This window comes from Clinocottus analis, unplaced genomic scaffold (genome assembly GCF_023055335.1).
Source record: "Clinocottus analis isolate CAN_PGR_092001 unplaced genomic scaffold, fCliAna1.0.p SCAF_9, whole genome shotgun sequence".
NCBI lineage: Eukaryota > Metazoa > Chordata > Actinopteri > Perciformes > Cottidae > Clinocottus > Clinocottus analis.
In genome coordinates, this window is record NW_027176251.1 from 18,991,426 (window position 1) to 19,279,783 (window position 288,358).

The 288,358-nt window shown below is 40.9% G+C and overlaps 2 protein-coding genes across 5 annotated transcripts in view; one reads left to right on the forward strand and one right to left on the reverse strand.

Annotated features, from left to right (window-relative positions):
- Positions 1–8,257: 8,257 nt before the first annotated feature.
- On the reverse strand, positions 8,258–240,128 carry grik2 (glutamate receptor, ionotropic, kainate 2). Of its 3 annotated transcripts, none has more exons than XM_068570047.1 (17): positions 239,905–240,128; positions 167,467–167,634; positions 165,597–165,854; positions 152,890–153,071; positions 146,087–146,140; positions 141,701–141,874; positions 97,962–98,105; positions 93,715–93,822; positions 87,181–87,294; positions 72,471–72,677; positions 67,851–68,074; positions 60,914–61,032; positions 55,788–56,005; positions 40,668–40,893; positions 25,511–25,761; positions 25,206–25,233; positions 8,258–10,347 (listed from the first exon to the last, which is right to left on the reverse strand). In XM_068570047.1, exons 1-17 carry the CDS (start codon positions 240,020–240,022, stop codon positions 10,094–10,096), a joined length of 2,847 nt encoding a protein of 948 aa, XP_068426148.1. In that variant the 5' UTR covers positions 240,023–240,128; the 3' UTR covers positions 8,258–10,093. The 3 variants fall into 3 exon arrangements, with proteins under 3 accessions (XP_068426148.1, XP_068426149.1, XP_068426150.1); XM_068570049.1 differs by lacking the exon at positions 25,206–25,233 and adding an exon at positions 18,660–18,797 and having other exon boundaries at positions 10,266–10,347; XM_068570048.1 differs by lacking the exon at positions 25,206–25,233 and having other exon boundaries at positions 10,104–10,347.
- Positions 240,129–283,016: 42,888 nt separating this feature from the next.
- Positions 283,017–288,358, forward strand: part of ascc3 (activating signal cointegrator 1 complex subunit 3) — a 140,706-nt gene continuing 135,364 nt past the window's right edge. The window contains exons 1-2 of one of the 2 annotated variants that reach the window (XM_068569664.1): positions 283,017–283,087; positions 283,983–284,117. In XM_068569664.1, the coding sequence (XP_068425765.1) occupies positions 284,028–284,117 (90 nt within the window). In that variant the 5' untranslated portion in view covers positions 283,017–283,087; positions 283,983–284,027. The other variant, XM_068569663.1, reaches the window with a different exon arrangement.

A 288,358-nucleotide genomic window follows, 5' to 3' on the forward strand; every position in this document is an offset into this window, starting at 1 on the left:
TGCTGCTACTTGCCTATTCAGATCCATCTATCTCATGTCGTAAACTTATAGTGGTATCTTTCAGACTTCAGCTTTTTGGAAACACGACACTCTAATTTGTCAGCCGTTAACAATTATTAAGTATATGAGTGATGATGACTGAGATGCTGTCAGGCTACATACGTCCCTGCCTCTGCTTATTTTCATATGCATGTATATGTATATTCACAGAGACAAAAAAACATAGGTTAAGTTGTGAGAATTTAAGATTCTCAACCACTAAAGCTTGCGACAGATGAAAAATAGCCCCTTGGCTAACTCTGGGGCATTTCAATAAATGTTTTAATCAAAAAGCACTGTCCCCTTATCAAATACACCATTATTAATTCACTTTAAGGCTAAATGCATGCTGGGATACTACTCTACCTAAAGTTCCCCAGAGTTACCTCAACAAAATTGGTATCTGAAGAACACCAGGAAGTAGCTTCCATTGCAGAAGAGGTGACATGGCAGCACTTCCATTAAAGAGCTCTCGCTGCCAGAAGGACTCTCCCCACAGGTGGATCTTAGATGCTGTAATCTGGTCACGCTCCATTAGTCCTCCGTTGGTCTCAATCTGTGTAATCAGGTCATGGCTTGTAAGGTCTGTGCTTCTCCCTTGGTGGAATTTGGGATTATGTCTGTAAAGCTCCTGTGGTGGGGATCAGAGACGGGTAAACGCTTGTGACTTCCTTTTCACAGCTTTCCCCTGAACTGCTCAGCCCTGTGTTTACCGGGCCAATAATCTCCAGTAGCACAAAGACCAGAGAGACACTTTTTTTTCAACACTATTTCAACCTAAATGGCACAGGAAAGACATGTATTGTCATCTGACTCAGCATCATATTCCGCATGGTGGGATTTTTCATTTCTCGCTGATCCCAGACACTTTTTCACCCCTTACAGCTGAGTGAGGATTTAGATGTGTTTCATATCCGGTTCCTGAGAAAAGGTCCAAGCTGTTGCCACTGTTTGTGTTACACGATAGGCTTGGCTAGACCTTGTGCATTTAACCAATGATTTAACACAGCATCAAAGACTCCCAGGATGTGTTTCTGTTCCAGAACATATGACTATGGCCAAATCCCTCCAACCACAAAGAGACTGTTTCCCTCATCAGTAAAGCAACTCCAACCTTTGAATTCTCTTGTTTTCTCTCAGGGAACCCAGGAGCCCTTGACAAAAAGGACAATGTTTCTTTTTGCAACTCTCACCCTGGATAAAACATGTCACTTGCTTATTTACCTTGATAAATAAGTTAGCAAATATGTTAGCAGTTACTGTGAACCTAGCTTATCCCCAATCAAACTAACACAAAATAAAGGTTCACTTTTTAACCCTAAATCTAGGCCTGAACGTGTAAGATTGTAAAACAATCACTCCCTTTCTATTAAATTGACCAAGTTTTGGAAGATACTAAGACAGATAGAGTGTATTCTTCAAACTCCACTCTTTCGTAAATACTCATATAATATATATATATATATATATATATATATATATATATATATATATATATATATATATATATATATATATATACCTCTTTACTGAGTTCCTACACCCTGAATGACTTTGAGGTGACACTGTCTAAAAGTTGTATTTGTTTAATCAAATCCTTCCCGTCTCCATTATAGCAGCCTTGCCTTTTGTTTGGCCATTTTGATTTGATATAAACAGACACTGCCTTCAGACATGCTAGGTTTTCTTTCAAGTATCCTTTACTGTGACCTTTGCCGATTCAAATTAAAAAAAACAAACCCCTGTTTCACACATACAGACTGAACAACAGAAGCGACACTGCCAACCACAAAAAAACGGACGTTGAAAAAGAAATAAACTCTGAATGTTGTTTTCTTCACAACATTAGCTTTATTGATGTATCATAGGTCAGGCTCCTTAGTTCCAGTTCAGGGAGAGTTTACAGTACAGCATACAGTGTTCTGTTAGAACAGTGATTCTCAACCTTTTTTCCAGTGATGAACCCCCTGTGAACATTTTCTTTGTGCCCTAACTAATGCAAAGCATTGTATGTTGGAAAAAACATGTAATACACAGCACTGTGCCATGAGCGTCTGATTTAATAGAGAATATATACAATTCAGTTTATGAATTTACACTTAGATGTTATTGAACATGTTATTGAACTATTTTTTAACAGATTTTCAAATTGATGCAAATTTTAAATATATATATATATATATATATTTTAAATCTCACGTACTCCCTGGAGTGCCTTCACGTCCACCTTTTTGAGAACCGCTGGTGTAGAGGAACCTGGCTGACCTGCACAGCGGCCTGACCTCAAACATGTCCCACACAATTGAAAAACAATTGAAATGTTAGAAAATAGGACTGCCAATATGACCCAATCTTAAATCTGGGCACTATTAAGTTATGGTGCTCACATTGTTCAATGGGATTTGACATGACTAGTCAGCTGGTGGCCAAGCAGAAGATGAATGAGCCAGTTATGAGAAGTATCAGTAAAACAAGCACTTGGCAAACTGCATTACCGTGCCTGGACCGGCTAATGGCGCGTTAGAAACTTAAAAGAAACACTCACTGGCACAATTCAGAGTCCTACAGAATCAAATTATGACTGTCTAAATGTTGCCAAGATTTTATTCTTGTATTAATCCAGTACAATGATGTACCGCAAATTCAGCCATCTTGTCGTTCTTCTAGCTATCTACTATGTGCACAGCTGTAGCGGGTTTGAAGAGGGATGCCAGTCAGAATCACGTCTGACAAATAGTACTTATAAAATATAAAAACTCCTGGAGAAGCTCCTCCTGTCAGGCTCCAGAGACAATTAGGCTTAGCTTTTCCAAGTTGACGCAGACTACATCACGCAATCTCGCAGACTGTAAAGCTGGCGGGTTTTTTTTGCAATCACTGCCTCCCACACACTGGCGTCTAAGAGACACGCTAATATGTTTCAGAGGAGGTTAGTTTTCATCCTGCACGGTTTGTTTGAGGGTTTTAATTGGATTATTGGATAATTGTGTGTGTTAACTGTGGGAAACATAAATACAGTTTTGATGGACGGCCACGATGTAATTCTTCTTGCTGTTCGCTGCACAGTCGCTCATCTTCCTCTGCCAGTCGATGGAACCAAAAGCGAGAACTAACAAGCTCTGTGTTTAGTATTGGCTGATCTACGCTGCGCTCTAACGTTGAAAATAAATACAACTCAGTTGATGAACAATTTTTCAGTTACTTCCAGTTTGAATAAATGTCCTTTTGACATACATTTGATAGTAAAAGCTTGCATTAAAAGGACATAAGGAAATGTATAACAATTCCATTGATTCGATTTGCTTTGATTTTCTTACTTTGTCTTTGTGCTGGGCTATGCTAATCATATCCTGCTTATTGTCTGTCGGATGTACAAACATAATTTCATTTTGATCTTCTCATTTGACTCATGTGAATCAAAAAATGTGGACTGCTTTCATGTAACAGTGGACCAGAGAGTTTCAGGAAGCTTCTCTGTAGCAAAACAACTCATTTGTTTGGGAAAACAGGGTCCATGTTGAAAAGGTCGCGGTGCTGTGAAGTTGTTTTATCACAGACGAACGTGGACTACAGAGGACATCAGATGTGAAGGTACGTCTTAAAGATGTCACCCTGCTGCAGCGCAGTTAAAGGCTTCATTAAAACTGTTGATTGATCAACCGGATATGTGAGCTGCAGCCAGGGACACGGTCCAGATCAGAGCCGCTCCTCACCGGCCATGATAATTAGCCAATTAATGGGATCCGAGATGTGTGCTAGTTATCCCGAACCGCACCTCCCCCACCACCACCACCACCACCACATCTGAGACACCGACATTAACGTCCCATCTGAGCGTTCCTGTGTGGAAACGTTATAGGCTCCATTGTAACGATCTACGCAACAATGCAGATTAATGTGTGCAGCGCCGGCGCTCCCATAAGGCACACTACGCGCTGTGCGTAGGGCACCGGGCCTAATATAAATATTAGGCACCTTTTATGCATGTGTATATCACAAAAAAGGCAGAACAAGAGATATATTTAGTTGCTCAAAAAAAGTTACAATGGTGTCACCCCCCCCCAAAAAAACAAAAAAACAAATACACATTCAACTAACCAAGCTCGCCGTGGTGCCCACTTCTCAGTGGCCAACTTTGACAGTAAACTTAAAAAAGACAACAGCAGTCAGGGTCAGAAAAAAGGAAAAGAAAGAAACTGCGAGATGGCGCCCGTGCATCTCTTCAGGTAAGACCATGTTTAATCATTGTTAACCAGTTACGCTGAGGGCACCAACATGGCTAGCAGCGGCACTGGTTGTGTGTCCTACCGTTCCGCTGTGGTCCAGTGGGGTAGAAGAAGACTTTTGGTTTATTTTTTATGGATTGAGCATTAGGAAATGTCGGGCAGGGAGGAGACAGCTGCAGCTGAGCTCAGTGTCGCAGGAGAGGCTGCTGTCTACCGGCGTCGCTGTCTTTTCAACCTGAGCTTTGATTGTTAGAAACACAATGTGAAGATCTTTAATAGTGTATGATCCAGTCGGGTTGTGTGTGTGCTGGCTCCAGGAGACAGAGGGGGGGATGACTAGAAAGTAGCCAGTCGGTGTCATCCAGCATGTTGTGTTTTAAATCCAGCTGACCAATGAAAATCGTCCTCTCCACACAGAGTTTCAGCGGGCTCCCTCCTCCATCACACACCACACATTTTCAGCGTCAGACAGCAGGACAAACCTTACTGGTGATTTATTGTTCTTGCTGCATCCTACTAACAAGTATCATATGTCCACAAAATTAAATAAAATCACACATCAACGATGTTTCCTTAAAATGAAACTTAGTTTTGGTCTTTTTAATGGAATTATGAACAATATCTCTTCCATCAAATATAGAATAACATCAGCCTTATCCTTTAATAATCCAGTGGTGGAAGGTAAGTACACGGGTTCTGTATTAAGGTGCCAATACAGTAGTTCTTTTCATCCTATGTTACCATTTAAGTCCACTATATATTTAAGAGGGCTTCTTTATGTAGTGTTTTTATCTAACTGCATTACAGTTATTGACCAGCAATATCTGCTACATTACAGAGAAATATGGTACATACAATACAATAAAAATGTACTTACTTATAGAGGAAATAATATTCAACATGGCCTTGAGCTCTATAGATGCGTCTTCTCCTCCTGCACACAGCGAGCAGAGCGAGTTCAATGACCACGACAAAAGCTACGGGATTTCCAGTGTTAGCGGATTTCGAGCAATCGCTCGAAAGATCTGCACTAAATGAATTATTAAAAATACTTAAGTTCGCTTAATCAAAGCCAAACTTTGCAGAGAATCTCGTAACACATAGTGCTGGATTATTACTTGCAAATCATATCCATAGCGATCATATCCATGATTAAAATGAGAAAATATGTCCCTGGAAGATTTTTTTTTCTGTTGCTGTCATAAATCAATATACCAGTAACACATATATGAACTTCTTATTTAGTCTCACAAGGGTTTTCTGTATATTCTACCTATTTAAATTGTTCAAATCGACCTTGTGGTTGAGGAGATAATCAGTATTTGGGATGCCAACCAATGGCTGGGGTAGAAAAGTTAGGCTCTACTGCGGTTTTAACGAAACAAATAGTTGTTTTGAGTCACCGCTTATGTTTTTAAAGCATAGTAAAAGTGAAAGTACAATAATGTCATTACACTTGTATTCATGACATGGCCTTATAGTACTCTCATTACAAGAAAATGTTGAACACATATTTAACAGGTTGTGGAAACCTGACACTCTTGAGAAATTCAACAACCCGTTCAGGAATTTATTTCTTCAAACCCTTTGCATGTAACTATGGTTCTGTGATCCCTGGATGAGCAAACATGCCCCAGTTCACTTTTACTCAAATTTATGGAAGGAATATACCTTGCATTCCCTTAAATGGATACACATGTACATGTATCACTTTTTCATCTTAAAAAAATGAATAAAATAATAAAATGGGCCTTTTAGACATTTCAAATATTATATAACATGAGTCCAAGTCTGCTTCCTTAACTGTATGCATGTTATGTCTTGTATTTGGTGTTTGATATGACGACAGCATAGTTAGTAAAGAGTTATGAACCGCAAACTGACTTCTGTCATCCGGTACGGAATAGGTGGAAATTGTGCATTTCGCTTTAGAAATTAAAACAAATCTCTTTTTTACACAATGTCCCTTGCATCCCACCCAAGACTCTGCCCTTAAGTCACAGGGAAAATAATGGTAATATGAATCAAATTATTAAGTACAATTACAATTATGCAAAACAACCCACTTTTGTGAGATGAAAAAGTGAGAAATGTGAATTCAGTAGCTCCTGTATCTCTTTTTGTCAGAACCCCTGCTCTGTAACAACCGTCAAACATTATCATCAGGGGTCATTGAGCACATTCAGCTCTCCACAGCACAAATATGCACTGATGGAGCTATAATGCCGGGGTCACTCCGCTGCCAGACACACATGAAGTCAACCGTCAAACCCTGAGGTCAAGCAGATAAGTGCACAGTCCTCTCCAGACCAGCAGGACTGACAAAGTACAAATGTGTGTAACCTAATCTTTGGCCGCATCACCCACAGCTTCCTCTCCTCAGATCCGTGCCACCTTGGGGGGTCAGGGCGAGGAGGATGGGCGCTTTAATCTGATTGGATGCCATTTTGCTGAGTCATTGTGGCTAGCATTGACTAGCGTCCCCGACGGAGGTCACGGATTGGTTACGCAGTGACCTTGTCAAGTGGTTCGGTCTCTGCTGAGTGAGGTGCTTTTATGACTGAATTTCCAATTACGCCACCAGTTTGCGGTGCTGGAAGATGCTTTTCACAGTATTAGAGGACAATAGATACATTTGCTTTCATAATCAATACACTCTTACTCCCAAGTCGTCAGTGTTTTGGTCAGTGACTCTTGGCATCGGAAAGTCTGTTTGAGTGTGTTTATGGCGGGGGAGGGATGGTCGATGGGTCAAACAAACAGGGCATTTTGCCAGGAGACTGGTGTTCGAGTTTGTGTCCTGTTTGAAACTAAAAGTTGACATTTAGCCACCTGACCTGTTAGTTATGCAATTGTAACAAAGTCAAATTGACAACCACTTTCTTTTCCTAAAACTAATGACGTGGTTTTCTTGCCTTCTGTGAAGCTGACGTTTATTTTGAAAGGACACTGTGCATGTAACCAGCCTACATGCGTACAACCAACGCCGTCCCCACACGCTGGTGGTATTTGACGCGTTGGGAGTGACTGTGTTGTCGTAGCTATCCAGAAAATGTGTCAAAATGTGTCAAAAATCTACATATTAACAGGACAATGGGTAAAGTGTAGATTATTTTGATATGCTATTCTGTGATTCAGCTATGCAATGAGAAAAATACACAACCAAATAATAAAATGAGGCCTACTATTTCCTTTTTTTTGCTTTTGAAACTGCAGTGGATTCCACTGTGCTGCACGCTAATGTGTGTCATAAAAGGCCTTGCAAGAGGGACCGATATTAGCAATCATACATCCCCTTTTGGTATCCATTTATTTGTGTTAATGACCTGGGTCTACAAGATAACAATTTAAATGTGTACGCGTCTAAGATATATCCCACTTGAGGCCCATCTGTTGTCCACTTTGACCCAATAATTAGCCCACATGCTGCCAATGAAAACAATAAGGGGCCCATGATTCTTGAGAACTATTGCTCATACGGCAATATTTTAATCACACAGAGGTCAAATATTTATGAACCTTACGTTCATTGACACGAGAAGAATTGTTTGGCGACATGAATATGTATGATTCCAGTTATTCTGGCTTATTAGAACTCAGTTTGAATGTGGTGTGAGATACACTCGGCTCCATAGGAATAACAACGATAAAGATATCATTTCCCTCTCCAAAAGGTGCATAAAAAGGAGGGGGGGGAGTGTTACTGTGTGCGGTCGATTAAAAATTTGTCGGATATATGTTGTTTGCAGAAAATGTCCCTAGGCCAATAAGTGTGAGTTTGTAAAAATAATGAATCATAATATTTTTTCTTTGATGAAAAATGAAAACGGGTCCCACAGACCTGAACACCATACCAGGCTTAAATGACCCACATGCTAACTCTGTGTTTCTCTACTCCTGCCATGTTTCCTTCCTGTGCAAACATCCAATAATGAGACGGATGAGATGAAAGTTGTGAATACTTTTTTATTTTCTTTAAACTTGTGCATCAACTTCAAAGGGTAAACTGTGTGCACTCCATTTTGTTTCACAACAAGTTCAAAATTAGTTAAGTGTTCTTTTTATTTTTATGATTTTTTTTTAAATACATCTTTTTCCTTTTTAAAACCATTTACACACGATTGCTCAGCACTGGACTCTAGCAGTCTATCAGTAATCGGGGGTGTAGAATGATAGGCCTCATCAGCAGTCTTCCTCTCTTCCCGTGTGTGTACACTATAGATTTGCTCTAACCAGTATTATCATTACTCTTCTTTCATGTGAAGTAAAAATATCTTTCTTTAAATATGATTCCTTTACATGATAAAAATACTTTCTTTTGTTCTTCCTCTCTCTTCATCAAGTCACCGATACTTACAAGAGTTCTCTGTACTAGTAGTAGTACCATAATAGTACTAATTGGTGTGAACCTGCTCCATGGAGGATGTGTGCACCCTGCACTATTGGGTGTGTGTTTGCGTGCCTGTGTGTGTGTGTGTGTGTGTGTGTGTGTGTGTTGGCTCTGTCTCGTGTCGGAAAGCCTCCTGAACTACCGGCCTGGAGTACCACCCCTCTGCCGTGGTTGACACTCCTCATGGTGCGTTTCGTGTTGATAAAAATCATTACAAAATTTTTGATTCTCTTCGTACAAAAACACTTTTTCATAGAAATTGCATTTTGCACAAGTAAATGTGGAGCTTTACTGCCAAAGAAAGAAAGAAAAAAAGCCACAGTAGTACAAAATGAAACTGGAGACTTGACACTGAGCAAATGGAACGAAACCATGTGTATACCCATACAGAGTTGAAGTGAGGTGTATTTACGGCAGTAGTTAAAATCCAGGCCGTTGAGATAATAAATAAGGAGTTTCATAAATAAAACAATAAATACTTTGAATAAATAGAGTTTGTGTGTTGTGGTGTGATTGCTATGAATTTAGACTTGGTGAGTCATGCCCACGCCATTCCAAGTTCCTCCTTATTGACATTGAGAGTGTCTACCTCCATAGGATCGTCATCACTACTGCTTTATACGTCAACAGCTCACTATATTAACCCTGCTCTGTTTTCTGCTTGTACTACACCACATAAGCCCCCACCCCCACCCCGACCCCTCCCCTCCTACATTAAAGACTAAAAGTGTTAGTACTTTGAAACACAAATAAATGATATCACTTATTGCCTGATGGATGATATACAGTATATCCGTTTTTGACGTCGATCAATATCATAAGTGACGAAGCAAAGTCTCTCTGTACATTTTCGGGAGCGCCGGCTCGCCTTTGTCTTCTGGGCTGTGAGTTTGATCCGAGAACGTTGAGAGCCTGTGTGGTCACTCTATTCACAACTTTTGAAGAAGAAAAAAAACAATCCCTTACAAACCTCTCTCCCCCATTGCCCCCAGTTAACATCTCCATATTCACTTATAATCTCTGAGATGCTGTTGATGCTGCTGGACCAGCCTGTTTTGAGCTGTTCAGTGAAAGACTGAATGAGCAGCAGCAAAAAGATGATAGGCCTGATTCTTATTTTTCTTTATCTTTTACGGGTCCATCTCTGTCCCAACTTTTAATTTATTCCCGACCTCTCTCTTCGACTCCTATTTTTTTTTTCCAAATTTGTATCTTGGCACCTGCCGTTGGGCGCCTTGCCAAGGTGGTAAGTGTACTGAGGTAACTCGCTGAAATTTCACCCAGGTCCAAGTTATTTCCACAGGAAATATTGTTGAATCACTTATACCTAGCTATTTATAAAGAAACAAGAATGACATTTTGTCAATACACTCCCAAGCACCTTCGCGCTACCTTTGAAATAACCCAACTGTCAGCTATTACCACCCACTGCCACCCCTTACCATTTACCCCCACCCTTTTCCCCAGTGTCTCTGCACACCTCCTCGCTGCAGGAGAGAGGGTGATAAAGTGATTGTGAATCCCATTTTACGCCATGGTCTCTTTCCCTGGCAGTCTGCGGTCGTTGAAGGTGTGCATGTTGATGACCTCCTCCGTTTTCACCATGACAGGCGGCTGCGGCTTGTGTTTGAGCCGGCGCTGGCACTTGAGGGAAACCCGCAGCTCGTCCACCATGGCACTGCAAAACGACCGCTACAGAGGGAAATAGAAGAAGAAGAAAAAAAGGAGAACAGAATGGGTTTCAGACCGCTTCACCAGTCCAAATATTATGGGCAAGTGAACAAGCCTGTTCTCCCTGTGGGCAGTCTCATTTTGTAGCCTCCCGTCACCACCACCACCCACCAGCAGCAGTTCAGAGCTGCCATAGGGGACAATAGTGAAATATACAGTGGAGCAGGCTGGGCATGGAGGGAATGCTGTGTGGGAGCAGGGGGAAGAAGGAGGATGGAGGAGGTGCAGGTCCATAGGCTGTGTAGTAGAGTGTAGAGTGTGAAGGCGTGGAATCAGTCAACATAGTGTCAGAATGCATCAGTAGTGAATTTATGGTTGTTGTTGTTGCTCATGCAGGGCTTTTTATGCATACAGTGTATGACACATAGCAAAATGTTCTATATTTTAAAAACATTTTTACATCTTCAGTCTATGATGTCTTGTACATTTCAGCAGTATATTTTGTATAACGTGTTTACATATAGAAGTGTATGCGTTCTCTCATCTACGTCTACGTTGGCAATGGCCAGTGTTTTTTAAACGCCTTTACACAGTCTCTTCGTTTACGACCCGATTTCCAGACAAAAGGTCAAAACCAGACAGTTCTGCAAGTTTGCATTCACTGTTCACTGTTTTAGCCGTGCTCGCCATGTCTCTAGGGATGGCGACATCGGTCAGATGGTTGGTCCAGCAATTCGGTACAGACTTAAATAGTTAAAGACGTATAAGATGGATTGCCGTTTATTGTGGTACATATATATCCACGCTGCCCAGACAATGTATCATAACTTTGGTGATTACCTGACTTTTTATCCAATAAATACTGTTTTATTAGTTCAAATATTTTGTTCAAACACCTGCAAAAGTATTTTCATAAACCTCAGCTACACTTTGTTCTTAAATCTACTCAGTGTATGTAACATGCTAAAGTAAGATGGTGATACTATCAATTCTTCCTGCTTATGATAGCCCTGTTATTGTGAGCATACAAACAGTTATATTATCAATTAGATAGTTGGATTTGTAGTCTTGTTAAAATGTTTTTTGCCAACATATTTCTGATTATCTCTTACTATACGATCTGCACATAGGAACCATGACTGGTTAAGCTAAAGTTAGGAAAGAATTGTGGTCATGGCAAATATAAAGTCAGTGAAACACTGTGCTGCAGGTTCTGGGATTAGACACAAACTCCAGGCTTATAAAGGCTTATAAAGACTTATTAAGACACACTAATACTACTCATTAGATGGTGAGAACTGTCAGTGTAATTCCTACTGATACCGGGCCGCTCTTACTCTACATACAGATACATTGAGCAAAAGGCACATAGATAATGATGGAAGTATTACAGCAGGGCCCTTTTCATTAAGCCAAAGCACGCAATGTCTTGTGCCTGAACCTTTATAAAGTCATCTGGTTGGAAAGATGCTGTATTAGGCAATTCCTATTTATTCCTTATCTATTTCCCCAATTTGAAACGTCCAATTCTTTGTTGCTGCTAACTGTCACTCTTGGATAAAGGAGGGTGTAGACAGAAGGAGAAGAAGGAGAAATGTCAATGCCATCCAGTTGGAGTTCCTAGTTTGACAAGGATATGATCCCCCATTGGCTTTCCCCCAACCGACACTGCCAGCTGGATTCAACGGGGCCAACTGACCAGGGATTCAACCCAATACCAGATGCTCCGTTCAGGCTGAATTGGGACAACTTTGTATGTTTAACTATTGGCTACCAATTATGTAGACGTTGATCCTCAAAATGGTGTTTAATAATGTCCCTCTCTATTATTCAGTGTGTAACAGTGCTGTCCTGAAATACACTCCTCCATGTGAGATCAAGTCTCCACAGTAAGAAGAAAATCCCGCAAGCACACAACAAAGTCCACCTGCTGATTTTCTTTTTAGTGTTTAGACCGTACCAGGGTTGTTGCATGCTTTTGCATTTAATAATATGCTTATTACATGCATAGCATACTTTCTAAATAAACTTCCATCTTCATAAGAAGTTAGGTTTAGACAAAAACCTAACAAAACAAATAAGCTTTTACATGTTTGAAGTGTGAACGTTGACAATACATGATCGTGCAACAATGAACTTTATGAAAACAGTTGGATTATTGATTAAGAAAGAAGTGTCGATCCAAACCTAAGAGGCCCTAAATGTTCTCAGAATAATCTGAATATGGACATGCAGACTTTCATAGCAACCAAGCCATCTTAATTTGCTGATGAAGACATTTTGATGCATTCAAAATCTCCAGAATAAGTGAACTGTCAGTGGAGATTGTCTCGACAAACAATAATGTCATTTTTATAAGAGGAAGATATGATGTTTCTTCATTTTTAAATGAAGTCAAAGTAAAGTGTGTTGATGCTACTTCTGATGTTTTTGCGAATGAGAATGTTTTATATCGATATGTGTCAACTCTTGTGTAGGCCATTTAATATCTGCAAAATACTGTTAAAATTGGTATATTTCTGAAGATGTCAATGTTCATAAATGTACTTGGAAACAAAACTGTCTCTTATTTACAAAAGGTAAATCTATGATTAATAAAGTGTGGAACAATGCTTTATACATGATGAACTAGTGTTTATTTATACCGAACAAATACATCATAGCGTGAAGTTATTATAAAGTGTTACTAATCATTTTTTTGATGTGACAATTCTATCGTTAAGGTTTGGCACAAAATCCCCTTGATTAGGTTTGAGGAATCATCGTGGTTTGTGTTAAAATTATATTTTTGTTTTCATGACTACACATAGTTAAAACTATAAACAATTGTAGTATGCTTAAAAAACAAAAAAATGAAATGACGATTCGAAACAGGAAAAGAATGTCAGTTTCCAAGATTAAAGTTGTTTTGACCCATCCATCCGCTGTGACCTGCTCAAAGGTCTTCAGACAGCTGCAATAATAACGTCACCTGACTTCCTCCTTTACTCCCATCAACATGACTGCGACTACTAGAGAGACGTTGTCACGTGAATGTTCACTGCTAGAGAATCTGTTTTATGTGAAGCAAAAGGTCTCATGTTGTTCCATGGACATTTCTATGGATGGCTTCCTGACTTGCTGCAATCTAGGAGGCCCTGTTGTATTACAGTAAATGTGTCTGGCTGGTAAACTGGCTGGAAAGAACTTTTATTAAAATAGAGTGTTGAGTACAGTGAGCAGAAATCTCCAAAGGGAAACTGATAATCACTTTGGAAAAAAATCAGAATCTCTAAGTGGGGAAACGACACTTGTGTGTGTTCCAGAATTTAGCAAGTGCAGCTTTATGCACAGACTATGAGTATCACAACTGTAGCTGAACATCTGGACACCAGGCAAAACAACGGCACTGCTTATCAATAACATGAAAAGGCTATTATGGCAAAGATTCATACAAATAACAGTCGAACGAGAATACTGTATTCTCGACAGGCCTAAAATGTGTAAATCCAAACAAAAACATCTAGTTTTATTTGCACCTAGATGTGACACAAGAGGGAGGAGCTAGCTACAACCAAACGCTGAAAAATACATCTTCAGGCACCAAAAGCGTACACAATTATATATGTAAGAATGTGAGTCATGCTTAATTTGCAAATATTGCTTGAAAACAAATGAAATTCACTGTGTTCTGCAGGATTGCGCAATATGAACATTTTGCAACTTTGCATATATTCATTAAAAAGTTTTCTCATTAAGTTGATTAAAAAACAACATCTGGCAGGCATTATGTTTATAGAAGTTCATAAAGATCTTTTAGGAGACAGGGTTGTCTCTAGAAAGTTTGTGTTGCTGCCTGTCAGTGTTGCATTTAACACTATTTTCTTGTCAGTGTGTGACTCCACACAATGATGCATTTAAAGGACTTACTACTTGAGAAAGCAGCCCCTTAACCAGGCAGGTGGACCATTTTGTAAAATCCTGAGTGACATCCACTTTCAACATTTCGAATGTATTTACTTTCAAAAGTCCAGATTTGTTTATTAATGCATAGTCAAGGTTATGCAGCTATAGAACACCTGGCCAGGGTTAAAGAAAGGTTATGGTTGTTGTATCTTTGAAAAAAAAAGATATATTAACGCTTGACATGTAATAGGATTCAAATTGTGGTCTCTCAAAAGTTGGATGTGCCCATCCAATACCTCCACATTGCTCCATAAAGGGACACAACGTTCATGCATTGACACTGAGTGCCACTGGATACTGGGGTTATGTTTATCATGAATGTCCAGTCTAATGATTTCCACTTGCTCCTTGCAGTTCATAAATCAGAAGACACCCGGCTTGCATTTTCCGCATCAAGCTGTTCATTCTGTTCATCGGGGAAGTGAGTCACAACCAACAGCTGTCAATGTCACAACACTCTCACCCACATGATGGATGGCTGATCGTCTACAGTCGCTGGATGACTGAAATAGTTGCTCTCTTGCTACTGGACTTCAGAGAGCCGGGGAACTAACAAGACACAGCAAAGTGTCGCCACATGGTATTGAGGGAAAAATTCACAACTATTGTCCAATAATACCGTGCCATAATGTAAAATCATTTAAAAAAAAGGATGCTTACCAGTAGTAGTAGTTAGTTTTAGTCTTAGCTGGCTCAATTTAATTAGATTCAGGATAAATACTCATCCAAGTTTACTCTTCTCAAGTGACCTCTCTGCGGCCAATCCTGCTTGCTGTTGATGAACGTGACTCAGCAGCACCACTCAATGCTTATTAGAAGGCAGTTTACTCACGAGATAGCTTTGCACCAGTAAGATCCGTTATTTATTTAATTATCTTAGTTTATGGTCTATGGAACGGTCGTTTAATATTTCCCGTCTGTTAAAGCTGACACATTCTGAACAAAATATTTATCAGAAGAGCTATTTAGATGTTAGGAAATTAGATTAAAAAGGTATGCGATGAGAACATGCCTGTCTTTCCATTAACCTGTGTACATGGAACACTGGGCTTCTTGGTCAAGAGGTTCACACAACCATCTACTTAGAAACACAACACAATAGCTGAACCTCAGTCATACCAGACCGTGCAGAACAAAAGTAATGCACAAACACCAACCCGGCAGTGAGCACGGTGGATTTTACAGGCCAGAAGAACATCATCACTTATTGATGCACATTGTATCTCATCAGACGGAGATACCTTGTCGCTGCATGCCCAATTAAACGTCTGCTTCTTCGCATTCTCTCTTTTGTCATCAGCTACTGCATCTGCAAATAACGTGTGAAACAACCCCGGCAGACGGGAATGAAACAGTCGGGCTCCAGGAGCCGCCGCAAGCAGAGCCGCCGCGTCCATAGTTCATCGTGATGAACAAAGTGTTCATTTGTATTTGAAAGCCATCATTAGCAATGTGGTCCATGTATACTTCTCCTTTATTATATCAATACAAATGGGAAGGAGACACAGTAAATGAGATTGGCTGTGAGCGCAGTAATCATTCAGAGGCTAATTCAGCCAGCCCTATCCTTACTGCTTTTATTAGTAATGGTCACATCTTCCTCTGTGACCATTAACAATGTAATTCACGGGTAAAGCAACGGTGGGATTTCAGCAGGAAGCTGACACGTTTTTGTAATGTCAAATGTTATTGGTTTGGAGGAGATATTAACTTTGAAACATCCAAAAATCTCTACCACTTTGATTCTGGGATTCACGATTAACAAGTGCGACCGCACCCAATTGTCCGCTGTTGCTTTCGACGAGCGTTTCACCGGCTTTCTTACACTAATTGGCATCGTAGTTTCCTCATGCCACCTGCAGTCAAGCAAGTGGAAAGTAGCATGACTTTCTTTATGTTTTCATTTCACAAGTTTAAACTATTTGCAGTTTTGCTGATACTACATTTAGATGATAGTGTATAGTTTTTTTGTTTTTTTTTAGGATTTATAGCTGTTCAGTTATGTCAAAATACTGCATGCACTCTGAATATTTACCATGGTATAAATTTGGAAACCACAATAGCAGTAAGAATGCCACTGGTGTGACACAGAGGCGACCGCTCACAGTGTGTTTACTATGGCTTGTTTTGTTCAGCTGCATTAATATAATTTGTTGGCGACTTTTGGGCAGCAGAAACAGCTCAAAACACAACATTGACAAATGGTGTTATCACCAAATGAAGTTGCTTTGGTAAATCGGTGAAAAACAACTATGGTTAAGTGCAGTTTGAGCAGACAGGGAGCAACTTTGCCTTAATTTAGGGTTTGTTTGTGTCAACGAAACCCCCCCCCCCCCCCCATCTGCTGTTTGTGCAGGCATCTACTGCATAGTGCTATTGCTACTACATAGTACATCTGTAGTAAACATGAGACACAATGATTGCCTAAGCCACTCTGGAACACCATAGTTTTTTCTAACTATTGATCGGCCCTCCCTGTAAAATTAAATGGCTGGGCAGTGTTTTCACCAGTAAAAACCATGTTGCTCCAGGCTTTGGGAAACTCCGGGCTCACTCTACTCGCACTCAGGGGACACATTGCCATCATGGCTGCCTGCTGCTGGCATGCTGGATTGATGGAGGCTGCTTAGGGTCATTGGATTACAGAGTTTTTATGACGCTCAACAATCAGCCGCAGTGATCGCTCAGAGGAAGGGCCTGCCCGCTTTGAGAAGAATGGAAGGGTCGTAAATCTAACGCTGAGGGCAGACATGGAAAAGGAAAAAGGTGCATTTAGTCGAGCGATTATTTACACAGGCCTGATCGGACACAAAGGAGTAATGTTTAATACAACTTTATATATTATCATTGATTATAAATGAATATATTGATCCTGTTTTATAGGAGCAATAACCTAAAAAGAATCAGACAAAGATGATTTAAGGAAGTCATGTTTAGCAGTTGAATATGAATCAGGAATAGTCTATTTAAATGGAGCACTGTTGGTCTATTCTTTAGCTCTCTGGAGGACAACATATGAAGGTCCCTCACCTGTGTTCGTGAACTAATGGGCTCCATTTAGCTTGAATGGAGAAGGAACAGATGTGAAGCTGCGATGCAGATGGGATGGGGCACGGCTGCGCTGTAATCCTCAGTTTACTCTGCGTCTCCGGCCCCCAGTGGCCAGTAAATGATTTGCTGCTTTGAGGGTCTTGTCTAATCTGTGGGCTCTTCTGAGCTGCCGTCCATATTTGGCGCAGTGCGATCTACATTTTGCTCGGTGGGTGAACTGCGTTCTGATTGATGTTCCCCTCATGTCGAATTTGATGTCTGTGTGCCTGCCCCGCATATTGTATTTGTGTGCGTCAATGAGTGTGAAGACGTATTAAACTGGAAACCGCTTTAGAGATTTAGACCACGTCCGCACTGACGACCTTTGCCCTCCAAGTCCATTATTTTGGTCCAGAAATATCAGGCGGAGAAAAAGAACTACAACTGTCTATGTATTTTATTATTCTGTCTCACCTACTACGAACCTGTCATCATCAATAATGTCATAATCCGCCATAGGGGAAACAATTTGATGGCTATGTATTCATGAGTGAAATTCAGGTGTAAGAGGAATGTGCTTAGTCTCCCAAGCTGACGATGTGGCCTCGGTCCAAATGGCTCGTGGAGGCTGATATTGTGTTGTGTTCAGCCTGTTCTTGTGATGTCATGCAATGCTGAATGCATTAATCTAAGTGCTATGTTAACGGTAAAATAAATCTTGATTTATAATTCTGCCCAGTATCTTAAGAATTATGTCCACCGAGGAATTCTGCACCTCACGGTTTATTTTTTTTTATTACTGTTCTACTGTTTACTTGATCTGTGATTAAGGGCTGCTGTAATACTGTAATTTCCCCACAGAGGGACTAATAAAGGACTAACTTATCTTATATGCAATTCCAGGAAGTGACTGTCCTTTACGTAGTGAGGCTGAACGCGTGTGGAGGTTGGGGTGGTGAATTCATATAGCTAATAATTGTCATATTAATACAGTAATGACAAAAAGAACAAAGTGTCAGTGAATGTCACTTTTTTACTGAGTTGTCCCTGACATTCTTGTTTGGCGACAGATTCTAAATTCTAAAAGAAGACTGGAACGGGTCCCATTGGTCTGTGATGTCATATCTGGTGGAAGCATATTCACATATTCCAAGAGGGAACTTCTCTCAAAAGTAGCTCTTCCTCTGATACATCTTTGTAGAGTGAACAAGTCTCCAAATTGCGATATGTAACCGAGACCAAGAGCCTACACGTGTGCATGTGTGTGTGTGCAACCATATGCATCCAAGCCCGTTTGTGTGCTTGTGTGTATACGTGTGTTTGTGTCGTATGCTGGGTTGATGAGATGGGTTCCTCACACACAGCTGGTGGTCCCCGCACCCCCGAGAGCCAGGTTATTCTGCGGCAGCCTCGGCAGCAGGCAGGAAGAGAGGAAAAAGCAGCAGTAGGAGGAGGAGCGGGAGGAGGAGGAGCGGGAGGAGGAAGCGGAGGAGGAGCTGAGGGATGGAGGGGTGGGGGGCAGGAGAGGAGAGAAAGGAGCAGGAGGCGAAGGAGAGGGAGGAAGGGGACAACCATGGTAATCATGGAAATCTGACAGACTAGCAATGAGATGACAAAGAAATGCTCCATTGAAAGCCTATGAGGCATGTGATTTAGTTGAAAATTATGGAGTCCAAAATCACTTTTCTGAAAGATTTAACTGAAATTAGCAAGAATAATTTCCTGAAGCATATTTTAACACACACTTACATCTTCATTGGAGGAAACACTCTAATACACTGTCACTTTTTGTCCTGTTCCTTTTAAACCAGGAATGATGAGAGCAGAGGTTATTAGTCCCACATATCCAAAGTCTACTCATAGATATTAATAATTTAAAAAGGAACACAAGCAATTATAACTCTAAAGTATACTATACACATAAAAGAAAGACATTTTGAGAAATCCTTGTTTGCCATCTTACCCACAGTCAGCTGAGAAGATTGATATAGACTTCAGACATCGAGCCTCGGGATGAGTTTAGGCTAGCATGAGGCAACTGCTAGCTTAGCTCCTTTATAAGTCAAGCTGTTGTCTAAACATGAAGTATTTTGTTAATTTACAACCTTCAAAGTTAAATAAACTTTAGTTTTGGAGAACCAAGTAACTAAACAATCATATTACTCCTCCATTTACAGCTTGTGTGACGAGCTTGTTTGCTAACAAGATACAAGAAATACAGCCACATTTGGACAGGATCGACCAGAAGGAATGGTGGAGTCAAAAACACAGGTTTCATCATCAAGATTGAACAGCTCTGCTGGTGTGTTCTACTCACCCGTGGTTACATGTTTGGTCTCAAGTGGATATTTTTTACTAGCCATTTGTAAACAGGAACACATTTAGCCTATAACCCTGTAATATTTCATTTAGCTGTATTGTAAATATACATTACTGTGAAGATACCAGGTGTTCAGTGGCACTGAGGGGTCACCTGAGCCCGTCTGAAACGCCGTCAGCTACAATGCTTTGGTCTTGATTGCATGTTGAGAATACTGCTTTCATTTTCAACTAGCTAGTTTACCAAAGAACAAACTACTGTGGTATTAGCAATCTACGCCTGTCATCCTGCCCAAATACTGTTTTTCCCCCTCACTTTAAATGGGAGCAATCTTTTTAAAACAGTTTCCAGTCTGTGTACTAAGCTAAATGGGAACTGATCCATCTTCTTATCTGCCTGTGAATTTGAGGGCAAACAAGCATATTTCCCAAACTTTTGGAGAGCTCCATTGAAGTGAAAAAGTCGTGATGAAGCGGTGATGATGGAATGTATTGAAACAATGTAAAAAGAAGAGACTTGGGACAAGAAAAGGAAAGTCTTGGTCGATGAATCAAAATGACAAGCCTACAGAGGTCTACAGTTAATAAAGTTATCAAATATTTATTAATACTTTTATTAAAATGTTTAACAAGTGTATATTTTCCTCTGACAATGCTCTCCTCATGTGGCGTTACAATCTGTTTAGTAAATGCAGTAATCTCCAAAACACATACTTACAGCATTGACATGTCTATTAAACCTTTAAAAAACTATTAACAGTGCCTCTATTGTATATTGTATGGCTCATCCATTTATATAAATTACTTGCTGCTATTTTTACTCCTTTCTAATGTTACAGAAGTAATTATAAAATGCAAATTGCAGGGTGTGCACTGTCAAGCATGTAAAACACAACAAAGAGATGCTTAGCACCACATTTTTCAACTTGACACTTTCAGCATCATGGTAAGAAAACAACCCCATATTGTAAAAGTAGGATGTATTCAATTATAAGAGAAGCCTGGAGCAATGAAACAAAATATATGGTTGATTTACACACATTAGCCTGATACTGATTAGCACGGGACTGTGGGAAGCACAACTTACACATTACAGTGGATCTTCATTTTTCTTAAATCAATATTTGGACTAAATAAATCAAGCTGGTGTTACACCCACATATTGGTTTTCAAGCATTGGCCTTTTTTTTTAAATGTCACATCTGCCAGTCCGAGTAATGAGGCAACATTATGATTAAGGGTTCATCGAGACCAGAACTGCACAAAAGTTACTTCATGATATAATTGTTTTCTGTTACATTTATAAATGCATTAGCAGAGTTTCCTCCTGAGTTAATTAGTTTACTAATTTTAAGGAACAATTTTCAATCTTTATTCTATGACTTAATTACCAGGGTTCTATGTTTTTTAAGTCCACAATACTCACTAATGTGCTTATTACTGTACCCAGCTGTGGTAGGTTTCCTACAAAATTACTAATCACTACACCATTAATACAACTACTGCCAACACAAACATGCAGGCTGGTTACTACTGAAGGATCTTTATTTTCATATGGCAACAATATTTCTTTAGCTGTTGAAAAACATGGCCAGCATTGTTTTTGATTAAGTAAGCTCATACTGAGCACCAATTGTAACCAGCTAAAGTTTGGGAATTGGAATGATGTTCATATTGGACAATCCCATCATGCACTAATTAAGTCTTGTGTCAGAGACTCTTGGAAGTCAACACATGAAAGCGGGGTTGTGTTGCGGCACACAAAGTAACAATGTGGACATGTGTACATCAGCATTCATGTGCACAATCCAACAATTGAATGCCTGCTATTCGAAAACTGCTGTCATGAGCTCTCTCCGACCTCAACAAGCATTTCAATTGCCTAGCCGTTACTATATATTAAGCAGGGTTTATTTGCCAAAACAAAAATATCTTTTGGTACGTGGACTAGGTCAGCTTCTTAAGGCCTTCAAAAAGCAACATTAGTCAAAAGCTATTTAAATCTGGTCAAGTGATCATATTTTGCTTACCAACTAATTGAATCAGTGTGTGTTGTCTCATGCAAACGAGTGACAGCGTGTCCATTACGGCACACTGTCTTGGGCTCCAACAAGAGCACGTCTACATAGCAGTGTGCACAACATGTGACAGTGGTGACATGTGTGCATGAAACAAGAGTGCAAGAGATTAGTTGTCTATACAAGGTTTAAAAAAGGAGGTATGTTGTTATTTGAATGGACAAACCTTGAGTATGTGAAATAAAATAAAATGTCAGACTGTTGGTTCTGCCTGCAAGGTGTCTGTTGGGTCCATTCATTCTGTCTGTCTTTATTTACCTTGTTCGGATTAGGTGAGTTCAGGAATTAATGCTGATAACGCTCACACAGCATATGCATCCGTACTCACTCATTACTTTGTTAGATATTCAAACTGGAGAAATGTTTGACATGAATTTAAAGCCCAACAGATTGATCATTCTGAAATAAATAAACAATCACAGATGAATAAGGTGATTTACCTGTTGGATGATTAAAATTACACTTGGAGGGGAAAAGTGCAATATTTAGGAGAACATTAATACATAATCTCAATAAGTATATTGATTTGGAACACTGATTGCTAAACGATCGCCTGCACCTACCGGAGGAAATGTCCAAAGAAGCACCAGATGAAAGTTGAGGCACATATATTTGCTACCTGTGTAATGTGCCTCAGGAAAAATGGCTGCTGGGTACGCCGTAATGTACACAATGTATCCCTGCAGCACATATAATAATGCACTGGGAGATAATATATAATAATGCACTGGGAGATTTCTATGGGTAGCATACCTCTCACCATAAGGCAGACATCTATAGCTACCAATATTAACTGTGCACTGGATGTCAAACGTTCAAGATGACATTTAATAAGTCTCAAATTACCAATAACAACGTTGTTAATTCTTAAATTGAAAAGCAGTTTGTGCTGCATTTCTTGCATGATAGCTGTTCACAAAATATTACTATAGTTATTAAGATTTACCATTATCTAGTCGCATTGTAGCCGCACAGAAAATAACTCAGACATTCCAAAATGTATATAAAAAATGTAATACAAAATGAAATAAAAAAAATACTATCCATTCAAACCAAGCACAGCTGTTTTAGCTCCTTTACTGAACCTGTTTTTATTTGTATGTATATAAAAGAAATATATGTTGTAACGGTATGTCAAATCTGTAATGTTCATATCTAAAAATTCTGGCCGAGAATTTGGTTCATAAATCCAGTACACAACATTTAAATCCATGTTTCACACTTGCTCATTGGTAAATCGTTACTGACACATTCTTTGCATGTGGTCAGCTATACATGATCATCTTCATAACATATCAGATTTTTCATTAGCTTTTATGTGCACAGAGAAATACTAGCACCAGCAGAGGCAGCCGAATACAAGCTGCTTGAAATTCAGTTTTCTTCCACGAGATGTTTGGGTGTTCGTGGTCCCTTGCTGTATATTATGCGGTTGTTACAGAATTCTCTCTAGGAGTGCAGTATGGCTGCAAGTCATCGACACATTTTAGCAGGTAAACATTATAGCGATAAAGTAACATTCGTAACCTTGTCTTGGCCTTCACGGTTTAATCAATGTATTTCTACTTCACTGCTGTGCTTTCAATGCATTTATTCACTGTGTTCATGTGTGTCAACACCATATGTGTTCGTTCATGCATGTGTATGTTAACATATGTGAGTGGTCTGAGTGTATTCAGTTAATAGAACGACACCACAGAAGCGTCTGACTTGTCGATACAGGCTCGCTGGGAGAGGCTAAAACACTGTACAATCAATACAATTAAATGTGAAAGGAAGCTGTGACTGAGCTCTTCCAGGTTTAGTCCTGTCATAGTTTGGAGTGATCCAAACAATGGGAATCATTGTTCTTTCCTCCAATGGGAGCCTGTTCCTTAACAGGCAAAATAACACAAACCAGCAGAGGACTCGGTCAAAGCAGCTCTGCTGTAGTCACTTTAAGTATCAGATGATTGTTCAAAGATTTCAGAATATATTTAGAGCAACTAGATATGTAAACCTCATCAGGTCACATTCTGACAGTGTGACCGTACATTATTTTCAATCAGCTTTCTAAAATATTTGAGTAAAATGTCATTTAGTCTTACAAAATGACCGAGGTATTATCAATATACGACTGTGACCCACACTGGATCACAACATAATACAGGATATGTACAATTTGTGTATAATGGGCATGTATAGTTTGATTATTACAGAATTAGAATAAAATCTGGAATCTAAAGATTCAAATATATTTCAAATATTGGATAACACATTCTAGGGGATTCTCATATTTTTGTGAGGAATAAAAGTGCAGAATTAATTAGTCTACAATTTCTTCTGTTGTGCTTATTTTTGTCTATTGATTGCCATATATTTCTCTACCTCATTATAAATAATATACATCTCTCGGCATTATGCCGCTCTATTCATCCACAGAGGTGGAGCTCCTCCCTGTTCACTCTTAGCTTTTCTGTGAACAACAGTGACAATAAAAAATACTATAACATGTTTTTATTGTATTTTTTAGCTAGTCATAGCAGCAATCTGAATAGAGAGCTCATGTAATTATTGTGGCCGACCACAGCAGAAGCTAGTCAGCTTCAACATTGCTTCTACTGCTTTAGCATTAGCATGGAGCTACTAACTGACTGCTGGGTATCAAATGATTCATTACTGCTATTTTGTCTGCTAATGGAAACACATTAAGTCGTACAAAAGGTCTGAGTAAACATATCCTTCATCCAACAATGCTCCACTTGTGAATGTAATTAATACTGACACATATATAATATCATATCAAGCTATATGCGTAATTATTAATTTCCCAGGACATACTTTTTATTCAATTAAAGTAGATCTGATTTCGAATGAGTAAAAGCAGTTTAGATATGTTTGGCAGCGAAAAACAAGTCTGCATTAAGATACATATTTTGTATAAGGAGTTATTAACCGGCTCAAGTTTTTGAACGGGACAAAGTGAAACTTAATTTATGTATTTAGAGTAACCCTCCTAGTATTTCTTCAATAGTGCAGGTCATTTCCAGCAAATAGCCAGTGTCACATTGTTTGCTAGGAGACTGTGGTCGAACAACACAATCGTGCGTTGTGTTGCTGCACTAGTCCAGAATGACAATGTGTGAATTCAACGCCACAGATATGAAAAGTGAGAATCGTTAGATCATAAGAATGGAAATGGACAGCAGGAGTGGAGGGGTGTGTGTTGATGAACGTGACTGTTGACGACATGGTTGATGCAGCAGAGCGTGTGCCTGATCCCACTGTATATTACAGCCAGCCCTCCAAACCTTGTTTTATTAAACTGCTCTTAGTGTTCCCATTCCCTCAGGAGTGTCAGGAAAAAAAGAAAAAGAAAAAAACATTAAAAAACAGTTTAAAAGTTTTGGTAAGTTTTAGATCATGTTAGATTACAACAGAAAAAAAGGTTCTGGAGTTTTTCTTGAGGTCATTTGAGATGGTGGTTAAAGTCTAGCTTGGATCCATGGTGACAGCAGAATTCCTCACGTTTCTTATCTCGTTGTCGCCATTGGGCCTAAGTGAATAAATGCAAAGAAACCAACCCTTATCTTACTGCATATGATATAGCACTGTCATTATAGTGTGTTTCCGCAAATTGGCAAACAAATGATTTCTTTAAATCCTATATCAGAACATATATTTAGCATATATTTTGTTTCATTTTGTTAGCTTTTATAGATTGATTGAGTTGCCATGACGCTTTCACAGCACATGTGGCTATAGAAAGTAGAAATTCTGCTATCATTGATGTAAATAACAAAGCAGTGGTGGTAGTCAGAGGGATTTCTTACCTTTTCAAGTTGTGCATTCTGTCTGGACTTGTAGAGGAACTCTCCCACGGCCACGAACACGGAGAGGACGAGTCCGGCGGCCAGGACAATGAAGATCCCTCCGATGTTCTGCACCCCGAGGGCGCTGGCTTCCTTACTCTCCTCCTCTGGACAGCCATTTCCTCTCCACCACTTCTCCTTCATCATGTGCAGCTTCCCTTCCTCCTGAAGCTGCAGGATGGCAATAGTGATCTTATCTCGGTACGGAGAGCCTGAAGGACCAAGAGACGTGAGGTCAGCGGGAGCAACGGACACGACTACATTAGTGCCTTTGTGTTATCTGAGCAGATTTACACCTTTATTGAATATTGACTTTGATGGTCAGCCAAAGTTTGTTCATCTCATTTACTTGAACCTCAGGAAGCGACACTGCCCGCTCAACCAAACAGGTAATTAAGGCAACAATTCAGTGTGTTGGAGAGAAAACGCTGCCTAGTGGAATAGATAAAATACTGAGCGACTGCTCGAAATCAACTGGAACACCGACCACACTGGTGAGAGAGCGAAAAAAAATCAATCAGTGATTTACACAAAGTCGGGTTGTTGTGAAAGCATATTCATGACTTTTTGTGTACTGAATATATTTCATCCAGAGTAACGCAAAACAAATTTGAAGAATTTGTTTTTTCTGTTTTACTGACAGTGTTTTAATTGTTATCCAGATGCACAAATCAAAGCTTAGTTCTTAATAAATTATATGTTCGTATCCAACATCACAAATGTGTTTGTTTGTAATGTTGATTTTCATCGCTATGCTATTTGATCACTGTTACTGTTGTCTTACTGCTTTAAAAAAACATCTGTGAGTCATGTTTTCATTCTTATTCTTCTACTCGTATGAATCAGTGTGTGAGGTGCAGCTGCTTCATGCTGTTGTTTTAAAGCCTCCTCCGTCTTACCTCCGGAAAGCACCTTCATTTCTACAAATAGTCTCCTCTGCTGTGTTCGCTGTGTTTTTATCAAAACCCCAACACAGATCAGTGAGCATCCACGACATACCAGCAATTTTCACTGTACCCGTTTAACATTGTGAAATATTAATGCTAATGTATGGCATTACCATTTTATTTCCCCCCACGAGCCTAAAACACTAAACTAATACACCTCAAACACATCTATGGGGCCCGCATCTGCACTCACTCTACCTCTATCGCTGTCTAATTAAAACCAGTTGCCATGGTTAATCTGTGCTAATGTTTTCACGGTGAGCTGTTACCTTGACTTAATAAATTAAGCCCCCTCCCCCCTCAACTCCTTCCTCAGGTGAAGCACTCCAGCGCCTTCCCCTTGCTCTGCTGATCAAAACCAGTCAAATGTTCAGATCCCTGATTAAACCTGAAGGGTGCAGCCTTGTTATAAACAACAACAACAACAACAAAAAAAAGACTTCTACTTCCAAAACCTCCCTGCGGCACAGCCAGCACACACTGCAAACAGGGTGTTCGTGCAGCTTGAATTATTTAAAATACTAATAACACCTATTATGGGAAACACTTAGGATGAACTCTCTCTGGGGCTGTGTGGGGGGAAACAAGTCCAGAACAGAAAAAAAACACTATCAATTGGCTAGCTCCGGTGGTAGCGATCTTCGTGATTACTAGTTAGTATGCAGAGCCAGTTTTTTTATGGAGTGGACCCAGAAGACCGTAAACAGTGACAATGATCAGCCACTGAAGTGCAGCTCTGAGCTGAGGCCCTCAGCGGCGAGGCTGCAGTCACAAGGCTGTGTTCGCACTCTGTACCATCTCTCCTCGCCTTCATCTCTGCCCAAGGGTTTCTGCTATCTGACTATTTAGTTCAGAGCCTGCTGGCCAGCATGCTTCAAAAGCATCCATCACCATGGTGATGATGGCGAATGTAAATCCCACATTCATTGCCATCTGCAGTGGGATACCTTTCGTTTCACTGGAACGACAAGCCAATGCGTGTCAAATAAATCACTCGATACGACAAAGCAACCTTGAAACTGGGCCAGCTTTGCCTTATCAAAACAAATCGACCTCAGTTGTGATATTGTTGACTGGAATAAAGAGAGCATGGTGTCACAGAAGTGTCATAACGCACACTGACATGAGCGTGAAATAGGTCCGATGCCTATAGTCAGTGTACTGACCCACTGGGTTGAAAATAGAGCAATGCTGTTTCCTTTGTGCTTGATGTTGTGAAATACACAGCACACCATCCGATCCTCCACCATTTTCATATCGAGAAGCAGATGGCACAACGAGGCTGGCTTTGGCTGTGATACATCAAAGCTCCATAAACACGACAGGCCTTTATATTCACTTACAAATAACGATGTTTGTCTCGTCTCCAGTCCTTAAGGATGGCAGAATCCTTCTCATTCTGATGGCAGTATCAGCTATTCATGCTTATTCAATAAATCAATGCACGTCCCTTCTCCTTCTCCCCCCCTCTGTGAAACTCTGATACATGCCTTCATCACATCCAGAATGCAAAACTGCAATAGCATTCTTTATGGTGCATCCTCCAACATCACTAATGAATTCCACAACATTCAAAACCCGGCTGCTTGGCTACCGCGATCGAGTCCCGTAACCACATCACTCGTGTCCTGAAGGGCCTCCTGTCCTGACTATCAATGGGTTTGATTCAGAGTGCTTCACTGACAAAGTCCTCCATTATCAGACCTCCTTCTACCTTACTGGTCGACCATCAAGGACCAAAAACCAGACCTGGGATGACGAGTCCCCCATTGCTGCCCCCCCCCCTCTCGCCATCCCCAACACACCTGTGACTAAAAGGTTTGCCCAACTTTTTGTCCAGCTTTTAATGTTTGCTTTAACAACATGTGAAACTTTTATTTAACTTTATTCAACACACACCAGAAGATTTTACACCCATTATTTCAATTTGAAATGTTTCCAGACGACTTGTTTGCAATCAGGGATTTTAATAATCTAATATTTTATATGTATGGGTTTTGTCCCTTGATGTTTAAGTGGTACTGTTTTCTTGAATGTGTTTCAGAAGGATTTATTTTTATCTATCAGAGTCTGAGTTTGCGGCACTTAACAATAACAAATGAAAGGAAAAATGTGTCGGCTTGATTGTAAGAATCAGAATGAGAATGAGCTGTGTGTGCTTACGCCAACTCCACTGTCTAATGCTCCCAAAGCACACAGTTCCAAGAACAATGATCACCTAAACAAGGACAATAAAGCTGAGCAAAGATAAGAAAAGAGAGCGCAAGGAGTACTAGAATTAATAGGATATTGATAATGTGATGAATGACTTCACATAAGAGCTGTGGCTGCATTCTGCTTGTGTTTTCTTCTTTGTGTTTTGCCTTATCCATTTTTTTTGTTGCTCTTGGTTTGCCTGCTGCAGAGACTTCCTGGAGTCTGTGGCAATGTCACAGTGACACATAGACAGCCAAGAAATAGTCCAAAACACCTGGGCTGCTTCTCGTTTTCACACTTTGGTATTTGCACCGATCAAACAAACTAGTTAGAACAGGTTAATGAGTGGACTTCATGAATAGTAGCTTCATATTAACCACGCTGACAAGACAGGTATCTTCTCTTCTGCTCTTCAATCCTTGTATTTCCCAAAACACTGAACAATTTCTTTACAGCTCTTTCCTTCTTGAGTAGTTTCAAGACATGTCCAGAATAGGGGGCATAGTTCATAAAACAACCAAGTCGGCAGAAAAAATGTGTTGGCGTTGTGTTTCGGCCAAACGCAGGTTATGTTCAACGTCTATGTTTCTGAAACAAACATTTTTTTGCATCAAAGCCAAATTTCCTTGGGAATAAAATGTATATATTTTTTAAAAAGATCACTTTTATAACATTTTAAATCATAAATATGAAAGTCCAGCATGATATGAGCCAGATTTCCAAAGAAATTCCCGCCCGGTTAAGGTATTGTCGCAATTTAAATGAAGTTATAATACGGGTGGATAAATTCAAGCATTCTGATTGGTTGCGAGTGAGTCAGGGGGGGTAGTTTATTCAGTTTGTTATTATTCAGTTATTTATTCAGTTTATTCAATAAAGTACTGTACAGCCTGTTTACATTAACCAGCATCCATATCAGGAGAGACTAGTTAACGTTCTGAGATACTAGTTAACGCTCTGAGAGACTAGTTAACACTCTAAGAGACTAGTTTATGATCTGAGAGCAGACAAGTTATTGGGGAGCGAGCGTGTGAAACAGGAAACGAAGACGAGGAACAAAAACGGTTATATCACAAAATAGTGATGATTTCCAGTGAAAGATAATCACTGTCTGCAATTTCACGACGTGAGGCAAGTTCTCTAAACATCATGGAGGGGAAATAACGGAGAAAAGACTGACAGAAGCAGCGAGAGCACTTATTTTCATCGGTGGCTGGGTGTCATCCTCCACTCTGCTTTCAACCGGCCACTAGTAGTGACTTCTGTTGCGCCCTAGACTTCTATACAGCCCTAGACATTGAGAGACAACCCATTGCGTGAGTACTTCTACTTTTGATACTTAAACTAAATTTAAAAGTAAGTGATTTTTACTTTTACTTAATTAGGATTGTTGATGTAGTACTTTTACTTTTACATTTATTTTCTTGGGTACTTATACTTTTACTTAAGTACTAAAACTTCAGTACTTCCTCCACCATTGTAACTAGAGTACATTGTTACTTAACTAACCTAACTGCTTTAGTACGTAACCACTTCACACTTTGTATGTTTTACCGAGCCTAAACTATATCATTGCCTGAAAAAAAACAGTAAGAAGTTATTTCACGAATGTGGAAAAGACTAATTATGGAATGACTGATTCCTCTGTGACTGACCAAGAGAGAGTTTAGCCTTAAAATGTTATACCTTTCCTTAAGCAATAGATTTTAAGCTGATGTCAGTGTTGCGAGGCTTTGGGAGATACAAAACACAGTTTCGACAAACTCAAATACAAATGTAGGCGTTCAAATTAAATATTCATGTATGTTTATTTTGCTCAGACTCTGAATTCACTAACTATGTCCTTGAAGATCTGATGGAAATTCCTTTATTAGTCATCATCAGAGGAGATCATATAAATTGAATCAGGACACACGGTTAATGTTTGAATACAACACTGCAAGCATTGCAGGAGACAACAGACAACATGTATTGTACAATCAATCAAATGTAGAGAGTCTGGTTGGCTGAAAGATGGAGAAATGTGCCGTTTCCCTTGACAGTGCTAAACAGAATATGTTAATTTGTGAGTTGCATGTGTGCCCATAAAAGAGGCGCCTAATTCTCCAATTCAAGGAGGAGTGTGGAGCGGAGTGACGGGCCACGCTGGATCCTGAACAAGACGCGGAGATGTAATCTGCCAGATCAAAGCAGAGTAATAGCGCACCGATCCCGGATGCATTGTCTCTCAATGAAGAAGAAAAAGAAAGATTCAAATGTGCTGCAATGTCTTCCACCCTGAAGATGTGTATTTTTATCCCACCAAGAGCGTCTCTCTTTGTAAAGCATAGAAAGATGTGTTTTGCATGTTTAGACAAAGAACAGCATATAAATATGTGTAAGTCTTTGAAATGATTCCATTCGGGGGATTTGGATGAAATGGAAAGTATTACAAATTCTGTGTTATACATTTTTGAAACCTTGTTGAACATGTTTGACATTCATGCTCAACGTATTGTTGGATAAGTGCTCCAAAACGCCAGGAGGGCGTAAAGACAACATGTTCAGCAGAGAAGCAAGAAGTCAACAAGTGATGAAAGAATCAAACTTGCAACCCCTCAGTCCTGAGGAGGAACTGTGAGAAACCGTTAACTCATATCTAATAACAAATATTCACGAATGGACTTTATCGCCTTTGTACAATTCTTGTAAAGAGAGTCAAATATTTAGAATAAAACACACATTTATTTTCATTATATTACACCTTTGCTGCTGTTACTATTATTGGATGAAGTCGTATGTTGAACAAAGTTTGTGCAACATTTGTAATTCTTTATTTATAGTATTGATTTTCAATAAAATGTATCGAAACAGGTAATCTATTCTAATGAAACAAAATGTTAGATATTCTGTAAATAATTTGACTCAGCTGACAAATTATTTCTCCAAATCTAAGAACTCCTGGTTTACACTTTTAATGTTTGAGACATATTAATACAAACAATTATTTCATCTCTTAATTTAAGTGATTTACTCTTCAGTCGTTTACTTGTAGCGGTCCTGTCTGTGTGCAGTGGGAGTGTATTCACGTGCAGATCCTTCTGCTTTACACAAAATAATCATAATTACGTCATTTTTGACTCACACATCCCGCTGGAGACTCTACGGTGAGCATGTGTGTAGTCTTTGCCTCCTGATTTGAGGTTCTGGTCTCCGTCAGTCTAAACCTAAGAGTAAGTATGGTACATAAGCTGTGCTTGAATTGGGGCAATTCTCTTGACCTGCCTGATTTCTGTTCAACGGAGTAAAATGACTATGACAATGTTCATAGCATGTCTGAACAGAGGCTAAAATAAAAAGGTACCGCTCGTATTGTGGTAGCTTTATTTTAGGAGACAATCAATGGATCTCATGCAAGAACTCTGCTCTTTTAATCATGCGATGGGCTCAAACACTCCTAACTTCAGACAACTGTGTAAATGACAAGCGTAAAGAAGATGAATGCCACCTGCACAAGTGCCTTCATGAGGATTGTAAATTAGCATAATAACAGTCCTGCCTTCAGAGATCCATAAAGGCAAGTCTATCATTTTAACAGCAGAACTCAGGGACCTGCTAAAACCAACAAATGGAAGAAAAAGACTCTGCTGTTAATGCTGTGTCGCCTGAAATAAAGAAGAAATGGAGCTAAAGCAAAGACTCCCTCTACACATTTGTTTCTTCATACATGTCTCTGTTTCTTCCTAAGATTGCTCTGACTGGGGGGCGTCGACTTTCAATAACCAACCACATGCTGCAGAGTTTCCTTAAGCCAATCATATCGTTGATGTGCAACTTTTAAATAGGTTCTCCGCTCTGCTGCTGTCAGGTGTCATTTCAGCTCAAACCAGATGCGACCCGCCTCTACCCAAGGCTCCTCCAATCAGCATCAGTCCTGCTCCTCATTGATCATCGGATTGCAGCAACTCCCTTCATCACCAACAGGGTTTCTGCGTTATCAGAACTTGGCATCGTGGCCCTTTGATTATTCTGTCAGGATGGAGTCGAAGGCTGGGCTGCACCAACATGGATTAAATTAATCCTGGTTTAGAGTTAATCTATGGTTAGTAAATCTAGGTATAAACTCGTTTATTTTTAATCAGAGATGTGTTGCACATCCTATTTTTTTACCCATGATTAGTTAAACTAGTTTAAACAATAGTTAAAACAGGATTAGTGTATGTTCGATGTCCGCCATGATGGATTCCGGTGAAATTGTAGGCTACCACTACAGCGCCTATAAACTCAGTCACTTTCGCCAGCTCGTGAGGTATTATTGCACGTCAAAGATGTTGCTGACCGAGTAAATGGAGGGGTTTGGGGTAACAATTGAGGATAACAAGACTGACAGCAGTACACTAGAGAAGGAGAGGAACTAGACCGGAAACTAAAAACTCGCTGTTATACAATTCAATTGGGTTCAACCTGTCTCTAATTTTCCTGCGAGGAACTCTTTCTTCTAAACCCATCCAGTGAAGAAATGCTGCCATGTTGTCAATGAAACAGAGATGAACCTCCCTAAGTGGTGGTTTAAATAGATCTGCAAATCCAGGTTTAGGCTAGGTTTAAAATGACTGGTGCAACAGATTGGATTTTAATCTAGATTTAAATGGAAATTAAACAGATATTGCCAAAGGGTTAGATTTACCTAGGATTAATTGTAAACTAAAGTTTGGTGCAACTGGATTAAAAGACAAACCTTGTTTAGATCTAGTTTAATCCTTGTTGGTGCAACCCAGCCTAAGGGCCAAAGACTTTGCACGATTCGAATGTTACGTACATGAAATAAATTACTGTTCAAATCTAAACAAGTCTCTCCTGATTGAAATGGTTCCATATCAAGAAAATCTCGCCATGATGACAGTCAAATCATTTAGGATGTTCATATTGATAATGCAGTGTTATATAGCATCAATAGCCTATTCAAATGAATGGTAATATTGTGAGGCTATTAGATTACATTAACAATTATATCAGCCAATATTTTGATTCGCAGAGTCAAACGGAAGATTGTCAACATAATGAAGTGTAATTTATATCAGGTTTTCAAACTGTAAATACACATTCCATTAGTGAAAAACTGCCAACAGCAGACTAATTGACGCCTACAACAGGTCTGCACTGCTCCTAAATTGTGTTTGAAGAACAGAAAATTCTAAATAGCAGATAATTGGTGAATCAGAGAAGTCCTTTAAATCACTTTACAACAAATGTGTTCTTATGAGTGGTTCTAGCTGAGGCCCGATGTGTGTCCTTTACGCCCCGAAGCCTGAGTCTCTAATTTCCTGATTACATTTAAATAATTTATTCTTAACATTCATTATATATCTATGTTATCCATTATTGCAGGGACCATTGCACCAAATAACATGAATAAGATCAAATGTGAATCAATTTACATTCTATGTTTTGATCATTGCAGACCACTGGCTCCTTTTTTTATGTCATCTTCCATCACTTAATATGATTAATTGACTACTGCTCTTCATTGGAATCTTTTTAGAACCCAGATGGGTGAGGAACATGTGTCTGACTGTCCAAAAAAGATGGCCTTCCGAAGCCTAACTCAGTGGTTTTGTTGCCTCAACCTAACTTACGTTCTGTAATGTTGTTCAAGAGAAAAAGTTCTGCCGAACAACACGACATAAAAAGGGGAAATTTGTCTGATTTAATTTTGTGACTATTCCACAAACTGCCCTGGGACTGTTTCATCAGAACCAGCTGAGTGAGTCACGCTTTGGATCCATCTAATGGGCTCATCATCACATCCATTAAGATTTAAGATAAAGCCTCAGTACTCTTCAGATTGTCACCAGCATGTTTCATCTTCATTGGGGGGGGGGGGAGGGTATATTCTCAGGACTCATGGTGTGAAAAAGTATGTGGTCTAGAGACTATTATGTCTTTCAATTTTCCCTTTTTTGCATCCCACATCAAAATCTCTCTCATCGGTCACAAGACGTGTCGTCTCCACTGTGTTAGCTTGGAAATGGTGGTAAATGTTTTAAAAATGAAAGGGCCTCCAGTAAATGGATGTCAATGCTGATTCTTCAGCCCGTGTGCGCTCTCTGTTTAATATCCTTTCGCTCTCTATCACACACACGCATCCCGGAGTGTGACCGGGTTGAGGTGGAGGAAGTCGCCGCAGGTCACGGCGTTGGAGATCTTCCATCTCACAGAAATGTATTCACGACCCTTCCTGTTTATGAGGCGGAGCTGAACAGCCCGGCGGCGAGCGGCAGTAAGAGACGAGACTGGAAGGGCAGCAGCCTGCTGACAAGCAGCGCAGACACTTCCCCCAAACCCTGTTTGATTAATGCGGCCTAATGAAGCTAAATGAAGATTGATACTCATCAGGGAGAGAGACAAAGAGAAAAGAAGGATGATGAATAATGCAGAGCCTCCTGAGACTTCAGTCAGGGCAGAGGAGGAGACGGTGGCTGCACAAGCTGCCGGAACAAAATTGGCAAATACAAGATGTGATGGTAGTGCAGGCAGAGACTGCATTTAATGACTTGTTTAAAAAACACATATAAAAAACGTAAGTGATCATCAGCAGAAAAGAGTTAATAGTTGTGAGAGGACATTTTAAAAACAGTGGAGTCAGCTTCAGGTCCGAGCTCTCTCCACTACGGAGCGTCCGCTACAGTAAAAACTGACAAAAACACAATCTTCAAGAGATGAGAAGAAGAAAACTTATCTTGGCCTCGCGCTCTGAGACGACGGATCCCAGCAGACGGCCGTGCTGCCGTCGCTGGACGGATGCAAGACATTAAAATGACCATGAGGGGAATATGTTTGTTCTTAATTATTATTATTTTTTTCGGTATTAATTCAGGATGGCTCGATACAACGTTGTCATTTCCTCACCACAACATGACAGTATGGATAATATATATAATACTTTTGATTTCATATTGCGCTTTTCTGAATACTCAAAGACGCTTTACGTAGGAGTCACTCTCACAGTGATGAGAGGTGCTACCATGCAAGGTGCCACATCAGGACCAACTTTCATACACCGAAGTTGCAGCTATGGGAGCAATTTAGGGTTATGTGTCTTGCTCAAGGATATACATACATACATACATACATACATACATACATACATACACACACACACACACACACACACACACACACACACACACACACACACACACACACACACACATACATACATTCACACACACACTACATACACATACATGCCTTTTGAAATATCAAAAGCTATATCTAGTATAGAGCTAAAAAGGAGCTCGGTAATATTTGTGAGATATCAAAGTGACAGATTGATTAACAATCATCACCGTTCTTACATAGTTGCATTATGTAGATGTTCAGTGTACAGACTATTTAACTAATGCTGTGCATCCAAAGCGTGTTCAGATTTACAAAACTTCCTTCTGAAATTTAGTGAATGATCAAAGCGTCCAAAGATATTCAATATAGGAGGCATTATTGGGTTAAAAATCGGTATATAATGATAAACAAGATATCTGGCATATTCACAATTGATGGAACGTTGCAGTCAAAGCAAACGTTGTACCCAGACTTGTATTTAAAATCTGGGTACAAAAAAACCCAACCTGAACTGTGATTTTTGCAAATCGGATCCAAAGAACTTATGGAGGTTTTTTTAAAAAGCGATTTCAATCGGATGTCTGCAGATGCATTTCAGTCTGGGCGCTCAAGTTTGATTTGTGTGAAAGTGTTGAACAAAGGAGACCAACAGCCCATAGACGACCGCCAGAATAAAATGCCTGCTGGCACTATTACCCTTTACTCTGCTTTCGCTTCCTGCTGCTCCCCCCTCGCGACGTACCAGCCTCCTCGGTCACTGGTGTGCCAGGTGAACAACAATGGCGCTTGTAGAGAGCGTTAGTGCTGAAATAGCATTATTTATATCAGCACTGGAAAAGTATTGCTTCATTGATAGAGTCGCAAAGAGCAATAGGAAATACTTTTCTCCATCGAGAAGATGTTTTGGTTCTTCTCCTGAGTGGTTAAGAAGAGTTTGATTGACAGATGGTTCCTTCAATCTCTTAGCATTTTTAAAAAAAAAAACTGTCTGCCCTTTTCCAAACAGATTTCTATTGACGGCCTCTAAGATAGTTCTGTATAACAAACCATGTCAGGTTGGAGGTTCCTTGTCTTGCTCAAAGACACAACTGCAGGCACCTAAAGTTTATTTCCAAAAAATGGATTCAGAGGTTCTTGACAACGTTTTGCGATTTGTCAACATGCTAAAACCGCAATTTACGGAGGTTTTGTGCATATAAAATACATCTAGTTTTCTTCAAACAAAACCCAAAGAATATATCTACTTACAAATAACTAGTGCAATTCTGACACAAAGAGGATCCATTGTTGCGCTACAACATCCCTCCATTAGTTTCAATATTGTCAACATAAGGTGCCAGTCGAGGTTTCATGCAGTAAACGCACCATTAGAATGAGCTATGACTAACAGCTGGGAGGTGAACTAAGTCTGTCCATTACGGAGCTGAGGGAGCTGCCAAGAGGCCGATCGCTGAGTGCTGTGGCTCTATCACGGCCCAAGTTCTAATGCAGGCCGACACCTACTCTCTGTTCAAGTCAATGAGATATATGCTAAATGGTCCGGCTACATGGGAATACAGGCTGCATATGGTAAAGGGTACTAAAAGGGTAGGATTAGCAATTTAAATACCTTGTTCTGACTGCATGTGAATGGGCCACCAGGGAGTAATGATGCGAACACCCCGCCTTTCTTTGGTACGGACAATCTGTGTGGTGCACAAGCTGCCACAGGCGAGCACTCCCTTCCCCTTCATCCCACTCACCCTCTTAAGCCTCCTTGCTTTCTTCCAGTGGCATACGCACGTGCACATGTAGAATATGAATAGATGTATACAGTCATCTTGGCATGAATACAGACACACTAAACCAAAAACTGTCAATTACACACACACACACACACACACACACACACACACACACACACACACACACACACACACACACACACACACACACACACACAATAGCAAACCTTCAAAAGGAGCACATCAGTCAAGAAATGCAATCACCCAAAGCAAATATAGCCTCCCTCCACTGTTTTCACACACAGCAAAACAGTCACTCAAATTACCTTGTGTGGCTGACCAGCAGAGCATACACAAACAGCAGCAAATGACCTTGCCGACGTTCACAGTCCCAGAGGACATTTCCCTGATTTGTCGGGACGAAACAGCCACAGGATATCATCTATTCTCCACATAGAGATTTCTGAAAGCGCATGCTGATAATATTTGTTTGTTGCCGATTGTCGAAAAATTCTATAAATGTGTCGTTCTTTCGTCTGTTTCTTAATCTAGTGGTGCGCTCAGATACCAAATATGTCAGGCTGAGTTTTGGAGACCTGCTGAGTATTTACACTTGATGGAATGATGCAGCCATAAGAAACATGGAGACCCGGGTGCGATTATTGCTACAATGAATAGCTGGGATCAGGATAATGTCAGACACAGAGGAACACGATGATTTAATAACCTTCACTACTTCGAGTGAAATAAAAAAGGCTGTGACTGGATAATAACGGTAAAGTTGAACATGTGCCAGACAATCAAGGATCAGTGAAACTTGAAGGTGATTCACCACAAAGTATAGTGATGTTATGTAATAAAATACCCAATCCAACAGTATACCAATTCAACCAACAAGTGTTGAGTGTGTATCAAAGCTAGATGTCTCTTCTTCTGTAGAGCTTCATTAAATACATGTCTCTTCATCACATTCATTGTCCTACTGCCACTAATATACATTGTGGAGCTCCAAATGTGCCAAACAAACGAGTCCCAAATAAAGCACTATTGCTCCCTTGCCAGTTCTGGGATTGTTTCACTCTCCTAATGTGTCGTTTCTGGTTTGACCTCCGGCCTTTGTGTGTTTTCCCGCCTTTTTGATTGTCTGTCCGCCCTCATGAGTTTCACCTGTTCCTCATCAGCTGCTGTCACCTGTCGCTCGTTATCGCCCTCCGTTCCTTGTGTATCGGGTGTCGTCTGTGCTCCTCTTGTCTTTTGTCACTTTGTCTTCGTTGCCACACAGAGTTTTGTTTGCTGTAGTCTGCCAGCTGTACCTGCCTGCCTTTTGAGACTCTGTTGAATTAGAAGTATTTTTATTTAATGTGTCTGGCATTGACTCTGCGTTTGGGTCGTCCCTGCTTGTGCTGCTTCCATCAGGTGCATGTGTGCCTACCTTGCTTCCCCCATGTTCCAAAGAAACGTAGCAAAAGTGCCCTCTAGGGGAGCTTTCTAGTGGAGGAAACAAGATACAGTGCCCTACATCCTAGAAACCTTCCTGTGCGCTGACGCCCCACCACATGCAGCTGGTGCCCTTTTTTACGTTGTTTTTTTTCACATTTGAATTCACCACTGATCTCAAATATAATGTGCATGTATCCAGGCCAGTGTAGGAAGAGTTCATGTCTGCTGTACAGCCTGCTTTCACTGTCTTGATCTAAATAAACCCCAATCAGATATGTGCAAAGACACTTTCACTACAGGTGTTACAGACTGTAACGGCAATTCTGTATAAAAAAAATGCTACATATAGACAACAAGATAACTTTAGCATCACCTTCTGTTTCCTATAGTATGTTCCTAATGTGTTCCAGGTGGTTATTAAATCAAGCGCAAACATCCGTCATAACACGTCTTCCATGTAGCCAGTGCTTTCAAGCTTTAGATTCATTAGTGTGCATTCATTGAGACGGCATGTTTCTCAAAAGCCCTGTTTGCACGAGGCACAAACACTGCAGGAACTACTTTACTGAATGAACATGATTTAAGAGCAGCCTTTTGCATGAGGTCATCATGTGAAGTTGTCTGCCAGTTATAATTCTGCAGGTACTTAACCAGAGTGTTTCTTTTCACTGCATTCATAACAGGATTATGACAATCTGCTGCTAAGCCCCATAATCAAATGTTGCACCTCCAGACACACACAGTGTAATGTTCCACCCTCACTATTCCTCCCTCTATTTATGTAACACTGTTTCTCTGCCTGCTGGAGATAGCCTCAGGATTTTCCCTGCTAAGTATTCCTCCACATGGGTTACCCTCAGGAAGGTATTGCAGCAGAATGCAGTTTACACAGCTTTAAATGTGCAATAGAGTTTTCAACAGGCTCTAGAAATATTAATGATCTTACAGGAGGAAAATACAACTCCCAAACTTCTTGAGATGATCTAGAAACTAAATCCAACGAATGACATTGAGAGCGTCAAGCTGTGACCTCCACAACTTCACCTTTCACTGTGATGTCAGAGAACTACCTGTTTCGTCGGAGAACAGGCTCACACTTTTTTTTACCGGTCTGTAATTTTGTAAAAGTAGCCTAAGCATTTTCAAGAAATTTCCTGAAAGGCAGATCATTGGAGGGAAAATTGAGAATGTGTTCATAATTTGATGTTTTTACCTCCAGCAAGGAAGTAATTGGAGGTTGTTTGTTTGTCAGAAGCATTACGGGAAAAACTACACGCCAAACTTTCAAGAAACTTGATGGAAGACTCGTAGGGACTTCGGGTCCGCCCCTCCCTTTTTAATCAGTACCAACGTCCACGGTTCTTTGCACAGTCACATCAAATATGTTGAATGCTGCATTCAGTGCATTGATGTTTTTAATCTCGGAAACAAATGCAAGTACATTATGCAAAAAAACACAACACTGCTCCATGAGATCAGATGGTACATGATCAGCGCATAATACAGAGTTAATCCAGCAAGACTGTGAAGGACTCGCACTACTCAAAGCAAACAGTCTGGTCCCGTCGGTTCCTGCTGCAGCACAAATAATTGCAACTCAATAACGTTGTGTTGCCCGTAGTTTTTGAATGCACATGTACGGCTTGTTACAGCCTTGAGGGTTTCCGTTTAGTCTCAGCAAAACAGGATGTGTAAATGTAGCATACATACCCATTGGTGTGCCAACCCCGTAGGCTTTGGAGTCAATGAGGCCTCCAATCTGGGTGAGGTTGCAGTTGCGCTGGGTGGCAAACTCAATGGTGGTGGACTCCATGAGGAACGCATAGTCTGAGGTGAGCACCCGGTGGATGCCTTCCTCGATGTTCTTGACCATCACCGAGTGCCTCCGACTGCTCATGAACTCCCACATCTTATCATATGTGGAGATCTTGGTTTTCTGCGAGGAGACACAGAAGGGCAATCGTGAGCAAGAAAAGAAACAGAGAGCCAGCACATCTTCGCATATGTTTATCTTAAAAGCCACACTGGGGTTTGCTGTGAAGTGAAATTCTAGGTCGGAGGTTAATGAAGAATTATTTTTGTCTCAGCAATGTTCTAAATGACTTAAAGAAACAATGACAGGCAGAGCCCTCATTTAAATCCCGCCATTATAAACAGCTCTATCACAGCCTGCAGGACTATTTGCATTCAATTATTTTCCAAATTTAATTAGGAAAATGTCATTTGCTTTAACTTTTTTTTGCAGCTGCAGCGGAGCTATATGCGTTTCTGTCTGCCTCAGTCATTATCGCTTGTGAGGAGAATGTAAGCTGAGGCAGACAAGCATGTTAAATAGCAGCAGCAGTGTGATCTCGTATGACCGTACATCTCCGCAGTCTGTGCTGCCGCTATCACCCGTAGTTAGGATCAGCAGCGGTGTTGTCAGTAGCGGTGTGCTTCACTTTCTACACCTGTAATCATGGAGAAAAATCCAAGAGCACATTACTCTCCAGGGTAGCCGATTTGAAGGCATTTTTGAAGCCATTTGAAACCTAATTAAGTCACATCTTCAAGGTCCTGCCCGCCATTATTGTGTGTAATGACTTTTTGTGGCTGGTCGATATTTTAGATCAACTGGGTGATTTGCGGAGTGCCTATCAGAATCTTTCGGAGTCACCCTTGACAAATCAGGCGATTGAGCATGCAAGCTTCAGACTGCTGATAAGGCGAGAGCATCGGCTGTGAATACACGGAGAGTCAGATAACCACCTACGCTCCGAGTCAGGCGGAGAGGGCGTCCCAGAGCCTCCACACAGGGATTCGGAGCTGATTGTGCTTCAACTACATGAGAGATCTTGGAAAACGCAGTGGGTACACGCCATGAATGGCTGTCAAACAAAAATAGTAAACAAGTCCACAACAATCCATCCGTAACATTTCAGAATGTGTGACATCTTTTTTGTTTCGTCAAACTAAATCAGAATATTCTAGCAATAGCTAAAAAAAAAACGAATACCAGGTACAAGCTTTCCGCTGTCTGATCCTCTCAAGTCATCACCTGTCTAATAAAGTTTTCATGGGCCTGCCTCTGTCAAAGAACACTCACAGTTTGTTGTATCTGCAAAAACTGCTGGCTAATCCCATGATCAAATTGGAGTGGCTGTAGATTAGGGATGCTTTACAATCTGTGTAGATTGCAGTCATGCTTTTTGTTCTGCAAATCACAATCACTGTTAACAAGAGCAGAAAGGCCCCCAGCAGTATGTTAGGCAGCATTGAGTCATGTGGGATGACGGGGTGAAAAGAGCCAGCCAAAACCACTATCAGCCTGAGTTAGATCAACATGGCGAGTGAGTAATCCTCCCTATTACCGCCTGGGCGCATATTTACATTGTGTATTAACTGCTTTGTGTTGTGTAATTGCTTACACTAAGACACATTCAAGATTGACAGGACATAGTCTGGAAGAATGAGCTTTCTACACAATGTTTGTCATTTTAGTGTGGGCTTGAAAAGGCAAGTTATTTATTGTTTAAAGTGTATAATATCACAATTTTAACATCAGACTATGATCAATGTCTCAGAAATGTTCCTTTCATATACAACTAATTAGCATCAAGATGACAATTTGCATTAACAAATGCTTTGTGTATGCCACAAAACATTTGCTGTCAAAATCTTTCATCTGTTTTCCTTAACAACTGTATGAAATACTCATTACATACAGAGGTTACTCACAGACAACTACGATATAAACATTTAATTAAAGGTTAAAGGTAATCACATTTCATGGCAACATCCGTGTTTTTGGACACAATACATTTGTCATGAATAAAGAAGAACCCAAGGGTCTGTACTACGGAAAAGAGCAACATACACAGGTCACCTTTTGGTTATCTGGTATAACTAACCCTAACAACCACAATCCCGTTAAACAGTCTGACAAAGCTAGTTATCAACTCGGGAAATCAATCAGAGTTTAACATTCTGGTTATGAGCGCAGCATCCGACCAATCACAAAGCGTCTGCTGTCAGCAGAGTGACACTTTTAGTAGGAGCAAGTTCAAATGGTGGCACCGGCGCCTCATGGAGGCATATCCGGTTGCACGTCGCGGCATGTCCGGTTCCCACCTCTTGTAGATGCCGGGCATCTGAGGTGAGAACCGGGAGTACCGCTTCCTAATTAGTGGCAACTGCTCGTATATGCCGGGGCACTATCACAAATAGTAGCAAACTATCACAAATAGTCTGCCGTGTAAACGCAAGCAAGAGTGCGCTCTGCTGCATTAAAAAATCCCTTCAAAATAAAAGCACAGTTATCTTGCCCATGCAAAGACCTGTGACTCACTAAAAAGATAAAGATAATACGATAAGATCAGCGAAATATGAAGGAGTTAAACATATAATTTAGGCTAAAAATAACAGTGTTAACTGATTTACATTGTCATTGATTCATATTGAGCATGATAGATCTGACTATGATTTGCCGTATGCACTTTAATTATTGTGTTGCTAAATTTATTCGTATTCTTTCAGCTGCAACTCCAGCAGTGTGAAACAGACTTAATAAAAATCTAAAATCATAATTGTAAGTGCTTAGAAGGTCCTCTTCCATAACTTATAAATCACCCACCGCCTACCTCAAAGTAACTGGAGCTAAGCAACACTGCATCCAGTCTGTGGCTGTAAGACACGACTCCGACATGCTGAGACACGGCTCAAGAAGCTGACACACATACTGTATGTGCATATATGATATAAATAAATCATATCATATAAGAATATACTTTCATTCTATAGCTTTTTAAAAAAAGGAATTCTCCCAAGTCTTTTACACTATGAAACCCATAGTGTAAAAGCTGATAGAATATATACCCATACAGCTGACCCAACATTAAAAATCAATCTGCATCACATTCATTTCGCAGAACAAACACATGGAATTATAATCAGAGCTATTCTATCTTCCACATTCACATAGTATTTCCCCTCACCTTAACCAAGTGTTGGTGTAGTCTAGTCCTAATATCATAAGGAAAACAGGAAGTGAACCTGGGTTTCAAAGTTACATGTTATATTTACTCACTCACCCTTTCTTCCTGAGGTCCTTTGCGCGACACCTATATCATAATACTGTTTGTAAGTTCAGCATTCAACAGAACCTGTCTAATGAAACTGTTGGCAAACATATCACTCTTGACTTTCACACTCTTTAATTGGATATTGGACTAATGGCACGTTCACACAAATCTACCGCGTCAGTTTACTTGCGCGACAAAAAAAGGGTGTTCAGGAGCGTGATTAATCGCGCCGCGAAAAAAGGGGTGTAAGCATAATTGCATAACTCATGAACAAACCCCAGATCGATGGATTGGTGGTCACACCTCCTCACTCTAGTGTTGAACAGCGGAGCTCCCCAGGGCTGTGTGCTCAGCCCCTCCTGGTCACACAGTTCTCCCACAAATGCAACCCCCGACATAAAGTTGTAATGGAAGACCTTACCGTGGAGGATGGGACTCATATAGAGAGTAAATCAACAACCTTGCAGAGAAGAATCTACTGATCAACCTCAGTAAAACCAAGGAGCTGATCAATGAAGCTGAGTTGGAGCAAGTTGTAGGTTAAGAATCATCAACACAAACAACCAGACATGGTCATCGCACATCTCCATCCTCATTTACATGCAAAGTTCTTACAGAGGAGCAATACAAATCATCCTGAATGGAAACTTTACAGATTACAAGATTAGAATGTGTTCTAGCAATGCCTCAAATAACACTCCTTGGTCAGTGATCTTTGGCAAATGTCTCTAGTAAAAACAGACAGACAAGGTTAACTGAACATAAGAGATTTCTCTTGGACAGTCCGTCAGGGTGGAGAAACCCCTTTGAGAACATTACAACTGAAAGGACACTCTACATTGTGCTACTCAAATATTAAAACAATTGTACTGTAGTGTATGCTCTTAAGAATTGCATTTTTGAAGTTGAAGTCAAATATTGATGAGTCTAACCGTTTAATTTCAGTCCAGAGGAAGGTATCCTGACATCTACTCGCCATCTCCCCTGACTCATAAGTGAACGACAACTTACATTAAAAAAATCAAGCCACCTGTGAATTGTACATTGAATATTTATGTTACCAAGAGGAATAACTTGTTCTTTTTTGGACATCCGTCAGCTTTAATATTCCACCACCCAAGCCCAGTGTAAGTCAGTGTAGTTTATGAACGGCTCACTCTTAATCCTTGAGTTCTTATGCACTGAGTATCTGCTAATACCAAAATATTTAATCATGTCTTTCTTTCTAAATTGCGCAGCTGCACTTACATACTTAGGTCAGACTAGTCCTTTATTATATTTAAACGTACAGCACCATCATCCTCAACCAGAACAGAAACACACTAGTTCAAATGCAGTTTTCAAGCCAACAGCAACACTTTAGAGACATGGCTTGCAAAATGCAGCGGATATGGAGGCCAATTCACTAATTTAAACCCAAAGGGTTGTGATGTGTGTGTGTTCTCTTGATTGTCCTTCCATTCCTCTTGGGAATCTTCTGAGACAGTCCCCACAAAAAAGGTTACTTTTCCTTAAAAGACAGGTTTTTTTTGTGAATAATGACTTTCCTCTTCCAAACCAAAAGGCAGAAGTCACTTGACCCTGGTACGCTGCTGCAGAACATACATTTAAATTCCTGACAAACCCCAGAGAGAGAGAAGCCCCTTACAGGCCTTGTCAGACCACTACACCACCCTTCCACAGAAACAAGACACTAATCGATCTATTTGCTTGACTTCTCTGATCTATGCGAGTAAAGGAGGGGAGTCAGCGAGTCCTGAAACTTCACGTAACAGCTTACAGTAGTGAAGGAGCCCATTTTCTCTTCCACAGTGCAGAGTCAACAAATCAAACTAAAGCTGTGTTGCGGGAGCTTGGGGAACAGGACACGAATGTGCACAGTAATCATCCCAGTTCTGTAAAATCAAATAGCCGACTTAAAGAGGGCATACTCATTTAACATGTTAATGCTGCTCGAGATGCAAGACTATATTTACTTTGTGATATTCATCAAGAGGAGACGACCCGGTGATCCTGTGAGATTCAAAGTTAACATTTTCAAAGTTATTTAAAAAGCTTTTAGACTTAGTACATTTCCTGTGATGGTTGAAGGTGGCTAGTTTAGTTCAGCTAAAACAGGATGTTTAAGTCTCTCAAGAGAGAAACAAGAGTTTGCAACTTAAATTAGTATGTATTACATCCTGTATTGAAGAACCTCTGAAGCTGGTTGCAGACTTATTTGGCCTTCCATACAGCTTGGTCGCATGTGTATGCATTGAACCCACCCACCCGTGGGTAGAACAACGTATAATATAACACAAAGTGTAACGCGGTCCACACAAGGAAGGCGGGATGGAACAAATAATGCAACTTGGTCAAAGTCATTAAGTTTCAAACTACGCTATACATATATATGCCACTCAGATGCAAAGCGTCTTTTAAAAACAGAAATCTAGGCTACAAAACCGTGTTGGGTTAGGAGAAGAGCATAGTTGATATTTACTCGACTATGTATGCGAGTACCGGTCTCCTGGATGAAAGTTCTGCTTTGTTTCTTTGCACCTTCCTTCCAGCCCTTCCTCTTTAATCTACATCAGTCACTCCGCCCGTAATGCCAGCGGCGGTTGCGTCACATACACACGGTAAATGTGTGTCGGACGCCAAGGAGCACTGACCAAGCTGCATTACTTGATGCTTTGAGAAAGGGTGGATGAGTCACCGTTGGAAGAAAAACTTATTTTCTCTTAATCAGTTACTGTTTCGCTGTTATATTAAGAATCGTATGAACTATTGTAAGGCCTGTGACTTCTTATTGAACTCTCCCTTGATTAAACTCACACACAAAATTGGCATGTCTCCTGATCGTCAATACACTGGGGAATCTGTATATCTTTGTCTGAAAGAACGTACAGTTCCTTTTTTTTTTATCATATGACCATTCCTTGCAAAACACTCTATAGGATAATGGTGGTAAGGGTCCACAATTTTGCCGAAGACGTCATGAGGGTTTTTGTTAGTGGGTCATGATGTGTATTCCTTAGAGACATCGTGGAACAGGATAAGCAATTTGTCTATCACATTCTACTTCTGACTCTGCTCCTTCCTTGCAACGAATAAATGTCCTGATTAAGGATTTTACCACCAGGTGTCGGGTAAATGTTTGAACAGTCACACAAACAGAACTGTTCATGACCATCATGTCCAGTGCAAAATTACAAGTAAAGTTGACACTTTGTCCCGCGAGTTGTGAGTCACTCTGTATTCACTGGGATAGTGATGCTAAATAGAGTGTACTTGTATCGCACTCTTCTAGTCTTCAGACCACTCAAAGCGCTTTAACACTACTTGCCATCATTCACCCCATTCACACCCATTTATACGCTGATGCCCGGGGCTACCATGCAAGGTGCCACCTGCCCATCCGGACATGAACTAATCATTCATACCCATTGATACACCGCAGGAACAGCCTGCGGGAGCAATTTTGGGGTTAAGTGTCTTGCACTAAAGCACTAATAGCCATATCCAAAATAACTTTCTTCGGTTCCTGTGAATGAACCCGAGATCGAGCGGCTGGGAGGTGGTGAAATGCTACTTCACCTGCTTCACGGCCCCATCAAGCACTAGTTTCAAGTCCTCTTCAATTACAACAATTTGGCCATGTCTTGTCCTGTCTCTGATGTTTTCCTTGTTTAAGCGGTTATCATTATTTCCTGTTTATTGTTTGGTACTTAACTCTACTCTCATTTCAAATCACTTCACTTCCTGCATTTGTGTGTGTTTCCCTGCAACTGTGATTGAACCCATCTGTGTTATCACCTACAGCTCCCCAGTGTATTTAAACCCTGTGGTCATCTGTCTCTGGGCCAGTTTGTCTTTGTTCTCTGTGTCGAGCCAGCGATTTCCTAGTCTTCATTTTCCTGGTCTCTTTGATATCTGGCTGTGTTTTGTCTTGACCCTCCTCTCATACATGTAGACTGTTTTACCTCAACATTATCCTGTTGTCTGGGTCGCATGTTTGAGTCCTGTTTTTTCCATGTGGTTCATCAGTTGTAATACATTTTGTTCATATGATAACATTTACCAGTTGTAATACATTTTGTTCATATAACATTTAAAGCTAAATGGATAACCATGGAATTCAGTTTTTGTACATTTTGATCATCCATGTTTTTTGCAAGCCAAATGTAATAATTACAGATGAACCTTGCTAGCTAGCGCGAGTGTTAATTGGTAACTTACTGTGCTATGCTAAGGGTACCTGACCATCATTGGGCCTTGTTTCAGCACAGCTCCACCCTCTTAATCAAATATGGTCACTTGTGGCTCCAAAAAACACAAGATGATGACGGCCACAAGGCCAAACTCAAGGTTTCAAAACATCAGTGCGCAAACCAATGGGTGACGCCAGGATGACTATGTTCACTTCTTTAGTTCGGTCTATGGTTGTACCTAGTAAAGGGGGGTTATGTCATGTTGATTAATGTTTGGCCCACTTGTAATGCTTACAGATTTATTGAAAAATTTAAGAGAAATATTAAAGTCTTGCTTGTTTAATGATACAAGTAACATCTTCCAATTCACTAGGTTTAGGTGATAAAATGGTTCTAAAGAGCTGATTTATTGTAGATATCCTGTGGAATGGTAAGCAGTGTAATCAAAGCTATGCAACTGTGTGTGAACACTGTGGCTGTTAACATGCCTTAGTTTATGTACGTTCATCTAAAAAAGACACACTGTGATTTAGTTTTTGTATTATTCACACATAATTATTTGTAGCACAATTGTAAGACACATGTTGTATACAAAAGATAACACATATGATTGATATTTTTTTGACAAACAAAAATATAATTGGAACCAACAAGGAAAAAGAGAACGTCAATGAAAATATGATATCTGCAGCTGTTTACCCCAACACAGAAAGGAATTACTCACGATTATGATTGCTTTAATAAATATGACATCACTCACTTTTTTTTTTTCAAACCAGCATAAAACAGATTATTTTCTTTTCCATATCTTGCATTCTGTCTTTTAGATCCTGGGAATATCACACCGAGGGGTGAATTCACTAATGGATTGTGAGGCTTTTAAGGTTGCCAAATCTGTGCAAATAGGACAAGAAAGAAAAGATGTAATTCTCAAAGCACCAGCAAATAGTGACGTGCACCTCTAACTGAGCTGCCATGCAAATAGCGTCTCGGTGCTCCTGTGCTATTTGCACATTTTAAATTCAGTTATGTGCAGGCATTTAATGCAAATCTATGCAAATAATCCTAATTGAAAAAACATCACAAAGATCAGACAACGATGCTCCTCCAATCCAAACAATGAAATAGGGAATTGTCTCCACCTTTCGAAAAAGTGTTTTCTGATCCTGTTTCCCTTCGGTAGAATGTTAATGTCTAACAAAACACATGGATGTTACATTAGTCTGGTAAACAATTTGATAGTTTTTGCCTGTACATACTCATTTTAAACTCATTGGAATGCCTCAGTATTACAAAAAACTTAAAGGCAATCTTCATGGATGGTGTCAATTCAATTTTTTTTAAAATTCCAATTAGGCTGATCAGGATTTATGTTAACGGTGGTGAGTCAGTCAGTCAGTTGGCTCAGCTGCACACCTGAGCTCTGTGTTTTTGTTACTTCATTTGGTTTGTATGGAAGAACTAAAAACAGTCCTTTTTCACCAGATTTTAATAATGCCTATTTTCCATGGTGTATGAACGTTTAATCTCCAAGGATATCAGTAGTATTGCAAAATGGATGCAATTTATTCACTTTTCTATTTCGGGGTAATTTTGGGTAAAATCACTTTATATTAACTAAACACTGTTTGGCATTAGCAAAGCATCAGTTAACACTTAATTAATCATTTATAAAAGCATTGTTCCAACATGAACACTCATTAGTAACTAATTAGCATTCAACACAGTTAGAAATGTTTTATTCTTGATTAATAAGCTTGACTATTATGCGTACCACGATTGAGTTTTCACACATATAAATTAGGGATCCCTTATTTTTTAAATAAGTAGTATACATTGCAAACCAATTATTAAGGACTTAGATGATAGATGATGCACTAATGGTCAACATGTGCTTTATACACATGTTTTAATACTGCAATTCCAGATTAATTAAGGTAGTTACTAGTTGTTAGTTAAGTATTAGTTAAGTGTTTTGTGTGACCCCCCCCATCTAAAGTAAGGACTATCTATGCTTTACAATTCTTTGAAAAATGACATTGAAGGGCTAGCAGCGCCTCAAAGCTAACAACAGTCTCAGTTATCTTCTCAACAGCAAATGGAAATAGACGAGACAAAGTGGTAAAGAACATCCATACGATGGTGATGGGGGCGATGCCCGTCAGTGGCATGAGTTTTGAGTATGTTTTATAATTTGCTGGCACTTACATATTGATTATAAGTATCCAGCTAGCTAGCTGCGACTTGTTTGCTAGCTAGCCAGCTAGCCAGCTCGTCACTAACTAGATGTTCTGCTGAGACAATCATGTGCTACCTCAGTTGTAAGAAGACCATTTCAGGTGATGGCTAGACACTCATGATCCTGATGATATGTATGTGCCAGCAAACTATAAAACATACTCAACAGTCACGCCACTGACGGGCATTGCCTTAGTCAAATTGCTGAACTTTTTCAGACACAAAGTTAAAATAAATAAAATGATGGCCACACCATCAGCTTGTAGTTTTTCCTGTGGAAAAATACTTCTCCCTATAGAGCCCCACATCAGCTCAATGTTATGAAAAGAGACTGACTTGGACGAAGCATAGAAATCTAAAAATTGTTGTAATAAATGTCAGTTTATCATTATAATTATATGCAGTATGCTGCTAATTCCTTCATAAACACTTTGGATCTTAATCAGAAAATATAGCAGTTCATCTGCCTCTCTCAGGCATAGTACAACATTCCAATAAGCTTCATCTGTGTGATTTAATCACCATGCTGGAGGTGTACCTCCCATTTGTCTTATTGCTAATGCAAAACAATTCAGGCTTGTTAGCCTGGGGACATGGAGCTTCATGCCAGAGGGCTACTGTCTCTGCTGCAGACCCCACAGCCATCACCACATTAGATACACAAGCTGAAAAACCAGCAATGCCTCTAATACAATGTGATTTTATTAGCTAACAAGGGAGACACAGCAGTGGTGTGTGTTTACTTATTAAATTATTCAGTGTTATTGTAACGGCGGTCCATAGGGAAAGTCCCCACCAGGAGGACGAGTGACACGCCTCAAAGCTTCAGAGACTGTCCCGTGTGGACATTTACATAATGAACCACCATTAGACTTATATTTTGAAGCAGAAGTCAATAATAACCCAAACAGTAGGTATTTTGTCATTTCTTACTACATTTAAATAGTGATTGTGATGCGTGCACACATCATCTGGGAGTGTGTCGCACTTAATCAACGGAGACGGGAGATAATCAAAAACACTCCATCCATCATCACATTGGTGCGTTTTAAACACCTCAGACGGGGTGTGTGGACAGAATATGTTTACTCGGTGGAGGACGAATGCCTTCTGCATCAACCTGGACTGATTAAATAAGGGGCAGCAGCTCAGTCTGTGGGGAAACTAAGGGGTTCAAGTACAGAGTGTGGACTGGTAGTTGTAGAGGTGACCAGTTCATCGTCAAAGTGCTGCTACCCAGACATCTGTAGAGTAGCTGTCTATAATGCTGGGCTGGGCTCAATGTCCATAGTGCTAGAATGGTCCATGTGCGATGGTGTGATAATAAAAAGTTGATTTACATTTACAACAAAGAATGACAGTAAAGGACTACATGTTCCAGCAGAGGCCACCAGATGCTGTTCTGTGGGGTTGATGCACGTTTATTGAAGTTGTTTATGTATATAGCTTCATAATACATTGTATTTTAATTATTCATGACCAAACAGAGACGTTAATACGGATTTTCATGTGTATGAAAACAGCGTTGTCCAGTATAAGGTCACCATTTCTATTTTTCAGGACCACATTAGCCTAAAATCTGCACATGATGTGTCAGTCAGACTGTGGTGTGAGTTGTCTGCTTGGTGTCTATGTCTTGTATGTAAAAAAACAACTTTACGATTTTGTAACTTGACCATTGCAAATTCTGCATTCTGATTAACTGGGAGATATGGATAAATCTTTAGCGGCTGCACAGCATAATTGTTTGCTCTTTGCTCCATGAATGCAGCAGTATGAAACTGTAGCTTGACAAAGCCACGGCTTCGCTAATGATCATGGAGCCGGGTTGTTTTAATGAGCACCACCTCCACCAACCAACAAAGACATTATAAAAGAGCTTCTAGATGAGAACCCCGTAAATATAATTTCAAATGCGTTTGATATTTGTGTGAATCTGAAGGTCCACATCAACTCTTGGTTGCGTAAAGAGAGGAAAACGTGACCAAAACCAGGCAGAAGACGACGTCTCGATAACTAGTTTAGAGTGTGAGAGGGGAAGAAAGAAAGCGATTGGTAGCTAACTAAAGGTACTTTTCAATTTCTGTGAACTGAAACTTTAATGACGTTTTCTTTACATAACTATCTTCACTCTTCACAACCATTACTGTTTGCAAAAAAACCATTAAGTGCAGACGTGGCGTGCAGGTTTGAACCTGCGAGTCTTCTGCTCACAAGTGGTAAGCTCTAAAGTGTGTTTGGCCCAGAGGCATTTTACTTTATGGCCAGCCACCTGAGATAAATGAAAGGAGAGATATAGAGTGTTACCCAGCCTGCCAAAAACATCTAGCCTTTTCTTTTTTTCTTTTTTTTTTTTACCACAATTTAACTTGTGAACTTGTGATATTGTGCGTCGTAAAGGAAGGTTGTTTTCCTCTTTAGCTGTGTTCAGTAAAGAGTTATTTAGTGACAGTGTTTTCTTTTACAGACACTTCTTTTCATTTCATTGAATGTATAACCGGTTTTGAGCACATATTTGTCTATTTGCTAAATAATGCATGTTCTCAAAAGTCTCACTTGTGCTTATAAGCAAGTGATACAAAAAAAACCTGTTGTATTTATATCAACTTAGCCCATAATGCTCAAACGATTGGGACTCAGTGTCTGACCTGAGGCAGTAAATGATGGCTGACGAGGGACCTCAGCATAGGTAAGATGATTAACAGCCACATATGCTGCTTCTTACACCAACTGTTGTTTTCATCAATTTGTGCGGCGATATGATAAAGAGAACCATCACCACAGCAGTTTGCTAATGAATTGTGAGTATGTTTTAGTGTGAAGACGAGACACACACAAACATATTAATCACAGCCGCGTGTGTATGTGTGTGTGTGTGTGTGTGTGTGTGTGTGTGTGTGTGTGTGTGAACAGCACCTGTAAATGCATGTGCGCCTATTCCACAGATGGATGAAAAGAAGGTGTGAAATAAAGCTAAATCTAAAAGCTGTCCGGGTGCCATAGACGGATTGCAAGAGATGAAAAAATATATATATATATATGCGGCGAGAAATCAAACTTGGAGTAAAGAGATCTCATGCAGGGAAGTTGTAAAACATGGCTGGATTAACACGGCAGTCTTGATATGCAGGAGGTATTCTATATAACCTTACTCTGAGGGGATTACCAAGCAGAGCCCCGGCATGGGCACAACTATCACTGCTTCATGGTTCCAGGCTATTTCACTGGAAAAAAGGTACTTTAGTATTTGATCATGGCGACACGGTGGTTCAATGGCTAGGACTGTCGCCTCACAGCTTTCAGGACCCGGGTTTGAACATGGCACAGGAACTCTTTGTACGGAGTTTGCAGTTCAAAACCATACAGGTTATGTGAAGTGGGAACGGCTGTCTATCTATCGGTGTCAATCCAGTGATGGATTGGTGACAATGAGGCTCCACGTGACCCTGAATAGGATAAGTGGGGACAGCAAAAACCAGAACTAGTCAAAGTTCAACACGAGAGAGCATCTTGTGATGGGATGATGCCAGCCATGTGCTCAAATCTGGTAGTAAAGTGTGTGTGTGTTTTCACAACCTACGTCGCTGTCACACCTGGTAATAACTAGCTAATATCAGGCTGGAACGACATCTGGGTTAGGTGGGAAACCAGAGGTCTCAAAGACCTCCGGGTCACTGTGTCTCAATATGTTTTTTGTACTCACATTGATTACAAATTTGCACCAATTAAGTACAACATCAACTCAGGCAGGTTCGGCACTATTACTTAATCCTGAGGCCCTGTGTGAAATTCTAGATTGAACACATTTGTTATAGGAGCATTTTTTTGTGCTCAAAGGGGTCACGTTGCAAAGAGAAGTTATTCTTTCACAGTAGAGTAGTAGAGTCAAGTTCATCAGCATTATTCCAGCAATGGACAACTGCATGGTTGGTTCTGGATCATACATGTTGAAGTGATGTTGAAACTTTATTATATTTCACAGAATAATGGTACAATTTTACTTACGGATAGCATGGCAGGAGATTAAAAGTGAACTTTTGTCCAGACTAAATATCTGTAGAAAACGTTATGGTAATCCATCCTCTATCATTTCACTTAGAAGAGGTAGAATTCTATGACCGGGGTCAATCTTCTGTAATATATTCTAAATATATTCTGAGGCTCCAACACAGCTTTGCCAAGTTTAAGAAGGAGACAATCCTAATTTGAATGATATTAATACCAGCAGACGTAGTAGCATAACATTTTAAACCTGACCAAGCCTTACCCATAGAAGTGGCAGATCAGAAAACATGGAAGATAATGACTTGTTAAGCTTTGCAAACTTTTGTCACTCTCATGGATCAAATAACGCAGCTTGGTCAGTGCTCCAACACCCATTTAGTGCGTATATGCGATGCTCACACCAGTAGTGTTACAGACAGAGCAACTGGTGTGCTATAAAGAGCGAGACCATCCACACAGGCCTGATGGATCAAACATCGGATTATCAGCCATTACACTCTTGTGTGTGTCCCAATGGAAAACTAAGTCAATTTGACATTTTTACATCACATCCGTAGTTAGTTATGAATATTGTTTGTCACAAGTCGTTAATCACATGAGTTAATAAGCACATTAGTTATAAATCAAAGGTTAAGGTAAACCACACTCCATTCCCAAACCTGTAAAGACAGACATTTATTTAGAAAAGACACTCCGACACTATTGTTATTTGGTGCGATAATGTGTGGAACTTGTCAAACTGAGACAAACTGTCTAAGGCCTCATAATAGTAAAGTAAAAAAATATAGTAGAGTAAAATGCTGAACGACAAGTTATCTTTTAACAAAAGAATAATTTAGGATGGATGAACTCAACACCATCTTGTTACATCAGCAGCAATGCCAAATCATGGCACAGTTGTAAGGTGGGGGTGAGGGTCAATGGCCCCTTCCACACTTCTCATCGAAGCCTTGCATGGACCACAAGCGTTTTCTAACTGGGGATTCATTTTCATCTCAACTTCACACCTATAAAGTTTTGTGGCTGCATCTTGCACAAATGCAATCCTGTCACTCTGACAAACTGCGACAGCAGTCCCCACGACCACATTCTGCCATGATGACTCACACATGGCAGGTGAGAGTTTGATATTCATAATTTATTCTATGTCAATTACACTACCAATATTTACCTTGTAAACTTGTCAGACTAAATATTGCTGCATCAATTATCTAAAATGTTAGACTGAACCTTAACACACCTATGTTGTCTGTCTGTAATTTGCTGGGTGATACAGAGCAGAGAAGCACTCGAACGGACTGTAGTTGGTTTAAATGTATCCAGCTGTAACTAACCTTGAAAAAGGTCATTGTGGAGCCATCCTCTATCACCCCGTATTCTATCTTCGTCTGCTTGGCGAGGTCATCAGCCGAGTCAATGGGCGACTCCATCCTCTCCACGGTGAGGAAGGCCGCCAGGTTTGCCGTGTAGGAGGAGATGATGATGAGCGTGAAAAACCACCAGATTCCTCCTACAATTCTGGTGGAGAGGGCTTTCGGCATGAGCTCAGATCCTGAACGAGAGGAGCAGAGGAGGTGGTGAGGCCTGGTACAGCATCATGCTGGGGAGAGGGCAGCACCCAGGCCAAGCCAGACCAGACCCAACCAGACCGGACCAGATCTGGCCAGGTCAGGCAGGACTAAGCCAGACCAGACCAGACCAGACCGGGCCGGGCCGGGCTAGGCCTCTGCATCTGCTGCCTGGATCACACACTAGCATACACACAGAGTGGGCAGAGTGGGCAGCTTCATGGTTGATTCTGGTATTGATATTTAGTCTTATGCTCACCTCCGGTCTGCAATTTCTATCCTGCACTGCCTCTTTTACAACTCATCAAAGTTTCTGTTATTTCTAAATGTGAGCCTGTCCCTCTGCTATTTTAGCTAGCAAGCTAACCACCGACATGCTAGCTAGTTGGAAACAACTTATTTATGTGGAAGGTTGCTAACCAAACTGCCTTCTCCAGTTGCGTACCAGACAAACATTCAACACAGTGTTTTAGAGACTATTTGTATAATAAGTAACATCTGTCTTGCCACTGTCTACAAAACATCTTCTGTAAAGCAATGTATTGTCATGGTCACTGCTCGTCATTCATCATTTTTGATTGATTGCTAAGCTTCGGTCTAATGCAATGTGAGCTGGCCTGAGGTCAGACACCGAGGGACTCGAGATATGGACGCATGAGAGTGCATAATATTAATGCAAAGAGGAACTTTTTTTGTAGAGAGCATGATGGATGATGAAGGTTAACACCCTACCCTAAAGTATTTTGGTTTAATTTTTGAACTGAAAAAGACTGCGAGCTCACGGTTGTTAAAACAAGAAGAGTGCCAGAGCGGCGCTGCCCAACCACGCAGTCCACTGAGCGACACTGTGGGGAATAACCAGAGCGACTGCAGACAAATAGCTGAGAGCAGGACTTTAAGTTAGACCTGCATACTTTCCTTGTTAATTTATAGGCATTTAGCATATAGCATTTAGCTACTACAGCCACAAGGCTTTGTGGTTATTAAGCCTTACCAAACAAAAACTCATCCTGTCTGCACTACCTGTGCTGTGACAGTATACTCTGCTATTAAAGGGTTTTACGAAATTGTGTAGTACACACCTAAAATGATATCTCGCCCTATTTCAGCCTGTACAGCTGTCTGGTCTCTTAATCATTAGATTGACACAGGCAAGCTAGCTTGCATTAGCTCAACAGTGCAAATTTGTATGGCAAAGTTATCTAAAGCTAAACTCTACATACAGATCTGTATGTAAATACTTCCTCCCTGCGAGTGACTCCACTGATTGCTACAATTCCTATGAGGAAGTTTAGCATCAGTTACTTTCACTAAATTGTTTTTACACTCATGTTCTATGCAGAATGTGAGCAGAGCACGAAGGAGCATATGTGCGTGGGTAGAGAGGGAGCGAGAGAGGGGGTTTTGTTGTCCGGGGTGAGAGAAGGTGGGCCTGGGTTATATCAGGACTATTCTCCTCAAGCGGCTTAAGCAATTGAAAGCTGGGATTTTGCACATTCACTCAGAGGGAAAGCTGATAAGGAGCCGAAGAGATAGGAGGTTAAGAACTCCCTTTGTGAGAGACTCACTTTTCATCAAACTTCTTTCTCGCTGTCCCCCGAGTGAGCTGTCTAATAAAGAGAGCGTGCAGAGAAAGACATGTCAGCCAACTGCAGCTCCAGCCCACCGTTATTGATACCGCTATAAAGAGGGAGGGGCAGACTGAGGGGGCGGTTCTTCCCTCATCAGGTTTCTGGAAATGATCTCATTGGTAAACTTACCTCAAGCGATAACAATAACTGTATTCACTCTATTGACTCCAAAATCATGAAAATAACAATAATTGTTCTGTAGTTAATTAATACGATTGTGTCTTTCCACAAGTAGCTGAACAGTGAGCATGTTAATATGCTCAAAGACACGACACCTACTCTTCTCTAGCACTTTAAATATGGGGTGTTGAATTCATATCATCATGTAGTTTTAGTGTAGAATACTCGCAGGGACCTCTGCATTATCGCTCTCTGCATATGTGAAGTCTTAATGTTCACATCAGCAGTGGGTTCAGTAAACTGGGTCTGCAGTTCATTTGTCACACACACACACACACACACACACACACACACACACACACACACACACGCGCACACGCGCACACACACACACACACACACACACACACACACACACACACACACACACACACACACACACACACACACACACTAGCTATTGTATGCTCTGGAGCTTGTCTCGTTCCGTCTTTACCACTCTGTGTGTGTTTTCTTGTGTCTTTCTGTTCTGAAAAGTCTTTTTGGCTCAGTGCAAAATAAATCTTCAAAACAAAACTTATTCGGCCAAATAAACTGATGTCGACGTTGATGTTTGTTCAAAATTCAAAATGCATTTAAATGAATAACTGTATGAAGTAGAAAATAGAAATTGAAGAAATATGATGTGTCGGATTAATCTCTTCCAAGATTTTATATATATATATGTGTGTGAATCACACGCATCTAGCACACAACTAAAATGATGTTGGGATAGATCTTACATTCACAACTATTTTATTTAGCTTATGCATTTTGAGGTCATAGCGCTATAATTATTATCTAAAAGAATTAGGAATACATTTAATGAAGTTAATATGCTAATCTCACAGAGGGCCCTCAAAAGACTACAGCTGGCCCTGATTTGAACAACAAAACAATGACTTTAGTGTCTAGCATCATTTCAAACATAAGTTAAGCCTCCAGATAACATTGTCTGTTTCACCTCTCATGAGCCACCAGCCATCCACACCGTCAGACTCTGCTCACCCACAGCATCTTATTCACCCAGCACGGAGCACCAGCCACCCACTTTGCCCATTCATAAAACCACAATCAAGAACACAAGTCAAGGAAGCAGGCATGATCACAAACACATATTCATCAGTAGGGTTAGCGGTGGATTCTGCTTGTTCTGTGTTGACCCATGGCCGGCTATCAGGTGCAGGTTGTTTTTTTACAGTGTAACATGTTACCGGCTCCGATCTTCCTTTCCTGTTTTCACCTCAGACACCAGAACAGAAAAGAGGGGGCGACCCGCTCAGAGCGGCGAGTCGACCCGAACAGAGCCTGGTTGGGGCTGACTGTCATGTACCCAAGGTAACGTCGTGACCAAAGAAGCACATCCCACAGTTTTCTGGGGGGCGGGGCAAGCCGCCGGGCAGGGGAGCCTCTCTACAGTGCAGAGCAGCACGGTGCCGTGCAGACACCGCATGTTCCTTCAGTCTAATCCCGCTGCCTTCTGGCCCTCAGCCACATCTTCTCAACTGGTCAACCCTACGCATCCGTTCTGCTGACTCGTCAAACAAACTATATCCAACACGACTCTGTTAGGAGCTAAACTGCATTACATTTACACATATACATACATATATATATATATATATATATATATATATATATATATATATATATATATATATATATATATATATATATATATATATATATATATCAATTCTAAATATATATATATATAGGCCTTAGTTAGCAGTCCTAAACATTTTTGTTTTCTCTGTGTTCATGAAATCCTCACCAACCATCATATTTTGATCTCAAATAATAAATAATTCAAATACTATTAGCATCCTAAGAAATCCAATGAATACAAATCTGTGAGAAATGTTAGTAGCTAATTTGGGGATATTAGTAAGCATGCAGTATAAGTAAGCATGCAACCAGCCAACAAGAGATACGTTATCAGCTGCTAAATCCTGGGAAAGACTCTGCAGACTTAAAGGGTCACTTCATCCAAACTACTTTCTATTCATGCAGATAGTTCTGCTTTTATTTGTTTTAAGTTTTGAGATCTGTCTCTGAGATTTCACCCTCCATCTGTAATACTGTAGATTGAAAAGTGTAATACATCACATAGATATCTTAACATAAAGTCTATAATTATTCCTTAATGAGATGTTTTCCCTTAGAAACACCAATAAGTGGGTAAACCAATATTTTTGTTTAACTATTATTTTAACATTTTCATCAGAGGTTTAATTTCACAATAACTATTAAGTTCATTAAAATATTTAAGTGATTATGGCCATTATTTGGTTTAATATATTCACCTCACAATACTGTGAGCACCATAATAAATATAACTTCAACCTTCTTTAGGCTGAGATGTCAGAGACAGATTTTCAAAAAACAAATCTGCATGGCTCGACCCCGATATGGGAGACATTTTTATTATTATTTCTTGTACTGCAGATGAAATGGCCCTTTAAAGCAGCTTTGACTCTGGCAACTGGTTTGCACTGTTCATGCTCTCCAGGCCCTACAACCATCACTACTTGCTGTAATATGTTGCATTGTCAATTACGTTGGAGGGAATTCTAATTTAAAAAATGCAATATATCTCCCAATGTGGCATGCATTGCAGAGGACATACACTAGGTATTATTATTAAAGTAATAACATTCCACACTTAGTTTTTTTTCTCAGTCTAAATATGCCAACGAGTTGAGAAGACATGGCATTGATGTGGCAGAAGAAAACTAAACTAAACAGGCAGGGGAAGCTGCTGACTTCACATTCTCATTCAGTCTCACCCATTTGATCCATTTCAGGTATTCTGGGTGGGTTCACTTACCTGTTCAGATGGCCGTTGACAGGTGGGGGAAAGGGAGGGAAGGAGTCAGGGAGCAAGGGGGAAAGGGAGCATGCAGGTACACCACCCTCATTCATTGATCACATCACTCAAATCCCATCCAATCCAGTCCTGCTGGACTCTACCAGTGGAGCATCTAGCATCATGCACAGAGGCCCCCATGCATGGTCACGGGCCTGGTCAAAGAGCAAGGTTGACCCCCAGCAAAAAGTGGGACTTGTGCTAGAAAAAGGGGGGCAGGCAGAGGCGTCTACCTTGCTGCATGAGAGCTCCAACTCCAAACCAGAAACTATTTAGCAGGGTGAAATTGTTTTCCACTACATCCGAGTCAGGGTTGCATGGGTGGGGGTTATACCACTCGTAGGGACTAAACCTGTGACAATTAACAGAGAACACACACATATATATAGATCTGTTTACTGCAGTTGCTTAAAGACACAAGAGCAAACAATACAAGAGACCAAGAGTTGTCATCCTACCTGGGGAGACGGGGAGAGAAAACAAAGGTTACTTAGTCATGTCCAGAGATGAAACACTGCAAATCATGCCTGAGGATACTTTCCCCATCAAGAAGTATTCATGTACATACATCAGGTTAGTATATTATTAACTGTATTAGTAAATTAAGAGTTAATTACATGGATTATTATGACATGATGATTAGGATTTAGTTCCTGAATAATCTATTAGTCAAAATAAAGCCTAAAATATGACTCTCCTGAATATCTTGTGTGTGTTTTTAAATAGCAATAAGATACAATACTCGGGAATTGGGCTCGATTTAACCCCACTCATATTCCAAAGGTGGCTCCTCATGTGGGAGTGCTCATATCAAAGGCAGTTCCCTCAGTAATTTAATCGATGGGGTCTGAAAATAACTCCATTGTCAGCCGAGAAAAGAACTAATAATCCTTATAATCTTAGAGGAGCATTAATATTCAGCAGATCAAGCGGTTCATTCCCATCATGCCCACGCCAGCCCCGACGCTCCCCCTCACTCGACACACTCCTCAAGCAGAGCGATTTCTCATTTATTCATATCAAATAAAAGTGACATTACATTAGTAAAGGTTGATTGGTCTACAATTAAGCATTCTGACCTGATTTGGTTTGTGCTGGAGTTGAGGGGAGAACTGGGGCCCTATCTTGACTCAAGCTGTTTAACAGACACAAGGGTTTGACTAATCAAATTGCAATGCATAATGTAGACTTACTGCGCTGGAAGTCAAAAACGATAACCTCCAGTGGATGTTACATCTGCATAAAGAATAATGCAGATGAAACTGCTACCCGCCGCGTGTCAAGGTTTGGATTGTCCTCTGGTTATAATACACTACTGGGTTGAATACCCTACATGCAGGTCTCTATATGAAGACGTATGGCTGTATTGATAACATGACAGCATCATAACTGTATCCTGTCATTGACTAATGGGCTTTGCCATTATGATGTGGTTAACAGTGGTGTTCCTTCTCACCCCCACAACACTCAGGAGGATATTGTGTAGTGTAGCTCAAGGACCTCTGAATGTCCCTCCTTATTTCTCCTTTAAGAGAATCCTTGGCCTTAAATCAATCTGTCCGCTCACTCAATTTGCCCCAGATTTGCTTGCTTGTCAATTTGCAATGCCAAATTGAGTTCAGCTGAACTGCGACCTTGCCGTGGCAAATGTGACAATGTGACCCAATCCCTTGCACAGAGGTCTCCGGGTGTGTTTCCTCCAATCATGTTGCGAAAAGCCAATTACCGCTCGCCATGAACATGGATGAGCGTAGGTGTCAGCGTTGTGCTGGATCATGGGAGTGGCTGGCTGGACTGTCGCCGCCGCCGCCGCTGGTTGGGTCAGGGACTGCTAAACCAATGCCGCTCACAGGACACAACACAGCTTAGCCCATCTCTCACCGTAGCACTGTTTGGCCTGTTTGCTGTCACTATAATCCAATTACACTGCCCTTACATTATCTCAGATCATCTGTGCTGCAGCGGGAGAAACTTTGAGCAAGGTCAGTGCAGAGATAAAAGCCAGGAATTCACCAGCAGCGCAGAAACAATGTGAGGCTTTTATCTTCCTATGGGGGCAGGGTCACCCAGCAGAAACCTCTAGTGATGCTACGCATGATAACACCAATGTCAGGAGAGATGAATCAACAGTCAGAAATGGTCTGGTTGCTCTGTCACAGGATGATGCACTTTATATGTCCAAACTTAAGCGTTTGACTGATGTTATAAATCTGGTCGTGTTCAATTAAGGACCAGCTCAGTAAGCTTTATCTTTCTGCTGACTGTTGAAGTGTTTGAGATTTTTCTTCACTTTCTGTTTTTTTTCCAGCAAGTTTGACTATTAAAATGGTTTTTGAACAGGTAACGCCAAAAGAGCTCATTCAGAAGCTGCTGCTACGGTCCAAACAAAGATGCAACCAACCAGAAGACTGTCACTCAGGAGTCCGCTGTTTGTGTTCAGCCAACCAAAATGTAGAGATTTTGTATGAACTGTGATACACTGTTTATGGTGTACAACTATGTACACATGGAACATAATGTAGCTTCCTACTTGACACAAAATTATTACATATTTAGTTGAGCAGCATGTATTTTAGAAGGACATATTTCTGTTAAGGGTCCAATCCAATTATAACTGTTAACCCTCTATTGCTTATTAAGGCTCCACACAATACAAACAGGATTTACACACTACGAACATCCTACTTAGAGGTCTGCGAGGGATTCAGAGGAACATTTTAACCACATAACGAGGCTGTGCCTTTAATATGAGCACGTACCAAACCAAAGGCTTCTCCTTATTCAAAGACTGAGAATGGACAGATTACACTTTGATGTGAGAAAAGAAAGACATTGCACACAGAGAAATATTCAAATTTGGAGCAGGACAGACGAGAAATAGATGTCTATATCATGAGTCACAATTCTTTGGATAAACCTCCCGATTGATTATCATCATCTCTGCTTCTGCTTCCCTCATCTTAAAGAAATGCTCTTAATGTGTAGGATGTAGGATGTAGTGAATCATATTCCCCCAAGTGTAACAAGGTGATAATGCACTGGCTTTAGCAGAGGTGGTGTGCTATCTACTTTATTTTTATTTTTTTAAAGCCATTTCATCACCTGTGCCAGAAACAACAATGGTGCTATTGATGTCATTAGAGGGAACATAAAAGCAATAACAACAGGTGACACTGACATCAGTAACTGGAGATATCGGGGCAGGTGGCGGTACAACAGAGTAATCATGTGGTTTTAGCTGTGCACCCATGTGGAATAGGCCTATCCATGGCAGAGAGAGGCTGCTCTAGCTCTAGCTCTGTGTACGTCAGTCCCCGTGTTCAGTCTCCCACACATACAAACAGTCAGTCACACAGTGCAACACAAACACAAGCATACAAAGATAAAATGTGTAATGTGTACACACACATATATCTAAACAGTATATAACTGCACAGTGGAACTAAACCTTGTCGTGTAAAGTATAGCCTGTCAATGTTATGTGCTTGACAGTTTGGTCTCACAAACTTTGGTGAAATGAGTACTTTACATACAAATGATGTGTGTGAACAGAAGGTGAAAGAAATGCATTTCACCCCCATGCAAGGATTAATTAGAGGACATGGGACGAATAAGGCTTTTTATGTTTATAGAATAAGCAGAGAGCGTCCCAAGAATAATGATAGCATCTGTTGGGTTCATGCAAACGAATGTCTGAATGGCTCAACAAAGCACTGGTCATCTATCAACAGCCAACGATTTGGTTAAAAGAAAACGTAGAAAAGTAGTTATTCTCTTAACCAGCTCATTGATGGTTCCCTAACCTGAACTGAGTAACACAACCAGTAACCAAGTGGCTATGTAAACCAAGTTGAACCCTACCTCTAGCAGGGACAAATGAATAAATACATATTTAACCATGATTTAAAAGGTTTTAGAAGCACTGTTCCTGCCATGGAGGCATCAGATCAGAAAACACTAATATGGCAATGCAAATTCACAAATGTTGTCTAGTTTTGGAGACAAAAGGTGAATAAAGTCGTGATAAATGTCTGTACTTGCAATTACTTGTTTCAGTCGCTGTTCTGTTACAGTATCACTGTGGTATCTTAAAAGGCAAATAAGTAGTAACAAGAGTTTGTTTTTCTTATCTTTTGCTAATTGTAATTTGTTTTGTGTGTGGGCGTCTCTGGTTTTCTTTTCATATTGCGCCGACACAATACCGAACCACCATCGACAAACACACCAGAGAAAACAAAGCTTGTCAGTGTTTTTCACTTCGGTAACTATGATCAATATCATATGGTAGCGTCTAAAGTTTTCACATTTAGCTGATCCCATGGTGATTTTAATGAAAAAAATGTCCCTTCTGTTATTTAGCCATGCAGATAGTTTAGGTCCTGAGAAATCTGTCTCTGTATTTTCAAGGATTTGTTCTAGTTAAAATAAGGAAGTTAGCTTCAGTGAAAGGTTTGAACAACTACCTCTATTACCGAGAACAACAAGGAAGGTAAGACATGTGCTTGTTGAATTTCTGGGCTGAGCACCACAAACTAAATCCCATTCATCTCCAATGAATTGGAGCGAAATAACTAAATACAAAACTATCTGTATGGCCACATAGCACAGGGGGAAGAAAGTGGAAAGATATTCCACACTTTAGCTCAACTGCCTGCTCTTTCCTCCAGACTAACCTGATGTCTGACAGTACATTCTAAACATGGATAACTCTTCTCCTTAAGGCGGAGAGACGTAATCTCCACATCTTCTGTTCACAACACGTAATCTGCCTCTTCGACTTCTCATTTCATGAAATTTTGTGAGACTGTTATGTGCTTCAATCTACAGCAAAAAGCATGCAGCTGTAGCCCAGCATGCATTTGTGTGTACAGGAGAGAAAAAAAGGAATAAAGTGAGGGGGGAATTTATACACTTACCCAAACACTTACTTATTATGATAATAAATACAGATAGGTGCATATTCTGAGCCAACTTAGATGACAGTTGCCGCTTTTTATTTTCTCGTGTGATCATATCGCCAGTAACATCGGAAAACACATGTGCGTTAACGGTAAAACTCTCGGGTCGCGGCTGCAAGAGAGCCGACGTCGCCCAAAAGTTTTATAATTAACATGAACTTTTCTCTCTCTCTCTTTTTCTCCACAATGCTTCAAATATGGCAGCCACCAGTAAGAGCCACTAGATCGAATAAGCGAGCCTTCAAAAACCATTGGCCTAGTTTCGTGGCCTAACTCAATGAATTTGTCTGAGCGAAGACAAGAAAACCAGTACAAATATTGTGTTGTGTCATTTCACCAGCCTAAGCGCTCTCTGTGTCAAACTGCGTCACCAAACTAATGTGTACTATTGGTGCTAAACAAAGTAAATAAAAAAACACAGAGCGCTCTGTGTCCATTAAAGATATACTTAGATGTGTAATGTGGTTAGGTCACGTTAGGTCTCATTGACACAAGCAGCACAAAGAAGTAAAACTATTCCTGATTATTTATGAAATGTTTCTATCAAAAGCACTGTTTTATGATAATGTACATTCATATCAGGGCTAGAATCAGTACAGAGTTTGACCCATACTACACCTACCCTCTACAGCATCCATCAGCTGCACGTAGCCCTTATGTGCTATCACTTTCCATTGCCAAGACCCAAGTGCAACTCCAGAACCTTGTACTTCTTCACAAAGGCACACAACAAGCATATTTGGAACAATGTATTTCAACTTTGCAGCACTCCCTGCTCAGGTTAAGTTTCTTTGAACAACTCAAATGCTATTTGAACTTGTGAGGCTCTGATAAACTGCAGCGAGAGACCTGAAATTGCAGGTCACGGCCCCACTTAGGAGAGAAGTTTGTAGTGAAAGTGAAAAAAAAAATATTCCAAGGCAACTAAACAAAATAACCTTGAATGGGAGATGTCATGGGGGTAAAGCATGTAAGAGCCTATGTAAAGATGGACGACGCAGCTCCACTACCTCCCACTGTCGCACTGAAACCAACACATATTGGAAACTGATGCTGCTATTTTGCGCTGGTGACATCCTTTGGTGAGTCTGTGCAGTAGTGATCGCGGGATGGATGTCCCGCCTATACACCCGCCTGACTGACAGGTCCCATTCGCTAATATAGAGTTTATGACATATACTGCTATTTTAGCTTTTCGGGAGCTGGCGTGTCGTTGAGCTTTACCTGGATCTTTAGGAAAAAGACAGATTCTCTTTGTGCTTTGACAACCTGTAGAAAAGTAGTCTGGATATATATATATATAAAAATACATATATATATATATATATATATATATATATATATATATATATATATATATATATATATATATATATATATATATATATGAGCACCAAATAAGTTCAGTCATAGTGTGGATCCTCAGCAAAGGTTACAAAGACTCAGATTTGACTCCTCTTTTTACCACAAAGTGTCCAATCTGCTGCGGCTACAGCTCAAAACCAATACAAAGCTAAACTGGCTCCTCGTAAGGGTGACTACGCTGTAGTAATTGTAGACTGTGAAGCTAAACAAGCAGAAACAAATGAGAGGCTGTCTCTGACTCACAGTTGAAGCAAGGTGAAGGAAACAAGAGAAAAAGAAAAGACAGCATGAACTCGGAGACACTGGGGACAGTGAGGGAAAGGTGGGAGAGGGGCAGCAGTGTTCACACCGAGCTCGACACATCCCACAAACACACACACGTACGCACACATATCCATAGGAGTGCACAACCTTTCTGCCACTCTCAGACATAAACACACAAACCCTCAAACGGCTCTTAGGCCGACAACTTCTCTGTCTGAGGTCTGTGTTCGTGTGTGCATCTGTTTCTTCTACTGATCCCAATGTGAGTAGAAGCAGGCCAGGAGTAACTTCGCAGCCGTGCCAAGTTTGTGAATGTCTAATGGTGGAAAAAGACAATATTCATGTGATCCTTCGTGGTTGAACTGCATTAAACACGTTGCACAGCAATGGCGTTGACTTGTGATAAATGATAATTAGTGTCAGCACTGTCATTGAGCGTTGAGCTTTTACTGTGAGCGAGTCGGTGTGATGTTCCTGTGATTATATGTTGGCCTGTTTTGAGTCGGGGCGAGGCCGAGCGATGGCAGCTAAGCATGTTTCTGACTTGTGTGTGAGGCTGTGATCACAGGGAGTGACATGTTACCTGGCTATGACAAACAGCACACAACTGACACCCAAGTAAGCCAGCAGAATATACATCCAGATATCAGGCGAGAGGGGGTTGAGGAAGGAGAAGACCCCTGGGTTGGTCCCGTTGGGCTTGCGGTACAGTATACTTATACCCAGCGTCATGAAGGGCTTGGAGAAGTCAATGATCTTCTCGCGTGCGTATGTGATGGCGAGGGGAGCCACTGCCAGATCAGCTCTCTGTCAACAGCAAACATAAAAGAGAAGAGAGATAGACCATAAGTCACAGACACAGGAAGTCTTTAGAGGCAATCAAATTAAGAAAACAGGGTCTTTACACACTACAGAGTCTGTCCCAAGGCACTTAGCAAGAAATTTAATGCCCTCTTTCTCTCTCCACCCATCAAGTATACTCCCACTACTAAACTCTCCCTTCTCCCCCTGGAGCCTAAATCAAGGCATTCATTTATTTTCTTTACCTACTTTCTTCTTTTGTTGGGTTGTCTGCGAGCCTATCAAGGTACTATACTTTATACAAGGCATTGTAGGCATATAGGACTGGTCACCAGGGCTTTAGAGGACTAACACAACAAGAACCTACTGATAATTCACCACACACTAATCTGAAAGCAGTTGTTGGACTGTAGAAATGTGGACTATCAGTTTAGACTTGTAAAAACACACTCTCGACTATCATCACATTGTTCTTTATTATGTATAAAGCCAAGTACTTTGGAGGCAGCACATGATGCTTTGGCATTTAGTTATGCAGCGTTCACTTAAACTGTGTTACTCCCAAAAACAGAACAAAATGAAACGACAGGATTTAGCGCAACACACTCCAGCGGCTTATGACTCTTTATTGTTTTCTGTCTAAGCACAAACACAAGCAGCATCAACATGTCATGCCAAAATGTTGCGTCGTGATGTCATGTCAAGAGAGCCCACTTTTCCAAAGAAAAGAAATTGCATCCTGTCTACTGTACCGTGACTACTTCTGAATGGCACGTCTGGTGTGTGCAATAGCATCCAATCATGCAACACTACCCAAAATAGAAGGTGTGTTTTTTTTCTTCTCTTTACTGCTCAATGGTACCATCGCTCAGCAAGATAATAATATTGTGACAACTTTCCTGAAAACCTTTACCAAATGACAGATATTTCAGTAAGAGCTTTTAGGAGCCATTACAAAAAACTATATAGAAATATCCCATTTTCTCCTTGATGGTCTTGTTTACTTGTCTTAGTCATTCAGAGGCGTCAGTATTACAATTAGTTTCATAACCAGTTAAAAGTTAAGTAAAGTGTTTGATGAATGAATAAAAAAAGGATATGCTTGTTAACGTTTAAGTTATTAAGTTACGTCACTAAAGCCAAAGTTGAACATTATTAAGTCAACATTGTCGTGTGTTCACACAGGACACACACAGCTCCTGCTGAAAGTCTGTTTGATTGACCCATCTTCCCCCGTGAGACTTTCTATCACTTTATACTAATTTAATTGCTTAGACCTTCTGATATTGACAGGGATGGGTTTATATTTGAATCGGTTGAAAGCCTGATGCTTCTCAAACATATGCTGAAGGGTGCTTTGGTGCTTCACAATCAGGAGGGGATTGATCGGGCAAAATATCTCTTTAATATATTTTAGTGCTACTGCTACCTGTTTCAAACCACTTCTCATGGATATCATTTATGTTGGTCAGAACACTCATGATCTTCCAGCTTAAAGGAGTGGTTTTGGTCTGCACACTTGTAGCAGTCTGTAAGTAACTAATGCCTTTTCATTTGCCAGAAAATACTTGTGTCATTAACACTGAGGGCACGTTAATGAGGGTGGAGAATCTAGGACAATTACCTTGCTAAGGTTTTTGTTTGTCTTTTTGTGTCACTGTGTATTTACAGTTTTCTACTGCAAGAAATGAACAATCCATAACACAGGTTTTTCAAAAACATGAACTTTTAAGAAGCATGAGAGACTTTGGTACTTAGTTATTCCTTTCATTTTCTCTGTATTTTGGATACATGCCATGAAAAGGCAAAAGCCAAACCGAATACATCATTTTTATGCACCGTTTGGTTGAAAGTGTAATAAATGTAATAACTGATGGCATTATAGTTATGGTTTTTCGTTTAACATTTACATGAGGTCCACCGATACAACCAGAGGAGTCGCCCTCTGATGGTAAGTAGAAAGAATGCAAGTTTAAGACTCTTCCGCATTGTCTTCACATTTTAGGTTTGCACTGCCTTTGTCAAGTTTGAGAGGAGTAATAAAGTTTGCAGTCAAACAACAAAGCCTCCTTGTTGTTTTATTGTCCTTGTAAGTAGAGGTGAACTCAACCCATTCCACACAATTGGTTGATGCCATTATTCACGGTGTGAAAGCTCAGAAAAATCAACCTTGTTCTCAAAAAATAAAATGCCTTTTTCGCACCATTCCATATACACTGAAGTGCATATTATTCACAAGGAGAAGAAGAGAAAAATGCCACTCTGTGGAAAGGTCTCTAGAGTTAATGCTTTGCAAAGGTCCCACCGTAGAAAAAGGTTTGCTTCCATCATTTGACTCATGCAGCTGTTTGCAGCACACACTGCGCGTCAACATTACCTTTCTATAAAGTTATTTATAATATGGCATAATCCTTTCTCTGGCAAGCACAGGAGTCGTGCTCGTATGTGGGACGTGTGCTCTAGAGATACACAGAGGAGATGTATAGAGCCTGCCCGGGAAAACCATGTTTCCATATCTGGGCTGAAAAGCCTGCTGTACTGCTGGCAGTTCATAAATCTTGGGCTGCCTTGCGACTATAAATGCTAAACATCAACAGCAAGGTCAAGTGGTTCATTTCTCAAAGATATATCCTTTTTGTCTCATGAAGGTTGCCATACATCACTTGAGGAGGAATTGACTGCGCTTCCTTCTCACAGCTGTGGTACATAAAAAGTCCAGCAGATACCAAGCATCTCTGAATTCATCCAAACTACCGTACGAGTCTTAGCGTTACCAAGCCGAGACCAAAGATAATTTCGCTTAATTCCTTTGACAGGATGTTTCCAACTTGTTCAGCTCAATTCAGGCTGTCTTCCTCAACTGAACTTCTTCCCTGTGAGTCCACACTCCCCAGTCTTCTGAGGGCCTGTCTCCTGCAATCACCATCTGTCTCAGTCAAGCCCTCTGTGTCCTGTGTGAGAAGTGGGGCAAACCCACGCTGAACATCATCTCGCAAAGGATTGGGCCCTTCAGCCATGACGGCGTCAGACTATATGTCACGGTAGCCAATCACTGCACTGATCAAGAGCAGGAGCGGTTACGGGAGACTTGACCCCTCTCGGGTCAGATATTGACTATTGGCTGTGCGGCGTCTGCTATTTTTCTGCCGTGCAGTTTATCCTAACTGGGACTTTGTTGGAAGTAATGATCTCCACTGTAAGCACATTGTGTGCGCTTTGTGTGAATTTTAATAAGCTCTGTAGGGGAAACAGAATCTATGCATCACTGTACTCTCAGTTCTTACGTCTGCATCCTGCTCATTATATCTGAATGTGTGTCATTTTCAACCAAACATTTAGATGGTAATATATGTTCATATGATGCAGTAAAATGTGTTATAAGGTGCAGCTACTACCGCTGCTGCTACTGCTCCTTGCTTCACACATGCGAACATCAATGTACCAACATACCTTCAGAACAAATGCCACACTAGTTGCTGCAGCTAGCGTTGACAACACTTTTTATTTTTGTGCTGAATTTTCAGTGTTGTTTAATTGAGCTCAAACAGTGCAGCCACAATTTCTTGTGGCAGCATCTGACGCTAGCTCGCTGCTAGCTAACGCGCTGCTAGCTAACGCGCTGCTAATGCGCTGCTAACTGCTGTTAAATTTAGCCACGTGAATATTTAAGCTGCAGGGGTCAAAGTTGAGAAAAAAATTACTGGCTTATAACCCCACATTTTCCGGTAGTTTACACAAATGTCAATGAAAAAATTTATGAAACTCGTGGCAAAAAAGCAGATTTCCTACTGAAGCACATGTGAAAAACAGACACACAACAAGAGAGTGCACTGCAGGTGAACTGCATACAAATGACCTGGAATGAATACATTACTGCAGGATTTTTTCCAATAATTGATTCCATATCTCAATCTAACATCTGCTAGTTTTTGTATAAGCTCCTCCTGTTATCTATACTATGTTTGCACTTCCCTGTATTGGATCAATACAGTTATCATACATTTACATTTTTTGTCAGACCAAATGCAAAGGCTGTAAGTTGAATGTGGTTCTTGAAAAGAAAACTGCTGTAATAGATACTAGACATATCATTTTACCATCACAATACCGTTTATAATAAACATTATTCAGATTTGTGAGCTGAACAAACCAATAAACAGCAGCCAGCATGTGTAAGAATTCTAATTAATTGTATTATTTATATAGTTTATTACAACAATTATATTTTAAGGTCTATACAACATGTATTCCAGTAATTACAATACCCATCTAATTGCCAAATTCCAGCATTTAACTTTATTTGTACAGTGCCATTGTCCTCCAAACTAGAAGTTAACTAGAGTTTGCTGGAATCACATTAATGTTGTCTTCAATACATATGATATGACGTTTAGAGACTCACATGGTCCATGAGCTCCTTGACCATTCCATTCCACTGGCCCGTGTTTTCATCCTGGGCACCGTATCGCCCGTCTTCCACCAGGCGGACCTCGTAAGTGAAGCCCAGGATGTTGGCCAGCTCTCTCAGCAGGTCTATGCAGTAGCCCTCGAAGCGGTCGTTCCCATACAGCGGCTTGTCAGACTTCTTGAACATCACGTACGGCTCCTCCTGTCAGGTGAAATAGGAGAGGAGGGATGAGTCTCTACAACACTTGGCATCTTTTACCCACCGATAAAGCCTATCTGAGAGGGTGTCTGATGTGTGAGATAGGCTTTTCAGCCGCGCGAGCCCAAACACACAGTGCCTCGATGAGTAAAGCACGTGTAAAGCCGCTGTGTTTATGTGTGTGTTAAAGTGTGTGTTTATGTGTGTGTGTGCCAGGAGCCCCGGTCCTGTGATGTGAGGTAGGGTGGGTGCAAAGTGAGGCATGACCATAATAAGAGATAATCCCCCGTATCAATGACTCTGTGCTCCTCTCGGGCTCAGCAGTCTGGCTTCGGGCCCAGGCCCAGCTTTCAGGACACCACACGCTTTGTCAATAAGATAAGCGATGCTGATAGACGGACACAAAAAGAGAGAGCAAGAGGCGGCACATCCCCTCTGTTCGCAGCTGGGGAGATTACTAATGTCTTCTTTCATACTGCTTTTTTTCCTCCCCTCCCGCCTACTGAGCATCTATCTCCTCCACCGTGTCCTTCTTCTCCTCCTCCACGCTTCACTCCCCGTTTCCTCCTCCTCCTCCTCCAGCTTCCTCCCCTCTGTACCTCCGCTTCATGCACCATCTGTCTTTGTTAGCCTTAGACGCTCGTTCTCGCCGCATGCCCCTCATTTCTACGACTCCCTCGACTCTCTCAGACAAATAAATCCCCAGAATATATTGTTAGGCAGGTGTTGTTTGCAATATAACTGTGCCCTGACTGAAACAAAAAGAAGAAGAAAAACCATTAAGATTGCTAACAGCTCTGATGCATTTCACTGGCTGGTGTTTTAACAGGATTTAGACTGTGAGATGTTTGCAGATGGGGAACAACAGTTTGGTCCAGTCACTCGTAGTGGTGGGTCAAACAAACTGCTGTATTTACACTGCATCATGTGTTTGCGTGTAGTGATAGCAGACAGGTGTGGAGGATGATGATTTCACAGCACAGCATTGGGAGGACAGATCACAGGGCAAAACACAGGGAGAACAACATGAGAGCTTTCTTGATACATCTCAGTCCATATGTAAGTATAACATATACAATCATATCTGTATGCAAGTCTGTGTCAATTGTTCTATATATTTGTATGTATTTACTTTTAATATAAAATAAAAAACTTGCATTTGCAGTTTGACATAATGATGATATGAAATGTGTGAAAAGCACATTGAATATGGTATTTGAAGATGAAATCCTATTTTAAATGACATATGTGTTGTCATATCATGTGAATATGCATTACATGTGACATATCCAAGAGCTACAAATGTTTATGTGTGATGTAAAGGTGTGAATATGTGACGTAAGTAAATATGAGTAAGTAACATATTTGAGTAAGAATGATTGAAAAGCCCATGTGGAATATTAAAGCGCTAATGCGAAACATTTGAAATAATACATACATCACATATAAATACCAAAAAAACATATTTATGTTGGGCACCGTATCGCCCATATTTATATTATGTTATAATGATAAGAGTAGTTTACAGCCTTAATGAATCTGTACCTTTTAGTATGGGCGTCAGTGAAATACTTTTTAAGCATTTAATTATGGAGTTAGAGTTCAAATTATAATTTGGTTTTAATGTGGACCGGCATGTCTTTGAGTTTGCGGGATCGGTGGGACCTTTAAAACAGTTGGAGAACATGCAAACAAAAATTGTGTCACAATATTACAGGGAAAAGGCAATGGTGAGGAAAAAGTCAGGACATCACGTCCGTCATTTTTGTTTCACCGTTCCATCGCAACCCTTAAATTATGTCACAACCTTACAGGAAGATGGCAATGGCCGCTGTGGTGAGGAAAATCATATACATTTTGCTCCGGGCTGGTTTTTTTAACTGCTGTCAAATGCTGTTTCATATATAATAATACATGTAAAAAATGTATCTCCAGCAAAAAAGCCAAAGCAAAATTGATGTTTCCTCATGTTAAATATTTAAAAAGCCACATAGAGTATGTCCACAGTGTGTCATGCATCATATAATATAAATATACCATGCATCATATAATATAAATGTACCATATGTATAATGCTGTGAAATTGTAGTACCTGAGACTTTAAACAATGAATTAAACGATGAATGAATAAAGCCCTGTGTGAATTTATCACACATGAATAACAGTTTCACATACGAAATTGTAAACATTTATCACATTAGTTCATAAAGTAGTTAATGGCTTTATATTATTTAAACAGTACTTTTTTTCATCCATAACATTGGAAATAAAAAACAATTCCTGTTTTCAAGAATAATAATCTGGATTATGTTCGGGGTCAATTTGACCCCAGGAAAAACAAACACTATTTCAGAAATTGAGAAGGATTTAATTGTAAAACAGAACATGGACTTCATGAGAACGTCAGTAAGGAACACTTAACATCTTTATTTCCAAAAAAAGATATCTGCCAAAGGATTGGTCCTTGAAACACTAAGTGCTATGTATGCGAATGTGTTTGTGTGAGATAGTAAAACGTCACTAAAATGAGTTTGACGGAATATGAACAGCATATTATCTTTCCTTCAGGACAACAGAAGGTACAAAAAGATATCTCTTTCCAATTTTAGGTCAATCAGTCAGATTTTATGGTGATCTGCTTATTTCGCCGCAAACAAGTATTTTGGATGTATCAGGAGGGTTTTTAAATTATTTTTTTTATATATAAAGGGATATTGAGGTGGTCAACAAACAAACATAAAGTATATGACACTTTAACTGGGGAAACAATATTAATTATATAAATTTTCTGGAAGTTTAAATTGCTGGGGTCAAGGGTAAATTTGAAGTTAACAGGAAGGTTTTAAGACCCAAGTGCACACTATCACTATAGGACCTAGTGAACTCTAGTTATGAAACACACGCACATGCACACGCACACGCATACACACACACACACACACACACACACACACACACACACACACACACACACACACACACACACACACACACTATTGTATTAACGCATCACATGATCAAATAGGACTTCACATTGGACAGCATCTACATACACATTACCTCATCAGTTCTGTATATAGTTTGTGTAAAATAAGTATTTATTTTTGTTATGAATTGATACTGAACATTTTACCCACAAAGTATATTAAAAACTTAAACTTGGAGATGGATTTGTCTTTTCGAGGGAATATCTGGTAAATTACACTAATTTAGTACTGTTTTAATAAAAGTATTTTTTAAAACAAAGACGGACAATCAGATAAATTATCTGAATCACATCATGCCACATTTCCCACGATAAGCCCCAAAACCAGTGGGTATTCCACCGGTAATTAATTTAACCCCCAACAAGACCAAGACCACGGTAGTTTGCTCCATGAATAACCATCAATCAATCAATACTAGAATCATTAAGACCACTGGCAATCAAACGTTCCCGTTGCTGCCTTCCTCTCTAAAATAAACAGGAAATCCGTTCATAACAGAAGCTACAATCTCAACCACGCTGCGACCATCGACGTCATACATGTTCTATCTGGTGTGGCTCATGTGCTGCAACATGATACCAGCTGCAGGACCGCGAGGCTACTGATGTAATGTTGATGAAAGAGCAGAAAGCCCTGTCCACATACAGATCAATACCAGTGTGGCTGCACTGTCAAGACATACAGTACAAACACCAAAACACACAGGTATGTTTGTCCAGTCGGCGAAGATGAACTTAAGTACATAACCTCTCTGCTGGCATTTGAATAGGCACACATACTGTCTGCTGCCTGTTTTCAATGGTATCAGACTGGGTCCAGTGTGTGTGTTGTGCAGACCATGATGTGTATAGTACGTGTATATTACCGGGCTTTTCCCCTGCACATTCGTTGCAACATCTAACAATCCAAGGTAGGTGTGTTTTCCTTTCTTCCCATCGCCATGGTAACTGCCACTGTGGTGATGAGCATGCTCTGTTTCTAAATCCACGCAGGTAGCTTTCCGTAGTGTGTGCAGAAGGACTTCTGCCAATATGAGAGTCAAGGAGGAGGATGAGGAATATCATCTTTTCAAATGTGTTTTTGTCTTTTCATTTTCAGATATGCTTACTTCAGGGCTATTTATCACTGGCTTTTTGAGTCCTGTTTTGAAATGAGTGGGTGAAAAGAGAAGTCTCCGAGCTCAAACTGCCTCCACTGCAACACACCAGACATGAGTTATGTTTGGTTTTTGTTACGTTGGAGCCAAAGTACAAATTGTAAATCAATTAGCTTTCAGGGAGGACATCAATGTTACTGTTTTCTAAAGGAGATTACATTAATGGTTTAATGTGTGTGATTGGTCAGCTTGTGCTCATTGTGTTTCCTCCTGCTGACGGGGAATACGGCACCTTGAAGAACGGCTCTGTAATCTCCAGTTCAGTAACACACACCTCGCGAAGACATCAACACTGCAAATCCTCTGATCAGCGACCCCCCGCTCTCTGCCACGGCGAATGAAAGGACGTGAACAGTCAGTGCACGGCGGTAGTCTCCAATTCAGTAATGAAACAAATAGATAGATAGAGCAGTGGTCCACAACCACCGGGCCGCGGACCGGTACCAGTCCGCGGGTCCCTTGCTACCGGGCCGCAAAGAAAGAATGAATGGAGAAAAAAAAAATCAGGTCAGAAGAAATTTGTATTTTGAAAAAAGACCGGATACATCCGTCTGCACGTAACCTCGAACGTAACCTCTTGATACATGTTATGTGATAGTTACCCCAAAAATGAAACTTAAAGGTCTGTTTTAACTTGGTGTTCTGGATTAAAATCAAAGCAGAGCATCCTTGAGATCACCAAAAAAGCTTTGAAAACCTTGCCTCCATTGTCAACATCCTGTCTTTGTGAAGCAGGTTTAAATTAAGCAGTAGACTGGATATGAAGGTCTAATTTACGGAGTTAACAGGACATAAACACACGTTGGGTGACGTTGTCTCCCATCACACAGATGGGACTGGCTCAGGGCTCCCACTAATTCGGCGTAATGGTGAGTTGTACCTTTATCCACTTTATAATTCCTTCATGCCAGACGTATCATTATATTACGTCATATTTATCGCCCACACCGTGAAGGCCGGTCCGTGGAAATATCATCTGACACGAAACTGGTCCGTGGCGCAAAAAAGGTTGAGGACCACTGAGCGAGAGGATGCCTGGAAGTAACGTCTTTCCTATAAGTGTGGCACACCTTCACCATATGTCACCATGCATAGCTATATCAAACACAATACTGTTGGACCAGGTTTACAGACAACTTCTGTTCTTGAATCTGCTGAAGTTTAGTTGCTCTGTACACAATCATTGGCACAACTGCAATTTTTCTCCTGTTAAGACAGCGAGGAAGCCAAAAGTCATGGTAACACTACTTTTAGTGGTAGGAAGTGCAAATAAATCTCTCTAACCTTTATCCATAAAGATACCACTGATGGATGAAAAGGTGAAAAATAGTTTAATTCACCGGCACCATTCCTGACTGTTGGGTTATTATAAAATAGAGCGCACACATCTGCATGATTCCCAAATGGTATTTTTGTTGAGCTCGTCATCAAAATGACCCTGAAACATTGTACCTGCCGCCTGTGGGTGATGTAAACACCCATTACACTTTGCCTCTGTAATGTGCTCTACGACCTTGCAGAGTACATATACATATACATGTGCATACCTCATATGTGGAGAGGCTTAGACGTAGATGAATATCTCTGCCTTCTTCTGCTCTCTCCCTCAGAGGCCTCTTTGAACATGGTACATTCTGCCTCAGGACCTTTACGTTATTATTTATTCCCCTCCTTACAATTTGACCATTCTCTCCGAGCCTCTATTCGCTGTCATGTTAACTGGCGGAACAACCGTTATCGCGCATGTGGAGCACAAAGAAGCTATTGTGAGCCCATTAGCAGCTTATGACCTCTGACCTTCTGTCAGCAGTGAAAGACTGTAATTATCATAAACCGTCGCCAGGCACATTAACAAAAAGCACCTCTCACTGGCACAGTCAGCAATACCTGCGAGTCTTTGTGGACACTAAAACAGCTCCTCCACATCCATCTGGAAACTGAAAATGGCACATGGAGAGGTTTTTATTCTTGGAGAAGAAGCCATGTTATGGTCTGGGGATTCTGGAAAGTCTATTGCATATGCAAAGCAACAATTAAATATATTTATTTTCTTTTTTTCAAAGGTAACTATCCTTCATGTGTTACCTCCCCCTTTTGTAATTGTTTGCCCAGCCTGGATTTGTTCCACCTGAGTCTATCTCACCTGTGTTTCATGAGGTAATTAGTCCCTTGTGCGTTTAGTCTGTGAGATGAAGAAAATGATAGAAGAGTAGATAACACAAAATGTAGTGTCTGCCATACTGACCCAAATCTGATTATCAGTGAGCTCCAAAGCCTCTTCTGCTCCAATCCCTGGGATTCTGCAATAACTTATGCAGTTTGTTTATTTGGGTTTGATTAAGGCCAACACCGGACCAACAGAGAATCAGCAATGTGTGCCCTTTATGTCTTACGGCCTCAAAAGAGATGCAATTCAAAATGTATATTAATAAAATGTTTGATTCAGGCGGCGTGGTTCTTCATCTGCTATAGACATGCTTTAATCGCAATGGATCGTATCAACCCCGGGACCAGTGACGTACATCATCTGACACATGAGCACATAGCCCGATACATAGCCCGATACGTAGCCTGATACATAACCCGATACGTAGCCTGATACATAACCCGATACGTAGCCTGATACATAACCCGATACATAGCCCGATACATAGCCCGATACATAGCCCGATACATAGCCCGATACGTAGCCCGATACATAGCCCGATACATAGCCCGATACGTAGCCCGATACATAGCCCGATACATAGCCCGATACATAGCCCGATACGTAGCCCGATACATAGCCCGATACGTAGCCCGATACATAGCCCGATACATAGCCTGATACATAACCCGATACATAGCCCGATACATAGCCCGATACATAGCCCGATACATAGCCCGATACATAGCCCGATACGTAGCCCGATACATAGCCCGATACGTAGCCCGATACATAACCCGATACATGGCCCGATACATAGCCGGATACATAGCCCGATACGTAGCCCGATACATAGCCTGATACATAGCCCGATACGTAGCCCGATACATAGCCCGATACGTAGCCCGATACATAGCCCGATACGTAGCCCGATACATAGCCCGATACATGGCCCGATACATAGCCGGATACATAGCCCGATACGTAGCCCGATACATAGCCTGATACATAGCCCGATACGTAGCCCGATACATAGCCCGATACATAGCCCGATACATAGCCCGATACGTAGCCCGATACATGGCCCGATACATAGCCCGATACATAGCCCGATACATGGCCCGATACATAGCCCGATACATAGCCCGATACATAGCCTGATACATAGCCCGATACGTAGCCCTAGCCCGATACGTAGCCCGATACATGGCCTGATACGCTTAAAGGTGAACACTGTCTGTTCCAGTGCCTCCAACGATGATAACATTTTACTTTGCCTTACTTTCAAACTTTCCCTTTCAGAACTTTAACTTTAAATACCACTACTGTGATCAGGTCCTGGAAATTGCATCACATGTTCCCCTTTTTTAAGTGGCCCAATTTTCTGGTTCTACAAAGATACACCCGGTCCCAAAAAGTCACACCAACTTCTCTTTTTGTCTATGTTGCTATTCATAAAGACGCTAACAACTTGTAGTTAGATAGTCATACAATGATAGGCAGTGTATATGTTTTCCTTCATCACATTAATTGTGTTAAATATTCTGTAAGTCACCTTCAAAATATGAAATGAGAAGTGCTTTGATGAAGACCTGATGTTCGTGTTTGATATTCCTATTGATCCTTTTGTTTCTAACGTTTTAAATGTGTTCTAAACTAGACAAGCTCAAATTTATAACTTGCAACCATCTTTTTAATTCGCTAAGGGGCATTTTATATACTTTATCATCCGTATATGAGGTTATTATAAAAAAAGATGAATCTTAAATGAGAAGATTATTTATTGACTTGTAATACATGTATAGCACACATCTTCTAACTATTCTATTCATGAGATACTTTCAGGTCAAGACAATATCCCTGAACATGTCAAGACCTGCTTGAATGAAAATTCACAGGTTGAATCTTCAGATCTTCATCTTCCTAAATTACTCACATGCAGAAGTCAATTCTTGATAAGATTGATGGGTATCGAATGATGGAGGGGCTTTTCCCACTTGACAAACAAAATGTTTCTCAATAAAATGTTTCAAACCATGCTGAAAGACAATTTGATTGATGTTTTGGGACATGTAGTGTTACTATTGTTTAGTTGTATTACTATTGTTTGGTTGTATTACTATTGTTTAGTAAATACAGGTGTATTAACCAATACTATCCTAACAAACACAGACTCACGCTTACGCTCACATGTGCGCGCAAACGCACACACACACACACACACACACGCACATGCGCGCGCGCGTACACACACACACACACACAAAATCACATTTGTCGTTGATAATGTATTGTTATTGTTGTTATTATATATCATATCTTAAAAATACTTTGTCGACATCTTATGTCTTTTCTTTTTGTGTTCTCTCTGATATTGTTACATTTTCATTGAATATAGCTGGAGGCTTTAAATAGGCCCAGTGGGCTTTCTGCCTTTTCTTGTACTCTGATATTATTCATCTATTATTTATGTGTGTGTGTATTCATTTTAATTGTGCAAAAATCAAACAAACTAAACTAAAGTACATTTAAAAGCGTTTTAAAATAGTGAACACCCCAATATACATTTTGCTGTATTTACTTAATTACAAATACGGTCTAACACACCACCCTGAATACACTTACAAACACACACACTTACAAACACACGCACACACACACACACACACACACACACACACACACACACACACACACACACACACACACACCCTCCTGTCTCCTGCAGATTGAGGCCGGTGCATCTTTAATTAAAAAGATAGAGTGAAGGAGAAGCTGAGTATCTCTGTGAAGCAAACCTAATTAAAGCTCCAGCACATCCTCGCTCTGCAGCCTCCTCTCACACACTGAGAATCAAGTCCGTTCCTCTCCAACGACTGAAAAACAATGGATTTATGTGCCTCAGCAAAACAAATGGTGCTGCCTTATTTGAGTCAGTTTTAAACATTTATTTTAGTAATATTGATTCCCTTTCATGAAGTGGCTGTGGAGAACAAAGCCAATCAGCCAGGCGCTCTCAGCAAGTGGTGTGACGTCAGAACCCTGCTGCCCATTGGCTGACACCTGGCAAAGGAACATATTGTGAAATATATTATAATGGGAATAGATGTTTATTACCATTTGCATTACATATTCACTTTTTTTTTACTACTAATGTACTGTTCATGAAATAATATTAAAATAATATGCAGTATCTTTTATATTAATGGTGTTTGTACGGCAGCCTAATGCTGCTACTATTACAATTCATTATTCTATTATATATTGCATACAATAATGTTCTTGTTATAACAAGGAAATGATGAATGATTATGACCAAGATCATTTTCATAATATGACTAGAAGGTCACCTGGCGAGCGCAGACCTCCAAGGCCAATAAGTGAAATATAATGTGTCTAACCCGTGATCCACTCCAGAGTCGAGTGGATGCTCGCCAACACGACACCCCTCCCGTCAATGCAGACCTTCCTTATTAAAACAAACCAAACTGAGAGCATCATTTACTTGGCAGAAGTAATAATGAATTTAGTGCAACAGTTTATTGGACAATAAGTTGCACATTCCTACACAACATTATACAGCTTCAGATCCATATAAAGTGGTGGCTTATGTATTATTTATCTCTAAACTATTTTAAAGTAAACCTGAACAGGTTTCATTCAACTTTAAAAGCTATTTAAAAATATAATTGTGTAGCTAAACAACCATGACAACAGAGACATTTTCTTAACTTTCATGACATGGGGACAATATTTCTTTGGTCTGTTCTGAGGTATTCCCGTTAACATAGTTGGATTACGGTCTGATTACGTCCGACATCGTCAGCTGATGGCAACAGTGGCTCCTGGAGATCTATTAGAAAAGTGCGATGCATCACGCAGGAGATAATCACCGGGATATGTAACAGTAACAACATATGTTTGATGGATTAATGATCCTTTTAAAACCACTTATACATGTCAGTTTGATGTAGTGATTAATGCAACCGGTCCACATCTGTCTTCTTCCTGAACGTGATACATCCTGGAAGGTCTATGGGCTCTGGCACCGGCGTGTTTGCGTTTCCTCTCGTCTCGTCCAAGAACAGTTGCCCTCAATACTGACAGCCAAATGGAAATGAGACTTGATCTGAGACCAGAGGTTGTTTCATTTTTCAGCCAAACATTTTAATCACCGGTTTTACTGTCGCTCACTCTTTCTCTTTTTTTTCTTCTCTTTTTTGAACTTTCAGATGGTTTTAGTCTGGACATGCTGAAGAGAAACGATACAGATTGGTGCTACTTTAGAATTACAAACATTGATTGATAGATTAATAGATTGCAAATACACGTTTTTTCTTCAAGTAAGTGTTTGCAATGTATAGCATACTAAACCCCTGCTGATGAAGACAAACCCATCCTCCAATGTGTTTAGTCTGGAGGTGCTGAAGAGAAAAGATACAGATTGGTGCTACTTTATTAATCTATCAATCAATGTTTGTACTTCTAGATTGCAAATACATTTTTTTTTCCTTCTGATGAAGACAAACCCATCCTCCAGTCCCACTCCACCACCAATATCTCAGTCATTTTACCTTTAACTCACATCTGAAAACAAGTTAAGATGTCTATTTTGGAGGACTCATGACAGCAATAACAGACGCTATATTTGAGGGTCTAATAGAGTAAAGAGAACATGATATGATGTACTTCAAAAATCAAGCACAAAAACAGATATTTCATTGTTAAATGTGAATCCTACGATGAGGCAGCTGCCTCAGCTGCTGGCTTTTTCTCATTTGGCCTTCTTGCTTTGCAACAGAGGAAATGTTCAATCAGATGTACGGTATAATATTGTGCACCACTAACCCTGAGTTTGTCTATTATTTGGTACCTTCGAGCAGTCTAGCAGGTAGCTGTACTGTTCCCCTGCAAGGATGGCTTGTCTCTGAGAGTGGAAGCGGGCCTGCTCCTTGCTCTCTCCAAGACATTACACAGTATATTATCTGCAGCTTCAGCCATTAGCCTAAAGGTACTTCATTTCCACCGCAACATTACGGGAGTGATTTCCAAAGTAGATAAACTGTTGATAGGCCAAGATCTCAACAGTAATTACATCATGTTTTATAGTACATAATCCCTGAGAAAATGATGAGAAGCTGGATGAAAGTGTGCATCAATCAAATGTAACAAACCCAATTATTGTCAGCCCTCTCTGCTTTTCCTCGCTGCTCACAGCCATCACACATCTCCCCATGACTCAGTCCTGATATGGCAATTACAGCCGTGAAGAGTCTCTGCTAATAACTGCAATCCAATCACTTCACAGCACGCGCGGAAGGAAAGAAGGCCCCGCGATAAATAATGACAACCCGCAATTTACTTGATATTGTTATTTTTACGCTCGCCTCCTCAATAACGGGATCATAAATGTCTTTAATCCGGCCTTCTTCCCCACACTGTCACGGTCCCACATGGCACGCTGTTTGTCGGAGTACAGCCGTGCATATGTTCACACGCACACACACACACGCACACACACACCTGCACACACACACACTCACACACACGCACACGCACACACACACACACACACACACACACACACACACACACACACTAATTTTCCTTCTTTGTGGGGCCCACCCTTTCCAGTGGTTCTACAACTCTGTAAAAAATCAGGCATAATCAGTTAATAGGTCTCAAGTCAAAACACACACACACACACACACACACACACACACACACACACACACACACACACACACACACACACACACACACAAAGGACGTATGGTGAATTCATTATTCAGTGACAGAAGATCAACAGATCCATTTTCCAATTTAATGAATTGCATGTTTTTGTCACTGTGTGCAACGATGGCGTGGCGTAAACGCTGTGCTACCTGAGTTGAAGTGATCTGTATTTTAAAGGAATAACATTAACATTAACTGTATGGAGCTGGAAGTGGAAGATGAGTAGCTGAGTTGAACACAGAGCCTGGAGGCTGGCCCTACATCAAGAATCCATCTTGTCACAATGTTTCATTGTTAAAAGGAGACTGTTGTTGGGGAAAGTTAACTGCTGGTAATATTTCTTGGTGAACATCAGCTGCGTGCAGTAGCTTCCTGTAGACTTGCTGTCCCTTTGAAGCAGCAAGTACTGGATCGATGAATAAAATGTTCATATCAAAAGTGCCGCCCTCTGAGACTTGTGAATTTAGTGATTTTCCGGCAACATGAATACAAGTGGCGTGCCTCGAATTCGTCTGGTTGGAAGCTCTGTAAAAAAAAATAAAAAATGAAATTGACCCTGAGTTGTGTCTTAATGTTTCAGAACTTTTTAACTGCCAGCTCGGTCATCAGGTCAAGAATACTAATGTTATTTTTTTTTAATTTTCTTTTTTTTCTGTTAATAAACAATTAACACTCAACCTTGTAAACACAGTATGTGTGATATGTGTGTAATCATACAATGGACACTTTGATTTGTATAATTAAAGCCAGATATATTACAAGAACATGACCTCCGAACCAAATGTATTATTCACGAATTATTTATTTATTCAACATACTTACGATGCTTCATATCACGAGGGAAGATTATTGTAATAAAGAGACGCAACAGACATATTTTGCTGTTCTTCTTAAGGTTGAATCTGAATTTCTTGGATTTTTTTTGGCACCACTGGCACCGGAGACAATAACACACCACGCTTGATAAATGAGTGGGTAGAAGGCAGGGCCGTAAACCATGACATCTTATTGGACAATCAATCAGTCAATTTGCCCTGCCTCAGCCTGCTCCACCAAATTGGAGTCCTCTACAGTGGTGAAGTCAACTGGCAATTTGGGAATGCAGTGCTTTGGGGTACTCTACTTCAATTGAGTCGGAGAGCAGCATCCCCAGAAAGTGCTCTAAACAGAAGGGCAGCCCAGGCAAAGCGCTGAAGGATTTTTCAAGAGGAAAAGCTTAAAAATAATGACATCTTTGAAGGGAGTGTGTTATGGCTGAGAGCTGTTCTAGCCTTCTATAATTGGTCCCACATAAAGCACCATTACAATTTGATTTGGCTATAAACAGACATTTAAAGCTGCAATATTTAATTTGCACATTGTTAGAAAAAAACTGTCAGTGAGAGGTAACCGTTTGAATTGTGCAGACTTCATTACTCAGACGTCCTGTTAGATAACGCCACTGGACGGCCCACAGCAGCTTTATGTTCGGCAAATGGGTCAGCGTGCTGCTTCTTCACCATCGAACGGGCACACAAGACAAAGTGCTGGATATAACCTTGGGTCATAAATTATCATGGCCTAAAAACAAATTGATAATATTGTTAGAAAAAGGCTAAGGGGGCGTGTCAGTTGTAAGATGACCTGTAAAAGTTACGACACCAGATGTCATTAAACAGGTTCCAAGTGATTTAGTTCTGTCACAGCTTGAATACTGTTTTGTGATTTAGTCCAGTGCTGCCAAGTATGATATGTAAAAAATATGATGAAATTATGCGACAGACATACAGCGGACTGGGGCGGCTCACCACCTGTGCTTGTTAAATCTAGTTAGAAATGCACTGGTCACACAATCCCCAAAGATATTACTTGAAAGGTTATTCTCTCAGTTTGTTGAAACACGATATGCAACAGAAAATAGGTTCATGCTACAAAAAGCAAAAAGTATGAAACATAAAGCAAAAAGTATGAAAACCAAAAAAACAGTTGAGCACAAAGTCAATATTAAAGATTGGTTTAACTTTGTAAAAACATCTCCAAAGTCTTTCAGGAACCATGATTGGATTTGTTTGTGTGTAAATTATGATTTATGGCGTGCAAAATAAAATGTACAATTTGGGGAAAGTAGAAATCTGCCTCATCAGAGAGAATGAGAAATGTAATTTGTTTTTTCAGGGATTTAAATGTGTGAAATTGCAGGATGGCTCATTTGGACAACAATCTACGATAAAAATGAATATGTATTTGGATAAAGGAGAAATGAAGTTTGCTATGAATTAATTAGGATTTGTGATCGATTTATAATTGTGTTAAAGAATGGCAATTTTTGTTTTCTCAGTTCTTAATTGTTAATATAATATGAGGTGTTTTGTTTGTTGCCTTTATGCGGCTATAATGTGTATGAGTGTCGACCCCAGGAAGAGTAGCTAACGTTTATGCTAGTGCTACTGGGGATCCTGATAGGGAAGGAAAGAGAAAGAGGAAACGGATTCGTTGCCGTACCAGTATGGTGGAGACGACCAGGGATCGGTTAGATAAAGAATCCGAGACGTTTGTCGTCTTCCCCTTCTGGTTGTCCGTCATGTTCAGGCCACTTGGGGGATCCCAGGTGCCAATCTGTGGAACAGGACAGATAGATACATTACATATCCAGTTATACAAGCCGCAGTACAGTCATAGCACGATCAGGGCAACTCTCCGCTTCTTTCATTTGAAAACGAGGCTGCTTTGCTTCTGACAAAATTCTACCATGAGGCATGAGATCAGTAGTGATTTGTCTTTGGAACTTGCTCAGTGTAAGAAGAGAGGACGAGCAAGCACAAGTTGAACCTTTTGGAAACCTTGCGCGAAAATCCTCTCGCGTCAATTTTAGGTCCCAGCATGCCCCATTCAGACAATCTTTTGGCATAAAATACATAATATTTTTCCATTTCTGAACTGAAAGTTGTTTTTTTTGACTGAAACTCCGTCCTAATAGACCAAGGCTTTATTTGATTGAGATTTTTGTTGCAGATTCAGATTCTTTAGGTCCTAATTTTTCCAAAAAGGTGTGTTATTGACCGCTCAAGGAGGCATTTTTGGGGAATAAAAGGGATTTTTTAAAGCTATACATTTTTTTCCTAAGTCTTTGCTGAACAAATTCATACAATAAACACAATTATTGGAATTATTTTGGAGTTCCTACGACGACTCAAACACAGCGAAAAATAGACAAAATTGGTTATACAGTTTTCAACGGGTTCAATGCAAAATGCACTTCAGCTTCAGCCTTGTGTTTAGGAAGAGCAGTAAGCAAAGTAGCAACTACTTGTTTTCTGAAAATGGAAAAAAAGTAAAACATCCATCGCAGTAGCAGCTCAAGGCTGCAACATGCTGCTCTGTGTGGATGTGAGTGAACATCCTGAACATTCAGAGAAAGATGACAGAGATTTTTCAAGGATGATTTATTGTCATCATGCAACACAGGGACACAACCAGACTCAGTTGTGCCCTTTTTCAACACAAAATTAAAACAGTAGTACATTCCTGTTGGGCATCTATTGAATAAGCATCACAATGAAGCATCAAAACCAATTATCTGTTCAGATAATACGGCCGACATCTTCACATTGAAACTCAACATGAGGAAAACATTGGCCATCAGCTTTCAATACGTTTGAGCATCGAGCATCATGGTGCACACACAGAGTCCACCTCCTCTCGTCCCACCGGAGTCCTGCTCTCTGTCCTGATGTCCGCCCGTCAACTGCAGCTTGATCCTGGACCACGATGGATCCAGGTCTCTGTGAACTGAGCCACCAAACTCCCGCTGCTTTCATCCATCATGCGCTAGACAGCCAGCAGTCAGCTGGGAAGTGAAGGAGCTAAGCTGGGTTAGCTTAGCTTTCATCCGGGCTCTCCTCTCTCTCTTCCCTGAGGCAGTTCGGTGGCGTTTGGTCGGGCAGGTCTGGCAGGTTGGTCGGGCCGTGGGCTGTAATCGCCTCAAGGGCCGCTGCACTTAATCCCCTCACTTCCTTTACGCTCGTATCAACTCTTAGATTGACCAATCAGCTTTTTGACAACACGGCCATTAAATGAAATGCTTTCAGCTGTGCAGCTCTCTGTGATTTATGATCATCCTTAATCTCTTCATTTACAGAGACAAACCTATTGAAAGAAAAGAATGTGGCTATTGTGACAACTCTGCGAGACTGATTCACATTCTATAACAATGTAATATTCACATCCACACAGCCGAGGCAGGGTTGGCATTACTTTTTAAGGGTTGAAATTTGGCACAGGTACGAGAGAGAGGAGACAGGGATGGAACCCGACAGGAAGGAGAGACACAGGGGTGGCCCGGAGCAATGGGAGAAACCCAAACACCACAGAGTTTGGACCTCTAATTTAAAGCTGCTTCACTGGGAAAGTTTGCTGATGGTCGACAGGGCGGCAGAGCGGAAATAATGCCAGAGACGAGGTACCAGATGGACAGCCGTGGACGAGTCGGCGCTGAGGCAGCAAGACTTGGTTCAACGCCTTCTGTAAGATAAGTGAAGGAACGTGACCAAGAGAGCGAAACGTGTGTGAGTGAGCCTCCGCTTGTGTGGACCCGCGACTGAGGCTGCTTCCTTCTTTTCCACAACGACCGCAGCGGATCGAGTGAGGAGCAGCAGCAGCAACGCGGTGAGGACGAGACAAAGAGACGAGTCAAACCGGACCCAAAGGCTGTGACCCTCTGGAACACCAGTAGGACACGCTCCTTCCTGTATGGCCCAGTAGAGACGTCTGGAGGCCAGTAAGGCCCTTACAAGGAATCATTTGTGTGTCACTAATTCTCATGATCTACCTGGGTACATTTTAGTGTTTTTTTTCTTCATTTTTGTTATTGAGTTTTATCTTCTTTTTTTTTAAAAGGGCTCTCTTTTATTTGTTAAAGCTTTGGATTGTTTTCTACTTAATTTTATTCTGTAATATTTTATTTACCTAAAAACACATTATTTAAAGTCTTCCCTTGGAATTACAATTTGTTGCTGGTATAAATTAAGATCCTCACACTGTGACAGAAACGCATGGCGTGCATGTACAGTATAGACGTACCCAGTACTCAGACTTCCTCTTCTTTCTATTCTGGACGTACAGAGGATCGTGAGCAGTACCCCAAGGACACGGTTGGCAGCCGTTGTGAACCCTCAGTTAGGGAAGGGGGGGGTGGAACTTTCGTCTATACTCCCACAGAGAATAGTGTAAGAGATGATCTAGGATCTGGAATGGCCCTGTGGCCTTTTGGAGGGTTGTTGGTGAACAACACTGAGGAGGGCTGAGAAGAGGAAGGGGAGCGTCCTGGGGAAGCAAGTTGAAGACGAAGAAGCTATTGGATCGTGTCTCAAGGCTTCTTCTGTCCTATCTCCAGACCCAAGCCTCCTTGTCAGCGACCCTCCCAGCTCTCCATGGAACCCCACCGACCCGAGCCACCGGGACCACAAACACTCAACAACCCGTACCAGTCACACTCTCCTCAGGGCTCCTCTGAAGCCCCGCACGAGAGCCAGAGATAGGCTTTGTAATTGCAAATCAACTCTTTAATTCAGGCTTCATGAGGCTAAAGGGCTTCTGAAGGGTTTTGTATTAATAGAGTAAATTATTCATGGAGGTGCAGGCGCACACAGACCAGAGGTCAGGAGCTGCTGAGAGGCAGCGGTGAGGATGCTGAAGTGTGAAGAGTCTGCGGTTGCATTGAAGAATATTATTTGTATCGGCGGTGTTAGCAGGTTATCTTCCCGCTGATAATCTCATGAATCTTATATTGACTGCTGAATACAGGAGACGCTATTCCAGGGAAAAGATGTAAACTATAGATGCAGCTATTCATGGGGACACAAACGCAGGCTGCCGCATATTCCACGGCATGCCATGATGCATTCTGACAAATAAAGGGAGGGTTTGGATGCCAAATCAATTGGGTATCTTTTAAAGTTACACTCTGCAGCAGGAAACTAGAAGGACATACAAGTAAAATAAGAGAGATCTACACACAACCAGTCTGAACTCCTCTGTTGTTAAACATATATTTTCTTGAGAATACTAAGACACTGTTTGATCCTCGCTGGATCTCTCAAAGAAGTGTAGATTGACATTAGCCTTTTCCGGATGGTTGGCATGGTTGGGTCATTAATGTAAGGACTCCCCAAAATGAATGCAGTTTGTCTGCAAAATATGTGTCCGCTCAATATTTGTCCGCTTAATATTTGTCCGCTTAATATTTGTCTGCTAAATATTTGTCCGCTTAATATTTATTTACAAAAAGATTTGTTCCTGCTCAACTTTGGCAGCAATGCAACATCTGGCGATCAAAGTTCACATTTCTGCAAAATCTACAGCATATTTCTTATTTTGGTTTACCTAATTATACTGTTCATGATGCTGGACAAAATGATTGTGATTGTCCCACTAATGAACGGGAAAGGCATTGCACTCATATTGTGCTTAACTCACATGCGCTTTACACCAATTTACCCACACATACGGCAACCGAGCTGCCACGCATGGTGCTGGCCCTCCTGTGTGGGGCCACTAACGGTTCAGCGTCTCTGTGAAAGCCACTTGGACACGTACAGTGGAGATTAAACCGGCAACTCATGTGGTGAGCGGACAACCTGCTCGACGTTCTGAGCCCCACAAATGAAACTACTTTCCACATTTGAAATGTCTTCAGTGTGTTTCTGCATTTGCTAAGCCCTCAAAGTCGTCTTTTAGTCCAACTGACCTTCCTGGATCGTATGTCATCTTCTGACTGAAAAACACTTTTCAAGTCACTTCACATTTTTTGGGGGTGGTTTTTGTTCTGATATTTTCCCCGTGACTGTCAAGTTGACTCCTTTCTTTGTTACCCACGTGTTTACTGTTGGCTATCACTTGTTATTTGGGTTGAATAATCCCTGCCTGCAAAAAAACCTTCAGCAATCAAATTCACTGACAAAGAGAGGCAGCATCTCCTTCATAGTGATACTGAGCTGCTTGTGCATTGACAGGAAGAATGATTACAGACATCAACATATGACTGTAGATATTCAGGCATTATATGAAGGCTGAAATGTGTCTCATATCTATACTGTCTTGAATATCTTGCATTGAAATCACTCAGCTTCATCAGATCAACTGTTAAAATGTGTCATCAGGATACACATTAAATTGCTGTTTCTATTCTACTTGTCAAAATGCAAATAGGGTTTTACCTCCAGACAAAATATTGAGAAAATGTTCAGCGCACAACCAACAGCTAAATACACAACAAGTGAAACGCATCTGAAAGCGATAGTCACGCTGCGGTGCACTCTGACATTGTAAACGTTCTCATAGGCAGCGCTCATCTCCACAAAAGCTGTCAGCAGACGTCACGGTTGGTTTTGGAACGCCTAAGTTTCAAAACATTAGTTTGGGGATTTGGGGAGGCTGCTCAAATATAATACTGAAAATATGCAATAAAAAAGTCATTTTCATAAACAAACTGCTTTTTTTTCTTCCCGTTAGCTTCTTCCTATGAGCCAAAGGAAGTGTTACAGCATCTTGTATACAGAAGCTCGTTGGATCTCATGAGACGACTCCACTGAATAATGGTAATGTCAGTCCCTAAACGTTTTTTAATTTAGAAAATAATCTCTATCTGCCGTCATATGCTTTGTGCTTGTTCTTTCCACATGGATTGGAAGATCTAACTACAAGTTTACACATGTTTTTGTTTATGGTTTCTTTCTTTTTAAAGTTGGGTCCATCGTCTTCCATGCTGGTCCATTATGAGATCAGAGCCCTTGGAGCGTTGAGTTTGATTTATTAGAACTAGTTTCATGTAGACCTTTTCTTTAGTGTAATTATTGAGTGCTGCAAACATATTTTTGGGGTTATTATGAATGTCAGTAAGAGACCTTTTAGTGTTACAGAAGGCTTATGAACACTGACACTGTAGACCGTGTGACTACCGAGCATGGGAGGTAATAAATATGTACATTTACATTTCTAACAATATATAACTATCAGAAGAGATACAACCTGCAATTGTGTTGGTATTTCTTTCTTGTATCTGTGCTCTGCTCGTCAAATCACAGCTGGACTCCAGCTCTATACTAAACATACAAATCATTTCTAAAGACAGATGAGTCACAGATAAAACCAGACATAATCGAATAATTGAATAAACTAAATTCAATGTGGGAGGATAACTACAGAACACTTTGTATATCTCTGAAAACCACGGATTTGTTGAATGTGGATGTTTTTGTATTTGGTCAAAGTGAAGTCGTACAACTTGTGTTGTTACGAGGTGTATGGAGTGACCGTTATTACGAGTTTCTTGGCAAATGAGAAGATTGTCATGATTTGAGTTTTCTGTTTCCTGTTTTATTTTGTAATCTTGTGTCCTGTGTGTCTCTGCACTTCCTGCCCGCGTGATTTTCTGGGATTGTCTGTCTCGCTGGTTCCTGATTGTGTATTCCCTCTACCTGTGCTGCCCTCGTTGTGTTACCTGCGTGTTCCTCGGGTCATCGTGAGTAGAATGTCTCATTTATTTATCGTGTTTTTATGTTTAAATAAATTACTTTGAACTGTTGCATGGGCATTTGGGTCCTAACTCTCTGAGCTTCCCGTGACGAAGATACTGTTCAAATAAACGACAGTAGCTACACTGTAAAATAACAGTAAAATACTGGCATCTCTGCTGCCAGTATTTTACTAAATAATTGATGGTGAAATTGTTTAATGTTGATTTTCATAACTTCTTTTTCTGGCGACTTGGTTGTATCTGAAAGCCTTGACTTGAGCCTTAAGATAAGCATTTACACTCACATGGGAATGGAATTTCAAGCAGATTGATTCACCAATCACTGCGACATTTACAGCTTGAATGTATGTGTTTTATCTCATAATCATATTGTTATACAAGAAGAGCTAACACAGACAGACAGACAGACAGACAGACAGACAGACAGACAGACAGACAGACAGACAGACAGACAGACAGACAGACAGACAGACAGACAGACAGACACATTAAAGACACACTACCTTCTCAAGCCCCTCTTCCTTCAGACTGATGACATCAAGGTCGAAGTCCGTCCTTAAGCCGTTGGTCTGGTTGAAAGTGATTCTCCCGGTCAGGCCATCCCAGTGGGCCTACAGAGAGGGAGGCAGAGAGACAGGGAGAATATCACAAGAGACATTCAAACCATTAACAACCAGTCTACAGCTCAGCCTTCCGAAATGGTTTTGATGTCAGTGTTCAAGGCAAAGCAGTCGAGGAGTGAGAACACACACACTCTTTCTATTTCTACATCTTTCACACACTGTCTCTGTCTGTATGGTCTTCCCTTGCTTCAAAACGCTTACACACACTCTGAGGCTGCATTTGTAACAGTGGGAAAGCAATTACCCAATCTTTACAGATATTTAGGGGTGTGATAGGATACAGTGTAGCATGAAAGTGGTTCGGAGCTGGAAAAGACTTTTTCTCAGGTACAGCAAATCATCACAGAGTAGCTCTGACTGGAAGCCGGGGACTTCAGGGCCTATCTTTAGTCAGATGAGTGGGGGTCACAGATCTGGAATTTACTCACTCACTTCAGTTGACTGTGATGGAAAGCATTTGTTGTAGTACTTTGACTCAGTGGTTGAATACGCCTCCATTGATACCAGAGTTGTCAGTAGATTCAATGACATATCACTCCAATGGAGATTATTCTAAGGTATGTATTTCCAAGGAATGTGAAATGTATATATGTTAAGACGTTGGGTCAGATAAAAGAATACATCATTTTACCAATGTATAACCAGTCAGCCAGTCTTCTATATAAACACCAAACATCCCCCCATTTGCTGATGTTGACACAAGGATGCTCTTAAAGACGGGGCTTCAAGGTCAGGTCGTGAAGCAGGACCCTCCTTTAGGCCTTAGGTTTTAGTGTTGCGTACTCTTAAACATATCTTATCTTAATAAATCAATTTGAAGCAGCTCATTGTGGAGCTGTCAGGAGCTTTTAGTTCTGAGTTGCCTGAGCGGTGCCTCCTGTGCCTGGTTTGTCTAACCAGCCAATACTGCCATCACAGCACAATTTTATTATGTCAACATAATATCAAGAACAAATGATCAGACTCAACAGAATTTGATGAATATTCAATATTTATAGTCGATGAATCTGATGGTTTTTGGTGGCCTCTTGACCTCTTCCTTTAGATTGACAAATATTGCCACGGCTGTTTTTAAAATCACGTTTAGAAAGTGGTATTTCAACTACTATTGAACGGGTTTCCATGGCACGTATGTGCATGAATACACACCTGAGTGTCATCAGAATCAGAACCAGAACCATTTATTGCCACTAAACAATGAACATTTAAAAAATAAAATAAAATCAAGAAAAAAAAATAAAAAGTCATGTTTTACTTCACCCCCTCCTCCACCATTACCTCCAAATGTCCCTTTGAACAAACTGAATATCTCTATAAGTGTCAATCATGGTGCTCAGAAGTTAAACTTGAGACTTGAAAGCCCATTTACTTCAGCACCTCCAACACACATCTGCAATACAACAAAACTATCAGTTTGTTTCATCTTTAGTAATATCAGTTATCGAGATATTGAATTAATCATTCCAACCTTTTGACAGAGGTACAGAAAACAAGACTAGTTGCTTTCCTGTTTTCAGATTTATATCTTATAATTAATTAATAGTTGAGTTTATTTGTGCTGTGAAGCCAGTTTGGATCGCAAATTGCTAAATCATTTGTTTTTGGAGAAAGAAACATGTTTTGTGTATGTCAGACACACTTCAAAGTGAATGGAAACCTATTACAAAGCTCTGGCATCAAGTGAAGAATGCTATTTTAACACGGGCACTCTTTCATGAAGTCATGGTCACACTTGACTTGAGGGGCTGACCTGATCAGAACAAGTTGCAGTTCAACCCTGTGCTGACTTTTTGTTTCCTGTTCCCGACAGCAAAGCACCAGCTGTTCAATACACCCCAGCTCAATGGCCCTGTGGTTAAAATGTTGAGAACTGAGGGGCAGAGGCTCTAAAGGAGTTTTTTTTCAGCCTGGCTAAAGATTCTAAAATAGAATCACTGAGCTTGAGATAACCTCAGTGACAAAAGACTGCATTTCAACCAGCAACAGGATTCAGGAACGGACATTTTAAAAACTAATTTAGAATCCTAACTTGTATGCAGGTAGATACATGAAATGTGACCTCTCCAGGAGCTGTAGGCCCCGGGGTCCAACTGAAGGTTCAGTGTCTTGCTGAAGGATACTTAATGAAAATGGGAACATGGAAACCTGCACAAGGAGCTTTACCCACTGAGCTACAGACGCCTCTGGGGCACTGGGGTCAAGGGTCAACAAAGGATTTCCAAAGAGACCCAGTAAAACCAGAATATTCTGTATTTGTATCCAATTCAAATGATTCCCATCAGTGCGTGCTGTGATGATCTTTTAACGTTGGACCCTACTGCATTGTGGGGCATGGGCAGTTCTAAGATACAGCAGTAATTCAGCAAAGAAAAGGTTTCCGTGCATCGTTAGATAAAGTCTGAAGCCAATGTTTAGAGACGGCTGTGTGCATTACATCCCACACTATTGGAGTGTTATGGGAATGTGGTAATGGGAATACAAATATTAGAATTTCTTTTTTCTCCAAAAAGTGGTCGTGATGGAAACGTGGGGTCATTCAAATGAGAAGAGTTAATCCTCATGGACACGACTGCCACAGACCTCCGGGGCAATGTTCCCATTCCATTTAGTTTTCCTTGTGAGCAATTGGAAAGTTTGGTGCTTCAGAAGTCAGGGGCCATCGTTTAGGGACCATTAATATAAAAATAACAGATTTCATGGAAATCTGAACAAATCCTTTTTGGCTATTTGTTTGGTTTAGTTGTGTTCAATGCTTTTATGGTATGGTCTTTTTTGTTTGCCTCCATTTGGGTCGTGTTTATGCTTTGCATATCTGTGAAAGCACTTTGTAAACCCTGTTTATAAAAAAAACGTGCTATAAAAATAAAGGTATTATTATTATATTATTGTAAATGTCCTTCCATTTTATTTCATCGTTCACTGTTGTCTTAATGTCGTTTTTTTAAACTCTGAATCAATGTGTTATATTCATAACACAGCACATTTCATTACAGTTGAATAATGACTAATAATTGAGAACACTCTAAAGGGTATGCTGCACTTTCATGTATCACAAACACCCGCTCGACCACTTTTTCTACATACGTTCCCTGAGGAAGACACGGGAGATGAAGTTGAAAAGCTCTGCAAAACACCATGACTGAATATCACTTGTTTTGGTTTCAAAGAATGTTCAAATATTAAAATACGTCTACATCAAATCCAAATCTCATCTCATATCTTATCTTAAGTTGTCAACAATATGTTTAGAAAGCGGGCATATCACATTTCTCTTCCATGCTGTATTGAATCCACAGAGCAATCGCAGTCTGAGCTCATTTAAATACTTTACATGTCTTCTAGCAATCTGGGGTCATGATCATATCCTTCTGTACAATAAAGATAATACAGCCGAGTGTACTTCAAAAGGTCCTGTAAACGTGTGCAGAGCATCATTCTGGATTAGACAATTATTTAACTGGAGCCATTTAGCTTAACAGCGTTTTATAGTCATGTGTGACTTAAAGAGCTTCAAGTCAAGAGGACGACAAGAAAAAAGATGGAAAGAAGAGCAGGAATGAGGGATGGATCAGGGAAGAAAAATGAGATCTGGATCGTGAAAAACTGTGAGTTTACCATAAATACATCAACATTTGCAGTTTGTGGCCCATTTGCATAAAACCCCCTCACCTTAATGTTTTATTATTTGCAATCTTCTCGTAATCCGTGCAAACTAATGGGGAACGGAGCCCTAAATATAGGTTTCCTAATCCACAGACAGAACGCTGTGGATTAACCGTGCCTGCTTCATAAACGCAATGAACTGTGGGGCAATTACAGAAAATGTAGATAAGGTTGTCTTTTTGTTTCTGCATGGCTGATTAATGCTGAAATTCAGGCAGCAGGCTCAAGATGGCTACCCTCCTTTGCGGGAGTTTGTACGTACACACGCTGAAAAGAAACTAAACATTTCCATATAAATAAACACACAGATAAATAATTTCTATTTATTATCCTCTTCCCCGACGGCCTCTGCCTCATTTGCATTCCGTCTCTGTGCGCTGTCCTGAGAGCACATGTTCCAGTGTGAAGGTGCTGTGTATGCGGTGGGGGAACACGGCATGGGGAGCAGGAAGGGAAGCAGCTACCTCTTTGATGAGGGCCATGAAGCGGTTCCCGAAGCGCCAGGGCTTGTGCCGGTTGCACTGTAATGAGCTGACAGTGATCTGCTGAGACTGCTGCACAGCCACGGCCACCACGTGCACGGCATCGTACATCAGCGCGGCGTCCGTCTGGAAGCAGAGACAGAGAGAAGGGGAGTTTGGGGGGAGGGGGGGGGGGCATTAGCATGGAACACAGCGCACGACAAATCAGCGCGCCCCCGGCACCTTTGATCTGTTCAGAATCAGAGAAATATCAATATCATGATAGCAGAATCAGAGACTCACATGAAATCCCCTGGCGTGTGGCTCTGCAGAGTATGGATTACTGAGTGAAATAGATTTATTGTGTCAATGGGGAAGGAGATAAATTGTGGAAAAAAAGGAAAAGGAGAAATATATGCAGACTATGTATCATTTGGGGGGTGCATAGGAACGCATTTGCCAAAGACTATATATATATATATATATATATATATATATATATATATATATATATATATATATATTACCAGGCGCCACAGCGACGCTGCTATTCTCTTCACCTTGTGAGTCTGTGTGTGAGTCATCGTGGCACAATGTGGTCTGGAGATACCCACTGCAGAGGAACTACCACAGAAGAGGTCATGAGTATTTGGTTTATCTGTCTGTCTGTCTGTCTTTGTGCCGCCACCGCGTTGCAACCATCGAAGAAGTCACGGGACTTTATCGGTGTTCAGTTGAGACCCCCCATCATCATCACACACACACACACACACACCACACACACACACACACACACACACACACACACACACTTTATGCCCCTGGCTCGCAGATGGTGTGATCTCATCACAAGATGGTCTCTAGTATGTAAAACAGTAAAGTGCATTCATCAGTAGTCGTGGTGCAGATTTTCATGTGACAGAAGCATAAGATCCAGGATGAAAGAGGAGCAAAACACATAAAGAAATATCAATAAATGAGATGTTTAAGATATGACATTCATGTAGAAGCTATACAGATAGGACTATATAATACATTGTGCTACTATATTTGCAAATGTAATAGTCTGCATGAATACAATGGACAATAGTGCACATTCCATACACTGTATTCTCCCTGCCACATATAAGCTATTATTAGTATTTGGAAAAAGCATATAGTCCCAGAGAAGAGTCTTCCGCAAACCTAATGACGGAGAGAAAATAGTGCTGTAGAACATACTTGTCCAGCTGCAGCTCTAATTTACAGATCAAAGGGTGGCAGCCAACTCTTAAAAGCCTTTCAGAACCACTTAATGCATGTCAAATCATGTATATAGTCTAGGATAAATTATATGTGCAGTTTTGTGAGTGCAATAGTACGGACGCCTCAAAGGGGATTCATAAAGAACAGTTCTGAACTACATTTACAGTAACAAATGCATTTTAAATCCCCCTGATCCATAAGAACAGTCAGTGTGTCGGCCCGGTCCGGTTACACAACACTACGTGACACTTTACATGATGCATGTATTGGATCTGGATCTGTCTGTGGTAGCTTTACTCAGCCTTTCTCTTCGCAATCAGAGGGAATACACACCATATTGTGAAGGAACAGAAAATGTATCATGCGAGAAAACTCAAATGTGTATTTTTTATTTATAGTTAAAATAGTTAAATGATTTCAGAAACAAAATCCCACAATAGGGATCACTGGACAAGAGAGCCACAGGGCTTTTTCAATTAATCTCTGCAATGCCAAATGACTGGAAGGTTTTTAGTTCTCTATTGTGAGGATGTGGACATCAAAAAGTGCCTCCAGTAAATGGGCTTACAGCCAGTGATACCTGGAGCAGGGGGTTGAAGCGAAAGCAGCAAGCTCCATGTCAATAAAATATGGTGTCAATGTTGTCCTTTTGTTACACAGCAACAAGAGACCGCTCAAGCAAATTCAATCTACAACAAAGAAAAAGGCTCTCAAGCTTGATAGGCTGCACATCCCTTTTCCCGGTCCGACAGTGTGCCGCACAAATGTACCGTCTCCCTCCCTTTCCCTCTTCTAATTCTATAATACAGTCCTGACAGTAAACAGTTGTTCCAAACAGACGAGTGACGCCGAAGCTATCAGAGAAGTGCCAGTCATCCACGCTTCATGAAAGAAGCCTATAATTCTGCAGTTCCTCAAAAAAGAAAAATCTAATTAGTGTTTGTCTCGCTTGATTGAAAAGCAATCAAAACAGCTCTGCTCCGTAGTCGCATGGAAATCGTGCCCTGAGGTGCTCGGGAAAGCATTGTCCTGCAGGAAGAAATCACTCCCAAACCTCCCATCTTCCCCCATTTCAGCCCTGATTGAGCGGAAGGAAGGCTGCGGCTTAAAGTTGCCAGTTTGGCTGTAGGAGCACGGTGAAGACATTCCAGCGGCTGTTCAACACGTCTGTTTGTTTAGATGTATGTGTCTGTGTGTGTATGTGTCTGTGTGTGTGTGTGTGTGTGTGTGTGTGTGTGTGTGTGTCTGTGTGTAGCTGGATCCACATGCACGGGAGATGTCCGGAGATGTTTCAAAATCAATCACTGTCAATAAGCTTGCCTTCCAGAAATTCAGACCGGTTCCAGTGGGTGCCCGCGGGAGTGTGAGGTATTAATAATCGGTGTTAGAAGAAAGTGTTGAAGCAAAGGGAGTGTGAATTTATTGCAGTGTGGGTGTCACCTGGAGGCTGTTAAGTGTGCGCGTTGGGGATCGTGCAGCATCGTTTCGCAGATACGGGTGTCAACCGGCAGTGATATGATGGATATGACCCAATTTAACTGACTTTGCACTTATTTTAGAAATAATCGATGCTGTACTGGTTGTGGAATTGGTCATGCTACATGCTGTACTGTCAAGTGTCTTGTGTGCAAGTGAAGATGTTGGTGTGTGGCCAGGAGAATGTATTTCCTCCTGGGTGTTGTACTGGAGGAAAGCTTGTGTTGTGAAGGATCCATAATGAAGAGAATTGTATTCATTGGAAACATTTTTGTTTTGTCTGGTTTTGTTTTTAGATTTTCGGGGATATAAGTGGAGATGTTCAGATACCATTTTTCCTTTCCAATTCCGATACCTTAACTTGTACAGATCCAATTTCATTGTGTTCAAAGCTAAGCAGATCCTACTCCTCTCTCTAATATCTATTTTATATTGCTGTAAAAACATATCCTTCAAACAAATGGATTTATTTAAATGTATGGCCAGAAACTGCATTTTTACAAGATTATATTTTACCATATGATAACTTCACTTCATCATTTACCTTTGCCCAATATGTGCAGTACTGATCAGGAAAGATGTACTAATCAGTTTTTGGATAAAACTAATGCAATATGACATCAGGTTTTTATTACACACATTATTGCAGTGATAGTAAATATGAATCTACATGTATTCAAATGGGATTTATCGACAAGTAGAAAACATAAAAGGTTGTCAAAATGATTGATATGAGGATGACATCAATTGTCAGAGCCCTTCAAAAAACATGAGAAATGACCATTGCACAGCATATTCATAAGACTGTTTTTCATGTGCCACGTTTCTACAAATAAGTTCTCGGTCATTTTAGTCCAGGCAAAACTTTTAGAGGAACCAAAAGCTCCCTTAAGCCACTTGCTGTCTGCATTACCATAGAGGGCTAAAGACCTGCAAAATTTAGGCAAATTAGTCTGCTGACGTAGGAGAAAGTAAGACGAGGGCTGCTGGAGGTTGCAGCGGCAAACGCATTTTGCAGCCTGCAGTTCAGTGAGCTCGCCTGTTTCATCTAAAAAACCTGTTGAAAGAAAGATAAAGCTCAGCTTTTATTTCACTGCCACAACTTGTGCTGCCGCATGCCATTTCCTGACACAGGTATGAATGAAATGCTGAGGAGGAGAATGAATCTAGGTGCATCTGTCTTCACAGTACATCATCTGTTGATTGTTTGATGGTTATTTATTTGCGCTTTAGAATGCTAGCTATGTTCTCTGATTTACGGCACTGCCTTGCTGTCTTTCTCTCGTCTATCTCTTACCCTCTCAGATCGCTCATGCCATCGCTCTCTCTTTTTTTTAAATGAAGCGGAAAGATAACCGCCTTACTAAACCTATTTATAATGTCTTCCCCATTGTCGTAAAAATGGTCCTAAATCGGTATCAGAGTTCTTTCTTATTCAATGAATGAAGGTGTACACAAGTTGAAGCAATGGCCCTGTTTGTGTTTGACCAATCAGTGACGGCCATCCTTGCAAACCTCATCCTGAGAGTTGCTGTGATTTTAGAAAGTACTGCCCTCTGACCGGGGATGGTGAAATGACTCCAGAAGTTGATTTAGACCCTTATCTAAAGCTGATTGATTAGCAACGAGTTCTTTGAAAGGTTCCTTGTCCCTGGGGAAAGTTCCTCCGGTCACACAGCGACCTTAGGTTGAGGTTGGGTTGGGTTTCGATGTCTTAAAGTATTTATTTAGAAACAAACTGACACTCGAAACTTCTCTTCACATCCTGTCTTTTACCAGTCACAAAGTCCTGATCATCAACAAACGCCTTCTCTTCAGGTTTGTCTTGACGCCTTGACACCAGTCCATCATTTGCAAAACTGCAAGAAGTTCTTCCAAGGACGCGCAAACACACGTGTATGAAATCATGACCAATCCTGATTTTCCGTGTGAGGACCTTCTCTAACACGGGGCTTCCAAAAAACCTACTTTAGCTCATTGCCGCTTTGTGTGTTTGGGTGGGAAAGACTTTGTGTGACTGCTAGCTTCATGGCGCCCAGTCTTTCTCTCAGCGCTGAGGGGCAGGAGCAGCAGCTCCGTGTTGTTCACACTGACATCCGTTCTCTCCGCTATAAGCCACACAGGCCCACGGGGGACCTCGTAATAGCAATGTGACACCCTGTCAGTCACAGCTCTGATGCTCCGTACCGCAGAAGTCAATGGGATTTGTTGGGTAGTATAGAATCTAACTTCTTGCCCCGGTTGGCGGGGGCTGCCACAGACCATGATAAACTGACAATCCAGTTGAAGCATTTCAGTCGATACAGTGTTGAAGTTCTGAAAAGTATTTCATGAATTAAATATGCTTGATTCAAATACGCAGTCAAAATGCGTTCCGTTGTGTGCGGCCGTGAGTGAGTGAGTGAAGATGAGTGGAGGCTTGCGGGAGGAGTTCTGGCAGCAGAGGTTTGTGTGTCTCTCCGCATCTCCCCAGTGCAGGCCTCACAAGTACCCGTCAGGCAGTCGCAAATGATTTAGCAACACCGGCACTTCACTCTATAAACATCTCATTAAAATCAATTATGTCACTCCTGAATGAAATTAAAGCTAAATGCTTTAAAAGCTGCTTTTCCCTTGTGTCAGCCAATATGAGAATTACCCCTGACGCTGTCTATTTTTCCACCTCATTGTTGCCTCCCTCCTCTCTCTCTCTCTCTCCCTCTCTCTCTCGCTCTTCTCTCTCTCTCTCTCTCTCTCTCTCTCTTCTCTCTCTCTCCTCTCTCCTCTCTGTCTTTCTCTCTGCTGCTCATCTCACGGAGAGTGACAGAGATTATTAAATCTCCTAAACTCAGATTGATTTCAACAGTTTTAGGACGTGCTATAATACCCAGGCCCTGACAAAGCCCCCACCCCGGAGCCTGGTGCAGAAGACAATAATGGATGGATGTGTACCACTCAACGTGGTTGTTCTTTGATCATGTGAACACCGGGATGCAACCACGTAAAAAAACCTGGTTTAGACACTGACATATCTAGCTCAATGCTATTCCCCCCCCCAGACATCATCCAACAAAAAGCCTTATCGCGGTCACAATATGGTAACCAGAGGTCAGTGATGACCCCTAGTTTCACTTTCAGCTTTAGTTCTAAAAGTCCCTAAATCAAGTGAGGAAGTCAACAAGGTGGCAACGCTGACATCTATTCAAGCGGTTCCTTCAGACCTCCCTGCATCGCCACGTTCCCCAGCAGTACCATGGCTAATGACCTTCTTTTATCATTTAAGAACAATTCAGATTTTGAACATTGTTTTCTTTTCATGACCATGGTGTTTCCCAAACCTTAACCATGTATTCATTTATTGTAACTATGATGACGATGGTCATTTAACCTTAACAGAGTAGTAATTAGGACCCAAACCATCCAACTTAACCTCGTCTTAATGCAACGTCTTGGCTTGCATACTATTCACAGATTCTTTTCTGTCATAAAAGTGGATCCTTTATCTTATTGGCTCATACTCTACAGTCAATCATCTGATTCCCACATGAACACTATTGACCCATTGTGACGCTCACAGTCGTCTGGGACCAGAAGAGGCCTCGCTGCCCATGTTTTGTCAAGATTGTGTCAGTTAAATTGCGTGTCAAGGATTTTCAAACACAATATACAAATAGCTAGAGGTTGATCCTTGCCCTTCTTACTGTAAAATAATGTCACGGGGGACTGTGATGGATTCATTTTAAACTTCCTCTTAGAAAGCAGTACACAAGGCCAATAGAAGGCTTCCAGAGTCCAGGTTAGTAATAGCAGAAAGAAAGGGGGGAACAGGTGATTGGCGAGGTGACGTTTTTCATGGTTGATTCCTAAAGTGGTGATGGGTGGCGACAGCTGGACACGCAGAAAGCTGTGGTCACGCTGCTCTGGCTCTTTTGATTGAAACATAAACACCTTGAGAGATGAGGGCGCACTCGGGATCAAGCCGGGGGAAGAAGGTATAGGAGAAGTGTGTGTGTGTGTGTGTGTGTGGGAGGGAGGTTTAGCACAAGGCCGACTGCCCAAAGCCGCTCTGTACCCTCCTACCCTCCTCTGTGGCTACTTGGACTCCTCCTCCCTGCCACTTGAAGGGATTAAAAATTGAGCATGTTTTGTACTCTTTTGGAATCTCTCAGAGGCCTTAGTCATGACTAGGTCACTCACTGCCAGCAGCTATTCTTGCTATTCTCAGCACTGTGCACACAAGCTGTTCTGATATGTCACAAATTATTTTATCCAGAGCATAGCATATTCTCTGGTGTCAGGAGGGACAGTGAAGCGAAAAGTGAGTCAGTTACCTATTAGTATCTCCACTCGCATCCGGCTTTAAGGAAAAGCACGCTGCGTTTGCAGATAGTGTGTGTCACTCCAATTGAAAAAAGCATTAGGGAATGCAGACTGATACTGGGCCTCGTTCAGCACCAGACTGTTGGACAGCACCTCGAGCTGAAAGGAACTCCATCACATCACCAAAACAACTCCATGTGAATCAAACCCTGCCTTATCTCTTTATTTTCAAACATCCTCGTAATTCCACACTTATTTGGGACAAGGTAATGTTATTTTATAAAAGAAAGAAGAAGCACACTGGCAGAGTGATAGATACGTACAGCACAGTTTGCTGTTGCTTTAAAGATCCCATTAAAATGTAGGGATGTAGAAAACTCTTCATCACTGTAAAATGATGCATCTTCAGTGGCGACCTCATGCCGCCATTACTGATGTTGTTTTATTTCAAACTAATCTACATGCTCTTGCTGAACGTCAGTCTTATGGAGATGTTTTGAGTTGATTTACACTTGGGAGTGACCCTGCACAGTCGCTCCACCAACCAGTATCGAATCTATTCTATTAAAAGAATATATAGATTACTCTCAATAAACACCATCACCGGCTCCAGTGCACCTACAAAACTATATTGGCTCCTAAACCATCGGTGCTAAACAGATGACATGAGTGAACCTCTGGCCTTACCGTGAACGACCAACAGCATAACATCCTCTACAGGTTCAACATGCCTCACTCACATCTTCAAAAAAAGGATCCAGAGCACGTTTCCCATCCCCCACCGTTACCCCTGACAACCACTGACACTCACCCTCATTGCAACTCTCGCAGTATGTGGCTCCAGTGTGCCTCTATGGAAAATGGACTTGCATGTAAATGGCGTCTTTCTTTACAATGCATGTCCACAGTCAGCCATTCAGAGTCGGCTATACGAGGTGCCAACTGGCCTCTCAGGATCTAATCCAAACGCCCATTCACATGCACTCACACACTAATGGAACAGCCTTGTACCGGTTCTAAATTGTTTATATTATGTTGCAGTGGTTCATGCCATATACTTGTCCCTATACAATACTGGTTAAATAAATACTATAAATCAAAACTGGCAATAAGACAGCTCATCTGTTCTTTTGTAAATGTTGTATTACAGCTTCAAACAAGAGTTACTTATGTGGATTCTGGTGTGTATGATAAGTACCAGTGTGATGTGCATGTAGACACACGGATGCAAGATCGGACTCATGCTGCAGAGCGCTGATGACTGGTGACCTTGTGCATCCATCCCGAGGAGACATGTTCACACTCCCTATTCATATGTGCATGTGCATCATGCAATTACAGCCACAAGCATGCATGCATGCTCACACACACACACACACACACACACACACACACACACACACACACACACACACACACTACGTACAAGACCAAATAACACATTGCCTGCATTCACAGGGAATCAGACGGTTTTAACGGTTCTCTACAAAAAACCACACAGGTGTTAGATTTTTTTTATAAAAAGCTCTTTCTGTAAGCTTCTGCACATAACTACTCCAAGCCGTTACAGAAACACAAAGTGTTTGGTATTTTTTGAAAGGAAGAAGAGTGTGGAAGTCATGTGGAATTTCACAGCTAAGGTGTAAAGATTCTTCGTTTCACAACAACAGAAATCTCGTTTCTGGAATTAAAAGAAGCTCCATTAGTCGTAGATATAAGGTGTATATGAGGTGTAGATATGAGATGTATATGAGGTGTAGATATGAGGTGTATATGAGGTGTAGATATGAGGTGTATAAGGCCCTGACCAGTGTTTTTAACAGCCTGAGCCTGCTTCTTGTTTGAGAGTCAGGCTTTATATAACAGCGTCCTTAACATTAGAAAAGTATCTCAAAAGGATCAAAGATTTTTTTTTTTCATTTTGGTAACTTTTCCTAGATACCTGGAGGTACATGGATTTAACATAGAAATAGAAACGAAATAGAACCAAAGTAGCGTGAGGGTTTAACTTCTTGTGTTCGGGTCGGCACCGAGCCGTTTTAGGTTTCTAAATGCATGAAAGAACCACATTCATTTGTTTATTGCATCAAGGCTATTTGACTTTGTCAGGAAACTCTATTTCAACAAAATAAAACAAAAACATGTTGTTTCGCCGCATTATAAAATGCTCTGGTTGAAATGATGACCTTTGTGTTGTTAGTCGGTTTCTATAAAAATAAGATTTGCTTGATTGGTTGTTTGTTTGACCTCACAAATCTATATATTATATTACGACTTGTTCTGCTTTTCATTGTGTGTTTGTATTAAAGTTTGTATTAAAATACTTTTTAGCCTTTTTTTTGTAGTAAATATCAAGAAAAAGGTTGAAATTGATCCGTAACACCATTAATGTTACTATAGTTAATAATATTAAATTGAAAAAATAAATAAAACAAGTTTATTTAAGAGATGTGTTCTAATACTCTTAGTAATATTTATTATGTATTTATATGATTTACTTGAGGTTCTTTTTACCATTTTTTAATTGAGTGGTATATTGACAAAGAAAATGCCCAGAGGCTCAAATAAAACATACAACAATATTTTCATGGATAAGGAAGCCTAACAAGGTAACCAAGAGATGGGAAACAAATGGGACGATAGACAATTGTTTTCAGTGTATTTTACAGCTGATTTATGACATGGGTCAAAACCGACCTGTTAACATAAGAGATGCTAACAGAAAGCTAACAAAAGAGGAAGTATAAGGACAACTGACTGACACAAACCGTAGTAAATGACAGCACCTGTGCTATGAGATGGGCTTTATTGACATTTACAACGAGGGATGACAGAGAAGGGTTGAAGAAACCAAATGTTGTCATGTTCAAATACAGCAGAGATGAAGCTATTTTCTGTTTTAAATGACTGACTATTAATCATGTGAGAGGTTGTGTTTTTAACGAATAACAGAGGTCATCCTGGATTTGGATCCTCAATGGAACGAGCTATCTGAACCACATTAACAAATGAGTAGTAACAGGAACAATGCAGTCTTACAAAGGTTCAGGAAGTGGTGCCAATTATAATGGTTCTATTTAGTTCACTGGAGGCTAAATTCTGCTTATCTCAGTGGTGTAACTTGGAACTTCTTGTCGGCAGCAGTCCAGCATATGATGGCAGATCTTTACGGTTACAAAGTACATATCTCATGTTGAATGGATCTTCCTCTTTGCTGAGGTCACTTTTTTCTTTTCTTTCCTGAATTACAAACTAATAATGATGCGTTTTGTGGGAGTTTTTTGTGGGGACACTTTCTACCCCGTTATGACCATGACCAGCACCAGACTGCTGGACAGCTCCTGCAGCTGAAATGAGGAAAGTAATAAACGTACACTGTAAAAAACGCACTGTGAAATTGACAGTTATTAACTGGCAGCCATTGACAAGTAACTTACTGTGAAAACACAGTGTATATAACAACAGTAGATAAAGTAGATTATTGGTATCTGTGATTTTACCACAGCACTACTGTGTGTATATATATATATATATATATATATATATATATATATATATATATATATATATATATATATATATATATATATATATATATATATAAAACTCTATCTGACTGGTGAGATCAGATTATATGTGCTGTATAAGAAATAGTGTTGCTGTTATATATATATATATATATATATATATATATATATATATATATATATATATATATATATATTGTTTACAGTAAAACTTTGACTACTGTACAGTACAGTATTTTACTGGGAAATACTTTACAGTAAATTTCACAGTAAATAATACTTAATTTAAATGTAATAATACATTATGGCTTAGATCAAACTGCATTATGTAGTCCAAACTGATTTACACTGGCAGTGTGCATATGACAACAGTATCGATGCCTTTGCACTTCATAAGTAATCAAAACACCATATACAAAGCACTGCCATATCACCATGTGAATGATCTTGTGATAATTAACTTATAATACTGCACTTCAGAGAGCACTCACTGCCCTCAACCACACAGGGAGCAGCTTCTGTGCACATGCATAATCAGCTTCATCCACAGAGCTTGCATGCAATAAAATCATTATTTTCCTCATTTCAACTGCAGTAACAAACACAAATCAGCCCGAGAGTGCACGTCCCTCGAGGGGGATCTGTGATTTGTGATATTGGGCTACATGAATACACTTGACTTGAATTGCAACAATGCAACAGCAGAACAAACTAAGTTCTACAAAAGAACAGATTGGATTAACTAACTCAAAGCAGAGCCGGCTAACAAAAGGACAGAGGAGATAACAGAGTGAAATCCAGTTAGAACATTTCTGAAGTTGGAGCACTTTTAAGTAGCTTTTATGAGCCCACAAGATTTATGGGAAATGAGGTCTTAATTTTCACATTAGCACAAGCAACAAAAAAAAACAATGGATACATAGAAAAATAAATGATGTGACAAGGATTTGGGCACACAATGTATTTTCTTGCGGTGATTTGTCACAATTTTGGATGGAATATTCACAGATGTTGTCCTCCAGATTCTAAAATAAATGGACAAACTCTGTATTTTGCTGATTTGTTTGGAGGGTTATTTGTCAAAAATCAGCTCCACCTCATTAGCTCACCGATGAAGCACAATGGGATCTCAATATCAATGAAGCTCAAGCGTAAATTCAGTAAGGAAGACAATCCCTACTCTCTGGTTCATTCATGAAGCTCAGTCCGAGTCTCACAGCGATTACGTCATCAGCTGATTGGGGGCGTGTATGTTGAATGAACCAACCAGTTGGCGACGGCAGAATTTCCGTAAGCCAATCACAGTGTTGCTGTCAAACTTTGAAATAGTTTCCCCGCTCTGCTTGCTGTCAGCTGTCATTTCAGCTCCAACCGATGCGACCCTCCCCCACCACATGAGCATTCAGTCCTGCCCATCATTCATCATCAGGTTACAACAACTTCCTTCTTCAACACCACCACCAGAGTCTGGACTCCAGAGGGGGATTATGATGGCGCAGATGTCAGCATCACTACCCGTTGCTTATCCTAAGTCAGGATGGAGTCCAATCGCCAAAAGACTTTGCACTATTCAAAAATACGCAATTGTAAGAAATTATTGTTAAACTCTGAAACAAGTCTCTTCTGGTTGAAATGAAATCTCCAGCGTACAGTGGGACTGAGATCATGCTGTAATGTGGTTGGATGTTCGGCCATATTTGTATCTATAAGGCTGTTCATGTTTCCTCCTTCTTACCAATCAAACTACATCCAACAAAGAAGAACTGGACGTTGTTCTCTTTGCTCTGAGGAACTTATTCTAACACTCTGCAGTGCAGGCTGAACTGTGAAGAAGAGCATCTGACGATGCTGTTCCAGTGTTTGCAGAATCATGCGACTCTTTGGAAGCCGGTCTCACTGGTCGGACTTAAAGTACTTTTCATTTTTCATCAAAACAAAAATAATATGATTCATTATTTTTTCAAACTCAGACTTATTGGCCTTGGCTCATTTTCTACACATTGATATTACATACAGGCTGTTCGGGCTAATAAAAGTGTGGAAATTGTGTACCTGAAGTAAATAATTAACCTTATTTGCTGTTTATATTGCTTCTAATTGGGATGAAGAAAACATTTCTTGAGTATTTTAACATAAAATTGTTTGATTGTGTCGAATTGAAAACCCCAAAATACAGCGGGTCCAACAGACCCACAACACCTGCTGAGTAACAAAAAAATGAACTCCATACAAGGGTTTATAACTTGGAAGTGACTCTGGCTGTGGATGTTTTGTGTGTTGAAGACTAAGTTTTAATATCTTATAATTTGGGAATGTTTTACTTTAAATGTAAATGTTTAGATGTGATATTTGTGCTGCTGCCTGTCTTGGGACACTCTTGAAAAAGAGTCTTCCCAAAGAGTTTTTTATTCATGTTTGACTAAATATTAAATATTAAACAGAACTATAATCTGTAGTAAATAGTCATTATTTAGTCATGACTTCGACTAATAACTTCTTAGACATGAAAAACATAGAGTCAAAGTTTCGTTATAATTTAATTTTGGATTATTAGCAGTCACTTATTTCAGAGTAATATAAGACGGAGGCTGTTTTAATGAATACAGTTAATATTAGCAAATATGAACACATTTCCTTTGGTACACAATGACTATATGCAGACATGACCCGAATATCTGCATGTATCTATTTTACATCTTTACTTTTTTTCTTCTTTTTCATGTCCATACCCAAAAATAAACACAGGCAGCGAAGAGCAGAGTTGGGTACTTGTCTCCGTCATCAGCAGCGACACCATTAAAGAGACGACAGTGACAGTGAGAGAGAGAGAGAAGAAAGAGCATGTCACTTATTCCCTCCATTAGCTTCATTAGTGCGGGAGGATGAGGCAGATTAAGACCGCAGCGGGTTGGATGATGATGCGATTTGGCAGGGTTATCTGTTATTTCAGGCTCGGCCATTTTGGCGCCTCTGTTTGGGTTGTGTTATAATGCGATGTGATGCCCGGGCCCCTCGGGGGCCTCGCTGCTGTTGCTACCAGCCTCTCTGATTAAAATGTGCTCTCACCAGCCAGCCTCTAGTCTGGATGCCCTCACGCTCCGCTCTCATTTCCATCCGGCACCGTGTAGCTTTCACTTCCCATCCCACATGGTGTTCCAGTGCGTCGCCACAGATTTTAAGAGACAATTTTAGGCCAGACTCTTCACACGCCCACACCTGTACACCATCCAGTGTAAGGTACAATCTCGGTAGAAAAGGTGCAGTAAAAATAGGAAAAAATACTCCACCATGCCAAAGAAAAAAGTTTGGCTGTCAAAATGCTACTCGTGTGAAAGTAGAAAAACGTTTTTTTTCTGTTTTCTTTTAAAACGCACGTCATTATCTAATATAAAGGTGGAAGAATAGTCCCTGTCAGCGAGTGAAATTACTGATGCATTAAGCAGTGAGAGTGATAATTTTGCTCGACTCGTGATCTCTATTTGAAGCCTCAAAGCTGAAATTTTTTTGTGTTGCACTAAAGTCAAACTGTGATCCTCTTTGTTTGCACATTTTATCTACTGCAGAAGTTTGGTTTGTGTGCTGTCACACATTGTAAAGACATACATTCATATATGTATCCTCTGTATGTTGCCCTTCCTGTATTATTACTGAGTATCCTTTGCTCCTCTATGTGTGAGATGAATGCGACGTGTCCACAATATGTCATCTAGCGTGGAGTCAGGGAGAATAACACTTTATGAGAACAGAAAAAAAAATCTGTTCCAGTTTCATGTCCTTCTGTTGTCCACCACTGGATCTGAAATATGAAAACCTACATTTCAAAAAGTAAGGAGATCACTGATTCATACGACTGCACACACGCACACACACACACACACACACACACACACACACACACACACACACACACACACACACACACACACACCTTCCTGGAAACACAGCCAGCATGACTTCATGTCCTCAGTGGGCGCTGCGGCCTTGAGCACGATGACGGCGGAGGCAGGGAAGTAACGGGCGGTTATGATTTGTGATTTAGAGCGATACAAATAAATTGAAGTCAATTCAATTTCAGCTTCATTTTTCGGTTGTCCATCTCACGGACACGTTTGGGTTTGGACACAAACAGCTGCCTCCGCCGGCAGCGGAGCAGCTACACTTTTAGACTCATTATTGCAACTAAGTCTACATTTCTGTGACGTACTACGTGGGACTACACACTGCTGCCAAAACACCTCAGAGTCCAGGAGCGCTGCAGCTAAACACACCCGGCGACGACGCTGAAGGAGGGAGGCTGCTGCTGAGCTGGAGCTGTGCGGTTGTTGCTGCATAGCCGGTGTTGACGAGCAGGTTTAGCACTATGTGCTAGCTTTTCCAGCGAAAGTTTGACATTTTGGGAAATATGCTGATTGGATTTTCTTTCCCATAGCACAAAGTACTTAAAACTTCCTCCTCTAATTAGTTCAGAAGATGACATTTTGCCACCATGACTCACACACTGACTCTCAAGTTGACACCAATACTGACACGGCTGGTTCGGAATATTTGTTTTGATTGTTTTTCATGATACATTCAGGCACTGATAATACATTTTATATTAATTGTGTATTGAGTTCTGTAATTACTTGTACGTATAATTGTGTCAGTATATGGTTGTATGGTTGTTTATAGTTTTATATATATATATATATATATATATATATATATATATATATATATATATATATATATATATATATATACACGCTGCCTCCCATTAGAGGTTTTCCAGGCACGTCCAACTGCTAGGAGACCCCGAGGAAGACTCAGGACACACTGGAGGGATTATATCTCTCGGCTTGCCGTAGAACGCCTCGGGATCCCCCAGAATGGAATGACTTGGTAAATGTTGCAGGTGAGAGGGGAGTCTGGGTCAGCCTGCCGGACCTGCTGCCACCGCGACCCCACCCCGGACTAAGCGGATGAAAATGGATGGATGGATGGATATATGTATGGATACATATGTTGAATATGATGCTCGAGCCAGCAGCTGAGGCAACAACGGCAAACAGGTAGCCTGGCTAAGTCAAATGCTCCCAACAACACCTCTAATGCTCACTCATTAACATGTTCTTTATTGTTCGCAAAGTGCGAAAACAACAATTCGCTGTTTTCCAATTTTAAAGTATTCATTGTGCAACAGCAGTTGCCTGGCGACCACCAGAGACTGCAAGAGGTTTTCTGGACCTGTCAGAAAACAGTCCGCTACTTAAACCTTTGTTCACACCTTGTTTTTTGGATGGATACAAAAATATATATATGTATATAATATGTATGCAATAATAAGCTTTGCTGGTTCCTACCAGCAGACAGAGACAGGCTTCTTGTTCCCCGGCTGCTATCTGGAGCCGCCGTGGTTTGCAGACATGACAGGGATACTGATTCCTCAGCTCAGCTCAGACACATCTGTGTGTCTCCCAATATGCTGAACTTTTACTTCGACAACTGTGTGTGCATAGCAACGCTGCACAAACTACGCTCTCTCTAAAGGGTTGATGTTACGCATCAGGAAATATTGCTGTGCATCAGAAAGATGCAATGAAGCCCACACAAAGTGTTGTTCTGTATCAGGATGTAAGGTCAGCAGCAGACAGCAGACACCACCACAACAACATTGGCAGAGTGTTTTGAAGAGGAAAAAAACTGCGTAAAAGAGAGAATTTTCTTCCAATATGTCTTTTTCAAAACAGATATTATTAAAATGTGACCTTTACCGAGCCAACCTCTAATAAGAGAGTAAGGAATCGTGTTTAGAAAGCCTTGGAAACATCAGCTAGACCAGCATGAAAACACTCTATTGGCAGTAATATCTAAATGAAGTGCTTCATGGGCTTTATACGACGGATACAAACTCCCTGACTCTGAACTCTGCTTAAGAATGAGAGAGTCACAGATCCCTGAAGGCTAAAGGGGCAAATGAAAAGATGCAAATGCTGCTGTTACACTTGTCAGTCATTTGTGTTTTCTGGGCCTCAGCTCAGGAAGGAGATGTCGAGCCACATGAGGGGAACACAAGAGTCTCCCTGATGAGTCTCTCCAGATAATGAGACAAGACTAATTGGTACTTGAATTAATGGTGTCTGCTTATTGGACAACTTCATAGATTAAGGGGTAGACCTCGCCACTGTGCCCACCTAACTCTGTGTAACAACTCACTCCTCCAGATATCATGTTAGAAATGAAGTAGATGTGCGACGCTTGAGGGTAGTATGGAGAGGTTCTTAGTGTTCAGTGTTTCACACTGTGAATACGGATGTTACCACAAACACTGTCTGGAAAAAAACAGTCAGCCCAAATGCTTCACGAAAGGTCAGAGGTGAAGGGACAGATGGGACGTGCACGAGGAGGTATCCCAGCCCACAAGGCCTGAAAATGGATGAACTGCAGCAGCGGCCCAACAGCGTGCAGCATCATCAGCTAACAGGGACACAAAGTCACAGTGATCCTAAATACTGAGGAGATGGATGCATCATTATTCATAAATGTGTGTGGCAATGTTGCTGTGGCTCATGTGGCACCAGCCCTACCCCGGCAGTTTAAATAAACTCGGAGTTGATTGAAAGTTTCAGATCAAGCGAGTACACTTTCCAGTATCAACCTCTGTTCCGCCAGTGTGATACTTGATGTCACAGAGCAGCTCTGCTCCGACCGCACGTCGCTCGTATCCTCTAATTGTTTCTGGCCCTCGGCATCTACGCGACAGAAGCGGCTCAACTTGCTGCATTTTGGTCCGCTGACTTCAGGACTTGGAGCTCTGTGGTGTAGCTTGCTTATCTCGGGTAATATTTGGAGTGAATGAAGCTGCTCACGAAGCCTGATACGACAATTTAGCGGTGCTGATTATGCAAATGACCAAATCTCACGAACACACACCTCCTCGCGGCTCATCAGCTTTATTACAGTCGTCGCAGACGTACTAAAACATATATGAAATTTGACCTCTGCATTTAACCCCTCGTAAGGAGTGGGAGCAGTGGGCTGCTTCATAGAACTATACAGCCAGTGAGGATTGCTTCGTAATATGCATGTTCTGTCTGTGAAGCCTGACAAGCTGAGCTCATCAGCAGCGTGAACGGGCCTGTCTTTCAAACATAAAAGCTGCAGCAGTAACCGAAAAACTACCTCAAGCCACTGCTAAAAAAAACCTGAAGTTTAGAATATGAAAAGAGAACGTTCTTGCATTAGGCTCATTGTATCTCCCCTTGAATAAGATGTGATATTGAGGTGCTTTCTGTCTTGAACATTGCATAAAAAATATGCTGTGTCAACAACCTGTCCACAATAATTCTACAATAGCATGACGATGGTTTTGTTTTAATTCAACACAACAGAGGCGTTATAATGAGGTGAAGTGGAACCAAAAGGGCGGATGTGACGCTGTGGAGTCAGCATGGATAGACATCCTTTTGGATTTGAATCACCTTGTATTTGGATGCATTCATGGAGTTATTCACAATGAGTTGTGCCATCTCCATTACACAAAACAACTTTATTGGTAGAAAGTAATCCAGCTCAAATCGTGGCTGCTGGCGGCTTCGAAGCAGAAACATAATAAAGATATGGCCCTTCAATGGCACACATCAGTCAAAGTCTTTTCTACAGCATCCACTTGAAAAGAAAACATAAACCTTTGAGAAATAAAGGAGCAGACTGTGAGAGCGGAGCAGAGCGGACTGCCTCCAGGCTCTTGTTTATTTCTGCTACTCTGCCTGCGGCTAAGATTCCAGATGGCTTTTATACCCTTTCACTTCACAGAAAGCAAATGTTTTCTCCAAAAACCCTTTTCCATGGCAACCACTTTTCCCTTCAACGCTTGGCTCCGGTGACCACTCCCTTCATATGTAAGAAGCTCTGTTAAATTAACAGCAATTTTGTTCGTCAGCGAGATAAAGTGTGTCAAAAAGGAGCGGGAACTTACAATAGAAAAAAAAGGGGAGAGAGGATGACAGCGCCTCGACATTTACCCCGCAGAGATTCCTCTCCAATTGAAGCACAATCATGTTCCTCAATAGGAGAGGAAATTGACTGTGTAAAACCAAATCATTACTATGGCTGGCTTTCCTTTGTGATGACAATATGTGTCTCTCCACATCCCATCGGCGAACACGCCCATAATATGACGCCAGGAAATGAGTCCTGAAGATGACTGCTGTCTGCCGACCAGAGTGACAGAGGTGACAAGTAGAGGGTCGCTACAAGCCATTAACACAGACACACACACACACACACACACACACACACACGCACACACATAGCAAAGCCCAGTATCAGAATGGTACTGGGACACTTGACAGGAATCAAGACACAAAAGGCAAGAGCTGTTACGGTTTAAGGCACGGCGGAGAAAATGGCAACAGGATCGTATCAGTCGCATGCCCGAACGGATTAGTGTTGAGCAAGTTGAAACATCAATAGTTAGAGGCTCTGACACAAAGCTGAGCTCCGGTCTGTCAAACATCACATCAATGCAGGTCAACGCCTGCATTGATGTCATTACCCTCCAAACGACAAGCATCCTTCGTGAAGCCTTAAACAACAGGTAGTACTATACTGTACATCCATCCAACTTGTTTCTATAGCACCAGCCGTGTTCAGGTGACACTGGTCTGGAAGTCATGAGGTGGGTGGACATTCAGTTCAACCTTTCCTACAGTTAATACGTCAATATTTTACTCTTTCAAAATGCATTTTTCCTACGTCTGTGTGCAGCTATGCAACATAACCTCATAACTACATCTTACTCTAAGTTACTCCAAGTCTGTCCTGCCCTTTTCATATAAAAGCCAGCAACATTTCTCCTCGTTCCCGTCTCCAGTCTCTTTTCAAAACCTGCACATAAGATCTGCGAACCACGACAGCAACAATCTCCTCTAAACTCTACGCACCCTCGGTGGAGCCCAAGAAACAACAACAAATATGTTTGTGAACACTTAAGTAAACCTAAAACATTAAATGAAGACCAGTGGATAGGGATGAATAATTTATGAAGAAGTCTAAAATGCCACAGAACTCAGCAGTATAATAACGCAGCATAACGGGCAGCAGCGTATTACAGAGTCATCAGCATACGATCCAACAGCTTGTTGTGGACTGCTGCTGCTATATTATCTCTTCTTGGACTGCATCCTCACCTCAGAGGAACAGATCTCTCACTCCTTCAATTCATTAGCATCGCCTAATAGATTTTCTTTCTTAATCATTCCTCTATTCAGTGGAGTCTTCAACCGTTCTCTGCTGTCAGATTACTACAGCTGCTCATATGCTGCGAGTTCTCAATCCATTTTTCAGCAAAGCACACAGTGACAAAGTCCCACTCTGCCCTCCTCAAGCCTTTCTTTTTTTGTGTTGTTGTCGGTTTGAAACAAGCGCCTGATTAAATATGAACAATGATGCAAGTTTCAATTCTCAAATTGGAAAAGCTAATCCTCTGCTTAAGATTTCCTCGGGGCAGGAAGATTGAAGACTCTGCCGAGGGAGCGTGTTCGGAAAATTGTGCTCTACGAATTTTCTGCGGGCGTATTGAGGCATGTGTTAGAGTGATCTAGGTCAGATCCGTGTGTGTGTGTGTGTGTGTGTGTGTGTGTGTGTGTGTACTGCTGCGCAAAATGAGTGTTTTCACGGAAGAAACAGGTAGCATATATGAATGAGGAATGGGGCAAATAGAGGGAAATGAGAGTGCAGGTGGATACATGGACATGTGAGTGTGTGATCCTGTGGAAATCTAACCAACGCATTTTTTTTTCATTTGCAGTCCTTGAAATGGGGATTTATCGAGAAGGCGTAGCTGTGGGTGACATTCAGGAAGGGCCTTTCTTTCAACGTCGGAGCGGAGTTTCATCAGGATGAGCCTTTCTTTCAATGTCAAAGCTGCGTTTCATCAGACTAACTGATATCCACTTCCTCCGCATGTAATTATAGAGCCTTTTAATGAGAGCTCAGCTGAACGATTGCTCGTTGTCCGTCATGTGCGCAGTCCACAATCGCCATTGCAGCATGAACAGCACAGAACCCTCTCAACCCGGGTGAGTCAAGGAGGAAGCGGATAGACTTGCATCGGTTACAAAAAACATAAAATGTCCGTCTGCATAATGTATATCTCTCCAGTCTGATCCCGGGAAATGTTGAGAGCTACGAGAGAAATGTTTCCCGCCCGCATGAGATAACAGGGAACATCAACTCTGCTGACAATCAACAAGCTTTATTCGTTGTTGTCTTTGTTTTCCTGCAACACTGAATGCATTCATAAACAGTGTCTGGGGTATTCAACACATGCTCACGCAGTCGCACCCTGTAGTTACCCCTCTGGCGTCACTTTGGGATACGTCAGGGATGGCGTGTCACTTTCTACACATGTTTTTTAAAATCCACTTCTGTCTTCACAGCAGCAATACCACTTAGTTTACTTACTTAGTTTAGCAAAAGAGCGTAGCTGACATTAACTTGATTGATGAGTCACGTAACTGTAGGTTGACCTTTCTGCCACAGACGGAGAATGATGTGATAGTTTGCTCATAACAATGACAAAAGTAAATGTAGCATTGTAGCAGGTGTGCGGGATGCAGATCACCTGGGCTGGGAAACTGAAAACGTCACAAGGTTTGGTGGAGAGAGACAGACTGTTGCTGCCGCCCTGTTTTGGTTTTGTTTTTGTTTTCTTTTGTTTTCAACGACAACACTTACACACATGCACATTGACATCACTGATGCTACCGACTGCCACACTCCATACCGTTACCTGTTTATTTGTGTAAGCCAGTTGTGTCAAAGATCCGGCCCGCCAAGGGGTCCAGTCCAACAGAAGAAGAAAAAAAAAAAAATTACAATTTTTTTTTTTTTAAACTAAAATGATCAGAGCTAGGATTCAAACCTCTCATCCTCTGCTTATCAGGCAGACATGCAAACCATTGATCCACAGTCGCAATTGATGTGAGCACTAGTATTATTGTGTTGGAAGTCGTTAATCATGGATCACGTCATGAAAGTGGCGTCACAAACGCGTCACAAAGCGAGGGAATCTGCAGAGGAGAACCAGGCAGATAAACAGAAGGCTGATGTCTGAATTTTTGGTCTTCATGTTTTTAGTTCATTGTTGAAAGACCTTAAAATAGAGTTTATCATCTAAAAACCTTCACCAATGATTTAAACATAGAGAAACAGTGTCGTTAATTATGTGTTATTATGCTGTGATTTTTCTGGTTCGGCCCACTTGAGATCAAAATGGGCAGCATGTGGGCCCTTCACTAAAATGAGTTTGACAGTTTGACACCGTGGTGTAAGCTAAATAAACTTTATGTTGTCCTCCACATTCGTCATGGCCTAAGAGCCGGGTTATGACAAGCATATTTTGGTGAAGTTATTCAGAGATTCAGACTTTCTGGATCAATAAGTCACTAAGTGAAACACAAACGATGCAGTGTACTGTAACCAGAATCACTTCAGACACCAGTGGACTCCTCCTGGGTTTATAATACAACACTTCTTTCGGAAGAAATCCTTTTTGCCATAATTTTGGTGAATTTAATTTGTGATTCAATCCTACAACACTAAGATAGGAAATGTAGCTTTTCCCAAAACAGGTGGTTCAGTGAGGGGCGGCTGTGGCTCACTGTGTCTCGGTCAGGTTTAACATGCGTATGTAGACTAAGTCAAATGTAAAGAACGTAACGTCATACATCACCAACCAAACATCACAATAACTCCACAACACTTTAGATCACAAAGACCGATCTCCGAGTTAAAAGTCCTCTCTGTGCATTTCCAGTGCAGTCACTACAGACTTTAAGGTGTAAAATGAGACAAAAAGCAAGAATGGTGTTGTCACTGCACGCTAAATAACTCACAAACTGTTCATTTGTTCACCATTTGGTGACACCGGTGCAGCCTCAGCTTTAGCTGCTCTTTTGATGCGAGTCCAACAAAAGAACATTCACTGTCCACAAATGCTATAAAGTATCCTGTTTGCAATGTGTGCAAATCATTTTGATTTGTGTCCTCAACACATAATGTGCTTTCCAGAGTTTGAGCTAATTTTACAAAGTGACATGATGACTACAGCGACAGTCGCCAAAGCAGAGGGAGCTCACAGCTTCTCCCTGATGAAGCCATTTACCAGAGCTGATGGAACAGCTTCTTTCTGTCACCGCAAACTAAGCAGAAGGCAGAAGGAGGGAAGGGAAGGAAGGGAGAGAAACAATTAGCCTAGGGGTCCCTGGGATCATAAGTAATAATTTGAGTGAAATTAAGTGGCAGGTTTAACAAGCAGGGATAATTTCACTTTTCCCTTCTTCCTGGGGGAAATCTGGCCTTTAATTGAGTTAACACTTTTTGTTTGGCAAACACTCCTAAAGCGGGCCAAGACTGCCACTGTGTCTCATTACCGACACCCAGGATTGGTGTCAGCGCCCAACCGTCTCCTACCATTGCTCCGTCTGGCCGGCTGCCTCCATTGCCTTCATCTTCCTCTTCCTCATCTCATCAACCCCTCCCTCAGCTTTTTTTTAGCTGCTTTGGGATGTTGGCCCTGTCAGTGAAGTCAAAACTTAAGACATTTTTACATGTTTTATATTTAAGTAATTACCTGTTTTACTTCAAGTATTACACAATGTATGTAATACAGTAGTGATATGAATTGTATACATAGCATATATATTAAATTTGCTGGATACTGGATTAGTGAAAATGTTGAGCTGGTGGTGAAGATCACCAAAATCCATCCAATATTTCATGAGCTTTCTCATTTTTTGATCCAATCCATCTTGTTGTATTTTCCAAAAGAGAAGTACAGGTTAGACGTTAACCTCTAGTGGTATGATGACATGCATTTGCCTTCAGCATGATCGCTGGAGTCGTAATTAATTTGACAATCACCACAATGGGTAGCATTACAAAAGTAAACCTTTAAAAGTATTATCATGAACACTTAAAGTCGACTACCTGCTGGAACCCTCAGCATCACTTTGATTCAAATGTTGCTGACCCCTCCTGCTTCAAACCAGCGAGGTGCAAGAACACTAATACAGGGAAGTGAATGCTTAACACATCTTAAAACATCCTTCAAACCTCTTTGTTGCAACCCAATCGCAGATTGTTAAGCTTCCTCCTCACTTCCTCTGTCCCTCTTTCGCAGTTTGTGTGTAAAAGTCAGAACATCCTCACCACTTTGCTGCCTGATTATTTTCCCCACACAAAAAACATCTGTTGACAGTGCCTCCCATTGAGTCCATTGTGGTCCATTACTGGAGCTACAGAGAGAGGCGTGGGTGGTAGATTGTTATTATTTGGACACCATCCACCTCCACCCCCAACCCCCAAACCCCATTGCCACCCCCGACTCAGTATCCTGCAGGCTGTCTAATAATGTCCTGGAAGCCTTTGAGGTCGGGATATTGAGCAGTACAGTAGATGAACAATGGGAGGGATGTGTAGAGGATGGTGTTTGTGTGTTAGTGTGTGTGTTTGTGGAGGGTGGATGGTTTGAGGGGTTGTTATTGTGAAACAGAAGGAAAGCAGTGGCGCCGTCACAGTGCCAGGCAGGACCCGGGATAACGGAGAACTCAATGGAGTGTTAAATGGGAAATCATCTGTTTTCAGCCACAGATTTAATGTCATTGCTGCTCTCACTCTGCTGCGCTCTGCTGTTCGGCTCGCTGCTGTCTCCGCCTCCTGCGTCTCTTTACTTCTGGGTTTTTTGTTTTTGTCCAAATCCCCCCCCCACCCCCCCCCCACCCCCGCCCCTGCACAATCCAATTCCAAACGTCACACTCTCCTCTCTTTGCAGCCTTTGCAGTCTTCTCCTGTCGATTCGTCTTCCTCCTCTCTCTCAGCCATGCCTCCATTCTGTGCTCTTCTTCATCAGGGCCCCTGCAGGCCCTCAGGTTATCCCACCTCGTGTTCACAATGGGACATTAGGGTTTGCATTGTCAGTCAGCGTGCCCTCACTCTGTCCCCCTCTGTGAAACATTCTCGGCAGCGTCGCTCAGCGGGACGTCTCCATTTGCAATTTGACAAGACGACCAAGAGAGAACCCTCAAACTTGGAAAGCGCCCCTCATCCCCTCTTCACCCTCCTCTGCCTCCGCTGCCATCCAGACACATAGACCTCCATCTCCATCTCCCTGCCCAGAGGAACTCATCCATTTGCAACCCCGGCTAATGGCTTAACTCATGAGGAAAGTCATCAAGCGTTGAGGCTTTGAAAGAGGGCGAGCTGATTAAAAAACATTCCCGATTTGTGATTGTTTTGTTTGTATTGTCTTTTTTTTTTCACCCAGTGTTGAATTAAGGAGACGACCCTTTCTCCTGCACAAAGCGCTGGAATGAGTTTGTTATTCAGTCGCAGCTCGATGCAGCAGTTATCCTGTGAGGAGAAAATTGATCCCTCACACGCTCCCTTTACTTTATGGGAAAGAAAGGAGAACACTCCTTTCCTCTTAAAGAAAGAAGAAGAAAAAACATCACCTCATCTATCCTGGGACAATGTTCTATGCAATAACAAACTCAAAGAGTTACTTTGTTCTTAAGTGCTGCAGTTGTAGTTTTTTTTATTTTGTTGTACACAATTTTCCTCGAACCGCCTCATCTATTTTTACTTCTTCAGTTAGTAGATTTAATTTCTCAGACTGTCGTAAAGATGAGATGTAGAGCGACTGACCCATCATCGGGGCCCGAGATGGGACGAGCGAGTGGCAACGGTGAAGATTTGGTCTTGCAAATAGCTAAGAGCAGGAAGACAGAGGCTCATTATTTATGCTTATAACCCGCTTCATGTTTTTGATAAGGAGGTTGGCAGTGTGCATTCCAAAGCGCAGCGTATCTTATTCCTCTGTGTCATAGAGCTCCATTGTTCCCCAACAAACATACCAAGGTATCAATGAGTCACGGTATTGCTCTGTTTATCACTACGAACACTGTAATTGAATTTGATTCAGTCCCACATCCTGCTGCCCTGAACATTCACCACAGCACCAAATGCTGCTGAAAACAGGCCTCCACAAATGCATTGCATTTGATTAAAACGACAGCGTCCATCTGCTTTAGGAAATGAAAGAGTCGTGTTTAACATGTGAGGCTTCAGAGACGGTGTGGAGTCAGAAAGAGAGAGACAGGCGGAGTCAGTCATCGCTGCTTTCATGGGACTTTCTGACAACGTGAACACTATAGAAAGATGATGGCCTTGTCCTTTAAACGTCTAATCTAGCAATCGTTAAAACAAGTGGGGAGTAATTATGAAACATTGATTAATTATTACAATTAATCAATTATTACAACCAGTACATTGTTATGACTGCCTCCTGGTACACCATTCATTTCAGAGCTGAATCCTTCCCAGCTGAGATATTGTCATTGTGCACTTTCACTTGGAATGAAATCGAAGATGTGGTTTCTGCTTGTGGATTTGGAACCCCAGTGTCTTGTTGGACGACTCGGCTTTGGGGATATTATCAGGGATTGAAATTTAATGAGATGTTACTAACATTAAAACATATTTCCACTGACTCCATACATGTGTTGAGCAGACCTATATATGTTTTATAATACCTAAAACCCAGTCAGAAAAATGAATGAATTTAGATGTAGCTGTTGGCTTTTCAAACCGTTCCTTACTAAATCTCTGTATCTCCCAAAAAGAATAACTTATCTTTCTGGTTTGCACGTTCTGTTCACAGCTGAGTGAACATCAACTGCACATTCTTGGTTCAGTCAGTACCAACAAAGGCAGAGTGAATAACACTTAGCAAATCTACTTAATTGATCCCCAGTTGTTCACAGGAGCTATGCAGAACACATATGCAGGGAGTTGCCAATACGTTTAGTCTTTAGTGCATTTAATGAAAACGACTAAATTGTCCAATACAATCTGAAGTGTAAATAGTGTCGACAAACCAGGAACAATAGCATGTGTCAGTTTGGTGCTCAGCGAGTCTAATGAAACCTCGTCCAATCGAAAGGTCTTTACAGGGTGGTTTTTTGTGTGCAATGAATTGGCACATCAATATTTTTTTTTCAAACTGTGAGAAAAAAGCTGTGTCCTTTTTTGTTGGGAATGTCGGTGACTAAAGGAATCAGAATCAGCTTTAATGGCCATTTACATTTTCATGTAAATGAAATTTAACCCCAGTTTGTCTTTGCTGTTCTTACATATACAAAAGATAAATATAAATATAAAAAAAGACAGACAAAAAAGACGTAACAAAAAAAAGGAATCAACCAATCAAGCTGTGCAGAACGGATTGAGTTGTAATTATATTCATGAAATAACAAGGAGGCTTCAAAGTCTACAAATTAAGATGCCAAACTTGTATCCCCTTCAGCCTTGACAAAGGCAGCACATACTAAATGCACTTTCACAATAAAATGAGCAGGACATAATAGTTGTGGTGTTTAGAGGCCTTAAAGGTTTGAGTTTCGGAAAAATTACAATTTCTTCTCTTTCCTTGTCAAAGCCGTCTGTCTATATTTACCCAGTGTACACTCTTAAACTTTTAAATTCCACTTTTGTTTAAATGCAGTGCATGATTGTGTTAAATGGCAGCAATGTTTAAGGATGAGGCTGGTGTTACGCAACTTAGTTCTTACCGTCAACAAACACCATTAAAAGACCCAGACGATGTCAGTCAGCTTCTGTCACGATCATTGACTGCATGTAAGAGTTGGTCTCTGTGACCAAACCCAATTAGTTTGTGGACTATCATTTTGAAACCTTGCATTTTACATCTTGTCCGTCGCCATCTTGTTTTTTGACAGTATCAATCTTGCTTTTTTTGCAAGCAGAATTGACATAAGCAGGTGGATCTAAATAAGTTAGTCAGTATGTTTGACTTTCCAGACTCAGAGGCTTCTGGTCATGATCCGCCATGCTCGTTGATCGCTTCACTTTACTTCTTCATTTGAGCTTTTCTTGTTGTCTTCCTGCTACAAATCCCTTGTTGAAAATATCTTTCAACAAGAGGACATCGTACCTTTGTTAGGGAACTATTTTCAGAAGCGGATTAATCCACATTTGATGCTGTACTGATGTTTTTGGCAGCAGGACAGTGTATTTGGGGTTTAGTCCAAATAAACTGCAGTGTGTGTGTGTGTGTGTGTGTGTGTGTGTGTGTGTGTGTGTGTGTGTGTCACCGTGGGCAATGGTGTGACTCATTCCATGTGTTATCAATACTTTTCGGATACATATGGAGCTAAGATACATTCAGTGTTAGCTACATCAAGCCTGACATAGTGAGGACATTTCTGTAATCTCTTGTTTTGTATGTAAACACACTGCAGATGTGGTCAATTCCACATCTGTAATTATTATGGCCGCAATACAGCAGACAAACATTAACTTTTGTTACAAGGAGTATAATTTTGATTTTCAATAATTCACAATTAAGAATATAAATACAAGTTAAAGTCCTAGATTTAAATCTTAGTTGAGGAAAAGTTTGTAAATATTGGTGGAAAAATTCATTTCAATAATGAATATACAAGTATTATAAAAGTAAAAGATGAAGATATTTATATTATATTATATATGAATCATCATTCATAAGATGTGTAGAATCTATGTGTGTGTCAGTCTTGTAAATTAAGCAGCAACTATTTGGTAGAGTAAAACACACTATACTTGTACCAGAAAAATCTAATTTGGAACAGTACCAGACACAAAGTCTGTGTTTGTTTACTCATTATCATACCATGTAATATTCAATAACTGCTGCCCCATAAATGATGTAATGTTCTCACACCAAATGGAAAACCACTACATTCAATACTCTACACGTTATCTTGTTTTGAAAAAGAGTTTGGATAATTGTGTGCCTGTTTTATGTGTTGTTTTGTATATAGAGGTCACCCTGTTACTTTGTCTTTAGATAGACATTTTGTTTATATTTCTAAATATTTATTTTTGCATATTCTGTTCAGACAACACAAGACTTTTTTCAAAACCAGTACAATGCCAAAAAATAATGCCTGCAGAAGCAGATAGAAATGTCACCGCCACCCAAGGCAGACTGTAACACCACTGTTCCCTAATCATGTGAAATTTCCAATTGTCTGCATACAATATGATTGTCATTGAATTATGGAGCACACCTGATTATAATGCATGTCATCATAATGATCAATAGATTCAAATTAGGTCTACAAAGTGACTACACATAGCTCTTTACCAACAGTTTTCTTTCATCAAAGCCTTAACAGATCTGCAGAGTTAGATTTTAGGGCAACACTGTCACACACCATCAATCCAACCGACCATTACTGGTTGCATCGCTCGACAGCCCTGCATATACATCAGGTGGTGAATTATTCAACGCAATAATGTGATTACAAAACTAAGAATTCAAAAAGGTGATGACGGACCATAATAACACCTCAGAATGACCTTGTTTATTGTGCATCCAGGTCCACAATGTCCAGCTCCGGTCCCTGAGGCCAGAGACCGAGCGGCAGCTATTTATCTGCCTAAACAGCCTCACTGAAGCTGTGAGAGAGCCCTTTGATAAGAGACTCTCCCGGCGAAGGGGTGAATATTGTAAAAACTCTGAACATGTCGGCAGAATACCTTGATGCTTGAAGTCTTTTTGATTTGAAGGTGAGAAAGCAGCAGCCCTGGGGCCTTGGGTTTGAACTTCCTTTGTGTTAAAGTATGTCTGAACATCTCCAGGCCTGAGTCTGACTCCTCCACACTGTTTGATCCCTCCCCTGACAATGCAGCACAACTTGGGTAGTAATGAGCGTGGCCTTGTGATGACTCGGTGGTGACTGTTATTAACTGCATCAGGGAACTTGCTCCTCCGATAAATTCACTGACGACTACATTTACCCAACCTGTCCTTTACAGGACATGTCCTCAGCCAGGACACAGCAGGGCAGTGGACTGTGCCACCTAATTACTGTTGTCTCTGCTGTGCAAAGCGACTCTAAAGAGCTTGACAAGTGAATGAGGTAGAAGTGATTCAGCGGTCATCTTACTCGTATACCAGATATTGTAGAGATCGTGACTTTTTTATCCCAGTTTCACTTTCTATCCCTCCGTGACTCAGGAACAGGGTTTAACCTTGTATTAAATTAAAGTTAAGGACGGACAGAGAGAATGACAAGGACACTGAAATAGAGACCGAAATGTAGAAAAAAATATTCCACGACTATCTTTGATTTGTTGCGTAACAATGTAGACAATTTAATGTCCTCTCCAGAAGGTGGAGGTTGCGACGTCGGTCAGTAAATGTCTCAGTAAAAGACAAACCTGAAACCACCACTGTCACCTTTCTCCAACTCTTATAATAATACACTTTATAAGAAAAATGCTATAATTGTGGACATTACAGTATTTATGTGTCAACATTATAGGAAAAGCATCATCCTCCTGAATTCAGTCTTCAATAGAGTTGCTTTATAGATTGCCTCAAAGGCAAGCTGAGGTCTATATTCTCCAGAAATATATTACATTTGATCCTTCAATTCTTTCTTTGCTCCTCAGTGGGCTAATCATGAGGAATACTCTTCAAACTTAATACACAATAATGGAGAACTAAATCCATAACGTCTACAGCTGCAGCTCTCTAATAAACTCTCCAGTAAGCGTGTGCTGAGTAGGTGCTATACTGGTTTGCCACATTTGATTATAGTTTGTGCGATGATATATCTATCAAACCCGTCCGTCTCTCTCCATGCTGTGAGGCTCCACTGCAGAATGGGCTGAGAGACCAAAAAAACAAACACCCAGAGTGTTGTATTTGATCTCGCTCAAAGCCACACAAATGAGTTTAAGTCTTTAAGCGGAGCTTTGCTAATTAAAAAGACTGCTACTCTGTCAGGCATACTAATGCCCGAGCCCTGAATGGACTGTAGACATGACTATGAGCAGAGCTCTGCCATATTGCTTTAGTAGCAGAATCCACTGTCCCGTGACTAAGACACACTGTCAGGAGGACTAATAGTCTTAACACTCAAGTGAATCTGATGAGTTTTTCCCAGCAAGCAGATAATGAGCAGAGAAAGGAATCTGCTATAAGGACCCTCAGAACGTCTGCAAACTCTCTCAGGCTGGGCCGGATCAGGACGTTGGCAGGGCGAGCACAGCGCGGTCAGAGTTAGGAATTAGCTGTGGGCTCTCATAGGGGGGAGTGTGCTGGAGTCGTACTGGTAGTGAAATAGTATACTGTGTGTACAGAGGAAACTGAAATGCAGCCAGTAAACTAAAGTGAGAGTCGGCTCCATGTTGCATTGACCAGCAGCCATTTACTGCTTCCAACGCTCTCCGGAGGTTGTGCACAAGCAGACTGAAGGTTAGACCATCTACTGGGCGGCGCGCTAGCAAAACAACATTGTGCAAGTTGAACATGTTTCTCAAGTTTATTTCTCCTCCTAACAAGCATGACACCATGCACCACCACTCCTGCACCCTCTCCAACACTGAGTCAGTAACCTCTTATCCACCGCATGCAGCTCGGCAAGAGTGCCACTGCACACAGTTGGGAGCATTGCACCATGGGTAACGGATTTAATGATGGCTCATGGCAATGACCAAGCTGAAATCAGCTCATTACAGGAAGGTATTGAATGTCACTCGCATAGCCGCTGTAAAGGAGAAGTTAAAAGACGGGTGCACCATTCATGAAATCCCATTTCTCCCAATAGATATTTAAAAATAGCCAAGAGTAGCACAATATAGGCTTAACATTAGTGCAAGTATGTTTATCCAGTTAAGCTGATTCTTAAACTATATGCAAAGTAGTATTTGTGGAGACAGAGAAATGATTTGTAAACTTTGGAGATAAAAGCAGAAGACATCGACACTCGGCACTCCTTCAGGCCTTTACACACACACACACACACACACACACACACACACACACACACACACACACACACGCACACACACACACACACACACACACACGCACACTCAGCACAGTTTAAACTACTGCGAACACCACGAACGCCACGAACGCATACACACCCGTGCTTCTCTTCTCCAAGGTCAGTGAAGGAATTAGGTGTAAAGACAAATATAGAATCAGCTTTTTTTTTTAAATAGATGTTTGAATGCCGATCATTCATTCATTCATTCATTCATTCATCAGCATAATACATGGCACTGGCAATAGAAAACATTTAAAAGAGTCCTACTGACCGGAAACAATGAAAGTTCCCCGAGGAAAGAAAACCCGACGATAGCTTTTTAAACACATTAACATTTTTCACCACTTCAGTTCCATCGACACACATTATAAAGTGGAAGGGCACTCGGACAGCGCAGACCTCCGCCAAGGCCGAAAGCCCTATCTCGCAATGTTAATGAAAGTGAATAAGAATTTGTGTATCCGTCCCGTGGTTTGGATCTGCTCCAAAGTGTAATGGTTTCTCCATTGGCCCTTGCTACAACCTTCAACCAAGCTTCAAGGAAATTGGGCCAGTAAGTTTTTTTTTGTTTGTAATTTTGCTGTCAAACAAACAAACAGGCAAACCACATTGGAAAAATATAAACTCCTTGGTAGAGGTGAACAGACTTTACAAATGAGCTAACTGTAACACGTTACATGAAGCTGTGAGCGAATATTGCATGAGCGGAAACCAGAGAACAGTCGATTCTGAATGTTTGGACAGGGTGAAGTATTTTCTGGCGTAGCGTGTCGTGTCTATTCTAACCAGAGCTGGTGGGCTGCAATATATCGTCCCAAAATATGAATGAACTTCCATCAATATTTTCAGAATTTGGAAGTGGCCATGAAATAAACAGTATAATTACCAATGCACCACTCATTTAAAGAACACAACTCATTTTATGAACACAATAAATATAAACTGAACTATTGAAGGGATTGGTCAAACTAAAATGCCAAACACTCCACAGCCTCCTTGAAGATTTTTGACTTGTTCTGTTTGACATAATTCACCCTTTTATAATAGTCTAAAATAATTAAATGAAAAAATACTCGACAAATGAATCCAAAATGAATTACGAGTGTAGTCTTCAACTGTTGGATATTGTACTGAAAGGAAACAGATAGCTTAAAAACACATTCACCCTACTAACTGCGTGCTGGGTGTTGACAGAGCGAGTAAGTTACTTGTAAAGGTAAAAACATGACATGACAGTACATGACTGCATTTCAGCAGAATGAATGTGTGTCAAATGCAGTTTTGTGTGTTTTTGTTGTAGTTGTCGGACTGGCACATATTCCTGGTATGAGAGCGTCCTATGTGCTGGAGGAGCTGGGTACACATTAGGGCAGCAGTGGTGCTGTATTGAAAGGGGTTATGAGTCAGCGTTGCCTGACATGTTTCCAAAATCCAGAATATGACTGTGTTTTTGCAGTAACCCATCTAAGAGGACGCCATCTACACAACGCCTGATGGCGACACTGCAGGGCTGGCAGTCATTCGTCCAGCTGTGGATGCTGTGGGGGACAGCAGCACTCAGCTTTACTGCTACACACACAACTGCTGCACATCCACACACGACAACGACACACATTTACTTTCGTACTTATTCATTTACTTTGTTTCCATTCTTTAAATATTGTCTTCATATTTAATATTGCTCGGTCTGTGCATGTTAAGTTTTTTCTTCTCCACTGAAGAAGAGACGTAACAGGAGAGAGAATTGATAGCTGTACAAAGAAAACATTTTATTGTTATAAGTCATTCAAAACTTTGTATCAATAATTCACTGTCCAGTTAAAGACACTATGTTGTTGTCTGCAGGAGATAAGGCTTCTCACTGTATAAGGGTGACTGTGGCTCAGTGGTGAGCAGGATCCTCGTTCAATCAGAGGATCGGCGGTTCGATCCCCGGTGCCACTAGCCCATGTCGATGTGTCCTTGAGCAAGGCATTTAACCCTAATATTGCTCCCTTAGCTGCGCCCACGGAGTATGAATGATTGATGATACTGATGTGGCACCTTGCATTGTGGCTCCTCCCATCAGTGTGTGAATGGGTGAATGATGTCATGTAGTGTTAAAGCGCTTTAAGTTTTTGGAAGACTTGAAAAGCGCTATACAAGTACAGGTCCATTTATCATGAATACAGACAGCATCTCTATACTGATGGGTTAGTAGTAGGGCAACCATTGAAGAGTAGAAACTAATGGCTTTATTAATAATTATAAAACCTTTATTAATGCTCTGTAGGGCTGTAATAATAATAATAGTAATAATAAGTACATGTTTTGGGTTACGAGGTTGTGAAAATTGCGTAAGCTGGCGCTTATGCTTTACATTTGCTAATGAAGTTCATTATACTTTTTTTTTTTTTTAAACACTAGCAACTGACAACTAAAACTTCTCCCATATGCTAGCATGGTTAACTATTGTGGCAGACGTGAAAACCCAAATGGTCATATCTAGAGCCAGTGTTGGTTTGTCTGCTCTGGGCTTCTGTAGATCATGGCAGTGCAACATGGCGGACTCTAAAAAGAGGACCGTCTCCATATGGAGATACACAACTGCTCATTATACGTTAGAATGAGCAGGGTTTTTTTTTCAGGCGATTAAACTCAAAAGAAAAATATTATTATTGTTTTCTTATGCGATCGCTCTTATGTGTGTGTGTGCTTCGTGATGGGTGAGTGTGTGTGCACCTTGTGTCTGTCCACGGCAAATCTCACATTCTATTGCACCAAACATTCGTAATATTTTCGTCTGACCAGTTACGGCTGCTTGCGCATGGACCTTTGGTGGTTTTGATGACTCGCGCTTTCTCGAAACACCTTCTGTTGACTTCCTGCTGACTCCTCACTCACTACTCTTCACCGGCCTGCAGTCAAAGTGGCACACAGCTGAGTGCATCTCCGACTCCTCCATCTGCCACTCTGCGCCCACAGTGTGTAGATAACGGCTGCGTGTTTGGCCAACAGACACACACACTGCTGCGTACCTCTCGGCCGCTGCTTCCGAGGCTCACTTTTATGGTTTTGGACGGTGTTTGCTTTCAACTCTCACAGATAACGGGACTGCTAGCACACACACATCGCTGGGCCTCTTTTGCCACTCAGTTGCTCCGCGACACAGACATCCTGTTGAGCTAATATACGTTCTGGCAAGATTCTATGACGCCTCTTACACGACGACATCGAGCCGATTGCCTTGCATTTAGCGGTGCATGTTTTTGAATTTGAATGCAGTGTGTTTTATAGAAGCCACACAGCCCCCGGTGTTCTCATGCTCCGAATGAAAATGTCGCCTGTACTGCTTCGTAGACTGACAACGTGGCGGAAAAGGCAGAGCAGACACTCCACCGAGCCTGCCAAGAACAAGGAGCTGAGCTGAAGCCTCGTTTGAATGCTCTCTAATCTGAAGCCCACTGCTGAAGCCCTGACATGCTGCTGTACAAACTGCAGAAGAAGAAAACAAGATCATGGTATTTGAATGAATGCAATAGGGTGAAAACCTCATATCAGCATTGTAGAATGCGAAGTGCCCCACCCCCCTCCTCCCTCCCGGAAGACACTAAGTGGCTCTCTGGGTGAACTCAGTGGCACCAGAGTCACTGCCCCCTTCTTCCCCCCCAACGCTGCCAGCCTCTGCCAGCCTCTAACGCCAGCTGCCGAAATAATGTTCCGGCAATGCGTCACAGCCAAATTCTTTCCCCAACATTTGGACAATACCAGAGCCAGATCCAAGTCTGTGAGCCAGAGAGGGGGAGACGGAGGGATGGCTTGATGCACACAGAGAAGCAGATGGAATAAACTAAGCTGACAGAAGCCCCATCTAAGAGGCGGAGAAGGGCACACGGTCCAACAGCATCCATCCAGCGCAGAGTTTGGGGCCGCAGCCAAAATTGGAAATAACCAAATATTAGCCTCCTCCTAATGACAGCTCCTTCAAATAGCTCGAGCTCCAGACATAGACTTTCGAAAGCCTTTTCCAAGACAGCACCAGCATTATCAGGGCATATCCCATCATGTAGCACAAAAACTGTGTGTCTTGGAAAATAAGGAGGCCTGGAGAGTGGCACATGGTCTGGATTATCAAACAGGCAGGTGTTTGTACACTGCTGTGTGCTTTGACAGCCACCCCTGGTCCCGACCTGAACTCTGCCCCAGGTCAGCACCCCCAAACAGTCCCAACCCCAAACCCAGCCTGCACTCCCACTGACTTATTCACCCCTTAAACCAACCCAGGCCATGTTTCCCAGCCTGTTCTGCCACTCAATGAGGTCTCCAGAGAGACAGCCTGACTGACAGGTTGGAGCAGAAACAGGCAGGATAGAGAGGAAAAAGCCAGCTCTCGATCCCTCCACCAGCCCCGTCTTATTCCACTTCACTCACCTCTTTTTCTGCCAGTAAATGACAAAAGACCGTCAGAACAAAACGTAAGAGATACTGAAAGCATCCTGCAGAGTGTGGATCTAATTATGGCTTCCAAGTATTGTATCATCTTTGAAATGAATTCAAACATCATCAGTTTTGAAATATTAGTTTGACACAAAGCACTGTTTAAAGCTGTGACGAGCGGCTCTTTCCACTGAAAAGAGAAAACATTCTCATGATGTATGATCAAGGTGTTCTACATGCTTTGCAGTATAATATTCCACCCAGCTCAAAGATGTTGGGATGCTTCGCCTCCCAAGAATTCACAAATGTCCTTGTTGTTTTTCATTCAGGTTCATCTGGTTGTTTTTCAGTCGAATTCATTTGCACATTTGTGTGCGATGTTAGTTGAACTTTTCACCCCACAGTCATTAACTTTATTTGCCCGATCGTTGTCTCTAAAACTGATTTCTGTGGTTGCCAATTTCACAAAATTGGTTCCAATGGCAACCTGGCAGCCATCCAAAACCAGTGATCACGTTCACCCATGAGCGTTTTTATAAGCTGATCAAAATAACATTATATGACAAATTAAAATAATCCTCTCGCTCAAATGATATCGCAATATTATGTTTTGTGATACTAATTTGATTTAATAGTATAAATGTAAATATGTGTGGCTCAGGGAGCCCATGAAGTGTTTGGATGTTGGGTGTTGGCATACATGCTGTTCTGATTGCATAAAAAGGTCAAAACTGATTTCATGTACTGTATATGGCAGTATGTTCTTGTCACTATTATTTAAAAAAAGCAGTATATTTCCTCTCTTACAGATATGTAATAGATTACATCGTAAACCCTGTATCGTGATGTGTATTGTGTTGCAAATTCACAGCTCTATTATTATGACAACATTCAGCAAATATCCAATTGAACAAAAATTGGGGGTTTCTTCTGGACTTTGGAAATAACAGTTTGACACATCAACGTTTTATTTTTCTGCGGAGCTTTTTGCCACATTTCATGTCCTTCATCAGCAAATGGAGTCACCTCAGTTGTACATACACGTGACATGATTATTAAAAAATGAATATGGCTTGTTGCATTGTGAAGGAGCCATTAGTCACGGGTGTGTATTTTATTGTGGTAATGTGTTTTATTGTGATAGTTTAAATATGGGTCACCGGTATAACCAAGAGGGGTAGATGACGCATGGGTCACGGGGAGATCAGACGGTTTTTTACCGCTAAACCAAAGTACGTTGGAAACAGACGAGGAAGTCAAAATAACAACATGTAACCGCCGTCAGTTTATTATTTAACGGGAAGTAACCCAAAGACATACAAACGGATCCCCTCCCGCAGCCAGCAGAGTGGCAGACACGTAGATCAGCCACTACACATCGTCTTCATGTGGCTGAACTTCCATTTAGGTCATACAACAATGTTAATTATAGCGGAACAACATTCAGGATCGTTTTTGTAAAAACTAAATAAGAGGACGATGTGTGAAACCATTATGTGACAGATTTACTTTTCAGAGCAGGAGAATGATAAAGTGGGACATGTTTGAGTGTTGGAAGACAAACAAAAAACATGATTACAATTTTAAAAAATTGACCGTAAGTACAAAAAGAATAAAACAATGTATTTTTACCGAAACAGGAAGTAAATATATGGCTAAATGGAGAGAATGAGTTAATATGTTATGTATGCATCCATGTGCAGATGATGCTTTTTAAGTTATGAATGAATTATGAATGTCAAATACACACAAGTAAATATAAGTAGGTTTATTGGCAGCCACACAATCATAGCAAAGTGCTAACACATTTTTGGCTGGTAAGCATTCTGCAGAGCCTCCTGCTATAATAACATATTTCTCATATGATTCATCCTTTCATGGTGTCCACCCTATGCCTGTTTGAGTGATGCTCAGATAATATGAATCCTGGAATATGCCTGATGTCTGTGTGACATTTTTTTTTTCATAACTCTGTTTGGATCAGACTTTAAATGATATCTGTCAAAAAGGAAATAGCTTTCCGTCACTGCCCCATTTAAATGTACCCACAGGTCTGGCACATTTATGGTAATACGGGGACAGAAACGAGTCGGCAGCATTGATGTGGCTCTGAATACCAACTGTGTTTTGGAGCTGCAACAAACACACGACACGACCTTGGTGACTGAGAGGTCAAGCCGTTTTGCCCGGTCGAAGGTAAAAGTCAACAACTCCAGCTTCCCAACTTATCACAAAGAGATAAATGCAGAAATTACAGTCGCGCCTGAGTGTTTTTTTGAACCTGTTTCAATTTAGCAGCGTACACAATGAATCAGACAGCAGCTTAAGCAATTAACAAGGAGAGACATTATGGTAATGAGAGCGTGGAGCTTGTAAGGTCACTCTCGTCGTGCATGTTAAGCCACGACTCTGGGCAGGGATTCTCCGCCGCCACATTAATTGAAGGCAGCATAAAGGAACGAGGCGCAGCATTAGTTTACCTTATTTGTCACGCAAAAACATGTTCTGGAAAAAAAAAATAGAAAAATCCCTGGACCAAACTTCATAGGTTCATTTCATCACTTTCATGATTTCATGCAGATGCAGTTCAGAGCTACAGGGAGACGATCTGTAGCGGGATCGTCTGCTGGGAGGGAAGAGTTCAAACATGAGAGAAAGAATGAAATGATGCATGTTGGAAGATATCGTTACGGGAGATTCAACAGCAGAGACCTGGTATGGTCTTCAGTACTGTGGGATGTAAGTGAGACTCTAGTAAAACGTTAAAGTATGAGTTAGAAATATTTTTTATGACAGAATCATAGTCAGGGATGAAATTCATCACTTAGCTAATGTGCTAACGAACACAACACTCTCAAGTCCTTTATTCTAATTTAAAAGTAATTTGTTATAAAATGCATCCGGTGTGATATACATTCCAGTTGGAGGATTGTTAAACATTGCAGCACAAAACAGAAGAAAAAATACAGTTGGGCAGTAAAATAATTTGACAGATCGTAAAACTCTTCACAAAGCTTTGAAGTATACCTGCTTGTTACTTCATGTTGTCTGGGTTTTGTTTTGTGCCCCCACATGGTTTATGCTCACTGCTGGTTAGAAACTCAGCAGTGAACAGTGTGAAGCAGTGGGTGATGGGAAAAAGGCCACTGTTGGATCTTCATATGAAAATCAGATGGTAGGTCAGTTACACATTCACACAATGGACATCAGCAACAGCAGCAGTTCTGATTCTGTTCCGCCTGCCCAGCACAGTGTGTGTTCTTATATAACGTCAGTCATTTTAAAGTCAAAATGAACCACAATTAAACACAAAATCCATGGACAAAAAAAACCTCTTTATTTCTCAAAATAACTACAAGGATTAAAGCCTGGTCATGGACATTAATCTGCACATTCACACAAACTGGCTGGGATGAATTATAGTGAATTTTGTTGTGACTAGAATCACTTGTTTTAGTGGAGTAGTTTGAGTTCTGTATTCTGAATATGACATGTATGTTGTATACCAGACATTCCCAAGGACACCGGCCAACACATGGGATGTTATCAAGGTCAGCAAATACATGCGCTTCATTTCTTCCATTCTCATATTTTATTTATTTATTTACCTTTGAGGGAGCCTAAATGTGCATATTGTTCTGATATGTATAACGTAGAATCAGATATGAAAGGCGAGCATACATTATGTTTGAAATGATAAGAGTCTGTTAACTACACGTAAAAGTAGTTTGTTTGGTCTCATCTATAAAGTGTTAAACATGAATGTGAAAAAGTACATGGCCATTAAAGCTGATTCGGATGTATATGTGTTTAATAAAATGCATACTATTGATTATGATTTAGAGTAAAAATGTTGTGTCAAGTCGCGACAATTTGCCGTTTTTTAAAAATAGCTCCCCAGAACAGAAGTTTGGGAAACATTGGTCTATAAAAGGATTCCTACAATGGGAAAGACAACAGGATTGTCCAAGTACAGTACTTTATACAAACAATCCCACCATGCAATCTGTTTTATGGCTGCGAAATACCCCTGACGGTGATGATGATGGTGATGATCATGATGATGATGATCATCACCATCATCATCATGATCAAACATTGAAACCTCAATGCACTGCTCTTTGTAGAAACACTGCTGAGGGTGTGTTTTGTATATTGAGTGAAGGAGGAAGTGATTTCAGATGCAACAAGAACGGGCTCTGAATGAGAGGTGAAGTCATGCCTTCATGTAACCATCCTCGTCTGATCACTTATCAACAACAAAGTCACATCTTTTGTGATGGAGCAGTAGTTTGATGCTCCAGCAGAGAAGCGTCATATTGAACCATGCCAGTGATTTTTAACCACTGTGCCGTGAGAAAATGTCCAATTTCACTTAATCGGTCCAAAGAAATATTATTTTTTTGCTGCAAATAATTTTCCATTGTTGAGCGTCTGGGCCTGTAATATAGAGGCTGGTCTAGTAATGAAATACTCTTCCATGCCAGCAGGTAGCGCAATAATTACCTTCCATAAATGCTGTATTGTGCAACAATGTGACATTTTGTAACTTTTTGGGTTGCCGGTGTGCCGCAGGATTTTTTTATTGTAGATAATGTGCTCATAAAAGGTTGGACTTAAGGAGTGTTGCACAATCAAAGGTCTGCATTGTCAAGACCCTTTCAATTGGTCAACAACACATAGAAGCATTTCAAGATTCACCAAATTTGAGCTTCTGTGAATCCATTGATTGCAGCAGCCCCGTAGACATGACTGGGTTGAGCGGTGTCTCTGACAGGATGGATCAACCGTTGGATCGCATCCGCTATTTAAGAGGAGTAGCAGCTTTCTAATTGTTTGACTTAATTCAAACGTAGCATCACCTTTTGGCTCCGATTGTATTCAGCAATCAGCCTTAGTGTTCAATCTGCGATCCCAACCGCTAAATGTGATCCGACGGTGCCGAATGGTGTGTGAAAATGAAGTCTCCGGACTGCTCACTCAGTGCAATCTGTCATGATCTGTGAGTCCATAAGTTACAGCACATCAGCAGTTCACTACTTAAGCACACAAAACCGTAAATACAGCACACAAATTAAGCCGTTAATCAAACGTTTACTGAACCTTTCACCATGTCAATATGCATTAGCTGCTGACTGATTGCCATTTGTCTAATTAATCAATCCCCACCTTCAAACTCAGATGCCATTAATTCACTGATGAGCAGGGTCACCGCACACTCCTCACACACATAAATCTCTGCCTGTCGCCGATCCAAAAATAACCGCGGAGCTCTGCTGGCCTGATGGCTCTCTCCAGCACATAACAGAGAATAAGAGCTGAATATAAACACAAAGATGATGAGACACATCTTTTATGATCCCTCGTTTCCTCTCCGTTACGTGGACCGAAGACTCCGTGTAGCAGCTATAAAGGCCCTCTGTGCTTTTTGTGTCTTTGAAAAGGTACAGTTATTACACACACACAGTCCATTCTGGGTCTCAAGTGGGAAACAGTATTGATTGAGCCACAAATCCAACAAAAGGGGCTTAAACTGAGTAACACCCACTCTCCGATATCAATCCAGAAACATGACTCAGCAACATCTTGCTGTTTTAGAGCGAGAGAGAGAAAAAAAGAAAGAAATCTGTTATTCCCCAGAGGTAAGCCACTGTTTTCAATCAGCAGCCAACATGTTGCCGTGGCCGCCGCCAGTGCTTTCCAACTGGAATCAGACCAAGCGGCTGCATCGGCCTGGCATTTAACACCTCAACAATCCATGTGGGAATAAAACACAAGGACTCTGATTTCACTTCTGCCTTTCCTTCACCCACACTCTGTATTTCTGCTTCTTCATTTTTCATTCATCCCCCTCATCTCATTCCTCCTATCTCCTCCATTACTTTCTTTTCCTTCCCATTCCTTGTCTCTGGTGGGTAGACGCTTTTTTGGCACGGTTCCCGGATAAGAGATGGTATGAAAGCATGCGTGGAGGAACAGTTATTACAGGCAGTGTGCTCAGATCAGAGAGGTTTCAGATCACAGTGACAGAGACTCTTCTTATCGCACCCGGAGCCCACAACTCGGGGCACCAGGGTTTTTTCCATTTGACTCCCTCAGGACGACTGGCACGTTACAGTACGAGGTGCCACAGCACATCCGTTGAAACAGCTCTATTGTGTCCAGAACAATGCTTTTGATGACGTTATGTCTGTTAAAAACCACCCAGTGAGAGAGAAAAAGGGAAGGAACACACTATGTTTTGGGGTGGCTGTCTAAGCAGTGCATTACATGTGGCCCACGTCCCCCATAGCAGTGTGCCACTGGCTTCACAGGCCTGCTTTAAGGTTTATCCACTGACAGTGAAAGCATCTTTTTGAAGCATCAGAAAATAGATACAGTGCTATTTCTACACGTCCAAAAATCTACAAACACTCTGAGAGCACACACACTAAAGAAAACACAACCCCCTCTGTTTCTGAGGCAGAGCGTCTAAAGCAGTCTGTTGATTAGTTGGAGGTGAAACGATACCGTTGTTATTCTTACACATGAGCAGCTTCGAAGCTCATTCATGATTGATCTGGTAACTTTGTGGCTATACTTTAATTGCTGTGCCCCGTCAAGCTCCTCTATTTCTATCCAATATGGTTTTATATAAAGTCAAAAAGGTAATATTGTCAACTTTCTCAGGAAAAAGAGAGAATACTTTTGGATTTGAATGTTTATTTCCAGCGGGGGTTGAATGATGACTCCTAATGAGATTCAAAGTTGTTCTTTAATATCTCTCACTTATGTGTTCACTAATGGTTCTCTTATGATTCTTTTTCATGATGTATTTCTTATAATGTGTATTTTTTGATGATGTTGCTTCCCCTGTTGCTTTATACAATGTTTTATTAGGTGTTTTTAATGCATGCCATATCTTTACAGACTTAATACCACCCTTTACTTTCACTTTTCCAGCTGATGAACCAAGATAGTTTCTCCAATGCTGCTCTTTGGACACTGACCTTGCTTCTCTGCCAGTCTGGGACATCGATTGGCCTGAAGTCACATGACCATGTATAGCCCATATTTGGAGGTGTGCCATTGGCTGGTATGTGTGCACATGTTTATGATTGGCTGTGTGTAATATTTTTCTGACCTCAAAGGTTTTTTGTTTCATCATGTCATTGATAAAAGCCACAAGTCAAAATATGTTGGTCTAAACAATAAAGTTGTTATAATGCAAGTGCTGCTGGCTTCCTCTCTACTCTCTACTATTTTTTAATCTGTATTTCCTGAACTTTGAAGCCTTCCTTCTCCTGCTTCATAGAATTTGTCAAAGAAGTAAAACCATTGAGTGTATTATAGATACAAAATAAAAGGCATCATCAAACATTACTTTTATGGCAATTGCATGAAAAAAGAGAGAAGAAAAGTTATCATAGAGACGCTTCTCTGTGGGACGTCCGCTGGTCAGATGGAAGCGTCCAACCGCTGAGGTAAGATGCTTTATGTTGTCTGATTTCTGGCTGTTGTCATTACTGATCGTTGATGTATGCTTTGTATGATTAACTCTTATACCTTCCCATCCAACAAAATGAATAAACATATTTAATGACTACTCACAGGCAACAACATATTTATCTTAGTTCATCTACTTCATATCTTATATTTACGTGTTTTTCTTTGGTCCAGAGCCATTGAACTGAACGACAGATGTAAATTTGACCTAAGAAGACAAACATGGAGACCATTGAAGCAAAGTCAATGTATTGGTGTATGTTCTCTCCAATGTACTCAACAGACTAACGGGAAGCAGCTTCAGTTACACCGAGCTGATGGACGCCATGCCATGAAAACCTTTCTCTGACAAACTTGGATGGAGCGATTCATTCATTCACTCATGTATTCTGTTCGTGAGACTCACGGTCATGAAGCCGTCCAGTAGACCAGAGTCAGGTTTGGGCGGAGCCTGCAGTCGCTCCATGGACCATTTCTCGATGATCGAGGCCACTTGGCTGTTCTCAGTGTTGAGGATTCTGAAGCCCGTCATGTTCACACCACTGTATCGGTAAGGCTCTACGTCCAGTGCAAACAGATCCTGGAAGTAATAGAAAAAACATTAAATAAAGGAGGGAAACACCAAGATGTCATTAACCATCAGCCCTGCAATAGCTAAACACCCATAACATAGCTTGCAACATACCCAATGACACCTCAATGTTACGACTTTGTGCTTGGTGCAAATGGTTATTCATCTACTTGTTATGCCTGTGGAGTGGGAGGAAGTCAAATTCATTTTCTCAGTTTGAGCTTACATGGACATGGCACTCTGAAGATATATTCAGTTGTTCATTGTTTTTACGGATGATTAAACCAGTCAAAGGTATCGGGAAAGATGGAAGTTGTAGAGACATTTAACTATTGAGCATCCATTTCTGTTGTTTTTTAACGTTTAACTTAAGCTACAGATTCTAATGCAGGGACAGGGTCAAAGGTGTTCCAAGCTGTACTTTGTGTTGATTAAAACAATACACAGAATGTTATTAAATCAGCTTTAAAGTTGTTGGTAGGTGTCTTTTTGATCGTTACACAGGATTGTGTTTCCTCTGTTGTTGAGACTTAGTCTTTTTTATCTCAAGGCCTTTTTACATCGAAGGTGTGACAAACTATCGTAAAGAATGCATGTAAAAAAACTTGCTAAAGAGAGCTGTGCCAATTTGTGACAGTTATTGGAGGTCACCAACCAGAGCAGTGTCTAACGGTCCATCTGAGGTAAACTGCTCTGCAGCTTAATCTACTGTGGGATATTTTGTTGAGTTTCATCTTAGCAAAGTGAGAAAACTTGAGCTACTCAGTGTAAATGTCAAGGGGTTTCATTGTGAAAGGTAAGAATGGAAGGAGTGTATCTGGACTGAGGAGCATCGCTGTCGTTGTACATTGAAGTATTGAATATACAGTAGATCAATGCTGCACAATGTGGTTCACTGATGCCTTTATTTGCAATATAAAAGCTTAGAAAAAAAGTTATGTCACTTTTTCACCACATATTATCCATGTTCTGTGTGAAATTCAAGCCAAAAAAAAACATTCCTAGTGTGTAAAGACCTTCAAAAGCACAATACATATGCATTTCTTTTAATATGTATCACTACCACTACTAATATTACCACTTATATTTGTATTATTATATTCACAGTGTTTAAAAATGAATCAAATTGACCAAACTGCATTAAAGACAATGTGAGAGTAGTGATCCTTCAGTAAGGCCCAAGATGGTTTTGGGACCAAACCTTCGATATCGTATTAGACAAACACTTAACATAAGGAAGGTGAAGAGTAAATACAAATCTGGCAGGGGAGAGAAAGGCTGCCATATGTGGCCGCAGTATGCCGGTTTGTTCACTCTGCTGGGAGAATTATGCTGTCAGCACCGGACTCTGTCTGCCAAACACGACTACCACTCTACCTCCACTCCCTCACTCATGTTTGTATTTCACTTTTCATCTTCCTGAAAACACCAGAGGGAAATTGAATTATCGCACATAAATTGGGCCTGGAGAATGGCTGTGGAAAAAAGAACATACGCTCATTTGGATGTTTCATTTCCAACCTAAAAAAATGATCTCTTTTAGCCGCCATGATGAAAAGAACAGAGAGTTGAAATTGGAATTATTCAGCCATCAAAGGAACTTGGCAAGGTCACGGGGGAGGCGGGACGGACACAGAGTGAGGGACAGTGTTTTGATCCCAGGTGACACAGGCAGCCTCTTCAGGATGAGAGTGGGGCGGGACTTCAATCAGAGTTGTAATTCACTCAAATCTTTTGACGTGGAACAACAGTCAGGGAGCTTCGAACAATGCTGAGTAGTGTGTGGACATAGATGTGTGCTGTTTTACATTTCCCTGTGTGGACAGAGAAGGGGACTTTCTCCTGAGACAACCAAAGGCGAGGTCACTTGCCACGCAACATCAGAGCTCCAGACTGAGTCCAGCCCTTCACATTGAGGTCATAAATAAAAAGCGACACCATCTTCTGCCTCAGCTCTCACTACTCCACAGAAATAACTTGTCCTTTTACTTGTGTGCCGAGACTCTGGGTGACACTCTTTATTTCTAGATGTTAAACTGGCTGTTACCATTGTGACAAAGAAACACTTCTGCTACAAATACTACTATGACTACTACTGCTGCTGATTAATATCAACCGTAATAATAACAAGAGGCAGAAGCAGTGGGGGAGGAAGAGTAGGGAAGTATGAGGCCGATAAGAAGCATTCCTGCTTCCTATCGAAAAAATAAATGAGGAAATGGGAGATAAAGAGGAGGGAGAAAGGTAAGACCATGGTTGTGTTTTGAGAAGTTGACCTGTAAGGTCAAGTGATTGATGGGCGTAGCTGAGCCAGTACTAATGTCTGCGCGAGCTATTAAAACCATACTGATAGGAACTTCAATAATAAGTACATTAGCAAATATGCTTGAACATCAGAATTATTTTTCATGGCGCGGGGAAATCTGTATTATTCATTTTAATTTTACTTCAAGATCCTCGATGCTCAGTGAAAGTATTCCTCGTGTACACGGAGAAGTAGTCTGGTGATGTTTTGTGCAATTTACTACAAACATATTTCTTGTGTTTTTGCTACAAGGTATTGAGCTTTGCCCTCTACATAGTGTGAAATGTCTCCTGTCAAAAACATTCTGACCTGAGCTGATGGAAGAAAACATCTATAATGTTACACCTGTTAAACAGAAAGTGTAACTTCTATTGAAGGGCTGCTTTAAATGTTTGTTTTTTAGAACTTGATCAAGTTACTCATTTAAGTATAATGTTGTATTTCCAACATGACTCACAACTATTTAGCTTTGTCTTGTCAAAACTGAATGGTGCTGAAATAATAGAAGAAAACAGCAGGATGTTTAACTTGTACTTGTACCACAGAGGTAGAGTTTGACTCATTGTTAGAGGACAGTTGTGTTATGAGCTTCTTCCCTCAGTACAAGTAGGTGACCTCGTATGTCTACCAGAGAGCAGCCTGCTGACGTCTTCTTTAATGATGCTGGTCTGTGGGGAAAGTGGGGCTGAGGTTCAGTAGGTCAAGAGGTTCATTCACTAATCACAGGGTTGGTTCAATCCCCAGCTTGTGTGCACACTTTGAAGTGCCCTTGGGCAAGCTATTGAACCCCAATTTGCTCTTGATGGTGGGGCCAGTGCCTGGAATGAATTGCATTTAATAAAGTGCCATATAAATGCACTAAATTCAGCAAAATGCTTTTTTGGGCCACAGGGGATTTTGTATAGCAGCACTTGGGTTAGGGTTAGGGTTGCTACCGAGACAAATTGGTAGCAAGGCAGACTCAGTGTGTGACATAGGTAGCTTTTTTTAAACATCCGTGAGGAAGAAAAAAATATAAAGGACGAAGAGGAGGAGGGGAATACAATCTGGACCAGAGCAGAAAGAGAAGCAGGAAAAAAAACAGCTGAGAAAAGAACGACTGTGAGGAAGATGATAAGCGTTTACTTTAAAGCCACCATAAGAAATTTTACTGTTGTAATGATTTTGGTGGTCAATTTGGAAAAGAGCAGTATTGTTTCCCCGGCACCAGAGTCCTTTTCAGAAAACTTCTGATTTCACTGCAGCCGGTTCTGACAGTCTTCCCTGTGCAGTCCTGGATCTGGTTCTCGCTCGCCTCCCATCTTTCTAGCGAGCCCAGCAACACCACCGGGGGCCCCCAGCAGCGAGGTGTCAGTGATGGCTCCCCACTGGAGGCCCCGCTGAAGTCTGAGCTTAAGGAGTTTCTGGTGAACCTGCATGATTTCATCGTATAAATTGGACCCGGTTGTACCGATGACGAGCATTAAGAATAACTATATTGATGTAGCCGATCTTTTTGCTGGTGTTTTTTTTACTTATTCTTGATGCTTGCCTCTATGTCAGTCACATAGAGTCATCACTAATACATTGAGACTGTTTCATAAAGAATCCTCACAGTAACTTTAAGAAAAAAAATGAATATCGAGAAAAAAAAGATGTGACAGTGGAGTAAAGCAAAAAGCACGAAGCAAAATAAGCTATCTTGATGTCTCAAAAAACTATGCTATTATTTTCTTTGGCTCTGGAGAAAAAAAAACATTAAAGGGACAAAGAATGATCCAAGGTAATGAATATAAAATGAATAGCGGAGAAAATGAAGATTGAAGAGCAGCGTCGTCCCGTTCTTTGGGATGCAACAAATCTTCATGGGGATATGGAGCTCTGAGTTAGACCTGATGACAAAGCGACTGTGCAGCACAGCCTCTTTCTCTACTTACCAGTGTGGTGAAGATATAGTGATAATACTCTGTCATCATCCCCATGGCGAGAGCCTAAGAAAGAGAGTGACAGAAGGAGACAGAAAGAGAGATTGGGAGAGAGGGAGATTTATAAATGAATAGGGAAGCAGAGAGAAGATTTTGTCATATTTTGCACACACACACACACACACACACACACACACACACACACACACACACACACACACACACACACACACATACATTTGTCATTTGTGTGACTGTATTACTGTCTGTAGTACCATGTAATGTGAAGAGGCATATATTCTGCTGCACTGCTGCAGCCACAGGCTCAGAGATAAGAAACAAACACCCACCAAAAATAAGAAAAACAGCTAAATAAAGCAGAAGACAGAGCTCAGTCTCATCGCTTGGCATATGTAGAAAAATATGGAGGACAATACATGAATCTAGAGACCAACATTTGGGAAACACATGTCAGGAATCCAACACACAATGGTGACGTCCAGGGTGGAGTTGCTGTGGAATTTAGTTTGAAAGCTGGTGTTTACGATCTTTTGGAAAGAAAAAAACAAACAGCTTGTGAGGTGTGATACTTCTGCTGTTGATTTGACAATGTGATGCTTTTAGCGCGGGCTCTGTTTGGAACAGACAGGAAAAGTGCAAGCAGCTCATCAACATTCCTCCCGAACAGAGTGGTATGTAGAGCAACAATCAGTGTAAATGTACCAGATGGATATGTTAATCAGACCATTATCCCAGAAATGATGTCAATATTTGACAAGTCTGCACATGACGATTTACATCCCGTGCCAATGTGGGAAGTGGTGTATCCTTCATGTAGAGAATGTGAAGTCAGGGTGTGGAGGCCGGGGTGTTGAATGGGTTCGTTAAAACGTTTGACTTTCATGCCAGAGACCGGAGTTTATGTTGAAGTTCATGTTCAAACCATTTTCTTTCCCCTACCCTAGCCATGATATAGTTGCCAAGAGAAATTGCAGAAAGTCAGAATTAACAAACCAAAATGATTGGCATTGGATGCAAACTAAATGTGTATTGAACATAGCAGTTGACATTGGGTCAAGGCAGAGTGCACCCTGGACAGGTTTCCAGGCTATTTCAGGGCCGACACAAAGAGCCAGATGACCATGCATGTGCACATTCACCCCGCTAATGATGAGGAAATAGTTGATTGCACAGAAAGTGCAATTAGAGTTGTTGAGTAATTTGGGTTAACTGCTTCATGAAAACGTCAAAACTAGTGAAAAGTTTCAACGCTCTGCAGTGATTGGCAACGGTCAAAAAGAGGTTCAATACCCAACTTTATTTGAGTACAAACAAAATACAGAATGAGATTCACAGGCAGATAGATGGGTGCAGTGTCTCTATGGAACCCAACATTCATGTTGAAGAGGAGACTTAGCCAGAAGGCAAAGCTCTCAATTTGCCAGTCAATCTCCTGCATGTTCGTTCCAATGTAGTCAAGAGCTGTGTGCAGACCACACAACAACAAACCCTTCCCATTCTGCAGGGATAAACCGGCCTGGGGACACCTTGTGATCCCTCAGGAAGAGTTGCAAGACACGGCTGAGAAGAAGGAAGACAGCGCTTTACTAAAGCCACAAGCAGCAGCAAAATATGAAAGGATGGAAAAGCAAACATTTAGTTGACACATATAAATAAACACACTGTGCTCATTGTTGTTTAAATACGTAGTTTCACCAAAAAACATGAAGACCAGAACTAACTGAGGAATCTGGATTACTGGTAAAACGACATTCTGCTCTGTTGCAGCTCAATTTTCACATTTTAAGTTGATTATATCCATGTAATTCTACTTGACTGTCGCCTTGGTTCACATTCGGTGTGAGTTGGACTTTTGTCATCTGTCTGCGATTGCCTTTCATCTTACCAAGCGAGGAATATGTACTCATTCGCACCATTACCAAGGCAATCTGTCTCTAAAAACGCACCTCTGAGATGAGATTCTAAAGTGGAACCTTCCTCTGCATAATTCTATTATCATCTAGACAGTGTGTGTGTGTGTGTGTGTGTGTGTGTGTGTGTGTGTGTGTGTGTGTGTGTGTGTGTGTGTGTGTGTGTGTGTGTGTGTGCTGGCAGCATGCTACCCCATTCTGGCTGTATGGTGCTATATGGTGGTGTCAAAGTCCTGGCCGCCGTGTAGAGACTCACTGAACCAATATGAATCACAGATTAGGACTGTGTGGAAAGGATGATTAAACAGATAGCAAGGGATAATGGCTGCTGGTATCAGGTGGGAAACCTTGAGAAAGCCTCCAGCATTTTCTCTGAGAATCAGCCCACTCAGTAGTAATTCACAGGGTGCCATTTCCTGGAACTTGTGATAACAGAAGAGTGTCGTTAACCTTTCAGAGCTCATATTCAATTTTTTATGTCACTTGTAGGCTATGAAAACAAATTAAGAGATAACTTACATGTTTGGTTTTAATTCCTGTGCTATCAAAGAGACAAAAAAAACTCTCCCCATTTGTGTTGTAGCATTTAAAGGTGAATTCTGATGAAATTTGAGGAAACTGCTTTTTCCACTGTATCTAGTTTAGACGTGACAACAGTTAAACAGCACAACCAAAGGTTTGCACATCTTTTCTCTTTTCAACACACCTTATGGGCAGAATGGTTTGAAGTGTGTTTATTCTGTCAATATTACAAAGCTAGCTATCAACATTGCAGTCATATGTGTAAGATGTTTACAGTATAAATTACACAGTTTAACTATCAAAGTGTGAAATTAAGTTTTAGTGACAATTGTTGTCAGCTGATATGCAGTTAAAATTATGTTATTTGGAGATCGGCATTAATGCTTTCTAGTCTCTGATCCCTGATAACGCTGCATTGTGAACAACATATCTGTGTTGAAATCAGCAGGCGGAGAGCTAGTTATGTTTGCTGCCACCGAAACTGACAGCGAAGGATGTTCCATGTGATGATGCATTCAGGCTCTGTTCAGTAAAACTGAGTGATGGGTGAGTGTTACTTCAATATGATGTAATCTATATATATATAGTGTAAAAGTTTATGGCACAAAACTTAAATAAATACAGTTTGAAGGAGATGTTTTCTAAGCAATGTAAAATAGACATTGGAGAGAGAATTATGACCTGTTTAAATACCATTGTCATTTTTATTTTAAGCCATTTACGGCAATTTGTTTTTTTCAATTGAAATATAATCTTTTATTTCTTAATCATTTGAATTGTGTTTTTGTTAAATAACCTTCTGGATGGTGGGGGGAAACATAATTACCTACAGAATGAATTAGCTTTAAAGAAAGTTAAACGTGATTAGCTAACCCCAATATTACGTGCGCTAACAGGCTGTGCTACCCGTTCAGGACTGGATCATCCACAGTGAGAGTTTAGGATCATTATAATACTTTCCTTTAAAAGAGATAACTTTCTCTTTCCTGCACATTTCCATTAATTTGTTCACACTAGTGTGTTTCAGTCACACCCAGCAGGTGAAACTCGTGCTAGCTAGCCACAGCTGCTAAAATCAACAAGGGACAGTCATTTTTTGAGGCGACTAGATCCACGGACATCAGCTGACAATCAGAGGCCTTCTTTCGTCTATTCTGTGTGAAATGAATGACTCATTGTTTCATATGTGACTTTACATGTTACAATCCGATGCAATGTAGATGGTTAGCGCTGGAACCATAATTGTAATAATAGGATGCAGTAAAAAGTCATGGGTCGCCAAGTTTGAATTGTGAACACCCAAAATGTTGTGAATGTTTTGTTCTTTAGCAGATTTGTTGAAATAGTTTGACCTCCTCATTATTAAATGTTATATTCTCTACTGACTGTTCGCTTCAATGTTCAGCTGTTTATTTCCTTTCTCATTGATTTTCATTACATTTCTTGTTGTTTTGTGTGAACCCTAAATATAGGCAATATACACGATTATGTAGTTTTTAAATGTTTAACAGTACAGTTTCACTCTGCTTGTCTTTGTACAACACACTCTCCTTTCCAGACTGAAGGAAATTCATAGTATATGTCACCTGCCTACCTTCTTGTCCTCCTTGTTGTTTCTACATTTTGGGAATAAAGGCTTGGAGCTATTTATGGGTACACCAATCTCTAACTTATTGGTGTACCATGTATTAAGAATATCAGATCAGGACAGTGAAGTCTTTCATTACGTCCCATTAGCAGGGTTTCTCTCTGAAATTATTAATGAGAGTATAGTCCTTGACCTTCCCCAGCAATCTACCACTCAGGCATTGATTAAAAACCTTAGGAGAGTGACAGAGTGCCGAGGGTGAATCATGTTGTCTTTAATATTTGATAAATCCTGCTAGCAGAAGAAATATGACTGCTTGCTAATTGAGTTACTCATTGCAAAGTTCCTCTTTTATGCCAAATGACATTCTTGTGCTGCATGGGAACACCATTGTGTGGAATTGTAAGAACAGAGCAAAAGCCTAATGTCCAAGGACAAGCTTTTCCTTGCCGTGTTTAATTCACCACTCTACACGTGCCACAGTGCAACTAATGCAATATTCTAACCGTCACTGTTTACCAATCTAAAGTGTTATTATAACAGTGTAAGAAGCTTCTTTGTTTCACTCACAGATCAAGATAATGTCATCATGCAGAGGACAAGGTATCCCAGAAGAGGATTGAGCACAGTTAAGGAGCCCATTATGACCGTGATGCTAATGAAATTAATTTGATAATCAAGTCATGATACACAGTGTGCTACCATGAGATAATAAGATGACTCACGAGTCATAGTTTAGATATAATTGGTCTAAACCTTATTTTAAGCAACTATATTTACTACGTGGTCTGGAATGTTTGGCCAGTCTCCATCAAACTCAATTGGCAGCGTTCCATGGTGGGAAACCAGTGAGGGATCATGTACTCATGCATGGCCGAAAGAAAGAAACCAACCCAGTCCTCAGATAACAACAGGTATGTCGGACAGTGCTGTAGGTTTAACATTTGATATAATTTATATCAAATAAATATGCATTTCTTTGATAGAAATCTTTGATGATCTTGATATAACTATGATCAAAATTAAATAACGATCATGGTTATAGCAAATAAACCATAGTGAGCTTTCATTTGGATTGGCCAACTTCAACACCTGTAGAGGGTTGTTGAGGAAAGGATTGTTGTTTAGATTTAAAACAAATGGGATATGATCTCTGATCATCCACACACATCCATGCAGCACTGTGTCCTCCATAGCTTTACTTTCCATGTGTCACGGTTTGGGTTTTTCTGGGTTCCTGTTATTTTTTATTTTGTAGTTTGTCCTCTGTGTCTCCGCACTTCCTGCTTTGTTCCTGTCGCTACTTTTGTTCCAGTCCACTGGAATTGTGTTTGTTTTTGGGAATCCTGTTCTTTACGTTCCACCGGAATTGGGTTTCTTGGTTTGGAATCCTGTTTTTGAGGCTCTTGTCGTTTATTTTGGAAAGAATAAAGCTACGTTCTTTCAACACGCATCTACATTTCGGGTCTCGAACAAGTAGCTTGTGAGCTACCAGTAATAGTATTTGCAAATCATCTATTGATTAAGCATTATTATTATTAGCGAAATTTAGCCGAGAGTGACGTACGCAAATCTGCTTGCGATACCTGCAAAATTAATTAAATGAAAAGCTGGTGAAAGGGCTCTTCTTCCGCTACGTAGCTAAGATGGCGCCCGTTTAGGGCGAGTAATGTCCATTGTTTTACACTGCATTTGACCGTTTGACCGTGCGCCATTGCGGTACTTTCAGTACACTGAATTCTGCTGATTTTGCCAGTGTGGCGCCCTAAGCACTGAAAGTCAGTGCTCAAGTGTCCGGTAGTAGACACAGCCAATCACTGCAGAAAATAGACAAGCCAAGAAAAGGCAGAACATTCACTGTTTTCATGAGAAATGGGTAGCAGAGTTTTTTTTTTTTTTCACAAGTGTCTCATTTTATATTTTGCTCAAAGTTGTAACTTTGAGCACCACTTCACCAACGTCTGCAGCGATGCGTCATGGGGCTTTCTGGCTGGTAGCAGTTAAAGAACAAAGAAGTTAAAGGAGCTGAAACAACATCTCTGTTTAGTAAACTGATAAAGAAGGCCAACGCAGCCGCAGAGCCTTCGTTTACTGACGCACATCCTAATGAAACAAAAGGCCATTGGCCTAAGGTGGGACTGTAATAGAGATGACTGCAGTGGCTGGAACATTATTAAAAGACCATAAAAGTACGAAAGAAATGAAGTCTGCGACTGCTAATGTACAACTTGGTGCTACGAGCAGTTTTCTCCACTTTCATTTTGTCAAATCAGCTTTTAGAGGGAAAAAGGTTTGAAAAGCCCTGATATAAAGGGCACTCTACTGCCTGCCTGCTTCGGCACTGAATGTTAGCTCATCTGCAGTTTGACGTAACATTCTCCCTATCAAAAGCTAGAAACTGATTCTGCACCCTGATGTTTAGATAAAGACAACAATTTGGCCAGATATACAACATCAGTTGAACCTTCTAAGAAGGAAACATATTCCACAAAACACTTTGATGTATTGGGTGGTAGAAAATGTGTCAAATTAAATTGTTAATGCAAGTGAAGCCTCAGACTTAAGCGCCACAGTTAGGAGACGAAATAAAGAAGCTGTCTTCTTCCGTTCAGACCCTCACAACTGTCTCCTGCTCTAGTTACCACTTGAGAACCGCCTTCACAAGGATGTAAGAACACAGGTGTGTAAAGTGGTACCTTCAACTATGTGTACACACACACACACACACACACACACACACACACACACACACACACACACACACACACACACACCTGCTTCAGGATCCCAGCAGCCATTTCGTGGCCACAGTCAAATATGATGTGGAACTCTTTCCCCCTCTTCATCTCTTTTAACAGCGGCTTAGCATCCTTGGTGTCTGTCGGCAGCTGCCGGATCTTTAACCGGATGTTGTAGCGGGATGGCGCCTTTATAAGTTCTTGCAACCGAATCAGACCTGTAAGTGGAAGAAAAAAAAACATGAAAGAAATACATTTAAAAGTTGTAATTCGCCCCATTGAAACTGGTACAATCGTCTTGTGGGCAATGTGTTTCCTAAAGGGACATTTCAAATTGATGTCCATACATTTCCACAGTAATTGAGGTAACGGCTACTCTTGATTCATATGGCAGAGGTGGTCATATTTAAAGACGTTTGTTTCTCTTTGACGCCCTCGTCTGCCCTCTCCTGCATATTCTCTATTTGAAACACAAAATGTTTCTTCCTACTGCTTTCCTCCTGTCCTTTGTGTCTTTCCAATATTCTCCACACCAGTTAAGCAGTCTGCCTCGCCTCAGTATCAGCAGACTTTCATCCAGCCATACACATATTCTGACAAAACAGAACAAAAACACATATTTGCAAAGCACTCATCATAGATGATATTGATTCTGTGTTCACTATTGACACCTCTCTTACTCTTCAAGCCACTCAATGTGTTTAGGATATTTGTGAAGTCGAGCTCGCAGTGGAAAATGACTGGCTGTTCAACAGAATCCTAAACATCTTAATTTTGACAAATACAAGTGCACTTTAACGTCCAATGGGTATTTCTCATCTCAGTAGCTGATCAATACGTTTTGTTCTGCAGCAGAGGAACATGTACGTATGTCTGAATGCACTGAAAGAGCTAAGGTTAGTAAGAAAGGCTTTTCTGGTTGATGCACTGTCGTCGTTTTTATTATTCACATCACATGCAGTGCATGTAGTTTGCTAAATGTGGTCTCTATGCATCCAATTGGTGGATTATTTGTACACTTTAATGCTTCCACAATTTGAGTCAATGCTTTATTCATTCAACCTGGCAGATCAGGAAAGAGTCGTACCCATTTCCTAACCTTCACTTTCATTTTGAAAGGTACTGATAAAAACATTAAAAAGGGTTGAACGAGGTGTTGCTCAATTCACATGATGGTGGTCGAGGAGGAACACAAAACAGACCATATGAAACATGTTGGTTACATGGTTGTGGTTCAGGCTCATCGACTTCTCTGTGCCTGTGCAACTCATTCACTAAATACATACATACTGTACAAACACAGACACACACACACACATATATATATATATATATATATATATATATATATATATATATATATATATATATATAATAATATAATTAATATCATGCTTTTTTTGGCAGAACACTCTGTGGATGCTGGCAGAGTCAATGAAAACAGAGTGAAAGGAAAACATATTTACCTCGTACCACTGTAGTGTTTTTACAAAAACAATTAGGAATATTTCTCTATGGTCTCAAAATGAACAATGACTGGTTTTGTAAAGTCATTAGTTAAAATTATTATAATATAGTTCCCACTCAATCCGATTAGAAAAAAAGACAACAATAAAAATATTTGCAAAAAAAAAAAAGAAATCTGATTATATATATATATATATATATATATATATATATATATATATATATATATATATATATATTTTAGTGCTACAATTGAAGTCGACAAAGTAAATGATTATTACACATCAAAAAACTAATGTGCTGAGTTACTTCCATGCTCCTCTAACTCTTATCTAAAAACTAAAAGTAATCACGGAAAATTAATGAAACTATATTCACCACAAGTGAATCCACTCTGACTGGCCCAGATGCTAATTTCGATACCAGTCAGTCCTTACATCAACAAGCAGGCACAACGGCCCGTGTCTCTGCCCACGGCCCGACGTCCCCAGCTGTTCGGCCTGTGGCATTATTTGTTTACTTCCTGCTTCCAGATGAGTGCATTGCACTGTGGGAAACCAGCCTGCAGTCTGCTGGCGCTTCGGCAGCCAGTCGCTGCTTTTCATTAAATCCAACACAGTTTCCCTCACTGATGATGACATCCCCAGAGTGTTGACCTGTGAGACACTGGCAGTGTTCCATTTAACCATCTCATGACAAAGTCCTCAGCTGCTGCTCACAACATCGGAAACACCACTGTGTACAATGTAAACAAAGCACACTATAAAAGGAATGAAGCAAATACACAGAGGGCCAGTAAATATTAGCCATTGGCCCGAATATGACTGTGCATGTGAAAAAGTAACCGTTTAAAATCATGTTAAAGATATTGGCTACGCATACTGTCGAAAAAAGCTCTTCATTATGGATGCAAATTGCAAATTAATTCTGTCACTTGCTCATGTCAGCATATGAACCTGCACCATGGGCAAAATGTATGATATGGCGATGTGTAAATGTAATACAAAAAAATAAATGGATGCTTGTTGTGAAATTTGTAAGTACTCACGAATAAACACATTTCCTGTATCTTATTTGCACAAACCAAAATCTGAAAAATATGTTGTGTTGTAAGTTTAAAAAAACAATATTAAGAAAAAAAGACTTTTTTTGGGAGGTGGTCGTTTATTTATACTCTGCTTATTAAAGAGGTTTTAACTGCATCTCACTGCCTTTAAAAAAATAGGTAAATGTAATATATTGTAACAGGATGGGCGGAAGGGACCAGACATCCGGGCAGCGCAGCAATCACAGGCAGAGCCTTTTCTGCAGGTTTTAAATGGTTTTATTGAAAGAAACAAAATAACTCAAAGGTAGCTCTGTCTAGAACTATCACAACCGGGCCACCACCCGGCTTACCGGTCTCACCTCCGTCGGCGAGAAGAGAAGCCTCTCTTCTCTCGTCGCATCTGCCCTCTCCTCCCTTTCCCTCCCTGACCTTTATAAGCCTCGCTGATGAGGAGATCAGGATCAGGTGAGTCTCGTCCCACACCTGATCCTGATGCTCCTCTAACGCGTGGGTGGAGCCTTCTGGCTGGAATGTAGATGCCTGCAACAACACTTCCCCTCAGGCCGTTACAATATATATATATATATATATATATATATATATATATATAGATATATATATATATATATATATATATATATATATATATATATATATATATATATATATATATACATATATATATATATATACATATGTATATATATATACATATATATATATACATATATATATACATATTTGCTGAGGCCGATACTGTCTCTGAGTAATTGTGTAATGTAATTGTCAGAAACAATACAGAGGAAATTACCTTGGTGTTCGTAATGCAATGTGGTTCTATTCTTATTTGAGTATGAACTTACACATTTGGCTGCTTGTTTCCCTTCATTCATTCTCTCTGTGCCGCATGAGGAAATATCCCTCAGTCTGGGCAAAGGGCCAGAGGTGGAGACTCAACTCGTGAATTTGATGACTACAGTCAAAGCAATGAAAAGAGACTCAGTAGAGACTTCAACACCAACAATACTTGCACTTGAGACTTACAACTTGAAATATCTGATCCAAGTGAGGCCAATGGATTTTAAGAATATTCAACAAAGACTGGCATAAATACTTCTTTTAATCTCAAACAAAAGCCAGTGAGCAGCATCTGATTTACTGTACATGACAGATGGAGAGACGTGTGGACAGATGGACCCATGCTGATCCATTTAGTCTCCCCCATGATTCCACTGGGCTGTCCACCATGCCTGACACATTCTTGGTAAGTCCAAGTAGCGCGAGTAGAGCTTCTCCGAAATGGATGCCACTTTGCTGGGACCAAGATCGATCAGCACTTTCAGCTGGCTTAATTTGAATCTATACAAGTGTATGAAAAGTGTGTGTCTGTGTGTTATATTTGACTTGAGTCCCATCTCACATGAGCGCTTGATATTTGCATGAGTTGTCTTAGGAGGAAAACAGCATCCACTGCTGCAGCAGCAATCGCTGTTTTACGGTTAGTTAGTTAACATCGATAAAAGCAGCACGACATATCTGACTGCTGCACTCGCTCATCATAAACACATGTCGGAGCTCTCTGGCTCTCCCTCGCACTACTGAGATGTCTCTCCTTCCACTCTGCATGAATGATTCTTCCTTCATACCTTTCCAAAAATCTACAGGCACAGTCTCGAAATCTAGAGGGGTAAAATACTGGAGTGGGGGAAAAGAGGGGTGTCAGTGCTGATCAGTATTGACGGTGTTTAATGCGTGGCGACTGCTCTAGGATCCATATTTAACTCTGCATGAATATTTCATCCCGTCTAAGCGTTTATTAGGGGGCCGTCTGGGAGTCTCCTGAGCGTAAAACAGATCGGCCTGCCTGTGATAAATATCCTTGTACGGAAACAGCCCCTCAAGCGTTCCCGTCCCGACTCCCCTCTGAGTGCCTCGCGACAAGGAAGAGGAGTTCCTTTTCAATCATTACCAGTCGCATAGACGTTAAAGTAATTCCCCCAGACAGCCGATCTGCAGCGCTGCATGATGGGAGTAATGGCTGATCAGTTAGTGAGCTGCAGACTCCCAGGGTCAAGGTTAATGTGAACCCTCGCCACATCAGGTGGCTTATTTATGTTCAATTACATGCATGTAACCAGTTTGGTGAAGAATTAAAGCAGACCTGCGGTCAAAGGTTCTACTAGTTGTTCAGGAATGTGGAGTCAGAGCATCCATGCTGCTGTTCCCCCGCTATTAATAAACCCACGGTGTAAATGTGGGCCAGTCGCAAGAATACAAATTGTCTTAGCTACACACAGTTATCCTTGCTCTTAATCATTTCGGTCTGGCGTGAACCACCATTATATCTTTTTGCAATCAACACTTCCCTTTACGAATCCACTCCGACCACATATACAAAGTTATTCTGCCACGAAATGAGTTCAACGTAATTCATTTGGAAATGGGAGCAAATACTGTTAGTCACTATTTGTCTATAAACTGCACCTTAATGAATACATCTAAAAACTCTGTACAATTAATTCTTTTTAGGGCACTTTGTGTGGATTCAATGCTCAAGATAAGCTGGTTGAAACATGAATTTGGTCATTTTCTTCATGGCTTTGTTGCATGTAAAGATGACACGTTGGTTCACATTGGTTGACATGAAGCGGTCCGTACCTCTCTATTTTGCAAAGAAACTTGAAAAAAGAGGATACTTCATATTTTGCAGGTCATTTAAATTTTCTTTTGCAATTTCCAATTTTAACTTTTATAATTTTCTATTTTAGGCCTCAGGTGCTAATTTTCTCTTTTTAGCCAGCACTTCTCGAGAAGTCTGTAATTAGCTTGCTTCATCATGTTTGACTAAATCATTCATACTTGCGCCAGAAATGGGTCAATGTTCTTGCAATACTGTGGTGACTCATGAAGGTAGACTTTTAATTATAAATTGCCTAATGCTCTTTTGTTTTATCCTGGTACAATTGTCATTGACTTGTTAGCGACCACATGCATTTCGAGTTCCAGCTGGGATAAGGGCTGATTTGAAAATACCAATTAACCTTCCTCAAAACAAAAACACAAGACAAAAACTAGGGCTCAGAGCAAGGACATCACTGCAGCTTCCATTAGCATTCCAGCACAGCAAAAGTGGGATTAGCATGGTGAATTGTGAAGAGTCATTGAGCCCTTCTCTAAACAGGCTGTTGAGTGGTAGCGGAGCGTATGATGGGACTGGGACTGCTGGTGTGGAGACACACACACACACACACACACACACACACACACACACACACACACACACACACACACACACACACACACACACACACACACACTCACACACACCAAATTGAAATAGATTATTGGAGTGGTCCTGGGACTGACTGAAGTACACTGAGCGCTCTCTCTGTGGCACAATATATTCTGGGTAGCACTTTATAATAAGTGCACACTATTTAGCATTAGTAAAGCATGAATAAACACTGAATTCATCATTTATAAAGCATTATTCGACCATAAACACTCATGAGTGACTCAATCATATGCAATTCATTAACACAGTTGTATTTGATTCTTGATTAATTAGCTTGGGTTTTCATACTTTATGAATTATGGATTCCCCATTTGTAAATGTATCAAGGCGTTATAGATAATTTTACAAGATCATTTGTGTTAGTAAATGATAAGAAATGCTGCAATTTATAATTAATTCTGGTAGTTACTAGTTGTTAGTTAAGCATTAAGAAGTATGTTCTGTGAACTATCTAAAGTGAAGACTATCTATGCCTTATAAAGCATCACAAACAAGTCATGATGTATTCAGTAGTTACTGGACGTTAGTTAAGTATTAGTTAAGTATGTTTTATGACCTAATCTAAAGTGAAGACTGTTTATGCTCAACAAAACATGTATAAGCAGAAGTCTCATTTATCTTCTCAACAGAAAAGGGAAATAAACAACACAAAGTAATGAATAACATTAATATGATGGTGCGGGTGAGGGGGGGGCATACCCATCAGTGGTTAAGTGTGATAAGTGTTCCATAGTTTGTTGGCACATAGCTACATATTACTGATTATGCTAGCTATGGCTAGCACGCTCGCTCGCCAATTGCAATATGCTGTTGCAAATAAAGGTTAGGTCGTTCAGTTATTCCCTTTGTATCGTGATACTATTAGTGTTTTAGCATATGCTAATCAAAAAGTCTGACCTAGGTCATGAGGTTAATGTACAATATAGTTTAAATATTTCCCTTGAGTCATGATACTGTTGTATCCTGAGCTCCCTCCCATTAAAAGCTAACTGTAATACTCATTTATTGTAATTTGTCAATGCCTTTGACTGAACTATATGCATGCAACTACTGACATTACTATTAAAGATTGTAGTGTATGTTTCCACTACAACAATAAAACTACTACAAATGCTTCTGGCACAAATCTTTAATTATAACTGTGAAAACTACCCTTTAGCACTACGCCTCTTACTATTGTCCATGTTAATGCTTCAAGCCTTCTAATTCCCATTAGCACCCCACCAGGATGTACAAAGATCAGACATGCCCACCCTCTAAATACCAACTCAGCTTGTCAGACATGGCTCTTAATCATTTTTCGTGAATCTCAAATGACCGTTTTGGCATTACACCATGCAGACATTCATATTACTTGTCGCGAACATGCTGTCAAGCTGACCTTTTCCTAAAGCACTACTGCAGACCCCACCATGTCCCGATTCAGGACTCCTTTAGTTAGCATTTCATTTTGGAAAGGATGTGGTAAATATTACATTTTATTTTTACTTTGCACTCAGAGCTTCACAAGAAGTTTCCAAGGCGGAAAAACGGTGAGAAGTTAAAACTCTGCAGAACAATTAAAAATGACTTTGATCTGAGTCACAGTGAATGGCGATGTGATTGGCTGGTTTAATACAGCGTCTCTTTTCTCTTCTCTGCCACCTCAGAGACGGCCTCAGTTCAATTCTTTTCAATTTTATTTGTATAGCCCAATATCACAAATACCAAATTAGCCTCAGAGGGCTTTAATTTGTGTACAACATACAAAATCATCTGTCCTTGGACCCTCACACTGGAAAAAGAAAAAAAACTCCTTAAAAATACTTTTTATTCCTAAAAAAAAGAGGAAGAAACCTTAGGGAGCGCCACCGAGGAGGCATCCTCTCCCAGGATGGGCAGCAGTGTGATAGATTTTATGTGTGGAGTAAACAACATAATTTAATTAGAATGGAATCGATCCATATGACAGAATGTATCCATATAATAGTAGTAGTAGCACTAATAATGGCTAAAATAATAACAGATAAAAGATTACCAACAACAACAACAGCAGTAGTGGATACAATAGATAGTAAGAGTAAGAGAAATGTGACTAATAATAATAATAATAATAAAAGTAGCAATGGTTGTCAGGAAGCATCACGTTTAGAGGCAAACCCACAGTCCAGGTACAACCACAATAACTGTAGAAACCAGGCCATGAACAGAAAGGAGTTGAGTTGGCTGATATTGTTTTTGAGCAATGTTTTTGCACCGTAAGGGTCAAGAAAATGTAACCTCAAAATATCAGATCATAATGAGATACTACGTCAAGTCACAACAGACACTTCTATGTAGTACCATGAAGGTAATGATCTGAAATAAAACATGTGATGAGGGGAGTCAACATTCACTTGATTTAGTCAAGGCCATTTAGTTCCAATGAAGAGAAATACAACATAAAATGAGACATCAACTTCCAGCTTTGTATCAGCAGTTTCTATTTGACCCTTTTATTGTTTCAACAAGACATGATCCCTGTGCACAAAGCCACAAGGAATGCGTTCCCCAGCTTGATGTGGAAGAAGTCAACCGGCCTGCTCAGGGTCTTGACCCAAACCCCACCAACACCTGTGGGATGAAGTGGAACTCACAGACCGCCAGACCTTTTCAGCCGACCTGCATTGTTTATGTATTCATTTAGCTGTTCGACGATAGTTTCCGCGAGTTTGATTTAAATTGGAAATTAATTAGCCTCAAAATGAACAACTGCTCTCTAAACTGCTTAAGAATGTCCTCGGTACACAGCAATCCCTGCATTAAGGGCTTGATTGTTGTGTCTATAAAATGTTCTCAAAATGACGAACAAATGCATTTTTTCAAGGTCCACGGTAACGTCTTCAATTTGATTGCTTTTCTATTTCTATACCAGTTCCTATTTATTCCCATCAATGACAAATAGAAGCAGCAAATCTTCTGGTTTGAGAAGCTGAAAGCCGAGGCTGTACTGTACGGTTACTGACGAATGGCGGTACGCGTGGAATGCGTACTGTGCACAGCAGAAAGAAGCAGTTCTCTCTGAGCCGGTGTTGTATTGTACTAGCCTGTACTCCCTTATGGCCTAATCAAACTATGCAGCAGCAGCAGCGGTAGTGGCGGCAGCGGTGTTCCAGGTAGTTGTATGGATGTTATGGCTGGCTGGGAGAGCTATAACACATGCTGCTGCCATCTCAGTTTTGCCATTATAAAGTTGAGCCGTTAGAGGAGTCCCATTATGGTTATTGATTTGCTTGTTTGCTCCGTGCTTGGTGGAGAAACAGCACAAAGAAAGAGGTAGTTTCCTACTCCCCTTTATATCCCATTCCCGAAAAGCAGACACAATTTAGAACAGCGGGTGGGGGGTCGGGTGAGGGAGGGAGCGGGCGAGGGGGGGGAATTATATGATAATATAAATGTTCTGCTGCGCTGACTTTGCTCAGATCACATCAGGCAATGTGCCTCTTGTACTGAAACAAGAGAAGAAAAAGAATTGAAATAGAATCCTGCCTGAACTTCTTCAAGAACTTCAATTAGATCAGATTTCTCTTTGGCCTCAGTGTCCACCATCAATGCTGTCTGTCCTCGCTATCAGGTCATCTGTGTAAATGTCGACAACGAGAAGGTGAAGCTGTTTGCAGGTCAAGTCAGGATCTCATTTCCTATCACCGAGACAGAAAATCAAGCCACTATTAACCCCATAGTGAACCAGATATGTCCACTTTACAACTTAATTAACAGAGGTGGCAGGATCAGAAACAATCAATTCCTCCCTTAAGCTGCCAACAAGACCTGCAGGGCAAAGACACACACATGAACACACACACACACACACACACACACACACTCTCTCTCTCTCTCTCTCTCTCTCTCTCTCTCTCTCTTACAAATTTAAAATTCAACTGTGGATACATTCCTAAAACTGGTGAGTTTGGTATTCAGTCTTTTCTTTGAATTTGGGTTCTGGTAATGTTAAAAGTGACTTTATTGATCAATCAAAGCCAATTACTTTTACCAGCAAAAATGTGTAAGCTATATTTTCTTCTGTGTGTCAGTAAAGTTAGGTATGTAGAGGAAGAAGAAGTATCCCTATACTAAAAGTATCACTACAACAAAATACAAATATAAATTAAACCAATATCCCTGCATTGAAAATGTTCTGATGAGCCGATTTCTCACATCACAGTCTGTTTACTGTTTACAGCATGTTTACAGCATGTGTAAATAGAAGTAATAGGTTGTATGAAGTCTCCGGTGTCTCCAGGTGGAGCTTTATGAACCCTGATCAATTATCTTAAGTGATGTCGCTTGAGTTAGCCTCAGTTGGAGCTGAGGGCGACACTTTTGAAAATGAAAAAACAATCTCAGGGTGTGAAATTTGAGGTTGACTTTCAGAAACATTATTGGCAAAATGTTCGTGCAGCTACGAAGATAAACTGTGAGGGGAGTGAGGGGTGCAGCTCTGCTCCTGTCTGCCCCATAAGAAGCTCTCCACCTGCTCCAGCTCCAGGTTATGATTGGGGTTAGGTCAAAGGTCAAACCCTGCTGCAGTCTTAGTTGAAAGAGTTTCTGGTGAACCTGTACGATTTCATCCGATTTTTCCGAAATATGACACGGTGCCACCAATGACGGGCATGAAGAATAACTGTATAGTGCGAGCCAATCTTCTTTAATGGCGGTGTTAATAAAATCTCTTTACTGCTGAGCAGTTCATTCTGTAACAATGTTGTCAGATCATCAGGGCTGTAGTTGACATTGAGGAAACAGAGGTCGCGGCTTTTAGTCAGAAAATGAACGAGTTCATGACCCGCAACATTTTGCATTGCTATTTGACTTTCTTTTTAATTTGGATTTGTTTGTAATCTAGGAGATTGCAATTAGCATATGACTTCAAAAAGCAGAGTTTTTGCTGGCCTGAATGCTAAACACATTGAACACACACTGCAGTACTGTGATCTAGGCCGAACTGGTCCCAGTGTGTCAGTTGGATGGAGCTCTGGGAGGCCTGGCAGCCTGTCTCCAGGCTGGCACACTCCCTGACCCCTGGCATATGGTACATGTACCGAGCCTGCTGGCTTATTTGTCGCCTGGTGACCTGGACTGCAATAATAGCAAGGTCTGCTTCCCTGAGTAACAAGGAAAGCATGTGTACTGCAACCTCGCAAGCTCTCTGACTTTCATAAATTATGGAACATCTACAATGGTAATGATACTCGGCTAAACCCGGTGAAAAAAAAAGTCTGCTCGTCCACATTAGTTCAGGTTGTATGTCAAACTTTGAATCTTGCAATATAAAAAAAGACATAAGCGCATGGAGGAAACATACTGTATTTACTAAATCCATAACAATGGATGTGCATATTAACACAAGTAAGACAGCTCACAAATAATGGTGCTGCACATTTATGATCTTGTGTTCTATGCTTTTTTTTATATGAAAGGAAAAAATGAGGCAGACATGCAAGATGCCTGGAAGATTATCAGTGAGGCATGTGGCCTTTAATAAAGCTATCCTCAGCTTCAGTGGCGTGGTTCAAAATATGTAAATATCTTTTTGTCAGTCTGAAGGTTGGTCCTAGCTTGACCTGCCAGATAGTTTGTTGCTCAGAACCATCTGAGAAGCTGTCATTAGAAACTGTTTGAACAAAGGCATGCATCTGTCGGGCTGGAGAGAACACATCTTTTCCAAGTAGCCGTGTTTTGCTCCTCAGTCCATGAAGAAGTACTCTCCTGCTCTGATATAACTAATGCTATTGCAAAATCTATGTCTCATTCACACCAAAGCCATGACCATAGCTGCCATTAGCTCCTCCCAGGATGCTGACTGGTCCACACTCTGGCCTACTGGACACACACATTGCTTGAAGTCTGACAAGATGGATGTGATATGCGATTCCGTAATCCTTGCGCTATCTCGTGACATCAAGAGAATCGAGCTGCTGTGCGAGATAAGGTTGGTCAATCAATTCCGTTCAGACTTAATATCCAAACAGTTATTGGATAGTTTGGCATAGCACGTTGTGCAAACACATGCATGGTTCCAAAGAGTGCCACCATGAGATTAAATGTTTTACTGCAGAATGCATTGTCATGAATACATACTGTAATTTCCTATCAGGATGAATTATGATCATCTGAACTTTTATCTTGCAAAGTCATCTTATCATATCTAATCAGGTCAAAACAGAACTTGCAACTTTACACTATTTTGGTTTGTGACCCAAGTAACTGAAAAAGTATATATATATATATATATATATATATATATATATATATATATATATATATATATATATATATATATATATATATATATAGTAGTTGATTGTACACTTCAGGCTGTGGAAAGTCAAAAAATATCAAATGAATGAGGCTGCAGCATTACTGAGCAAAATGTGTCTCAGAGCAGGTGAGACAAATGTAGTGAACCACATGATATCTTATTGATCAAAGTTATGTTCCATTGCTGCATTCATAGTAATATCATTATAACACTAGTAATACAATTATAACACTAGTAATATCGTTATAACACCAGTCAGTGCTAGTGTGATTTGGAACGATGTTCTACTGCTGAGATTTCACCTTAAGTCTCTAAAGGCCACACACATCAAAGATCAATCATTGCTTAACTTCCTTATACATGTTGTCTCATGGGGTGTGACACTCAAAACTTATATAAATATCCATGTATTTCTGTTGGATTGTTTACATTTGAAAAAATATTTAGGATATAAATATATAGGATCAGTATTACAAATGTTGAATAATCTGAAGGAAAAATCCGAAAGTCCAGGAAATCCAAAATGGCTGTCATCCAATGACAATAAAGATGATGAATGACAGTAATTTAGAAAATTATTGGTTATTAAAAACTACTGGACAAGTTGGAATGACGAAACTGTTTGAAAAGAAGAGGAACATGTGTTGTCTTACCAGTGCTGTCATCATAAACCACAGTGACCGTCTTCCACTTGAAGAAGTGGACCAGGTCCAGGATGGCCCGGCTGAGGGAAGAGAAGTCAGGATAGAGGCTAACGTAGAAGATGTCTCTGTTGTCCGATACTTGGTGCTTCCACTTGGTCTGGATGTGTGGCACCCCCAGGGCGTTGCAAATGGACTGGACCGCATTGGCCGAGGAACTGTGAGAGGGACCAAAGATGGCCGCCACACCCAAAGAGAGCTGGTCACAGGCTAAAGAAGGGGAACATTTGACAAGTTAGCTTTCTCCTACTGTAATGTAGCCAAAATATAGTAGATAATGTACATAAGGCATTTGTGAGTTATTATCTATATGCAACAACTCATCTTTAAGGATATATAATATGTTAATATAATGTATTAGTTCATTTTTATTTATCTTCATTAAAAGGGTAAGTGATATTTTTCTTATTGTCAACAAGTCCAATGTGAAGAGCCAAATAAAAAAGAGAGAATTGTGGGAGAAGTAGAGTAATTTTCTCATAGACTTTGATACAACCAAAAGAGTCGGAGCCTCGTGGCCATAAAGCTATGGGCTTCAACCTGACTACTTTAGTGTATTTGTATTTTAGTTAGTGGTATTATTAATCATGAGGCAAATAAATGCCCTTTAATTAAATCAACAACACCTTTGTGCAGCTTGAAGTTCGCTATCATTATAGCGTTGCTATCAGGAATATGAAATTAGCTGTGATCTGTCTGTGGGAAGTGATATTTAACACTTTTTTTTATTGAAAACCAAACAGTTTGTGGAAGGAAGTAATTAAAATGAAATGTCATCCTAAGTTGCTGAGACAGAATCCATATTAGTGTTCAGAGGCTGCAGTAGTGAGGCTTCGCTAATTAAAGGTAGATTTATTAAAGCCAATGATCATTCGACATTGACAGAAAATGTTTGTATTTTTAGAGCCTTAGGGCTGCAGACAGGAATTCACAAAAAAGGGAAAGTTTGAATTTGGTTTTGACATGAGATTTGTTGATAATCAGGAAACTATCAAATAACACAAGCCTTATCCTTAAATCAAGAAAGACACTTTGAGACAAATGATTTTGATATAAATTGTGAACGGGCCAAGATAAAGAGAAAAACAATAAGTTACAGACGACCAATTTGATAGCATAGATATGCACCATAATCATCAAATACCTCACAGGTTGACCTCACTTATTCTGTTTGGTCACGCGTGCCATGCGTGTATGTATGCATAAACATACACATATATAATATATTAAAGTTGTTTACACAACCTCTACTACATTGCTTTTACACAATAGAAAGCTGAAGCACTAAGGCAAATGGTGTGACCAATTGAAGCTTGCTTTCATGAAATTGTGTTCGGGGCAAATACAAACAACTGCACTGTCTTTGTATTAGCTCGACTGTGCACTCTAATCACCTTTTTAAGGGAGTTGGCGAAATCACTGATGCAGGATATAATGGCCCGTAATTGATAAGAGACTTGAAATGTCAGCCTGATGCACACACAAAACTGATAGATTATAGCACTTTATTGGCTGTCTCTGGGGGCCAAACCGGTCTTTGAATTACTGCCGCTGAGTCATTACCTGGAACCAATCAATTCTCTCTGTTTACATTTGAAGTGCTCAGCCATTTCTCCCTCGCCTGATTATAATTGTCACAATCTAAGCCACTGGAGCTCACAAGCCCTCGAATGGGGAATACATCTACAATGCAAAGCAGCTATGGGATAGCGTATATGCTCACACACACACATTCACACGCTCCCTACATACACAAACACACGCAGCACCTAAAAGCATGCCAACACCGGAGGCAGGTCTTCCGATCACAAAACACAAATACCTTTCCTGGAGGCTTCAAAGCTGTCGTAGATGTTTATCCTTTGGATGTCGTAGGTGAGCGTGGTGTTTGGCAGTAGGGTTCTGTTCCTGTTGATTGTGTTTAAAGCAAATTTAAAGGCTAGTTCCTCAGCACCGGATGGACCGCTTTCAATGGACTCAAATATCCCCCCTGTCAAAGAAAGACGAAAAAACTGATTAGTGATATATCAAGGTTGAATAGTTTTGATTAGAAAATATGCTTTGCAAGTAAATCGTGTCATTACAGTGGAATTCATTGAAAAGTTGTTGTTGCAGTTGTGAGATTATTAAAAACGAGAGAGATGTATCAACCGCACACCAGTCTTCTTCTGGATCAGTTAAATGTTGAAAAACAACGTTAGTGCATTACATGACTAAATACTCATCAAAGGAATCCAAAGTTTGAGTAAATGAGTGAACAGTGCTGTGTATAGCTGAAGGGGCGGAGCTTCAGGGCTCAGCAGACTTCAACATGTTGTCCTCTGTGTGGCTTTATAGGCCACGGCTCATTGACTGCAGATCAGCTTGGCTGCTGGATGATGGATGTACTAACATTACAACCAAACTCTTTCCCTGGAGCACATTGGGGACCGGGAGCCAGGCAGTCGCCCCATTCTAAAAGGGCCACGCATTTTGAACCACCAAAAGATACGTCCCCAACAACAATCCACGCAGCAATACAGGAAACCACGAAATAGGTCCATTCTCAGCGTGCATGCCGCAATACAAAAATAGGATTTCTAGATGCATTTCGGCTCCGGCCAATAGGGGAAACAGTGACGCCTGGAAGCAACATAAACTGTGATGTTTACAATACAGTGTCATTGCACCTATTGGTTTACCCTGCCTATATTTCTGTCAAGACCCTAACTCTAACATTGGCACCCTCTGTCTGATCAGCCCTGTCCCATTAAGACCCCAAACAAGCCGAGTTCTCATTCCCATATGTTCTCATGTTCATCAACATACAAATATGGGAGAACCCTCAATGTAAATGACAACGTTTAATTCAGATATTTTTAAATATATTTTTCTGAATCTTAAAAAAAAAATTCTGACAATGTTTTCTTCTTCATTTGTTCGACATGGCCAACCTTGTCACCAATTAGATCATCAATATTGGATAATACTGCAAAACCCTAGTATTATGCTCAATAACTGCTTATTAAAGCCTTGAACACCCACAGGGGTGTTTGCAGCTAATCTGGCTGATTAGACCTCTTTTCAGGACTCTGGAGCGTATAGACAAATTGAGTGATGTCTTGGTCTCCTGTTAGCTTAATTAGACTTGGTTGTTGAATTAAATTACACCTTTATCATTCTTATTGGCAGATGAAGATTTGTGACTGAAGAAATCTCCATCAAAGCGTTGACTCACCTTTAACCTGAGCAGAGGTCTAATCAATTGAAAAAACAGAAAAAAAAACCATCTGTTTGTGTTTACAGGGGCTTCAACATCTAACAGCACCATTTTTCTTCATAATTTCTCTGCATACGGCACTTATGAGGTTATGTAAGTAAGTTGTGCACTAAAGCATAATGCAATTCAGACATTGTCCCAATAGTGGATGGCTCTTACACACCAATGCGTCTCAGCCATCATTGCAGAGTCAGAGTCGTAGTAAATTCTGAACATTTCAGTGTTGCACATGAGAACGAACTCGACGGAATGGTTGACTAATGAATCCACAAATGTTTAATCAGGGTAGTGTATTGCACCGTGGAAGCTGGTGATTCAAACCATTGAGGAGGACAGGAAGGAAAACCAACCCATGGCTTAATGTTACTTTACACTTCTTTATAATTTATTAAACAAAAAGAGCAGAGATTCAGTATGCTGCTGCCACCTACTCAGCAAATCCACAAATCCATCCTTGCCATTAGCTTACAGCACACCAGGGATGCTACAACAGTTGCGTTGGCTAACATGTGTAGCTAGCTACTGCACACTAAAAAGGGAAATACGAACTAACTAACTAAAAGAATGGATTTTGCAATAAGAATGTACTTTAGTATTTAAATCGTTATAATTAATGTTCTACTTTTCCATTGTAAGCATCCATCGCGTTACTGCTAGTTCATCACTGTACGTACATACAGAGGAAGAGGACTGAAGATGGAGTTTAGAATCAACATTGGACCACTTTAAATAGCCTATTCAATTACCCCAATGCTTTTATTTGCTTTGGCCAATAACAGAGTAGCATAAATGTTGTTGCTGGGACATTCTAAGCAATAACTTCAGGCAAAAATATGTATTTAATTATTTACATTTCTCACAATCATTCTTTTTCTTTCTCCATTTCTAATGAATGTTTTTAATGTTTTAAATCGATTTACTTTCTTAATGGATAGAGAGCAATCATCCAAATTACTTTTGATGGTAAAAAATATATTATAAATGATTAAAAAACAGCATCTGAAGGCATACAGAGCCTATGTTTTTACCAACATGCTTGAGTGTTTATCCACTGCTCTCCTTGTGTTTTCATGTACTAGGGTTCTTATATTTTATTCAACATGTGAAGCAGTCGCAGAGAGAGTCCAAACCTTCAAGCGGTGCCGGAAAATGGTGGATTGTGCCCTAAAGGTCGGGAGTGAGTCACTGCCCCAAGCGAGGGAGTTCAAGTATCTCAGGGTCTTCTTCATAAGTGAAGGTAAAATATAACGGGTGCAACCAGTGAGTATAAGGAGCAAAGCCGGAAGGCATAGCTCTCGATTTATCAGTCCATCTACCTTCATACCCTCACTTGTGATCTTAAGCTTTGGTTCATGACTAAAGCATGAGAGATAGGGTGAGGAGCTCAAACAGGGAGGCGTCTGATCAGGATTCCTCCTGGACCCCTCCTGTGAAAGGTTTGCAGGGCAAGTCTAACTGTTATGAGGCTCTGGGGTAGACCCAGAACAGACAAGGTTGAATATCTCTTCTGGCCTGGGGACATCTGGGGGTCCCACCGGAGAAGCTGGAAAACATTGCTGGGGACCAGGATGTCTGGAAACCCCTGTCTGCTGCTCAGACCCAGCCCCAAATAAGCAGAAGATAATGGGTGGAAAAACGGATGGCTGGAACTAAGCCAGCTTTAATATCATGACCATAAAGGAATGAGCTTCATGATAGCAATAACAGCTGGATCAAGGGAGGCCCGAATAACAATATGAGGTCCTGTAAAGAGCTTTCTTCAGAGGTGTGCTTGAGAGTGCGGGTCTTCACAGCTCCAACCCTCCGGTGAATACTTCTGACAGCCAGCAGATGAATAGACTGAGAGGAGGCCTGGGGAGTTGAGTGTGTATGTGTGTGTGCGGGGGGGACGGAGGGGGGCAGGCTTTTGAGATCAATGTACTCTGATTGGCCGGCGAATCAATCAATCAAGCCCTTGGGGAGCAGTGGAGAGCAACGGTGAGGGATTGAAGTGTTTTGTTTGGGTTAGCCCTATGGCCTGGCCCTGCTTGCTGAGTGTCCGTCAGGGGGAGCTTTATTTACTCCAACTACAAGCACTGTGGAACCCTCTTGAAGTCTAGATGTAATCCATACACACCATTGCAGGAGTACTGCTGGTCCTTCCTGTCACGAGCGATCACTACAGGACAGGTTGATTCTGATCAATGCTTCCTTACAGTGATTTCACCAATGGATTCTTTAGAAATGCTATTTTTTTTTCAGGTGAATTTATTTTGGCCGTGTACTGGAGCTCAATAGAAACATCTAAAACGAAAGACCTCTGACAGCAGCGGCACTGTCGAGAAGTTTCTTCTTTCATTAGTATTCATCTCATGGGAGAACCCTATTTTGCTTGCCATAATGAGTTTGAAGGAATTAATAAGCATCAGTTAAGCGGGATGTACTATAATTGGAAAGCTGAGCGTTTGGAATGGGTCCGTTCACACACGAGAAACGCTGTATTCCTGCCGAGAATCTCAGCGGTTCAATTGAAAGGAATCTGGCCTGTAAAAATGGAGATGAATCACTGCGGGGAGGTGAATCGGTGTTAGAGAGGTGACTGTCTAAGTAGGTGAGTTTGAATATGAATACACATGGAGTCTAATGAGAAAGTTGCTCGCTTGTCTGCATGGACATGAAGATATGGAAATGAAGCAGAATAAGTGAGATGAGGATAGAAGGAGAGAGAGAAAATCTTCCAAAGCTTGTTCTCATCTTAATTAGAGTTAGTCTTGTGTTAGGACTGGGATTAGTTTTAAAATCACCCCAAAATAGTTCTATACATTCACAACATGTGTAGTCATGAACACTGTGATAATGCAAAAAAAAAAAACATGATTACTGTGATATTCGTCCTGATAGATTTTTACAGACAGACACAATGTCCAGGTGAGCAACCAGCATGTATATTACTCGATCCACACCTACGTCACATGTGTGTAAGCTAGAGTACAAGCCTTGTGTTCTTTTAGGAGGACATAATTACTCTGAAAGCCTCAAATGTGCAGGGAACACCAGACTAAGGGAGACTATCAAAGTATTTTCTTTGTTTTCTCTCAATGACTGTAATATACCAACCAATATTAATGTTTTTATGCTTACATTTAGGCACTTAAAGAACTTACATGTTGGTAAGACAGTAAATGTTGAGAAGGCAACATTGCAGAGATGTGACTCTTTTTTATTGCTTCATTAACGTCTCACTGAAACCATGATCTTGACCAAATCTTCTCTTAAACAAAGTGCTTTGGTTGCCTCCACCAAACCAACTACACAAATGCTGATCTCACGATGCAAACCAGTTGTGGGTTCAACCCCTACAGCGTCCCTGACCTGCATGCATAATGAGATGTTAGCATGTGTGACTTTTTTTTTGACCTTCATTTAACCAGGTAGAACCAATTCTCATGTACAATGATGCCCTGGAGGCAGCAACACAGTCCACAAGAGCCACAAACAGCACAGATACTATACAGGATGACACACACATCAAAATAACAATAAAAATAAAAAGAAGTTAAAAACAACATAGATAAATTTGAAAAATAAAAACAAAATTTAAAAAAACAACGCTGACTTGCCATTGAACATAATACAAGTAGCAATTGCATTTCCAACAAAAAACAAGTATTAGTATATAAATGTAATTTCTGCAAAAAACATGTTGAGGTCACCACAAACTGTCATCTCTCTTGACTTCCTCACATGTGTTTGCATGTTACATCCGTTGTTTTTCCAAATGTGGGCTGTGTTGTATCTGCTTTGTGATTATCAGACAACAACAAAAAAAACGATATCTTGAATGCACGTTTATTTTGTATATAATGAATCATTGATGAAACCAGAAATAAGTTTATCACATTGTTTTCCTATCGTCAAGAAGGAGATAGTAACCGTCTTGACTGACAGGGTTCTCACCCAATAGCAGCCAGCTATGGTGAGTGCCGCTAATTCAACTCTCTAACCTGTTGTCGAACCCAGTTTGTTTGCACCAACCTTCATGGCTGAACAGATGAAGAAAAGAGCTCCACCTTCAGAAACTTTGAATTTATTGATACAAATGTTATATGACAGAGTACCAATAAAAGCCTTTAGGAATTACTGCATGTTGTGCTTTATTTGGTCATAACATGTTACCTGATCTTTATCAACTTGACAGGTATAGACAAACACAATAGGCTTAAGTTAATAAAACAGAAGACATTTGATTTTTCAGTGTATTTATTGAATACACCAAATAAACAAGCACAGTACTATAGAATCTGGTTGAACCTCTTCTGGCAGCAATGACCTCACTCAAACACTTCCGGGTGATGCAGATCAGACCTGAATGTATTGAATGTATGTATGCCCATTCCTCCTTGGAAAACTGTTTTACTTCCGCTAGGTTTCTATTCCTCAGCATTTATATTTGTTTGATGTCTGGGCTCTGACATACTCGAAAAGGTGGATTCATCTTTGGAGAAGCACATTTACTTCGATGTTCTACCTGACTGTCTTGGACTAATTCATCCTCCCCTCAATGACGAAAAGTTGTCGAGGCCCAGTGTTCTAAGAAGATGCTCTTTGAAAAACGTACAGTGTGCAACACTGGGTTTCCTTTTGGGCAGAGGATTTCTTCATGGTGTCCTGCCACAAGTGTTGTGCATGGTGGTTGAATGAACAGATATGCTAATCTGTTCCAATGACTCCTTCAGGCCTTTGCATTGACTTAAGGGTTCTGTTTTACCTCTTATAGCATTCTTTGTTATGCCTTTACTGGATATTGGTTGGACGGACACATCTGGGGAAAATCCGAGCAACTGAAAGTTATGAGGAGAATAGAAATCCATAAAAGTGGTCTTGGTCGAAAACATTCTGTAATCTGTTGTGGCTCTTCTTTCACCAGTTATAGCGTTAAAAGTAGTTGGAAATTGCTGCAAACTAACACACTGATCTAAAGTCTTGGTGAAAACTCTTCAACGCTTTTAACTGTTATATAAACTAATCTAAGGTCTTATCGGAGGTCTTTTCCTTGAGGCATGGTTCACATGCATCTTGTGAATAGTATGTTTTCATGATGTAAATATATAATAAGTGTTAGGGATGTACCAATACCAGCATCGCTTCCAACACTGTGGTCTGTACTCATACTCATAAAACTACTTCAATACACCTTCACCCAATACCAATATGGCAATGTGTCGTTAACTTCTCAACATTTAGCCCAACAAGCTGCTAAGCTAAGAGGTCAGGCATACTTAAGGTGAGCTAGACTTCAAAACCTTTGAGTTTTGTCCAGCTTTTATATTTGTATGAATCCTTTAACTCCTTAACTGATAGCATTATTCAATGGTTAATTATTAACATTCCTACTGCAAACTGTGCTCTGTTTGTAACAGGAACAAAATGTTGAATGTTAAGATGCCAACAGAAGAATGTTGTATATTTAGTGTCACATTTATGAAATGAAGAACATTTGATGAAAATAAAACCTGGTTTCAAAGTCATTGCTAGAACTAACAGAGTACTTGTGCTTGGTCTTTAAAAAAAGAGTTGTATTGGTGCATTTCTAATCTGTGCCATGAGTTCATTGTTGTAACTTTGATGAAGATGAGGCTATATTTCAGGACGGATTCATAAATAAATGCAGGTAATTCCAAACAGTTCACTCTTTTTTTCTTGGCACTGTAAATAAGCTCCTAAGAAGCTGAGCAGTCTGTGTGTATGTGTGAGTGAATAAACCGCCTACGGTAACGCTCCTTTATGCAGCCAGAGAGCCGTGATCAGTCAAGAGAGAAATCCATCAGCACTTCATCAATCTGATCAAATGACAGTGGACACACAGTGACCACAGCACTCGCAGCCCTCGCCACCTTCTCTACTTATCCCAAGGATTTGTTGAAGCGTGACGATCCCAACAGACTTCTGAAAATGAAAACTTATACGCTCAAAACATTGCCTCCATGATTGATCAGCGAGAGTACTCAAGCAATAAGCCACTCAAGGCCGAGTGTCTCAGGGATTTTAAATATGCTAAGGGTTGTTGTTAGGCCGTACGCCAAGTGGAGAAAAACAGCTGCTCAAAAATCACTTTAAATGACAGCTCCAAGTTGCTTTAGGTTCTTAGAAAATATAAACAACATAATGTAATGGAGAATGGGGGGATTTTTTGTGCTCCTTTTATTTATAGATGCTCTAAACCAAACTCAGAGGATATGTATTGGCACCACATATGGCTCTAAAGATGGAGACGGCTGAGCCAGTAGCTAGGAGCTAACAGTGGCGCTGTGTGTCTGTGACACCTTGGGTCCATGGGCATAAGACTTATTGGATTATATTTACAAGAAGTATCAGTCCTTGATGTTTGTGCTGCTGGAAAGAAAGTAGCAATGCGTGATAATGACTGATACATTTCAGTTGAAGACATCTCTGAATAAGTACAGTTAAAAAGAAGCATAATTCAATTAATCTTATTTCCATGTATGTATTTTGCTTTGTGAACATCTTATCTTGAAAACCAAACGCTTCCATTACTTTTTCTATTCTACATTGTACTGAGAGAGGGCTTCACAGGCAATGGTCAGCTTAAACTGGACTGATTAAATGCTTTTACCTTGAGTGTCAGTATATTCAATACACTTTCACTTCAGCGTCATCTGATTTGACCTTGGAGATGTGTGTCAGCTCGACCGCAGTCATCAATGCACACTGGCATTGTGCTCTTGAGCTCTGATAAACATCAGAAGTAATAATAGGAAACAACCTTTATGTCTTCTCAAGATAATGATTGGACTATCTCGTTTTCCTCAAGATAACGAAATAATTAACTTGTGATGTCGAGATAAAGGCGGTAACAAAAACAACCGCTGTCCCCACCCTCCAAGGTGTTCAACTGAGCTTTAGATCAGTGCTACATATACACATTTGTGGTACAGCTGTGCTATTTCCCATATCAACATTCCCAAAATGAGTTTGACATTTTCTTTGATGTTAGTATCTGCTGGCTTGATGTAAACCTCTTATTGATGCGTTGTCAGATGATATTTTCAACCTTTATGTCATAGAGAAAATCTTGTCATTCTTTCCTGAAAATAGCTAAATTGAGATTCATGGCTTCCTGATGTCACCGACACCTGCAAATACCGTCATGTTTGCTTTGTTGTTTCATCACATTTGTGTGTCACTTCATTCCAAATGATGGCGTGATGTTAGCATTGAGGATCTCACAACAAGCTGAAATCAAATGTCTTTCTTAATCTTAAAATGAGACATTTCAGGGAAGATAACAGAATGATCAAGTCTGAGTGTGTTTTAACAAAATACAGTATTTACAGGGCTCTTGTACAGTATATATGTATTAAAGCTGTCATGAGTCTGTAGCATCAAATGTTACCCTGATATCCAGGTAGCACAGTGACTGACTGGGGCCCTATACCACAGCATAAGACACAACAAACACACTTGAGATGAATCCATTAAGTCCCTTTCCCATCTGGATGGACACAAGTCCTCTAAGCACACAACCATATCTTAATCAGACCATTCATCAAACCCTTTTCCCATCACAATCTCCCCAATCGATTGAGCCCCCGCAGAAGTTATGAAAGATTAATTATGACACAGGTCGTAGCATTGAAGCCAGTGTAATCATTACAACCATAAATAACAGTCAGAGCTTGGCCAGGGGAGATTAGCGTGAGCAGAAATCTGTACTTCCTTTTCAGGAGCATTTCATGTTGTACAAGAAGGAACGACACAGTATGTGGTCCGGTCGAGACAGAATGAATCACGATGGGTCAGAGAACCACAAGAAAAGACATTGGCTGCTGAAGTCCGATCAGTCTTAAAGTCACAATAATCCTTCTATCAGACGACCGTGTGATGACATGTAGTCAGAAAGTGCAGTTAGAACATGGGAACATCATTTGTCACAATTTAAGGATTTTAAGGAATAGAACATTCACAGTGTCTAGTCTGGGGTGTATCTTTGTTTCAATATAAATATTTCAAATGTAGATGCATACAGTATATGTCATCCTTTCACAGGAACAACATGGGTGATTGTGTATGAAGTACAACATGTCAGAATATGAAGAGTCTAGGACTAAACTATAGGACATATGGGCATAGTCTTTGGGGGTTAGGGTAATTTTTAAGCCTTGATTTCAGCATTTTTTTATTGGCAGTTCCCAACTTAGTTTTTTGTATCCAGAAGTGACACGACAGAGCAGATCAAAGCAGAAATGAATGCCGTATAAGAATTTTTTTAGGCAAAGGTGACAATTAACATTCATTCACTGAAAAAGCACTGTAAAAGGGTTTAAGTCCTAAGATGAAGACACGGTCAGCTTTCACACCGAAAAATGCCACGGTAACAACCTGTCAAACACAAGGTGGCCGCTCCCCAAAGCACACCCTGCTTTATGGTCTGTTTGACTCAAAGGGCTATGATTTACTAAATAAACATCATGCTGTATTGAAGAAGACTTAAAACTAGAGATTGAGACATAGACTCATGCTTAAATGTTTACTGAGGGAATAAATCAAGAAAAAGTAGAGTCATTTTCTCATAGACTTCTATACAACCAAAGGAGTCGCCCCCTGATGGACATTAGAGAGAACGCAGGTTCAAGACACTTTCAAGATGGCTTCACTTTTCAGACCCAGAGGTTGCTGCCTGGACTCATTATAGACATAGTACAGCTGAGTCTGAGTTCTGTCATAAACCAGAGCAATTCAGTGCATCACCGAAGTTATGACAATTCTTCCTGAGAGCAAGAAGTATGTCTGAACCACATTTCATGGTAATGCATCCAAATGCTGTCAGGACACGTTGTGGTAACTACAAATGTCAAGCTGCTGAGTGTCCTAGAAAAAGAGCCTGGAGGATCACTCTGGGATGTAGTGTCTGGGCATCATGGAAGCATTGGTCTGGCACATGTTGAGATATTTTACTGGATAAGTGAAAAATCCAACCTGCTGGCAGCACCAGATAAAAAGTCAGGGCATCACAAAAGTCATTTGAATTCACCCTCACATGGTCCCCATGGATGTCTGTGTCAAATGTCATGGCAACCCATTGAAAATATGAAAGTGGTGGACCAAACTGCCACCGCACTAGTATGACTAAAAAGTCAGGATCACCTGTCCACTGCACAGAAATAATGCATTGATTTCACTTTTTTCAGAGAGGTTTAATAATGCATAGTAAGCTATATCGCTGCAAACGTTGGCACTATTTCTTTCTGTGGAACAAAGCTGTACAAATCAACTGGGGTAAGTGTGCTCAAGTTAAGGGGCCAATATCTTTATTTAAGATTTCAGGAGTAGCATAGTTTGTTTTGTTTATGACATAGCATATAGCTTGTCAAAACGACCTAAGTGAAATACAAATTTAAGGAAAATGTATTGTTTGGATTACAACTAATCTATCAAATAGTCGATATATTAATCAATAAAGTGAGCGTGCTCACCGGTCATTGGTAGCATGAACTTTATTGCTAAATGGTTTGAAGCGTTCCTACTCTTCATCCTTCAGGGAGTAAAGGCCATGTTGAGCGTAGACACTGACAGACTCAGCAGAGTTCAGAGACAGATTCAACCAAAATGTTTATATAAATATCAGAGTTTTAGATTCAAATTGAATGTATCACAACAGCAATGGTGGACTTCCATAGGTCAGCTAATCTGCTTATGAAAGATAAGACATTTGTGCACACACAAATGTTACAGTTCCACAAACTGGCCCCGGCGCTGCTACCAACACTGAGATCAATACTTTGGATGTCACAGTAAATTGCAAACAAATCTCCTGCTGAATTCAAAGAGACAGCAGAGAATAGAGCAGCACCTTCTCTGTGATGTGATTGGTCTTCTGCTTGGACAGGGTTAAATGCAAAGATGACTTTTGTGCTCCTCTGAACCCCTCGAGTGAGTTCATGAGCAACGTGTCAGCCTGATCCTTATCCATGAAGTGAATAAAGGCGCTATCTAATCCCGCCTCACTGGTCTGCGACTTAACTGAGGTTCCTGCAAGGCTATAGGCTGGCCTTTCCCACGTCTCTCTCTGGCAGGCCCAGCCAAACACCAGGCATCATCCATCTCAATTTTCTCTCTCTCTCTCCAAAAAAAGAAAAAAAAGACAGAAATTAATAATAAATCCTGTTTCAGCTCATCTTTTCTGTTGAGTGAAAATTATTTATGAGGAAAAATGCGTTAGCTTCTCCACCCACCCTCAGCCCTCACTCCCTGTCTGTTGTTGACAGTTTGATGGTGATCAGTGTCAGAATATCAGTGCTGCAGAACGGGAAGCGTAGCATGACGAGCTCCGAGAGCATGTTCCATCTTTATCACAGCTGAGGCTCTGCTGCAGTAGACAAGGTTGGGAGGAGGGGGGGGGGGGTGTTGGAGGGCAGGAAGAGGCCAGATGGAGGCGATAAAGAAAAAGAAAACATGCAATGGGCAATGACTGAATGCATACTGAATAGTATGGAGAATGTTTAGGAAAAGGGGAAGTGATATTCATGAGACATCATAAGAAGACTTGTGGCTAAAAGCTCAGCCAACCAGCTGTGTTCCACTTTGGGGAAACAATATGCTTCAAACAAAGTGCCTACGATCATCTTACACCTTCTGCAACTCCTTGCAGGCAGTAGAAGTGGGAATACTACATCTGGCAGTTGTCAAGTTAAAGTCATGCAGCAACTGACTAGATGTGTGAAGAATCAAAACAGTGAGCTTAAAAGAGAAGTTCAATCTCACCTTCACACAACTGTTTATGTTACGCTGGGCTTGTGCAAAGTGCAACAGCAGGAATTGTTCAAAGGTGTGCACGTCTCATCTTCATTTGTATGATTTATCGCATCAAGACAAGGCAAGCAAATGGCACAGAATTCCTTCGATGGGATGCAGCCGGAAGAGACTACGACGACGAGGCGGTTTCTGTATTGGCACAGAGTATACTCCAATCTCCAAGTGCCTCACGGATGGTTAAACCGTGACTGAAGGCCCCTCCCCCACACCTTTTCCAACGACGGACTCAGTCAATTCCTCTAACTTTAAAACCTCTAATCAATAGTCACGGCCATTTCATGCTCTTTGAAGGTGAAACAGTAAGCAGGGTTTGAGCTTCTCTCTCAACTTCTCTTTTTTTGCATTCTTCACAAAACTTCTTTTGGCACCTTGTGCGGTAAAAACCAGTGCAACATTATTACAGTTGTTCTCATTCCCTTTGGTATATGTTTCTGATTAGAATGAAAATTAAAAAAAATACTTATTAAACTACTAATTTTGTATTCTTTTGAACAGATTGCAAACGCTTTGGCAAATGATTTGTGTACAGTTGTCTGCAGTTTCCTACATTATCACTAGCTTATTTATTGTTCATCAACATGTATTACACTGGATATCTGTTGAATATAATACTGAATTCATTAATAAGTAAATAAATACAAAATAATAAGTCATTGCAAAGCAGTATATGAGGTGTCAAGAGCCTAATATACATTTCTAGTCGACTACTTTTGTAAACGTGTCCTGAATTGATATATTACTCTCAGGAGAATCTTGAAAGGTTCACTAAAAAAAACAGTTCTCTAAAAACATAGCTCAGAAGTTGACATTTCTAATTTTGTATTTTGTTTGATTGTACTATTCAATGCTGTAAAATGTCTTGTTTTTGTCTGTGGTGAGCAGTTCTGTCTGCATCCGCTTCGCCCGTGGCGATGTGTTCTCAAATTGCTCCCGTCGCTGTGCCTACAGTGTGTGAATGTTAGTGAGTTCTGGTGGGCAGGTGGCTCCTCCCCCTCAGTAGATGAGTGGGTGTGAATGAGTGGTCTAAGACTAGAAAAAGTGCTTTACAAGTGCAGGTCCATATGTATCCCAGTAAATGTTACAATTGATAAATGTCAGTGAATTTTGAGAGTACACTGTATATTGACAAAATGGTCAAGAATTTAGATTTGCAAAGAATGACACAAGGTCTTTTAAAAGTTAAGCTGAGTATGTGTCAGGCTTTTGTAGTTGTCTATAGTGAGGTTCTGTTTGTTTCGAGAAATGTACATACTGTTTTTCAAATGTTATCGTTGATTCAAAGAATGTACCAAAGGGACTGAGAAAATGTGAAATGACTTTGCAGAGATGCTGTTTGAAGGTGTGCGCCTGCTTTTCACCCCGCCTTGGTGGTGAAGTGATTGTGGCAGTTTCACTTCCACGTGTTCGTTTCGAAGAAATAAGACGACACACCTTACAAACTAGTTTTTTTTCCAAGCATGACCCCATTTCAAACAGTGAGGCTGTCATCCATGAGATCAAATTACAAACATTAACACTGGATTGTGGAATAATAACTATGCTGCATGTATCAGTTCCTGTGCACTTAAATGGTGGTGCCTGCTACTAACAAGGGAAAACACTCTAAAGGTAGTTACAGAATGTAAGGACATTGTACGGCTATTGATGAAAGAATGCGTACTTCTTAAAAATCTGACATTAAAGACTTCGAGCATGATTTGTCAACCAGTGAGGAAGCCAGTTCGGGAAATGTGTCAACCTTTGGGGACTAAATGTGATGGATCGTGAAGCTTTAGAAGGCAAACTATGTAATCAGCAAGAAATCTTGGGCTGAGACGAGACTGAAATGTCTGGAGTTAACGCTCGTTGTATCTATTACTTATTACACCGTGTCAACGACACCCACCTATTTCCTATTTTGCTTTTGAACTCTTATCAGACTGGTGAGATCAGATTATGTATGCTGTATAAGAAATAGTGTTGCTGTTGTCGATGTGCATATATATATATATATATATATATATATATATATATATATATATATATATATATATATATATATACATACATACATACATATATATATATATATATATATATATATATATATATATACATATATATATATATATATATATATATATATATATATATATATAAATCCTCAGAAGGCCATGGAGTCAGTCTTCAAAGTACTTGTTTTCAGTGATGTCAGACTGGCCATGCTGGCAGCAATAACATACTGTACATGTATGATCTTGACTTGACTAACAGACTTTTCAGTTGATGAATTTCCCCCAAACCAATATTACTTTGTGGTCCATCATGTAGTGGGCTACTGACATACGTAGCTCCATCAATATGAATGTCAGCTGTGGCATCTTCTAAAAGACGTTCAATGACAAAAAGGCTCATCCGCGAGGTTGGACACATGTTTACTGTGTGGCAGTACTTTTGTGGTAATTCAACGGAAGATGTTGCTTAAAAGAAACAATGAGAGCCGACAGGGATGTTTGTTCGAGCAGTCATGGAACCACTGAGTCCTGTCGCTATGCTGAAGAAACACATCTCGTTACCTCCGCCCATCTGTGGTGACTTAACAATGTAACTTCATCTGATTATTGGAAATCAATAAATGTGTGCACTTTTGGTTGCTGTGTGTTTCTTTTTTTTCATCTGACCCTTGTCCCGATAACAACACCCCTTAGCTGGTGCAAAAGTCACCTGTTAATCACAGCCTCGTAGCATATTGCTGTGTATGAGCGTTTGTGTTAGTCTTTAGTCTGTTGGGGGCAAGTGTGAGGCTTCACCTCCGGACCCCCCTGTCCTGACACAGAGGGGACTGGTGGTACAGGGAGATGGCAGCTGGCAGGAAGGACCTCCTGTAGCGGTCTTTGTCACCGCGGAGCCGGATCGGTTTGGCTAGGAGGTCGTTGAGAGGATGTGATTTATGTTGTTCAGTTTGAGCCGCATATCCTCTTCACAGTCATTTTGTTACTATTATGCCAAGTTGATAAAAAAAATAGTGTTTCATCAAAGTCCTGCCCACCTGATTTTGACCAGAAATGACACAAAAACAACTTATCCTGCACACTAGTGATCACTTGTACTGACTTTATTTCTGACATTTTGGTCTTTTGACCTTCATCTGGATAGAATTCATGAGATGATGATATGCCAGATGAATTATTGAAGTCATTGGTTGAAAACAACTGAAACACTGTAACTCTAGTTTGCACAACTGCAAGTAAGGAGTTCTTCATGATTAATCCATGAAACAACTGTACATGTCACTAGAATAATAGGACTAATTTGATATTCGATGGGGACTAACAACATATGTTTGCCCCCGCAGGAGGTTAATCTAGCCCTGCGAGTGAGGTAGACACAGAATCAGTTGTCTTGTGTTACACACAAACATTAAACGCGACAAAACACATGCGTTCCAGACGTCTCAATCCTGTTGGATAGGGTCATTATCAGTTTGATATTGTATGATCACAGCATGTGTCGAACCACATGTATCCGAGTGGTCTGATAAACCAGTCATTTCTAAATGTTGAGAACCAGTTTAGCTTTCCGCGACGAGAACTGGTGGAACTGGACCAGCTCTGGTGGTGGTGCTTGAGGAACAGGGTCTGAGGCATCTCCATATTTGCATATGCATAGCCTCTGGAATTGTCAATAGAAGAATACATACACATTTAAGCCATTTTGAAATAGTTAATTGAATATTTCAAATGTGAATCATCTGACTCATACAGTGGTTATTCGTGTTCAGTATGTATTCTATCTTTGGGAGCCCATGTAAATCTTGTATAGACATTTGTGAATTTGTTTCCCAGAGCATTATTATTCAATGGTCTGTTTGTGCAGAACAGTTTGTACCTTTTTTCATACAAGATCAACAGCAGAATGCTGTCTATACTTCAGGGAGCTGTCTGCAGCAGTTGAGGGGGTTTAGAAGGAAAAGACTGAAGACGCTTTCACACAGTGAGCCACTTGAGAATTACAACTAGGTTGTTGTATTTATTCTATCATCTGTCCTTTATTCAGCTGTCTCCCCCATTGCTGTCACCTTCTTCCTGTACTTTGTTTTTCCTCCTTCCCTACCACTCATCTTTTTCTGTTTCATTTTTATCACACATCCTGTGAGCACAGATTACTGCAACAGATATGAGTGTGTAATGTGTAATTTTGCTCTCTTTCTCATAATAGAAAGTCTTAGGAGTGCTCCTCGCGGCACTTTCACAAATGTCAGTGCTTCTCAGCCATTGTCAAGCACTCGCAAAGACACAAAATGTCAGCCTCTCTCCTCAGTCATAGCCTTTGTGAACTGCTCACATCTGGAAATGTCAATGAGCAAACCACAATGGGAGGGAGCAGATTCTTGGAAGGCAGAGAGCACAGCACACTCCAATCCACTATAAAGATATACTGTTGGGTCTTGGTCACGTAATACAGAGAAATTCATCCACCCTGCTGCTGCAAACCTGTGACCCATATCAGCACCCATACAAGGCAAAGGTCACACACATTTATATGATAAATTGGCCCGCATGGGTAATGGAAATTGGTAAAGTGTTAAAGTGATACATGTGGTAAGATCAATACATCACTGTCCAATGTGCTATCTAAGGTACTGGGGAAAGTGTTCATTAGATTAACCTCATCCTCATATAGAGAATAAGCCATATGTTGTCATATACACCTACTACACTGAATTTAATGGAATTAGTGTTCAGAAAAAAACATGTATAAAACAATATTAAGACTATGCTCCGCTGATGGCCACCATTCTGCTGTGCCACTTATTTTCAGGAGCTTGTGTAACGTTAGCATGAAAACATGGTGGATTTAACATGCTAATATTAGCTAGCTAACGAAATGAGAAAAATAAAACAACTTAATGCTTTATCAAGGCAATCTTAACGCAGCGTAAAAAGCACTGCTATCTCCAGATAATCAGTCAATAACACGGATTCAACAGATTGTAATCGTAATATCCTGATAGCTTCATTTCCTTTTCGCAGGAAGGAGAGAGCAGGCTTGTGCTTTGCTGTGATTGTAATGTAACACAGTTTTTCCGGAAAAAAAAAGAAGGAAGGAAATATCCTGAGGGGAGAGGTGAGGTGAGGGTCCTGATTAAAACGGTGTTAACATTGTTTATTTCATGACAAGTGTCTCCCAAATGTTAAACTATATCTTAGCCTTGAAAGATTAGGGCTGATTTAAAACAGTAGATTGCATTTTTATCCATTTTTTCTACGCACATTTTGAAATGATTAACACCAGCATTGCAGGACATTCATATGATTTAGTTCACGGCTCAAAAAACCTATTTAAGTTTGCCGTTTCTCTTGAACCGCTCTCTGGCCAACACATCGCTTAATCTACAGCACTCCCTCACCACACTGCATCGTCTATATTAACCCCTCTGAATGTAACCCTATGATGAAGACAAAGGGTTATTGGACCGTAGGAACTTATGGTATGTAGTTCTCAGGGGAGCTCCCGAGTGAGCAGTTCCTCTCTGAGATTCCCCAGAACGATTCAGTCCAAAAACACTTATTAACTTCGCAGTAATGAATATTCATCCTACACTTCAAGTTGCATTCATTAAAGATTGGAGGCTAATGCAGCCACACTGTGAGCCGTGTGTTGGAGCACAGTTCTGCTCTGCTTTACAATTCATACTCCTCCATATCAACAGTTAGCTAATTCCCCATGTGCTGAGGTAGGCATTCAGTCGCTCCGAGGGGGCGGCTCCCCCCATCGGTCTCCAGGAAGATACAGTTTGCTAATAGCACAGGGCGTAAATCGCATTATTTCTCTCCTGTCTATCTTTCCCCCTGTGGATCTATTTGCTTAACAATGATAACAATCCCTGCAGCTTAACTCTCCGTGGTTGGACCAATACTCTGAACAACGCGTTTGCCCCCTCTCTTTTTAATGAGTAGCTTTGGGTTTGAACCTAGCTCAGGCATATTGATTTTCTGTGCTCAGGCGATTGTGTGATATTATCTCGAGTACAGGGGGGGAAATGAGGGAGATGAGGGGTCGGGAGGCGCATTCCTCCTGAGGCCTTTTTCTCCTCGTACACCCACATGATGCCCCTTGACCTCTCCATTGTGATGTAATCCCAGTCCGTTTATGAGATCAGCCGGGGCTCTGATTAGATATGAAGGAGCCTCGGCAGGCTCATTGATTTTACGGTGTAGGAAACATCAGCCAATGATCGACCAGGTACACAAACACAACCTTCCTTCTCTGTCCACATTAATTAAGGTATATGGTTCTTGATGGCCCCAATGCAGACCTGTCTATAAAGTTTCACAGCCATAATGGAATCAATATTGGATCTTTAATACTCTGAATCAGCTCAAAGGAGTCTTGGACCTTAGATGGCCCCTCTTACTTCCTCGTATACTCCATCTTCCTTCCCTTTATACTGTTTTTACCTTGCATTTTTCACCAGTGTATTGTTGATGATTTGACCAACAGACTTTAAATTGAAGCTGTCAATAGTCAGTTATGTGTGCCAATTGTTCCTTTTGAAGGCCAACAAAGACTTTGTGTTAACAGAAACAGTCAATAAGCTGCTGAGCACAGTCCTTCCCAAAGAATAGTCATTATTAATAGATTATATTCTATTCTTCCCTACCCCGAAGCCCTGCATGCCCAGTGTCATTACCCTATATATATTGACACTCATTCCTTTGGTCTCTACTCAAAGTTTAGAACCATAGGTGATGGTTGGAATACAGATAGATGGACTGATATATGGAAAACCTTCCCTTCTGGACTAGTGTCCTGGATGCTACAACGCCCACATTGTCGTTGATGCCACATCAAACCACCTGTGCATCTTCCTCTCCATTTTGCCATTTAGTTTCTCGTAAACAAGACCACGAGATACTTGAACTCCCTTGCTTAGGGCAGTGATTCGCTCCGAACAATCCAAGGGAGCGATCCACTGTTTTCTAGCAGTGAACAATGGTTTCAGACTTGGAGGAACTGATTCTCATTCCTACTGCTTCACAGCAGTGTAAAGCACCCACATGAGTGCTGAAGGTCATGATCCCCTTAGGCCAACAGAACCACACCATTAGACGCAATTCTGAGTTCCCAAACCAGACACTTCCCTTCCCTTGGCTGCACCTTTCGATCCTGTTCATGCAAACAGAATTGGTAAATAGGAACCACCCAAGAGGAGTGAATACCCATCCAGAAAAAGCTTGGAGGAGAGCCACTGCTCCTTCACATTGAAAGGGGCCAGCTAAGATGATCTGGCCATCTGATCAGGATTCCTCCTGGATGCCTCCCTTTAGTGGTTTTCTGGGCATGTCCAACTTGTACGAAGCCCCGGGGTACACACAGAACATGCTGGAGAGAAGACATATCTCGTCTGGCACGGGAATGCATCAAAGTTGGAAAACGTTGCTGAGGAGAAATAGATCTGAAAAACCCGGCTCAGCCTCGGAGAAGCAGAAAATAGCGGATCGAAGTATGTATTTTAGTTTTGGTTATATGGAAAACCTCAACGTGTAGTTCAATGCCAAATGCCCTGGTTCCATTTATCAGTTAACCTTTAACCATCAATCTTGTCATTGAGTTAATGTCTTTATTATAGTCTATAGTTAGAGTCTTTGTTTAGTTTATATCTTTTATGTTAAAATAATGTCATTATATTTTCTATAACTTTATTAATTTGCACCGTGTATAAGTATAGGTAAGTCTTCATCATGAATATGTGAATATGATAAATACAAATCATGGCAATTTTATAGTAAGACAAATTTTATAATCTCAATCTCAACTTGAGCTATTTGTATTTGAAAAGTATGTCAAGTATGTGCTTCACAATAAACTGTCATAATTCAGCTAACTGAAAAAAACACACTTTTGGGGATTTGCGCTGAAGGACTTGTTGCTCTGACAACAGTTCCAGATATAAAGTAAGCCAGTTTCTAGGAACCAAAAGAATCAGACTCCAGTGAAATCGTCTATATTATTATTATTATTATTATTATTATTATTATATATATATATATAATAATAATAATAATAATAATAATATAGACATAATGATTATGTCATACATAATCTGGATAACGCTATTACCCATGTAGAGCAGGGCCCAAGTTTCCGCCGTTTCCAACACAAACAATTGGCTTATAAGCAGTTAAATACTCAACACTTTGTTCACCAGCTAGTCTCTAGCTGCGTCTGTCTGCTGTTTGCTTCTGGTTTTATCAGTGCTTTCCATACTGCTGCTTGAAACCCGACCGATGAGAACGCCGACACTAAATAGTTTAATTAAGGGCCATGAAACTAAAGTAATCATTTGAAAAGAGTTTGTGATAAATCTGTGTGGGTTTTTCTCCTTTGTGTGACCCCTTTCACATAGTCCTTTGATCCATAGTTATTGGATAAAATATAGAATTGGGCAGTTTGAAGTTGCATCATATATTAAGCTTCAGCAGAATGTCATTGTCCCTCACAAAGAAAGAAAGTGAGGCCCATAAATGAATAGAGAGAGAGAACCCATGATCAGAACATTCTGTATCACCACATCTTTTACAGATGATTTAAGAGCAGAGAAATGGAAAAGTGAACTCTTTCATCCGTATGCTGTAGATCTCTGAATATATTGAAAATATTGTATGGAGGATAAAAGTGGGAGAAGTCAGCTATCTGTACACCACTAAAAAGAAAGTCCCCTCCTTTAATCATCCAGCAAATTATTCTACGCACATTTATCATCGTGTTCGGAATTCATTTTCCAGAGAATTGCGGCCAAGAGCTATTTATTATTAGAAATATTTTGAAAAGGGGGAAGGAGGAAAATTGAACCTGGGCACTTTCAAAGGAAGATATGCAGCATGACTTTTCATTTTCTGCTTCCTCTTTGAAATTGTAGAGGGTTAGAAATGGATGGAGGGCTACACAACATGTTTTACAGATAATGAGAAAACAAAAAGGAGCAAATCAAATGTACAGAAATTAGATTTTCTGAGAGAGAAAACAGCGCTGTCGAGGGTGCACTGAATTATAATGTCAAGAAAAAGATAATTCAGAAAGTGGGAGACCCCGGCGCGGCACACTGATAACATAGAAAATGGGACGCCTGGCTTTTTTAAACAAATCTCCTCACAGCTGCGTCGTTCATCTCGAGCTGCTCTCAGGGTCACGCTGCAAATCTATTCAATGGGAGCGTGTTTGTGTGTAGGTTCACATCTAAAACTGAGCTGTTGAGCAACCACCTTTAAGCTGCTTTAAGTCTTTTGCTTTAGAATTCAAATGTTCTGGGAATTTTACATGTAGATCACATGTTTGAATAGCATTCACGGTATGGGCGTAACAGCACTATTACTATTACACTTTTAAGTCAGAATACAGCCTGCTGTAAGGCTATAGCAGGGACATGTTTATACTGAAAGAGATATTTAGTCCAGTGACGTTTCATCATGCTCTGCATGTCAGATCAGTCTGTATAATTGTGGTTGGTCATTTTGTAGAAACAAGATTTATGCAGCGTTCACACAAAACGCGGCGCAAATTTGACGCGCGAGATTACATGCAAAGTCAATGCAAAGATGCAAAAAACTTTCCGCCGGACGGCACGAATGACGCGTCTGACGCGAAACGAATAACGAGTTTGACGCGGGGGGAATACACGAGTTGAAATTTTCCCAAAAAATTGCGTGACGCTGAGTCGGGTCTGCCAATCAGCGTTAATAAAAGCTTGGCCCGTCACCACCCCCGTCCTGCCGAATCAAACTGCTGCCGGTCCCTTCGAAGTAGCACCAATAGCGACCGTCATTCAGGCGCTGTTGTGAGACTACGGATAATATTATGAACCCAGACACCCTGGAGTTTGATTTTCCTACATACGTGGAATTTACGCAACAAGTGTAAAGCAGAACTAGTAGTCATTTCCATGATGAATGACGGAAACTGTAACTGTTTTTACGGAGATAAGCCATGAAGATAAGCCACGCTTCCTTTCAAGCGCGTGTAACATTTGCATCGCGTTTTGGTGTGAACATAGCTTTTTTGTCAAGCGAGTAAACTCACGCGGTAAATGCGGCGCCAATATTCACAACATGTTTGGTGTGAACGCAGCTTTAGTCTACAGCCACGCTAGCTGCTCTGTGACGCTGTACTTTTGCACTACAATGCTTTGAGCTAAATGCTGACATTAGCATGCTAACATGCTCACATGACAATGTTAACACGAGGCTATACCATCACATGCCCAAGCTCAATCATTGTGAATGTGTGTAACATCGACAGTGTTTCCCTGATATTGAATTTATTATGTTCAGATGTCAGCCATTTTGCCCGGTTAACTTCTTTGTTTCTGTTTACATTTCTCCTGAGGCAAGATCAATAAATGCGCTGCAGGAATCTCCTTTTTGTTTTGTTTATCCTGTTTTTCTGTCGCAAAATGGGCTACGACTGCATTTTGTTGGGTTACCCTGTGGTACATAGTGACAAAAAAAGTATCCTTTAATCCTTGAATTCCTCCTAAGGGAAACATATGAGCCAAATTCTATGACATAGCAAGCATGGACATATTCCACTGTTTGCTAGTAAACTTTAAGCGGGCAGTGAGACCAGATGCGTCCTCTGGGCATGAGAGAGTCTTCCAAAAAAAATGACAATCCATCCAATAGGTGCTGAAATATTTAAATCTGGACTAACAGACATTTGCATCCAGAGCTCTGCTGCCAGCTAATACATGAAAACAAAATGCAGGCGAGAAATCATCAAACCATCCTCATACCAACTGCTTATAGTACAAAGGCTTTACCTACAAATAGCAACTCTGTCAGGCCCTGTCAGCCTGGATAAAATAAGCAACTGAATATTATATTCTGTCTTTAGAAATTATGGAATTGATTCCAACATTTTTAACAGGTTCCAAAAAGTGGGGAAAAGCTTTCCTCTCTCTGAAGATGGTGCATGAAGCCTTCAACTACAAGGTTTAAAATCCATTACTCATGCAGCCTGAGAACTGAGAATACTCGTCTTCCAACACATTCTCACCCCGTAACTTCCCAATTTAAATACCAAGGCTTGATCAGGGTTTCTAAACTTCATTCTGCGATGCATATATACTCTTCCAGCGTCGGTTTTGGACGCGCCAGGGATAGCGTGTCAATATAAACCTGTTACCTGCATAACATTTGTAATATTTTTTATAAAAGTTAGGTTTAAGCAACAAAACCACTTAGTCAAGTAGACGTAAACCACAATCTTTTCCTAAACCTAACCAACGAGTCTCTACTTCCGTAACTGACAAGTCAAGTCACTAACGACTGACTTAACAAAATGACGTTAACTTTCAGTTGCTCATGGGACATGAACGGCGCTCTCCTTTTTGAAAGTCCGAGTGGACTTCGCAACGGCATCGGGGCTGCTGCATGACGTCATCAGTGGAGACCGGACACCCGGACGCTGTGTTTGCTGTAGCCGGCGATTTCAAAACAAGATTTCAACGATTTTAACCATCGCAACCTCAAGAGTCTCCTCCCGAAATACCATCGACACGTGAACTTTCCAACAAATTACAACGTTGTAGCAATGCATAGTCTATCAAGATACAATGAGCAAAACTATTATGAGATTTTATCATATTTATCATAGCAATACTATTATCATATTTTTTGTGCTATACCGCTGTATCTTTTAATTCTGTGTTAGGAGGACTGAGCAAAATATGCTTTTCATTGTGTAGAATAACTGTCTGTTATCCCTGCATATAATCTTAAATCTTGATTTTCCAATAGAAACATGGTATAAAAAGCTTCAGAATGCTTAAACGTTCTGTCACCTTATAAAAGCCATTACAGAACATTTCCATAACAGTAACCTGAGCGTGAAAGCCAAAAAGCCAGTACTTCAGCCAGCAATATCTGTCATGCACTCTGAACGGCTTTATTCATTGCAACGAAAAGAAAGGTGAAAGACGGCGTCCTCCTCAAGAAGTGATTGACAAGGCTGTTGTGGTTATTAAAGTGGGGATCTTATCAGTGTATCACACATTCTTTCTGACACCGCTGTGTCTCTGCCATGTGCACATAGTGTGTTTTTATTTTTCCCACTGCTGTACCCATCGTCTCTAAGTGCCAACACAATGCAATCATCATGTTTCAGTGCACTTCCCATTTAGCGAGCAGTGCTCCTAAGACGCCTCGCTTCCATCGTCTCAACTGCCCCTGTAATGAAATGACGACGCAGCTTCAAGGTCACAGCCGGGTCGGCTTCTTGGAATTCTGCTATTCTATTTCAAAGGCACGGGGGGCTGATTACTTCTCTTGGATCCCAAAAGGTTCTCTGGAAATCTGGGAGACAGAACTAACGGCTGATGGATGGATGATGGATGCAGCGGAACGATCAGCCTCGTCTCTGTAATGAACTTGTTCCATTTGATCTGCCGCACAGAACCAAGCTGGTGTGAGAGTTAACCCTTCCTTCATCGCATTCTGTGGAGAAAAATCCAATCATAGAATCAAAACGTCAATACGTGTGTGGTGTTTTTACAGCATTTTATCTGGCATACCAGTGTTTCTTGGATATAAGCCCACATTCCTTTCCGTGCCCTCTTTCCTCAAAGGAAAAACCCATTTGTGATTTTTACAGTGGCTTATTCCTTCTTTTAAAACAGTATGACTAAAGTAAGGAAAAGAAGGCCGGTTAGGAATGAATGATGGTTAAAAGAAACAACATTGGACACTGGACATGGGGAACTCACAGTGTCCAAGTCACCGTGAATCAGTGACGGGCCGTCAGGGACAGCTCGGCCTTCTCTGCTGGCCGAAACAGAATCACAAAGTTATAGCTATTTTATGATGTAATCTAAAAAAAATATATATATATATTTTTGTATTTTGTATTGTTTATAATTAAAAGTTATATATATTTTATAATGTAAATGTTTTTCACGAATACACTACATGTATTATAATTTTCCCTATTATTAAATATCCTGCACCACACACTCCGCTACTTTAGGTGGCGCTGTATGCACCTAGTCAAGTTGGTTGCACTACTTTAACTTATAGAGAAGAACACTTTAACTCAGGGGTTGATAAGCTACGGCTAACAGGCCGTATACGGCCCTTATTCTGGCCCGCCGAGTAATATAATCAGGCCCGGCGCTATGGGCGGGCCTGGCGGACATGCGGTCAAACCGGCGACATACTGCCATAACTACCAGCAGGCAGCGACATTTCGTTTTCTCAGCTTTAGCCCAAAACCAACTGAGCGGAGCTACGTAGCTGACAGGGATAGGAACTTCAGTCAAGGTTTCACATTTATAAAATTATACCACAAAACTGCATGCTGGGAAGTCCTGTCAAACTCGGTCGTGAAGAGTACATGAATGAGTTCAGGCTATTGGCCCGGCCCTCCACAGTATTTTCTGTTCCTCATGTGGCCCCCTGGGAAAAATAAATGTCCACCCCTGCTTTAACTTGTAGAAGAAGAACACTTTAACTTGTAGAGATGAAGAAGCTGGAGACTATTCCCTGTAGACTCGTAGACTTACTGGCAAGCGATGGAAAATGGGAAAAGCATAGCTTGCAGTTAGCTCACGAGCTAGCGAAGGGAGGAGGGGAGGGGGATGGCGCCCTGCAATCACAGCGTGCTGCGATCACAGCTGCCGTAGTGGGCAACACCACGGACCGCCACCGCCATAAATAGTATTGTTTGACCACAGCTATACCCCAAGCCTCCTTTCTCAGAGGTGACCATACTAATAGCAACATCATGTTACTCCACCTTTGTTCCTATACTACTAAATGCCAAGTAGATTTAGCATAACATGTAAATAAAACATTAGCATTTTCATTGTATGGTATGGCAACTCGACTCTTTTTTTTTTCCTCTAGCAAAACGTTGTGGATAGGACGTGGTTCCAAGTGAGCTGAGCCGGTACTAAAGGGGGACAAACTCTGCACAAACTCAATCATTGGAAATTGCCAGGCTGCCATCAACATAGTGATACAAAAATGTAATTTACTTGACCCAGATTTTTTAAAAAATAGCAGCCCTCAAAAAACTACACTGTGTACTACGGCATAAAACAATACAAAAAAGTGCAGACATTCATCTTTTGGGTTGACAACGAAATGATTCAGCGAGTGTTCCGTGAAGATGATGTCATGGCAGTTTCATGCACCAGCTGAGAATCCAGCCGACACTGAGCCGAACCACGCGGAGGAAATGAAGCATTGGTTATTTCTATGTTGGCAATGTTTTAGTAAACCAGGAAGTGAATCAGATTACGGTTAGGGAGTTGTAAATCACAAATAAAAGGAACCTGCCTTGTGACACTTTTGCATTCCTTTATTTAAAAACTGCAATATTTCTCTTAACACGTCCCTTGAGTTGCCAAAACAGAACCATAAAAACAGGAATCGTGATTTAGTGGCAACAAGTTGCTGTAGAAATACAAACTAAATGTGTTTTCCAAATACAGTCTAGCCTGTGTGTCAACTTGTTAAAAACATGTCCTTATCATAATCATGAGAATAAAATGAAGGTGACATTAAGTGAAAGGACCCCGTTTCCTCAATCAGAAACAGAATCGAATCATTCAAAGTCATCTGCTCTTTCATGCTTCCACTGGAGCAGCCGGGTCAGCTTGTTGAGTGTGTATGGCATACGTAGGTCGCAGAGATAGTCTAGACACAGTAGAGAACAAAAGGTAAGATGTGTAAAGCAGGTTCTCTGAGACAAGTGACTAACCCTACAGCAAGGATCATTTCTCAACAGTCAAAGAAATATGTCTCCACGATGATTTTTATCACACAATGATAAACATAATTAAATTCTCATTTCATTGGTTGTGCCCTGAGTGAACAGCTTCGCAGCAAGCTTCCCAGCGTCAGGCGGCGGTGAACAGCTCCTCCGTGGCTGCACATAATAGAATCATCTACAGGTGATTTGTTTGAGTCCTGCGGCCGTGCCATTATTCACCGTTACCACCGTGATCACTGCCCTCTCTCATTCTCTCTGCCGTCTCTTTTTCTCCTGTTTTTTTTTGTACCACCATCCCTCCTTTGGGGGTTGGTGGGTGGCTGCGGTGTGTGTGTGGAGATAAAAGGCAGGCATGTCTGCAGGTATGAGCCATGGGATCCATTATGGCCGACTAATACATTAAGAGACATTTCAAACTGAATCACGGCAGGTGGAGAACAGCTTTCCCTCTGGGCAGGATGAGGCATCTGTTATGACAAGCAAACCAAATCTCAGCTTTCCCTGGATGAATTAGGAGTCACCTCCAGTCACACACACACTCCACCACCGCCTCCTCCATCTCTGACACATTCCCTCCCTGCTGGTACCTCCCCCCCTGACACCTCCACCCTTTTCCTCCCCCTTCCACGTTCCCACCATCCGCCATCTCTCTGCCGCTGTCACCTTCCATCTTTCATCTTCCCTTCACATTTTCAAAATACTGCTCCAAAGAGGGAAAAGTTCAGGGGAGCATAGATGATGTGGTGTGAATGTGCATGTGTGTGTGTGTGTGTGTGTGTGTGTGTGTGTGTGTGTGTGTGTGTGTGTGTGTGTGTGTGTGTGTATGTGTATGTGTGTGTGCATGTGTGTGTGTATGCATGAGAAGAAAAGAGTAAAATAGTCACAGTGAGAGCGCCTGGGGCAGAAATGTTGAGATAATGGTTTCATTTGGAGGGGTGCTGATGAGGCCCTTGAAGGGAAATTCCCCCAAGATGGGTGGAAGAGTTGCCTCTATCTTTTCATCTCTCCCGCGCCAGATCATGCTGTCCTTAACGCCACAGGAACATTGGACCCTCTGCCTTTAACTAACCCTGACAATCACAGCTACAGGGAGGTAAAAGCTGTCCTACAAAGCCTCGTGCCTGCAGGCTCCTTTAAAACATAAAAGATGCTCACACAGATGCACTGTCTGGCTCACATGTAAAAGCACATGAATGGTATGAAAGAACCCCAAACAGGCCAGGAGGAATGACAATTCAATCAGCAGTCAAAGGTACGTTGTTGTCTGTTGTAATGCCAGATCAATGCAGCTTCATGTCGAAACTGCGCGAGGGAACATGGACTTTCCTATTAGCTGCTCGTGACTGAATATGTAAAAAGGAAGGGATATAAGCGGTGACAGAAACATTTTATAAATATTCATAAAGGCTTTTAAAAGCAGGTAATCGTTTTCCCTTGTATGCATAATGTAGCTTATTTATTTCAAACATTACCATGCATTTGGAGGAAATTATTCCCTGTTTGAGGGAACTTGCGCCTCTGGCTGCAGTTAGCTGGGATACTGAGCCAGCTGCCACGCAACTGGGGAATATGTGTTTGTGTGCGTGAGTGGCTTAATGGTGTGTTGCACATGTTCTGCTTTTTGCACTTGTTTATTTCTGTGAGCAGATAATGATGATGGTGGTGGTTTAGGGAGTATTTACTAGCCATATTATAGTGCTAATTCACCAAGACAGTCACCTAACTCTCACAGCAACAGTATGTGTGGAAATGTGCTCAATGTTTATTTGATGTCAACCCCAGAATCACACTCAGGGGGGAAAAGTCTCTTTCTGAAACAGCCTTTACAACAAACAAACAAACATCTCCTGGGAAAAGGTCTTGTGTTTGTTGGACCCATTCTGCACAAATCCCATCCATCCTTCGTAGACGTTCTCTCTTCTCATACTAGTTGTTGTAACATGTAACTTTAAATACTACGTCACTTTCTTTGAGCGTTGTTTGTTCGGTTTTGACCGAAGGCTAAAGCATTGACATTCAACATATTCTTGGTTTCCAAAAGCATACAATTGTAACTTGTTTTCTTGTTGATGGGGCCATTCTTTTCCTAACCTTAACTAGAGTGCTTTAGTTAGCTAAATCCAACCACACATTGCCAGTGTCTTCCATCTTTCTAACTATTCCACCACAGTAGCAATTAATCAATGTCTTTAGCTAGCAAAGGGGGTGTGTTCATGCTAAAGCCATACTATAACTTACACCATGATATGACATACATGATAACCATGTGACATGCAAGAGGTCAGCAAGTTTGGCACCTACTCCCTCGGTATCAGATAGAAACAAGACTTCCACTGTGGTCCCCAGCTGTCTATTCCTTCCATTGCCGTATCCAGTTAATTGTATAGATCAAATGCATTAATAATTTGCATGAATATATTGAGCTGCACCTGGCTAATGGAAGGTTATAACGGGACTTGGTAATGAAAGAAGCCCCAGTGAAGTGGTTTCAATGACGTGACGATCCGCCCACACAGTGCGGTGCAGCACCGAGACGAGCGTGGCACAAACCCAGGATCAGCTCTGCGTCCCACATGAGCCACCGACAACAACACCTGCAGGGGTCCAACGTAGCATTCCCATGCACGCTCCACACTAACACCACGACTGCTTTCCATTACACCCCCGCATGGACCCACCATACTCCAACCGCCTCGCTGTCATTGACACACACACACACACACACACACACACAGACACGCAGCAGTGTGTCTGTGTGCGTGAACACAGTCCCTTTCTTAAAAGCCAAATTAACACTTTCGTTGGACGCACATTCCCTATCCAAAAGAGAGCGCGTGCGTAGCGCTGTAAGCGGGTGTAAACGTTACATTGCTCGAGGTGGGAATGCGGAGGGGATATTTCTCACTTTCCCTGTGAGATGTAGACGCCTCAAATGGCTGAGTGTGAGGAGAATGTGGCATGAATATCCACAGGTAGTGTTATCAGAGCCAGCCAAGCCTGCAGGCAGGCGGCGCAGCAGCTCCTTGTGGGATTACCAGGTGTGGGGGGGATGCGGGGTAAGTTCAACAATGGAGAGATACAGAGCAGGTGGGTAGGGGATGGGAGGGGGGGCAGGGCCACTCGCTGAAAGGACACCACACAAAGAAAGCATCCAGCAGCCAGACCCCCACATTTACAGTCCACTCATTCTGCACGACATGGCTTCCGACACATCGCAGTGGCTGTTCTCTCCTGTACGAAGCTTACCATCCAAACCAAACACACACATCATGCTGTGCCTGAACTCCCCGACTGTGAGTGGGGCTGATGCACAGAAAGTCCGAGCCATGATGACAATGACAGATTGTAGGATTCTGGGGGCGGAGGAATTGAATTCATGAGTTCAATCACCTCATTATTTACAGTAACAATATCATACATATTAGCAGCTGTCTTCTTCATCCTCAAGAAGCACATCATTTTGGTTTTGCCACTATTGTAGTCCTCAATTCACAATTTAAAAGTCTCATTCAGTCTCATAAAATATCTAAAGTCTCATAAATTAGCAACACTGATTGTTTAAAATGTTGAAATTATAAAGTAAACTAAATAAGCAGACAGTAAACAGAAGCTATATGCTTAAAGCACACATCTGCAGGAGCTCTTTGTAAGGTTTCTACAATTTCTTTTCTAAATATATGTGACAAAACGTCACTCAAAATTGACTGCGTACATGCTGTTTTTGAATTCTTTTGTCTCCTACTATACTTTGAACAGACATTTCCTGTGTAGTTTCATTCTCTCCTGAGAATGAGCACTTGCTATTTTGGACACTTCATTAGTGCTCCTGGAGCAACACCCTCAGGGAGAATGGAAACTTTGAACAAAATGCAATATAATTGTGTGTAATAGTGGACTGCCAACACATTGCTGTCTGTCATTTATGCTCCCAAGAGAATGAACTGTTGGGAATGGAAATGAGATTTCCTCTGGCCCCGCCCTGAAGACAACTGTCTTGTCTCTCTACTGGCAATGCTTTAAGAGAAGCAAAATGATCCGTACCTTGTCCAAAACGTTTGTATTGTCAGGTTCAGTGAACTCAAATGCCAACACAAACCTTTCACATCTATCAGACAGGGGGGAAGCGGGATTCAAAGGTTACTCTACTGATATAGATTAAAACATCCCGATATCAAACCAAGATATAATAATAAATAAAACATCATCAGCGATCGCTATCAAAATGAGAAATATAGTTTTCAGTCTGTTTTAATGCTGTGGTCTTTGACCTGATCACAAACTGCAGACAGAAAGAGAGCAACAGGGCTTCCAGTGACGAAGACCACCCAGGAGAGAGAGATGTCTAAGATGTAGGACAGAGGAAAGATTATAAATAGAAGAGGTAAAAATAATCCACGTACGAGTTGTGTGTGACACGACGCAGACGAGACTGCTGCTCTTTGTTCTCGTTAAGTTAAACAGTCCCTTCAGCAGAGGAACAGGCATGTGCTTTTCCTTTTTGACAGAATACAACAGAGGGAAGGGAAAAAAAACAAAGAGGATGTGGTGATGGGGGGAGGAGGGGTGATGGTTGAGTGAGGAATAGAATTGTCTTCAATACTTAATATCCAAGGAAACATGCTCGTCTAAGTGATTTTCACCAGCGGGGGTTTGTGGAACGCTGAGGTTTCAGACGTGTGCACGCCCGTCTCTTCGCTGCTCGGTAAATCAGATAAGAGTCGCACACACACACACACACACACACACACACACACACACACACAAACACATGAGAACACAACAGAAGACAGTTGGACATGATTTAGTTATGAAATGTGTAAAAAACAAAACATGCCGTGGCTTCACAGATGCACTTTCTAGAAATCTATTGTATCTCTCGCAGAGGGGAAACAGGATTGGATTAAACAAATGCATCAGCCCCGAAAAAAAAGAACAATTTCAGTCATTACGGGAATCAATTTCCTGTGAGTGGCCAACCAAAAGCAGAATTATTGGAGAAATGCAGCAAATCCCAGGCATCTATATCACAGTAGATGGGATGCTCATAAAGCCCTACATCTAGAGTTCTTCACACTGTGAACTATTTATATTTTTTTTTTTTTACAAATCTTGCCTCGATAAAATATTAACCATCACTTTAAATCAAGGGTACGACATATCTATTTACTCTCTAAATCCCACTAAACTTTCATCTAACTGTCCAGCTGCAAAAACCCAGAGGAGAGAAGGGAGGAGTTGATTCAAGTGTAAGCAGGTTGCCTTACAAGCTGATTGGTGGAAGCTGTTGGGGCTTCAGGCCGTGATGATAAAGTCTGCAGACTCAGCACATACTCACTCACAACTCATCTCCCACAGACGCTGGGGTCAGTGCCCCTTGACATTGGAGATTGACGCACTACGTAACCCTCTAGCGTTAGTTTTCAGGACGCCAAGTTAATACATGCTCGTTACTTGCCTAGTGTCCTTTCAAAATAAACTTCTGTCTTCACAGGTAGTCAGGTTTAGGACAAGAGAGCGGTTGACATTAACCGGGGGGACAAAATGTCAATGTTTACTCTAAAGTTTCAAACGGGACAGAGACAACAGCCTCCTGGACGCAAGTCCCGTGTTTGTTTGAGCCATCCACCACCTCCGTTTGTCGATTTCCGATGCTGGATGTGACTAGCCAATGGTATTTGAAGGATTAGGGTTCGTGAGACAAGAGATTGGTGGACACCACTTAGGGGCAAAAAAGTATTTGGAAAAGTAGCTGAACTGAAAATATATCTCTAATCCATATTTTGTCTTATAGTGTACAATGTGGAATTATAGTATTGAGCATCAATAAAAGATAAGAGCAAAGAGGATAATATGATGCAAATACAACATGCTGTATCAGCTCTTTATAAACTCTCATCCACCAACATATTTAACATTTGTTAATTATAATATGTATACACATATCACAATTTCATATTTATTAGAATGTATTTATTTTGTTAACAAAATAATGATATATATATATATATATATATCATTATTTTATTAAAGTAAAAGTAAATTTCTGTCAATATATTATAATAACTGAGAGCATCTACAGGAACCCCAGCTGGTAAGATGAAGGTTAATAAAAATAAATACATTGATTAGTGCAATTTATTTAGCTTTTAAAATGTGTGTTACATTGATATTTTTTAGGAAAATCCTCTGTGCATTATTGATTGGTATAAATATATAACAATACAGCATGTCTACTAATTGTACATAAATGTTGAAAGTCAACCCTGTGCCAAATATATTTGTTATGCCTGTGATTAAAGGAGATATCCAAAATTCCCTCTGTTAAAAAGCTTTGACTCAAATATTGAACCAGGCTTCATCAATGTTCAAATTTCTGTAATGAAAAAAAAGTAAATATTTAATAGACTATTTGCATATTCTAACATATAATTTTGGAAAAACATGTAATACAAAAATGTTAATAATCAACCAGAGAAGTTGCATTGCGATATTCACTGTGCAATTTGTTTTACCCTATTCACCTCTCTCCCCTCTCCATCCGATCAATACTTTGAGTTATTATTGTGAGTATTTAACATGGGGGGAAAACATGCATCCAATTTCCTTGCTTTGGTTGTTTCAGCTCTAAGCCTAAGGCTGTGCAGGGACGCAGCACCATCAACAACATTAGGGCGCTTATAATAATTCAGGAACTAATTACAGGCTCAACCATTTTATTACCAATTCAACTTGCCCTCCTGTTCACCAGCCGGAGGAACTGCACGCATGGCAACAAGACATTAACAAGGAAAGCATGCAAATAAAGTCAGCGCGTCGAGGTGATGGAGGGTATTTGTGGGGATACGTGTGTGTGTGTGTGTGTGTGTGTGTGTGTGTGTGTGTGTGTGCATCGCCATTTTCCATTGTTCTTAAAAGACACGAAACTGCTGCAATTATGCAATTTCACAATGCTTACAGCAGTACACACAGTATATTCACCCGACGAATGTAAAGTTATCATATTATTATGAATATATATACACACTTAAAAACATGTAGTGTGTGAGTTGCTAGCTGGCTACAGTTTATGTCTATTCCTTTCAAAGTGAAGAAACACTGAGCAGTCCTGCAGTAAATGTCTTCATACTGCAGGGGAACGTTCACAAAGAGGAACGTGTGATGGATGGCTGGCTATACCAAACAGCCGACGCATCCACTGATAAAACATGGAATCCGAATGACGGTGACTCAAAAAAGTTCATCTTGTGCACCTTCAATGTACAGATCGACTGGATGTCGGTCCTATTTCAAGGAGGAGCAACACAAAGCAGGAGCTGTCAGAGCAAGCAATGCCCAATACTCCATGTCCCACGAGATTGTCTTGAATTGCATGAACCGTAAATATGACGGAAAATGAATAGCGCAGTGGTGTCTGTTAGCCGACACCTTGTGCAGACGGTCTCTCCCCTCAGTCCTCTCACCATCCCTCCTGTCCACCTCCTGCGTAGCACAGGCTGCAGGTTAATGAGGTCTGAGGTCCAAAGGAGGGTCTGAACAAGCTCTCCAATTAACTCCTTTCTCTGAACCTCATCCTCACACAATGGGACGAGCTCACTGAGAGATCTGTCACCCTAATTATATTCCCCTGCCACCGGCTTTCTCACCTGTCAACTTTTGGAAGAAAGAAAAAAGGTAGATGTAAATAAGCCTTCATCGTCACACATGGTACAGCACAGCTGCTGAACAGATGATTGAAACATGTGCTATGATAATGGGACACATTCCATCTGGTGGTCCTGAGAGAGGAGCACTGCTTCAGTGGTCGGTCAACTCTTGATCACCTTGTGAGCATGTTATACCATTGACAGAGTTGACTGCACTTCTAATAGTAAGGTATCAGAGAATACACAATTGTGAATGGCCAGAGGGTGTGCATTTTATTTTTCAGCAACACATGTAAAGATTAAATTTAAAGGTCCAGTGTGTTGCAATTTGGGGGATCTTTTAGCAGAAATGGACTATGATATTGATAAGTCATTTTTATTAGTGTATAATCACCTGAAACTAAGAATTGCTGTGTTTTCATGAGCCCTTGATATCCACAAGGGGAGCGGGTCCTCTGCACTGAGTCTGCCATGTATCTGCTCTAGCCCGGAAAATAGAAACCGAACACTTGCTCCACAGAGAGCATTTTGCGGTTTGACCTGAAGGCCACAGTAGCTCACAACATGCTTGTGAAACAAGTATTGTGAGCAGCTGCACGGCTAGATTCTACCAAACCTCCACTGTCCCTTTAAGGAATCTACTTTCATTAAATACAGTTAAAACGCCAAACCGTGATCTCTCTGTACCTAACCAAGTTCTGTTTGTGCCCCAACAGTATGGGAGCAATGTGTAAGATCTGGACAGATTTTTTACAGTTGGAATGAGCATGCTACTTGCTAACCAGCTAGTCCCAACTCATCTTGTAATACCACTTGGACCGAGAATGGAAATAATGAGTCACACTGTAGTCTGTTACTAACTAACTAACTAACTAACTAACTAACTAACTCCCTGTCCACAGTCCAACATGAAAGAACTAAGTCGTAAAGATGTTACAAGGATTTCTCAATCACATTGAAGGTAAAGACGATATATTTTGATAGTGTTAATTGGATAAAATCCAAAATGGCGGAAATGTTCAAATTAATCCTATTTTCCTTTTGTCCTCCCTGCCTTCAGGAGACTACTTTGGCGGTAGGATGGTGGGCTGTAGCTCCTGTAGAGGAACCCTCAGTTTGCAATTAGCTGCAAGCAACTAACTTTGCAATGTAACATTTTGGAGGTCAATGAGATAAATGTGTTTCTCTTATGAACTCAGGTGAATACTTGAATGAATGAATTTACATTATCTTTACATCCCTTATTGGCTGACACAGAAAAACATCATTCTTAACCCAAATAAAGTTCATGACCATTCAGATCAATTCAAATCGCAAATTGGTAGATAATGCAAAGGCTGTTTGGTAAAGCTCAGATGCTCTCCACTCGGTTACCGGTGTTGTGAAAACAGGTAATTCAGCAGAGCGCTGCACTAATCTGAATAAGTACCACTTAATGCTGAATGGTGTTATATAAGGCTTCCTTTCCAGAGGCTTCCAACCCACAGGTTTACAAGCAGCACTTCACAATGGAGCAGTTCTAAAATCCTAGAAATCTACAGCATGGCCAGAAACTACTGTGGTGTGTTCAACATTTAGCAGGAGCACTATTGTTTGTGTCTCTAAAGATACATTTAGTATCACACTAGCTGTCAGTTCCCATCCCAACACTTCACTGACAGGACCATTTCCGACATTCAAAATGGAAACGAAAGGGAAAACACATGATATAGTAGGTGAAAGCAGGAGTTGAATTGCTTACTGTGACCTTCAAAATCTCCAGTCCAACTCAGTTTCAAAACATCAACAGGGAGCTGGGAGGACATTTGGGGGATGAGGGAACTATTAGACACTGTGGTGAATTCCCTTTGTGCTGTTTAGAATCACTGCCCCAAGACGGCTTTTTCTCTTATATAACCCTCCTGATAGAGTAAGAGGGCCCAGATATACTTAAGGGGAGACTAGTGACAAATTAGCAGCATGGTCCTAGACTCTATGGTTGCAGTGGGTGGAACCGAATGAATGCGCGCCCTGCTGCAACATAAAATCGAACCAACTACACTGATCCAGAGGTTAGTTTTCCCAACTCCCCTAATTCTTAATAAACTAGGGAGTCAAAGCAGAGAAGTACTGTCCCCAGCTCAGCCAGGTAGTACACAACTGAATTGGGTAGAGCCATTGTCTAACATTTGATCCATGACCAAAGGGCCAAGCCAGCAATGAAGTCCATGAACCAAATGCAGCAGTAGACTTTGCTGTTCTCTGACAAGGCAACCCAAGAGGTGTAGGTGGCCAGAGGCATGCGAGATTTAATGCGGCCAACACTCCAACCTTCTCAACGTTGCATACTCAGTTTTCCTATTTGACTGTGATCAAGCTGCAGATGGCGACTGAACTGTGACATCTCATCCACACGTTGAAATCAATACGAAGAGCCCTTCCGTGGTGATGGGCGCACCAAGGAGATTATCCCGGTCCTTCCAGGAGAGTGCCAGGAGTCCCAGCCACAAATGGTGAGAACCTATAATGGCTAAAGTCATCCCATTGTAACTCCCTGAATCAGAGCATTCATTTGGCCAATGCTGCAGTCCAAAATGTCAGTCTGAGACGGTGAGGCAGGGGCTGTGGCTGGGAAGTATGCAAGCAAAACGGCCAACACATCCAGATTGTTAGCAGAGGCAACCAGCTATAGCCCAGCGTGTCCTGCCACAGTGGTCATCACTAGCGGGGAAGTCCCGGTGGAGGACTTCCAGAAGATGATGATGTACCAGACACACAAATGAGCCGTTGTCGACGAAGCCGGTGTCTCAGCAGATATGATTAGAGGAAGCGGCAGAGTGTTGGTGGCTGGGGCTGGGACATTGGCCGTGTCAATCTAAGGATCTGGCTTGCATCACAGCAAGGAATCGCATCATAACACATGAAAGGGGTTGGAAGTGGTCCCACCACTTAGCAGGCCAGTCAACTGGTGGCTGCTCTCTCTGTGGCCTGTTTTGATCAAGTTGATGAGGCTCATGAGGATTCGTCAATGAGGCTAGACATGACTGCCGCTGATGAGTTTCCTGAAGCAGCTACTCCATACAAGGAGATGAGCAGTCAGTTAGCAGGCAGAGGTGTATGTCCCTCATATACTGTATAGTTGGCACATATTCAGGTAGGCGTGTCCTGATTGCTCAGCTACTCGTATGCAAATATTCAGTGGGCGAATTTTTGTGGTTGGAGGAGAGTATTACCCATATAGTTCAGTTTAGGGTGGAGCCTGTTATTTTGGACTAAAGTGGTGAAACAGCTAATTGAACAACATAGTCATCCATGAAAACATGCTGCCAAGTCACTATAGTAACTGAACGATTGTGTAGTTGGAAGCAATTCCTCAGTGTTTGCATGGCAGATATTGTTGGTTTATCGGTGATTATTGTATTACTGTGTGGTTGTTTAGTGATAACCGATGGTTGAAAAGAGCTTGATATAGTGCCTGCCTAAGCTCAGGTCTATATGATGACGAGTGAGCCAGTTGTGGCTCATTATATGCTGTAACATCAGTATTGCGCGATGTCTTGGCATGATTGAACTGTGTGTATCTTCAGCTCTTTTAATGGGCCTCCTCCACACCCACACCTCTCATAATGTGCAGCCAGGCATAGACAGGATGCTCCATAAAGTCAGCTGGACAGGCAAAAGGCTTGCTGGATAAAAGAAGACAAACCCTACAGGTCCTCAATCAATACTGCTGGCATCGATATTCACCACCTCACTGCCCCAATAGCCTCCTGTTAACTAACAGTCTCACTGCTCAGTGTGTGTGCGTGCGTGCGTGCATGCGTGCATGTGTGCGTGTGTGTGTGTGTGTGTGTGTGTGTGTTTGTGTAGCCATGTTTGAAAGGAAGACCAAAATAGAGCAGGGTAGAATTTACACTCAATATGGTATTGATTTTATTTTTGCTCATTTCTCATGTCTGCAGCAAGTTTAATTGGGTCTACTATACAGTACGGAGGATGAAGGCAGTGCAAACAGCAACAAAATCTAAAACGACCCACCGAGTAACTATTCCCCCATAAAAATGACCGCAGTTTTTCGATTACTACTGTCTTTTAGGGTAAGTCAAAAGAAACGCTGAGGAACCAATTTCTTACCGCTGTGATGTTGCCAGAATAGATATTGTGGTCAGTAATATGTCAGAAACAATTATTTTCATGTTATTTCATCTCACAACCTTATGGTTTTCCACGACAAATTGGACGCTTCTTCAAGAATATAAACAATAGACCAGTAAAGGCCCAAGATGATTTATTATAATAATATTTCAGACGTTCTCTTCTTTCTTTAATTAGCATGATAACTCACAACTTACATTCAGTACAATATTGGTACTTGTCTCCAAGCGAAACAGAATTCCATCCATAACTACTCCAGATGAGCTCTTTGTATGCAGTACTGCTGAAACAATGAATAAATATCCATAGAACAGTTTGAACAGCAAACACAGTTTCAGTCCATTGTGCATTATCAAGAAGCGGCAAAGAAATAGAATGATGGCCCTTTGCTTCTCCATCAAAAGGACAGAATGTAAATCACACCGGTATGATTGCTGTCACGATCAACCAGGCCAGAAAATGAGTGCCACCGTACGTTAGTAGGCGGGAGCACCTCTGGCTGTTTTCATGCATAATAACACAGTTCTATGAAAATAGTACCTTCTAATTGCATCAGACAAAGGACTTGTCTCTGTACTTGTCTTGTTAGACCTTCGTGCTGTGTTCGACATTATTGACCATCACATCCTATTACAGAAACTAAAATAGTCAAGGAAATGATGAAACCTCGATGAGCAGCAATGTTAGTCACATAGTTCTACGAGGTTCTGCTTGGATCAATTTCCAAAAAGATCAACTCTTTTTGATCTACCATTATGATGACACAATGGTGCCCAAATAATTATCAATAGCAACATAAACTTTCTATATCTGGCTCTAAATGTTCTACTTTGTCCTGAAGCAAGTCTTCCATTTGGTGCATGGGAGGTGATGCACAGTAGGTTCATTTGAACCTTTTTGATGCTAATAGCGACAACCTGCTACTCTTGGTAGAAAAGCTCGGGCTCGACCAAGATATGAACAAATTCGTAATGACAGAAATAGTGTCTCAATTGATGTATTAAATGAATTATTCACGTTCTAAAGGGACTTTTATTAGAGTGGAATGTTTCTGTATCTCATAATGATCTAAATGACTGCTTTAAGTCATTATGTTTTGACATGAAAATGCTCAAATTGAATCTTGATATTGGTCATAAAAAGCCAATAGCCAACGCAAATAGAAACAGTGAATCAGCGAGAGTGGCACAGGAAAACATGAAGACGAAGAAAAGGCCAACAGTGAGCAGTGAACAGAATGTCAGCCCCTTTTAAAAAAGATAATAGATCATTTGTAAAACAAGCGCTCACATATGAACACACGGCTCGGTGTGGCTGTGTAGTGTTTCCAGCTTTTTCCTCATTGTCAGGGTGAGCGGTGTTAGCAGGTAACAGATGGCCGCCTGATCGCAGCACGCGCACCCTCAGATGATTCTTCATTACCTTTAGACAAGTGTGAGGCAAATGTCCTGCAGCCAATGCTATGCTAATAAGACTTCCTGCTGAATCCAAAGCCTGCAGTCAAAAAATACTGGCATAATGGTGCATCATTATGCCAGTGTAAGGAAGTACTTTGTGCCCAATAGCCAAATCTAAGACACTATGCAAGTTCAATTGTATTAAATTCTTTATGAAAAAATGCTGTGTCTTTGCAGCACAGTTGATGGCATTTAATATGGTGTTAATAGCATAATAATGTCCATAGCAGTGTTGAGTTAAAAATGCATTAAATGTATATAGAGCTAATAACAGGGGACCTAATGTTGATCCTTGTTGCACACCGTTATAAACCAATTGTCAATCAATTAAAAATAATACTCTTCCTCCATGTCAATGTTTGATGTAAAAATTGTTAGTATGTTGTTTTGCTCTTACACTTTACACAAACGTTGATTAATAAAGGAGTGAACAGTTCATTGTTAGGAGCTTTTTATTTGAATAATTAATAGTTTACTTATTCTTCTGAGATGGAACATCTTGAGCTTTTGGACTGTTGATCATTTTGAATATGTAAACTTGGGCTCCTGGATCATGTGAAGGACATCTTCCATTAACATTTTGTCAAATAATCAATTGAATGAGAAAAGTATTCATCAGATGAAGAAATAATTATTGCCACATTGTTTCTACCCTCATTTCTGCATGAAAAATGTGATCAAACATTGAAAACTTCCTCACTGACATCAACCTTTGAAAGCTTGTAATAAAAGCAGCCAGTTGTCTCGTCTCTCTCTCTCATGTTAAAAGTTGGTAAATGTGGTAAATGTCTTCCTTTTTTCCTGCCTTTTCTCCATATGAAACAGCCCGGTTCCCACAGCAGTAGTTATCTGAGGACTGGAACACTGTTTCAGGTTTCTGGGAGGAAGGAGAAGGCATTTTGCAGTAATGACGGTCGCTGAACAGTAAGAGATAGGGATGATGAGAGCAGCTTTTTCTTCTCGCCTCCCCTCTTGATCCCTTTCCTTCTCAGTGTCTCTACGTCGCCTCGTTCGCTCTGTCTGGATTATAGACACCAAGCTTTTTGAGTTAGACTTTATCTCTCAATTCCCTCCGCACTTAAAAGGCAAAAGAAGAGATCACAGTCTTCCACGCCAAACCCCCCATTCCCACCGCTACACCCACTACCGGATTTCTTTCCCCCCTCTACTGTAAGCTTACAGACATTATCTCGGTATGGAGGCTGCAGGTCAAGTGCTGATTTCTGCACAGGAGCTCTAAATGTTTCCTGGCATCCATTATGTAGAGAGAGGGAACAGCTTGGTGATAATTAGACTGGAGGAGGGGAGGCTTTTTAACAGAAAATATAATGGTTATTATGGAGGATGTGAATGAGGGAGAAATTGCAGAGAAAATATACAGCTGCAGATAAAGCCTCAACTGTCCAGAAATAACACAATTAGCAGCCAGCAGGCCATTCTGTAGCCCCAGACTGACTCCGCTCTCTGTAGGTGAGAGACGTCTGAATGTCAGGCCTTTTCTTTGTCATTTTCTCAGCACTTTGTTGCTCAGTCAGTGTGTCATTTTCTCAGCACTTTGTTGCTCAGTCAGTGAATCTTGTTTCCATCTGTCTGAGAGCTTTCCTTATTCTCTGGCCCTCCTGTGGAAGGTGAAGCAACTCATCACCAGGAGGCAGAGGGCTGAGAGACAGCAGTGTTTCCTATTTGAACAAATTCACTGCCAAATAAAATAAGCATAATCTGTGCTGGACTGGGTCCATCTGGCTATTATTGTAATATATTCTTGCAATATAATAGAAATGTTGTAATAAAACAGGTATGTCCGATATCTTGGTTATGATAATAATAAGGAACGGTAGGCAGTATTCCAATGTTATTTTGTTTGCTTAAGGTCTTTTCACCAAGTAATCCTAACTCAAGGTCAACTTTCTATCTTTTCTTTTCCAGAGCTTTCAACCAGATCAAAAAAAAATATTCTTTGTATATGTTTTTTACATGATGTCATTGTGAATGGCAGCATGATTTACATGATTTTAGTCTAAAAGTCACATGTTCATAAGACATCCATGTTTGGAAAACATAAACACATCTTTATCAATTTGAGTTTACTTTCCAATATTGGGATTTTTTTAAGGACAGTCTCCGTCCGATCACTATTAATAGCATTGTGCTCATGCAGTTCAAAGCTGAGATCTGTAAACATGGCAACATCACAAAACATAAGTCAGACAGGGCAAGAAACCATATCTCAGGTAAGTCAAGGTTATTGAGAGAAGAAAAGAAACAGCCCGCAGAAACATCCATCATAGTTCACAGACTGATTTACTTTGACCCGCCATGCTCGCTGTAGTTGTGTGCAGACACACACACTGTGCTATGGCAAATTACCGGAAACATTGGAAATGTGCTGACTTTCCAAGTGTTTTTTCTGCATAAACTGTCGGACTGATTGTTAAGATGCTAATGAGAATAATGCAACTATGTTCCCCGATCTCAGCAACTACTTCATACTATGTGGAAATAAAATGTTGATTAAAAAAACTAAAAAAGATAGTATTTGTAAAATAATTATCTCCGTAAATCTACATACTGTATGTCAACATCAGCTGTCTAACATTTGGGACTAACTCCTTGCTACCAATGTGTTTTGCTCAGAGGCCTCTTCACACTCCAGCGGATATTGTTGACTTCATCACCGAGCCTGCAAGATTTAAGCTGCTCATGACCTTTGCAGAAGATGTCAAAGTTGTGCTTCCCCTGGTTAGATGAGATCAATAGCGTAACACATTTTGAATGTGCTCACAAGGGCTTGATCTTACCTTAAATTCTGACAGGATTCTTAAAAATCTCAGACAGTTTGACGACTCAAAAAAAAAAAAGGCAGCAAATGCTACGTACTCTTTTATGATGCAAGCAGAGAAACGATGCAGCAAAGGCAAACTACCTTTACGGGTCCATCTGGTACTGGCTGAGAGAATAAAGCAGCCAGAGATCAAAGCGCAGCAGACAGAGCTGGGGGGCTCCGAGGCTGAGCCCCGAGGCCACAACCAGGATGGAAACCCCAGCTCTGCCGGCACACGTGTGAAGACAAACTCACCTCTAGATTTCGCCACAAATCAATCAATCCCCATGCATTAAAGGTCCTTCTTTGTCAAATTCAGATTTTCACCCTGAAATGAGATCAGCTGGCAGAGAACAAACAAGCGGCAAGGAGAGAATGTCACACTAATGCCGCTGCCGGTGGCTGCCTCCTCCACCGCAAACTGTTTGAGGGTCAGCAGAGGCCGGCCGTAACTCCATTAGACAGAGAAATGGATAGCTTAGTATCTGCAGCCTGACGCCTGCATCATGTATTGTCAAAGTGGCCCTGGAGGCAGGGGTGAGGGCTTCAGACGGGGAGGCAAACACGCAGAATACGGACTAGAATAATGATGACGCAACAAGGACGGACATACGTGCGAGAAATGAAGAAGAACGGGGTCATTCAAATGTTTAATGCTTTTGTATTTATTGTCAGAGGTAATAATGTATTTTGTTGCTTCTGTATCAGAATAATGGTATTGTTATTGCTGGCTTGCTTTTCCGCTGTCAGGGCTCAATGTTATTAGTGACACGTTGTAAAAGATATGTTTCTGTAATAATAGTGCTAATTAGGGAACTTTAACAGAAATTACTTGTTATTCTTTAGGAAATTATGAACATCCCTGTTTATCTGTCTATTAATTACTTTTTCAAGTGACTCGTCAAACGTTAGAAAATGTTTGTATTCAACTTATGTTAAGAAGAGTCTATTTGATTCACTGTGTGTGCAACATTACAATAAAATGTCTAACCCATGACTTAATGCCAACTATGAGTTACAACTGGTTTTTATTTGAGAAATTACACTTTATTGTAACAATGGGTTGAACACCCACTGGTTCAGCTGGATCGACCCACCAGACACACACAGCACTCACAGCAGTGAACCTCTCTACACAGCTGCAGCTCAACTCAGAGATGTGTGTCCTTCCAGACTGAGAAAAAAACAACAACAAAAAACTTCTTCAGACAGCCACTGACCCTGGAAATAACACTGTTTTATATTTTCCTCTTCTTTCTTTTGTCCCCGGCTACAAATCGAGCAGAAGTAATTTGATTTAGCCATGGGCATTTGCCATCGATTGTCTGGCCTGCTGGACGCTTCGGTCAAGTGTTTGTCCAAACAGCAGGAGACTGACTAAGAGAGAGTGAGTGTGTGTTAGAGAGAGAAAGACAGTGACAGAGAGATGGTGTTGCTGAAAAAGTCAAGATTAACTCAGTGACATGCAGTATGTGCACTCATCCACAGAAGGTCCTGAAGCAATGATACCTGACATCTGCTTATGGAGCCTTTGACATACAAGTTCAGCACAAGCTTGGCAATGAAAAATGGTCCGTATATGATTTTATGGCACCATCAAAGATTCTGTTGGAAACCTCATGCTCACTAACGGGTGCATCTTCACTTGACTTTATGTACCAGACGGAAGTAAAGTTCTGCTGTTGTACAAAAGTTCAAGTAAAAGTATGTTTGTTTTCTGGAAACTACTTCAAATATGTGTGTAACGGAAGTCATTCTTCTATAAAGTATATGACCATGAAGTCTGTAGTACATAAGGAGATTATCAAACACATTTTTACAGCAAAGCAGTTTATTTAAACACCTGGTTGTGTTGCTATTGCTACTATCTGACATTGCTGCTGCTGATTGCTATTCACAAGCCAACAGCTGGCACCACAATACAAGCTGATTGATGAAGTATGTACACATGACATATTGTATGATACACAAAGCTTTTAAATGGCTATTTTGTCATTTTGCATGTTACCAAGGAACACCAATGTCCTAAATCGACATGATTCTTACTCGTCAAAATTTTGCCGCCACTATATTGTGCCAGGGTCAGCTATTTGGGTATCACATTTAACGTCATCATTGTAAAAACGCCCATTTCTAGAGTAAATGTCCTGTATTTCCTCATACATTCACCACCCTTCTCGCTCAGACAACCTACGCTGTAATATTTGGTTACCGCTGTGGAAAGGCTGCTGTTAATGCTGTTCCACGTAGTTAACATTGCAAAAAGGTTACGTAATGTTTTAACACATGGTGAACATGGTGAAACGAACGCTGTTTACATTGAACCACATGGTGAACGTGAAACTGTTAAAGATATTAACCTGTTTAATTATTTGGCTGCTTCAATGTCTTGGCTTTACATCAGAAATATGGATATGTCACCTGTAAGGCTCTTTGAGCTTGGCTTTGGATCTGCCCAATATGAGATGTGTGCTCTCTGATTGGTCCGGACTGGCAGCTGATTTGAGTCCAGCTGTTATGCCAAGATCCGGTATCCCCATGAGAGTAAAACACATTTGCATCATAGATTCTTGTAGCAATAGTCCTCTCCAAGGAAGACTCACATACTGATAAATGAAGTGATGCAAGTTTCCTTTTCTTGTTTCGAATGACAAGAATGAGAGCTGAGTGGTTGCCATGGGCCATGGTGCTCGGAGCCAATGGCTGGTTTGAAAACAGTGACAAAAACATTCAGCAGCAGCAATAAGCCAGTATTGCCAAACAATACAGACAGAAACAAGGTTGTAGTTTATGACCTCATTTGCATTGCAAAAAAAACATTAACTATTGTGTCTGAGCAATAGGTTGTCAGCACACGTAGAGTACACAATTAAATCAAATCACGCACACTCACTGCCCCTTTGCAGTAGACCTGGCAAATAAAAGAAGGTCAAAGAATTTGTTCTCCCTCCGCCTCCCTCGCTCTCCAAACCGCCGTCCTTTATAACTGTGAGCGAGTGAGAGAAGGCCAGCCATGAGCCCTGAGCCTGCCGCTGATATGTGACATCAAGGTGAACTCCTGCTTGCTCCCTGAGGAATACCAGGCCTATTAAAAGAGAAAAGAGCTGAGGGCCAAATCGTCTGTTTCCTTTTTTAGCCCGTCGCCCTCCAGAGGCTCGGCTTACAGAGCAAGAGGCAAGGAGAGAGGAAGAGAGAGAGAGAGAGAGAGGAAGAGTCGCAAACTGAGAAAAAGACAGACATCTGAGGAAGAAACACACACTTTGATTTCCAAAATGAACTTTTTCATGAGCAAAAAAAGGGAAAAAAATATACTCAACACTTTTTTCTTTATTAAAGTGGCATCCATCCTCTTTTTCACTTCCTGTCTGTCCATGAAAGTGGCAGCCAAAAGTTGGTTGGAGAAAAGTGACCTGCTGATAGCATGGTCAGGGCCCTGCAGGGAAGCTGCTGACCGCCTTAAACGCACATTTATTTAGGAATATCCATCAAACCATTATGTGTAGCCACATTCTCTACAGGGTCACAGGTGGCCGGAGCCAATCCCAGCTGACATTGGGCGAAAGTGAACACCCTGGACTGATGACCAGGCAATCACAGGCCTGACACATTAGAGATGGCCAACCATTCACACCTACAGGCAATTTAGAGTCTCCAATTAACCTAATTGACCCAAGCTGCATGCCTTTGGATTGTGGGAGGAAGCCCGAGGAAACCCACGTTGACACTGAGAGAAAAATGCAAACTCCACACAAAAGGGACCAGCTGCCAGCGGTGGAAACCCAGAACCTTCTTTCTGTGAGGCGACAGAAACTATGAGATGGGCAGACAACACCAACCTGTTCTCTCATCCAACTCGTCAAATACATTCGCTAGATCAGTGCCCATCTGTGTCTAATGCTGACCCACAGTGGCAACAGCATCAGCCCAACAGCATCATTACAGGATGGTCGGATCAGCTGATGTACTTTGAAGTGCGCGGTAGTTTGCATCGGACAGGTGGAAGGTGTGGCGGATGGGTCAGACAAGCTTTCACTAAGGTCACGCTGTGGCTAAAAGTCCACGTTGACTTACTTTGTCACGTCAGCCACTTAAGTCACTCGTCACGTGATTCGTTAGTCAGTCAAGTTAACAGCAACCACAATCTTTTCCAAAACCTAACTTGGTGTTTTTGTTGTACATGTAAATTTTGATTTTGCAAAGACGCTTTGCATGTAACAAGCTTATATTAGCACCAAAACTGATGCTCGAGGGGTACATAGAAAGTCCTAGTTTGAAGCTTAGAAGTAATGATCAAGCCACGGAATTCAATGACTTGGAAGTGAAAAACACTAATGATGAAAAAGAAAAGTCATGGATTCTATCAAAGGCTGCTGCCAGATATTAACAATAAAGAGATCCATCCCTGTCGCTAAGCGATGTGACATCCCTCTTTCTGACTAGCTGAATCTGTTTTGGATTTAGAATGAACTGCATTGTCATTGCATACCGTACGCATGCTGTAATGTGCTGTAAGGTGAAGCAGGAGGAAATCTATCTTCAGGAGAAAAAAATAATAATTTTGCATTTAAAGAGTGCTTTGAGCAGGTAATGTTTCAAACAGAGATTTAATGAAGAATGATTCATTTAAATGCAAATTAATCATTGTAAAAAAATGTGACTCCATGTAAATGAGCCTTTCATTTTCTTATATTATTCACATGCAGCTCTAAAGTTGTACGATGCCAAAGGAAGCATCTTTTCATTCATTCTATTCATTTCTTACGGGTTGTCCACAGAATCCTAACTGTTTGGCAGTGACTCAGATCTGATGACAGAAAGAGCTTTACATTCTTTCTGCTCTCTCCCTTATTAACAACTCATTTAATGCAGACCATTTCTCCTGTGAGAGAGTTGGTAGGAACAAGCAGGAAGTGGGCCACATCTCTGATGCTTGTTTCTCCAATCGTGATCACACTTGCTCAGAGAGTAGACATGTCCTCGCAGCGCCTGTGTGCAGTGTACTGAGCTTGATGTGTTGTGCTTGGCCTCAGGAAGTGCTGTTTGCAGGTATTATATTTTCAGCCGTATGCATCCAGGGAAAGTTACCTTTTTACATTTAGAAATCAAAACCATACAACCACTGCAGGAGCTGTCCATAGAGTGTATATAAATGCATGTTCTCATCACCCATTGGTTTGTGCACTATGGATTTAAAGCTGTGAGTTTGGACTTTTTTGATGTCGCCATCTTGTTTTTTGGAAGTGCAAGCAAACGCTGTGACCAAGATTTTACAATGATCTTTCATGAACTAAAACCACACTGTGAAAGGGTTCCCAGACCGCAGTAGCAAGCTGTCAATCATAAGGTAGCCCAGCACTAAAGCACACCCTGCTTTATGGTCTGTTTGACTCTAAATAGACCAGGATTTACATAATGAACATCATCCTGTATTAAAGAAGACTTGAAACTAGAGATTGTGACATCAACTCATATTAAAGAAGACTTGAAACTAGAGATTGTGACATCAACTCATGTTTACAATGTTGACTGAGGAAATACGTCAAGAGAGAAGTAGAGTCATTTTCTCATTCAACCAGAGGAGTTTCCCCCTGATGGACATTAGAAAGAATGTCACTTTAAAGCACTTCCAGATTGCTGTTACCTTCCAGACCTAGAGGTTGCCATCTGGACATGCCCAGTCCAACCGCAGTAGTCGACAGTCGCCCACTGAAGGGTTCATCTCTTTACTCGCAAAAAGTATTTGTTGAAGGATTTATTGCTGTCTTCCAGCAGGTTTTCCTGTTTGGTCCTGTGACTTCCCACCTGCCTCTCTGACCACCGTGTCACATTTAAGTCCCCGAACTATGCATGTTACTCATCCAACCTGTGTTTTTGTTAGTTCTTTCGCTCTGCCGTGCAGCATGGGGTCGTCTCACACTTCTCAATATGGGACACCTGCCAACACTCCTGTCTCTCAGCGGAGCAACAATGCCTATTTTCACCTCCAAATGAGGTAGAGAGCCCATGCGCGTCTCTTGCACAGAATCCCCAAGGCTGCCTTCACATTGTACATTGTGCACAAGAAGTCTGAGTCACTGTGGATCACGCACTGGCTTGAATCTCCTTTTTCTTAACAGGACTCAGCGACACGAGGCGGGTGAATAAAGGGCGCGAGAGAAAGATACCAGAGATTCTCCTACTTGCCAGTTTTGAATGAATAATGTATTGTCCATTTGTGATCCGTGTTCCTAATGAATAGGATAAGATCCCACGTGTCGTGACCTGTGTAGTACTACACTGTCTGATTCATTGGAGGACACAGAGAGGAGGGCAGAGGCTTGTGCAATGGAGCTGTCAGAGGGAAGACAGTGAGATTAGATGTCCATGATAGGGGCTTTTAAACACTCACGGCACTGAAAGATTGTGTCGAGTGTATCTTTATCTGTGAAAATGTGCCTTGGTGCCATGTTGCTTTACAAAACACCATCTTTACTGCTGTCATTCTCGCTCATAATCTAGAGTCCACCATCCAGGTGATGCCTCCCATGCAATATAATGTGCACAGTTTGTCCACAAAACACAACTGATCATTTATTCCCATAAGTCCCAAAGGACCGACTGACCTGTTGTTCTCTCCAGCAGAAACCTGCAGTTTGGCTGCTGCGAGCGTCACCGGCTCCCCCCCCCCCACACCCAAGGGACAGTGCTGAGGATTACAAGCAGGACACAGAAAACTACACTCCCAGCAGACACACACACACAGTGATGCAAGGAGCACTGCATCATACTGTACTGTGCCAATGGGCTTAGTCACAGACATATGTAAATGTTCACCCACCCGTGATCACACTCACACTGTTCAGCAGAAAAAGAGATGTACGAGCAAGATGAGACGTCTGCACACACACACACACACACACACACACACACACACACACACACACACACACACACACAGTGGCTAACTAATAGTGTTGCTTTTTCGCTCTTGTCGTGTTAGTACGAGTGTTATTTACTTTTCTCTTCTCCAATTCATTGTAAAGAAAGTGAACACGTAAAAAGAGAATCATACCGATTAAACAGTGGACTTTGATATGGTAGGAAAAAGTCAAGCTTTAATGACGTCTTTATGAATCAAGTCACCATTCTTGGACATTAGTTGGCGACATTATAACAGAAATCAGTGAGTTCCAGTCCTGACCCTTGACCAGTGAGCGGCCTGGTGTTTATCTTGACACACTTAGTATTGGATCTTTTGATCTGAACTCCTCTACCAGCAGCAAGACCCACCCACAAGCCACTTAGCCTTACTAAGTCCCACTGGGGTGCTTTTTACAAGCCATGGTCCGTATATTGATACTTTGCTAAGACTAAATATCAAAATAAGAAAATGTTCTGGGGTATTGCCGTTAAAGGTTTTGCACTTCACAACTCCTCTCTCTTCCAGTTTATCTGGAATTACTTTAGTCAGATTGACTTATTTCGTGGACTTTCTTTTACATATGTTCTCTCACCATCAGTCAGTCCTTTCCCACTCCTGTTAACCTGCCGTTTATGTGTCATCTCAACAAAGGCCAATGCAGCCACTGTGTTGGTTTATTTGGAAACAAGCAAGCGGGTTCAGACCAGGTAGTTGTTGAGCTGCACGAGAGTTGAGTTCATCCTAGTAAAGGTGACGGCGCTTCACATGGATTGTGCTGTCTGACATTAAATCGTTCTGTATACTAGTGTTTCTGGAGTTTTGACCTTTTCAGACTTTTCATTGTCTTTATGCTGACTTATCCTGAATTTCCCTTTGGGGATCAATGAAGTAATTATCTATCTATCTATGCATCTTGGAAGTAGGTGAAGTTGAGCTGGTAATCCCTTTTAGCAAGTGGTCACAAAAAGATAAGGTGGGAATGGTTCTGCTCAGCTGAGTGAACTCCACCTCGCCATTACATCTTACACTGTAAAATAACATGGAATATAATGACTTTTCCTAAATAAACTGTCAATTGGGTATAACTGTAACGTTCTTGAGAAATGATCAGCTTTTAGTTTAAAAAGTTGTTTTCTTCTATTTTTCTCATCTCATTAGAGCCAATTAAAACCATATGGACCAAGAAAATAATATTAAGCACCTCAAGGTGGTAAAATCTGCATGGCCAACTTTGCTATGACAACACAGACACCATGACTGCAACAGAAGATTCCCCCCCGCCATGAACTGTATGTTTGAATCAGACACCGTGAGCTCAAAATATTACGGAGAAGCTTTACTATATTCAACCTAACAAGAGACTAAAAGAAAACATGTTTTTCTTTTTCCTTTTGGTTCCCTGAACGCTGACAGAGGATCAGTTCCTCTGCTTCACTCTCCATAAAGGACTCAACAAGGTCTGCATGCACTGTCTGTGTACTTGAGAGGAGAACAGACCAGTTGATTTAGCGATGCCGACAAATTGTTAAACACGTCTGCATAAAATATATAGGGAACAAACATCATTTCATCATTTCAATATTTCATTTGGAAAAACTTCTGCTGAACTGTAAAAAACGGGAACAATGCAGTAACTGCATCCTGCACAAAATGTTGTTTACCAGCCCATTTTCTATTCTCCTGGCTCAAATGCCCCGCTGCATATGAATCATTTCCTCTCCTCGCAGACATATTTTACTTTTTTAATTACTACGGCGAATCCAGCCAAAGAAGCGTTTGTTTTCCTGTTATAGTGCTTGTATTGGTCAATACTTAACAAGCCGCTGCTCTCCCAGCTCCAACTTGCTGATTTATGTTGATTACACATTAAGAAGAGATAAGATAAAACTTTGTTTTTCTCAGGGGAAGTTGTTGGGCAGATGTTGCAGTAAGAATTAGGAAATGGAAAACAATACGGTGAGAATACAAGACGCCGGTAAGGAAAAACAGGTTGATGGTTGAAGGGTCCGCCTCGATGGGTTGCATATGATGAGAGGCGGCATATATAATGTGTGTTATGTCCATGATATTGCACATTAAAAGTTATGCTGAGAGAAGAGCAGCTGCTCATAGTTGTACCATTTACAGTCAACGGCATAACAATCGGAGCCAGGAAACAAAGATAATAACATCAAAATTAAAATCAACAGGGAAGCCATTAACAATTATTGATGACATTTCTGTGAGCTGATGAAAAGGTCAACAAAACAATTAACACCTACTGAGAGGAGAGTTTCCTGTGGCTTTAACTATGAATCCTTACACGACACGGACAGAATAAACGCTTATTCTAAAATTAAACCCCAAATATATGGCGCCTCAGTATTATCTTTTTATACAATATGCACTATTTTAAGATTTAAGTGAGGTTCATCTATTCATTTCTTTATTTATTTTTTTTCAAAACTTTGTTTTCATCCCATAATGGTGTGTTTTTAAGTTGCATTTATTGAAAGCAACTTTTTTGTTTGTGACTAAAGTTGTCATCAGTCACCATTCAGCCATCCACAGATAAATCTGAACATGAAGCATAATTCCAAAACTGAATATATTATAATTAATTTCATGTTATGATTAATGTATTAATGTATTTAATATCAAAAACGTGAGGCTTCGAAAGTAAGGGCCATGAATGCAATATTTGTATCCTGTAGAAAAACAACGACATTTTACAAATAGCAACCAATGCAAGCTTAATACAAGAAAGATACACAGACTCAGTCTGGACCCTGCCATGTGTGTAAGTATTGTACTGAACAGAGGTTTCTATGGAAGCTTGTAAATGAGTCCATTAATTACACTGCCAGTTTCAATCCATGTCCAGCTTTTTCAATTAGGGTAATTGTAACCCTCACAGGGAAATGGCCCGCTTGCTTGTTAAATTAGACTTTTTCCATATATTTTACTGTTGAACAACCCTGCCTGACTCAAATCATTGGATACATGCTTGAATTAGCCAATTAATACTATTTATATTTAGAGGTTAACAAATATTCCTGACTTCAGCGAACCTGGCATGCACAGTTGACCGTAACATCGCTGTCTCACTACATATATCCAACAATCACTCAGCAAAATGTGGAACTAGAACCTGGCTGGAACTGGAATAAAAAAAAAAAGGTCTGAGCACATCTGCAGCTCAGGATACTGTAATGCATTTCCAGCAGCACTTCCTCTCTGGCCCCTCAAAGTGATGAGGGGAGAGTTGGGAGCCTTTGAAGTAGTGCTGGCGGCAGAGCTAAGCAGACCTCCCCTAAAGACTAACACAGGATGGATGTGCCATATAGCAGTTGACATGGGGAGCACTAGCTCAGAAGGATGCTGTTTGATGTGAATGAAGCTAATACTTTTGTGTCTCTGCAATTGCCGAGACACAAAACGTATGGCCCAATTATTGAAACCACTGACTCATTCAGTTGACCAGGTATATCAAAACATAAGCACATTGGAGCTCACGACAGCAGATATTGCAATTTAATTTGTAACTTTCTTTCGTACAGTAAATGACTCGTGTTACCCTCGTATGGTGTCCATTTTTTTGTTACTTCGCAGGTGTTGTGGGTCTGTTGGACCCGCTGTATTTTTGGATTTTTTTTATTTCAACACAATCAAACAATTTTTGTATAAAATACTCAACAGATCTTTTCTTCATCCCATTTAGAAGCAATATAAACAGCAAATATGGTTAATAATTTAATTCAGGTACACAATTTCCACACTTTTATTAGCCCGAACACCCTGTATGTAATATAAATGTGTATGGGGGGGGGGGGGTTCTATAAAATAATACACATATAAATGTGTATGTACGGGTCAGTTTCCACCATGCAAGGGTGAACCTGCAGAAGGCCACCTTTTTATTTGTGCACATTGTGTTCGTGTGCGTGTGTGTGTGCTGCACATGATTCTGTCGTAATCCTTCTGTGAAGAGTCGGAAACCTGTTTGGACCTTTATTTGTATATGTATCAGTGAAATGCACAGATACACACTTTAATATTGCTGACACTGTGAGCACAATAGCAATGCTGTTTGCAGGTCAGGTTTGTGAGTTGTTGCTGCTATGGTATTGATTACAGAGATGATTTGTTTTCACCCAGAGTGTCAGAAGTCCATATGCCGGTCCTTCAGATGATGAAACGTGATCATAGTGATGACTGCTGCGATTACCAAAATATGGTATTCAGAGCCTCTTGCCAAAAACTGACAACATTGTAACATGGAGAGGACAACTACACAAATGACTATTACAATCAGCTTTATGTTGTAGAGGACTGTGAGCTATGACACAACAGTAGAAAGTGTACGTTGTGTTCAGGTAATTTTAACAAAAGGTCAAAAAATGAACAACACAGTCGGGTAATATTCTGAAAGTTTGCCTTAGTTTTCTTTAAATTCTTCGTCTGACTGTTCTTGTCTTGCTCTTGTGTTTGTGATGTCGCCATGTTCCCAGATCTCGACAAGGTGAGAGAATCACAAGAATAACAGCCTGGCTGATGGTCCTAAAGAAGCTTTTAATGAAGTGCATTTGCTCTGCAAACAGAGGATGAGATATGAGACACAAGATGATTAGAGACTGAAAATCAAAAGAAAAGCAGGCGGGGCCGGCGCTGTGTTTCACTGCTCAGTGTCCCGACAGGCTCGTGTGGTTGTGTGTTGTGTTGACCTGCTCAGATGAACTAAGTGTGAGGTCCCTATCCCCCACGCCGTTTACAGCAATGTTTAATTCAAAGGAAACATCCTTTATTTATTTGCGCCCCTCCTTTCTTAAGTGTCTTCATATTTTTCTGCAAAGTTTCCCCAACTGACCTTCATCCCATCATCTCTCTCCCTCTCTTTATCTCTCAAACACACACACGCAAGGATGCACACACTCTTTTCTCTGCCCTTTCACTCCTCCCAACATTTTTTTCTCCTCTTTAAGTAGAGATTGCTGTCTGAAAGCGATGAGGCCTGACCAAGACGTCTTGGGAAATCAGAGCGGCTCCCCTCCCACTGTAGCGATGCGAGCCCGCATGAAAACACATGCGCAAATACAGACTTTGTGGAAACTCAAAACCATCGCAGACAATGAGGAGATGCAGTGAGCTGATAGGGGAGATAGACACACAGATCTCCCCTCTGAGTTACAAGGGACAGATCGGGAGAAACGCAGATCAGGAGGGGAAAAAGACCCGAAACACACTCAGGAAAGATTCCCGAGCAAAGTTTCAAAGCGTGAAGATAGCAGAGGGAGATAGCACACACACACACACACACACACACACACACACACACACACACACACACACACAGCCTGTAGAAGAAGTGCAGATAAAGTACCCACCAACAACTAGTGATTCTGTTGCTTGTGATGTCGCAGCACTTCCAAGAAATGCCTGAAGTGTTTCTTTATCCTGCAGTCAGCAGAGTGTGAGCCACTTCCTTCGAGGGAGCAACTTTCCCTGCGCATGTTTCTCAATGGAAGACTCAAGACGTGCCTTGTGTGTACACTTTCTGAGTAGCTGGACATAAATGCACTGCATAATGCCTGTTTAAAGGGATAGTTTGTGTCTTTTCAAGTGGGCTTGTGTGAGGTACTTATCCATGATCAATGTACTACCTGCAGTAGCTTTAATAGCATTGCTGCGTCTCGTCGAGCATTACTGTCATCTGTAGATCAACTATAAATGCACTTCATGGACTCCGCTGACTACGTTCTCTTACAAACCCACCACAGCCTTTCTTCCTGATCCTGCAAAGGCGTAGCAGCTTCATTGATGGTCTGAGATGTTCGTGAAAGTCGATGCATTCAATATCTGCTCCGTAGCGCTACTCGAGGTGGAAAAAAAAACATAAACACACTCGCCCTCACACAGGGTTCCTGTACGCAGACAAGCCAAGAAAAGCAAAATGATCGAAAGTCAGGTGTTCAGCCTTGGGAGCCAGATGGTTGTGTTAAATGTAGGGTGCGTAGCCACACCTGATCACCACCGTCATGGACTAAGAAGTGGAGGTAGGTTGTGACGTCACCCATTGGTTGCGTGGTTGTCCTTATGAAGCCTCTACTTATGTGATTTGGCTATCGATTTTTAGCAACCATTGAATATTAGTTACCATATTTGGACTGCGGACAGGTAACATAAAGATGCCCTATACAGCTGTGGTAGAGACCTGTCAATCACAAGGTAGCACGCCCTAAAGAGTAACCTGCTTCTGGTCTAATTGGCTCTAAATGGGCCATCATTTACTAAATGAACAACCTGCTGTATTGAAAAAGACTTGAAACATGTTTAAAATGTTTACTGAGGGAACAAATCAAGTGAGAAGTAGAGTCATTTTCTCAGAAACAATAGGAGTCGCCCCCTAATGGCCATTATGTCAACCCCCCTCTCTTTCCCTCCCTCTGTTTCCTGTCTATGTCTTCACTGTCAACTGCCCAATAAAATTGAAAAGGCCAAAACGTTAATTAAGAAGAAACAAAAGCACCCATTCATTATATCATTCCAAAAGCTAAAGTCAGTTTAGCTTCATTTCTGTAGCATTTCAACGCCTTTGTGAAGTGAACATCCAGAGGAAATTATATTAACATTACTTAAAACAATATGTCGACAAAAAATTGTTCAAACAGGGGGACTAGAAAAGGTCATTCATGTACATTCTGAAAGCTAAGCAGAGATTTACACCGCCAGTGTTCAGTGATTCAAGCTAAATCACAGCCATGAAGGTTGTGGGTGATCGAGCGCCAAAGCACTATGACACAAACAGACACAGCAACCCAAAGGGATACATATAGAAAACGCTCCACTGAGCCAGGACACATGACGATGTGCAGGACTTCAGCTGGAGGGCAAAGGGAACCAGAGTCCCCGGCTCTGTAAGTCTATTAATGCATTTAAACAGCAGCATCCACGAGGTTTTACACAGCCTCCGACGCCAAGAATGGAAGCTGATAATAAATAAGTTAGATAAGAAAAACTACACCAACGCATATATTTTCAGAGCTCCGGTTCTATTGATTGAAATAATGTTGTGCTCACCAAAGTAATTGCTGAGATGTCGGACCGACTACAGCAACATAACTGAAATTGGCCTGACGAGGCAAAAAGAAAAATCACCAGTAGCGTCTACTGTCAAGTGCTGCACAAGATTTGCAGCACTAGGATTGTGTAACTAATCACAATGTGAAAAAAAAACACTTGTGAAACGTCAGTCCGGTTTCTAGACTGCACTGCACACAAACTCTGGAGCAATTAAAACATGACTGGATTAGATTTGGTACTGAAGAAAATATTAAACATGATGATTTTGAAGTGAGGTCCATTTGATTGAGCCGCTAGCAGCTAGCATGACTAAAACTATGATTTGACAAAGGCAGAAAGTGTGTCCAAATACCATTTGAAATGAAATACTGTGGCGCTGCAGAGATCCCAAGATGTCCCAACCTAAACATCCTATTCTATAGACTTGAGAAAACATACAGATCACTCCAAACACCATAATAGAAGTGATAATAATCATAATAATAATAATTTGAATAGGTTTTTCAATAAAAATTGAAAAACCCTTTACATCTTATAAGATCTGTCAAAGTGATTGATTTTTTGTGTAAATCACAATCACTTTAAATTGATATTCATTCATAACCTGCTTACAGTTCTGCACTGATTAAAGCCTGACACAATGCATCAATATGTTGCGTTACAACTAAGGAGTAGGTGCTTGGCATAATAAAGAATTGTCTCAAAAGATGGGCGAGGTTTGGAGAGAGATATGCTGAACTCAAACCTACAACTACTCAGTGTTGGTAGCATCTGTTAGCTCCACTCCACTGTAACACCACGATGCGTATCGCACAACACATCTCACTGCTGACTTATTGAACGACTCTGTTAAGGTTGAGATCTGAGAAAGATTGACTGCTGTAGCAACAGGCGCACACACACACACACACACACACACACACACACACACACACACACACACACACACACACACACACACACACACACTGCTGAGACGCAGTAGCAGGCTCTCATAATGTGGATGACACTTCAATCTAAATACAAGCTAATGAAAGAACCTCCCTGGCACTGAGGACATTATTGACATATAATCCCATCCCCTGGGACACGGAAGCCATCATTTTCCATCCACAAGCCAATCTAAATGGCCTGAAATTTTAATATGACATTTTAGGGAATTGGATTTATGGCATATCAGCAGAAATTCAGCCGATTGACAGATAAGAGTTGTGTGGTGCAGAAAGGGCCCGCTGCTGGTATTTGTCCCCGTGGCGCTGCATTCTGTCATCGATTTTCCTCGAGGATTATTATTCCAGTTTCTTCAGCGACTCGAGGCAGGATATGGGCTGAAGTCTACCTTCCCCTTAGCAAGATCATTCTAATTCAAAACCCTTTCCAAATGAGTTATTGACTTGGAGAGGCTTCTCTGCCATTCACAATCAAAGGCTTTTACTTACAATATATACAGCTCTGGCCTCCAAACACCTGTCTCCAAGGCAGCAGGAACGATAGAGACATCTGGAAGACTCCAATGAAAAGAGGGTGATGAAGCGCCCCCTCTGACAGCCATGCTGGCAATCCATAGGTTGTTCTCATGAGAAACATGTATTTCACAGTAAAATGGCTGTATAAATAGCTAAATGCTAACATCAGCGTGCTAACGTGCTCAGAAGGACAACGCAAACATGCTGATGTTGATGCAGATACAATGTTGACCAGGTTTACCGAGTTAGTTTAGCCTGTTAGCATAGTGATATTTGCTATTGAGCGCTAAACATAGTTGAGGCAGAAGGTCATTACAGATGTTTCTCAGGTATTGGGTGACCAACCAAAATATTGAACAATTGAAAGTTTAAAATGGTGATGGTGCTAGATGGATGGATTTACATTTGTCATTACCTTTCTAGTCTTCTGACCACTCAAAGCGCTGTACACTGCATTCATACAGAGGTTGCCATGCAAGGTGGCACCCTGATCAACAGGAGCTAAACTAACACAGCCTTCAGGAGCAAATTGGGGTTGAGCATCTTGCCCTTTGACATGTGGACTGGAGGAGCCAGGAATCGATCTCCCAATCTTCCCGTTAGTTGATGACCTGCTTCACCTCCTGTGTCACAAGATCATCAGATGACCAAAATGGTCACAATTCATCCAATGTGGAAGATGAGTGCTTCATTCGATCTGATAGTTACATTCGATCCAATAGTCGTGTCGAGACAAATCACACAAAAGTAAACTTATCAGGGGATCACAAATGTCTGTGCAAAATTGTAAAGCAATCCATCCGATAGTTGAAATATTAAAGTCTGGACCAAAGTAGTGGACCAATCAATACTGCCATCCTTGGATGGCTAAAACAATATAATTTTCCTTTTAAGGCCGAGGAACGCCGAAGCCCTAACTCCCACCACTATATTGTGTGTATGTTCTATCTTATCCTAAGTTTTCGTGACAAGCGACCTTTTGTTGCCTTGCAAGTTATAAATATATTGTCCAATAAGCCAAGAAGGTAGTAGTCAAACTGCTGAACAACAACTGTCAGTGTCTGACAGTCCACGTTTATTTTAAACACCAACATGATCTTTTACTAAACCTAACCGAGTAGCTTTGTTGCCTTAACCTAATTAAGCATGAATCATAGACTTGGTAGATCAGACACATGGGTTGATTTGTGAAGCACAGAAAAACAAATCATAAAAGGTATCGCACAGATTTCCTACTGATTCCACACTGAATATGGTGAAGACCAATGTAATGCCCTGAGAGACTCCAAGCTCTTATCCAGTTTGCCATCCAAAATCAATTGTTTGGCATGTTCAGATTGTATCCAGATTGAATGTACTGCCATGGACAGCAAAAAACACATGAAATGGGATTTTTGAGAATTGGCTCCAAACCACATTCGAAAAATATTTGAAATCTGATTCCAAAGGGATTCCTGCAGATGTATCTCATGCCGGGGGGAATCTGTTCGCTAGAATGTGATTTCAAGTATGGAAGTGCTGCTACTCACAGAGCCCTATGGAGATCAAGAGTCTGTGGATGGATGCAGAAATAAATCATCTGCTTTCTCACTATCACTCTGCTTTCACGTTCTGCTTTCGCGCCCTTACATTGCAAAGTATACCAGGCGCTTGCATCGTTGAGTTGGCCCTCGCAGAACTTCTCCAATCTGCAAGGGCGAATGCTTCCGCGTTGGAAAGCAGCATCGCCAGCGTAGCCACGTAGGTTACTGGAGCCGACGTCATCCCCAAAGCCACCCATGCAGATACGGTTGTCGCACAAATCCGATCTGGTCACTTGCAAAAGGCGGACAGTCTGTAGTTAAGAACACATTTTCCTGCAGTCTGAGAATAACCTTAGAGCTCTTTGTACAAGTTAAGAACAGGTCCAGCATCAGAATGTGCGGAGGCGACTCTGAATCAGGCAAAACAGAGCATTGGGGAAATGTATCTCAACCATGGCCCTCAAATGCGCAGTCATCATGGCCCCAGGATGCAGCTGTTAGTACACAGTGCCTCAAGTGTAGGACAAAACACCAGAATAGAATAGACAGAGCAGAGGACAGTGTGTCATGAGGAGTCCTGGTTCGTATTACCGTCACAGTGATACAGGGAATGGATCCGGTCACTTATGATCTCAGTGTGTTCCAGTACAGCAGGTACAGAGCGTCTCCGTCCCTGTTAGTCCACACGGTAAGTCACCTCCAGCTCAGCCCCAGTCAGCATCTCAGACGCAGCTAATTACATCCGCATACACTCGCCCGCATTTGGCGAAAGCGGCAGCAGGCAGAGACTTTGTTTCAGCGAAGGAGGCAGAGAAGCGGCTTTTAGAATAATCATTTCACGTGGCGCATTAACCATCTTCATGCATGGCAGTGTCATGAGCCTGAGAGGAACATGGCATGTGTCCTCCTGCCTCTCCCAGCCGGGAGAGACAGAGCATCTAAAGCCAACCATATCAGAAAAACACACACTGTTGACGGGGGCTTAACGCCTCGCCAGCGCTCACCAGCTCCGGCTCGCTTTTGTTCCCTAAAAATGTGAAATGATATATATAGTTTATCCATGTAACTGATTTTGCCAGCCGGAGATAGTTTCAAATTTCTATAAACTAGCTATGAGTGAAATATGAATATTTTAAGCAGCTTAGCACTGATTTAAATATATTTACCAGCAGTGTGTTGGCTGTGGGCCAAGACACAGTGTAATGCTCACAAAGCCACCACTGCTAAACTCAATTTAAGAAAGCTGATAATTCAGACTGGCAGCGCTAAGGCAAATAAAGTCATTTAAGTAAAATATTTCCTCTCATGCTTTGTAAAAACAGCAAGGAGAATAACAGAGATACGAGGAGACATGGAGAGAACATGGCAAAGAAGAAACTAGGCAACAATAACGACGACCAGACCAGCGTTGGGAGTCATTTCCTATGTCTTTATATAGACGGTAAAATGGTCATTGAAATACTTTGGTCTTCTATCATAGTAATAATGAATACTGAATAGAAACTGGCACAAGGCAATGAAGTGTATGTCAAAGTTTGAGTTTGAGTGTTTTTGTACCAGAAAGGAGATTTAAAACCTGCTACATGTCGCAATGTTGTATTCAAAATGTCGTAGAATCAAAGGATCTACCTCCAAACACACGAATGGAAAGTTTGAACGTCGACCTTCACACGGCAACTGTGCAAATTCCACCGACTGATGAAGACCATGTGATGCAACCCAGTCCAGTTTGACAAAACACCCTCAACTCATGGACCACGTACCATTAATCAACCATATACGCCATTTGTACGCCTTGCAGTCTGTTCAGACTGTAATGTAAATGCATCAATGTGAACGTGCTATGTTCTGAACAAGTGACTTTGTATGAATTGTGAAAAATGGATGGGTCCAAAAGACACAGCACTTGCAACCAGGAGGCTCAGTGTTCGAGACCAGCATCCCAAAGTGTTGTCTGTTTTTGTATCTTTTTAAGTCACAGTAATTATTCTGATGTTTATGACATGTTTCTTGTTTTGTTGTTTTGGGGTATTTAACATACTTATTTTCAGCCCAACCTGGATGTTTTCCTAAAACCTTACAAAGGGGTCACCTTAGTTTTGTTGCCTGAATATAATAATATAATAGACCGCTTCACGCCAACGGTATGGCGTAAAATCCCACTCAAGAAGCTTAAAATCCAGATTAATGACGGCACATAAAAGTTTAGCTATTTTCACTCCTTTCCATGAGAATGCGTTGCCATATCACATATTTTTCATCAGCGTGTGGCATTCGCCCAGTTCTTCAGAGTTTTGCTGAGCCAACTCCATCTGCTGTTGAAGACCATGTGATATGGTACCAAAGTGCCCAAAAAGAAAGTCAGTTACTATTCTCAATGTCACGAATGATCAAACATGTTAACAGTTTCAAAATGACCTTTGTGATCTGCAAAATAGCACAACAATCATCACTTAAAACCTTTATACACAAAACACTATTTGTGGACTAAAACATATGTTCTTGGATTTTCGACTACGGAGGTTTAAGTTTTGTTGGTATCTGTATTTTCATCTTTTTTCCTGAAAAGACATGATCGCTGCTTTTGCTAACTAGCCACTGTCTTTTTTTATAATTACCGTCTCCCAAACAACTGCAAAAACAACAAGCATGACTCCCTCAAGCAATATGTGTTTTCTTCTGTTTACATCATTGTACAACTTGAGGTTATATCTGTGACCAGGAAGCAGCAAGTGTAACCTTTATTGTAGCCACAACATATGGTTGGCAGGGAACACCCTCAACCTTATAAAACACGAGTACTGCACTCTACTGTTTAAATATGGCCAGTAAAGCTGCACCTCTTAGTAGGAAATCATCATAAACTTGAAGAACAAGTGAAGGGGAAGTGCTGCAATGGAGGAATGTGTGCTCTGCTGCCAAGGGCATAAAAAGAGTCACTGACACATCATATGCTTGAGTTACCCTCAATGAAGGATGATACGATGAGTGTTGCCATTCTGTGAAACCGTTGAACTTCTTTCCGTCTCAGCAAACATGCCTACTGGCTGAAGACAGGTTCCCGAAGACTGTATAATAAGGAATGTACACACACACACACACACACACACACACACACACACACACACACACACACACACACACACACACACACACACATTGTGCCGTTCTTTCCTAGGCATTAACATGAAAGTCATTTCTAGCAAACAATGTTACACTTGGTGAACAAGGTCGAGCGATGTCCGTCATTTTGGCTAAACAGGAAAATATCAATATAGATTTCTTGGCAACTTCTGTATTCATCAATCCAACACAGGGTTGCCAAAAGTTAGTTGCCAGGCATCATCTTTTGGTTGCAGAAACGGAAGAAATTAGATACTGCGCCAGCTTATTAATGAAAATGAAGAATAACAAGCTTTATTACAGCAACCATCAGAACACAAAATAAAGCATACGTTTCCTTCCAGCATTAAAAAATGTTTTTTTTTGTTCAGGTGCATTGGATTCTTTGTCAGTTGAACCAATGTACGCATTAGTTTGTGGTGTCTAGCTTATCCGTAGAACTTCTCACCCCACAATCAAACTACTTTCTTTTCAGACATTCGTTTGTGCATGCGACTAAACCCACCAACGGATTCAAAGGAGAAAATGAAGGGAAATTCTAAGACTATGATCCAAGCTGTCCTTGGATATCTGGTTTACTCAACGGAGGCCTTGATGCCACTGGGGCTGGAGCCGGGTTTACAGCCGGTTTACCTCTCTGCCGTCACTGCAGCATGACATCCAAAGATGTTAGCTAAATGCTTTGGCAACAGACAGAGGTTGTTCTGCCGTCCTCGTCTCAATGTCATCAAGCAGCCTTTGCCTTTGCGCGACACCGCCGGCTGTTAATTGAGTTACAATGCATGTGCATGTTTAACAATACACTGTAATACCACTTTTGAGTGAAAGACCTCTCTTGCAGAACACTTACACATGGAAGATGTGCAGAGAATATTACCTAGATTTACACTGCAGAGAGGCATAATGAATACATCTTTGTGTTCATTATGTTCACATAAAAGACCTTTGCTCAGCATTATTGGTTTTGTATAGGTGCACACTCTCCAGAAAGTCACAGCAGATTCTTGTGCGGTCTCCATATCTGTCAATTTACAATGAGGCAAGTTTGCAAAACTGCGCGTTCATAGGTGATTATCTTCAGGTAAAAGTCTCAGCTTTCAAGTTGACAAAAAGAAAAATAGGGTAAAAAAAAAAAAAAACTCATTTGATTGTAAAAGCTGAAATAGTTTCCATTAATCTGGAACAGCCCAAGGATTTATTTTTTAAAGATATTAAAGAGATGAGAATATGTTCTGCTCTGTTCATCCTTTTTATTAAATGGACTCAGAATACAATAATGGCCTTTGAAAAATATCCGTGGTGTCCTCGTCTTAAACTGATAACTCAAGCACCAAATACCTGTTCCACATTCAAACCAGAGAAAGGGAAGGGAATAGTTTTTTGGTATCTTCTTGTAAGAACTATATCCTCCTCAACACGGTTCCATCAAATCAGATTTGTTTCCTCTGATTGAGGTCAAATGCAGTTCAAGCAGCACGCTTCTAATTGAAAAGATTCTTGATTTGGTGAGCTTTGTTTCGAGCTCCAGGTAACCTTGACTTCACCCACTTCTTCTAATTCAGCTTGCTAATTCAAGTAGGGGAGATGTAGAGGTGGTAAACAAATTACCAGAAAATGATCCTACAGAGCGCGAGCCTCCGAGTCTGACTGCTCTCTGTATTGAGCGCGTACTGACTGGAGCCTCCCGTTTTGGCAAAGCTCTGCAGTAGAAGTTGGAATGGGATCGCAGATTGTGCGATCGTGAACAAAGACAATAAAAGACTCTTTTGTTGACAGCTCATATTTACTCTATGCTCGTCATGCTGCTGTTAAATTTTTCTATTCCCAACCTCCGCCTTCATCTGCATTTCCTTTGTGTCAAAAAAAAAAAGTCTAGCCTTTTCATAAGCCAGGGTGGAGCTATAGCTAGCTTAGCTTAGCATACAGACTGGAATCGGGGGAAAACAGCATGTTGTCAAATGCTCCACAACATTTAGCTACCACATTAGCATTAGTATGTGCCAAAAAAAGATCTGCCAGAAAATCCAGCCAGCTGGTTGATATATCATGCAATTAATGAGATGTCGTAGGCGCCCCTCAATCAAAACGTCAAACATCTGCACATCTACAGGAAATGCTGCTCGACTGTTCTATTAGTCACGGGCCTCCTGTGCTAGAGATCTATCAGGTTGATGGATAAATATGAAGATTTAGGACAATCATGAAGAATATCATACAAACAATATTCAGATTTTGCCACTTTAGCTTCCAGTTTGAATGTTAAGCTAGACTAACCTTGACCTGACTCGGGCTCTTTTCACCCTTTCTTGTCCTGAAACAGTGTTGGCCCCAAATGCTGGAGCAAATCTCCGTGAATGTTACGTCTTCTGCCTCGTGCGTTGTGTGTGTTGTTGGCGCAACGTCTCGTTGTTTTAAACCCCAGAGCGTTTTTATCACGGTCTCTGCTGAATCTCTGAGCATGATTATAATATGAATCCAAGCAGCATGTTAAACCACGAAGCCTTTTCTGCCAAATACTGTACATTAATTATCCATGTCCCTCCATGAAAGCCTTTCTGACTGGACTGCAATTCGTAATCCACAACCTGTTCCATCTTTAAACCTGAGCCCTTGTTTTCCTTGGATGGGTTACGTTTTTCTTTTTTGGTTGTTGTTGTTTTTTCTTCCATCATGAGTATTGATTATGTGCAAGATTTAATATCTACAAGCAAATGTAATGTAGCTTCAGTTGGCTGGAAAACACTGCAGTCCAATACTCACCCACAGGGGAAACAGTCTCCAACCGCTGAATTCAAAATAATAACTATTTTAGCGCAGCACGTCACACATGCACACACTGCATCTTCCATCTCGTCTCCTTTTAGCCACAAGGACATGCAGTGTTTCCCCCTCCATGTAGCAGAATCAGCCGTCTCTACCATTGTTTAGATGCTACATAATCATCCCTTCTGCTATACCATCTATTGTAACATAGTAGAGTTAACCAGTTAGGCTCTGGGAGAGTTGTCTTTTACATATTCTCTGTAAAAACCTCTTTGTGTGCTGGTTTACATGGTCAACGTGCTGCTGGACTGACAGTCCCATGTGTCAAAGACATGGCAACAGTGGCAAATGTAAAGGTACAGTGCAGAAAAAATATCGTTTTGTCACATTTGCTCAAACTGTCACTATATCCCGATAACATGCGACAGATAATTCCTCGGCCTGCTTTCAGGGCTCCTCAAGGCATTTGCAAGATTCCAATCAAACTGTCAAAGAAAGTTTGCTCCAGCTGGTGGGCCGCGCTTGTTTTTGGCACGGAGGGGTCATGAATGTGTTACTTTTAAAGCAAAACAATACACTAAATATATATTTCTGTAAACATTTGAGGCGAAAAATCGGCAATGCAGTAACAGAATGTTGTTTTTGTTCTTCAAATGTAATCACCACTGCTTAGTTTGAGTTGTGTATGACGAAGAAAAAGAGAAAGTGCACACAAACACAACAAGGCCCCCGATGATTTAAAAACCAAACCCACATCCCCGGTAGACTTCCAACACACACACACACGTGCTCATGAGAATAACAGATGAATCATATACAGTCCAGGGGATTATCCACTCCTCACATTCACACACAGCAGACACGCCGCACATTCTTTTCTCTCCCTTCGAGGAAAGTTTGGTCTTGAACTGCATTTTGTTTTGGCTCTGAACAAAAGATCAGAAGTCAGGCTTTTGCACAGTAGTGCCCGTAGTGAACCGACGGCTCAAAGTGAAAAAATAAAACTGTGATATTTAAGCCTCTGGGTTGGTGCAGGTCTCTGAGTGAAAGGTGCAGCATGTTGTTTCTCAAACCCCTCTCTCTTTGTCTGTGTTGAGGAGGATAAACATGTTGGAAGTGATTTTTCCATCCGACTTTCTCGAGTTCCTCCATCTGTCACTGCCAGACTCTGTGACAGCTTTAGCTTTACTTTTGCACTGACTAAATAGCGCTCTCACTGTTTTTGGCCTTAAAGCAAACTTCACTCCAAATCCTACCGATGGACAATTATAGACATAATCTTATGCTTCTGAATTTAAAAGTATTGGTTTGTTATGTCTACTTGCCTCTGAAGGAGAAAAATACATTTGGATATTTGTTGTATGCTTTAATGAGGGTATCTTTGCTACAGTTATGATTTTAGGAACAAAGCCACTTAGTTGGGTTTGAAAAACATTGTGAATGAGCTTCAAATAAGTGCATTAAGTGAACAGTTAACAATATCACATATATAAAACACTTTACAACATGAACAGTGGTCTCCTGGGTTTAAGTGATGTGTTTGTTTGACACAACGCACAGAGTTGGAAGATCAGACATGTGGGATGTTTAGGAAAGTACTGACTACCACTTGTATCATTCCCTTGTGAGGACTTGTTGTAAACAGAATATGCGTATGAGAATATTAGTATGGATTTCATTTTGTACGTTTTGTTCTGCTTGGTATCTCATGGAAGGAAGAGAGCCATTATATTATTTTGTGAAACTGGTATTTGCTGGCTTCCTCTGCAGCTTTAAGCCTGAAGCCATTGGTGAGTACTGTAGACTGAAATATGTAAATACAGGTTTATGCTTCCTTTTTTCTTCAAATGGCTTGTAATTTCCTAAAGTAGCTGGTCACTGCCGTGTTTAGCAAACATCACTTAAACAAGTAGAATTAGTGCATTGATTTGGTACTATTTCCAGTTGTGTATTAATAAACATTATGTGCTTTTGTCACTTTAATGATATTATAATATGTAACATCTGCAAGCTGTCGCTTCAGAAAACTCCTAAGCCTACAGCTACATTGATGAACTGGAAAGTAAAGAGGGAAATTAGCTTGTTCATTGAGGGATGCTTTGATTATCACCTTCTGTTTCATACCTCCTGCTCTCCACTGCACATTGCTACGCTTAGCCACCCATTGTTTCCAAACAGCTCGCGTTTCTCTGAAAATCTCCTTATTTACAAGACATCGCTGAGGCAAGGGGCCGGAGCCCGGAGGATTATGTCAACTTTTCTGTTCACTTATTGACAGGCTGCCTTCTTCAGAGAGTGAGTTATTTCCAAAGAGGGTTTTTCTGGCCTCGACCTGCAACATTTAGCTCGTCCGCCCCATTAGCCGGTGACCTTCCAGCTAATGCTGACCGCGTCCGCCAGCGCCAAAGCACCTGACTCCATCTCCACTCTGTCCAGACACAGACTTAGAGAGAGAGAATACATCGATTGATTGATTGATTGCTTTTATAGATACACAAATACTGCTTCAAAATGCTACTTTTGGTTGTGAGAAAACTCTTGAAAGTGCTCTATTTAATTCATGACTTTTTATACTCTAACAGAGTATGAAAAGATCAATTCCTTGACATGAACTTTTTTTCAAATTGTACTTTTCTAAAGAAGGGAACTGTGGGTCTTCCATCACCAGCTCATGCAGGGAATGTGTGAAATTCAATCTGCTGTGTTCCAGTGAAGTGACCCTGACTATGGCTTCTCCTCCACACAAGCAATTCAATTTCCTGACCTCAACTGTCTGCAATGCAACACCTCACAAACTCAACCGCTTTAGCAGACCCAGCAGGCCGGAGTCGCAGTCACAAAGCTGGCAGGTCGCATTGCGCTGCGGTTCAGTCTATCGCTGCTTACAGCTGATCTGTATCAAGCTTTATCTTCAACGGGCCGAAGGGAGAATGCAGTTATATGCTTTTGAACATCAGAGGTTGTCAGCATGTGAGACTGTGTGACAAATACAACAGCTGAACAATCACACCATGTGAGCTCTTACCCTGCTTTGGTGTCTTTGTTCCCGGCACAGCTATCTAGAAATATGATCTTGCTCCAAAGGTCTTTTTAAGAAGTCACCATGGGAATTGGCAAAAAGCTTTTTTTTTAATCACAGGACCTGGTTAGATTGATTAAAAACAACAGCTGTGGCATTCTTACTCTGAGTTATTTCTTTCCTGTGCTTGAATTTCAAAATGAATATCCAATTTAGCTATCCATCACTCATGCGCCATAATGCTTCAAAGGGATGAATGATTCTAAACTATTTGCAAAGTCCTATTTTGAAGAATAGCTATTGCAATTGGGTGGTCAAAACACATCCGGAAATGTAATGTTGGGATTATTGCATTAATCGCAAACTCTTTTTATGTCATTTATCAGAGTCCAAGCTGCTCCAGCAGAGGAAATCCCCTCTTGTGAAAAGAAAATTCAATTGGTGGAGTTAAAGTAGCTCAGTTTTGACAGTGGACAACCTAAGGTAAAGGACATGGCCAATATTGTGAAGGCCCTCGATCACATGATCAATAGCAATTAATAACAACTTTTTCTGAATTTCTGAAATTTGAATTTAAAGATATCAATGAGGGCTAAAACAGAAATATTCATTTTAACAGTGCAGAGTAGCCATACTAAGTGTCTGTATATATATATATATATATATATATATATATATATATATATATATATATATATATATATATATATATATATATATTCAAATATATATATATATATATATATAGTCATTAAATGACTGCTGGACCCATGGTATTCTTGAGTGTTGAAGGTCAACATGGTAAGCTAATATATATATATATATATATATATATATATATATATATATATATATATATATATATATATATATATCTATATATATATATATATATATATATATATTTATATATATATATATATATAGATATATATATAGATATAGATATAGATATAGATAGATAGATAGATAGATAGATAGATAGATAGATAGATATAGATATATAGATATAGATATATAGATATAGATATATAGATATATATCTATATCTATATCATTTAATTTAATTAAAGGACAGTACAACTCTACTGCTCACTCGTCTCATAAGCAGCACTATTCAGCCCGTGTCTTCACTCAGAAAAGAACCCCAAAGACGTCACCTAGGCATGATGATGTCACAGATGGTCAAATGATGGTAAATGGACCCATACTTGTATAGCCCTTTTCTAGTCTTCCGACCACTACATGACATCATTCACCCATTCACGAGAGGAGCCACCATGCAAGGTGCCACATCAGGATTATCAACCATTCATACATTGTAGGCGCAGCTACAGGAGTCATTTAGGGTTAAGTGATCTTGCTCAAGGGGACATCAACATGGGCGAGTAGCGGAGCCCGGGATCAAACCATCGATCCTCTGATTGAAGGACGACCCTGTTCACCAATGAGCCACAGTCACTGAAACCAGTCCTTAAGAATTCAACTTTTTAACAGAAACCTTACTTAAAAACTGGACGTGAGAAGTTTGATTAGCCTTTACAACAGCTGAAGGGTCTAGTAAAAGATGCTGTTGAGTTGCATCATGGGAAACGTAGGACGCAGTGTTTTTGGAGCTTGAGCCATAAAAGCGACCAAAAGTCAGGATATCTCAGCCTCTGCTGCTGAGAGTTTTAGCAAGTGTTGTTCAATCTGTCTCTCAAAAGTTCCACACCTTCATGGATGTGCAGTACTTAACTGTTGGATTGCCCCTTTAAATATTCATATTTAGTTACACTGGGATCAGTGTTCTCTCTTTGCAGCTGAGGTTTATCCCGATCAATACGGTTAACTTCCGAGCCACTGATTTGCTCCGAATAAATGTTTTCACAGCTGAAACTGAAATCTGCCACATTCCATGATGAAACCTTGAAAACACACAGACAGTAAAGGCCCACAGATGCCGAACAGATTTATCAATGGACAAGTGCTAAAAGTGCCTTTGTCAAAGGACGAGAGGAGGAATAAATGCAATCACAAGACATGTTGTCCGACAGATTCAGGTTGTAAGCGCTCTGCTTTAGCCTCCTGACTCTTCGGCTGTCGAACACTGATCTATTTAACCCACCGTGAGGAAAAAATGGGAAGAATTGGGGTCCAGGGTGTTTCCCTCAGCGCTCTACATTCCCCTACGTGGACCGGACGACGAGAACCAGTCACTGTGATGTAAAGGGACTACGACTTTGCTGACACCCTGCAGGCCAGAGGTTCACAGGGTTTCACCTATTTATCCATCTACTCTTTGATTCAGATCCTACAGCTCCATCAGAGGAAAAATCAATCCGCACCTCATCAATTTGCATTCATGAATTAAAGAAATGTACACTGCTGACTTAATTACAGGGGACGTTCCCTCTATATGCTGCAGAGCCAGTATGGTTTCTTTCAATCCATACAAAAATAAAAAGCCTTGAATAATCAGGTAAAAAGTTTGTTCTGCATTATAAATGTATCTGTGTGTTGTTCATAGAAGCATGTCTGCGTTAATTGTGGAGCGCGAATACATGACTGCTGAGTTCAACAGCATTTAAACGTTTTTTGCAACAATCGTCCATCTTTTTGCTTTTTAATTCTGGGATCGTAGCCACAATGTGTGATATGAAAGTCAGCGTCTTATTGTCTCACTACCTGAACTTACGAGCCTGAGCATTACAAACTTTGCCTTATTCAAAACTACGGACCTTATGTTATTAAAGACAGCCTGAATATTTCCATCTGATAAAATGATGTCGCCAAAAAAAGATACAAACCTGGGGCATATGACCGCAAACAAACATTCATATAGTGGTGAAATATTCAGGATTTTTTTTTTTTACTTTAAAGCTGCTTAATAAGAATGTACGGCTCACTAGATAATTCAAAACATTCCCGTGCAGCATATTCATCACATTTCTGAAACATGGATAAGGCTTAGGCATCAAATTAAAAGAAATATCCAGGTTAACTTTTTTTACTATAAAAACTAAGCTATTGTAATAAATAACATGTATAACGTACAATGTGAATTACTAAATGATATACACATATAACTCATGACTCAAACAGCTGACACTACGCGCGTACACACACACACACACACACACACACACACACACACACATACACACACACACACACACACACACACACACACAGAGGTGTAGTGTGAGGGGTGTTGATATCTGCAAACGTTGAACCTTTTCAACGTGAAACTTTCCGAACAGCAACAAGTTACAGATGCTCCATGTACATGTCTCTTGTTGGCAGCGTTAGCCGTGCAGGTCTGTGCCAGCTCTTTGGATACACAAGGACTCTCGTGCCACTGCTGCTAAACATCACACTGCAAATACAACTCACAAGAGGAACTTTCCCACAAGTGAGGAAAGGGCTGGTAAGTGAGTCTCCAACAGGTCGGTGGAGGCAGGGGGGACAGAAACAGGCATGGAGGGGATGAAAACACACCAATCAAACTTGTATAGCTGCATGAGAGGAAAAAGAAAAAGTAGCTCACCAAATCTCAAGACGTGTGGCATCCCATGAGAATATCCCACACAGTGTAATAGCAGCACCAGAAGCCTGACGGTGCACCTGACTCTGGCGTTAAGTATCAGCAGGGAGGTAATCTTCATGGTGCTTGTGTGGTGCACAGGATTTTTATTCCCTGAATCGGTATATTCCACAGAATAGTTTTCTCTTTAACGGGAAGCAGGGCGGCTGAGCACCACCGGCGGGCTGGGCAACGGTTTCCCCACATCCATTTAGCAAAAACAAGCACTGCGTGTCCACCTCACTGCGCCAAGAAGAAACAGCCCTCCGACTCAGCTGAGGAAGATGATGGTGGAGGTGGTGGTGGTGGAGGTGGCTGGGCATCCATGTTAGGCAGGGCAGAGCTTGAGGAGATCCATCTACTGAAAGACACAGGCAGAGATTGGAGCAGGAGGGGGGCGAGAAGGTGCGCGTGTGTGGGGATGGGGGAGGGAGCGGGGAGGGGGAGGAGGATCCAGCGTGACCAAGTGAGAGTGCGAGTGAGTGAAGCGGCGGTCTTAGCAGCCTCGCCAGCCCGAGCTCCTCCTGCTGCACTGCCGCACAGCATCTGACGTCGAGCCAACACTGTAGTGGGGGAGCGCACGGGGGGATCGGGCATGTTCCTCTCGGCTACCGCTGGCCACACTTCGCCCCTTTGATCTGTATCGCCGTTCCCGAAATTGTCACGTCCCTCCCACGTTCTCCCCCCTATAATGTCGCGTCCCTGGCCGGCAAGAGCCGCGCGCGTTCCCGGGTTTCTCCCCTCGGTTTGGTTCAATGGCCGGTGCTGGCACCGGAGCGCCGCCGCGCGCGGCCGTATGAGAGCCGGTGTGAATGTGATCAGACCGCCTGTGTTTGATCGGAGTCACTCGGGCTTGGACTCCTGTGCGGGCTCCGTGAAGCGAAGCTGTCACTGTACACCCAGCGTGACGAATAGCCTCTGATCGCCCCGCGTTGTATTTCAGTGCTGCGCTGTATTTTGAGTTATTACTTTTTTTTTAATTTTCTACTTTTCCAACGACCGAGACGGTACCGTCTGTTAGATAAGAGCATCACATTTGAATTTAATGTGTCGCCTGACTCGCAATAAGTGCCTTATCGGCTCCTTTGTGTGACTATTGAATTACCGGCCGTGCTCTCGTGGACTGAAAGGAGAGGACAGTTAAGTGTCACATTCAATATTGTCCAATAAACTGGACTGTGGCCTTTAACCTGTTATTTACAAATACATCTAAAAAATTTCAAACCCAATATATACGGGTTAGTTTTACTGAGAAGCATAATTAATGCTTTATTAATTCCAAGGTCGACAAATTCTGGTTGATGAATCTGATGCATCATTTCTAAATATTATATTCATATTCCTTCACGAGCAAGACAGGATGAGTAATCCTGCATACATAGAGGTCAAGCTGATTTAAACGTGGAGCAAACGAGTGGCAGGTTGCTCCCTAACGCCAGCTGTCAGCACGGATATTTAAATTAACAGCATTTTCAGTCAAATATTAAGCTATGACAATATGTGATGTCGTCAGTTCTTGTTCCAGTTAAGCCTGCAAAGAAGCTACCTGCTTTGCATTTAGGCCACAGCTGATACAATGATCTTTTAAATGAGGCTTCAGCACCGCGGACAGCGAATCTGTTCCGCTCGGCCTTTGCGTGCAGGCTTCTTTTCAGCACCACGGACAGAGACTCCATGTAAAACGAGTCTTTGCATTGAGAAGGTTCCAGCAGCGGCTCCGCGGCCCAATATGCTCCTTTTTATTTTGCCAGCTCCCTGGCTCCTCTGCCTCCCTAATTAGCAGCGGGTCATTCTGTTTGGACCGCATCCATGTGACGATACAGTGGATGCCTAAAGGTTAAATATTGCTCCACAATAACGCCTGCTGCCACACCAGCAGTCATTTAATGTGGCCAACACCCTAATCACACTTGCTGGCCAACATTTCTTTTGGAAAGCTAAAATGAACTAATACTTAAATTGTATGAGCTGGCTGAATGTGATTTAAAACATAAACCAACGTCACAATTCTATTTAAGTGACGAGGACAACAATTTGCAGTGTGACAGAGTCCAACCATGCACAGCAGGAAGCGGACTAGAAGTTGATTTCTCTGTTTTTAGAATGTTGATTATTCATTTGTGTATATATATATATATATATATATATATATATATATATATATATATATATATATATATATATATATATATATATATATATATATATATATATATATATATATATATTAGCAGCAAATTGTGGCGGTTGTCTTTAGGTTTCCTGAGCCAAAATATGACTAATAAGCGGGGGGGAAACCGGTCTGAGAAGTGTTTGCCTCTCCGCGTGCATTGAGTAAATGTGCGCAGTGTTCTAACGCACAGAGGTCACAATAAGAACAATCCGCTCTAAACTAATATTAGGGGAGCACAGAGCCGCAGCTCTGGTCACCGTGCATACCGGCCAAAAGGTGCGGGGCTTGGCGTGAAAAAAGCGCCGACCCTCCTCCTGTATTTTAATCCAAATATTGTGCTCTTTTTGACAGATGGAGCTACAGCTCAACACATGCCCATTTGAGCACGTGCGAAGGGCTTTAAAACGGGCTGAGCGGAGCCCCTCCGCCGAGTCTCTGCGAGATGATAAAGTTGATTTAAAGCTAATGTCCTCATCAACTACGGGATTTAAATGCACGGCTCGTCTCCGCGAGTTCCCATCCAGCCCCGCGAACTCCTGGCGTTATCTATGGATCATTCATGAAGCGGATCACAGGAGGCATGAAACGACCCTCATAATGCCTTTCGACCCCACAACAGTGAAGGCATCAGCCCGGCGAGAAAAAGGTGACAAGCGTCTCCAAATAGAGGTCGAGCAAAGACGCGAGAGGTCACATATCTCCGAGGCTTATTAAACCATAAGTCGCAGCATATTTATGACACATTTAGCCGTATGGCTGTTTTGCTTCTCGGTGCGCAGCTTCAAAGCGGCGTTGCTCCTCTAAACTCACGGATGAACTTCCAACCTGACCGGCGCGGTGCGTAAACGGAGGTTTTCTGCGCGTTTTTGCCGGTTGGATAACACATTTAAAATCTCGTACTTTGCCCTCATCCTGTTTCCAAAGATACAACCTGCGCTTAAAAATATGTAAAAAAGATTGAGCGTCAGAGACATGTAAATATATGTAAAGTTTGAAAGAACGGGCTTACCCTAGGTAGAGCTGGAGCAGGGAAGAGTCACCAGAGCAGCACAAAGAAGTTGGTTTGTTTCTATGGAGGAGCCGAGTCGCTTCCCCCGCACTTGCATCTGGTAGCGCTGCGCTCCGGCCGTAGGGGAGACACGCCTCCTGTCGGACGGCAGGACGCACTGCTTAAAGCAACAGGGGGGCTCACTCCGGACCAGGGGACTCACCCACATCGAATCTGCAGTTTCCCCGGCGGACGAGACTGGCTGTCAGGTCGGGCTGAGACGCATTTTAATCCTTTATCCGCTCGATAGTTCAGCCACGGATCCCCCGCGGACATTCGCACTCTGAGCAGAATTTGGGGATGTGGGTGTGAAAGTGTGGCACTGTTCATTCTATAGACTGATCTGTGAGGAATTGGAATAAATGCGCCATGTTGTTGCATATAAGATCAATATTCCCTCCGAGACGAATGTTGAAACGACCTTTATCAGATAGTGATGTGGATTTATTTGAACACATTGAATGTAAGCGGGAGTTTAGTTTGCATTCCTAGCAAGTCAAATACACAGTTTAAAGGGCTCTCACTTGAGGTTTGATGCTAAATGATATTAAAATACAGATCTCAGTGTTTGAGCTTCAGGGGATTCATCTGGAGCTTGGTGAACTGTTTTGCTACTGCACACAGGGCGCATTCATTTGAATTTGATGGAGTGTCTTTGAAAGTTGCTTAAAAATAGTTTACCATACATATTTCGACAAAGGAGTAGAAGCAAGGAGAAGTTCTCAAACTGTACGCAGTGTGAGAGGCTTGGTGAGATAACATGAGATGAAAACATGCAGTTCTGGTACTTCACTTTTCTAGACCTATAAATTAAACATCTTTCCTCTGTGAACAGGATATAATGTTTCCAAAAAACGTCCGATCCTTAATATTCAATAATAAAACACCACTCAGAATGATACATCCACACATTTCTTTTGTCAAAAACAAATACAAGAGAGCTTTTTTTAAATGATACTCATCGGCCTCAATTCTGTGAATTCACAAGTAGAGAATAAACCTGAGTGGAGAATCAATGTTGCCGATGAAAAATGGATTTTTAATGATCTTAATCAACAATATGCTCAGTCAGTCATCTTCCCTCCAAAGGCTGAACGACTGTACGCAGGTCGTTTTGCATTTGAGATCAAATAAATCCAATCCAGGTTTATGGAGTGAATGAGATGGCACTTGCTTATTACATTATGTATTTATTGTCAAAAGATTAGAAGCCAAGCAAAAAAAGAAAAGCTAACAAGAACAAAGGATTCATAAGAGTTCTACAAACAAAGGAGATGCTGAAAGATGTGAAATGTACAGACTGTGTCCCGTTGCTGAGCTTTACGTTGGCGACCTCAAACATTTCCATCACACATTCAGGAGTTTTTCGAAGTTCCGAGAATGTTGCAGCATTGTTAAAATATAACTTGTTTGTCGTGAGTGTGTCCCGTTTGTGAGGGCGGGCACAGGGGTTGAGCATATTCAAATATTAATACATAGTTGCATTTGTTTGTGTACTGAAGCGGTTCACAGCTGAGTGTGCTGAAACACAACGTGCTTCAACGTGCAGCTTGACCTCAAACCAGGAGACACGTCATGTCGTCCTCATACATGTACGGAACATGTTCATCTGCTTCTTCATCTTGGCTTCTTTTGTTGCATCTTCTCATGCTGCCATTTTGGAAAAAAGTTTCTCTATATACTGTAACCTAAATGTTACATAAAAACAAAGGAATAATTGATTAAAAGACAATGGATGTGCAAAGAAAATGTATTGTCATTTTATAACGATTTTATATGTGCTTGGTAAGGCAACAACATCCATCATGTCAGAAGCACATGACTGATTGGAGTGCATGAAAGGTTAATATCAATGCATGAATTAGTGGCATATCGCAGAACTATGTCTGTCATAAAGTGTCATAAATGTTTTCCTTAATCATAAAAAACTCTGTCTGCGTGGTGAGAATTCTCTCTCTCTCTCTCTCTCTCTCTCCCTCTCTCTCTTTTTCTCTCTCTCTCTCTCTCTCTCTCTCTCTCTCTCTCTCTCTCTCTCTCTCTCTCTCTCTCTCTCTCTCTCTCTCTAGATTCATGTTTGGAGAAGCAGGTGACAATATCTTGACATCAGGTGAGATAATGTCTTTCAATTCCCAAAAATCTCGACACATCTGGATTTGCATAGACACAACTGAAATGATCTCTCACGCTCGGCAGAGTCCCCGCACTTCAGATTCAATGCCGGAACACAATTAGCTTGTTAAGATAGAGAGACGCTATTTTTTCTTTTGTTTTGTGCTGTTCGCCGCTACACATGAACACATTTCCTCTCAGCATAAATCGGGCCGAATCCAGAGGCCGGATCAGAAGGGAGGGGAACAAAGTGAGGCCATCAGACCCAAGGAACTGCAACAAGATAGACAATTTAGTGGTGAAGGCGCACATCACTGCAGTAACGGAGGCCTGATCTGAGGCCACTGTCTGGAGCTGAAATGAAAGGGAGCTTTGATGGAGCCCCTCCCCCCACACACACACACACACGCACACGCACACACACACACACACACACACCACACCAACCCCACAGTGAGCAGCATGAAAAGTTGAATTGTGGGGGCGACAAATAAATAGTCAATGACAGCTCTGTGACTCGACAGCCTCTACTACTCTTACCCGTGGGCCATGGAAGAGGCTGAAACCCTGAACCCATAAGAAAAGATGGGATATAGATTTCAGGATTGGAGTGGCATCCATTTGAATTGGTGCTGGGCTTTAAGAGAAATGATAACCAAAACAAAATGTATTACATAGAGTTGATTTCAAAATAAGAGTTCAACGATTTCAACCATCGAACCTCAAGAGTCTCCTCCCGAAATACCATCAACACGTGAACTTTCTGACAAATTGCAATGTTGTAGCAATGCATAGTGGATAAAGATACAATGAGTAATACTATTATCATATTAACCATAGCTATTCTATTATCATATTTTTATGCAATACTGTTATGTCTTTTAAATTTTGTGCCTTATTTTTTTATTTGTTTTACCTTAAGTTTATTGTAATTCTGTGTTTTCATTTTGTAGAAGAACTGTCTGTTATCTGTGCGTATGACAGTAAAAACATCTGGAATCTTGATTATGTTGATTGATTAGAAACACAAAGTTCAACACAGAGAGTCGAGAACTTTTCAAGAAAAAGAGACTTCTCGTCACAGATCCTCCTGTTTTATTTTTAAATGGTGATTTGGGGCGACATGGTGAAAAGAGTTTGAGATTAATAGTAAAGAAATAATACGATTGGAAGACGTTGGAGGAAAGGTTATAATTTTGTAATAAAAGTCAGCATATGAAAGATTAAAGTCATAAATTTAGACAAGGAGTCACTTCTTTAAAGGGCAACTTCCGTATTCTTCAACCTGGACCATTATCCAATGTTTTTGTGTCTAAGTGACTGATGGAGATAACGATTTTTGAAAGTGGTCCAGCATTGAGGTAGATCGCTGCAGACGACATCTGCTAAACGGGCTGCAAGGACAATTGTGCTGCGTCAATGTAACATTACGTTCACTTAAAGTGCTTGTTTTAGCCCAGACTGTTATTATAAGTGGCTGACAGCATTATGGAAAGAACCCTTCTGTGAAATGAAACAATTTTCTTTACCTTTCACTTGATCCCGTCTGTCTCTCGTTGACGCTAGACGCGCTTCTCTTCCCTCTCCGGTCCCACTGCGGCTCACTCACATTCTGTTACCTGCATGTGCAACTCCATCAGACATGGAGAGAGTTCAGAGGGTCATGATGTAACAATCCCACATCCCAAACGAGCAGAAGCTCCTCAGGATCAGTCACACTGAGCAGAGGATGAAGAGGAAGTTTAGGAGCCGTCTGAAAAGTAGCTTATTCAGTTCATCACCGAGGACTCACAGCTCTGATAAGACTGGGGGGGATATAATGAATTAATAAGGTCAGGAACCTTTTCAAGTGTGTGTGTGTGTGTGTGTGTGTGTGTGTGTGTGTGTGTGTGTGTGTGTGTGTGTGTGTGTGTGTGTGTGTGTGTGTGTGTACATGTGTACATCCACATGTACAGAAACGGGCATAGCGAGTGAATGACGTCAAAACCTGTATCTATTTTTATTTCTATTCCATAATCCCAACTGTGCTGCAGCTCATTGCTGAAGTTCTAAATGTGTGAGTGAGAGACGACAAAGAGTGTAACATTCACAAAAAGATTCAAAGGCCAAAGTTGCAGATTTGATTCAACTATATTTATCTTATAGCTTTATTGAAAGATTTTTTTTTATAAAGATTTTACGTACAAACCCTAAAATCTGCTTAGAATAATGTGATATATAATACATGTATAACAGCATGAGTTTATCTGCATTATGCATTCTTTTACTCTTCACTCAATGTTTCTAATGAGACTGCATTTGTGACTTTTACTTGTAACATGATATTATACTTCAACAACGCGGCGGCTCATGGACAGACGGATGTCCAGCAGTCCACTGGGGTTTAGATTATTGTGAGTCTGCCAGGTCACACTGAGCAAGAGCTGCTGTACACACTGGACAGGGCAGCATGGGTTAAAACAGAAGCCAATCAGATCAAGTTCCACCCCATATGAAGACACGCTGCACTTACATACTGTTGTAAATACACTGAACCTCCATCACACATGTGACACACACACGGAATGATCTTAGTTGCTGCTATGATTGTCGGCTCATTGAAAACTGTGCAATTTCCTCTGTCTCTCGTCAGTTATTTCTGTCCTCTGCGTCTCAGTGAGTTGGACGTCTGCTGTAGTGGGAATGACAAGCTGCTGGTTATGTGTGTATTTACAGAGAAGAATTAGCCAGTTAAGTGCTCTTAGTGCATGCATTTTCAGCACATCTCCGATTCAGCCGCGTCTCTGCTGCAGTCGCCAGCGCAGCTCTCTCAAGCTGACACCCTGACATGTAAAACCATCAAGTGTCAGACTTAAAAGGGTCATTTTTAATATATTCAGCCGCACACAGAATTGGTCCACGGCCCTGTCAAAGTGCTCTTATAATTGCTTTAAAAACTCTCTTAGCTGGAAGTCCTATAGAATAGAATCGTTCTCTTTTGACCCTGTCCAATAGACTCCATTCTGCCTCAGACTGGAGTTCAGTGTGACGCAAGCCAACCACCAAATGGAGCTGGGATCACCATGCTCCTTTGTTCTCTGAAGTAGGCTTGAATGTCACTTTTACAAAGGCATTTCATTTTTTTACGGAAAATAAGATAAGGCTTATGAAACTAACACACTTGGTTAATAACTTTTAAGAAAATTCCACCTGTCGTGATACGCATTTTAATCGTGTGACATTTTTCCCTCACAAACATGAAATCGTTGTGGTCATCATTATGATTGTCAGGGGAAAAATCTATGGTAATAGTTGCAGTTTGGTTTAGGCAACACAACTACTTTGTTAGGTTTAGAAAAAACATTGTGGGTGGGTCTAAAATAAGAAAGTAAACAAGGTAAAACAAGGCATGTAAACATGGGGTGACAAGAGGGTCAGTACCTCCAGGAGCATGGACGCCAGCCCAGTCCGAGCACTTGAATGCTGCAGAGGGCTGGTCTTGCCATGAAAGTGATGGTTCATAGTAACGTTCCAGCAAACATGGAAGTATCTAAATCTGTTGTTTTGGTCTTTGGTGAAATACTTTGACAAGAACATATAGATGGATATCAGTGTGCCGGTAAAATGTTCCGTTTAAATCCTTCGTTTCCACGATGGCAGCATCCGAGGTGCGTTCAGATGCATTGGGAAGCTCTGAATTTATACATTCCAATGATATTGTAGACGGGTAAGAATATCATCCTGGAGCTTTAGAACAGAAGGTTAACATAGTTTGGAGAACATACTTTGTTTAGGAATCCACATTTTTAAGTCATTACAACATCCAGACATTCTTCCACCTGAATGTTGTGTAACTACGCCTCAGGGGTGGACTCGGTACCGCCTACGTCAGGCTTCACAGGTTATGTGAGAGGACGCAAGCGATATGATGTTCTACAACTAGACAACCACCATCCTGACTACACCCTCACCTTCCACCTCTGGATGGTAACTGCAAACTGCTTGTTGGTTTTAGAAAAGAAAAAAAAGGTAATCTTTGGGGGAATATTTTTGCCTTTCTATATGTATTGCAAAAAATAAAGTTGCACAAATTTTAAAAATGCATACATTTCTTGCTATTTCTTGCCATCAGATGAGAAAAATAACATGAGACCTATTTAGCTGTTTTAAATGTTTAGGAGTAACTGCGTGGAGGCCATAGTAATATGAATCTCATAATCAGATGCATGTTAAAGAGACAACATCAGTAATCCTATTCAGAAAACAGGAACATATCTGTAGGGATCAAAAGGAACCTCAAGTCAAATATTCAGCCACAACTAGCCACTTGGAATATATTGATTCAGGTGCAGCACTTATGATTATAATTTTAAAAAAATATCAAGTTTATATCTGTTCTAAAATGATTTGCCATAGCCTCCTGTTTTGGATATGTCCTTATTGTTTCAAAGTGATATATTTTACATAAGGGGTTATACTATAATAACTGTCTGTTATCTGTGCATTTGACAGTAAAAACATCTTAAATCTTGAATCTTAACTTCAGGCCTCTTTCCAAAGCCTGTGATGTAATGATTGCTGGAGGGATGTAAGAACGATTTACAATACTTACAGAACAAATGTAACACAAATGTTAAATGACCTCGCTTTAAAGGAGCACTGCAGAGATGCAGATCGCATCCAACTGAACGCTTTCCATGTCAAAGGACTGTGGTGGCCTTCAGGTAACGTGAAAACGTTAAAGTCTCCCTCTCGAGTCTATAGAGTCTGTCCAACTGCAGAAACACGGCAGATTCCATGAGCACGACCTGCTGTAGATATAGACATATAGTTCATTCTAAGATAATGAAAAAGCAGCTATTCTTAGTTTCAGGTGGTTATCGACAAAGGAAAACATATCTGATATATGTCATATAAATATTGTATTCAATTTGTTTGCCCACACACCTGCCTGACTGTTACTTTAATATAAGTAAAGTGTGTTTTTAAAGAACGAGAAAAGAGTGCTTGAAGGAGGAGATTAAAACCTCCACATATCCGACCAATCATTGCGTCCAATTGGTTTGAATGTGGAGCTCGAGCCCTACTGAACCTTACAGTCCTCTGGATCCACTGGACTCGGACCATCGCTGTGTTGAACCGGCTGTCCTGACAATTTGACTTGACCTCAACGGTGTTTCCTCGGCTCCATGAGGAGTGCACAGGAAGAATGTTGCGTTGCTTTCATTTATTGATTCATGGATTGTATTTCTCTTGTGTATCTTGAAGCAATGGGGGGAGGCATGACCATTCAATATTGTTAATAAGACATACAAACAAACAGCAGGAGACTCTTTTCATTTACATAGCTGTCTATGGAGAATACGCTTCAATCAGGCGAGAGGAAGGTATACCCCGCAGTGATATTTTTGATAAAATGGACATGTATCTGTTCCATGAGATGGGTGGATGACATCAAACCCGCGTCTAAAAACGTCTCCAGTGTGTATTGCCCATGAGGGGTTCATAAAAGAAATGCTCCTCCACATCTGCCTTTGATTCCTAGAATGAACATTTTTTCATCACAGCGACAAGGTCGCTTGTCAGGAAAACATAAACATGCAGTAAATGCTCTGTAGGTATAACAACACGCCACCACTATGGTTGTTATTCTGGTAAACAGACATTTTGTGCAATTAAAAATGTTGGGCAAGAAAGGTTAAGGGGTGACCAAATGCACTACCCTGCTCCGGTCTACAAAGTTGGACAACCAGCATCACCGTCCTCCAGCAACACACAGGATAACAACTTAATGAGACACTAACACAATTTTTTTTAGAAATAGTAGCAGTGTCAATCTTATGATGACAAAGTTCTCTCCAAGGGCTCATGGGTGGTTTTGATAAAACTATTTCTTTCCAGAAAGGTAAAGATATCTTCTGTTTCTGTTTCCATGATGAATAGAAATCAATGAACAGGACTGACACAACATCCCCTGCATGAACACATTCAACATTACAAAATGTGCAAAACTCACATCAGAACTCCTGTTTATTTTCACTATAACACTTGAAAAGATTTCGTAATTCAAACGAACAATCCTCTTACTATTGCAACCAACTGAAACGGCTCCTCGAAAAAGATCAATTTAGCACCAACAAGTACTGATGTTACAATAAAGTTCAACAATATTTTAACAAAACATCGGTACAGATACAGAACCAATGTTAACATAAGTCCATTAAGACGATTAGTGATACGTGGATATGTGAAGCAATCACTTCAAACAGTCTTTGGGGTTTTCTCAGGCAAAAAGTACAATAAGCCAGTAACTACAGCAACAGTGGTGTAAGGCAGCTCTGAGTCCACAGTGCACACTAGTTACTAGTTATGAAGCACACACACACACACACACACACCGTGAGCTGGGACTTTTAATAAAAAAGCCCAGGAATCTAATTAAAGGAGCTTTGCTATCTTTTCCTCCTGTTCCTTTACTACAGCTTTATGTTTGGAAGACATGACCGCTCACTCAGATTGCATCCTGTCAGTCTTGACAGATTTTCCACCTAAGCTATATTATTGCAAATGGCACCATACCTGTATAATGTGTTGTTTTTTTTTGGAATACAGTCATATTTCAAAAAAAGCATCACTGATTCAGCCTTTTCAGCTTCAACCCATTGTTTGAGGGCGCGTTGTCTCGATGCCTCGTTGTTGTTGTGAAGATGGCGAAGTGTGGAGAACGGGAAAGTGCTGCTTAAGAAAGCTATCCGTCTCCATCCGGCTGCTTCTCCCCAATAACAGAGGTCCAACCACATATACACAAGTGTAAAGTGGGGATATTTTCAGTGCACTGTTTCTGTCACGCTTGTTTGTTTTTCCGTCTCACATCGGTGAATCTAATAACAATTCTGAGACTCTGGAGCCAATTATAGTTCAACATCAAAGTCCAGCTTGCTGGAATGACGACATTTAGGAATGTTACAGCAATAGTTACAATTTCTCCCAGTCCCGTTTCCCTATTTATTCCATATGCAGAACGTATATATCTGGAGTGTCTCACACAACAAAGCAAGCGCTCACTGTCCTTGGAGTCAGGCCCGTCTCCACCGACTGTTCCAACATCTAACAGTAAACTCCTGATGACACTCACATCTGTGCTCGCGGCGACACAGTCCTGTCCCCAACGCTGGGCTTTTATAGCCCATCAGCGAGGAAACAAATACTCAGTGACCATACAAATCAGCCCCGAAACTGAGGTAAACAACCGTGTCTGTTTTCTCTGGAGGGTTTCTCAATGTCACTGTCACCTGTTCAGAGCCTCCCAAATAGTTATGATGGTTTGAGGATTTACTGTAATGCAGACTGATGAGTGTCGCTTGTCTGTGGAACTCGACTAAAATCCCAGTAGTGTCACCAAGTGAGTACAGTGTGTGTTTAATGCCACAATACCGCTGTAGGAACGGGTCCTAAAACCTGAAAATGAGTCAGCAGTTTTGCACTTCTGGTTCCTTCTCTCAAAGTCCATGTGCCAGTTTAGTTTTTTGAGCTTACTGTTTGAATGTTGTGATCTAAAAAATAAGTCACCCCTCTAGTGAATTTTGAAGCTTATGGTGTCCTGTAGGTGCCAAAACGTCATCACGCCTGCTAGTCCACCTTCACAGCTACGTTGTGTCTACTCGCGCTCATGCTATCAGGGTGCAGTTTGCTTCTAGCCTAACGCTTATCCACTGTGTTCATTCTCAACAACAATGGCGGCTCATAAAGACGTTAGCATATAGCATCATACACATGTGAATACAGTAAGAGAATTTTTACTTACCCACGCAGAGGATGTGTCCTAAAGATGATGGTAAACCCCTGACTTCCCTTTTGGTGCCAGCTTGGGACAACTATCAAAAGGATTGTCAGGAAACCTGTTAGACATTCATGTTCCCCTCCAGTTAAATCAGAATCACTTCAATGACAGTCTGACTTCTACTTCCATCATCCGGTCAAAATGCTAATTTATCCAGCACTTTGGTTTATGACCGCATACCTGCGACATTCCTAACGTCCTCAGCTGTAACTTGTATTTCAAGCTAATTAGCACATTTTTTGCATGCTAATTGGCTAAATTGAGTGACATTTTTAGCATGCGTTAGCATTTACAGCCATGCCAGTAACTCTCTTGTTTTAGAGGTACTGCCTCGTTTAACATTGCTTCCAATTATGTTTGTACCCATTTCTCCTTGATCTTTGCTCTCCATGCTAATAAACTACACAATAAACAAGCTGACATTTAAACAAGCAGGGAGGCTATGACACTGATTGCCACCCACAGCTGGCATGTATGCCCCTGTTCTTACGGTACACATGGTTTTCTAGATGCTGTGATTGCATTTCACCTTTCTGACACATTGGATTTATTACATCGAGATTCTTTTCTTATAGAGTCCAAGCAATGTGGACCATCACATGAAAACGTTAGGTACCCTGTCAATCTGGTGGTCGCTTTCTATCTTTTCATAGTTGGTAATGAGGCTTGGAGCACAGCCCTGGTGATTACAGGACCTGAACACCCAGAGCCAATGAAAAGATCGCCTGAGAGAAAATCGGCTTGGAAGTCTTTCTCTGCCCTCAACCACACAGTGTATCACACACAGCACCAACATCTCGGCCCCTTTAGCCAAAATAATTATGTGAAATTGCAGGTTTTGGAAAAACATTTGTTGCCCTTTGATTGCGGACAACACATGTTTCTGGGGGAATTGGTTCATATCATTACAGACACACAACACTGTCATTATGTAAAGGCAATTCAGCAAGAGAAGGCAAATAGACAGGGCTTTAAAAGTAGAATTTTACCTGGTGAGTCACGGCCATTGAGAATACAAGCTGCCGCCTCCTGTGTGTCTAAGCTTTTGTTCTGTGTCAAATCGAACTCAGGCCTGCACTTGACCTGCTGTGTGTCTGGTAAATGGCATTGCTGTGGTTGACTGAAAATCCTGCAGGGGTTTTTACACAGTACTAAAATGTGTAGCCCGGAGCATGGCAGTATTATCATTTTACTGAAACATCAGATTGATTGTGTTAAGAATAAAAGAAAAAATATGATGGTGGTTGATGATGTTACTTTTTAGGTTCATGGACAGTCTGTCAAACATCACCCTGCTCAATGTGCTATTCTATTCATTTTTGCTGTTTGCTTTGGTTCTAACGGTCCTTGCTTGGGTGATTTTGCATCTCAAAGAGATCACTTGTCAGTCACAGTCCAGAACTGGGACACCTTTGGCTTTGATGTGTTTCTGTTAATTAAGTTGAGTTTAGGAGACTGACATTTCTGTGTCCTGTCAAGTGTGACAAACAAAGACAATGAAAAGAATCTGTAGATGGTGTCATTTATTCTTCTTTTTATACTAATACACAACATTGCTAAGTAAATAAATCCAAAACAGCAGTTACTCAGTCACAGAAAGAACCAGAAGGTTGATATAAATAATATTAATAACAGACAGTTTGGCTTAACAACTCATTGTACTTGACTTACAAAAGATTGGTTTACATTAAATTAAAGCAGCAGAAATTAAGAACATTAAAAAATCCTCCCCTTCGTTTTGTGACCTGATTAGCTAAAGTTACACATTTAACTTACACAAAAAGCCTAATTCACACGATGCATGTAACTGTTGTTGCTTACTTAACTTAAGCAACAAACTTAACTTACATGAAGCAGTTGACTTAAGTGACGCCATTAACTTACATAACGCACTTAGCTGATGCTATGTTTTTAACCTATACGCTAAAGGCTTAACTAAGTTCACATATTACCTTATGGTATGATATCATCACACACTGTTGGTCCGACAAACTTGCTCATCAACACAATTCAGTCAGTGTGTGCTGCGTGTGGTCCAACAGGAGGAACACGCAGCTTAATGCTGCAATATGACACATGTTCATAACCCTCCTTTCACATTTGCTTGAGCATTTAGCATCTGTTTGCAAAATCTCTTGCAGCCTTGTAAAGTGTCGGACGGGCCAACCAGAACCAGTCCACAGAATAAAGCCAGTCATAACAGCAAAGACGCATTTCTATTTTGTGGAAATCCAACTACTCATACATGAAAGCAACCAGGTCAAATTGATCGACAAGCATCATCAGGGTATATAAATTGGGTTCAGACATTCACAACACATCAGTGTGTCCACGTTTTATGGACGAGTCCATGACCCTAAATGAGGGAAAGAGAAGTGAACCAGGATCCCATGCCACTCAAGAGCAGAAATAGGTCAAATTGACCCACAACATAAAAGGCATCAAAGGAAGACTGTCGAGTACAAAGAACTTCTGAGAGAGAAAATCCACCGTTCTATAAAGCAATATCGCATAACATTGAGTTTTAGCTGATGTCTGCTAACACCTTAATTGTTTAACATACACACATGTAATTATAAATATTTAGAGAGAAAAGATAAGGCTGGGAAAAGGAGTCCTTTTAAACATTTGCCATTGATAAGCTGGTCAGCTATGAGAAGTGATAGGCCTTTGTATGCTTCTCTATCTGTCAACACTGATCGTCTCGCCATATATTTGGAGCACTGACACATGGAAAATAAGGCAATTGTAATAACTGCAAAAGATTTGGGTATAGCGCAGTTTCAATTGATTTGTATAGGCCATTAAAAAGCCCATCCTGAGAGCATGTCCAGATTTAGTGGCACAGCCAGGCACTTGTCAACCACAATGTTCATTCATGTTTCAAAGCGAGGTGAAGCAGTCTAGCAGGGAGAGGTCACGCAGCCAGCAAGGAATGCCTGGCCCCGTCCCTCTTTGATTACCAATTACTGCTGTGCTCTCCAGAGAAGGTTCAAGGCGAGCAGCCGACTCCATCTTAATGAGACAGAGGGCCACTGCTATGCATCTGACGTCATCTTTCTAAATACCAGAGCAGATCAACCACACAACCCGCGATTTGTCCCAAACTGACAATACCGAGCAGCGGTGGGACGAGATGCCAGCGGGGGAGAGAGAGAGAATAGAGGGAGAGGGAAAATAATAGGTGGGAAAAGGTTGAATGGAGGGTGACAGAAGGAATAAAGAGAAAGATGCTATTACCGGCCTGACCGGTCTTCGTTTGTGCCCCGCTCTTCCCTCTCATTTGTATGGAATCAAAGGTTTTTTGCAGTTTTATAATCAGCTGACCCTGACACTAATTAGAAATGCTCTGCACATTGCCACTTAGATTCGAGTGAACTGAACATTTCCCTTTCTGTGGTCGCCATGCCAATAAGTGGGACAAGGCTTTGTTAACGAGCAGCTCCACAAGCTCGTCAAGATGCCATCATCCCATCTGAAGAAGAGGACTGTTGTTCAGGGTGGAAGCGCTCCGGCAACACTGGGACGTCAAATGTGTGGGGCGATGTTTCCACCTGTACAAATGCACACGTGTATTCATAGTTACAATTCACTTCGATCACATTACATCACATTACAACACTTTGCACTGCAAAAATTGAAATCTAAGTAAGATGAAATATCTTAAATCAAGGCATTATACGCTTGTTTTTTGATTGACAAGTTATTTCTTCTTATCAGGCAGTTTTTATTTTTGAGCATTTCACTTGTTTCAAGAAGTCTTGGCAAGACAAATTTTCCTGTTCTGTTGGCAGATAATTTGTCTTATTTCAAATAATATATCCCTCATTTTATTACTTTTTTTTCTTGTTTTTGGAAGCTGAATTTTTGCAGTGTGTGAGACGCGCCTTCGTCAACACTGCACTTGGGCCGGAGCAGAGAGACTCTTCTGGGATGTTTCTGAAGCGCACTGCAGTGCGTCAGGAGGAATCATGGCGGAGATACATCAAGTCTATCGAGGGATCTATTCATTTCCTACGAAGAACACAAGATCCCCCCCCCTCCCTTCCTAGCCCCCCTACGCCTTACTAAGGGAGTTGTCTGACCATTCTCCGTATCTGAATTTACATAATCTTGTCTCGACCTCGACTTAATGAAAAGAGATCCATCCATCGCAAGGCAGCCGGCTCACGGAACTCAGATTAAACAATCCAACTATATTTGAACTAAGTTTCACATATGAATCAAGATTCTGCTACTTCATGGTGAGAAAGGTTGTGCCCACATTTTGACAGGAAAGAGGGGACAGTGGGCGTGGCCTGCCCTGGTCACAACAATATAACTCCTGTACTCGATATGACAAAGCATTTTATTACAGACTTCAGTCACAGGCTTTTCAGTTGGCATTTATATATTGAACTATTACATAGCCTACGTGTTTGACTGTACACACACACACACACACACACCCACACACACACACACACACACACACACACAGTCTCTCTATCTCTCTCACTCTGTCTCTCTATCCTTTCGCTCTCATTTAATTAGTTATCTCTTGTGATCACAACATTGATCTACTCAATTCTGAGTCTGTTCTGTAAATACTTTTCTAATAAATTAGAAATAAAGCCAGTTCTGATCAATTCCATTCAGAAAATAATAACTTCTGATGTAATCTCACCCATTTCTGGTTTAAATGGTAAATAAATGTTCTTCTTCTACTAGTATAACGCTTTTCTAGTCTTCTGACCTCTCAAAGCTCTTTAAATCCATATGTTTAAGTCTCACCTACGCTGAAATAATACGCACCATTTAGTTAGTTGAACACATACAAATACTGTTACACCACGTGGCAGTTACTTGTTTAATGATTCCCATTTCATGTTGTAGAGAAAGATTTAATGCATATTTTCAGGGATCTCTTCTTTTAATTTTGAACATGTGAAGTTCAGTTGCTTTGATATTTATATATATATATATAATATTATATATATGGGTGAGATTATATATATAATAATACCAGCCTACTTCACTTAGTAAAAAGGTTGACAGAGAACTTTTCAGTGACCTACTTAGTAAGCGTAAGCGTGACACTTTTAGCTTCTGCTACACTGGGAATGTACAGCATCTGCTCCAGTCATTTCCTAACACACACCAAGGAAATTATGTGTATATATTTTAACGTTGACAGCAAAAGAAAGCCCAGGGGGTGTATGGGTAGCTGAAGCAGTGACTCAGGTAGAGATAACTCGAGAGGCTGGCCAAGACTGCGTACTGTAAACACCACGGTTAAGCCTGCAGGTCAAGTGCGACAGTGTTTCTCTTTCAGAGGTGTCCTTTTAACTACATGCTAAGTGGAGCCCACACAACACAGACACACGGGTTGAATAGCAGCGACTACAAAGCGGCTGCCTCGGGAGAACATGATGACACCCAGCAGTGGCATGGAGAGGGGCCGAGGAGAGGGAGGATGAGAGAAAGAAAGTGTTTAGCCGGGCCAAAGTGGTGCGTGGCTGAAAGAGAAGGCTTGAAGGACACTGAGATGAGAGTCACTGTGTATTTAGCTGGGAGACTAAAACCGCAGAATAGGGACGAGAGGGGAGCAGGAAAGGGATTAAAAGCCTATCGACCGGCCTGTGCAATCGCCTCTTACATTATATGAAGCCATGTTTAATTCAGGCCTACGCTGTGAACAGGCAGAGATGAGATATGGGGGTGAAGAGCAGGAGGAGGAGGCCAACATCTGAGGATCGTACTGGCCAATCACGTTGTAGATCTTAGAGCTACTTCCTTCACAACAGGGCCCTGTGTTTATACAAAAACACACTCAAAAGCACAGCAACAAAAAGTTTTTTGCTAAAAGTGAGACGTTACATTCCTGAAGTGACAGAGATTTAAATAAAGAAGTGCTGGTTCCAGGTCACATGTCCAAATGAGTCTAACATCAAGACCTTTTACACCTTTCTTTATAGATTTATTATGTTGTAACTCTGTTATGTTCATTCTGGTCACATGACACCTTTTGCTTCGGTCCATCCGAGGGATCCATCAGAGGGATCTTCCTCTGTCGCTCTCCCGAAGGTTTCTTCCTTTTTTTCCTGTGAGAAGGATTTTTCTATTCTTTTGGGGAGGGGAGTGTTTCCTGATTCGGTGTGAGATCCTGGGACAGGGAAGTGGTGTGAGTACAGATTGTAAAGGCCAATATGTCATTTGTAATTTTGGGCTACACAAAATAAACTGAATTGAATCTCCCTATGAATATTATTTCGAAGCCTTACCACAATGTAGGAATAAAACATGTATCATTTACGTTTGTTGAGAGGGACAAAAGAGACTTTTCACATTTTACTTTTGGTACACACTTTAGTCCACACTTCCTCTCTTCCTCTATTGTCCCCTTTTCACTACTTTTTCTATTTATTTTTCATTGAATCATGTTATATATATGAGGGTTTGAATTAGCCACATACTGCTTCAGAAATCCCTCTGACAAGTGAGCTGCATGTCACCCTGTGATTATCCTTTCATGATTATGGCAACCAGGGCTTAATGGTTCTCTGGAAATAGCCACTATTTAATATTTCCACAAATATCTTCAGCGCAGTGCAGCTGTAATAATACGTCTAACCCTAAACCCAGAAGGTCCACTGATGCATATTCTGTTTCTCTTTGTAGATATTTCTTTTTGTAACAACCTTCACCTCCACAGAAAGTGTTGTTGTGGTGAAGGAGTGAAAGCTATGATCAATCCTTCACAGATAGCCTTGTATTGACGTAACAATGGACTCAGTTCCAGACGGCACTGAATATCAGTCAGTGACAAAACCCTTTTTTGTTGGCAGGCAGCAAATCCTCCAGTCAAATGAAGGTTAGATGCATTAAAGCATTTCTGAATATCGACACGAGCTCAGCTGCACTGCAGAAAAAGCACATGGCCGACGTAAAACATTGCTGTTTACAGACAAATAGATAAGTGTAATAATGCAAGATACATACATGTGAGCCCAGCTCAGTGAAGGTCTCACAGAGAGATATGTGCTGCATGTTCATCACAGCAACATTAAAACTGTCTAGAAAGTATAGACAGGAATTCTCTTCCTTTGTGTATCCTGTTCATTTGAAGGGAGTTTCCCTGCTGAGGTGCCAGATTGCCGAATTTATGAATGTTCTCAATGCTGAAAAAAACACACGACTACTGCCTGTTACATTTGGAAATGCCAACAATGTTGTGAAAATGTATAAATATCTAACACATATGCCCATATCATGGAATTTAAAACAGCGCCTTCAAGATTCCGCTGCCGCTTTGTTGATGTGGAGGACAGGAGGATGTGAAGTTGGAGTTAATTGACATGTAATGTGACGATAACTCCCTGAAATCTCCAGCACAGTTTCTACAGGAGTTTGGAAATGGACAGAATTTCCCCAATGAGGCACCATGCCGAAAGGATGCTCCGTTTTTCTAGCTGAGCAAACATTTTCTCTCACGACACTGAGAGGAGCAGGCAGAGGTCAAAGGTGACAAACCTCCCCGATGCACTGCGAGTCTCCACGACCAGACGTACACCGACCAAACAGCACTTCTTCAGTTTCAGGCCCGGTATCACTGCTCTCATTAAGAGTGATAGTGACCGCTGAGTGAAATGTAATGGTGGTAAAATCATTTTACTGCTAATTCAAGTGTACGGTATAACGGCTCATGACTCAGGATTATATACTTCTTCCTCTCCGGAGCCGCTGGCATGACAAGTTTGTACAACCCCACTCACGGTATTTATTTATTTATGTGTTTGTTTATTTGCTAGGAAAGGGCTTGGGACATCATTTATTAATAGAATTTACAGATTTGCTGCATGTAAAAGTTATACTTGAATACCATATGCAACATGGTACAACCGACATCTCTGCTGATTCACACGTACTATAATTTAATTAATAAAAAATAAGACAGTTTTTCTAAGTTGCAGTTCCTTGATATGAGAAGGTGGAGGTCTGAGTGAGAAAAAACATTGAACTTTAGCATGGGACACAGCTGTTTGTTTTGATTTCCTCCAACAGTCAACTTCACTTGTTTTTAAGCATTACTGCAATCCCTCACCTGAACCCAGTGTCATTGTAACCAGGACGACGAAGCTCCCTTCACCCCAAAGTTACGGTGAGAAAGTTTTAACTAGTTACAAAACCGTCTCAACTTAATTCTGATGCCTCTATATGACCTACATGAGACCATTAGATAGAAGAATGTCTAGTTCTATAAAGCTGTTCTCAACGCTTGTCCTCACTGGGTCAGAGTCCACTCAAAATCAGGTGAAATCCTGCAGGTCCACTAGAATATACAGCAGGGATGTACCGCTGTTATGTCAGAAGAGATGTAATCAACAAAGCACAGGAGCTGATGGAACAAGTCCAGCTGTGTTCAGGTTCCTACCTGTATCACATAATTGTGATAACATTTTTATGCTTTGTTATTGACCTTTCTACATGTCCTGAACCAACAGATTAATAATGTTATTTTAGAAAGGGCTCTTTTGACTGGAATAACTATCGTTGACGGACTGACCTCACTGAAAATAGATAATAGAAAAGACAGTTTCCTATAATAATAAAAAGGAAACTAACTATCCATCCACTACATATAATTAGAAGACCTTTAACTGAAGAACATTTGAGAATGACATTAACAAGGTTAGCACTGACGTTACATTTTGAATTAAGAAGGTGGATTCGTTCTCCACTTGAACCACACGTTCGGTACTGGCATAGAGAATGAGAAACATTCGATAGGAATTCACATGAATGCATATCAAACTTGTCCTGATATTAGATATCCTTATAAAGCCTGTTTGTTCTGCTTCCAGACATCCCTTACAGGGGAACGAAAGCTCGTAGTCACTGAATCCCTCCATTGCTCCCTTTCTCCATCCCCCTCTTACTTCCTTACTTGCATACCTGCCCCGTTGTTTCCTTTTTACCATCTTCTGGTTCCTCTTTTGACAGAGAAACGTTGCATTAATCTGTTACTACTACGTAGCAGAGAAACATATTGCTGGTGTCATAATGGATACATCTTGTGTGACCTAAGAAACATGATCGTGCTCATTTAATCTGAGCGCTTGGGAAAAAAAGAGGCAAAATGAAATAAAGAATAAGACAGGATGTTGTAACTCAGTCAGGTAATTTCTTGATGGGTTTACAATGGTTATTGTCATTGTGATGGGGCTATAGCGTTATAGGCATACCTAAGCAGCACCTATATACAAAATGTACTGCTACTGAATATCTCTTCAGTTCTCACAGCGGGTGACGGGTGGGTCACGGGACCTGGTGCCAAATGTGATGCAGAACTAATGTGTTGACGTGGGAATCTTTTTCACAGCAGAACAGCAAACAAGTCATGCTTCCACAACGGTAATGGTGTTCACCGCTGGACAAAAAGAAAAAGTGACAAAGCTTTTAAGACGAACAAGACAACATGCTCAGCTGTTGGTAATCAAAAGATTGGTTTTACAGTGAATACAGCGGGAGATGAGGAGAGACCAGTGTTTATTTAATGTCGGGAAACTCTTTCAGCTGACGGACTCTTGTAACTGACAGTCGGAGACCCAACAAAGTAAGAAGATTTAGGAACACTACTCCCCAGTCACATCAAGAAAAAAAAATGGAGTTTTGAAATTGCAGTAGAAGTGTGTTTTTTTTTTATTGCACGTTCGAAATTACTCAAAGGGTTGTTCATGATCTTCATGTTACGTATATTTGAAGTTGGGGAATGACTACCCGGGAAAAAGTTTGAGATCCACAGATATAAGGCCAGTGTGACCCTGTACACTGTAAAGCATACCGCTGAACTCTGTTTTACTTTGTGTCACTTTAAATTCCACCCACATCTCTTCTCTCCCTGCCACTTTGGCCAGACACGTACCAACACTATAAGCTTTGTGCAGGCAACAGACCTGCAAGTTGCTTCATGTTCCACTCCCTTAAACATTTATGATGCTGGAAATGGTCATTGGGAGAACAATATTGTTTTCAAAGAGAGTTATATTTGCAGCAGGTAAAAGCTTACCGCCACATGGGTTTACGTTTCAATCTTTTATCACTTGGCTGGGAATCACTGGTACCAATGATACCCCTATACCATACATCATCATAGAAGTTTGAAAATAAAATAATTACTAATGATGATCACTGATGAGTCTGACATATGTCTAGAAAGAAAGCAACATATTTCCTTGGTATACTAACAAAACAAAGGAACTGTTATAATATTGCCACATTCCATGTCCAATTTGAATCATAGCAACAAGAGCAATGTTGCAGAAAGGATTTCTCTCAAGTTTAATTTAGTTTCAGTATGTTTATAGGCCTGTGATACACTTTTCATACAGTAGAAATTCAAATATTATCTGTTTTTGGAAGGAGTGTGGTTTCACAGTGATAGCTGCAGGGAGAAATGCCAGTTGTCTATCTAATTGGCAGAAGTATTTTGTTTATGCAGATGGAGACTCACTGGGACAACTGATGCATGACAGTGGCTACATGAAACATTATTAATCTAAAATAAATTCAGTCTTGTGTTCAGTCACTCACATTCTACGAATGTGTTGCAAGTGGAAAGTACATATCTGAGGGCCAAATAATATGTTGAAAGTGGTATTTTTGTGAGTGGCAGTTGAAAATTCTTCTCAGTTGCACAAATGTTCAGCAGTTAAATAAGATTCAAAGAAAACAAACGAAATTTGAATAGAGTAGTAGACGTAACGCACTAGTAAACCACTCGTAACAATAATAATGGTTTGATTTTATATAGCGCTTTTCTGAATACTTAAAGATGCTTTACATAAGAATCATTCACTCAGTGATGAGAGGAGCTACCATGCAGGATGCCACATCAGGACTATATAACTTTCATACACCGTAGTAGCAGCTTTGGTAGCAATTGTATGGTCAAGTGTCTCGCTCAAGGATATTACTCACTTCATGTTGGACAGAAGAAAAAACATACTTTCAATCTTTTGCATGTTTGCACATATGTAAAAATTGACAATAAAGCTGACTTTGACATCGAGTCTGGCTGGGAGGCGAGGGGCCGAACCTGACGATCCTGTGAATGAAGAACGACCCCCTGCTCACCTCTCAACGTACTCTTGACACATGTCAGAAGCTACGTGAGAACATTGCCCCAAAAATGAAACTTAAATGTACATTTCAAGTCTGCCGGAGTGCCGGTGTTCTGGACTCAAATCAAGGCAGAATGTCCTAAAATCGCCAAAAAGCTCTGAAAACCTGCAAGAAACATCCAAACCATGAATATGATTACAGATCGCGTTCAGTACTGTTGCATGCTGGGTATGGAAACCATGAGTGTGAATACAGATCGTAAGAAGTAGTATAAAAGTCAGTTAGTGGTTTTTGAACTTTAGGTTTTAGAGTCAATTTAACGTGTTCTGTGAAGCACAGAGCAGGAGATGTCAGAGGGAGGGCCGGCTGCTGATGGGCCGAATCCAACCACGTCGGCCCACCTGGTTTATCCCAACCTGCTGCTGAAAACATGTCGGGACGACCCGGCAACAAGAAACGACACTGCTCTGCATAAAAGTACCTTCAAAATAAAATATATATATATAATAAAATTTAAAAAATTTCCAAGCAAAGGCCCGCGACCCATTAAAACGGTCCGTGATCCAATAGTGGTTCGCGACCCACAAGTTGAGAACCATTGAATTAGAGGATTGGTGGTTTGATCAGCTCCGTTAGGCTATGTCGAGGTGTCTTTGGGCAAGACACTTAACCGCAAGCTGTTTCTGTGGTGTGTGAATGTGAGTTAGAGTCCTGTTGGCTCTTGTATCATCAGGATGGCAGGTACCTTGCGTGGTAGGTCCTGTAATCAGTGTATGAATGGGTGTGAATGGGTGAACAAGTACATGTGTTAAAATGCTTTGAGTGCTTGAAAGACGAGCAAGAGCTATTCAAGTACAGTCCATTTCATCAAGGTGATAAAAAAAAGCTCCACAGTCTTTTTTTTCCAGTGCATAATAGTATGCTCATTTGGCTTTTTCAGAAATAGGATTTAATAGAAAAATGACCATCTATTATGCATGCATCATACCATGGCAGAAGTCTGTAGTAATAATATGAATAATACATTGTATTTGTATGGTGCTTGAAAAAGGTACTCAAGGCACTTTACATGCTAAAAACAAACAATAGAAGCAATAACAATGTACAAAAGAGAGATGGCATAACATTAAGAAATAAAACAGTAGCATTCTAGGTTACAAGCAGATTTAAATCAATTAGTTTTTAAGTAAAGAGATACAAAAGTGAAACACCAAAGTATGCTTTACATTTTGTAAGACCTTGTCATTTCCATGTGCCTTCTTCTTTGTGAAAGGAAATGTTGTTAGTGGTGATTTAAAAGTTGGCGAATTGTAGAATGTCTGAGGTGCTGGGAGAGAAAGTACCAAAGGGAGGGTGCAGCGATAAAGAAGGCCCGGTCCCCCTAGGTCCGATGCTTGGACAAAGTTGGGGGGTAAGAAAGTTGGCGTCGGCAAAACCAAGGTTGCGGGTGGGAGCGCGTTGGTGCAGAAGGTCAGAAAGGTATGAAGGGGCGAGGTTGTGAAGGGCTTTGTAGGTGATCAGGAGAATCTAGATCTGGATTCTTTACTATATGGGGAGCCATGGAGGTTTTGAAGGACAGTGGTAATGCGATCGCTGCTGTGGGAGAGCAGACGGGCAGCTGAGTTTTAAATGTATTGTAGTTTGTTGATGGTTTTGGTGGAGGTGCCGTACAGCATGCTGTTGCAGTCATCCAGTCAAGAGGTAATGAAGGCGTGCATGAGTGGATCAGTGCTGAGGAGGACAACGAGGGGCGTACGTAGACTGGCCATGATATGAAAGAAGTCACTTTTTGATATGCTTGACGTGTTGTTCAAAGGAGAGAGTTGGAATGAGGATGACACCAAGGTTAGAGATGCGTGTGGAAACAGAAACAGTGGTGCCATCGATGCAGAGGGAGACATTAAGGTGGGATTTGTTGCTGTTGAGTTTGAGGAAGCTGGTTTGCATCCAGGTCTTTGCATATGTGAGGCAATTGCTGATGGTGGAATAGATAGTGGGTGTGATGGATTTGTCGGAGATGTAAAGCTGTGTGTCGTTTGTATATCAGTGGAAATGGAGACTGTGGTGGCAAATTATGTTGCCAAGGGGGAGCAAGTTGAGAATGAAGAGGAAGAGACCAAGTATTGAACCTTGCAGGACACCTAGAGATTGAGGCAGACTTGGATTTATTGAGGATAATAAACTGTTGGCGGTCGAAGTTGTGACTTGAACCAGGGGAGGGCTGTGACAGTAATGTGGAGGTAGGACTCAAGATGGGAGAGGAGGATGTGGTTGATGGTGTTAAAGGCTGCACTGAGGTTGAGTAGGATGAAGATGGACCCAGACAGCGCTTTTCTAGTCTTCCGACTACTCAAAGCGCATTAACACTACATGACATCATTCACACACTGAGGAGAGGAGCTACCATGCAAGGTGCCACATTGGGACTATCTAACATTCATACACCGTAGGCACAGCTCAAGGAGCAATTTAGGGTCAAGTGTCGTCTTGACACATTGACATGGGCTAGCCGGGGATCAAACCGCCGATCCTCTGATTGCAGGACGACCCTGCTCACCACTGAGCCACAGTCTGGCTCAGTGACTGATGTCATCAGAAGAGAGCATGAGGTCGCTGGTGACTTTGATTAGGGTGGTTTCTGTGCTGTGGTGAGATTTAAATCCGGATTGTAATGATTCATACAGTTGGTTGGAGTCCAGGTGGGTTTTGGGTTGGCAACAGTGTGTTCCAGTATTTTAGACAGAAAAAAAAGATTCAAGATGGGTCAGGTGTTGTTGAGGATGTCAGCGTCCAGGCAAGGCCTTTTGAGGATGAGTGTGACTGAGGCGAGTTTGAGTGGGACAAAACCAGTACACAGGGGAGGAGTTAATGACAGAGAGGAGGATGGGGGGGAAGGTCGGGAGACAAGCTATAACTAAAGTGGAAGGGATGGGGTCCAGATCGCAGGTTAAAGTCTTCGTAATAGTTATTTATTAAGACGTGAATGGAATATTAGGGAGAAGTGAAAGAGTGACCGGTCGTATAGTGAAGGATTGACAGATCTAGGGTCGGTGCTGGGTCGTGGGGTGGTCAATTGATTGTAGATATTTCAATTTTGGTATTGTAGAAAGTCAAGAAGGAGTTGTATTGTGCAACTGTCGAGTAGTGTGAATGATTGTCGATAGGTTTGGAAGCTTATTTACTGTGGAGAAGAGGACCTTGGTTGGAAGAAACGGAGTGGATGGTGCCAGAGTAGAAGGTGGAACATGCAGTATTGAGAGACAGTTTGTATTGCTGATTGTATTCCTTGTTAGCCAGGGTGTGTACTGTGAGTTCGGTTTTGTTGGAGAGTTGCTCTAGTTGGGTTTTTTAAGAGTTTCTAAAGTGGGGTTCAGGTTTGAACCAGGGGGGCAGGGTGGGTGCAAGGCAGAAAGACAGTGTGTTCAGCTGTGAATGATTACAGTTCGCAGGAGCATCAATAGACCTCAGCAGGTTCCCAGTCCACCACTTAGCAACAAAGTGGTGATGAGACACCAGCAGGAATGATCTCCTGTGTTGTTCTCACTCAATAACTCAGAACTTCACAGTTCCTCAATGTCGTGCGTGCCTCCGACAACTATCTCCTGAATGCTCTGGTTGTTCGCCGGTTTGTCGCTGAACAAGGGGATTACGGCAAGAGAGGATCCAGGTTGTTAAGAAATTTTGCTGGTTACAGACACATTACTCTACTTATGGGATGCACCATCTGTTGTTAATAAGAACGGCAAGCCCTCATTTCCTCTAACTGCTCTCCTTTCCTTTTCTGTTCACTTTTACAGTCCTCAACACCAGGAGGCTCGCAAGAAGAACTTGCTTATAGAGTTTATGTAATGCTTCGTATATTAAACAAAGTATGTTTTTGATAACCTAAGTATGAGAACAGGCTGGTTCCCCAGCTCCATGGCACCTCATTGGAAACTTTAAAAGATGTTATGTTGTCAATATTATTATTAGTAGGAGCTGAGTTTCCCTCAAAGTTTTTTAAAAGCATACATATGCTCAAGTGGCCTTGCTCTTTATTTGACCTAATTCTAATGCATTCAGATGCAAACAATGGGTTTATTCTGTATCTGGTGCCTTTTGTGCTTACATGTTGGCTTGCTGGGCCTGTCAAGCTTTATTGAACACAATACGTTTCGACTCAAGCAGCAATACACACACACACACACACACACACACACACACACACACACACACACACACACACACACACACACACACACACACCTGTCCCCATCCATCTCAAGCTTTCTTTTGTTTTTTTTTGTGTTTTTCTTTTCATACCTTAGTTGTACAGTTCTAATTTTCAAAAAGAATAATCTTCAGAGTTTGCTTTTAAAAAGCATCTTCAGAAAAGTTCACCACATTTGATAAAAGGTGGTAGGGAGCACATTATGTGGAGAAGGCCATAGGATTCGATTTACATAATTTTCACACTCATCAAACTATTCAGAGCATGTGTATCTTTGTAAGAAAGCATCTCCGGTTGGATTTAATCTGATTCTTTGTCCTGTCTTTTGTCACCTGTCTGTAGCTGAATGTTGGTATACATATACACAATGTTGTCACCCTGTTCATCAAAAAACGTGAACCTTTAATGGTAAAAAAATATATATATATATTGTTTTGGATAATAAAGACGCTTTTCTTAGTATTCGATTGCAGCTCAACTGGAAACCACACCACTAATATTATCACAGGATTTGCCTCATTTGAATGTATAGGCGGCTGCACAGTGGTGAAGTGGCTAGCACTCTCGTCTCCCAGAAAAAAGGGTCTGGGATCCCAGTCTGGGCAGTCCTTCTGTGTGGAGTTTGCATGTTCTCCCTGTGCAGACGTGGGATCTCTCCAGGTTCCCTGGTTTCCTTCCATATAGTCCAAAGACATGCAGCTCAGGTTAATTGGACTTAACACATCATGTTTCTGTCTGTTAGAAGGACATTGCTCAAATCTGATCGGTGATTTTGATCAAGAGGATGTCAGTTTAGTTTCAACTCAGATAGTCTGCCCTTTTTATGGATATGTATCTGGCCTAATTTATTCGCTTGATCCAATACGATTCCAATATCAAGTATTATGATATTGTTCGCCCAATTTAAGGAAATAAAGGCGCTGCTAATGTAGTCATTATGAACTCATATGGAACATGGAAGAGCCCAAAGTCACTTCATGCCAACTTGTAATCGACTAATACCTTATTATGGGCATGGTGGCTAAGAAATCACACGTTGAAACTGGAAAACTCAGGTTTGACTTTTGAACAACCAGCTAACGACTAACATCCCAAGCCTTAAGGCCACTATTGTAAAATTAGCCTCCTGATAATTTAAGGCAAATGGCCACTTTAATATAAGGCCTCATGTAATGGTTTCAACATATAAATCCTTTGGGAAACCTGCATTTGGCTCAATGTCTCATATTTGAATCTTTTTTAATTCCGATCTAATTAATGACACAAATCTTGCTTTGATTGTGTACTCTACCCGTATCCCAGCCAGTATCAGGCAGTGTGTTGTGGGTGTACCAGCCTGAAGTTGATAGTGTGACTGCTCTTTCTCTCTTTCTCTGGAAGGTGATGGAGTGTGTCTTACCTGCGACACGCCAAAGAAAGCAATTGTGCCCGCTGATGGATGACGTTTCTCGGTGCAGTGGTGTCTGGCTCAATCTGTTTATTTAGTCTCTGTCAAATTGATCATCTGAAAATGCAAACAGACTCATCCAGAGCAATACATTGCTATTAAGTCGCAAGCAAAGCAACTCAAGCTTCCGGATGCATTCTGGGTATATATGTTAGATAAACTGTCAAGAAAGATAAGCTCAGAGCAAATTTCTGATGCCAGGCTTTTTGTTTTGGCTTCAAATCAATTACATTTAAGGTCATTCTTTTTTTTTTTCCTTTGGCCATCCATCAATCAAGATCTCTGTTTAAACTGGGCGGTAGCACAAACAGACCACAGCTGCAGGACACCAAGGTCATCATGTCCTCGTCTGGAAATTTGGTGTCATGATACAATTTGCTTTTCGAAGTTACGCTCGGCATGTCTCTTCATGTGTGTTAACAATGTGTCCTTTAATGCATTGCAGGTCATACAGGTTATGTTTGTCACACCGTGTGAAGAACAAGAACTAGGCTTTAATTTGTATTACCATGTGTTTTATATGTAACGGTGTACTCTCTGTCTGGAGGAAACATCTCCAACATGCTCTAAATTGCCCGTAGGTGTGAATGTGAGTGTGAATGGTTGTCTGTCTATATGTCTGCCCTGTGATGAACTGGCGACCTGTCCAGGGTGTACCCTGCCTTCGCCCCTTGACAGCTGGGATCGGCTCCAGCGCCCCGCGACCCTACTGAGGATAAGCGGTTAAGATAATGGATGGATGGAGTTCTGACAGACAGTCAGACATCTAGTCTCAAAGTACACATACCTGACACAACGTTATGTATTACTTCAATTATTTTGAATTCAAAGAGGGACCAAAATATGACATATTATACTATCTATTGACTCCCCTATCTTCAGGACATCCTTGTCATTGCCGGCAAAATGCAAATAATTATTGTGAGAATGATTCCTACAAGCCTTTTTGTGATCTTCCACCCAGAGTATGTATGAGGTGAAACAGGGTGAGAGCATCTCGTCACTTCAGAGAGGGAGCTGTCGGCATTTGTGTGGTTACAAGAGTCTGCTTCTCCTCAACCACTTGTAAGTTAGATGGAAGGGCATGTAGGTCACCAAAGGCCTTTCAACAACTTCTCCTCTGTCTCTGCTTCTTTCAAATCACATTGTGCACATTCACTCCACCTCTAAGTATTGACTCACAAAGCATAAGGCAGCCAAATGGCAACATACTTCCTGATAAATGCGTATTCTTTCATTTGAAGGACTGCTTATGGATTCAACAAGGCAGTTAAACTATGTTGATTAGTGAGCTTTTGGGTTGTTGGTAGATGTGTTTTGAATCTTTGAAACAGATAAGTCAAACTAGCCACGTCCTGACTCTAGATATGAGCTTAAAACATAGACACAACTGAGGTATTAATAGTCTTATCTGATACAAGTTTCAGTACACACAAATTAAAGGAACACATTGAAAATACATCAGATCTTAATGTGAAAAAAAAATGTTACTATCCATATCTATACTGATATGGACAGTTTAATGTCTTAGAAAAATATGATGCCACATCTTTTGGTGGAAATAAAAGGTTCAGCCTACAGAAGGCTTATTTTTATAGACACTCCAAAAATCAGAGTGAAGAAATTATGTGGCAGGCTCGTCCATTTTGCCAAAATTCTATTTCTGCAACTCAAAATGCGTCTCAATAGCTTGCGTGGCCCACACGTGCTTGTATGCATGCTTGACAACGTTATGACATGCTCCTAATGAGACGACACATGGTGCCTTGTGGGATGTCCTTCCAGATCTGTCTAAGGGCATCAGTGAGCCTGTGGAGCAACCTGACGACGTCTGATGGACCAAAACATAATGTTCCAGAGGTGTACGGGTTAGGGTTTATCTATCGGGTTTAGGTCAGGTGATCATGAGGGCCGTTCAACTGGAGACGCGACGCAGTTGAGGCGCACTGAGGTCAGTGCACCCCGGTCGACAGTCGCGCCGGGAGTAGGGGGCCCCGTCCCCTCCCCGTCGGGGAGAGAAGACACGGCAGCACATTATCCATGGCCCCGGGAAGCGGCGAGGTCCGGGCACAGACGCTCTGAAGCACACGGCCGGTGCTGGCGTGCCGCCATCGCCTTGAGCTTTTCCAAGCCGACCTACAGCCGGTCGCCGTGCACCGCAGTGGAGGAAACGCGCCCGCACAGCAATGGGAGAGCACAACCCCAATGCAAGTTGTCCAAATCTATCCAACAAAACCGCGGCACTGACATCCTGCACAGTGCACAGACAAGACATTGCAAGTCAGTTGCGCAGGCAGCAGCAGTGCACCTTGGCGCGGGGAGAGGCTGCGGGTCGAAGCACCAGGAGCCCCAGGTGCAACAGCTCTGTGGCTTGTTTATGATTAAATACGACTGCAAAAAAAAAAAAAACTGACATAATCAGCATTACACTCACCAGACGCATATAACCCTCTGTGGGAAAGATGTTATCAGTGAGTCCATAGGTTCTAGGTTCTAGGTTCGAGACGTTAGCTTCACTGACCAATCACAGCGCATGTTAATGGTCACGCGGGCCCTGTGACCAATCACACGTTACGATCCTCTAGAAGACTGTTTCATGTATTTTAACCAGGCTGCTCTTTCACAAAGGAAGACAGGTGAAATGTGATTGGATAAAAATGCTGTTAACCAGAGCCCAAGAAGCCAGAAATACATTATAAAATAATATTATAATAAAATTATAATTTTATAATTATATATATGTATATGTATATATATATATGTATATATATATATATATATATATATATATATATATATATATATATATATATATATATATATATGTATATATATATATGTATATATATATATGTATTTAGATGCATTCTTAGAAACAAAGACCACATTTTGAAAAGACTGGTTATCTGCCTGTGAAAGTAGTGATTGCCTTTAAAGAAGTGATAGACACAAAGGGGTCTGTTTGTCATATACGTTTCACCATTTCAACAGTTTACTTGGTGTCTTATTGTCATTTTATGTCACTGCAACTAAAGTGAACATCAATCAAGTGGTGACGCACAATACAAAACAAGTCCTTTACTATCGTTTGTCTTCGAGTTAGAAAGCAGATGTCTTGATCCTGCACACTCTACCTCAGTTTATTGCAGACTATAGGCTGCACCAGGATTTGAAAAACATCTTTTGTATGAACAAACCTTTAGTAGTCCACAAATAAAACCCCTCTACAACAGGCCTAGATTATCTTTCAGTACACAGTATATGATGCTTTGCATAATTGGTCTTACATTTTGCAAGACTGGAGATACAATTTCTCTTATTGAAATGTCCATCATTTGAGCTAAATTAAGTCTGCCTTCATCCTCCTGTGTGTCTTTGATGAGGACCGAGCACTAAGAGTCCGCCTGCAGTTCTCTTTGTCACAAAGCTCTGGTACGCTGAGGCATATTGCATTGCCTTGCTTTTTACTTCACTGTACCGATTGTCATCAAGTTCTATCTAAAATAGATTTTCAGTATTTTCCTCCAGTCGAATCAAGTGTTCCCGCAGAGAATTCAATTTGGAAACTAAAAGCCACGAGAGAGAAAAATCCCTCTACAGAGAGAAAAAGTGAATAATTCAGAGCCCATTCTTTTGAACAAGCTGCCAATACATTACCAGAAGTCCACAGTCAGAAAGAATTAGCAGAACACACACACACACACACACACACACACACACACACACACACACACACACACACACACACACACACACACATACACTATATATATATATATATATATATATATATATATATATATATATATATAGTAATATAGTAATATAGTAATATAGTAATATTGTAATATAGTAATATTGTATTGTATTATAATGATTGACTAAATAAAACACACAAACAAAACAAACAAATGTATTTGTATATATAGATATATCTATTTATATATATATATATATATATATATATATATATATATATACACACACACATATACACATATACATAAATGGATACTTATAAATAGATATATCTATATACAAATAGATATATACATGTTTGTTTGTGTTTTATTTAGTCAATCATTATAATACAATACAATATTATTCTATATAATATACAAAAACTGAAGACTGAAAAGGTATAGGTAGAAGCAAAAAATGCTTATATGTTCCTATCCTGTATATATATATATATATATATATATATATATATATATATATATATATATATATACATATATATATATATACATATATATATATATATATATATACATATATATATATATATATATATATATATATATATATATATATATATATATATATATATATATATATATATATCCCAATTGAGTATAAGCAATATATCCTAGCTGATTTCAGATAAAGAAAAATGGAGGACTCCGAGTTTTTTCAGTTGACCAAGCAACTTGACTGGTAATTTAGTGTAGATTGTTCTTCTATCTCGTCTCTCCGTTGCTTTAAACTGCTGCAGCTCTTGCCTTGTCTATGCAACTCCTGAAGTGAGGTGAATTTTCAGGGTATCTGCTTCGCACTCTCACCTCCAGGACGTTCATAGAGCCCGAACGATACGATCCAAAGGCGCACAGGAGAACTACACATGATTTATTACATTTACAGTATTTCACTGTAGATGTTTTGCGTGCTGCCCTAAGCGGATGGGGTCAATCTCATGTTCGTCTATTGCGCAATGCGTATAATTTAGAGTTGCCATACATTCGGAAACACAGCTTCTGATTGGTCGAAAAGTCGAGATGCAGCGTTCCAGAGATATTTAGTATGCAGTATGCGATATGTCTTACTCATTTCTTCAGCTTTTTAGATGAGTAAGTGGGCCAATGTTTTTTCCGAGCTCGACCTCGAAATGCTTATCCCCTGGTACACACGAGAGAGGGTTCTACGATGAATACATAGTGATGTCTTTGTGGCTGACCAATGCACCTGCAGTTTCCTAGGCTCTGGTTTGACGAATGCTCTGCTTTGACAACACAGTGTGGGCTCTACATTTCATCCTGTCAGGTTGTGTTCTTGTCTTTTATTGTGTCTTCCAGCTGCTATTGTCTCCAATTGCCTGTCACTGTCGGCAAGTTAAAATAATTGACCTACACGAGGCAATCTGGGTTATATTTCTGACTCCATGGGTTATTAGCTACATTTTGCACTCTGGCCAGAAGCCCTCAGCAACTGTCCCTGCACCCCCTCTTTTGTCCAAGGGAATTTCGTGTTTGTCTGGCTGGGATGGCATTCGGATCTCTCCCAAAAAACCAGCAGGTGTCTGTGCAACATGTGTGGTGTATTCTCCACACAGTTGGTTTTCGAGGCAGAGTAATATCAGTAATATCACTTTGATGTACCTGACGTGTTATTCTGGGGTTCATTGTCACCGCAGGCAGCATCCAGATGGACCCACGGACTGCCGCTCCCCTTCCTCTCAAATGCAGTTGCAACCCCTCCAGGGGTCAGCCAACTTCAACTGGCATTTCATCTGGATGCTCGCACCTCTCAGTATTCCCGCTCCTCACTTCATGGGTTTGGTTTTCTCCAAGATGGTCAACCTCAGTGCGGCTCCAACTGCATAATTCCATTCAGCTCCATCCTATTTTTAGACATGAAATAATACATGTATATACAGTAAAATAATGAGCCTATAAAAAAGTGGGTAGCATAACAGGGACAGTATAGAAACGGGACAGCTCATTTAGCGCATTGTGCTCGGCTGTGAAGCCCGAGCAGTTTCTTGTCCAGTTACCACACAGCATGGAAGTGAGACAAACTGAAATACGGTTTCAGGGCCTTCCATGATGTCCAGACACACCAGGGCCAAAATGTTCTCAGACCTGGTCCTGTGTTCTAATAAACTCAGCCAAAATGTTTACAGCTATTCAAGAAGTCCAATGTGTTGATGTTTCCAGATTAGTTTTCATCAAGTGAAGTTTAAATGTGATCATTTTTTTGGTCCTCTCAGTCTCTCAGTTTTCTTTAAAATGCAAACTTTCCTTGCCACGTGAACATTTAAAAAGAAAAAGAGAAACAAAACAGATAATCGGATCATGATCAGTTCTCTAATGCAAAACGAGCTTGTTTGATGCAAACATTCCAGACCACTCCATCAAATTTAAAGGAGACACAATGTCATTATTCATGGTGAATTCCTGTCCTCATACCTAGGATGAAAATTGTATTCTGTTTGTCACCCATTTCTTTCATGTGTCAGGTGTTTCCATTATTTAGTCCACCCTATTTCTATCAATGAGGGTAGGCGAAATAACAGAAACAGATCTTAGTATGATGTAGTACAGTTCAACAGCACCACAAACCTCCATAATCATCATAAGTTGAATAAATACGAGGAAGTGAAAATACATGTGACAGCAGAGCATATGAGAGACCCACAATGAATTATGGCTCGCACAACCCGTCATCCATGTGGCCACACACACTCATACACACACACTTAACCCAGTCACTCTTACATGTAGAGTCACGAACTCAAACGCACACTATGTGGCTCAATTTGTCATTCACGCGTGTATGCACAGACACACACGCGCACACACGCACACACACACAATAACCATACCGTAGCTACACAAAGAGTTGCTGGGAGTGTGTGGCAGACTGGCTGCAGTTTTCAGTTAGGTGAGTTATTAAGATGTATGTGACGCTGGCTGCACCGTGGGAGAAGGGCCTTCACCAGGAGCTTACTTCAAAATGTGAATAATTAGGATGGATTTCCGCCTTGAGGGAAAAGCCGGTAGCAGCATCCTGGAAGCACATTAGCAGGGTGTCGAGGAGCTTTCTGACAAAAACAAATGGCCCCCCGTGCGCCACAGGAGATACCGAGGAGCGCTTTTCTTTTTTTTCTGCTGAGAGCCAGAAGTGCTTCTCAGTTAGACTCTGATGCATCAAGTCTCCTTTAATGTACACCACATACCCTGCACTCCCTGTGCACAGCACTTTGTGCCTGTGGGACAGAGAGAAATAATAGACCTGTACAGTAGGTAGCACTGTAAATACACACCACTGGATACTTTGCACCTGGAAAAAGTCACAATTTCATATTTGCTTTTTCACACTATTGTTAATGGACTTAGGCGAGCTTGAACTGGACAACAACTGGCTGGACATGATATTTGTTTCAAAGGATTGTTTTTGGCATACGCCACCGCAAAATTTAATTAACTATTGCTCCAAAATAAGCAATTCACTCACCTGATGTACCAAGCAGACCACCTAGAATTGTATTAATTTAAATTAAATTCAGTTTATAGCCCAAAATCACACATTTGCCTTGGAGAGCATTACAGTCTGTAGACGTACGACATCCCCGTCCCGGGACCTCACAATGGATCAGAATAAAAACCCTTTCACAGGCAAAAAAGGAAGAAACCTTAAGGAGAGCAACAGAGAAGGATCCCTTTCTCGGGATGGACAGAAGCGATAGATGTGACCAGAATGAACAATGTAACAGAGTTAAAGCGCATTCAATGTTTGATTTTAAATGATGAGCCCCCAGGACAAACATTGCATCCAATGCAAACATTAGATTTGTAGTCCCCCCACTGGTTACGACGCTTTCATACCCAAAGCCTGGCACAGAGAAAGGTCATTATATCCAATGAGCAGCTGTAATCTTCTGGGCGACTGTGCAAGACACAGCAGCACAGACTGCATGACTTTCTGCCAGCTTTACTAGGTTACTAAATCAATATTGATTATTTCCATTTTTAGTTGCTTTTGAAGGATTTTGTGTTTCTCTCCATTCTGCACAATATCTCATGCGTGTGTTTCCCTGTCGGACATTTGCTCTGAAGCCAGCACAAGGCCCCGTTTGAAGGGAGCTCTTCATGCAGCTTTTTATTCTTTTATGAATGTTTTTTTGTTTTCCTGTGCTTTTTTTGCTGCATCTGTAATTGGCTCTGCTCGCGGCATGGTTTTAGTGACACTCTGGGTTGAAAAACATTATTTGAATATTATTACGTATTATTCACTTGTAAAACATATCCTTCAAGGACATTTTCTCTAAATTATTTATTTCTCATATCAGAGCCATAAATCTTCACTTCACCAGCTCTTACGTCCACCAAACTTTCCATTGTCATTCCTCTCTCTATATTCTCAAGGTTTCTACAGAGGGGTGTGTTGCAGTGATGGCTGTGGATTTGATACATGCGCCTTCAGTCTGAGTCAATCAGCTGTTCGGGTTTTAGCGTAAAGGAAAATACTGTCTAAGTGAGTTTTTCATATCAAAGATACATTTAAAAATAACTTGAGAGGTGTATTTGCAACAATTCCCGGACAAGGCATGTTATGGTGACTAATGATAGTTTAAGCTACTGATTAAATGCAAATGTGCATCATTACAGAATAAACTAATCATTATAGGTCAACCAAATTGGCAGCATAATAACATGTAAATATAGTGAACCGAGACCTGCAGACCTTTTTATCTCATTATGTCACAGCATTATGCTGCTGAGCATTTAGCTTCTGCATTTCTTTGTTTCACGAGGCTGTATACATGAAATCGGTTTGCCTCGTGGATCTCGTGGTTTTCCTTGCAGTTTGGTTCATATTACTTTGTCTTTGCCCGTGGTAATGTCATCCGCAGGATATTCACTTGGAATGTGGTTTATGTTGGATGCAACAATATCAGGGACGACAAGTCAAACATGAGAAATTCAAATAAATAAAACTCAAACTGATGCATTGTCTTCTACAGGTCGTGCCCTTTAGTGCGGTCTCCGGGACATGTGTGTGCGTGTGTGTGCGTGTGTGTGTGTGTGTGTGTGTGTGTCTAATAGATAGAGGGGGAGAGAAAGAGAAAAAATGAGAGTGAATCATTCTCTCACTCTCACAGAGCTCACTTGCGGCATAGCCAAAATTCAGTGGACACCACTCATGCATACAGTGTATGAAGATGTATGTGTGTGTGTGTGTGTGTGTGTGTGTGTGTGTGTGTGTGTGTGTGTGTGTGTGTGTGTGTGTGTGTGTGTGTGTGTGTGTGTGTGTGTGTGTGTGTGTGTGTGTGTGCTGTTGGAGGAGGGACCCGGCCAAGAGGACAAACCACACAGAGGAATAACGCTAATGAAGTGAGAGAGCAGATGAGACACCTTCTTCTCAGGTTGGAGTCACAGTCGGTGAGTTATGAATTGCAATGAGCTCGTCTAAATGAATGCACAGGCGGCTTTTCACATCAATGTGTGCCAACAGTAAACAATAAAAGGAAATGTAGCATCCTTTGAGAATCTTAAATGCACTTTAGCTCTTCTTGTCCGTAGAGCAATATTAACTTTTCAGCAGAGATCAAGAGGACACACAGGACTGGTGCTCCAGCTCTGCTAATGGCCCCCAGAATTTGTTTTGTTATTTTCCTGACCTTGAAATTGTCTTTGTCTGTCTGTGTGCTTTATTGTTGCCCAGGACAGAGCACAAAGTTGAAGAGGTGGTGGGAGGAACACTCAGAAGAAGCAGTGAGGTATTGGTATGTTAGTGGGAAATGGGCCTTACACTTAGCAATATCTGCTGGAAAAAGCAGAGCATCTGCAGAGTAAATCAAATCTGTGCAAAAATCTTTTTGATCAGTGAGCTGCCGGTCAGAGATCTTCTTCAAGGAAAGCACAGGTAGGAAGTGAGTGTAGCGAGATCAACAAGGGCAAAGTAAATATCCTATTCTCGGAGCGTTTCTGCAGCAACAACAGAGTAGTGCTGACAACATGAATAAACCATTTTAAAACAGCCGGAATGACTTTCTTTTTTATGTGGATTGAGCAGTAGTGTTGATAAATATCTATTATTTTCAAATTTCCTTTCATTGGCCACTAAAATATAATTGTCAAACTATTTGAAAAGGTTCTCCTTTTCAAAATATTACATTCCTCTGAAGGCAGCAGAACGGATCAGCCAGCTGGTGAATCTGCAGACCTACATTTGAGAAGTGCTTCATCGACACATCGATACCTGATCAGGAGCAGTTTGTGTGTCCCGTGTGTCATGGGGTTTATCTTTTAGTCCCAAAAAACATGCATCACATTGTCTCGTTATAAGATGTGGCGAGATAATTTACCCACAATGTGCCAGAATTATAACTGGAGTACCTTTAGAGAGATGGGATCAAATGAGCATTTTGAAATTATTAGCAATGTAAGTTAGAACTTGGAACCTTTAACCTATAGGCTGTGGTGTGACGATGCGCCGTCAATAAGGTCAGTGGCAATACGATTAATATCTTGCATACAAAAACTTACCTCTACCTGTTTCCTGTTTCCCAGAGTGTTTGGGCAAAAGGGAGCCCGAGCATCCACTTATATTTCTGGAAGAAACCAACCTGAGGACGCGAGTAAAGGGAAGTGAAGGGATGTTATTGCTGTGTTCACTTATAAAAGATACTATGGATTTATAACTTACTGCATTATACAAGGTATAAAAAAAGAGTACGTTATGAGGGTTAATTTTGGGGTTGGCACAATTATGTAAATGTTTAATGCACATATTTTGGGGTGGAGAGACCGACCCTTTGAGGGGTGGTCGGATCCAATTAGTCCCCAAGGGTGCTTATGAGGAGCTTAATTTGTTTGTGAAGGGGTCGAAAAGATAAAATGAAGTTGCAACTGAACATCTTGGCCTCCAGATTGTCTTCTTTATGGATATGGACACTCGGTCCTCCTATCAGGGCCATTTACAGTCAGTTCAGCTGTCCGGGGTCCTGGTGCTAATGGGGCCGAACCCGTTAGGTATTTTAACTACATATTGTAATATTTTAGCATTTATTAGAGTGGTCCAAGGGATGAAATGATTATTGTCAGCCATTGATCGTCAGTCTTAGGCTCATTCATTACTTTTCATCTCCCCTAGATGAAGCCACAGATCGAAGCCCAATGATTGTATTTTGACCTTTTATATGTCTTTACATGTTGGTTTAATGTTGGTTTATCTAGTTGTTAACATGGCCAGATGAGACTCTCTTGTAAATGTGTCAGACAGAAACTATATAGAATAATATTGGTTGAGGAAATTGGCAATAAACTCACTGGATTTTAATAATTTCATTTGAAATGGTAAACATGTACTGTTGTGGATATCCATTATCGCCTTTAGTGAAAACATATTCATTATAGCTTGTCATGGATTACAATGTTGGTTAGGGGGAAATTCTAAATTGTTGGTGGCATTAAAAGAACACTCATCAATCAAAAAATAATCATGAAAATGATCATGAATACCAACAGAAAAACATTTGCATATCTGGTCAGAATGTCCTACTTGTTGAAAGTACTTTAATCACATGGATATGCTGAGATAGTGTTTTTATTCCATGAATGTTGCAACACCATCCATATGTGCAGTCTGCAGTTTTACGGAGCAGGGTTGTGCAGGGTTGAGCATGGGATTATCAGTGTCAGTGTGAATGTGCTGAGACAGAATCTGATCTCCAGACACTGCCACCACAAAGGACTTGCTAAAAACTGTGTTTCACACAGATGGCCGTGGTTTCTCAGGTAGTAGCCCTGCACCCTTCAGCCAGCTCTGTAACTTTCTCAACCAAGCCATTGTCAGATATGAGAGATGTCTGTGACTTTTTTTTGGTAAATCAACTTCCCAGTATGAACACTTGAATAGCCCTTCAAGTGTGCTGTTACTTCTATGTTGGAAAATGCAGTGGGTCATTCTCCTTCCTCTGTTCACATTAAGCGGGACACAGAGACACACTAGTTTGCTTGCTCTGCATGGACGTAAGATCCAGGCAGCAACCTCTGGGTCTAATAAAAGTGAAGCCAATGCTGAAGGGTCTTGAAGTAACATTCTCTCTAATGTCCATCAGGGGGCGGCTCTTCTGGTTGTATAGAAGTCCATATAAATGACTCTACTTTTCTCTTGATTTATTCCCTGAGTAAACATTGTGAACATGAGTTCATGTCTAAATCTCTACTTTCAAGTTTTTTTTTAATACAGCATGACGTTGATTTAGTAAATGATGGTCCTTTTTAAGTCAAATAGACCAAAAAGCCCTGGCCTTATGCTTTAGGGTGGGGCTACCTTGTGATTGACATGTTGTTAATTTTGACTCTGGGGCTTGTGTGTTTTCTTCTTTGAACTTTCACCCTTTCACAGTATGTTTTCCCTTCATGAAAGTTAATTGTAGTCTTCAGTTCGCCAGCACCATGAATCCCTCACGGTAGCTTTATTGCTTGAGTTGAATTGAATTTAAAATTGCCTGACCGGATGTTGTGAAGTCCTTGGTTTAAGGGTGAAGCAACACAATATTCCATGGGACAAATAACAAAGCTCCGGGTACTTGGAACTAAAATTAATAAATTCTACCGTTGATTGTTGTTTACGGAAGAAAGACAATATATCTGCCAGCTCTGATCCGTTGTTTCGCCATTTGACAGAGGTAGCCCTGTGATTATTGTGTGTGAATGTGATCAATCATAATTGGCATATATATATATATATATATATATATATATATATATATATATATATATATATATATATATATATATATATATATATATATGTATATATACATATATATATATATATATATATATATATATATATATATATATATATATATATATATATATATATATATATATGCCAATTATGATTGATCACATTTCCACCCTATAGTAATTCATTCTTTCTGATACCAGCGTAAGCCAATTTAACGTAAATGCCTATGGTTTGTAATGCATGAACACTTTAGGGAACAATATAGTTCCACGACATTACTCTACTTTATCTTTACGTTGCAAATTGGCTGCTGTATTTATATTCTGAATATTGTATAAACTTAACTCAAAACTACTTAAAACCATTCCTTGTTTTGTTCACAAGGAATGGTATTGTGGTCCTGTTGGCTTTCTGTTTTGTGCATACAGCGCTTCTGCATGCGCGTCTCAGTGAGTTTCGTTTTCTAGTGAAACCTGCACCGTTTGTGGTCGCGCTTGTTATACATACAAGGGAGCTCAGACTGTGCGGAGTTAGCAGTTTTAAGGATTGGGTAAAGGGCAAAAGTGCAGCTAAAAACTCCACAACAAGGAGGAGATTTTGCCGCAAATCTCCGATTCGAAGGCACATCTTCAATACCAGAAAGCAACGGCGGAAAACGTTTGTATTCGACCGACTCCGCCCCCACGTGATTCGGTGTACGCTGGTTTAAATTACAAGCAAACCCTGTGTGACGCGGCGCTCCTGAGTATAAACGGGTAATGTAGTCATTTAGTCTGAATTGAGACACGATTACGTCTAGTAAAAACTACAACACCCACAGTTCATAGAGTACACGCGTCTTCTGTTGACATCTGCCGGACACGCGCCTCACAGTTCACTCTACAAGGCGCTTTGGAAGGTAGTTCGCCATCGAAATATGTCCGTTTACATTTCTCAATAAACCGCTAATGAGTCTCAATTCGTTGGATCTTGACAGTTTTCCTCGCGCTGAAGTTAAAGCTGCTGTAACAAGACTGTGGAAGTGGCAGCCAGGCTGACAAGCTAACATTAGCTACGCTTAGCTACGCTTACACAACGTCATGTTAAAAGTTAGATAAATGGCCATTGAAAACTAATTGCTTTCATGTCAACGGCAGACGTATCATTGACTCTGGGTTATGCAGGTCTGGAGAGAATGACATGGGATTGTTAAACACAGCTCGCACATCACTGTCATCGTCAAATAGCATTGACAATAGATGTTTATGTTTTTGAAGATGATTTCGGCTTTTGGACGACTCCATGATATCCCGTACACAATATGTAGCCGACCAAGCAGTGTCTGTTTCCCTCACAGCTCAACGTACAGCTACTCTCCAACTAGCACAATCGACAACGTTTCAGCTATTACACTCAGATATTCACCACATCTACTGTTCTTTTGGGGGGTTTACTGTACGCCGAATTCACATAAAGGACCCTATTGAATTGTGACATTTGTGAATAATCTTCTACGTCGTGTGTGTGATTCTTGTTTAGAAAGGCAACTTTAAACTGACTGCTTTTCTCTATGGAGTTCAGCGTGTATTTCGTTGGACGCGTGCTGTTGATGGGTCGTGTCGCCGTGACAGCTCGGTTCACTGTTCGTATGTGTCCGTCTGTGTGCCGTAGACATCAGCTGGGGGACCAGTGCATGGACGAGAGCATCAGAGGACCATGTCTCCTCCGCGGCTCACTGGGGCTCTGCGCTCCTTCTCCAACGTCAGCAAGAAGGAGGACGTTACTGAACAGCTCTATGACCTGAAGGTAAGGCCAGAAAGCAGCATCGTCACAATCGTACATAGAATTGATTAAAGTAGTGTTGTTAGAGTATTTCTTAACTCTACTGTAATTCAATTAAATGTAGTTTGTATAGCAAAAAGTCACAAAAACTGGTTTGCCTCAAAGGGCTTTACGATCTGTACACAATGACATCCTCTGTTCAGGGACCTCACATCGAAACAGGAAAAACTCCAACCCCAAAAAAACTAGAAAAACCTTCGGGAGAGCATCAGAGGAGGATGTCTCTATCCGGATGGACAGAAGTACAAGAGATGCCATGTGTACAAAATGAACAACATGCTATAAATTTCACTTTAATGTTTAGGTGTTCTTTTCCAGCACTCAACAGCTGAAATGGACTTTTATTTTCTAGCTCAAAAATCAATGGAGGACACCAAAGCATTCCCCATAGTGCACCTTTATTCAACCACAATCTCTGCTTGCCCTTGACCGTGCAGTTTGTCAGGCAATGTGGAGATTTGTAAGGCATAATGTGCGATGATCAATTTTTACGTTGACAAACTTATTTTGCTTTGCAATGTATGTTGTCATGTTATCTGCCAGATGAATTAAATCTACTGTTTATAGTTTAAATTCAGACTTGTTTCTAACCTTTGCACAGGTGACTTGTCAAAATGTGTGAAGTGATGACCAACGAATGTGGGATCGGTGGTAGAGACACACTGATGTGGGGGTTTAAAAGCATCGTAGAAGCAGGTCTGAGGAGGGTTGGAACATTTCCAATGGAATTTTTGCTCAATTTCAGTATAGAAATCATACCTTTTTAATAGTTATTTTTGGACAGTTTGAGCCAAAAGATGGCATGCTTTCAGGATTGTATTAATAGAATTAGTTAATTAATTAAATAATTGGACTGAATTTATTTAAATTATGTGATAGTTCAGTTAACTAGAAGATATTAGCCTAAAGCAAAGCACACGGTTTATAACTTATCTACACCATCTGCTAGTTTCGGCCCGCTAGTTGTGAAACGTGGGATGTCGCCCGATTGAGCTAAATGAGGAGGTTTTATTAATCGGTTTCCATTTGTTCAATATTTAGTATATATATCATATGGAACAATTTAATCCTTTAAGTTCTGATAGACAGGAACCCAGCAAACAGAAAGGCTTCTGCTGTGACAACGAGCACATGTCGATAATTAAATGAATACTGTATACCTGGGGTTGTTGTGCCACTTCATCTGAATGGTACAGAAACATATAGAAGTTGTAAATATTGTGTATTTGCTGATGCTAGATAAAATCCTCTTTTCCTCAACCGGCAGAGTAGTACTAGTAATGTAGCAGTAGTAAACAGTTGAGTAATTGGTGACACCTCTGGTTCAAGCTGAGATAACCGTAATGACAAAATTATAACACCATCAGGGTTATTTTCTCTGACTCATGAAGCTCCCACGAAGCCACAGAAGACAATGCTTAATTAATGGGCTCAGTAGTATCACAAGTAAACTGACTGCTTTGTGTCACGAGGGCCTCTTTAGTGTATGACCAAACTCATAAAAGCTTAATCATTAATATCCATCATGATAAAGTCAGTTGAATCTGTCAACGCGTCTCCCCTCCACCACACTAAATATTCTACCTGAGCAAGGCGTGTGTGTGCTGCTCTGACTGGAGGGTTCGATCTTTGGCAGGTTGTTTTCTTCCAACAGTGTGAGCAAGCAAGTAATATGATTTTGCATGTTACAGATTCTTTTCGTTTTAATCTTTGATGACACAGCTTGCGTACTGTATGGCTCTTCTCCATCTCCCCTTTTCCCCTCCACGGGAAAAACATCCAAAAAGTTTTCACTTTGGATGGATGGAATATCATAGGCTCCGCTCCAGATTTAATTTTCACTTTTCCGAGTTCATCCCACTGTGAGTAACCGTGTGTGTCGTACCAGTGTATGTAATAGGGGTCCACTGTGAGGTTTAGTACATGCGGCTCTGGAGGAAGACTCACATTGTCACAATGTGATGACCTGCTGGAAAACAGCAAAGCATATAGGTGGATGTGACACTGGTTCTCGTGTGTCCAAAATGCTTCATGACACATCCCTCGTTGATGGATAAAGTATCTGTCAGCTCTGTAGAGAACTACACGACACACACAGTTTCTTGCAGCTAATGACACCTACCTCTCTACACAAAGTGAGCTGCTGCAGGCAGTGAGCAATGACCGGAGATTGTCCCAGAGTACTGGACATGCTACATATTCATCACATAGTCTGTGTATGAACTATCTGCTGTTGGTGATCAAAAATATGTCAGACACTAAATATATGCCAGATGTCTAGTGCAACAACTCCTAATCTTCGATGCCTGTGGTGTACATAAAGCTTGACTCAAACAAAACTGTGTCAATACAGGATTAATTATCAGCTGCAGGCGATCATGAAAAGAGATTCTGCACACCGGTTTGTGACTTTATTTTCCTCTGAGAAACTATTGGCAAAAAGGCGTGATGCATTTTCCAACCGGTGAATCTTCATTGGCCCTCGATTTGATGTCAATTCAAACACAGAATGATTCTTGACACGTCACGATGCATCACGATGCATATTACTACACATGGCTACTTTTAGCTACAAGCAGTCCCATAAATCTGGACTCATTTACAAATTGCTTTCAATTTCCGACTCACCACATTTTTTTTCAATCCAGTTTCTGTGTGAGTCACCTCAATCGGCCCCATAAATATATACAAAAATAAAACCTTTTGCAGTGTAATACAGGTGTGCTGTTATCTACAAAACAAGGTTTTCACATAGCCTCTGTAAGACAGAGCACTGAATGGCAGTGAAATGAGTTTGTGGACTTACTTTAGTAAATTAGTTACTTTTCCTGTCATAGCTCTTCTACTCTTAGTCCATGTCTACACTATCACGTTTTCATTTTAAAATAAAAATAAGAAATCTCTGGTCCCTCTTTTCGCCATTGCCGTTCTCCTTCCACAGCAACTAAACCCACTGCAGTGTGTAGACCCAGTGTGACCCTGTTTGACTAGCAACGTTTTTTTATAAAATAAAAAGCTTTGTTTATTCTTTTTTCACTGACACGTGGTGTGTGTAGTGTGACGTTACTGTGTGAGCCGCTGTGTGCCGACGTTGAACTATCGTGGCGGCGGGTATAAATGTGACCGGGAAAACATTTTGTATGACTGATTGGCCGGTCGGTGGTCATGGCCGATCAACTGACAACTGTCTGGTCTCCACTGGTGGCCGATTGATCCGTGCATCTCCAAATAGAGGATATAATCTAGAAACGGCTTATAGATTGTATTCTCTGCATTTGGTATTACGCTTGCTCCTTGGCTTAAACGCTGCTGCTCATCTATCACTTTCGTTTTCTATCCTGAGCCTTGTACTTTTATCCACTGTTTGCTGACGTTCAGTATCTGGCTGGGTTTCTGCAGGGTTGGGTCCATTTGCTTTTACACGTTTTGACCTGTGTTTCGAACACCAATTTGCCTCTCGCCATTTTATTACCGTGCCATTTTTTTACCGTGCCATTTTTTTACCGTGCCATTTTTTTCTATCACATTTTTCTTTTACAATCAAAATGTCTTATCATTCCATTTTAGTGATTTGTTTTTCACATAAGCCGCCTCTTCCTGGGACTTGAAAATAAATTGGGAGCCGTATTCAGCCATTCACTTTTACCTGGCTCCCCTCCAGTTAAATCTTCTCAGCAGAAAAAGTGCTTCTCCAGGGAAAAGATGGCTGAAGTCACTGAGATTATCTCTCGGCTTGTGTTAAAATGCTTCGTTTTGGAAGACATGGCAGATTGTAATGGAGTCATTGTGTTAATGCTTTCCTTGACCTCGGAGGCAGACCTGCTTAGATTTAATACTCCACTGCTCTGATGCTAGAGCTTTAAAAAGGGAAAAAAGTTATTCTCATTAACACTGACTTTTCTACAGAACTACTGAGGATGCATGAGCAACTACGATGTGACAAGCACAAGATCAAAAATAACCTCATTCCATATCTATATCAGAGTTGTTGTGATACCGGTACCAGTATCAAGAATACCTCTGATGAAGTCTCAGACGCTGGATCGGGTATCAGTGATAACATGCACCCATCTGACATCACGTTGTCGTCTCATGTTTCATCTCATTTACGATATAAGGGAACAACAACCACTCATGGACAGTATCTTGATGAGATACGGTTGTTATAGAAGCTTGAGCACCTTTACGATGAAGACTTTGAGTTG

What these genes read in the sequence shown, in the direction of transcription:
- grik2 (XM_068570047.1), bottom strand. Translation starts at nt 240,022, where the DNA reads ATGAAGATTACCTCCCTGCTGATACTTAACGCCAGAGTCAGGTGCACC. An exon ending in GCCACACGTCTTGAGATTTG is followed by an intron (nt 167,635 to 239,904) that starts GTGAGCTACTTT and finishes TTTCTTTGACAG; the next exon opens with GGGGGATATTTGAGTCCATT. An exon ending in CTTTGAAGCCTCCAGGAAAG is followed by an intron (nt 165,855 to 167,466) that starts GTATTTGTGTTT and finishes CCCCTTCTTTAG; the next exon opens with CCTGTGACCAGCTCTCTTTG.